At 42.3% G+C, this 243,793-nt stretch overlaps 1 protein-coding gene across 1 annotated transcript; it reads left to right on the forward strand.

Moving 5' to 3' along the window:
- Nucleotides 1-73,840: 73,840 nt before the first annotated feature.
- On the forward strand, nt 73,841-243,468 carry plxna2 (plexin A2). The gene is made up of 32 exons (XM_044351917.1): nt 73,841-74,525; nt 97,952-99,285; nt 104,682-104,864; nt 141,835-141,969; nt 165,680-165,780; nt 175,550-175,673; nt 178,878-179,031; nt 181,236-181,332; nt 183,526-183,640; nt 184,857-185,057; nt 185,721-185,817; nt 186,177-186,376; nt 193,188-193,339; nt 196,768-196,885; nt 198,612-198,748; nt 200,532-200,699; nt 202,114-202,207; nt 207,907-208,146; nt 208,629-208,772; nt 209,309-209,543; nt 212,650-212,792; nt 214,045-214,313; nt 222,034-222,100; nt 222,359-222,505; nt 223,156-223,315; nt 224,948-225,051; nt 232,007-232,106; nt 234,813-235,003; nt 235,120-235,289; nt 235,482-235,694; nt 236,014-236,164; nt 239,437-243,468. Exons 2-32 carry the CDS (start codon nt 98,086-98,088, stop codon nt 239,530-239,532), a joined length of 5,706 nt encoding a protein of 1,901 aa, XP_044207852.1. The 5' UTR covers nt 73,841-74,525; nt 97,952-98,085; the 3' UTR covers nt 239,533-243,468.
- The last annotated feature ends 325 nt before the right edge of the window (nt 243,469-243,793 follow it).

Genomic DNA, 243,793 nt, shown 5'->3' on the forward strand with positions numbered 1-243,793 from the left:
AAAGCTCTCTGCAAACAAACTGAATAGTCATATGTTCAGTTTGGGGTTGGCTCCACTAAGCCATTTATCTCCTCTCATTATCTAAGGCATCCTCTTTCACTGACAGTGAAGGCAAGGACAAACGTTCACCTTCGCTTCTCTGCTTGATCTAGTTTTTCTCTTCAGTTGACAGAGATTGCTGAAGCAGGACAGACTGGATTTTCTCTGCAGCGTTTCTTTATAATCCCACTTTGAAACTTCCAGGATGATGAATCGGACTCTTCTTTGAAAACAGGACCGCAGGTTCTAGCTTTAATTCTCCCCCCCCCCCCCCTTATACATATTCTGATTTGAGTGACTTCTTGGTTGCACATTCATCCTGAAGTTCATGATTTGATTGCTGGCTTGCTGAATATTTGCTGCAATTTTGACTCAATTTCGAATTTTCCTTTCAAAAATTGTTTAAGGTTACAGATTTTCACAGGCACTCAGACGTTTTCCAGCTTGACGCCCAGAACTACTACTAGTCATATTTGCCCACTGCTACCACTATTATTATTAATCATATTTCTATTATTATTATTATTATTGTTGTTGTTGCTGTGCTTCTCTGTGTCTCTCGCTCCTCTCACCCCCTTCCTCTTTCTCTCTGCATCCAGCCAGTCAAGGCAGATGGCTGTCGCCAAGTGCTTGTACAGTACAGTCTAGACCTGCTCTATGTGAAAAGTGCTCTGAGATAACTTCTGTTGTGATTTGGCGTTATATAAATGAAATTGACAAGACCTGACTTGACTTGTGATTGTGTTATGGTATTAACCATGCTGCAGCATTAAAGGGTTTTCTATTATTTACATACTGATGATGGATATATATGTTAAACATGGTCAAAGTTCCAAAACTTGAAGTGAACGTATGTAGAAATGTTCCCTGCAAATCAAAAGCCAGGGCTTCAACCTGCTCTGAACACTTCATTTGCAATGGTTCTACCTTGCAGACAAGCTAACGTCAGCTCGTCGTGCGTGCCCTTAAACAGCCGTCTGTTCCGTAGCTTTGGTTGCTAAGGTTGTTGCTAAAGTTTTTCCATGTGTTGTTTGTGTTTTCCAGTCTCATATTTCAGATCAGATTCCGGCTTAAACATGTACGGATGTATTTGAGGAACTCAGCCATGAAGCTAAGTTTCCGGAAGCTAATCAATCAGAACAGAGTGGGTTCATCGGGAGAGAGGGATTAAAGAGATAGGAGCTGAAACTACCTGTTTAAGACAAAGGCTGAACTGAGGGGCTGCGTAAAGGGTCAGTATTAGTTAAATGATTTTTTTTGCCTGTAAATCATGCAAAGATATTCCAGTAGAGCCCCAAAATAAAAATATAGACCTGTGAATATGCATAATATGCCCCCTTTAACAAATATATAGCACACTGTAGAATAAGTGCAATATAGGGGACATCCTTAAAACTTCAGATAGAAGCAAAATTCAAAGTATTCTCTTTCTTCTCTGTTTCTCTCTCTATTCTTTGTTCTGTGTGTGTGTGTGTGTGTGTGTGTGTGTGTGTGCTGGGGTGAGGAAGCTTCATATTGCTTCTAGTCCAGCTATTGTGGTTTTACTGGTATTTTATCTTTCTCCTTACAGGAACTCGGTCCTAAATGGACTCCTAAGAATATTTTATATTTGGCACTCCAGCCTCTTAAGTAGATTGACTTGTGGCTATTATAGAAAAAAATAGCACAGGCTTTCTGTAATAGTCCTTTAAGAAGCCATTAGGGAGTCAACAGTAATAAATTATGAACAATACTGTAATGAGCTTGCAAGAGAGGGACCCCATAGAACTTATTAATGATGACTGGTCACAGACACTTAATTTAAAGCATTAACTCTGATTCATTTGTTAATATTTATCAGAATGGGGGAGTGTATGAAAAATGACTTGGAGGAGATGAAGTGTTATTAGGCTTGGAGCTGAAATTACTTCTGCTGCCTTTTCATGGCACAGGCAACTCTAAGTCCACAAATGAACTCCCCTGCTCGAGTGCCAGTAGGAGTTCGACCTTATCCACTGCCTGGTACTGTACATGTGCTATGAGACTTAGAGAGAAAATGAGAGAAAAAGAATCGGAGTGAAATAGAACAAAAATGTCTCCAAGGGTGTAAGCATGACTTCCACAACCTTGGCAAGGGGTAGAAGGCCACAGACTCGACCTAGGGACAGCCTGAGGCAGATCTGACACCCCGACACCCCCAGCAGAGTTCCAGCACCTAAACATTCAAATCATTTATGGCGTATGGAGTAAGGAACACGGAAGAGACGGGTGACGGAGATAAACAGTAAGGGTCAGAGTCTTATCCCACTTTCTGGTGGCTCATATCCTCGTGTCTGTATATCCTGTGGGTTGACCAGCCTGCCCCCGCTCTCCCCGCTGCGTCGTCCCTGCAGCTGTGGGTGACAGGGCCTGCAGAGAGGGGCGGAGGAAAAGTCACTCCCATCTGGTACAGTCGGATCAGCGTGGTCTGAGATGGGGGTGTGGAGGGTCATGTGTCCCTCTGCATCAGTGACAAAACTGCTCTGCCAGTGATGACACTCTATCCACCGGGGTATAGCCTGTTTTTTCTATAGAAATGGGACAAAGGCTTTTCTTTTTTGGGGGTATTTATTCAGTTTTTTTGCATAACAATACAATTAGTTCAATGGGGAGATGAACCCTTGGTAACAATAGGTAAGAGGTTAGCTGGTAAGACTGCCATTTACTTGTCTATTGTGATGATAACTTTTCTAATTATGACTATCCATACACTGCAAAAATCCTTGGTTTTTACCTTTTTGAATGATAATGGCTCAGAATTGAACCTCTGAAAGGTTAGGGCTGCATATGTATTCATTTTTTATCTTTAAATCCACAGTGTCACTGTTTTTTTCTACAATAAGGCAACATAAATACCACACATTTTTTTAATCATGTTAAAGATCCAAGTAGGGCAGATTTCACACTCTTTAAAGTACTAAATATTAACATTCCTCGCAGGCATTCCTATGAATTCCTCTCATCCGATTGTCAGGCCCTCCTCACCAGACCAACAGAGACACCCTGTAAATTACAGACTCTTTGCTTTTTTAAACCAGTCACAAAGAGACAGGCGTTTCTAGCCAATATTTCTGATAACCATTGCTAGCTGTGATTGTGGTGGTCTTTCTACATCAATTGCCATCCGAATGTGCTTTTTCACCCACACAGAAGTAATTTCACTGCAAGCGATGCATCTCAAGAAAATTCTGCCGCCCACTTTTGGAGATAATGGATGGGATGTGTTTGTGTTATGATCCAGCTCACTAGGGGAAGAGGAAGCAACATAAAACCAAATGTAGTTGGTAAAATGACGTTATTTATTTACAAGGAACTTAGATCATTTGTCTTTCTTTTTTTTAAATTATATTTTAGAAGGAAAAAAAAAAAAACAGCAGAGCAATATAAAACCATTACCAGCTGTGGGCTTGACTCAGCTTAGAGACTGTTTTCCAGCAGGTTTCCAGCAGTGAGGACAAAAGCAAGAAAAATATTAAACAGTAAAAGCAGATAATAAAAGTGAACAAGGAGTATTCTTCATATATATATACTGTAGATAAACATACCTATGTTTAAGAGTGGATTGTCAATATTGGGAATACAACATTAAGCGCAGAATAACAAGAGCAAACAAATTTTACATGTACACAAAGAAGTTAAGGGAACAATAAGGTTGAGACGTTAGTGGTTACAATTTTGATTCAGAAGAAGGAAATACTTGCTGTGGTGTGGGATTTTGTTCCAAATTTTAGTGTATGTTCAGAAAAATGATTTTAAATCATAGTCGTTATTAAAAGTGGGCACAGGGTGCAGTTCATTTGTAACAGCTCTGGTTATTCTTCCAAGTCTTATGGAGTTATGTCTTGGCAAAATAGAAGTGTGAATAGAAGAAGGGAGGAGGTGATAGTATAGTTGATAGTACAAATGAATACCACTAAGTACTGTATAATTATAAAAATTTAACTGTTTAGACTGCAAAAGTACTACACAGTGATGTGTCCAATGAATGTTACAAGCTCTATTGTAGAGTCTCGCTATTGGTTCAGTAAGTTCTCAGGTAGTAAGAGACCGAATTGGGAGACAATAGGACACTTTTGAAAGTATGACAGCATGAAGATATGTATTAGAAACAGAGTGTAAGATATGGCCTGATCTGGATGTAAACATATATCTTCTTTTTTTAAATTATTTTATTATTCTCTGGATATGCTCCTCAAATGTGAGGTGGGTATTGAGATAAACACCAAGGTATTTAAAATTCTGCACTATAGTAATGATCTGTTTGGCCAGATGGGATGGGATGAGACATAGACAAATGTCTCCTCGGGGGAATTAAGTACATTTATTAATATTAAGTACAGAAACAAACTACAAAGACAAAAGGGCCTGTGGATGCTGGTCAAATCAAATAAACAAATATAACCAAAAGAGGAAAATATGAGCTACAACTAAGTTTATCTAAAAGAAACCAAAAAGAAAATAAAACCTCACCTTATAATTCTTACTTAACCACAAAAAATTAATCCATTTTAAGCCATGTAACATTTGGACTTGATTACATAATTCCTCACTAAATACTGTACACTTTAAGTTAAAAAAAAAGTGTTTACTGAAACTCTAGATGTCTGTGCACAGCTTTCACCTTTTTTTGTCATTGATTCTACAACTCCTTGCAGGACTTGAAGAAACAAATATTATTTCAGCTTTCTCTTAGAGCATCCCAGAGACTGTCTTGTGGTCCTATACAGTTGTTCATTGGGTTTGAGGTCTAATGATTATGGAGGTAAAGCCATACAGGTCAGCACTCCTGGCTCTTCTTTAGACTTCAAACAGTTTTGGCAAAGCTTTGTTGCAGCTGAAAAATGAATGATCTTCCAAACATATTTAACTCTCTTTGGTCACGAAGTTGATCCCGCCAGTCACCAAACCCTTGGAATTTGTGAAATATTCCTAGAAATTTCTGGAGCAGCTGTCCAATCTTTAAACTAACTGGATTAGTGAGGCTATCATAATTATCGCTGTGATTTGTAATTATTAAACGACAGCTCTCAGAGGATTAATTTGGTGGATGAAAAGTCAGACTACAATGAGAGCTACATATCTTCTCAAAAGCAAAAAATGAGAGACACTGATACTCTTTCTTTTCTTTTCTTTTTTTTTTCACAAGACCCGGTTCCTGTTTGCCCTTCTTTTCTGGTTCACTTTACCTCCATGTCTAATCCCCTTTCCTTTGGTGATGAGCAGGTCAGTAATTGCTTGATGAGCAGTCAGGGAACATGAGCTACAATTCCACCTTGTTTTCAGGGGGATCCTAGTGTGAAGGGCACAGACAGAACCTATAAGGTGACTTAAATTACTAATTATGCTCCGTGCTTATTAACTGGAGGGTCAGTGGACCATGCCAGCTGTCCTGCCCTCTGCCCCCCAACTACCTCAGTTGTTAATCACAATGTCACAGAGACTGATTACTTGGCAGCACTTTACTTCCAATATTCACATTGAAGGGAAATGGAATTAGAGGAAAATGTCCAATTTAATGGCATATTTATAATGATAGGAGAGGATGAAAAAGAATATATTCACTGTATATAGATATGCTACATAAATTCTACAAGGAAATAAAAGTGTTATGAGGGTCACTCATGTTGCAGAGAGCAAACTTCAAAGCAGTAACGCAGATAAAAAATGAGAAATTTCTCTGAATCTTTATATCTGAGAGTTTAAGAATGTCTCTCCAAGTACTTTTGGAGATGATGACAGAGGTTTCTCAGTGCCATTTCATATAGATGTCTAACTTCTCTGCATGGCCATTCCAGTAAATCAAAGTGAATAACAGTGATGAAAGTGAACAAATGAAATCAAATAAAACAGGGTCACACATCACTGGAAGGGCAACAAATGGGCACTGAAATGGAAGTAATTTTTTTCCCTTGTGTCTCAACAAAAAACGGGAAAAAAAGCCATCAGCTCTGGTCAAACAGCAAGTTGTCATTTTGCCTAAAGCGCCGCTAACCGCATCAACAAAAATATAGGTCTGCGTGGAACTTTGTATGACAGAGGAGGGTCACTCATTTTAATGTAAAAGGACAGTTCTTTTGTGAAAAAGCGCTGAGCGATCCAAATCCCAGAGGAGGTAGAAGCGGTTTGAATAACCTCAATCTTATTCAGTTTGATTTTCTGTTCTGCAGTGGCAGGGGTATTTCAGAAGTCAGGTATGTCTTGAATTGATTTGCTGCCTATGGAAGACTTTTTTCCTTCAAAATGTTTGCATATTTATATTTCAATTCACTATTTATTCCATTAGAGATTACACTGGTAATATTACATTAAATTGAATGGTGTGATATTAAGAAAGAGGAAAAAAATATGTTGCCAATAACCTTGGCTCCATGTGTCAGAGCTTAATGGTTTCTTTATGTTGTGAAATTAGATGCAACTTTTTATGTTAGTACAATTATAATGACTGATATTACTACCACTGCTACTAACACTAATAAACTGATAAACAGAATAAAATATAGCATTAAGACGTCATGTTAAATCTCTCTTTGCAGATAAGTTTCATAGTTTCAAAGTTGAGGACAAGACCAGTCTAAAACAAATCATCCATCCGCTGCTGTAGATAACTACTTCTGACAGTTGTGCAGGAACAGCATTTGAAAAATGGAACAAAAATCATAGATATTGAATCCGGAGAGACCATTGGGAGAAAGACTTGTCCAAACAGAACTGTTGTCTCTTGGCATGTTGATGACATTGCAGTATTCTGCCTCCTTGTCTTAATGTGCACTCATCGTTTTTTTTATTGCCCACATATTGTGAAATCTTTTCACCATAATTTCATTTTAGAATTCAGATGGTTTACTGCCAATATTAATGTAAATATGAGAGAGCAAAAATCACATCTTGCCAATGTTTATATAAGCTTATTCCCATCAGAGTTAATTTAACACTTCTGACAGTTTTGAACAGCTGCCCCCGAACCACATCTGCTACGAGCAGACAAACAACTATCCAGTCAACTCAAAATATATAAAAAAAGATTAAAAAAACACAAATCCCATCATCTCATCCCTACTGAACAATCTATAATTAAAATTTAAAATATGCTGGTTGTATTTTTAGACTCATCTGGCAAAATGTGAATGTAATCAAATTATTAGGATGTTTTTTCATTACAAGTAAGGGACACATGTTCCTTCTCTAGAAATTTCCTCTAGTTTGCTTCAAAGATGGAAACCCTCCACAGCCATCGCCCCGGAGAGCACCGGGATGTGCTGTGCGGCTGCCTTGGCAAGCAGCTTTCTCTAGGGGGGTATGAAACATGCTGGAGCCCATTAAGAGTCAATGGCCACCATGTTAAGCACATAGAAAGTGGCCTCACCTCTTTTATAATGATGTAGATGCTGGCTGACATAGCATTCCAGCACACAGCTTGCATGATGAATCACACGGGTAAACAGTAAGTATTACCTGTCTCACTGTTGACGTACAATTACATGTATGTGTGCGCCTGCGGACATGTACAGACTCGTGGCAACAGTACATATATTCCTAAACTGCAGGTAGTAGGAAGCAAAACCACGGGGTTGTTTGCAGTATTTTTGTGGCAACTTTTGCAACAGGATCCTTGACTTTTTACCATTCTCTCACTTATCAGCAAAGGGAGTGATGGTGAGGTTTAGTCCATGCCGTTATGTGTTTTAATGTCTCTTTTCTCCTTTTTCCATCCCCTCTTCCGCTCTCCATTATTTTCCACACAGCCGCCACTTGTTTCGAAGATTTCTGTTTTTATGTGTGCATACTGACTGACATGCAGTCCTGACAGGTTGTACATGAGTCATGTGTGAGAGAAACAAGAGCAATGGCGGTGGCTGAAGGCCATGCCCCTGTGGGGAGACCAAACTCTTTGCATACTGAGACTCTGCATTTCTCTCTCCTCCCCTTACCACATCTCCCCCTTCCACCCCTGCAGGCCTGGCACATGTGTGACATATAATTGATTCATTAATAATGTGAACAGATGTTTCTGGTCCGGTCTGGCATTATGCCAGCTCGCCAGCATACTATTTTACTGCCACAGCCTGCCTGACTGCATCCCATTAAATGCGCATTGACACAGAATGGAGGAAGGTGATGTATTTTTGATCCTTAAGAGAATGGAGGGAGTGAATTAATAACATAGGTTAGAATTATTGTACAATTTATGCATGAGCATGTCAGGGAGATGTGTGACCCGTCAACAAAATAATACTTTCTTTTGGCACGCATGGAAATTGTCAATTTCACTGTGAATATGTGAGCACAGCAAGACAAGGTATTGACCCTGATTTGTCTGTTTCAGGATTCAATTCCAAACTACCAACTAAGTGGTTGTTTCTTTATGTTAAGCACAGCCTCCAGTGATGCTCCCGTTAGTGCTGTAGACATTCGCTGGTGCACACCCAAGAGTCTTTCCTACTAAAGCATGACTGCACAACCATAAACATCTTTTGATTAGTTACACAGTAACAATAGGTTTCAATCATGATTTTTTTTATCATGTAAGATACTGCATAGCAGAGCTATCCTTTGATAACCGTTATGTTAGTGATTTTGTATCTGTGTGGGCATTTCCTTTTGTGTGGAGTGACCATCATCATTATGACCTCCTGCTGTTGAGACCTACTGGCCTGTCACACCTGGTCACACTCCAGTGCTGCTCTCCCTGGTAGAATATCAGATCAGCATTAATCAGAGGGGACTGAGGTTGAGAGAAAACACAGTTGTGGGATGTGCTGCGGGAAGTCAAACAAAATGTCATCTCCATCCATGGCAGCAACAACAGTACACTCAAATCTTATCATCAGACAATTGTTCATGCAGAGAATATCAGTTTTCACTACTCTGAAAGGATAATAGTATTGTAGCCAAGATGTGGGGGCTTTTGTTCTAATGAGATGGAAAGGAGAGGCTTTAGAGCTCATGGTGAAGGTCTAATTAATCAGTCTCTGTGGCAGTTTCCCACAGCTATCCATTAGGGTTTCATTCAACAAGTCACTGGAGCTTCAATCTCACTTTCATTGTTGGAAATAGCTCCATAATAATAACATGATTGCAGATTGATCACTGGAAGGCTCTGAAGGGAAATGCATGTGGTGAGGAATAATGATGCCCTGCATATATCTGTGTGTGGATAGCCCTCAACAAAAGGATTTTTATACAAATTCAGGATTCAGAACCAATTCAAAATTGTTCCAAATCAATTATGTTTTTCCATCAATGTGAAACAGCTTGACAGCAGCCATAAAGCATTTTCACAAGGCGTGCTCATACTGTGCATATGAAGCACCGGGGAGAGCATCAATTTTTGTTTGAGGTGAGAACTACTGCTGAGAGCTATCTGGGCCTTCAGCATTAAGTCTGAGCTCCCTGTGGCCAATATAGCACACTTGGGATGGGAACAGTCTGCTATAAATTAAAGACGAGTAATACAAACAGGCTGTTAACATCCTCTGCCCTGCGAGGCCTCTCCGTGGTGTCTGGGTATGCCGTATGGGGCCTGAGATCTGGCTTTGTGGAAATGTAGATTTTTCAGAATGACTGATTTCTTTCTACTACTGTGTATGTCAATTTCTTATGCAACACAGCAGTTTTTTAGATATCTTGCAACAATGAGCTGAGAACTGGAAATGACTGCATAATAAATAATATAGTAGTGTAACTGTAACAGTAATCAATTTACACACACAATATGGATAATCAAACATTCCTTGAAGGGTTTACTGAAACATTAGGTCAATTGGTCAATATTCATGGACGAACTGTGATTTCTCCTGAAAGGAATTGTATGGAGATCATGAAAATGCATTGTATGTATGTCAAAGAAGCAACTCAAGGAAGATCAACCAAGCTTGCAGAACAGATCACTTCCTAAACCGTTTTGCCCAAAAATGTAAAGATGATATCCTTAACTTATCGCATGTTCTACAGCTGATATGGAGCATCAAGTTATCTAGTTATCTAACAGAATAAAATGTATTCTGTATGTAATATGAACTGTATTTTCCTCCTCATGGTAAGCCTGGAGAATTTCAAAAGATACAAGGCTGTCATCAAGACACTCTCTCCTTCAAACGTCCTTTACCTCAGATCCTCCTGAGCGCTCAGTCTGGCTAAATGCTTGTGTCAGTAAAAGTTTGTAGCTTATTTTGCAGCAGCTGGTGATTCGACCAAAAGTCACCCCTTAGGCTTAACACTGCGGGCCTCATTAATGCAAATCTAGCTTTAACAGACTGATGGGAAATTGGCTCCCTCCACTCCATAGTGAGGCTGTTGAAAAGGCAGGAACAAGGTGAGAACACCGAGAGGTTAAGTAGCCAGGGCACCGGATTTTAAAGCAAAGGTTTGTATCAATCAACTGGTGTGCACACTTGGAAACTGAAACCAGTGCAAGCTTGAAATTAGAAATGAAGCAAAGATTTGGTAAAAGTAATTTTTAAAGCAGTTACTTGTATTGTGGGGAAAAGGTTGGAGACTGAGTCATTATCCCGGTATCTGAGAGCGAAGCATCGTGAACCAAACACTTAACGTGTCACTGCTCGCAAGATGCATGTGCTGCTGTCTTGAACTGAAGCAGAATGGAGAGAATAATCATTTTAACAAAGGCAAGGACGTCCGACGTTTCCGTGTTACTAAAATTAGCAAGCGTTAGTCACCGCGGTTGTTGTTTTCCTTGGTTCTTGTCACTTCAAGGTTCTTGGATGTTGTCCTGTCATGCTATTCAGTTAAAGCTCAGAATTCCCAATTAAATTGACATGGCTCAAAAGTTTCACCATCAATTTGAATATTTTATAATGAGGAGAATTTGGCAAATACTACACACTATATGCAGTAACATGTTTTGAGAATTCTGACATGTCTTATATTTTTAAACAAAAGATAGAAAAACATTTGTTACATTGCAGATGTTTTGTCTTTTTACATAACCCACTACTTCTAAGGTAGCATTGCAGGAGCCTTTCTCTGATTCTAAGCACCGATTTAGATAGCACCATGCAATATCTTGTTTGCAAACCATTTAAAAAATGTCTCACTGTGTTAATAGCTGGCTTTAATAGTCACACCCACCTTCAATAATTATAGCCATGTGATAGGCTGAGAACTGATTAAGTAAGACAGAATAGGCAGAAAATTAGATTTAGGACATGATGTCCTCAGTTACATGGCAATACTGCACTGAATAACAAAGATCAGCACAGAAGGCGGAAATTAATCTTACACTTTTGTTATAAGCTATACTTTCAATGCATTATATTATCATAAACACTGCAGATAAATACTGAATATTATGGAAAATGTGTTTGGTTTGTCACCAAATATAATAACTTTGAAGCAAACGGCATTATGTCCAAGCAAGTGAAGCACAGTGCAAACACTCATCACCTAAAAATGTGTCATAATGTTACTTCAGACACTGCAGTGAAGCATGCATGGGCGCACGCATTGTGTTTTTAACACATGGATAATCTAGTTCCTCTGGGGTGCCGAGACAGTGATATAAAGTAAAGACGAGCATTGTTTTAGGCGAGAGAGGAGGCAGCCGCTCGGCAGGCCTGTGTCCATCGGTCCCTGCCACTCCATAATGAGGGACACAGCAGCACTGCAGGTTAACATTCTACCCATCTCCTGGAGACACCGTGTCAATATGGATTAGGGGATTGAAGTAGCCCTGGAGAGCAAAAAAACTCTCCCATCTTCAATTACAATAAGCAAACAGCTCCTGGAAATGAAAGGGAGAGAGGGGGGGGTGGGAGGGAGATGCACTTTACCAGCACTGGGTTCAACCCACACAAGACAAAGTAAACATTATTAGCTTAATATCATTTTCAATTAGCTGTAACCCGCGTATCCGCAAGCTAATAGAACACGAAGCCCAAAATTAATTAGAAAAAATAATTTGTAATTACCACATGGTTTGAAGGCCCTCACAGGTCCTAACTTGAATGATGGTACTGAGAATTTGGCCTGATTCTTCGCAGTCATCCACGCGTGAACCATCTTTGCGCCGTGCGGGGCATTGCAAGAGCGTTGGTGTTTCACAGATAATAGTCCCATTAGCAGATCTTCTTTTACTTCTACCTATATGTTATGGGCTATTACCACTGCCATACTGAAGACCGTGCCCCCATGATATGTTTATGGCGTATTATAGACCAGATACACTTGTCTGAACAATAACTGTCTACCCTCTAGTGTTCTAAATGATAAAAGGAGATTGAAACGGTTTTATGATCTAAGTGGAGTCCAGGTGCTGAATCTGAGGCGTCTCTCACCATCTGTTTCCAGTAGCATCATCTGCTTGTTTGGTTTTTGTATTCAGTTCTACTAATCTACGATTTACATTTTCACCAAACTTTTAACCAGTGTAAAAAAATACATATATTTTCTGATTCTCCTGTTTTTTCCCCTCTATGACTGAGCTTTCAACAGCTCATCTCCCTCGGATTCAATCATTCCATCCTCTGTCATCTGAGTTATTATCATCCTCGTGTCTACTATTTGCTCAGTCGTCTGGCTGTTTTTCATGAGATGGAGGAGTTCTATGAAGCCAGCGAATGTGCTAATGGATTGGCCGCTGTGCCATGATAATGTATAATGAGCGCCAGTGGAAAGATATCACACTCATTTTCTTTTGTGTATTTAAGGACAAGAAGGATCTTAACACGATGTCTGGGCTGTAGCCCAAGCTAACCGTCCAGCACGAGCCCCAGAATAGCCGTCCAGATTCTCTCAGCTGCCCGTGCTGAGGGCTCGTCACAGCTGGCAGGAGCGTACGCAAAATGAATACACCGGCGAAGACAATGTGGAAGCCCATTCGCAACCAAATGATGCAATTTAGGACTTCATGTGGACAGATTTGAAAGCACGCTTTTCTATTCAGAATTCCCATTAAGAGACCTCATAAAATGATATTTACCAAACTTCTTTTAGACCTCCGTCCTCTTAAAAGTCCGTTCACAGTGGTTAATCTTTTATTTCCTCCGTACATGTGTTTTTTTAAGAACAGCAATGACACGTTCTTATCAAGGTCAGTGTTTAAAGCTTTAAATGAAGAGAGGCACACAGACAGCTGAACTGTGTGCTCAGCGGCAGGGGGGAGATGTTTGGGCTCCCATGTCTTCTGGGAGTTGCTTTAAATGGTTTTTACTGGAGAGTCATTAATATTTTACAGAGTGTAATAGGCCCTGAGTCTTGGGACCGTGTTGGCACCATGATTACAGCACATATAGCCATTAAAACTGATTAGCTCTCATGTGAGGGGTAGCCCATGTCCACAAAAATGCTTTGATAATAATTTTTGTTCTAAGTATTAAATGTTGGAGCCTTTTGAGTCAAGTGAACAAACAAAGTGAAAAAGCCGTCCCCTGGGTACTACACAACTGCCATCATAGCCTGACAAATGATTTCACCACCTCTTTATTATGCATGCCATAACAGTTGGGGAAGAGAAGTGACTGCGGTTAAATCGCCTGAGCACCGTGAAATGACACTACTAATACACAACAAGCTAGTTGTTCTGGTTCAGAAATGCTCTGTTCAAGCATGTTGCATGGTTTGTTTCCCCCACTCACCCATCTCTAAATGTGTATAATCAGGCAGAAATGTTGTGGAGCCATAATACTGATCGCTCATGTGTTTTGTTGTGTGTTTTTTTTTTTTTTTTGAAACACTGATTTCACTGATTAAAATGTTGCCTCTGCTCACTAGTTTTAAATCAAATGTAAGAGCAAATCTAAATAAGACAGCGCTTACGAAGATTGGAATTCCTTGAAAACAACACCTGGGTGTTTGTTTGTTTGTGTTGTATCTTATCGTTTATTTGACGGCGCAAAAGCCAATTAGTTCAAGAGATTATTCCAGCCGTGTTGTTTTTCTTCAAACGATATAAAAGCATGATGTAGCATGGACACAGCAGCACAGTTAATGTTAGTGTTAATGTGAGCGTATGTGCAGGTGCTTTGGTAATAGTTGCTGTGCCGTGTGTGACATGCGTGTTGCTTCCTGCGGCTGTGTGGAGACCGTGCAGCGCTGGAAGCTGCGGGGGGGATTCCTAAGAGCTGGACACCATGTGGGGGAGATATGGCCATTACTGCCAGCAATCCCTCGAGTACTGGAACTGGCCACATGAGCGTGGGGGCTGTGGGTCCTTGTTAACATTATTGGCAGGTGGTGCGTGAAGCCAGTTGTCCTTGTCAGGACCCTAAAGGCAACTTCTCAAACTAAACTGAAAGCCTAGAGACCCTGTCAACTTCTTTTCAACCATAATAAGCTGGAGTGCTTTGATAGATCGGGGAAGAGACATTTCTAGCTAAGCTGATAAAAAAGAAAAACAACAACATAAAAAAAATGCTATCTATGTAAAGAAAACTAATGCTCTGAAGCATATCGAGACTCTGGTGGTTTTGAAATATTTATGCAGTTGTTAGTGTCATATTGCAGTTTTGTCAGTGGCTACCTTGAGCTGTAACATGACCAGGTGATATAAAAACTCTCTATGAGAACAAGTTGAAAACATTTCACATATGGATGTTTCCCAGGACAGTGTATTAACGTCACTCAGCTGTCACAACAACAGATGGTGCACTATGATTTTTCTTTTTTTCTTTTATCTAACGCCATAACACCACATATTTATAAAAGAAAACAATGTAAAATATACTAAAGCTGCAAAAATGTATAATATTAAGGCTTTGCTTTTACATCTTCCTTACAGCTGCAAAACACAGTAAACTGATAAGTCCATTCAGTGTTTCACAATGTCTTCTTCTAAATGTGCATGGATCCAGTTTAAATCTCCATAAATGATGGTTGTGGTGAAAAGGTTGTTATTTCAGTTGATCTGCTGCTAGTAAACTCCAGACAACCATTTATACCGAAAGGGTTATGGCTGAAATAATCTAGTTCATGTCGAGCTCTCACTCTTTTGATTCTCCTCATACTCTTCTTTGATAAAAAAAATTTGGAGCAGTTCACTCGCCTTTGAAAATGGTGTAGTTTTGGAAGAAACACACGACTGAGGGATAAAGGGGATCTAAAGGTGAGGGATCATAAAGACTGAATTGTCTTAAGGGAACATAGAGGCTGAAAGTAAGAAGTGCTGAAGAAAACTAGAGCCTGTAGAGGAGCTGAAGGCGCATATAGATCTGTCTGTCTGTCCATCTTTCCTTCTTGCACACACACACACACACACACACACACACGCATTGGTCTGTTTCTGTATTCCTCAATCAGCACTCGCCTACACAAGGTTAAACTGTGCAAACATTTGCAGCTCCTAATTTAACGGCCGTTCAAACACACACTGACATTCTTGCTACATCAGACATCATGGGGAGGGGCTGCGATGAAGGGAAGTGTTGACAAGGCTTTAGCAACAGGTGTGAGTGTGTGTGTGTGTGTGTGCATCTTAAGTACCTTATTTTTCAGTAAAAGAATGAGAATATTTTTTATTTCAAGATAGTGAGGGTCAAGAAAATTCTGAGATAATTGTACTGGAACAAGTGCAATAATTCATTTCCATGGCTAACTTTTCAGTTCAATTTTGAGACAAAATTAATATGATAGTTATAGAAAATAAATGTTCTTCAGGCACTCAGACAGAGCAAAAACAGAGTTATATTAAAACCCCTTGTTAATCAGGCACATTTATGGTTTAAACTGGGGTATAATCTGGGCCACAACAATTTTCATTTTTGTTTCCCCACATAATTTCTTTAACATAAACCATCATAAAGCCAATCCTGACAGATATCCATTGTTCGCGTGTACTGAAAGTGCACTCTCAAGTCACTTGTAAATATTTTCTGCTCTTTGCATCCAAGTTTTTAAAGTACACCATGATTTAACTTTTGTTGCCCACCACATGCGTTCTGTTGTCAGAAACAGCCCCGCAAGCCAACTTTCCTGAAAAAAAAAAAAAAAAAACCTCTCCATCCTCACCAACTGTCGGGCAAATGAAAAATCTCTGACAAGAGTTTGTCTTTCCCATTCTACTGACAGCCCATATGTTTGCTCCTAGATCCCCACTCCAGGGGCTTCTGCAGCTGTCAATATGTCTTAGAGTCCAGGTGAAACCAAGAAAAAGAGGGACGAGAACATCTCAGCAGATGATGTGCTTTAATACTGGCTCTGACTCAAATCCAGATCCTCAACTAGTGTGCCTAAAGCTCGTTAGGGTGGAGGCTTGGATATACTGTATAAATATACATGCAGATGTTTATTTGCTCTCTTCCTCTGGCAGGTTATCTTGAACAGATTGTGCCTCCTTAGCACTGACACTGAGGTGCTGACACACAGACAGATGGGTTGCTGCTTGCCCCCCCTCCGGTCTCCGTAAGATGGCGTCTACGAGGATGGATGGGCTTAATTTTAAGGTACAATTGGTCATCTCACAACCTGCTGTGTATTTACTCAGTGATCAACTTGCATAGATCATGTTTACTCTTGGTAAATAACTTCTAATCATGAGCACATGCTGTGCTTATGTTGAGGGCCAAATAAATAAATCCTGCTAGCACATAGCTACGCACGCATCAGAAAAAAAAGGACAGCAGTTCAAACACACAAAGACATTCCTTTGCCATTTTAACGCCGTATTTTTCGACACGCTGGGATGCTAACGTCTTCGCCACGTGACACAGCTGTTCACAGTTAATGCCAGTTAGAAGCCACAGAAAGTAAAAGCAAGCAGCTTTCTGAGGATGCTACTTTCATTTCGGAGCTGCAGTATGATTAGGCCAGACTGTGTGTGTGTGTGTGTGTGTGTGTGTGTGTGTGTTTGCATGCGAATGTGTGTACATGTCTGTCTGTCTGGCAGGCTGCTGTGCCAGGCCGGAGAGGGAGTCAGGAACAGTTCCACAGATCTAGGCATTAAACTAATGTGCTGGGATCAGGGGCCAGCGCCTCGCAAGCTGTCTCTTTGGCTGAAGGCTATAATACGAATGGGCAGTGAGTGAACACTGGCGCAGGCGATGGCACAGAAACCAAACACCTGCCTAAATCCTGTTCCAGGCCCCGTAAACACATATATTTCCATCTATCCAATGTCTCCTCCGGTTGTGATTAGTGTGATCAACAATGGACCCAGGTGATGAGATTAATGTATCTGCTTTGTTGGCCAGAGGGGCTGTTGAAAACCCACCCATGACTGGTGGCAGCCATGGGTGGGATCATACAATGGGAAACCACATAATACTTTTAGCAAACACATGGGTCTGCTTGAGAAATGTACACCTGTTAGTATTTATCTCTGATTTAGCTCTCGCTGACCACAGCCGGTGAAATTTTGTTTAGTGAGATGTCTGACAACCGAGCCATTACTGTATTTTCTGTTACAAATGTTTAACGTACTACTACAAAACTGTGCCTATAACCTGGAGAGTTTCATCAAAAACAGATTTATTTTAAAAAAAGAGCTCTAGACTTCTATTTATTTAGATATAATGTGAAGTGGATACTGTATTTCATCAGCAAGAATAACTGTTGCAGGAAGACGGAGACTTAATAACTTGATATGAAAGAAGCTTTATTTTTATTCCCAGTGATGAATTCCTCTTGACAGACGCGCAGGTAAAAGAAGTTTCCTGACTGTGCTCCGGAGTGAAGCCATTACTTCTGTTCAAGTGGATTTTTTTCAACTCCCCGAGTCATCTTTATGTGTCTAATTTCATCTCTGATCTGTCTCTGCCACAGCATAGCAGCACTGAGCTGAAGCAGTGGAGGAATGAAATAGGAGGAATGGATTTGTTGTCACACCGCCATCAACTTTTAGCCCCTTGACACTGAAAGTAAGGTAAAGAAAATGAAACCCGGATCCCTCTGAGACCTAAAGTATTGTGTCTTTTCAAAAGGATATGATGCAGGATTTATTTTCATTATCAGCTGAGGTATGAGTGTAGTGTGTGTGGGGGTGATTAGGTTGCACTTATAGCCTGCTGGTGTAATGTTTTTCAGGGAAGGAAGGTGAGGCTCGCCATCTAGTTATTCCCTCCCGAGTTCTCACCCATCACGACGTCACCGGGTCCATTTCTCGATGCTGTGGCTCATAAGAGACTTACATTCTCTCCTTGTCTGGCATTAGCAATTACTGCCACCGCGGAAAGGTCAGGAGATGTTTTTAAAATGCGACCCGGGCCTCGGCTTGACTGCTCCACTGAAATGTTGTCATACATTTATTGGGTATCAAATGAGGCTTCCGCAAGTATAGCCAAGTAGAAAGCCTTGACATTCTGACATTTTATTACCAAGGTGAAAGCCTGTCAGAAGACTTTATCTCGCTCTCCGTCCTTTGTCTCTCATGGCGTAATCCACGGTGTTTGATTATTCAAAAGGAATTTGCAAGTGAACTGTGTAATTTTTTTTCATATTAGAGCTTCATGAGATGAATTGAACACACAGAAAAGAAAAAAACGTCTGTTTTGCTCTGTCTGTTTTACATCGATGTTAATTTGTTTTCAGTTTCCATAATTGCTGACAGATTTAATAGATACGGATCTAAATAACTGCTCTATTTTAGAGATAATTACACAGACTTGGAGAGACAATAGCTAGCACTTCCAGCAAGGTAAAAAAAAAAAAAATTAATTCCCTTTTTCACAGGATGTTTAATTTACTTTAAGGCTGATAATAGAATTGTCAAATATGTGCAGTAAGCATATTACATATTATAATTACGTGAATTATCTTAATTTCTATATTTCATACCAGCTTACACACTCCTAGTGTACAAAATCATAGACACAATCGCACACACACACATATATTTCAGGTAACATATATTTTAGATAACCCTTGACATTCTTATCTAAATTTTTAATTGCTCTATCAGAACAAATGAAATCTTAACTTCCATTCAAAGTTTTAATCATGTCCTTTAAGCTGAGTCTGTGCTATATGGCCTTGGCTTTTTTCAGCAGAGGGATAAGGTTTACCCACTCTCCTCCATTTTGATTGTAATGGTAAAATGTAAGACCTAATGTGAGCCTAATTCACTTCACCCCTCAGCAGTTTAGGCTTAGCCTCATCCATCTCACTTAGAAACTGCACAGCTAGCCAGATCCCTGGCTGTATAAAGACATCGGCTTTATTACACCGCCTACACAAGGATGCTAAATTATTTATCTTATTTAGCTATAGTAATGCAAATAACTGTTTGCAGAGTTGTAGCATTCTAGTTATACTCTATCCTGTCCACTATTCTGCTGTACCGGATTAGAAGGACGTGCATGAATAATAAAGATAAACAGGAAACATTTTTTCAAAGGTCACATCTTTATATGTCAGATTTTGTTTTTGTTATTGCATTGTAGTGGCTCTGTGCATGTCCGTAAACAGAGTGCTAACTGTAATATTCAGCTGTCATGTTTTGGCAACTGGTTCTTTGAAAAAAAAATAAAAAAATAAAAAAATCAAATAACTCAGAAATGTATTCATGTATTTAAAAACATAAAGAGATGTGACAGCCAAACAGGTGTTCTATTCACATCAGTAATTCGGTAAGAATATTAATAAGCTGGGATAAAGAACACAAACATGTCATAGGTTTTATATTTACAAATGAGACAAGCCAGAAAAGATGAATACTGCCCCATATGTAATTATAGCGCATGCTGGGATATAGATTTGCTCCAAGCTGAACAGAACACTTGATGGATTATGGCTCTTTGATTAATAACTTTCTGTATCAAAAACATAAGAAAGCACTGGGTGATTCACATAGTAGAACCTGTGGCTACAGCTTGTACTGCAGTTGCAGTTGTACATGCAACATGCACTAAAATATTTGCAATCCTCTGATTACATTGCGAATAGTTTAAACTAGCTTTTTTTTCAGGATCTGTAACAGATAAACTAAATTGTAAGTAATTAGGAGATGCTGTAGGTCTGCAGCTGGGTATGCAGAAACCCACAATTCTATGGACAGGCTGGATCATTATCATCTGGTCTGCTTAACCAGGGCTTCTGTCTCTGCTGACATTGTGTTCAAGCTCTCTTGTTCCACCTCCTTAGAGCCAGGGAAAGATAAGGGCATCAGAACAATGGGGAAGCCAAGGTGCATCATTTGTTTTGTTTTCAAATTATGGATAGCATTTCTGATAGGAGACCATGGCCTTTACCTGAGCGTAGCACCCCCTATGCCCTTATACTGCTGTATTCCTCCTCTTGCATATCAACAATGCTAATAAATAATGATAAGAGGACCAGCTGTGGGGGTGTGCAGGGTTTGAAGAAGCAAAGACAAATTCTTTTATGACCATTCGGTTAGGCTACAGGTGAGTTTTAAGCATGCAGTAATGAACAAAGAAAATTCAGCTTCTACAGTAGTTTTATAACTCAGTCTCTTACAGCTACATTTTCACTGCTATGCCTCTAACTTTTTTTGTCCCTCTCAGTTCTCAGTTCAATCTTGACTACTCCCTTTCCATACTCGTCTTGCAGCACTGGTGCTGCGGTAACTGGCTTGGTTTTTACACCTCCTTAAAAGCCAATCTGAGCAGGCAGCACTTGCAGCCACACACAAGCTGCACCAAACATAAATACACAACAACCTCAGTCTCCCACCGGGCTGGTATAAGATCTTTTTTAATAAGTATAAAGTATAGGTATAATAATAATAGTCGGGGGTTTGAACAACATTGTGAATCATGTGCCATTTAAAGGTTGCTCATTATGAATAACATAAAGAATGGTGGTTCAGCAGGAACTTTGTTCTTGTAACTGGTAAGTAAGAGAAAATGCACATTGAAGAATACTACCTTATGAGTTTGTATGTGTTTACAATTTGGGAAAATGAGGGAAATCACAAACTCTATGTGAAATGGTATTATGAGAGGAACTGGATGAGGTGATAAGTTTGTCAGTGAAGGGACGAACAAAACTAAGTTAAAATTCACTTTAATGGGCTACATGTCTTAGGAGGAAACAACAAAAATTGCCCACAAAACAAGAGGCACAGCCACTGGGAAAAAGTAATCAAACCTCCCACACAGAAAATGGAAAAATAACACCTTGATTTACTGTGTGAGCAAGAGCTGCATCCCTGTGAAAGACATCTCTTTGAAAAGTATTTTGGGGAGTAACAGGGACAGATGTGTGCAATTTCAGAGCCTCAGTCAGAAGACTCAGACAGAGCGAGAAGAAAAATCTCTTTTCACTGTCACCCTGTTCCTTGTGTTTTTATCTGCCTTTCAGTGTGATTAATGCCAGCTAAAGGCCCCTATGACCTTTCTGATAGATTTATGGACTTCACGGTACAATAACTTAGTGTTTCCTTGTGCATTCATTTTTCCCTGCATTGATATTTGTCATTTACAGGGTTCACAGTTTGGCCTTTTCCCTCCTACATAAATGTTTGCTTCCTAAGTTGATTGGCTTATAGTCCCACAGGCTTGTCATTGAGAGGTATAGTCTGTTGTCATCTCCACAGCTGCAGCACAATTGACTGAAAAACGTGTTAACAAGATGATGTGAACCACTGATCTTTAATGCAGCTTCGTTTATACTGACCCTTATTAAGACTATACCGAAAGGGTCATGTTTTTGGTGATGTTTTTTAAGTGTCTCTTTGATTCTCATCTTTTTGATCATCCTTTGATTTCCCCCATCAGACTACAGTACAGTTCTGACCAGTGTAATGATTGAGATCATTTCTGGGAACTTCGCTTTACCTCATTTAAACACTATATTGACAGGATAGCTTGACCAAAGAGGTCCAGTAGTTGGAATTTACTAGCATGGTCAACATATATTCCTACAAATTTAAAGAAATATTCAAAAGTATTAAAGAGCAAACTTGAAAAACTAATCAGATTGTCACAGCACTGTTTGTAACCCATATAAGTAGAACAGTAAGCAGTAGTAGTAGTTATTTTTGCCCCAATTCCCAAGAGAGATTGTTATATGTTGTCAGAAATAGATTACTAGAACTAGATTAACTCACATAAAAGTCTAAAAAGAGTCTAAAGCCATGCTAGCGGGTCTGTGAGGCTGTAGCCACAGGGGTGCTTTGAGCTAAATGCTAACGTCAGCATGCTCACACGCTGTGCTCACAATGATAACATGGTAAGATGCTGATGTTTAGCAGGTAATATTACCATTTTAGTTCAGCATGTTGTGATGATAAAATTTGCTAATAAGCAACACAAAGTATAGGAGGTGAGGCTGGGATTGTCATTAGTTTTGCAGGAATTGGGTCATAAATAAAAAAAATTTTAAAAAAGCATTGGACAAAATAAAAATAAAAAAAGTCAGAGGGTCATCAAAGTGATTAGGTTATTGTCAAGATATTTCAGTAAAAAACAAAAATGTCAGCCTTATGGTAGCATTAGAGGAAAGGTCAGAGGATTGCTCTAGTCGGCTTCAGTATCAGGGGAACATTAATATCTACACAGAATTTCATGGCATTGAAAGTCAACTTTCAGATCAGGCATAGACTAATAGGCATAGGCAAGACTTCCAGCTTTTCCAATGAGAGCAGTTAAGATTAAATGGGGGTTTGCTTGCCATGTTGTCAGAGAGTTTTTTTTTTTTTTCCAAAGCAGAAACCTGGGTTGAAAACGCAATGTCCAACATTGTGTCCTAATGTGAGGAATGACCCCGCACAACATGATCAACTAAAGGAGGAAGAGGACGTCTGACCTCTCCCTCCTTCAGCTGAATCTTTTTATTGGCCATTAACAGTAGAAGAAGGCTTGCTCAGCTTTCCGCACTTGTCAGCTGCAGTTTGTGTCATGAGTTGGGGGCACCGCTTCAGGCGACAATGAGACACTGCATGATTTACACCCATTATTTTCTTGTATTTCTTCTGGGATTTGATGGAAGAAAAAACAACTCTTGCCTCACGAAATATCTAACTTGGGAGCAAATCGACTGTTATGGTAGAGGCATGCATTTTACAAAATATGTATGTTTTTATTGGAAAAATAGTAAATCATTTGATAACCAATAGAACACTTAGTTATTTATTTTATTTGAAATAATATAATGTTGACAGCTATACTGAAACAATCTTTCAATGAAATGAATAAATAATTGAGAGAAAATGTATCACAATTGTGTGCATGGGTTTGTCTTCTTTTCTTAATTTTATATCTCTGGTAGATACATTTGTTTCTTTGTCTGTCAGTTAGACTGTACTTTGGGGTTGGTTTGGCATTGTCATTAATTTTGGCATATTGCAGGCTAAATGATTAATATGCTAATAACAACAATAGACAGATTGAGGACAAGGCTGTATTTCATATCTTTTTTTTTCTATTCTCAACAAAGTGAATAAAAAAGACCTAAACCTGTGATTTTATCCTGCTAACAAGTACAACAATATCTGTGTAACCACAGCCTGACATACAGTACATGTATCTTATGCATCTGTGCCATAGAACTTAATTATTATCCCAAAACTGTTAAAAACACAGTAAAGACATTTATATACAAGTACTGTATATAATTATGTAAACATTTGGGTTTAATAAATTCCAACAAATGTTTTGTACATTTCTTCTAATCACATTTGCCAATTAATCTATCTGTAGCCCTAGCTGTCTATGCATGTGAGCAGAAGATGAAGTGCAATAGGCTAAAGTGTTCAAGGCTCAGTGAAGACAGATTTCCTCTTACTGCTAAACATCTTAAAGCTGTATCAGTCCTCCCATAACTTAAAACGTACAGACAGCTCCCTCCGTGTCTCCCAAGATTGTCCCAGCACCTCAGACAAACCCTTCTTGAAATTCGAGCTCCAACATGGAGCTCTCCATCTCAGTGAGTGAGTGTGGCCAGGTCTCAGGCAGACACCGTGAAATGGGCACGGCTCTGGATCACAGAGCAGGCCAGTCCGCCCATACTACCCATAGCTGGTCCATTTACCATGGCCCATTAGTATGATCATGCTTTGCTGGCTCCACAACCCTGCCATTCATCCATCCTGCTGCGTTGAGGGTGTTTGACCACACTAATGTTCAAGGTACTCTGCTCAGCTCGCTAGGTAGCTCTAGCACTAATAGCCTTGGGCTCTGCAGGATGGTAATGACTACAGAACAGGGTAGACATGTAGGATTGATAGTTTTGATTAGATGGGGTATCTTAGGGAATATGATGCTTAGGCTTATTGATTTGTTTTGTGTGTGATATCAATCATGACACCAACCACATATTGCAACATTAAGGATGTCAGACTGATGAAATTCTTATGAACTATCAGGCTATTGTCTTTTAATTGACAAAACAGATGAAACCATATCTTATACAATTAAAAATGAAGATGATGAATGATGGGGATGGGGCACTAGTCATTATGATGATGATTATATCAATAAAGTAACCCCTACATGTCTAGTACATTAACATGTAAAGGGCAATGTGAAATTGTGCATTTGTGTAATGTGGTGTATGACTGGTTGTTGAGCTGTACATGTGTTGTGCGAATGTGTGTCATAATGTAAAGGCCACTATTCCTGTCATCCCAGTGATTTATTACCTGGCTAGGGGCCTTACGGCCTGGCCGTGCCCGTCTCACCAGGCCACAGGAGTCACGCCATGCAGCCACGTCACATCGACAAACGGCAAAATATTGCCCTGCTTCGCTTCACTGATGCCAGCTGACACATGAATCTGTCTCTTGACACCATGGTGTTACGCTGGAAACCACGCAGGTCAAGTATCGGAGCAAAGGGTTAATGTGAAAATAGATTAAACCCATGACAGTAAAGTGGGATTGTGTTTCACACCCCTTTTCAAGTATGGAGCAGTGCCATATATGAGGTGCAGTGTCAGGTACACTGTCCACCATCAACTAAACCTTTACAGTACACATACTCAAATGTCAACAACATCCAGCATATAGGAAGTTTTAGCAGTTTTGTTTAAAGACTGAAGTGATGACTCAACTTTTCTGGCCCCTTCAGCTGTATAAGCAAATCTATTTCCTCCCTAAATCACCCCATGTCTGTAAATAGCTTTGTCTGGAATGCATAAATTAGGGGACTAATTATGTCTCTCTGCTATTCAGTGTTGCATGAAGTGGACAAGGCGAACGCTCTGTTACATCTGTTGACCCTTTTTTTGACTGTCTGCACTGACAGGAATCCTCAAAAATACTGAAGTTCTGTTTTTTTTAATTTTATTTCCTGCCTGTCACAGCATTCGCTTGGTACATTCACAGCAGTACTGAAAATAGATTTCTGTCACTTCCAGTAGCTAGAGTTGAATAGACAAGCAAGGTGGAAAGCTGCACAGATTAGTTTTAAGGGTTGCTCTTGAGCTGTTAAAGCTGGGTGATAACCCAGAAATGTGCAGGTGCAAACATTAATCACCGACCATCTATTTTGTCATGTTGGTATATTCATTAAAATGTTTTGCCTGGTTCTTTACTTTAGGCACTATTGGGTACTTGGTACTTTTGGGGATGCCAGCATGGCATGAGAGGTTGCCTGTAGCTGTTCATCTTACCAATTCACTTGTGGCTGTATGCACTTTTAGATAAATCTAATACTGACAAAAGAAGGAACAAAAACTTTACAAATCTGCTGTAGATATAGGCCAATTTTTACATGCATGCTTACCAGTGTGGCTCTATTGATGGCAATGTTGGTAGTGGACTGCATTGACTGCATTTATATAACACTTTTATACAAACTGTAATTTCATTCACCCATTCTCACACACACTCATGGAGTAAGCTACTATGAAAGGTACTGGTCTAACCATTGGCTTAGCTACTGGGGCTCAGTGTCTTGGGATTTAGGACAATTTGACATTTGGACAGGAGAAGTCGGGGATCAAAACTCCAGTCTTGCTATTAATGGACAACCCACTCTACCTGCTGAGCCACAGCTACCCCAGTCTACTACTTTGGTCTACACTAAACTATTGAAATGAGTGCTATTAAATGTGGTACAGACACTTCTGGAGCCCAGAGGATGGATCATAATGACTTTGGTGATACTCTGACTTTGCATTTAGTGCCACCAGTAGATTATATACATAATCCAGAGTGAAATATCTGTACATCAACTGGATAGACTGTCACAAAATTTTGTTCAGCCATTCATGGTTCCCAGACAATGAATCCTACTGACATTTCCTCAAGTGCCACATTTGTGGTTTTGAGTGAAGTGAAAGATCTCCACGACTATCGTAGGCATTGTCATGAAATTTATGAACCTCATAGGATGAATTCTAACTTTGGTGATCCCTAACTTTTCATCTAGCGCCATCATCAGGTCAAAATATAACTTTGTTCAGCACATTGGTATGTGGCCAAAATCCATTCCAATCAGCCCCAGCTGTGTATAGTGCCAGTTAGAAAATGTTAGCATGCTAACATGCTAAACCAAGATGGTGAACAAAGTAAATATTGCCTGCGAAACATCACTATGTTAGCATTTCATTTTAAGCATGTATGTTTACATTAGCATTTAGCTCGAGTACAGCCCCTCTAATGAGCAATAAGTACCATAATAAATAAATAATGAGCAAAATTTGCATTTTCCTTCCAGTTGGCAATAGTAGGTAATCCCACTGAGATGTCTGTCTTATGTCAACAAGTTGAAATTAGTATTCCATATTTTAGGAATTCATGTACGGTGCCCTATGTATTTTACATTAGTACTGGATCATGAATCATGCTGAAACATTTGAACCTTGTTTGTTTTGGGGTACTAGAGATCCCTTGAAAAAAAAAGGCAGGAATGTGTCTCCTGGAGCTGTGATTTAAACCATATGTCCTATAATGAGGCTAACGAGAGGCTCATAAGACCCACTAAGTTGGCCCCCTAGGTGGAGGCTTGTTAATGTCACTGTCACGTTGTTGATCTCTGGGCCTTGAGATCAAGGGCATAAAGGGGGGAGAGCACATGGGGGAGGGTCATCACATTGGTCTTGCATCCCCCTCCCCCAATCTAGAACATTTCACACACAGCCTAATTGCCCCGTGAATTATTAACCTTAATAGAGAGACAACGCCTGGCCGTACTGTCTGATACGTCTGGAGGTTTTAGGCGAGTCCTTCAGCGCTGTGAACAGACATGTACATATTTTATCATCTGCAGACATTTTGTCTGTCATCGCACAAATTACACTCGCTCTCTGGTTTCTTAGACAGCATGCACTTAAACTAACTCCTCTACAAATTCATGTAATGAGTGTGTAGATATAATTAATGCTTACATTTAGAGACTTGGCTACTGTTCTTTGTGCAAAACTGTTTTCCTCATGGCTTATGTCCAAAACAGTAGCAGAGAATAGGAAACCATTCCAAGCATTTATGCATATTCTTCACTCTTATTCCACTTCAATTGCCATTTTAAATGCTTCATTTATACGCTGCCCTTCAGGAGGGGAAGAAAATTTGATTTATTAGTTGATTCAAACGTAAATGTTCAGACTTTTCAACATTATAATCTCAGACATTCTCTATATTAAATAATTCAAAATGCTTTAGATTAATAATGAATACTCTACTGTCTCGGTAAATGACAATGTAAATGTCACACTCTGTGTGCTTTTGAATGACTTATTTGATCAGAAATTGATGCAGCATCCTGTGTATAGAGACATCAGCAAAGAGACATTGCTGTGTACTGTGGAGTGGAGGTAATTGGATTGTTATTGACCAATATCCTTGGTGAACTTTTCCTCTTATCCCAGGGAACTGTACACCGGGTAAATTCTTCTGTAACCTTTAAGCAAAGAGCTGGAGGATCTGGAAGGATGTGTTTCACCTCTTTATACTCCTTTTGCCTTTTAAGCTTAGATCCTGTTATCCACAGTGTTCAGTAAAGCCAGATCGGTTCTCCTAGCTGGAAGCAGGCCAGTTAGGAATGTCATTTTATAAATGGGCCGCCTCTGTGATAAATGTTCTCCTGTCTTAGGATCAGGACCTTGACACTGTAATGCTATGGGATAAAGCTATTCATAGAGAAAACCAAACAGCCACATAAGAAACTTTCCTACTATATTACTTTCCCTAATGGACATTTACATCTGAACACCTTCAGTCATGGGCCCCTGGATAACTCACCCAAATGGTTACCTACATTGTAACATGTAACAATTGTCATTTGGGGGTCTCATTTTATGATTCTAGTCGCAGCACGTACAAGTTTGGGGTGTAGATGGATGTAGGTGTAACAAAATTATTTTTGCAATTGATGACCAGAGATGTAAGCATAATGTGAAACAGCACAGCTTTATTCAGGTTGGAGTATGATGAATAATGACCTATAATTTAAACTCACCTTGAAATGGAGAAAAGCGAAGTCAGGTGCAGTTGGTTATAAGTAAATGATGGAGGAAATCTGTCAAATGGACTCCATAGTAAATGTGTTGCAAGACAATTACAAACGCATTTATTCATATATAACCATGTATATATTATGTAAGTATATACTACTACATGTACATATTGTGATCAGTAATTGGTTATTGATTGATGATGCCTTTTTAAAAACCCTCACATTTGCAGCAATGTGAACTATAGATTATTTTAGTCAAAGCTAATAATTTTGTCATGACACATCAAAACAGGCCACCAGTTCCTGATGTGCTTTTACAGAACACCAGCTGATCATTATTAAGGGTCTTTGCTGCCAAGTCTGCTCTCTATACAGTATATTAAAATAACTTATAGTCTGCAGACAATAAAAACATAATTACACTGAATCTACAGTCTTGGTTCGTATAGTCAATGAATTAGTCAGTTAAATGCAGCCAAAGTAATCATGCTTATTCTCATTTTAACAACGTATAACATTTGACATTTTGGGAATCAGTCCTGCACAGCACAATCTGGCTTTAGTTAGTGGACATGATGTATTAGGTGTAGAAAACTGTGAGAAAGAGAGTTTATATGGCTCAGGGATATGCTACCACAACCTGTAACTTCAGTTCTTACTGCTTTACTAACTTAAATATATTAGCCTAATTTAAGGGAATTTGAGTTCCCAAATAATTGATGAGAGAATTAATTACATCATTTGAGAGTATGAATTATTAATTCAAGGAAATTAACTACTAATTAATGTCCATTAATGCTGACTTGCATTCTGTGTTTAAGTGGATTAATGCTAATAAAAGCTTATGATTTATTCACATTTGACACAGTGTTCAGTACTTATGCAGTACTGTCGAAACATTGCATCTACACGTGATCATTTATTTAAGGGCTGTATAATTTTGTACTACATTTTCTTTTCAAGGTGTTGCCAGAAACATCACTTTTTCTAATCTGCTTTGTTTCATTTTTTATGAACTTTTCCTTTGTTGTTTTTTCAGCTCCATTCACCTATAGTACATTTGTTGCTATCCCATGGCTCCTAGATATAGAGTACTTATCCAGGAAGCAAGATTAATTACATTTTATTTGTTGTTTTATTGTTTGAAATACTTGCATTATAAAAAGTAATGTTTTTGTCCAGTGCTACCTATACTAGCATAGATAGTGCCTACTACAATTACTGTGAAGAACCATCTTTATTATTAATTTCTTTAATAATGTTTAATAAATAAAACCAATAATTTACACATCATGTATCTGCTTGCTTTCCAATTATATTTGTCTGTATTCTTGCAGTTGCTGAAATGCAGTATATATATATATATTTATATATATATATATATATATATATATATATATATATATATATGGCTCAGTATATATCCTATACTTGAACAAAGAGCATGTCTGTGCATATACTGTGTGTGTGTCTAGTGTGTTTTTCTACCTTCCTTTGTTTTGTTGTACTTCACACATTGGCCTCATCTGGGCCATTGTTTCATCAGGGGGATTGAGTAACTTTGTTATTTTGAGCTGACTCTGCATACTGTAGGTCAGCTGTCTCTGCTGAGCCCCATTCTGGATCCCTTAGCTCCCCAGTGTCCCCCGCAGCCAAATAGTCACACCAGCCACCAGGCCCATAACTCCCGATACTGACAACTTACAGAGACATCTTTGTAATTTAAGACGTAATTCCCTTTTCCTGGGAACTGTATAAAATCTATATTGCAACCATAAACAATCCAGGCTTTCCTGTGAGCCTCCCCATTCTCCTTTTTATGTATGCAGAGATATTATTGGAGATGTGCAATGGCAAGCAGTTCTGTTTCCTGAAAGGCCAAGCAGCAATAAAGTGGAACGAGGCCATGTCCCTGGTCATCCTGATGGAGCTGAGTTGTACCCCTTTTTTTAGATCCTCTCTTTTTAACTGTGATGTGAATCTTGTTCATTTCCCACATTTTATAGGCTGAAGGAGACATATAGAGATATATGCACACGTTTTTCCAGTCTATATTTTTAACCAAAGCTACTCGTTTTCACCACCGAATATGCTCGAGTTCACAGTATTATTAATACTTTTGTACATGATGGTCGGGGTCCTCATTATTCCACAGAGTCATTGTCCTATTGTTGAAACTTCTCTCTCTCTCTGTTTTTTTTTTTTTAATATTGTGATTCCATTTAGAGCAGCGGATACTGATTCATGACAAATAAGTGAAATAATCATCATCATTATTTTTTTCTGGTTATTTATCATTTGCCTGACAGAATGTCAAAAGCACTGAATTTCAATTTTGTATTGTTCTGCAGTAAGGCTAATTATGCATGTCTAAGTCTCCAGCTACCGTAACGATTTGTGCTTATGAGGCTGCTCATTGTGGCAGTTCCATGTGTCTGCTGCTGCAGAGGCTTCAGGCATTATTCCACTTCAGCCTGACACCAGTGTCTCTTCCAATTCCATCTCATTGCATTAGTCATTAAGCGCGGCACTGACACCACCCATCATATCATTGCCTTAATCACATCTGAGCTCCACTGTGTACATATGACCATATCATTAACACAGACTGCCATCCCTTCTCTACCGCTCCATCCCTTTTCTTGCCCTTCCATCCTGTTCTCGCTTTATTTTCCGTCACAGATTTGACCCCGTGTTTCATCCATCACACACAGTTGTCCAGGTATATGTACAATGACAAATGACATTTACTTAACAATGATTTATTCAATGATCATTTCCCACTACCATATATGCAAAATTATTCATCCTCAGGGCGGGTTGCTGGGATGGTGGAGGTAACGAATAGTGATGGAGTGCAATGTGGGTTGCCAACCCTTGCAAAATGAAAAAAAAAAAAAAGTCTCACCATACTTCTGCTATTAGACATCCGACAGAGCAGGGAGATATGGTATTGGTACGATTTTTCTATCTCCTGTCTCCTGGAGTAATGATGAGGGAAATCTGGCCAGCCACACTGATTATAGAAATGTGTGTGTGTGTGTGTGTGTGTGTGTGTGTGTAGATAATAGTCTGTCTGAACCTTGCTGAGGTGGTGATTACAGACACCTTGTCGCCTGCCTAATGGACAACTTTGATAGGTGAGGCAAGGTCCCATCTACAGTCCCTGGGAATGTGTAGAAATATGGTAATTAAAAAACTATGTCCCAATCGTAAATACATTTTATTGTCTTTTAAATTGTAAGAAGTTGTTTCAATAATGAATTTGTCACGTTGAAAGAATACAATGAAAGTTTCATTTAGACAGAAATGTTAAATGAGGCCTGCGGTATTTTTACTATATGGAGCTAACTATTCAATGCCTCAGGCCATCCATCTTTTTTTTTTATTTTGCTCCAACTTGCTCGCTCTGACTAAGTGATTGTAATACATGAATTGACAAATCTAATTCAGGAAACAGCATTCTCCCACAGTGCATTGAAATTTACTGTTTTATTTGCCTCTTATGCTCCCTACGCCCATAACGACATCTCTCAAGATGTTATATATCTAACTATTTTTAGCCCAGAGGAGAAACCTGCAGACAGCATCATTTCTGGACATGAATGCATAAAACGACTTTCATCTGCCAGATGACTGCATATATACATGATAACCTCATAAAAGTGACATGGGGCAAAGTGTGATTTTATTTGGTCGTCACCTCATAATGTATTCGTAGTTGAGTTTCACGGCACAGTCCATATTTTCTTGTTAACTTATGTTGACTATATTGTGGTTTGATGCCAAATAATGAGTTCTCATCTCCTTTCTGATGGATATATGCAGTTTTCTCTGCTATTCAATGTATACTGTCATCTTCATTTTGGGGCACATTATGATAAACCACAGCAGTCAAGTCATGGTTGAGTCTTCTTTTTTTTTTTTTTTTTTTTTTGAGGAAGGGGGGTTGTTTGATGGATTAAACACACAGATGCCATGACATTTATATCGCTCCAGTGCAACAGAGGTCATTGCACACCTCTCTCTCTCGTTTTAATGCTCTTTTATTTTGCTCTGAAAGACTTTGAGATGAGCAAGAAAGTTGGGTGCTATTCTGCAAACTGTCATTCATTTATCCTTTAACACTGCAGTGGCTCATGGAAGAGAAAAGATAATCACATTTTTTTTTGCTATAACTCAATCACATCTCCTTGATAACCTGAAATTAGATTTAATGCACTATATCTTTCTACTATATCCTGATTGGGTTACCACGACAGGCCAGATTATTGGGACGCCTGAAGTCCATTTTTACTATGTAGTTCACTACTATGTGGAAACTAGCCCATGTGCTGCAGGGGCCTACTGTATCTATGACAACAGGGATCTTGGAACCTCCTTGGGTTATAGTGGATTAACCCTATCTGTAATATGCCCCATTTTAAGGCCTGACTGATGATTGTCACACCCCAGGTCCTCAGGAGACACTGCAGTCTGCTGCAATCAGAGGTTTATATGGAATTAACACAGCTGGAGTTGATGGTAAATGACAGCTGCTGAGTCCCACCAGGGACCCACCTTAGCAGGATAAAGGTATTTCTGCACGCTCTGTCTCCGATGTATGTGAGGCACTGTAATAAGCTTTTCCTGGCCACTCAGGTCCTAGGAGAGATAGGATATCTCCTGTTGGCTCTCCACACCACGCTGACAAGATATTACGGCAGAATCAAATATAATTACAGGAACATGTCAGCACCATCTGCGGTAGAGCATCTTGGTTGTAACTAGGGCTGCAGCTAACAGCTATTTTTCTTGTCGTTCACTCTGTCAGCCATTACAAGTTTTGGGAATGTGCGAAAGTGGACTGTGTAACATAAAACTGTGGATGGCGTTCCATTGCCCTCCTCTTTTCTCCATCTCCAGTGAATGACTGCAGGTAATGGTCCCTTTCAAATGACTTTCAAGTGGGCTATTACAAGATGTTAGATGGGTAAAGAGAGAATAATGACAGCAATGATACTGGTGGTTAGTAGTATAAAATGTGACAAACAACTAAAGTAAATGCAATGACCTTTTCATGCATTATCTTTTAAGTATTTGTGGGCAGCCTATAATACAAACAACACAGAGATTTTTTTAGATAATCCAATGTTCATATTGAACCATAAAGCGCCAAAAAAACAAAACAATGTTTAGTGCATCACTTGCCTATTTGGTGCATCTCTACAGACTGTGTAATCCTAAAGTTGTCCTCTCATAACAAGTAGCACATTAATCTTTAGTGCTGGCTTAGCCATTGTTTTCTAATGCCAACAGCAGTGGCACCCATTTCTCTGCAGTATTACCTAGAATATGCACTGTTAAAACTTACTGTCAAACAGATACTCTGAAAAGTTCAACTTGAATTTTGACTCCTTTTTGCCAAGGACTTATTAAAAGCAAAGAGCGTGAGATTTACATGGAGGGGAAATATAATACTTTCACACCAGAAACTTATTTTACGCTTGTTTGAGCTCACAGAATTATTCAATAAATCTTTTAAATGGTATCATAATCTTGTTTAAAAGGAAGCTTTGTTTTCATCTATAGTTGAGAGTATTCATGTTTTTGTGATCCAGATTTATGTGAGTGTAGCTCAGCCTGTACAGCAGAATTCAAAAACTGTGTCTTGTATAATTAGTATTTAAGTTTCCTTTGTCATAGTTATCTAAAGTATTAAACAAATTAACTGGTTAGGATTTACTTGTCATTACTTGATGATGCTGCACCCATAACAGGAAATATCTTATTATAGCTACATAATATCAGTGTCTCTTTTTCTTTTCTGCTCGTTACATAAATTGCTACAAAGAATGTTTGTGTGGATGATATTTGTTCAGCTGAGATGTCACAACAACACTATTCAGTGCTCATTTGCTTTAGGGTTGCAAAGTTTTTATTTGTTTATTGATATTTCCATATACAGTTTTGTAAAAAATCTCCAAGGTGTCTGACAGACAAGAGTCATATTCTTGGTCAAGATTGACACACATTGTTCATTGTTCATAACCCAGAAAGAAGTTATTTCATCTGCTTTTGATGAAACTTCCTCTCGCCAGTGATAACACTGCAACCTTTTCCACAGTTCCAATTATCAGCTTGGCCCTCTGACTTAAAGCAATATATCAGAGGGAGAATGACACCAGGTATTACAAACATAAAGCCAAAACTGCCTTTCTTTTGCCCTTTTATACCCCAGTATAAGACTGCATAGTGGGCTACAGAATAATCAGTGGAGTATTGTATCTTTTCTTTCCTCAGTTGGTCTTTGTTATTGCTGATTTTGTGCATTTCTCAAAAGTTTCCTCATGAAATGAAATAATTTATTATTTCAATATGGCCTTCACGAATAGTTTTGTGTATTTACCAAACCTGGATTTGGGTACAGGCACTGTTTCCTGCACATTTTTTTTTTGTTTTGTATTCTACAAGGTAAATGCCACTGTGAACCGTCTGAATACTAATAACTACAACTTTTGAAATCTGTTTTAATCATGACTCAAGTGCACTATCTAAAGTGGCAGACAGATTTGGGATATTAAATTAAATTTTTTTTCATTATAATATCCAGACTTAAGAGAGCTGGCTCATATCTAAGTAAAAAAACTGAACAATCCTGAACTAACCAGGCATGTGTCCAGTAAATACAAGTTCTAAATTCAATGACCTCAATGCAAGTGGCAGGTCTGTCCTATTAAAAGGTCTCCCCTCCCTGTCTTTGTCTCTGTGTAAACAGATCTTTAAAAGGCAATGAGGTTGCCTGGACTGTGCTGCTTTATCTGCAAAGTTACGATTGTCTGGAGAAGATGACCCCAAGCTATTGATTTGTGATCCCCCATATGAGCACACACATACACACACACAGACACACACGCACACACAAACACACACCTCTGTTTGGCTTAGTGTCACTCTCCCTGTGGCCTTCCAAAAGGTTATTTCTGTCCAGCTCATGAGCTTTGCAGACAAGGAGGGAACATGAAAATCAATGTCCACATAAGGGAAATAACTTTTTATAGGTACGAAACAGATCTGAGGAAAACTACTTAGCTAAAATAAATAATTACATAAAAAAGACATCTGGACAATTTCCATAGTACAACTTCTTTTCCTCCACAACCTTGCTACTACTTATCACTTAGGGGAGGCCTGACTGTGTCAAATCAATGTCAAATTTAAATGTTAATAGAATCTTAAATTATTCACCATGCAGTTTAGCCCATTTGACCTATTCCCTGGCTCCAAATGACTCCCCCATATAAATATATGATGGAGAAATAAGGGTCTGGCCTAACTCCAAGGTGTGATTTGGGATACAAGATTTCAGTTAAGGACTGATTAAACCGGCAGGATATTTTCCTTACTAATAATAATTAGTTATTATTTTGTTACATTGCTATTGTAAAATGCTAATACCCTAACATTTCAAAAATTAATAGTTATGAGTGAACTGAAATATTTGTGACTTCTTATTTAATTATAAATAGCCTAGTTCAATCAGGAGACAAATTTAAAGGTATATATCGTGAAGCATTGTTTTATTGTTTATAGATTATGTAGGATGTAGATAATGGGTCTATTTTTTTTGTTTTTACATTTATGTTAGTCCTGACCATAATCACTGGTTCTAAATGGACTCTCAAGGCCGGCGGCAGTGGGGAAGGTGCTGGTTGGAGTTTGGCACCAGTGTCAGGAGCTGGAAGCAGTGATGTGCTACATGTGAAGTTACTACCACTGTGATTAGTGATTGATTCCTACAGGACTGGTAGCTTCAGGCTAATTGACTCAAGAAAACCAAGATGAAGTTGCTTCTTAGTAATTTTAAAGTCATAAACATTCCTTAATTCATTTATACCTCTTCCTCAGTGTTTGAGGAAGAGGTACAGTGTTTGAGCTCCACTATGACACAGCAACTTTCTCTCAACAAAGAGTTGTGCCTTTTGTCAACATAAGCAGCTCCATTTCATTCAGGAAAGACTCAACTTAAGGAGAGGCTTAGAGAGTAGTTAAATTAAGTTTATTTAACATAGTGTGCACAATAGGGAAGGTTGAAGAAATATGTGAGAAGTCTCTGGTGATTAGACCCCATTGTGACATCACTGTTTTCAGGGAGAGATCGAGCCATGAGCTATACAGGAATATCCCCCGATGGAGTCTAGACAGTGGTGGGGGTGGTGGTGAAGGGGTGAGAGCAGTGATTGAAGATCTGGATGGATGAGATGTGGAGCAGGACTTGTGATGAGCTCAGTGGAAGGACCCATAGATGCTGGATCTGATGAACACTGGAGGTGTATGGGGTGGAGGAGGGTTGCATTGATCTGACACTGAAATGACAGCTGACAGCAGCAGAGAGAGAGGAACAGTTTTAAAAGTTTGACACAACGAGATGAGTGGCAAAATCTGATTGTTCCAACTCAAAACATGAACGCCTTCAATCAGCTGATCAAACTGAAGCAGGGACAGAGAGAGAGAGAGGGATGAAGAGAGCGAGAGAGAATAAATTAACAGAGTAGCATGAAGATAGTCTTCCTGTTTGAACTTTTGCTAAGCTTCATTTAGCTTGTTAATGTACTTGAAACTTTCTTTTAAGGTCACATGATGACAGTGCTACAGGGCAGATAGCACCTTTGCACATAACATTGTCAAAATATTTGGTGAGACGACAAGGGCTTAAATCCCAATATCACAGTAACCTTTTGAGGAGAGCTATAATCATCGCAGAGTTATTTCCAGGCTCCAATACTGTATCTGTGCTGCTGTTACCCTGAGGTGCCTGTCAGTTAGCATATAAAATATAACAGAGAAATCAATACTTGATTACTTTAAAGGTGCAGTGTGTAGAATTTAGTGGCATTTAGCAGAACAGACTTGGCAGAAATGGAATATTATATTCATAAGTATGTTTTAATTAGTGTATAACCCCATAAAAATAAGAATAATTGTGTTTTCATTAGCTTAGAATGAAGCTAGCTTAGAATCTACATAGTGAGCGGTTCCTCTTCCAAGGTGACCGCCATGTTGCACCTCCATGTTTTCACAAGTTTCGCAACCACCGTAGGTTCTCCTACACGCTTGGAAGGGGAGGGTCAGGGGAGGGGTAGTTCAGTTGGTTGCAATCTGCAACATCACCACTAGAGGCCACTAAATCCTACACACTGGTCCTTTAAAGCGGATATGGGTCAGAACCACAGCACTAATGGACCGCACAGCCCTTTTTGAATCTAATAAAATGTTTCCTATCTGGAGGTAGTGGCAATGAAAGGGTGGTGGTTTATATTTTAGATGCAAGGAGAATAAAGCCAATAATGGGTGGAGTGTTTTATTAGGATGAAAAAGGGTGAAATGTCATCGGTGAGGTGCGGCGGTTGACTGATGTGGAATGTGAATGGGCAATGTGGCATCATCTCAGGGCATGATTTATTATTGTAGAGAAAAAGAGCTGAAACTTTCATTGAATCACCCAGAAACCATTTATCACTTTTATTAGTCTCAAGTATTTGGTTTGCTATTCAGCCTCGAGACATCCAAATAAACACAGAGGAGGAAGTCAGAGAGATTGGACCCCTAATGGTAACGGCAGAGAGGCAGATTCTGATGTGTTCCAGATGTTTTATGATTAGACATAATGGCCTTCTTGAAATGGCAACTGCAGCTGTAGCCAGAAACTATTAAACTGTCTATTTGCACCCATTTGAGAACAATGTACAGCCCTAGAGATTACTAAACATATATCACGTAATTAAGGGGCCTGGGCACCATATGTAAGATCAAGTCTTTCTGAAATCCTGAATACATGAAAATGACAGTGAATGGTAGTGGTAAATCAGGCAGTTGTCATTATTCTCACATCCATCTGTTCACATCACATAATCACATCAATTGCCTGGTCCTCTAACAATAACACACAGACAACCACCTGCTCACACTAAGGCTATGGGCATCTGCTAGTGGAGACACCAGACAAGAAGTTTTACAATTTGGCCATGAAGACAGACATTCCATTGTTTTCCTCGAATCAACCAACAGCTTAATTCCAGAGGGCAAAACCATCACAGCAGCGATCGGCTTTTAAGTGATGTTCCATTGAGATGCAAACAAACAATGACAACTCCTTTGTAATTCATCAAACCTGTTCTTTAACTTATGGGATTTTCAGCCAGCTGGTCTGAAATGCCTCAGCACATGTCTGTGACTTTGTAATACACCGACAGGCTGTATCCCTGTTTTATTTGCCTTGACCTTGACAGCATTCTCCCACTGTTCCATATGCATGCTTTTATGAAACCGCACGTCACTCTTAATGCAGTTGGTGCACTGTCGTGTCAATTTGACGCTTTAAAATATGTGACAAGCTTTGAGAACAACAAAGCCCCCACACTTCAATCAAGGAAATAAAACACACACATACACACACATACACACACATACAGACAGGCAGACATGTACACTCAAGCAGAAATACACACACACACACACAAACGTCCATGTGCACATGCTCACAACCACATGTAGACACATAAAGATAGAAAGCGGTGGAGTGTCAAACAAAAATCATCACGTTTAGCTAGATGAGACAACTCAGCAATAGTCAGTGTGTGGTGTTTCTTCCCTGCGGCACAGTCATTTAAATGACGATACCGAACAGCGGACGGCCAAATATTAGTTTTCTCCATCTCCCTCAGTACATAACTAGAGGGGTTCACATTCCCTCCTCCTCCTTCTCTACCTCCCTTACCCCCAAATTGCTCCAGCGCTCATTACCTCTGCAGGATTGATGTTTTCTTTTCATAAAGCACCAAGCTGATATCCCACGGATTTGGAATTAATAAAATATGAAGGACATTAATATTCCCAGCGTTCACATTTTGCTATTATTGCAGAGGGGCTAGTGAAGCCCCTAACTCTTCCAGCCTGTCAATCACCCTCCAGGTATGCTGCTGCCTCTCTGCCCCAGTCAGGCTGGAGGTCAGAACCACTGACAGACTTCAAGCAGCTCCCTCAAGGGCATTAAAGGGCAGATTATGACACAGGTGGCGCATGTCTCTGCATTTAGGACCTCCTTGTTTTAAGACTGAGTTCAGAGGGCCGAGCTTTATGTTTTGTCTTTGATGATTTCTATTGATGTGATCTGTTTCAAATGTGAAAACACTGATCCATCACTTTTTAATTGTAGCAATGTTTCTGACTGCTAACATGAACAGCAGTAAAAGTCCACTCTATACTTGTTAAAATGTGTAAAAAATATATACTGAAGGATGCACAATGTGCTGTAGGCTTTGTTTTCACTGTTATTTTTACTACCCAATTCCCCATAATACAGCGTTGTTAAAAAACATTCAGTGTAAAATTAAAATACATGTCACAGTGTAATTGGCATGTTGCCTAATTATGTTATTGTTGCCTTACAACAATAACACAGAATGATTCAGTGATTTTTTAGAGCCATCTGCTAAATAACACGTCTATAATTTTACTGAAGTAAATATTTATTCAGGACATTCAGACTTTTTCATTATAGTAAAACATTTACAGTTTATTAGTCATTTTTCTGTGTTATGGACAATAAATCCAATCAATTCAAATACATTTCTGATTAAAAAAATATCAAATAAAGATACAGTATTAGAAAATCAAATAGACAGTCCTTTGGGTGAACAAAACTACTGCATTAAACAAATAGTTCAACACTTTAGGAAATGCGCTTTGACTTTCTTGCCAAGAGTTAGTACAGTATGAACCTTCCACCAGCAGCTGGTTAGCTTAGCTTAGCACAAAGACTGGAAACAGGGGGATAGAGCTAGCCTGGGTCTGCCCAAAATAATTGTTTTTCCATTTCAGTTTTTGTACAGATTAATGCATGAGATATAATAATAATATAGTTAGCTTTAGACAAAGCCAGGGAAGTTGTTTTCTCCTGTTTCCAGTCTTTGTGCTAAGCTAAGCTAACCAGCTGCTGTAATTTCATATTTACCATACAGACATGAAAGAAGTATAGATTGTCTCCCATAACTCTCAGCAAGACAGCCAGTGAGTGTGTTTTCTAAGATGTCGAACTGTTTTTAACTTTAAAGATCTCATAATCCTTGAATTAGTTTTTATTATTTTTATACAGCGTCCCCGGGAAAGGTTTCAGTACCTACAAATTAAATTTCAAAGAAAGGAGTGTCTTACTCAAATCAGACCATATGAGCCATGCAAAGGGAACACAAAAACTGCATTTTAATACTGCCAGTGTTGCACAGAAGATTATTCCCATGTGTCTTCTTATGATTTTAATTTAAATTCTTTTATCTTTCTCATTTAAAGTTTCACAAAACAGTATGTTGTTTACTTGAAACCCTGTTTCTTCTCTGTCTTTGTTTTCAATCAGCTAGCAGACTGAGCAGAATTGAGAACTAGATGTGCACATATAGCATAAGGCTGATTGCCTCATGCTCCTTTTTCTCTCATCGTATAGCACAGGTTGTCCAGCACTGTGGCTCTAGGTGGGATTGTCTGACAGTCTTTAAACATGACAGATAAGAGAGAATAATTAATTTATCAGAGCAGGCCAGGCTTTAATCCCTGGTGTCCTGGTGATAAGAGAAGGTTTCTTCTCCCCTGATCCCTCTGCCGATATGGGGCTTTTTCCTTGGCGTTTTCCCGTTAATAAGCCTGTCAAAGAGGCACATGACTCTGGGCTCTGTCCCGTACAGGTTATCTCGCCGCCACACGTTCCCATCTCCTCCCTGACAGCCGACAGCAACCGGGTCGCTGGGCCTTTGAAACCCTGAGAGAGCAGGGCCTGTGGGCGTCTCTCTGAGGCGGCCCTGTCATTTAAACCAGCTAATTCAAACATCAGGTGGGTCCGAACCCACAGGAGACACAAGAGAAAAGAGAACACAGCCTTGACAGACCAATGGACAGACCACACTCTCGCCAGAAGCTAAACTTTAATAATTCTCTTTTAAGGAAAATAAAAATGCAGCCATTTTCAGTAGTAAAGCTTCTCTCCCTTTTGCTCCCTGGTCTCTCTTTACAGTTCCTTTCCCCTTTATGCAGTTCTTGCCTGTCTCTCTCTCTCTGATTCTTCAGTGAAAGCGATTGGTTGCTTTTAAGATGGAAGGTGTATCGACATTTTTGTCTTGTCAGTCTGTGTAAATTGAACAACATCTCTTTGTAAGCCGTCCACATGAGGAAAAGACAAACAGCTGAAACTAAATCTTGAAGACATACTGTGTACACACCGCATTACAGATGCAACAATGATAGTGGCTCATTTAGTTTTTAATTTGGAGGCTGAGTGGCCCGCAGAGTGAGCGAGGAGGACAATGTGTATCTCAGGGGAGCAGCAGGATGTCTGCTAAGTAGCAGTGTGAGTGGTGGCCTTCGCTGCACTGTGGTCCTTCATCATTTCCCCAAAGCCTCACCTATTTTGCAGGCTGACTGCATGCATTATCATATTTTAGGTGGGTCAGGAAAAGCACAAAGAAGTTGCACCGCTCAAGAGAATCTGTGTGCTGTGAGCGTGTGTGTGTGTGTTCCGGTTGTATGTACACTATGCATAAGTAATGCACTCCAAGTACAGTTAAATCATAAACATTTGGACTCACAATGAGGTTGTTATCACTGTCTCTTTTATTTGCCTGACCATGTAATATATGATTTTTAAATCCGCTGTTTGATATTATGTTGTTTTATTATTGATCTTGTGTACCTGGCTTTTTATCTTTAAACCAGCAGAGCAGTTTGTGCACAACAATCAAGTCAAGGTCAGTACTGAATGATTCACTTTGTGTCCTCGCTCTGCCTGTCTGTCTCTGTCTATTTGTCTGTCTTCTGGCTAACTGGAGCACTTCAGCTTTTTCGATCTGTCCAGCCCAGGAAAAAAAAAACATTTAGCCAATGCTGCTTCTTATCTCTCACGCTCCTCTAATCTCCTGTGAGCTGCAGGAGTGGAGGCAGAGGGGCTGTCATTGTCCAGGGATGTGAACCTGCAACCTTTTCAATTTCACCCCGCGCTTCAAAGCCCTTCCGCCTGGACGATCTCACGTCCTGGACAAAGGTGCCATTTGCTTTTCATTTCCTCCACGATAAGAGAGGAGAGAAAGTATTGTATATTGTAATGCTCCCTCACCTTTCTGACATCAGCAAAATTGAGGTGCGGGCAAAAGATCAATACAAATTAAAGGTAAATACAAAAAAAGGTGGTGAAGAAGAGGAGATACATTACCATGTTTGGAAATCCAGCTGCTTTTTTTCTGGCTTCTTTCAGCCATGGTGATTTGTTTGTTCAAGTGGTGGCAAGAAAGGATGAGGAGAGTTAGAAAGTTAAAAAGCTGAAAACATTCATTGATATCTTTTCATTGCAAGTGAAATTAATTTAGTGACAGTTTTGTTTATGGGTCATTTGTTTATATCCCACTCGGATTTTCAACCCCACATCTGCCACCATGCTGCAGCTGGTGTCACCAGTAAACTGTGATGTCATCCCTCATCTGGACTGGTTTGACTGAGGTCCCAGCTGTGTGGTCAATGTGGTGGAGAAACAGTGTGTGTTTTTACACATGCTGCTTTTATTTTTTGCCTCTGTGCAATGAGCCACACGGCCACAGTTTTAGCTTCCAATCTTGATTTATTGCAACATCCTTCCATCCTGTTTCACAACTGGACATTCTACTTTTCACCATTTCACTTTACTCTCCTGGCATCTTCTCGCCACTCCTCTGCTGCATTAGAGGAAACCTGCCGCGTGATATTCTATCATTGTAACAGCAATATCTACACAACATTAAGCAAATTACATCTGGCTGGCGACATGTTCCGCCGTCTAAGCACACCTCACGGCGAGGCAGGTGGCCTTGCATCGATCAATTGCAGCACTGCCAAGATTGGTTGGTAGGATGAGGAAAATGGCTGTTAACGGTACCTGTGTTTCTCATCCCACTATTCCAGTTTCTCTAACAGCCCTAAATTTCCATAGGTATGGCTTGATGATGTTACACCTATCTGCAGGGGTGCAAGAATATTGAGAAAATGAAGCTGTGTTATTCTAACACCTACACTTTGTTTATGGATTCTCCAGGTGTAAATGTAGAGCAGTAAGACTGAAGGAGGATAAAAAAATGTTAAAAAGTTGACACATCCTGGAGTAACTGCATAATCTGTTTACAGAACGCAGGAAAAATATCCTGTATATGGGTCCATTACCAGCAATGTGGTGTTGAACAAAAACTAACCTTTGAATATGACTTTGGGTACATAAAAAACATGGATGTGTGTGATTTAACCGATACAATTTCTATACATTTATTCACAAAATATAATACATAATATATGTACAATAATAAAACAGGGACATTATTATTAAATATAAAGAGTAACCTGACTCCAGACTGAAAAGCGGTGTTTCACTGCCCTCTCTGCTTGAAAGTTTCAAGTCATTTCACCTCTGTTCACACCCTACACTCATGTCATGATGTGATAACACGCTATGCAGTACACTTCTACATCACTGTGGCAAGCTGAGAGGTTAAACCACCGGTGGTCAGCAAAAACAAGATTTTCAGGGGGTGTTAAGTTGCTCTTTAAAAACAACAACAAAATATGGCACTGCACCTGATCCGTTCAACACTACTGGCCAAGGTTTTTTAGGGCCAAGAACAGAGGCATAAAGTAAGGCCAAGTCATACATTGGTATCTACCACCCTTATCCATCAATGTCTCTATAACTTATTTCCTACTAGGAATTACATCCAGAACGAATGAATCTGCACCTCACAATTTCCTTCCAATGCCAACATGCTGTATTAACACAGGAAGTAGGTGTGGAAGTCGGGGGTGGTGGATGGACTTGTAACCTGTCCAACTTTCATGCAGGGGACTAGAGTTCACCTCCTGTCTCAGTCCTGCAATTAATGTTTGCCTTTTTATCAACTCTAATCATCCCTGTGTCCCCAAAGTGTGTTAAACATTTTATTTGCCATAACTTAAAAGATTTCTTTTGGCTAAAGCATCTAGTGATTTTCAGTCCAACAATAGGATTTGTTTAAGAGTAAGTTTAAAAAATAAATACTATGATACCACTTGGTACTCTAGATGAGATATTACAAATCTTTTAGAGAGTAACAGATCCAACAACCCATCCTATAACCTAGCTATACCAACAAGCAATCAACAAATGCATCACTAGCTTAGGTGTTGTCCACTAACATGTCAATCTACACTTCCTGTGAAAAGACACACACACACAGTGAGCCGCTGACAAGCACCCTGGGTGATGCAGTGGCATTTCCACTGTATTGCTTCTGTATATCAGAGCTGAGCCATGGGATTACCATCGGTACAAATTAAAAACAAATAAAGGAGGCAGAGGGAAACAGAAGGCAAAGATCTGGATCTATTATGCTCTGATTTATGGACCACTGATCCATAGCAGGTTGGGTCAGTGAGCTAGTGAGTGTGCATTCTAGCAGCCTCATTGCCAACTCACCTGCCAGTCAATAACCTATTTAATTTAATGTCACAACCTATACGGGCAAAGCATATTGACAAGCTGCAGAATACACCTTCAAGAGGCCCCCAGCTGCAAGTGCCAGATAAACTGCATTTGAAAAATTCAATCTTGCCTATATGAATGCCCCTGAGTCCTTATAAATTATTAAAGCCCACCCCCAACACACCAATAAAGTATGGGTAGAAACTTATGGTTGAGGAGTTAATGTCAGTGATTTGGGAGTGTGATCAGTCGTTGCAAAGACAAGCCACTATTCCCACATCGTATTTCCAGCTAAGTCCACCTGCTCTCAAAGGTGACACAGTCACTAACTGGCCTTTATGAATGTTTCAGAGGAGGAAGAGATTGGCATTTAAACATTTACAATAATAAAGTGTCATTCCTCAAGTGTTCTGGTTCTATATGTTATGGTGTAGACTGACACTTTAATTATGGCCTCCTTTGCTTTTTTGAAAACTGTATCCACCCAGAGGTAAATACTGAAGGAGATCACAAATCAAAGTGTAAGATGAGACTTCTTATAGCTCTGTTTGAACTTTCTTTCTTACTGAAAACCAAATGTTGGCATACAAATCCACAGAGGTATTCTTGTGTGTGTCTCAAAGATTCTGTTGGTTGGATGACATCTGAAGGTGACTCCCGCTACAAGTCTACATTTTTGATGCCTCTGCCTGTCGCAGTCAATAAGCCATTTAATCTTGGTGCTCAGCCGAGTCGATGCAGCCGATGTCGTGTCCGGGGCTTATAGTAGACAAGACGAGGGTTCTGCCCAGTCCTGATAAACCATTCATTTCCTTGAGCTCCTTTGTCTTCCATTCGGTTCAGAGAAAAGAGCTCTTGGCCTATTTCAATCATGGATGCCTCTCTTTAATGAGCTGCTTTAATCCGTAGCAGCGAACGCAGCTTGCCTTTCGGCATGACAAAAATGTACTAGATTAGAGGATTACTCACATTTTTGTATTCATGTACTAATTTATGAACACATGCCATTCTAGGAATCCAATGCAAAAGAATGAGAGTTGATGTCTGTTTCAGTGTTCATATCAAAAGCTTGTTTTACACAAATTGACATTACTAATGCGGGTGATTCGTCCCTTTGGGAATACCAGCAGCTATATGTACATGTATTTCCATGTTTGCTGTATTAATTGAAATGAAAAACAATTATACCTACTATTATAACTATAATTGTCTACTAATCAAGCAAATTGACATTAACACAAAAGAAATGGCTTAATGTCTGACATTTTTTTCATCTCCAATGTCAATTCAGTCATAAAAATAAAATAAACAGGAATAAGGATATGCATTCATCACATAAGAGTCCTTTTATAAATATGCAAATTATCCAAGTATGGAGAATATCAGTAAAATGTATGCACATTCTGTATGCTTGCTTGATTAGAAGCGAAGAAGTAAAATATTCCCCTCTCCCAAGCATTTCATGAGATGGACCATTAATGTTGCACAGTTGAGCTAACTTTTAATACATACATACATTTGTATGTCATTACAGAAGACTGACAGGACCAGCGGCAATAATTATTTGACAGATATACACGAGTACATGAGTGACAGTACGTGACAGTACTTGTACATTACATTACTTTAGTCACATAGTTTGCCAGCCTCCTTTTCATTATATGTTTATTGTTTCTTTTTTTTAACTTTTAAAGATAGATTTTAATAAAATAAGGTTATTTTAGATACACTGTACCTTTGACTTTTCTGCAAAGCATAAATACATGGTTTATGAATATCAATTAAAATGAATGATAACTTTACAAAATGCATACTGTTGTGTGGCTGAAAGTTCAAGTCCATTGTAGGTTTTGTGGGAAACAATCAGTCTGAGGGGTGTTGGTGGGTAGACAAAGTGCAGTGGGACGCCTCCCAGGCTCCTCGGGATCTGGCCACAGAACATCTCGGTAAATGCGGTCAGACAGATGAGTCTCGCCTCGGAGCGCTGCCTCCCAAGGGCAGAGTGACATTTTCTAGGGACAATATGGGACTGCAGTGACATAGAAAACATTTTCCTCCCCCCCGACACTCTGCAGTTCTGTGGCCCCTCTCTTCTCCTCCATCTCTCTCCATCCGTCCCTCCGTTTCATGCTCTCTCCCTCTGTCTGCTAATTTCCCTGGTCCTGAGTGCTGCAGTAACTGCCTTCTGCCTTTTCATTCTGTTACAGGTCAAAAGACTTGACAAAGTTCCAAAAGCCTGGTGGCACTACACCGGGGAGCGAAATGGATGAAAATGTGACTGGGTCCAACAAAGGAAAATGATTACTGGCAGGAAAGATACACAGCAGCAACTATGGAAAGCTGAGGCTGTTGTGCATATGCATGTACCATGAACATCCAAGCAGACAAACAAAAGATAAAAACACAGGGGTTAGCCAACAACGAGAGATACTGAACATATTCTGAGATTTAAGGTTGTCTTTTGCATCGCTTTTCAGAACACCTTCAACTGTTCCCAGCTAGTCCTTGATTAGTGTGAATAAAATGCTAATACCCTACGCATTTATATGATTGTAAAACCATCATTAATCTACTTTTTGACACAAAAGGGCATAGAAAAATAATCAATATTCATACATCAGTGTTCCACTTTATGTACCCTGATTATATATCATCACCGTGCATGTAGACCAACACTTTATGACAGCTGTATGTCAGTGTCCCCACATGTATTTACTGTTTAGCCTCCTGTACTGCTGTTCTGTCATCCGTTTGAGTCAGACTGCACATCTGTCATTGTGGATCGGTACGGTGGTCTGTGTGACAGATGAGTCCTTCCCTCTCAGCGGGGACTCTCTCCGGGGAGGTGCAAATTTCTGCGCATCCAAGCACTGGCAATCATGCACAGCACCTTGATGAGAGACAGGCCCCCGCCATTTGATTGACTGGCATACTAACCTGACGCGATGGCTACGAACACCACAGGCACAGAAACATAAAGACCGCAGGCGTGCAGCCCCTTTCTCGACACACAGAAACACGCTTGGACACACAGAACGAATCACTGCACATTAAGAGCTCATCTTTCTCCCTCTCTCCGCACTAAAGAATGTGACTAGCTGATATCCATAGCTAATCTCATTAGGGTATGTCACAGAGGAGGGGACAGGTTGCCATTGAAGCTGCACAGACTAGGTATTATCACTGATTACACAAACACAAGACTCTCCATCATGGAGGAAGACGTTTTATTGTCCAATTCAGAGAGAGAATAATATACCCGATCAGGAGCAGAGTTTCTTGACATGGGCAGTAGAGGGTCAGAGACAATTAACTTTCAAGGGTTTGGTGAGAATCAGGGTTAAAAGCATCCAATCAAGTGAAGCCAGTAATTTGCTTTCCCTCTTGTTACACTGCTAAAGCCAGTTAGTGGTCGATCCAATTAAGACTTTGGTTCAGACCCGGTGGCGTCCTGCAGGGGCGTCCTGCAGGCAGACGCACAGAGAGCAGGAAGAGATCTCTGTGGAGGGCTGTCTGTCACACAGGGATTGTTTGACACTCGGCTTTGATTGCTCCATTTTTCTGCGCTGGGTTCCACTGTAGGAGGCTAACAGGCCCAGTTCAAGACCGTCTATCTGTCTGTCCTCCCCAATGAGGACAAGCATAGCACCCGCTGGGTCAGCAGGACACTGATTGGGCGTGAGACTCAACGCCCGCTGAGAGCGAGAGAGAGGATGGACCTGGCGGTCCTGCTGTTTGTTTAAGAGCAGGAAGCCATGTGGAAAGGCCTAATGTCTTAATTGGTGTGAGTGGCAACGGACGGCACCTGACGAGACTCATTAATCAGAGCGGGGTGAAAAGGCTAGAGGCTTGGATAGCAAGGGAGAGAAAGAGAAGTGGAGAGAGAGAGAGAGGGGGAGATATCAGGGCAGTATTGTGTGTCAAACAGGGTCCCTCAGTAGCCTTGTCCTCCTGCCTCACACAAATCTAAGACACCCACTGACACCCTCGCAGCTGTGTCTGTCACACTCGGCCACTCAACCACATAGTGGAGAATGAGGATGCATCAATAATTAGAATCCATTTACACCCACTCACATACATGCCCTCCAACATGCATGGCACAAACACAGCAACATTACACCAACGATCAATGACGTGCTGCACAGACAAGATCTCTGGTACAAAGCATGTTCCGCTTTGAGTTTCATCTCTGTTTGTCATGTCCAACACGGCCTTTGTTTTTTTTTGAGGCGGGGTCATTTCAAGCTGACAGCATCTCTGACAGTAAGCCTCAAGAGACTGATGTACCAACCAAACATACGCACATAAAGAAATAATCACAGACACACACGAATATACACAGACACAAAAGTTTTCCCTTTAGGCCAGTCCATCAGACAGCAGCCATTGTGTAGGAACTGATGTTCCTCTGCACTGAGTAGAAAAAACCTGCACTTTTCTCCACTCTGTCTTTCTCAGTGTGTCCTTTCAGCATGTTTGCCCCAATCTTGTCCAGGTCACTTCATCTAATGGAGTAAAATTAAGGCCCTGAGGCTAGAAGTTGTCCTCTGGACACAAACGTCCATGTTTCAGGACAAGGGCTTTCTTTGTTTTTCACTGTCCTACCCCTGTGTCTCTGCCTCAGGCTTGCAAGTCACTTAACTCCTCTTATGTTGCCATTTTCGCTGGCTTTTCATGGGCATACCATTAAAGCAAGGCTAGCACTTTATGTGTGTATCACTGTGGTTGTTGACTTCCTCTCTTTGCCAGTGTCCTCCATTTCTATTGTTGACAGAACAACCATTTGAAGTATTACATTAATGCTGCTATCAGAGTGCCCTACACTGCAGGTCATAAATACAACATCTTTTTGTGATAGATCTCATTTAATCAACCAATCTCAGATTTCTGCAAAAGATTAATGTTGCTCTTGTCCAATAATGCATTGTTTTATTGAAAGGTCAATGTAACACACCGCAGGCTTAAACTAATTCACTTGAGGAAAAGTGCATTCATGTTGTTTTTGTGTAGAGCTGTGATCAAAGTCGACTATGTTTTTAATTTCTCTGGATATTGACAGCTGCCTCTTTTATGCACAGCCAGAGTTTTCTCCAGCTCTCATTTCCTCGGCATTTACTCCTTCTTTTTTGACTTTGTTTTGGATGCATATTTTTTTTTAGTTGCACCACAGAATGCGTGTAAAATATTATGCAAATGTTTGCTCAGTGTTATTCCCTCTGATGGATTTCCATCCACAAAACATTTCAGCATGAAGAGGAAAGCATAGAGGCACACTGGGAAGAAATAAGTGGTGAATTTTCCATTGTATGTGCAAATTGTGTGTGCACTACTCACATCTGTGGTATGATGGGAAAAGAAATCACATCTTTCTTTATTTGTCACTTTATTCCTGGTCTTAAACTAGCCACTTTTTCAGTTTTCTTCGGTTTTATTCACAATGATGCACTGCTCTCGATATGTACGAAACTCACTGGAATATCACAAAGAGGAAATCGACAAGGATCTCTTCATCACACAGGGCTCCTTCAAAAGGATGATCACTACACATTTTGACATTTCACCTGATCTGGCAGCCTACCCACTGTCCCAGCATGCGGCAGCAACATGAGCATCTCCACTGTATATGCCACCTACATGTGCAATCCCACACAGTCTTTCCCATCAGGCAATGCACACTATGGGGGGGACAGTTTGCCTGGTGGGCACAGTTTGCTTCAACTGTCCACCCACCAAAAACTCATCATCTTAATTGTCCCTTCTGTTGATGTAAAATCCAATAAAAGTGGCAGGGACCATTTTGAATTGATTGTGAATAGATGCCACTGCCTGGCTGTCTACATTCATGACAGCTTGAGGGGAGATGATGTACTGTATTAGACAAAGTGTATGTGTATGAGTGAGTGTATGTGTGTGTGTGTATTTGGGGGTGGGGGGGCTTCTTCATTATCTTGACTTGAAAAGTGGTTTGCTCGGAAATGTGGCACATCGGTGACAAATTGTGTCTGCATTGCCCACCCTCTGTTTTTTACATAACCTTGCTGGTAGTGCGTAGCAAATCTGTCTCTTCACATTTGTATAGATATGTTCAATTGCTCACAGGGCATGAATTCCTCATTGGTGCTGGAAAATGGGGAGGTAAAGATGAAAAACCATCAAGTCCTTACTTTTCACATGGCTGCACTAAACTCATTGCTCTTTGATAGCATGCCCCTGCAACTTAAGCTGTGAATAATGATGTTTTTTAGTCCTTTTGACCTTGCCTTACATACACTACCCAGCAAATATTTAACATGTTGCATTTCCTACACCTGCTGTCTCTTGGGACACCATCAGCACAATACTCCCGTGGAGTTAGAGGAGCCAAGGAAGGAAAAGCTTGTCAGTGTCACGCTGAGCTGTGCGATGACAGGTGATCATCTGGAAAAAGGCATTCATTCATCTGCAGAGTTCAGTGCTATGACACAGGTTAAGAGCTACTTGACTGTCATAGATTGGTGGCGTATCATTAAAGATGAGTGTAAAGTCATTCTTGGAACTCGGTTGAATGGTCCATGAAAACTGTCATACAAGTAAAGCCTGAAACACATAAAATCACTCTTGTACTGTAGTTCGCTGATGAAGTCTTTGAATGTGTCTGTAATGTTTTCATCCAGGAAAAAAAAAAACATTTGACTGCTCCTTTTTTATAAATCAGTATTGATCAGCAGAGTGTGCCTCCTCTCCAGACAGCAATCAAGACATTGCAATGCTTGGCACCCATTTCCTCTCTCATCCTCAGGCTACATTGATTTTATGAAAGCAGGGCTCTTCTAAACCCAGTTGGTACTTTAAAACTTCATCGTCCTCCAGCCCGTTATCATCGTGTCTCATGAGGCCTTTCTGCCCTTGAGAATGACAGCTATTGCCGAAAATGTTGCCAGAACACTTGCTTCATTGCTTTTTTATCTATTTTTTTTTTAAAAACTCCCTTTCCATTAGTTCCTTGCTCTTAATCCATGTTTTCTTGTGAACGTTAAATGGGTTTGATTTTTTTCTTTATTTACAACTTCTATCTGAATCAATTATTTTTATTTTAAAAATCAATCCGTTACATCTTTTAGGACAATGTTATTGTAATGCGAAAATCATACACCGCACTTAATGAATATGATCAAATATAAGCCTCTGAACTTATAAAATGTTAGCCCGCATACTACAAATAACATTAACACTGTTTTTCATTTTCACACACTACTTTGAAAAAAACATACTTGAAACTTGCATGATTTATGTAATCCATCTCAATGAATATCTTGCCTGTATTCATTTTTATCAGAATTATTGTTGCATGGTAATTTCAGTTGTATGTAATTGATTTAAATAGGTGTGCACTGCATTGCCAGGCAACAAATACTGATAAATGTTTACAAGTTTCCAGATTCAAAAAGATGATTTTCATTCTGCTTGGAAACCTACTGAACAAATTATTTCTCAGAGACTCCAAAAAACACATCCTGAAACTTGAAATGCAGGTAAAATTCAAAAACAAGATTACAGTCTTTCAAAATCTTACGGTCAGTTGGATGATCATAGAGGCAGATATTAATGAATAACAAAAATATTCAACAAATGAATGAACAAATACTCCCAAACACCTTCTCAGCATTGTATTCTCAGCTACATTATTAACAAGACAGATTTTGTGTGCCGGTTTCAACATTGGTCGATTTCAAATTGGAATACATCAAATACTAAAAGCCATTTTTGATCTGGTAGCTACAGTGTGGCACTGGGGTAGGTACATAACCTTCTACTTTTGACAGATTACTGACAAAAGGCTGAACAAACTAAAAATAAAAATGTCATTGTTTGTCTTTTGAGTCAACAAGAGCCTTTGGACGCATTTGGAGGCAGGTATGTGATAAACCAGTTTAAATTCCCAGTGTCAAACAAGGTAATAGGTGGAATCCCATTTGTTGATGACAAATTTAAAACAGTCACTATTTGAAGACTCCTGACTCACCCTCAAACTTTCCTGTTGCTCACCAGGTCTCTCTCTGTCTGACTCTCCCTCTCTCTCTCTCGCTTGCTGTTCATTAATTATAGGCTGAGCATCAGCAGTGCGTCTCACAGCACGGGGTTAATGTAGAAGAGGATATGTCGCCTGGGGGAAGCTTCTGCCTGACACCAGTGAGTTCTCCACACCCATCACATCCCACTGTGCCACCCACATCCACACTCTTGCTACCCTGGTGAGGCTAAGTGCACCTCTTAATCTGCTTACAGAACTTTCCTAAACATTGGCACATTTCCACAAAAAAAAATGAATTTACCTGTTGGCTTAACACTGTTGGGCTCTTTGTGTTTCCTTTCGATTCCCACTGACAAGAAAAAAGCATTATACTTGGACTAAATTTTCCATTCAAATTTAACTTAATGCTTTTCGGTGTTGAAAGTCTGGTGCAGATTTTTTGGCTTTTAGCTTTTATAGTAGTATGTGGCTTTGAGGGGTAAAGGCTTGAAAAATTTGAGAGTAATAGCAGGATGCAACCCTCAGCCTTTACTCTTTTGCTTGCATTTGTGGCTTTAAAGGACTGTATCATTCAAATTACAGAAAAAAAAAACATAGTCCTCTTGTGGTAGTCTATCTAGCTGTGCAGATACTTTTGGTTTTATTTGCTCAGGAGATGTGGCTCTGAGATTTGGGCATGCATCTTAACACAATGGAGGTGAATGGAAATGTGTTGGTGATGTTCAAAAAAAAGATGTAATGTGATGTACTAGTTACTCTACATAATCCACAGACCTCACTCTGAACAATTTTCATTGGAAGCACTTTCTACACTGTTGACAGAGCACTATAGATTATTCACCTCCACTGTGTTGTGGTGTAGGCAGAAATCTCAGAGATCTGACAAATAAAATCTGCACTGTGGCTCATTCTCTGTGTAAACCATTACTTTTTATATTATGTAAAGCATTACATTTAACCCCCTCTCTGTAATTTATAATGTGTGTTTTAGTCGTTTCAACATTAATCTAATATGCTGCACCATGACTGTGGAATATGCAGTTGCTTGTGCTTGGATTAGATGCGGAATAAAATAAAGGGATTAGTATGATCAGTGTCAATCTCCAGCAGAAATGATTAATTTTGCCTAAGGTGTACTTATTCTTCTGAGACAAAGACAAGTCACGATTAATTAGTTACAAAACATTGCATTATTGCAGTGACTCAGAAGGTGCAGAAAAAATTAATTTAATTCAGAATATCTGTTCACTCTGACGTGTGAATTTTGTCGGCATGCTTGTAATTGTGCTCATGCACGGTAAATCTTTTGCTCTGTTCAGTGAAATGCAACACTCACATCTCGCCTGGGAAATACATTCTGTTATTGCTTTGGATAAATAAATAAATTCATTCATGTCCTAAATGCGTCGAATAACCTGCCTCTCACACAACCCATCTTTGCCCGTTTCAAAGTGATTAATGCTGCACCGGGGAGTGGTAACTAAAACACGGGAGAGCCTTATTGACATTAAAGAAGATGTCATCATACCAGCTCAGACTCTACCCATCAATGAAAGAATCACTCCCACGTCCAGTAGTCTTGCAGAACAGAGCAAGAAGTTTCTAATTTCAACCAGGTTTATTGAGGCGTCAGATTGCACCTGCCATGGGCTCACACTCCGATGGCCTTTCAGACCTTAACTTTCTGTCTCAATCAGGGAAAATGATTGCCTGGCTGGCTGCTACCTGCCTTCGTCATCCTGTAATTACACTTACTAGACACATGCCTTGCAGCTTTGACTGGAATGCAACAGCTCCACTGAGGGACTACGGCTCGGCTAGTGCAGCGGATACTACATAAAGTGGTTTGAGGGATGATGCGTTTCTTCAGTGTTTATTTAACAATAAAACTAAACATCTGACTGATTATCACATTTTCATCATCTCTTTTCAATACAGCTGTCTCACTACATTGTGTTAAACATGTCATTTCTCCCTTTAGGCCATTTATGTATTAATGTTTTCTGCCAAATAGTCTTTTTTTTTTTTTTTACAAGAGGAAGACCAGAATTTTGTGATTGTTTGGATTGGATTGAAAAATCCAAAAACTGCCCATCAGAAGGCAGGAAAGTAACAACAGAGAAGCTTTAGCACGATGTTCACCTCTTCCAAACAAGACCCTGAAAGCCCACAGTGGGTCCACCCGAACAGCTGCATCACTTCACAAATTTGGCTCAGTTTCACAAAGCTTCTGTTGTGCCCAGTTTTGTTTGTTCTGCAAGTACCACCAAAGCAGTCTGTAGTTCCTGTGTAAACCCAGCCCAGTTGTTTAGAAGTTAGTTGAGCAGACTCATTGCACAATAGGCTGCGTCGCCATCTGTTTAGAGAAAGAAACATGATATACTCCCTCACAAAAGTTTCTTAATGAGTGGCGCACATCCATTCTTCCTCCCAAAAAACTATACACATCAGCATCTTTGTATGTAAGTCTTCTTGTTTTGCAGTGATGTCTGGGTACAGATGGTTCACAGATTGTTACACCTCTTTGCAAAAAAACATGCATTTCTCAATACTGACAACACAGTGAATGATTTCACAGCTCGGAATTAAACTGAATTAAATTTTTATGATTTTCTAAATCAAGGAATACAATTACTGAACAGTTACTGAACAATATTATAGCCATTAACAAAAGCACATTTAGTGTACCTTCACAGACTCTTTACTATCACATTTGTTGGCAAAGCCTGACAGTTGAAAGCTCTTTGCATCATGTCCTTCTGGAGAGTCCTGGCATCAGTACCATGCTTTTTCACAGCCTTTTACTCCTTTGTCTTTCCTGGTTACAAACTTCTTTGCAAACCCTTTTCACACAAGTGTTGACAAGGTTTACACTACTGTGTCAATGGTACTGTAATTCTGCCTCAGTTTGCTTTGTGTAGTGTGCATTTATTAATTATAGTAATAAGCATTTTGGTCACTGCAGTGTTGATGGCTGTTATTGGTATTTTCTGCTTTAGTGGATACTGCCTGACAAAATACTGATATGTGAGAGCACATGACAGCATCTGCTTACTTATTGAGTTGTTCGTAAAATCTGATTGCTATTTGGGCATGAAATTAACCTTTGGAGCAAATAGCTTTTTTTAACATTAAGAGTAGCATTAGTTATACTGAAAAAGTAGTTGCAGTAAAACGGAGTTAGTAATGGTCATAGTTTCTGAGTTTGAAAGCCAGTGCAGGATAAACATCGCCTTAAAGACAGACACAACCACAAACAAAATGTTCAGCTGCAATGTTCAGACAAATAACACACAAGCTGTAAGTGACGCACCACAGCTGAATGCCTTGACAATAGCTAATTTATCTGTCATGTCCATGGCATATGCCTCAATTAGAAAGTAATTTTCTTCAAACGTCATTGTTCAGCTTTCTGGCTTATTTCTCTTGCTTTCCACAGCGGTTCAGCTGCAACAATGCTATACATTAGGCACATTATCACTGCCTCCAGGGGCTGTTTGATCACAAAACACAGCATTCAGGTTTCTAGGGGAGAAATTTGGGGCAAGGGTTATATATTGCATCATGATGATAGGCCATTTTGCTGAATGGAGCCCAATATGGAATGACTTTCTTTAGGAACTGCAGAAAATGGCCATCAGGGCTGCGGGCCAGAACAAAGGGGCTTCATTATCATCTGTGGCTCTCATTCTGTACTCTGGGAGTAATGAGATATCAAATGGAATTGCAGAGAAAAATACAAAAATCGGAAGTAGATTTTTAAGGTTACACAACTGTTAGAAATGTGTTGACGCCGTCGTTTTTTTTTTTTTTCTGTTCTGCTTGTCAATAATTGCATTGACTTCTGGGGGTGGCCATATCACATTTCTGCAGGATATAAAGGACAAGTCAACCTGCATGTGCTGTAATGAGCTTTTTGATTAAGAATGAAAATCCGCTGGAGGGAAAAAAAGTCTTGTGATAGAGTAATTTCTCTCGTGCCACATCGCTACGCCTGCCTGCGTACATAGAGAGCATTAAACGGCTGCTGTAACCAAACGTCCCCATCCTCCTCCAGCCCAGTCTGCCCACCCAGGAAGCCAAAAACAAGCACTTATACCGGACACTTATGCATCTGTGTGCATTGTTATTTCAAATGAGATGGCTTGGTAGCAGCTACTTATCCTTCAAACATTCCTATTAGAGCTGGCTTCAGTCAGCTTCATTCAGGTTTGCACTCATATGAATCCATGTCTCGGAGGAAAGTGAGCGGAATAGCCTGAAATGAAGAGGAGGCTATTGTGAGAGAGCATTAAAGGGGGGGGGGGGGGTGTTCCTCTGTCACTCCTTGGATAAGGTCTCTGCCATCAGCCTTGTGGTAACACACTCTTTTTGTCACACCTCAGCCTTGTTATCAATTACCTCCCCCCTCTTTCTATCTCCATTTCACTGCCTTTGTGTGTCTGTGCATCCTGTTCTGAATCTGTTGTACGTTTGGCCTATGTGCAGAGTTCATTACTCTCTTCCTCGCTTCATTACAGCCTAAAGATGGGCTGTCATCACCACCGACGGCTGTGCATTAGTGTTTCCCCCCTCTCTCTCCCCCCTACCTCTGTGACAGGACAACCAGTGCAGCACAGCAGGGGTGATGGTGTCATGAGGCATGTTCGTGTTTTCGTGTCTCTTATTTGGTAGACGGAACTATTTTGGTACTTCTATGAGACCCCCAGAGCTGTTATCAGCAGCGACAAAAGTCACCTGCCTGTAAAAGATCCAAGCAAATCAAGCAAAAGAGTCCTAGAGTAAAAAAAGAGAGAGAGTGAGGGATGCTTCTAATTACAGCTCATGGTGATTTTGGTGGGAACAGTGGGGCGGTGGTGATATCTGTCTGTTTTCCCGTAAAGCTTGAGGGCTCTGGTAGACTTCCACTGGCCGTGTACTGAAGACATGCTGGGGCTGCATGTTGAGATAATCAGCCTCAATTCAGATGAGGATCAGGCAGGTTTGTTTGCTGGAATGCTTAGCACCCTATCCCTGCCATATAAACACATAAGCATGCCACGCCTGGCGGGAGGCTGTTGCTGCCGCTGCTATGGGCGACACAGATGAGATACATAGTTGCTGATTCAATTATAGCTTTCATAGAGTGATTTTCTTTTGAGTTCCTCTGTGAGTCACAGTGGCTTCATATTCTCTCTTTGAAAAGCTTTGGTAATCAGGATGAACTTCTTCACTGAACTGAGGAGCTCAGAAGAGTCTATGACAAGTCATTGGATCTGAGTGAAGGCTACTGAGGCGCTCTGTAGGAAAATTGAACACCAAAATATCATTGATGGAGCATCGCACTCTAAGCATGAATGCACAGAGAGTTATTTTTCTTCCAAATATGTCAATGGGGACAAGTTACATAAGAAGGATATGACATGTATGAGGAAAAGTACATTTCTTTAATGTGTGATTTAGTCACGATTTCTCATTTTCAGTTGAATAAGAAAAGGTTTTGGTTGATTTGGTCCCAAATTCAAACCAATGTATGTTTTTAAAATCTATTTATATGGTTTCAAAAAGCGCCAGAACATTCTCTATTTCCTTTGCAGTGCTGCCTCTGTCCTCTCCCCTCATGCTCTTAATACATATACTAACCTCTAGGGGGCAGTGTGGGAGTCTGTTCAAAGGTGTCAGACAAATGGAAGTGCTGATCTTCTACCTGCATGAAACATGCCCTTTCATCCAGGGCATGTTTCAAGAAAACCAGCTGCACTGATACAGTTCCAACACTTCAATAATTTAGATTTAGATGAGAACATTTTAAATGGACATAATGGTAAAGCTTTAATGGATACTGTGTGTAAAGCAGGCATCCCATAGTCTCTCTTTTTCTCTATAATGACATAGCTTTTTCTGAGGTACTGAGGTAGCCTTGGTGCATCCTCCATTGTCATATTATCTTTGGTGAAAAGCTGACAAGAATGGATGTGGGATGGTTGTGGTGTAGTGTGTGTGTGTGTGTGTGTGTGTGGTGGTGACGGGGGGGTCTTGAGTCCATCTGTGGCAGAACAAGAAGGTTCCTGTGTCATTACCCACTCCACTGCACTAACATCTTCAATTAACAGCAGCCAGATACTGATTACATGTTTTCGGGATGTTGCTCTGCCTCTGTGACCGATCTCCTTACACTCTGCTGGGCTCCAAACTGCCAACAGAAAGCAAAGGTTGCACAGACATGCAGTCAAAAGCATACGTGCTTTAAGTACCTTTTCCAACAGTTCCCTACTACTGCTCTCTCAGCCTGCAGGGGGGGAAGAGAACTAAATGTGACTTAGGAATTGGTGCATAATCACGTCTCCAGGTGTAAAGGAATTTGCAGCATGTTTTTTCCCCTGGCTGCATATGGGGTGCATAATCAGTTAGCACTTGACCTTGACTTGTATCATTAATTCAGTGAGTAAACTGTCAGCCTCTCTCACCAGCTGTGCTCAGGACTGTAACCTTGGTTCCCTGAAGGTCAAGCACTCTTCACAAGAGTTTTTACTTTTCTTTGAGGGTGGGGGTCGTTACGCCAACTGTCTCTGTTCTATCTATATATCTATGTATCTATGTATCTATCTATCTGTGTATCTGTGTATATTAAATTAACTGAAACCAGTCCTGTGCTATGAGCTGTCACTACATGATTTGATGCCTTTGACAATCATTAGCCTTAGGTTAGCAAAAGGTGTCGCAAAAGTGTTAATTAATTCCCCCGGATGTAACAACTAATTTCTCCAGAACTACTTGTACCATGACAAAGTAAAGTTTACCTCATTGGTTTACCTGCTTGAAAGGCATAGAAAAACAGGAAATAAGAATCTCTCTGTCTCCTGTTTTTGTCCTTTTTCTCATCCCTTTGCCCTCCTCTCTTAAATCTTATTGTTTACAGCCACTGTGGTAGGAAAGTGTTGGCTTCATCAGGTTAGAAGGTGAGACGGAAGGCAGCGGTATCTAGGCCGGTGAAGATGCACAATGGTAGCAGGTGAGCAGCTGAGTTACAAAGCCAGGAAATTCAATTAGAGCCCAGTGCCTGCCTGCATTCAGTATATTATGGAGGAGCTAACAAAGTCTTTCTGCTTGGCATTATAAAGCCAAAGACTGCTGCCTTTTGTTGGTCTCATCAGAGGCTGCACTGATCAACCTGAGATGTCCTCAGTCCTCCTTTGGAAAGCCGGTGTTTAACTGTACAGCACTCCAGTCTTTTGTTGAGTTTTACTTAAAATAATTTCTGTGTCTCTCTCCTCCAACAACCCCACCTTCCTTCAAATTACATTAAAGGTCCTCTAGTACATTAACCACTGGACAAATCAAATTGCCATTTGAGGAGGAGGATAAGGGTTAAATGAGGCTTTCAAGAGATTTGGACCCAGACTGACTTTTAAAAGCTCATCAAGCAAAACACTTATCCTTGGCATGCCCTTTAGACCTCAGTGCCTTAGAGTAGTGTCTGCTCAGCGTCTGTTTACAAGGATACAATGTCATCTGGTCTTCCTTGTTTGCAGTGCTACAGAACTCAATCAAATAAAGCCTCGCTGATTGAGGCAAGGTCACCGTAGAGATGTCCCCGTCTTCTGCGTGACGTGGCTATCTGGAGTGAAATGAGGTGGAAAAGCTGCTGTCATGAGGTGGCAAAGGAGACCCAGAGCAGAGAGGGAAATGGATTGTAGTCAGAGCCAGATCTGACTTTTGATAACAGGCGAGCCAGCCTTTGTGTGAGCGGACACACTGATGTGCAGTTAACAGAGGCAGTCATCCTCAGAGTCGATATAAGTCCCGTGAACCGTGAAGGGCAGAGGTCAGCAAAGGTCAGATGCTCATTCGCACATCAGCTATGTAGCACTGAAACAAGATTTCAGCATGCTAAGTGGGAAACGGTACCTGCAAATATATGAAATGAATGCATTCGAAGCACAGGCAAGTCCACATATGTTTTCGCAATATACTCATTTTTACAAATGGTGATCAAGCGTGAAAATCTGAGCGAGATAAAAGGCAACTGAGGTTGTCATGTATGTTGTCTCAGCTGTGGAACGATGGGTACATAGATTCATTGTCCCAACTGCATACAGATGAAGTCACTTCTCTTGAATTTTGTGCATGTATTTAAACAGTTGAACCTTTCTGAAATACTTTATTTTTTCAGGTTCAGATGCAAACTTCCCTGTATTTTTGATTTCAAAAGGAAAACTATGTTAGATGACTCAATATCCAAAGCAACTCCACGTTTTCCCTTGCAAGTCTGTTATGTGTTTTGCTACCAACCTGGGGACTTTTAGCAATGCAGCAACAGTCTCCTATATCAACACCAGTCTCAGTTGTGACTAATAGTGGCTCCTCTTGTGGATTTTACTGCAGGGGAAATAAAAAAAGGTAGTCAACCACAAGAAGAGAGAATAAGTATTCTACTACAATCATATGACCATCTACTCTCATCTCTCTCATACTCTCATCAAATTCAAGATAACTTCACTGTAAATCAAAATGGATATTGTCTTTTTGTGGACAGCAGAAAATCAGTATGTTTCCATCATGTTATTTTTATTTAGCACTTGCTAATCTATACTATATAAGGGATTATCTACTGTTTGGCTGGGGAAATATATATATATATGCTGTGTAAATCATTTGAGTGAGCGCACTGATTATTGGTTCCACAAGCCCTGAAACAACGGTGTTGTAGTGCAGCACACCCACCGTTATTATCGGGTTTGAAAAGCTGATGGCCACTAAAGTGTAATTGCTTTAATGGTAGAAAAGGTGAGGGCAGTTTAAAGGATTGATTAAGGGATTTGGTTTCACACTGAACAAACCAAAGAGAGAGCCAAGGTCACAGCCAGAGGCCAAGGCAAACAAATATACCTGTCAGCTTGCTCTTTCACCCATGGACTCCAGCACATTTACACTCAAAGAAACAAAAACACTCCTCCAGTCATCTCACACCTCACTGTGTTTTCAGTCAGGAACACTTTGTTTATTTACCCACAGTCATGAAGGCTCCCACAGGGCTGGAATCACATATAAACCAAAATGCATTTATCTTTTGTTTATTCTTTATTTGCATTAAATATATGTCCCTTGAATTCAGGCATCTGCTGGTGTAAAAGTACATACACATACATTTATTTTAAAAAATGCTTTGCGCAAACCAAGCATGCTTTCAAACTAAACAGTTATATTTATATAATTTTAACATTAAATGCCATTTAAGTCATAATTTAGCAGAACTGCTACATATTGTATGATATGTGAGATTCTAAGGGGCCCTGAATGACTGGAAATGTTGTATAAAGGATAAGTGTTTACCCTCCAGTTTTAATTTCATGACACCCCCCCCCCCCCTCCCACCTCCAGTGAATGTCTTGGCATAACTCAGGGTCAATGCCACTGCTGAAGATAGTGGGCAATAACCGAATTAGCTAATTCAATCTTCTAAAACAAGATCATGCTTACTTCTAAAAAAGACTCACTCCACACTTTTAGCGTAATTGCCCACACAATTATGTTAATTTAGAGGTTCTGTACTTAATGCAGTGGCTGTTTGTTCTTAACCAAACTCGTATGCTAATTTGAAGGGAAGGCTTCCTTTATTTGAGATAAAAGGCTCAGATAAATTGCATGTCCCTTTTTTTTACAATTGCCTGTAAGTTTTTTGTCTCCTGGAAGTATTTTAAGATAAGATATTCAGTCACAGTAAAAGCAGATTTAGTCCTCCGTGCCATTTGAGCCATAAAAATATTTCTGAAGTTAAGTAAATGACTAAATACATAGAAATACAATGTTTTTTTGATTTCCTGCATCCTTACAAGCCTTTCACAGTATAGCGAGACTGAGCCACACATACTGTTTCCCTTCTCTTAGAACTGTATTTGCCTCTGGCCTCTGCTCTTCCCAGCTGGTCACATCTGTGTGAACAAGCAGAACAGGCACAGTCGTATGGCCTGTGTACAGTGCTCATGAGCAGTTGTTGCCTGGCAACCTTAAAACTCTTGGTGATTGGGGATATCTAGCTGCTTGGCAGGTGGGTAGGGTTAAACGAAGAGGTGGTGAGTTTGAGTTAAAAGGTCTGCATTCATCTGAGGCTAACCAGTTTCTTTTTTTGCACTGCATTGACATTGTGCTATCTAGTAGTGAATAGGAGGTTACAGCGTTTTCTGCATTTAGCACATCTGAGCTGAAAACACAATTTGTGGATGTTTGAACTTTAAGACTTCAAGAACGACATCCATCCTAAGAGTGAAAGCACAAAGTCAAATGTATGTTCTTTATTCAAGGCTCATGCAAAAAGCAGTCTTTTAATCAAACCGATGGTGATTAAAAGTTTAGACTTGGAAAATGAAGAGTGTACTTGTTTGTTGGAGTCACAAGTGCTAAAGCATGTGTGTGTGTAGGAGTTTGTCTGGCTTTTTGAGTATGTGTTTGTGTCAGTATGTGATACACTGTGTCACCATGACACTTTTAGCCAAGGGCATGCCATCATAATTGCTGCAAGTGATTCAATTATGATCCAATTCTATCTACTCCACAGGGGGCAAGAGGTGCAAAGGGACATTAGAAATGGATAATTTACTTCACTGTCAAGAGATGTACTGTACACTGCTCCTTCTTTCATCCATGACCAAGCACACATGATGCTACGTTAATGGGACACACTGCAGAAATCCCAAATAAATATGTACATCTGTAGGTCTCGAGATGGAGTCTTTTTCAAACAAAAGGAAATGTGTATTTCCCCTTTTTACCCTCCGTGATGTCTCATTGGGTCGTGGCTCCATTAACTCTATAACTCTCACAGGGAAACTAGCTTCATGCTACATTAGGAATATGGCCGTATGGATTTCACATTAAATGACTTTTTAAGCAAATCTCAAACTAAATAAATGTTGAGAGTTTGACAAACCATATGCTCAGACACTCGAAAATGCATATCAGCTGCAAAACAGTCTTGAGCAAATACGATTGTGTCGCACCCAGGAGGGGCATACAGTATCTTTACATTTGCTGCTTTGCTATCTGGGGTCATAATGTGTTGAGGCCTGGAGTCTGGCAAACAGCAGTCATGTGTGAACAGTAATCATGTGGTGTCAATCATGTGCCTGAAGCTTTCACTCAGGAATCAATCAGCCTTGGGCGGCTTACAGGTAAATCAACACTTCTGCAGGTGGACAGGATGGACTGGCTGACTGGCAGCTTATTCTGTCTGTCAGTGGAGAATTGAGGAGAAATCGAATACAACCTTGCTGCACACTGAGCAGAAGAGATTCTATGACTTTTCCAGCGTGACTCCCCATCGCTAAAAAATACTCCCATGCACACGCAAACTTGTCACTTTACATACTGATAAAGCTTGATCCCCCCCCCCGTTCCTCTCTCTGTTAAAGCGGCAAAAAAAAAATCATATTTTAGTGTAATGTAAATGTGATAAGCTGTTTCAATGGTTGAAAAAACATAGAAGAAATCACCCCCCATTCATATGACTGGTGTGAAAAGAAATGATGGAGGGTTAATGACCAATAAGCGTTTCAACCTCAGTGATCAGCAGATGATGGTTTCCAGTCTTTGCAGACCGATGCTGTGATTTGCAACAGCCTCAGTCAGACCCATATTATATCAGTTTTTTTGGGAAAAAGGGTGTTAAAGTGTGGGGTCTCTTCCAATATGCTTCTCCGATTGCTCTGTACAAAGAAGTCTTTGAGCATAACTGGTGCCTCAGATGGATCAGGGGAAAATTATACTTTGATGGTCGGGTTCACCACTTGGATTTACACTGCAATTAAAAGGCCAATTAAATACCCATTCTCTCTGATTCCTGGTAATGGCACTAAATAATATGTGTTGTGGGACTGTGGAGAATGTGTATGACTGTGCTGCTATCCAGCTGAACTTGGCCATTGTCTCATTGTCTGCTGCTGCATATCCAACCCCTGTGTTGACGTGCATCATAAACATTTAACTGCATTTTACAGAGCTGTAACAAGTCACACAGAGACACACTGGGTGTCCCTAACAACCCCTTTTTTGTAAAATTACTGACATTGTAATTTACTACTGAGAATGCAGTTGGTAATTAGCCACAAGCATCAACAAAAAAAGACAACACAAAAAAGTAATGGTGCATCCACAGAGACATCCATAGAGACTATTATGTTGTTCATTTTCAACCAGCGTGTATGTTTGGGGTGTAATGCCCGCCCTCCTGGGCACTGCAGGGCTACTTTTGTACACATCATTCACACAAGTATGAATTACATTTCATTTTTTGCTGCAGAACTCATTCAAACTCCATTAGCCTTCTGGGCATAGAGGTCCATGATGGCAGTAGCAGAATCCAGTTGTGATTTAACATAGCGGGGTACAACCATCGGTCACATGGGCACATGGCTGGGGGAGGGTGGCTTACACGTGATGGTGTACTAGCTCTCATGGTCCCTAAATGTGGGAGATTCATCATCACAGTATATATGGCTGGAATACATGTCATGTCAAGGTAGGAAATAAAAATCAGTACCCAGACTGGAGACACTGTTAGAGTGAGGCTTCTGCACCAATTGTCTTTTAGCCATATATAGGGTTACATTGTTAGTTACTTCAAAAGATCTGCTTTATGGTAACTGTCAAATTAGATTTTTTTGTGAGGTATTACTGCCTCACCAAAGATAAAAGAGAAAATACAAAGTCGTCATCACACATTCACATCAGCTGAACTGTTTTTCACCAACAATGTATAAAGAAAAAAGGATCAAGAGGAGACTAACAAAATGGAATGAAAAACACACCCTGGAATAACACAGACCCAGTGTCATGCACTCCAGACCTTTCTACACTATCATTTAGCATTAACAACAATAACATTTGGTTCTACTTTTAGCTAAAGTTGCACAAAAGGACGGCTTGTTCTGCAGTTCTCCTGCTTCCTCACGAAACGACAGCTAAATATTTTTTTTCTATTTAACATTTCCTGCGACCACAAAAATTTGCAAAAACATGTTTGCCTCATGGAAAAAAAAAAAGAAGAACTGGAAACCTGAAAACAAGAGTAGGAATCTGTGCTCCTGGGTTTGTCTTTGGAAATCATGCTGGATACACCCTGCCATCAGCGACGTTTGGTGTGCAGCACAAGGCACATGCCAGGGCAGGATGCACAAAAATAGTAGCATTACTAAGATCTTAAGGGGGCTTGGCTGGTCATGGCTCCCTCGGGAGGAAATGCTGATGTGCTCTCTCACTGTCTCTTACACACCTACAGTACATGCACACGCACACACACACACACACAAAGAGAAAACCAGAGGCCATGCCATAGAAGGGTAGAAAAAAAGGAGAGAGAGAAATAGAGAGAGAAAGACAAGGTAGAAATTGTAAGATAGTATAAGTTGGTTGTCTATGCCTCTGTATACTAAAAGCAGCAATGTCAGAGCATGAGATAGCCCGAGAGACGGCACACAAGTCATGTTCGGGGCCAGAGAAGGTCAACAACTGCAGCATCTCTGTTGTTATCTCCTTTGAATTTTTTGGTATCTGAAGAAAGATATTTGAGCTGAGGCTTCAAAGACATCAGCTAGATATGGGTGGTGAGTTGGTATGTCTCTGCAAGTAGTTTTCATGTTTACAAAAAACGGGGCATCACATGCTCTTTGAATATCTAGTGACACTTCAAATCTTGGTTAGGTGGAGTAAACTGGGAAGTCTTGAAGGAAGATAACAGACTAGTGATCTTCATTTTCCCACACAGTGGACAATGCCAGATGGATGTATGAAGGGGATGTGAGAAGGGGATGTGAGAATACATGTGCGGCTCTGTGATTAAATAGAGAAGGTATAAGAAAATGAGATAAACAATTGTGTAATCATAGAGAAAACAAAGCAGCACAAGCATGCATTACTACTGATACTAAGAGTAATTGCATTAACAGTAATACAGGGTATGAGACAGTAAACAAGTATTGAATAGGCACACTCCAGTAGAAAGATAAATACAGTACCACCAATTGTTTAAACTAGGTCTGCAATACAGAGTGTGTGGCAACAGTGTCAAGTTGTCATATATGCTTGTGGTTTTTTAAATAGTGCTGTTGTTGTTATGCTTTATAATGGTGCATATGTAGGGGATGTGTTCCTCCCTCTTGCACACCCAAGGGACATTGATCACCATACCAGAAAATTTGCAATGTATACTTCCTTTTTTTCACTTAGTGACTCTGAGAAGTTAAGGGAGGTGGAAATCCCCAATTCAAATATAGAGACATCATACTTTTTCTTTACACTGTTACGACCCCTCCCTTCCTGCCCTTTCTGCCTCCCCTTTGTGACAACACCAACAGAGCAACCTTCATTCCAGCTAGTCGTTTTCAGTCTTGTTTATGATATTGTGACAGGGTTACTTGAAATGGATTCAAACAGTTCCTCCTCTGTATTCACAGGATCAATTCATCCCCGAGCAATCAGTGTGTGTTTATTCTTCGCATGTCTGAAATTGATGCACATTTCATAGCATTTAGAGTTACAGTTACACCTGCTTTGCATGCATTCGGTGAAAGTTGTTGCAAAGGCGATATGTCTCAGAAATGTATTTGGGAGACAGATGAGGAATTTTAAAGGCAGTCCTCAGGCTAGACGTACATTTTTAATATAATTTTTATAGATAATGATAGCCCAGAACTCCTACAGGATACATTTGGTGGTGCTTCAGAGCTATTTCATTGGTGAATAATTCATGATTAAGAAATGAAACTTTGAATTAATCTAATTTGAATTTTAATCTTTGGCAAAGGGAAGAATGATTGAAGGTCCTGGTGTAAGCATCCAGATGCTAAAAGATGCTGCTATCGGGCTTCCTGCTCTGCATACAGGAGGATGAAGCTCCAAGCAGCCCAGACACATTACTCTGCAAAATCTGAAGAACTCCAGCTGTGAAAACATGAATTAACTGTTCATGCAAATATTTCATGCAGTTACTGATGATGAATGGAAATATCCTTGCCCATATGGACCATGTGAGGAAAACGGTTAGCATAATACAGACTAGTTTCATCTGTGTTTTAGTATGTGATCGTATGTGTTATATGAATTTTCCTGTGTGCAGACAGTCTGAATGTGTTACAAAAGGTCTCTCTGGACTTACCTCTGTCACATATTCCTCGTGTCTTTATTTTGTCTGCCTTTGGCACTAAGAACAAAAATGAAGGAGTTAATGACTATGTCAGACTGTGATGCTGGCATTTCCCTATTGACATCTCCAATCCCCTATTTAAATTTCATATCTGGATGAGTGACTGGCTTGGGCCCCATGTGAAAGGCCAGTCTGGATTAAGGTATCATTGTGATTGCATGCTACCTTATGGACAGGCAGGCAGGCAGAGGTTCTAAATCCCTGTCTGGAGCAGAGCAGGTCTCAAGCTGCTGGTAAGCTCTCATCAGTCTCACCCTCTGCCTCATGGCTCTCCCCCTCTCATACCTAGGAGATCAGGCATGATGGCATGTAATGGTGGATATAATTGCTTTGTCCTCTATCTATCTTATTCCTCTCCTCCTGTCGGACTTGGAAGTAACCAAATGAAATGAGGTGACACATGAGGAGAGCATGAGCTCTTTCTGTCAAAGAGCCCAGTGATTCCTGTCTCACGTCCAGAAGCAAATGTCAGATTGGCTGCAATCCGACAATATTTTATTGGTATATCTGCCAGTGTTTTTCCCTCACCCACATACATCTGGTAGCTTAGTACAAGTCAACTGTTTTTTGTATTGATGCGATGCAGGAAGTAGCAGATGCTGCATGCTGACTGAATATGTTGTTCTCTCTCTGTTAAACAGGGCTCATAAGCCCTAAAATCATGTTTCGCTTCTGCAAGCTTGCTCCCCAGGACTGTAAATAGTCAGTATCAAACAGTGAGCAGTAATCCAACCCAACTCAGCCAGTTGTTGAGATTTTCCTCCTCTCCTTAACAGATACTATAGATAAAATGACTGTCTTATTTTCTTCTGTAACCGTCATGAATCAGAAAACGTGTTTCTCATTGTTGCGGAACGTATCCTATCCTCCATAACCGTGAAGGATAAGGATATCCAAGGTCCCTTGTTAGTATGCAAAACAATGCATCATATTTTTTCACCATGTCTCATTTCCAATTGCGAATGGGGAAGGAATGAAAAATATGCAGGAGATTACTGTGTTAAACAATTTGGTTCTGCTTAATAGTGACTCCTTTGATTTGGTCCCGGGCCCCTGAGATGAGCATGGATGAGGAATGATTGAGATGCACAGAGGAGCTTGTTCCTGGCTGCCTGCTCTGCTAAACAAGCCCACTTCACCCAAATAAGAGGTCATCCCTGGTGGAGTGTGGAAATGTGTCTAATTAAAACAAAATGCTTTATCAAGAGCTGAGGCAAGTGAGCAGCCAGAGTAAAATAAATAGCCAGCAATTTCCTGAGATTCATATTCTGATAAGCATGTTATTAAAACAGCCCACCATCTAATGGAAATGCTTTGCATTGTAAGAGGACTTTTGCTAATTTTCTCTCTTTTGCTGTTTTTCTGTGTTATCCTCTTCCCAGTCCCCATCCTGTGTGTGTGTGTGTGTGTGGCTGCGACCATCCATGTATATGTTGGCGGTTGGGAGTGTGCATGAGAGATACACAGTGTAATAAATTGGGAGTCTACCTATTTTAGTGAGGCATTTTGAATTTTGCTCACCTTGCAGTTACGCAGGAGTGTAAATTACTTAGTGCTGTACTTAATTGTTTTTTTTTTTATATCATCATTATTCATCTTCTCTGACAGCTCAATTGTAGCACTGATGTGTTGAAAGATGGACCATCTGTACTTTTGCCACTTTCTTTCCCTCTCTCTCGCTCTCTCTCTTTCTCTCTCTCCCACTCTCTGTTACTATTTTTGAGGTGCCATGTTTCCATACTGATGGCATCTCAGTCCGTGATTTGTTGCCACAAGTCTGATGTGTGAGATTACAGCACACGACCGCAACTCATGGAATGCCTCCAAGCAAGGACAAAATAATAATAATAATGAAAAAAAAAAAACAATTTAATACAGCACCCCATTCAGCAAACACATCAGAGCAGCTTGCAATTACCACGTCTCCTGTGATTGCATCTCTGTGGAAATTAATTGCTCTTTTAATTTTGTTTTTCCATTGACAAATCCTGACAAGCTTAAGAGATGCCTCCAGTGAGAGATGTGCGTTTGGGCCACAGATCAGGCACATTATGTTCAATTGAACTTCAGGGTGAATTGTTTTCCCTGAAGAGGGAACAGAAAACAAGCTATGAAACCAGCTATGAAACCTCTTCAAAATACACTCGCTAAGATCATCCTACAAATAGTTGCAATTTGTTGACTAAAACTTGAGCTGGGCATGAGGGTGTCAGACTGAATTTTATTTCTCTGGTAACTTCCTGTTTGACATATTTCTCCTCAGTGTAAGCGGGGAAACTGGCCGATTGTCATCGCATGATAGTGGGCTGCTGAGGCTCCATCAGTGGGCCATTACTGATGTAATAGACCACCTGTACGAATGTGGTTTTTGTGTGTAAGAGAGAATGTGTTTGCGTGTATGTGTGCATCTGCTGATTGCACGGCAGTAGTCCCTAGAGCCTCTTGAGTATGTATCCGGTACCCACTCTAACAGGTGGATGGTGGGAAGTAAGCAGCGGGGGTGGACTTCCATAATGGACTTGGTTCAAATGCCACACACATCCAAATCCCAAGACACATGCTGCACACTCTGGACTCTACTGCTTACAGAATGAGAAGCAAAAATAAATCTACTCTGCTCTGCAGCTACGGGATAAAATGAGAATACAATGTGTGTCGGTAACGGGGTATGTACGAATGTTTGTATCTGCATATGTATAAATGTTGCATTTGATCTTTTATACTTGTGATGTTGAACAACTTACATGACATAAAACTGGTTGATAATTAGAAGAATTCATAAACGTTCAAAATAATTAGGTTAGCAAAGTTGTTCCCTTTAATAAATGACATCTAACCAAGTAACAGAAATAATTGGCATCATATGCAAAACAGTGACAGTTTAGTTTTTCATCTAATTGTTTCCTGGTATTTGTTTTTCTCTCCAGTCAGGCTGATTGCTTACATGGGTCAGAGAAGAGAGGGAATGGAGTTTCAGTGGAGTCGACAGGTTGCCACATTCCCTCGTGATATCTTCAAATATGGCCGGAGGGAAAAAGAATTAAAGGCATCACAAGAGGCCCCTTTGAAACCTTCCAACTTAGTATGAAATCACCGCATGCGAGCACTTTGATCAGCAAACGGTCAAGCGGCAGCCCTGCAGCCGGCCATCTCTCCGCATTACCGTTGGGATCCTCATTCCCGGCACTGCGCATACCACTCCACCTGACCACTGTTTGATTTGTTCACTGAACTGATCTTCCAACAAATAAGCCTTGTGCTTTGCCACAAATTACCCCTCTCTATCTCCCGTCACACATGCCTTGCAGCATCACTCCCCCTCTTCGCATGCACCCAGCCAGCTCCATACATCCAGAGATAAACAGCAGGTACTGCACATCACACAATCATAATTCCAGTAATTAACCTTTTCACCCACTGTGGGCTTTGAATCCCTTGAGCTGCCTCACATCTTTACTAAACTCTTTCTGTCTACCAGGACAGATTCCAAATGGAAATGTAAATATAAAGTGACCACAGACGTGCCTATCTGACAACACCCTAATGACTAATGATGTGTGCTTTGATTTCAGATCCAAGGTGGACAGACGCCAGGACTGAAAGTGGCTGAGTTATACCACTGAAAACCTGGACCATCTTGTCACAGCCTGCTACTGTGTAAGAGACCCAGGGGTTTAATGAAGGTCTACGACAAGAGGTGCATCTGTGAGTTATGAGCACATCGATAAGCATCCGCTGTGTCTTTGCATTGAATTAAGGTGCTTGAAGGAGCAAAGACCCAGAGCAGAAGATGATACACAGGCATGGAAATACTAATATTTTTCTCTTGGATTGCTTGTCATATGATATTTGTGCATGATTGAATGTAAAATAAAATTTAAGGAAGTTCAAGAAATTTAAGAAATGTGTAATGATATAAATGTTATATACAATGATTCAAAGGCTAACTACTTTCTGTGCAATTCACATTTATCCTTGTAAAAATATTAATAATTGAGATACATATTTTTCCTATTTCATACAATGTACTTGTCTTTTCCTTTTCACTGTTAAAGAATCTGAAGTCAGCCTCAGTCAGTCAATATATGTCCTAAAGTGAAACATGACTAATAGAACTGTAGCGTATGTAATAACCGAGCTCCAGCTTGCAAAATGAGTTAATCTATCATTTCTCTTTGCACAAAACAGGCGAAACCTCTTCCAGACAGTTCTGTGCAACCTGTTCTTTCAATATGAATTGAGTTATGTTCCAATCAAACAAATCACGGCTTGTTCCAAACAGGGCTGCTCCAAACAGGGCCGTGAGTAATGGATTGAAAAAGTCTGTATTTGATTACCCCTGCTGCCTAGGGTTGACTAAGATCCATTTGAGAGGTAGTGTGGTGGAATTCCAATATGGACACCCTCCAGCTATTGAACCTGTCTTTAAGTGGGCGCTGTGCTTTTAGTGTACTTACACTGGTTGTTCCACATCTTCTTCCTCCTGGCAGTTTTGCAATTCTTTTGATGGCAGACACTGGCTCCCTTTTCCCCACTCTGCATTATTGATGCATCAGAGAATGTGGATAGCCTACTTTTTGTCATAACCCACTAAGGGCACAGATACAAGAAGATAAAGGGTTGGTATTGGTGTATTGTATAGCTATGTCAATGTCATTCCATCACTATAACAGATACTGTGATGAACAGCTGGATGATGGTCTCAGTCATGCAAAGAAAGCTAAAAGTCAACACTTGGCAGCCAATATTGAGGCCACTGATCAAAGAAAAAGTGAATGAAATTAATGAAATGAAATGAATGCAATTTGCAGCCCAAGTAACATGAATTTTCATAGATTTGAAAGAAAGAGACAAAAATGGGATATAACTACAGTTGCAGCAGAAAGAAGAGAAGATGCCTTGTCATGGATTTCTCTGCAGCATTTTATTCATGCTTTCATCTAAAAGTGCTTTATATGCACAGTTAGGATATAGGTTAAAAAAGATAACTGGCCCATGTATTAATCTCCTTAACCTGAGCCCACAGTGTTACTGCTGCTACGCTAAATTTTTAGGGAAAAAACTTTAAGGATTTGTTACACTCAGTGCTGGAACATACCTGAGCTGTTCAGCTTCACTGGCGATGCACCAGAGCAAGAGAACGAGGAGGAGTAGTAATTCAAAAAGTATGTATAAAGATAGAGTGTAAAGAAGAAAACTGAAAAACAGAAATTGAGAAATGAAGAAATCATAGAAGGAAGAGAGAGAGAGAAAGAGAGAGAGAGAGAAAGAGAGAGACAGAGAGAGAGACTTTTATGTGAGCAGAAGCAGGTTCAAAGGTTGGTCTATAGATGGCAGTATTCTAACAGAGTTGGATGGGAGAGCGTCACTGAGTGGTTTGGTGGTGTGTGCCGCGCAGACAAAACTGTGATGGGTAAGAAAAATGTATTTTCATAAATACCTATCCGATTGCATCAATATCTAATCAGTTCAGCCGGTTATAGGTAAAGATTTCCGATGGGACATTTGAATCTGTACAATATAGTCCCTTTCTATAGAGACTGAAGGAAGAAATCCAAACTACAAAATATACTTAGTTTCTAATACTTATTATACTTAGAGTGTTAGAAATTTCAGAATAATTGTCACTCATTGAGAATCTTTTTGGAAATGTGTTTTTTGACAGGTGGGTGGATGGTGCCAACTGCAATATGGTGTTAGGCCTATGTTAACAACAAAGTGCTAAAAAGTGTTAAAAAGAAAGAAAAAAAAAAGTCTTCTAAAAAAAATAGTCCTACGTGTTGTTGATTTCTTGAATTGTACGTAAATGTTTCTTTAATTTATTTATTATTAATGTGTTTCTTTGGGTGGAAACAGTTAACACCATAATGAGTGTGAGGGGGCTGGGTTTAAACGCGCAGTGTGCCAGTGGCAGCGTACACACAACTACTGTACATTGATGGAGCCGCTAATCTGTGTCAGTCCGGCAGAGCCCCTGTGAGAAAGCCACGCTGCGGGTCTGAACCGACGCTGCGAAATTAAACCGTCGGACTATGGCAAGCCTGGCCACAGCTTGTACATAACCTGCACGTACAGTAGAGCAGCCCGGAGGACGCTGAATCCCGAACTGAAGGAATGTGCCGTTTCATTGACACGGTCTAGTAAAGTAACATTACGAGGTCAGTTCAGTAAAGCCTCTACTGCGAAGTTTAGGCAGTGAATTTGCGATTACTCGCGGTAATGAAGGTTTTTTTTTTACTTGAATGAATGACGCCGCCGCCACCGCCGCTTAACAGGTTACGTAGGCTGAAATAATCAAGAATTGGATGAAGTAGTGGAGGTAGAATTATTCAAGCATCTCCGAAAAAAAAGGCAGACTTTGTCCAGATAGAGCATTTGGAAACATTTTTTCTTTTTTTTTTTCTTTTTTCTTTTTTTTTTTTTTTTTTTTTTACTGTGGATGTGAGAGTCTAGCGCATCAGTTAAAACCCAGAAGACAGCAGCAGCCGCGCTGGAGGGAAAAGGATAACCAGGAGATCCAGTTTAAATGAAGAGGTGAGTGATCAACACGCTCGTTTAGGCTAAATCCGTTTAAATATTACGTTTAAATCCCACACGACTGTCATATGTAGTACAAACAAAAAAAAAAAAAAAACAGCCACACTGTTCCGTTAAGAGCTCATTTCCGACACTGCGGAGAGACAACTGAAGAGAGACATTTTTCATTTCAGGCTGCAGGCTCTGATAAGGTAGCAGCCCGTTTCAATATTTCATTGTGGCTTTTCCACAACTCTTTGACGCCTAAATGAATGATGAGGTGTGACCATAAAAGGTATGGTTTATGCTTTTGTGCTTGTAAAAATAATTGCATTGGAGCTGTTTTTTTTTTTTTTTTTTGCATCTACAGTATGCTTTACTCACAGGTGTTGTCCTGGATTCTGGACATCACCACCGTTTATGCTCTATTCTCATTTATTAGAATTTAGCTGCCTTATAATACACCATTATTATTGAGTTACAACTGGTGCTACAGAGATGCTACTTCCAGTTGTCATCTTTCTTGCTGATGAGCTGCCTCTGGTTTGTGTAAGTGAGATCCTGTTCTACTGTATTTAATGAAGTTAGTTGACCGGCAGAGTTATTTTTAGTGTCTTTATGTCCTAATGCCAGCAATCATCACAGTGCTAGACTGTCTAATGGTTTTGATTTGTTGACCTTGACTGTGAGCTCAGTATTACACAGCCATGTTCACAGTGTCTGCGAGATATATATTTATAGAATACTTCAGGCGGCACATAAACCATTTTAGATGTAATATGCCGACTGGTAGCGGGCTACACACCTGGACCTGTGTGTCACTGCAACAAGTGAACTGTGAGTTTGTAGTCGGGAGTGATTATCATTCTCTCTCCGTTTTTGTGTTCACTAAAAGTGCAAATTAGTTTCACAATGTCACTGATCTAGTTCACATCATCTAAATTCTTTGCATGTACGGTTGTTATCTCCTCTTCTCAAGTGGCGTAACCAAAAAAAAAAACCCAAATTGCAACAAAAGAACAACTATCTGATATATTGTTGCCAACTGGCATCAATTTAGGGTTCCAGATTGACTCGAGACCTCATCTGTCCAATTCAGCAGATGCACCTACAAATCTTCATTCTCTGTCACACCGCCAGCGCTCCGGCAAGCACCCATGACAATGACTCTAAAGAAAATAAATGTTGTCTTAAGTAGAAAATTGCCTTACATTTGCATGAAAATAACTTACATCTGCCACGGCTGATGGGTAGCATATTAATCCCTCTGCCCGTGCAATCAAAACCCGCTCCTTCTTGGTGAAATCACGTTTTTTTTGTGCATCTGAAGCGTGACCCACTCACATCATTATTTTAATATCCATCTCAAAGTGAAACTCTCGATTTGACCCCAAAGCAGCCACCAGGGTGGAAATTGCTGCCTTTGGAAGAACAAACCAGCACTCAGCATCAGTTTGATTATCACATGCTGATTATATTCACCTAATTAACTCCAATGTAATGAAAAGAAAAAAAATCACTGACATCTACCGCTGAGCAATCAGCCTCACTGACCAGTTAGCTGTACGGAAGCTGTTATGTGACTCTTTTATACACTTCTATTAGCTCTGCTTTGGCTCAATTTTTTTTTTTTTTTTTACCATTTATGATCCCACACTCACATTATATGACTCAAGTTTATTGCTGCTAACTTGTTTCTTTGAAGACAAGATCATGCAAGTAAATTGCTGTTAATAATATGTCCAAAGCTGTTGTTGATGGTCCCGGTTTATTCTGAAGACGATGAATCACTCAGTTTGTTCTCTTTCTAAATAATGGAGGATATGAGCAAAGACGTTAAGAATTCTGCTCAATGAATCACTTTCAAGTGATACCTTTGAAGACAGGCCGTCCCAGAAAGCCTTTTGAGAACCACAACATCACACATTCATCCAATCAATAAGGTTAACCTCACCAAGCTGGAGAGAAATTGCTTCGACTGGACAAACTTACATCGAGCTTTGTGGAGTAACGGTTGATGTTTCTTTGCCTCTGCCTCTCCATTTCACCTCTCTGTAGGGGGCTGCAATATTTTTGATTGGATTTACGGCGGAGCTGTGTGGTCAGCAAGGTGTTCTGTACTTAGTATTTCTGATACTGGAGTGATTTGCATAAGTCTGTTTAAGACTAGCACATTTCCCCAGGTGTTGCGTTCTTTAATAGCAGTGTTTTCACCTTGTGCTCAAATACAAGATTGATTCATTTTAGTCAGGATTGCGCAGGATTTTTGCCTTCACTGTAAACATTTCATCTTGACTTTTGGAGTATCTGTTTTTGTGTACAGATACGTGACCACTGACTATGAAATGAAATGTTTTTAAGAGGAACTAGTCATCTAAAACGTACCCTCTGGATTGAGTATCTAAAGCATCATTACATTCCATACAAGACTTTCTATCGCCACAGCTACCATCACCACCATCAGCATCTACAGTATGAGTATCTGCGACCGGCTCTGTTGATTGGCACACATGGCTCAAGAGCGTCCTCTGTTGATGAAGAGCAAAGAGCCTAAACGATGAGCTGAGTTAATTATCGGGGCCACAATGCGAGCACACAAGCCTCTCTCCTTCCACTTAAACCGCTCAACAACTGTGATTATATTACTAACAAATTTTTTAACTGCATGATTTGCTACTGAATGAGTTGTTAATGTTTTTTTTTTTTCTGTGTGCTGTGTCACCACCAGCATTCACACAGCACACTGCTTGCTCCTCTTTGGATTCCCCCCTTAAGGCAGCCAGACTCACCACAGTTTAGCTTGAGAGATTTTGACAAGTCGCTACGCATGCAGGCAGAATCCTTGACCTATTTCTTAATGAGTGAATACTGCAAATGCGCTCAGCGGCTGTGTATTCTGAACGAAGCCCATTCCCCCCCCACCCACCCACCCACCACCACCCCCCCACTCCACCCCCCCTTCCACATACAGCAACCCCCACCATCCCAACTGTCTTTTGCCTGCACACACATACACGCATGCAAACACATGCAGATAATGGTGCTTTGTGAGTTCACTGACTCATTCTTCCCCTTGATATACGTCCTCCCTTTCCTATCTGCTGGAGTGTACAAATAGTGAGTGAGTGTTTGTTTTAATGCAATTGGCCTCCAAGTCTTCCCTCACTGTGGGCTGTTTATCTGAACCTCTCAACTGTCCAGCTGTCACAACAGAGATCTCAATCTCCTTGACCCACACACACTCCGCTCTCTCGGCCTTGTTATATGCGCATGTTTGTCTGGGAATCCGCATTTATGGCGAGAGCGTACGTGTGAGGATTGACGTAAGGGAGATCTGGATCGGTGGTGACATTGATCAAGTGGAGTGTAGCCAGGGAGAACATTTAGTGTGTGAAGGGTCTGGCTTCAGTGAAAAGAAGAAGAAGATCACAACAGCTTCTTTCTCTTCATCCAGGCAGTAGACTGCTCCATTCACATCTCATGTGCTTGCCGTCTCTCTTCCGGATTTACCTGTTTCTGATGTTTCAAGCACTAGATTTAGCAGTAGAAACAGTCTCTCTAGGCGATGATTATTCAAACAAATGTTCGTTTAAGCTGTTGCTGGTTGTAGAGGCAGTACTCTGATATGTTGAGTCAGGAGTGGAGGAAGTTTATCTCACCGCATCTGGTATAAGATGTCACTAAACTTTGAGGAAGTGACTCTGATACTGATACTCAGATATCAGGCTAGAATTGGAAACTGACATCAGAGAGCTTGCGCAATGGGTGATGGAAATAGAATTTGCATTAGAAAGCGAAGAAAAGCCAACTTGTTTTCCGACTCTCTTCAGTAAATAGATGAATATTAGATCTCTTTCATGGAGAAGTAGATGGTGTTGTCCAAACTTTGTCCAAAAGTTCTAGCTAACACTGTGTGCCTTTATTAGAATACATTTGATGCATATACATTTTGATGCATCCCAACACTCAGTCTGTCCATCTGCTTTGTGCCAAAGAGTCAAAATCATCAAAAGATGTTCCCCTAATATCATAAACACACAGATACGTATCAGAGATCTTAAGATACAGCGTTACTCTTTGGTAATTCTCACACAATAGCAGATGTTAGAAAACACCACAGGGCTACATTTAATGGTCTAGTCATGCTGCTGTAACCATTTTCATCATCTTGAGTAGTTGTGCGTATAGCCTTCAGTGACTTATTGAATTGTTGAAACCATTTTAAATTGATGACTACAGGCCACAACAATGTTAAGTAGCAGCTTGCCCAGTATGAGCAACACATAGCACAGAGTGCAAAAATCAATGCCACTCCTTTGCATTTCATTTTTCATGATACACAGGGAGACTGTATCTTTTTTTTTTATAATGCTGTGAGTACTCGCGGAAAAAAAAGCCACCTTTACTGCTGTGGTGTTCGACTGTGTTTAGACTTTTCTTGTGATAGACCTGTTGAGAAAGTTCATTCCCCAGTCTCAGTCAGGATGCTGGCTGTCTTTTGCCTCCGTGTGTGTGTGTGTATCCACAGCTCCCCCACAGGCTCTAGCTGGTCTCATCAGAGTACCGGCGGGGAATGGTTAACAGTCGTCCCTCTGCCAGGCGCAACCGTGGCCAGTCCAGATCCTGCTCCCTCTATTGATGGCAGCAAGTTAGCAATGAACCCCAGTGTGCACTCTGCTGTCCCAAAGGCTTGCCAGCTTGCTGAAACAAAGCCTTTTGTACGACCGCTGAATCCAGCAGATGGAGAAATGGACAGTAAATGAAAGTAGAGGGAAAGGGGAATAAAGGAATTTAGTGGAGCATGTTTGTGGGTAGGCATTTAGGCTACTCTTTTGGGAAGCCTAACACCCTCACAATGCAATACTGGCAGAACTTAAATGTTCTTTCGTTGACGTGCTGCGAGAGCGGCTTTGGGCCCCTATGTGAGTGGAGAAGGCAGTCTGCTCACGAGGGCTCTCCAGGGCATGGGAAGCCTTTATTAAGATGTTAATGGAACTGCCTTCATGACACATTTCCATGGGACAGGATCCCTCGCCTCTGCCATTCTTTAGTGCCTCAATCTGCCTGCTACAATCATCAGTCTCTCTCGCTCACATGACAACAGCCTGTTTAGGCATTCAGGCCCATCTCCACATTCCCCTGCCCAGGCGCTCTCACTCTTTATCTGATCTCTGCTGTCACAAGCCATCCTATATTTTTGCACGTGTAACAAAATTATGCGATGCCAGCGATAAGGGCAACAATCCTGGCACAGGGACCCGCAGAATAACAAGTCTGGCTGTTTGTTTGTCACTGATCTTCACGCCGGTTGGAAGTCAGACTGTCAACCCAGCAAGCCACAAGGGCTGTTATGATTTTTTTGTTTTTTCCTTTCAAGCACGGTCGACTGGTAGCTTGTTTCCAGAACACTACCTACATTGCTCCCCCTCAGTCGCCTTAGCCCTCAAACTGCTCTCAAAGCTGCCCAGTGCAGCCTGAGCAGCTTATCAAAGCAACAACAACAAAAAGAGAGAGGGGAAGAAAGACCTGGAGCTTTACATACAAATGCCTTGACTTACTTCATTTTCATGAAATGGCCCTGAATGCATTGTCTCTACCGTTTTCTCTTTTCACATCCGTTTGAATATAAGTCAGTTTAGCCTGGCACCATCAATAATCAATTAGCTGGTGTCATGGGAGGATGTGCGTTTTTGTTTGGTGGTAAGTTGACAATAAGTGAGCAACAAAAGGGAGCGGGAGAGAGAGAGGCAGAGTTGGGAGGTGGGTGGTGGGAGGGGGGGGAGGTTTGTGTTAGACGCCGAGGGGCAGCTGTCAGGAGCAGATGACAGTGTGTGTGTGTGTTTGTGTGTGTGTAATTTGTGCTTGGCTGTGTGTGTTTGTGTCTATTTTAATTTATTTTTGTTTGACTGCATGACACATGTGTCTTTTGTGTGTGTGTGTGTGTGTGTGTGTGTGTGTGTGTGTGTGTTGAAGATGAGGCACCTGGGTAGGCAGTAAGGGCAACACCATGCTGCGCAGCCCACACTGCCCCCTGGTGATGAGGATGCCCCTGCCTGCTACTGTCGCCATGGTTACTGCAGAAAAGGGGTGCAGACATTGCTTGTCTAGACTCATCATGTGCCATAGGGGAGTCCGGCCAACACCGGCTTTGTCCCTCTACTGTATACACTGCGGCCCAATTACAACTAGGACCACTTTCAGTTCAAAAGAACCTATTATGCCCATTAGGTCTCTCAGGCATTTCAAAGCAAGGTGTAATTTTCTTACAAGATTGACTCATGCTAGTATTTGCCCAAGAATAGTAAAAATCCAGCGGCTCACTGTATTTACATTAACTTAATTCTCTCTATGCTGGTTTTGAAGGAGTATGTCTTGCTGTCTTATTGTATTAACTTTTCTTACTATGGGGTTGAAGGCAACACATCACTCAGATTCCCTCCCTCCAAGGCTCAGTGACATGTAGGTACCTGCACCCATGCTCTCCCTGCATTGTTACTATTTTGCAGTCAGCCGTAGCCTTATCAGGGTGGATGGTGGATAGCTCCTCTAAGTGTGAGCTTTAACTCATCCTCAACCCTCAGCAGAGAGGAGAAAAGAGAAGAAAAGAAAATGGAAAATAAGGCCTTCCAAATTCATTCCTGAGTGAGATAGCAAGCAGAGGCCCTGTCTGGAAAAGTCCTCCCTCTTTCTACTCTCTCTTGTTCCCTTTCTCTCTCTTTCTCTGTCACACACACACACACAAACACACACACACACACTCTCACATATCCTCTTGACAAACTTGTCCCACTGTTGTACACCAAAGTAAATTGTGCTAAATTGATGATGAAAGACCTCGAAACTCCCACAACTTCAAAACATAGAATGTGGCGTCTTATTTCCCCGCGACGTTGATAGAAGCATAAAGGCAAATACTGAATGAGTTGACTGCTGATAGTGGAACAAAAAATATGACTTAAGAACATGGAAGGTCCATGTTTTTGTTTAACTCGAATGCTTAGTCATGTTTTGAAGGTACTGAGAAAGAAGGTTCTTGGATGTTTCATGGAAAAAAGTTTGGTCTAAAGCTACTGCCGCCAGTCCTGTAGCTCCAGACTCTTTACTTTGGCCCAAGGTGATTTATAGTGTCCAGTCCAGGGGAAATTAATTCTCTCCTGGGATAACAGTTATGTTTATGCATGAATACATGACTCTGATCCACATATTGCAGACAATGGGAGAAAAGGGATGAAAGGTACTTAAAAAAGGGAGGCTACTTGTCATAGAGCCCACACGAAGTCCACGCGGAGGGTGAGTCGTAGCTTTCCTGGCATGCTCAGGGCAAAACTGTTAATAACACTTCATGAATGTAACAGCTTTTGTTGTTGATCTTGACCTCTGCCTGACTTCTACAGTTATAGCTCTGTAAACCATAAGCATAGGGCTTTGTGGAATGTGTGGGATACTGAGGAACAATAAATCCTGTTTTTCTCTCAATGCATTTCAGGCCGGTCTTATCAAACAATATCAACAAAATTGCCATTGTGATTCATGCTGTACAAACTAAATTGAGCTACAGTAACAGTGTGCCTGCCGAATGACTGGTATTTGTTCTTGCCAGCCAAACATTATCAAGATGAATCTATCATAGGGGAAGTTGGATGTTGTTGTTTCACTACTCTTGCTTCCTACTGCCCCTTGCTATCAGAAGGAAACACCGCATGTACTCCGCATGGAACAGCGGGAGCTCGTCCAGACAGACACATTATTCTGCCTCTGTCATAACCAATGAAATGTGAAACATGACAGCGGCGTCTTCATGTAACCTACAGTAGATGCAAAGAAAGTCATTAACATAGAATAAGTGACATGACGTGATGTCACGCCGTGCACAACACATAATCAAAAATCACTACATCTTCACACATCAGTTGCAATGTGGGTCAGTGGCGTTCGTTTCTGTAGTGTTTAAGGAGAATGAATCAGGGTATCTAAGACAATTATTTTGAGTGTGACAGCCGAGCCTTTTGCAGCAGAGGTCTTGAAATCCCTGTGTTGTCCGTGGAGATGTTGATTAAATATGACTGCTCTGAAACAGTTGCCTGCCTAAGGGAGAGGTAGAAGAGAAGGGAGGGAAGTGAGTGGAGAGAGTGAGAAAGGCAGAGGACTGGGCAGGTTTGTACTTGAAAGCAATGAATGAGCATCCTTTCTTGTCTTAATCTGCAACAGTTAGGGATTTACACCATGGAAGCTAATGCTGTTAACCAGTTGATACACACAGAAGGTGCGTTCAAAGGATATTTGACATGTTACTGCCAATACAGCCTTGGTTTTACCAGACAACACCTCGATTTCCTTATTCATCTCTCAGGGAGAACAAGTGTAAAGCTGGGACATAAGAAGATTTTTTTTTTTTCTCATTGAGGAAGGCATCTCAGAGCTTGTAGGTACCATGTTTACTATTAAGTATTTTGCACAAGCTTCATCGCCTCGCTGCCGCAAGCCCTCCCCCACATTTCTTGTTCAACCTGACAGGGGTGAATAGGTGAGGCGAATTTGCATTTTATTACAAAGCATGTACAATCTTTCAGGCATTATTTCTGTGAACATCATGTTGAATATAAACAAATTTAAATGTATTATTTTTACACATTTAACTACAACTTCACATATCACTGAAGAGGGAGGTTTGATCAATACAATTATGCATTATTATTTTTTTTGTCTTTTTAAGGAGTATATTAAATGGTTTGTTTTTTGTTTTTTTTTCAACGCCGGTGGTTAACAGTATAGAGCGTCATCTCCTCCATGTCCTCCTTCCTCCCGCTCTTCTGCTTCCTGTATCCGTTTTCTTCTGTTTATTTGGGAGGGTGGAGGAGTGGGAAACAGTGAAAGTGAGCTCGGTGCGTGGAGGGGTGCCAGAGGGGACTGGCATGTGCTCGGAAATGTCAGCACATTTTCACATTCACCTGCGTTTTGGGACCTGAACCCCCGTTGCTGCCGTGCATCCTCAGACAAAAAAAAAGAATCGGAAAATAGAATTTAAATTTTTTAAAGAATATTAAATCAGGGAGGGCCTGCCGGGCAATGGTCCCACCAGCCCCTCCCTGTGGTCCTAAGTACACATTAGTGCATTCTTACTCATTTGAGTGCACGCACTTCCTTTTACCACGATTTAAATCCTTCATGGATTCCTTTTGTGCAGACATTGACGAGCCAGATAAAGGACACCTTGCCTCTGTTTATTTTGCCAAGGCTACAGTGTTCATGGGTTGTGTTGTACAAAGCATTAGCTTCAATGGCTTAAGGTTTGAAAAAGTGAAATGCTGTGTGTCTGCCTACCTTGCTCCCTGAGGCTCTTTACATGTACAGTAGCTCTGTTTCAAGGTAAACAACCCCACCTCTCGCTACTCTTTAACGCAACCAATCAGTAAAAGGGAAGTGAAAAAAAAGAGAATGTACTGTAGCTCTGTTTCAAGGTAAACAACCCTACCTCTCACTACTCTTTGATGCAACCAATCAGAAAAAAGAGAAGTGAAGAAAAGAGAATAAACCGTACACAGTAGAATGAAAGCCAGGCTGATTTTACTGCTGGAGTCATTGTTACATTGTTTTAGTGCTGTTCTTTTATAGCAGCACCAGTGCAACAAAAGGAACCTGTTTCTAATATAATGCAATGTCTGAGCTGCTTGTAACATTTGGCAATAAAGAGTCTTTACAAGGAAAGTCTTTAAATGAAAGGAAATGGAGATGAATTAGTCGCGCAATAACTGCCCTATCTAAAGGGCATTAGCTGCATAGATATGACTTAATTTAACTGAAACGCTGAGCAACACTGAGAAGTGTCATCCAAAAGCTTTCTCTGCACTTGAGGAAGATGCTATCATTGATAATTAATCTGAAAAAAATGGCATGTTGATTAGAGACTGACTTCTGATTCAGATGATGATAAAAATGTACAAATTGGACGCATACGACCAACTTTTTAAAGTGAACGCCTGTAAAAGACAAATGGACATATTGCTCCTGCAGGACCATACATTGACCTCATGACTGTTAAAGGTCAAGGGTTACTCTCGTTGCACAGAGAGAGCTGACTTTAACAAGCATCCAGCATGCCAAGCCAAAACAGAGGAAGAAACAGGGAGGCCTGGGTTTGTAACTTGTGACACTGAGTCAGACAGGAAGAGGAGAGGAAGCTGGAAGGGAGGGACGGAACAGGAAGGCAGAACTGTTTTCATAGAAGTCAAGGGCGCTGTGTGCCAGGCACAGGTATAACTAAGTGTCAGGGTTAGTTGAAGATAAAAGAAAGCTTGAGAATAGCTGACTGACTAGCCCTCTGCTTCGGCGATCTCACAGGATGTGCGGTATGGGCTTGTAGACGATCTAGGTGTGTGTGGAAGTGTAATACTCCAGACTTATGGGAAAACTCTCTCATTGACTCCTAGTCGGTCCCAGCCAGACTGAAACAGCAGTGAACCAACCACCAAGTGTCCTAATTAGCCCACTTCAGCATGTTAGTTTGCCCCAGCTGCTCCTATTTATGTTACTGATGAAATGCTGAATGGGGCTTTTTTTTCCCCTTCGTTACATTTTCTCGAGGGTAGCAAATAGTTGATTTTTATCGTTTTTCTCTTTCCTGTTATTGCAGTTTTCTTGCTGGAGTATGATTATATGTTTTGCCCACTGCTGATGCAGCTTATGGTGAGCAGCAGCAGCAGGGTTGTTTTGTTTGGCTAAGAGGGCGACTGCCAAGTACCCTACCCCATGTTTTGCCCCCATCTCCCCCAACTCAGAAATGACAGAATGTGGTGATCGAAGGAAATACTCAGGCTGCCCACTGCTGTGTTTATGCTGACTCTTAACATGGGCATCAATTTCATCGTATCCTCTGCCACAGCATACTTATCATCGAGAGGTTTCAGTTACATCTCTCAATTGGATGGAGAGGGGCTGGCTTGCTTGCCGAAGCCTCATTTTAATGCTTCGCTAAACCCGTGGCCCAGTATGATCGCTTTTAAAGCAGTCAAGCCACAGAGTCCCTCCCTCAGCTTCATCATCTATGTGTGCGGTCTAAGGAAAAAGTTAATGCGAGGTAAAAGCCGCCACAGAGGAATTCAGATCGCCTGGGTTTTTGGCATTGGTCATACTGACCAAGCATGGGAATGCTCTTTTATTTGATTTATTTTCAGTTATTATTTCTCTGACTGTCCATGTTCTTTATTGCTCTTTTTTTTTTCTTCTGATATCACTCTTTCCCTGTCTAGCCTCTTCGTCGCTCTTTCTCTCGCCTCTCTCTTTTTGACTGTGTCTCTCTCTCTCTCTGTTGCACTGTACGATCTTGTCCCAACCAGTCTCACTTCCTCAACAATGAAACAGATGCTAATTTTAATCATCTTACTAGCGGAGATTAGTCTTTGATCAAACTTAATACTCAGAAAGCAACTGCTGCATTCAGCTTCAGAGAAGGAGAGAGAAGCTGTACTTGTAAATGTGATCTGGTGACTAATGCAATGCAGGATACTCCACTGGAGAGCTGTTACACTTAAGCCCTTTATACATGTATTTCTCTCGCCCAACATTTTACATGATGTGCAGTCAAAGCATCATAAGAATTACAGTCCATTTCAAACTAGAGCTGGATTTAGACAATTCCTGCTCTGAATGTCAATGTTTTTCCCCCCTCAAGACCCGCTTATGTGCATGCAAGTGTGTGTGATTACATCAGTGACATGCTTTCCAGAGATCCAAGCCTCTATGCTGACTATATCAAGATGTAGCACAAGAAGAATACTGACGGACAGTTGTATAGGGCTCAGTGGCCACATATAAAATATGCTCACCAGTGTCTGTCTAAAGAATATGGATGGCCTGACTACCTCCTTGTTATGTCTACAGCTGAGCAGGGGACAGACTCAGGAGCCTCTGGCCTGTGAAGATGAGTGTGGAGCACTCATTCCCAGGTGCACTGATGTAGTGGACAGGGTGTAGTAGCTCTTCATACAGCTCTGACAGAGTCAGAGCAGATCTGACAGCAAGGAATCTTGTACAGTGTAAGCATCCTACATGTCTGCTTCACTGCAGTTACCACCGTCACCTCTATGTCATTTCAGGCTGCTTGACTTTCCTTGGTTCACCAAAAAGGCCAGAGCCCTAGCCCAGAGTTACTGCAGCTGTAATGACGAGAGAAAAGGAAAAAGGGTGAGGGGAGGTCGAAGCAAGAAAGAAGCACGCTAGGAATATAGTAGTCTGTGGTGTCCAAGGTTTTTCAGTATTGCCTGGCTGTTTAAGGCCACAAAATATAATCCAGAGATGTCTACAGGGCCATCATTTTCTCTTTTCCCTCCTGTCCCCATGACTTTGAACATAATGAGTATTGGACCTCTTTCCCTTCCGAGCATTTGCTGTTTCTCTGTGCTTCATCACAGTGGTGGACAGTAATGCTCGTATAAACACTTCCTCCATCTCTTGCATATTATACAGTACAATAGTCAACCTTCACAGCATTGCTATTACTCTGCCTACACTCTATTTTTCATCATAGACCTTCTAGGTCACCATGACATTCCTTCCTTCCACCTCCCACCTCCCTACTGCTCACCCATTTCACTGTAAGCAGGTGGGGAGCAGTTGTGCCACGTGTAATAAATGTGCTTCACATTATTTCGTGCATGCCTGTATTTCAGGGCACATGCTATATGTCACTGCTGTGAACATGCTTTTTATATATTTTTGCTGAGTTTCAAAAATGCTCTTTTTATTTTTCATCAAAGAAAAATGTAGGCCAAATTCTTACTACTTGTGATACTTTAATAATCATTAGTACAGCAGTGTAATTGTGTAGTGTGATGTAGTGCATAGAACATCTGATATATTTTGCAGTTTATAACTTTCTGCCTTAAAATGTCACACTAGTGTGTTGTTAGAAAAGTGCTAACTGTGGTAATATGCCCGCTTGACTCTCAGGACACTGGCTCACAGGAAGCCAGCCAGTGCTGATTTTCCACCGTATCCCAGCCAGCACTCCATCCTGTGTGGGGTTCACACGGAACAGGCCGGAAGGCATGCCTGTGCACTTCAGCACTGATCCAGCAAGTCACTCAGTCAGTAAGCCAGCTTGCTCTCTGAGCTCTGTCCCATCCTACTCCTGTCCTGTCCTGGCATGGCCTGGCAGCAGCTGCCGCACTCCAGAGGACGATCAGGTGGATTTTTTATACAGCCAGCATGTTCAAGGCTGAGCTAATGCTTACTGCAGCGCTCACTACTGTTTTATTATTCATATTCAATGCAAGTCCTAGTTGGACTTGCATACAAATGTAGTGTAAGCTTTTCTCTGAGCTGTGGTCTGTGGCAGCAGTTTTGTAACTTTGCTTCCTTACATGCTAGACTGAAATCATCTCCAGAATTGTCCAGAAGGAGTCCAGAACAGTTTCTATTCTAGAATGGGTGATGTCATACACAGTTTCACTCTATCTTGCAACACTGCTCATTGACTGGTCTTATAACATGTGGCCATTACATTACGAATGTCTCAACTCTCTGGTCAGTAAACACACAGAGTTCATTTATTTGAAAGTCAAGATTTGTTAGTGGAATATATTACAATGTTGCTACAACAGTGACACGTGGACTCTATTCAAACCCTTGCTGCCAGTTAAAATAACTCTAAAGTCTGCTGTATACACACACAGTGAGATGAATACTATTGTTGCGCTTTGTAGTCTGTTGAGCACCGACTCTTCACAGAAAGAGTGCATTCTGCTTGCTAGGCATGTATCCTTCTGTGTGAGTAAGCACCCGATTTCCTCACCACATGCTGTTATTGCCTCTCATCCAAAGGTAGATTGGGCTAAGTAACTAGCCGTAGACTTGATTTTGTGGTGTTTTATCACCTCTGATTAAATTAGAGGGGCTTCTACCAGGCTGAGGTTGAGAGAGAAAAAGACTGAGAGAGCAGGAGGGAGACTGAACCCTCTGCGATTGTGTGATAATGCATCTGTTATATGTGCGGCAGAAAGGGCCTGAAAATAGGCCTTAATGGTCCTCAGACAGCAGTGTGTATTTGAGAGGCAGGCACCGCTATGTAAAGGGTCACAGGAGGTCTCGAACACAATGAGTGAAGGTTTCCTTCCTCCTGGAAAAGTTTACATAACCAACAATACAATCACTACATTAACTGAAATTTATGCTGTTACAATTGTGTGGAAATGTCAAGATTATTCACTCTATGATATGAGCGAAAGGTTTCTCACACTGTTCATAACATCATTTTATGTGCATGTCTCAAGTTTTCAAGTGTTGTTACCATCGCTACTATGAACAGACACAGACTTAAACTGCTCTTTCTTAAGGTTTTCACAGGAAGCCTTATCTGTGCAGTTATTTCACAAAGGCTGTCTGGCTTTGGTCAGACTCTAATGTTTGGCCTTCTTTGACCCTTAATCTAGTTTGGTGTGAAGTCAAGGCAGCAGACAATGAGGACAAGGCGCGATGTTTATACTCTTGCACACTGTCTGGAGAGAAGAAGTCCAGGTCACCGGGGTTAGTCGGTTTTAACTCCTCACAAGTGAGTCATCTGTTATAAATCAGTCATGAGCCTGAGATGAGCTCCTGTAGCCGTGCGTGTGAAGCTACTGCTGGACCCTAGGACTGCGAGTGAGGCTACGACATGCAAGCCATAGACCTTGTCCAAGCTTTCTATGTAACAACGGGAAACTTTTCACATCTGGAAGCCAAGTATTTGTTTATACAGTCTCGCTGTTTTTGTCAAAATGTCCGTGAAGGAACCTGGCTAGCTGTAAACATCATTAACTCAGCGGAGAGGGTCCCAGAGATAATTCTGTCGTCCCGCCTCTGTGTGAGGAATTAAGTTGACTACGTACACACTGACACAGAGAGACAGCAGCGTTTGTATGAACACACACCCACGCTAAAAACACAGCTGTAGACATCATCAATCACATGACAGCTGAGATGAACAACTGACTGTCTGTTGCTTTATCATTAAACTGGGCTTTAACTCTCATGAGCTTCACGGAGGATCAATGGATGTTTAATGTGTCTTTGCATAGTGTTTAGTTTTTTTTACTTACTGTGCCAGTGCTACGGATGCTGTTCCAGGATTTAGAGCGGTGGGGGAATAGAGATCACACGTACTCTACTGTGTTGTTAATTGCATTGACAGATAATTGATTTTAGCATAGATAGAGCTACAGCTGGCCCACTAAGCATTCACGGTTACATGTCTGTATTACATCATGAGAGTTGGATCACAGCCCCCAGTCCATGGGAGTTGTATATCATCATGTAAGAAATAACACACCATATACTCCCTTATCCATCTAACCTACCCCTTTAAGCCACGTTGCAATTCATGGTGATGCTTTTGATGGAAGAGCTCAGTGGAAGAGTGTGTTTCCTGCTGCGTTTCCAGTACCTGGGTGTTAGCCAGCCCAGAGTAGCCTCATCCTCTCAGCCAGCATGTGATTACAGAGCTAGACCGGGGCTATATCATACAGTCCTTAGATGAAACAGTAGCAGGAGAAATTGAAGGGATTACTTTGACTGACAGGATTCCTATCATTTTTTCCTTCCTCCCAGAAACTCTTACATAACCATTCCGGATTTTGGTTGGTGCCTGCTGAGTGAAATAACAGGTTTCATTGTCTAATGAGTACATATAGTATACATTTAGACCGAAATAATAGTACTATCTAGATTTTTGCTCACTTCCTTTTTTTCTACATGTCTGCTCTTCTCAATCCTCTCGCTCTTTGACCAGCCCCCCCCCCCCCTTCCCCTCCCACTCGCTCTCAAGTGTGCCAGCCAGGCTGTGTAAATTTGCTCCAGATAATAGTGGACGTACCGTGCCAGCTTCTGGAGTTGTGGCTGCTGCTGTAGCTGCAACGGCTTGTTACCCAGCTGGAGTAATGGCTGCATGGCTCCCTCTTCTTCCTTCCTTCCTTCCTTCCTTCCCTTCCCTTCTTCCTCCGTCTGTCCTCCTCTCCCTGTCTTTCTTTCATCTCTCTATCTCTGTTTCACACACTCAAACTTGGGGCGCCGTTTTGTTTTTGTCCTCCTCGCTCACTTTCGCAGGCCATCATTCACCGTTTCTGCCCCCTTATCTCAATTCTTCTCTTGCTGTATTTTATTGCTCACCCTCCCCCTTTTCCTCTTCCCTCTCTATCCTTCTCCCCTCTTCCAATCCCTCCAGCAGCAGTCGCCTTGGCCAGTGAGCCATGCTCCAGCACAAGTGATCCCGATGAGACAAATGATGAAGGCAGGGGGGTGGGGGAGCGCGTGAACGCGTGGGGATATACTGTATGTGGCTACTGAAACGGAAGCCATTTTTTTTCATGTGATCGTCTTCATTTGTCTGCTTCCGTGAACCTACAATGTTTCATGCACACTGCATGGGAGGAGCGCTTAATCTCACACATTTCAGCTCACTTGCAGAGCGGTTTGGGGGTGCTTAACTCCGGATTTGGCATGCTTATTTGACAGAAGGTTCGGTCCATCGGTGCCTCATTCTGATTGGGCAACTGCACACCAAAGGTCAGAGTCCAGGCTTTGTTTAGCAGAGTGCAGCTGCAGGCAGATAACACCTCTGCAGGGAGAGTCTGTTGAGAAAGAAAGCAAATACATCAACACACACATACTATGATAATGTTGAATGTTTGAATGCACACACACACACACACACACACACACGCACTCACACACAGGTCATGCTGTGGGCTGTGTGTTAGTTTGGGTTAATGTTATTAGTATCTTCTTGGCTTAGCCACCCTCAACATAGCTAGTCCTCATTATATTCAACTCTGCATTACATTAATGACCTAGAGTTTATGTAATCTGATTGCAGCAAGGCCAGGCGAACTGAGCCACTCATTCATTTCATTCCAGTCTACTCCACACAGGACGCACAATTGCCTGCTCACTCAGACCAATGCCCCTTTGGCTGTCCTTTGCACCTGCTACCTGGTGCACCAGCCAAGTTCTTCAGTTTGCCAAGTCCATTTGTCTGCTTCAACAATTCTTAAATGCGGCATAAGATTTTGCCAGGAAAAAAACACACCACATTATTCCAGATTTGCCTCAGAAAGGAGAAATAAAAATAACAGCATTGCTAAACTTATCATTTCATTTAGGAGATTAGTCGAATTAATTTTCCTATCTTGTTTTATTCATAACTTTATAACTATATAATAGGGGACAAAATATTATGTACACTTTATACTTTAGTGTGGTCCAATAAAACAAGGTCACAGATTAAAAAATGACCAATTACTACAGCTATCGCCTCACAGAATCAGTACATCAGCCTCAACAGTAATTTAACTTTCCTTTTGACTGCGGGAGATTCACATTTGACAGCTGTCCATGATATTGTATGTCTGTATATCTCCTGTCATTAATAATTTATATTTACATCATTCAATTCAAATTCACCAGTCACTGAAACACACCGCACCATAGTAAGTTTACCTTTTATGTCGCACAGCTGCATCCTTTCCCTTACGGCTTTCATTATACCACTATATTAACTTTCAAAGTGACAGGATAAGCAGCGTCTGCAACATGCTTCAGGGATAGTGAAGGCCCCCCGATTTGATAAAATGTGTATGGTGTCAATCAAAGAGCCTGATTCAGTTCCAATCTGTATGTGAGCTGAAGTGAGCTATCTGATCCTGTGGCCTCCAGTGACATCCTACTCTGTTTGTTTTCTACGCCCGCCGAGGATTCCCTCTCCTCTTGCTGAGGCCCTTTACAATTTAGATTTATGGAAATGCCTCCTAATAGAAAGCTGCGTTCACAGGATGACAGACAGCGATGATGAGGCGTACGGCACATAGCTACTGGTAGAGGGACTGCCTGAGAAGATCACGCCTTAGGATTCAACCTCCAATTTAATAGGAAAAGTACGCGGAGGCTGTTAGTTGTGTCAGCTGAAACAAGGTTTCGAGAAAAAAAAAAGCGGGATAATTTATGTACATCTACGTCGTCTGCATGGCCCTGTCTATATACGTGCATGCCTTTGATTGTGGGTGCGGATATGTGCGTGTCTAAGCTTGTACAAGAGAATGAGAGTAAATGTGTGCACGCCTGTGTGTTGTGAGGAGGTGGCGGCTGTGGGAGGGGAAACAAAAATCATTAGAATAACAATGACATTGTAATCTCTTGGTGGATGTCATAGGTTTAGGCGTAATGCCAGCATGTGTTTGCTCAAACAGAGTTTGAAGTGTGTGAAGCAGGAGGGGGGGGGGGGGGGGGGGGGGGGGGGGGGCTCAGCAGAGACAGGGTTAAAGGGAAAGATTAGATGCACGTGCCCTTGTTTGCATTCAGGGGTAGGCAGCTATGCTGAGACTCGATTCTTCCTGTGTCATGATGACATGCTTTTTTTTGTGGAACATCTCAAAATGTGTGTGGGGTGTGTGTTTTAATAATCTTTTATATGCATTCATTGGAGTAATAATTCAGAGAGGCTGAGGCGTCATGAAGCACTGTGACTGCTTTCAATGGGAGCAATTCAGTGAAAGGCAATTGAGGGCCTCGCTGCAGGCCTCTAAACTCAGATGGTCATGAGCAAGTGCACTGATATGGGTCACTAACAAAGATAGTGCTATTAAACACTGGATGCAAAGTGCTGCGTTAGAGTGCCCCTAGAGCACATGCTTAATCGTGGACAAGTGCGCATTAATTTACTATGCACCAGTAAATTACAGCTCTTTTAGCCATAGCTCAGAGCCTAGTACATACCATGTCTGAAGATAAACAAACACAAAGCAGTTTGTTAAAAGGCAATATAAAAAAATGTGTGCAACGAGGGTTGTGAATTAGCAAAAGTAATGTTTGCACTGTTCTGATGTTATGAAGTCTTTGTGACGCTAATGCCGCAACTATTTCCTCTTTATTATTAGAGTCCATTAATATGATGGAATTTTGAATTCTGTCATAGGAGGGAATATCAGGAAAGATAACTACCCCCAACACCACAGCACAGGAAACCAAACAGAGTGAAATGATAGTAGTTACCAGAGGGTTTGTGGTTTCTGAGGATGTTATCCCTCTACTTTGCAACTGTGTCACTTCCTTGTGGTGGCTGGAAGGATGGATGGATGGATGGATGCAGAATACATGTGTTTAGTTTCTTGGAAGCTGACAGATAGAGTTGGCAATGGAGCAGAGAAATCCATTTCCTATTGGGACAAAGAAACGTATAAATATAACTCCAGCTCAACAACTCAAGATGCCAGCAAGTCTTCTCATTATCTCTGCTCTTGATAGCAGCAAAGAGAGAAGACTAATGGAGTAACCTCTGCTGCTAATCACTTCTTTATAGACTCCTATAGAAAAAGATCTCGCTTAAGGGAAGATTAAACTTTCTATTTTTACTGTGCAAGTGGCCATGCAATGAACAAAATGTTTTTTCTTTTTTTTTTTTGCTAACTGGTTTGTTGATTTTTGTTCCAAGTTGTCTCTTTGATTTGTAGCGTATCACTTTTACTTAAGCATTCAGATTTCACGCTTTACATTAATCATTCAGGGAATAACACATTAATCCAAGGCATGAAATTACAATCTCCCATTTCCTTTTCCTATCCGACAACAATGGATTTAGCGGCGTAAACGGATTTTGGTTTATGTTCTTTATCTTCTGCAATACAATCGCTGTAAATATGAATTTAGGAGATCAAGCAAATTTGGCTGCATTGTTAAGAAGCTTAGTGTGTGCGGACAAAAAGGAAAAAAAAAAAATCAAAAGACACAAAAGCAGAAGACCTGCTGCCTATTTCAGGGTGACAGAGGTTTAGAGCTGCTGCCGCTCCAGTGGCCACTTCCTAAAACCTGCTCTCTACTGTTTACTGGCTGCTGCCCTCAGGCTGTTGTCTCCACAACCCTCATTAACGGTTTGCATGCTTATCCGTTTTTGATTCTCTCATTTCTCCTATTGCCTATTCCTTCTGCTGCTGCTGCTCCTCAGCATCCTTTCATGAGATAATCGGCCACAATGCATCATCCTTTGACCACGGTTGGCACGGCCACTTGTCCGGTGGCTGGGGGGAAATCACCAGCAATTCAACGCAGGGATCCACAAACAGACACAGTGACAGAGCACGGGCAGCTACTGGGACCGGTTTGTCTAACAAGCGTTCAGAAGCAGCCTGGCTGAGTCTGCCAATGCAGTGTTTTGTGTTCCTGACTATTCATTATGAATGGGAAGTTTTGCAAAAACTGTTTTTTTCTCCGAGCCATGATCACAACTTGCGTGTGTGCTGGAATGCGAGTGCTTTTCCGTCTCTCTTGGCTTGATGCTCTTCTTTCTTCGCCTTCCATGTCTGCCAAAGAGATTGTCAGAGGAGTGTTAGAATGGAAAACTACTGACAGTGACCATGATATTTTGGGGTTTTTTTGACATTTTATACTCTTATATGATGTAACACACTGGAGCAGCTGACAGTTTTTCATCATGCTGGTCCATCTATCTGCCTCAGTGCAGACAGACAAACTGAACTTATTTCAGAACCACGACTTGCTGTATTTGACAGACATCTGTTCACCGTATGTTTAGATATTGCTGATATTGCAAAGAATTAGTTGTTGTTGGAGCCACAGCAGTAATGTCATAAACATCAGATTCTCACATAGCAGTAGCAACCTTTTCAAAGCCCACTTATATTTGCGATTAAAAGCTGAAAATGCTCCCTTGATCTAACTTACCCGTAACTCTATTCACTGCCAACAGAGTCACGCCCTTTTCTTTTTTTAGGTCAGTAGGTGACTATGTTTAAGTATGAATCATTCCAGGTTGCATTTATATGTTAATTTCCTTCTTGGTAATTCTGACTCTCCATAAACAAAAGAAAGACATGGCTTTGAACTAAAGAGAGGAGAGGGGTGATCCAGTGTTGTTCTTATTCTTTTCAAGTCTACTCCTCAGCTGCATAGTACAGAGAAGTCTCTGTCAAGTGCAACAAAGAGTTGGTCATGCAATCAACTTAAACAAAGACTTCATTCCCTCTGTTACCGAAAGCAATATGAATGGATAACCTTTGTGGAGCCATTTATTTACACCATTCAGCCTTCCCTTTCTATGCCTCTGCAGCTGTTGCCACAACATGAGGGAGTAATGCATATATTTCTTCAAACGACTTGGGAAGAAGTGAGAAATAAGAAAGGAGAAGAAGAAAAGATGGATGGGAGTAAATGTTGTATACACATATACGATTAAGGGGTGGGGGTGTAGCTAAAGCTCCAAAGGGCAAAAGGCTGCGGGGCTTGAGCAAAAAGCTGGCTCAGCAGGAGGCTGATTATACCACCAAAGGGATCCACTTTGCACATCTAGCATGTACAAACTCAAACAAAGGAGCATGGCAGAGCGCAGGCAGCTGAAAGTAAGGGTGGGGGTCTGGTGCTCGCTGCTTTTTTAGAGGCAATGGCACTTTTATGACCATGCTAATAAAGTGCTTCTGGGATAGAGCACCTCCCACACCTCCGCCTGTACACACGCCAAGAACAGCTTGACTGGGCCTTAGGACCTGTGTTTATGGACACATGGATCAATACACTCCCTCTGGGTCTATATTTAAGTCTGAGCTGAGTAGCGATCACAGGGGGAGGGGAGGGACCCCGAGATGGCCATTACCACATTTGGAACAAGGTCTATGAGAGGCCAGACACGGTTCAGAGGGAATCCCAAATCGGCTCTGCAAATCAAACCTGCCTTGAACACAGTTGCTGTAGTAGCCTTGGATGTGCAGTATCTCTCCATGCAACCCTCCTTCCCTATCTTCAGTCGCAAGGGCTTGTTAATTCAAGGCGCAGTCGCTGATTATTCTAGCCACATCTTTCACCCTTGATTCTCTGTGCCCTCACTGCTGGAAATGCAAATCTGGAGCGTGACAAACGATGTAGGGCCGTCTCTGACACGTTCAAGCCCCTGGCGTCCCCATGTTGCTCCCCAGCTTACCTCCTCCAGCTTCACAGTAATTACCCTTGTTGGATCGCTACGCCTAATCATACTTGATTTTGGGATGCACTGCCATTGTCTCCACTTGTTAGCCCCTCACACTGCTCGGTTCTGATAGAGTACACTGATAACACAGAGGCGCGTGCACACACACACACACACACACACACACACACACACACACATATACACGCACACACATACACACATAGTCTGTATTCTGTTGGCTGGTGTTTATATGAGGTAGCTGTGTACAGATCTAATACAGTAGCTGATTCATTTAGGGATGATTGTTCTGCTTCCAGTGATTAATCCCTCTACGATCTGATCAGCAGGAGATGAATAGAATAAAAGGATAAAAAACAGCAATGTTTAGAAAAGAATAATTAATAGATTCAGATTCTGTAAAACAGACCCCTTAAAGAGCAGGGAACGAGGGTAGGGGTGTGTGGATGTGGTTCCCAATTTGTTCTCACTTTGTTCCAGTAATAAGATCCAGGCCTTCCTTTCCAATGGACGAGATAATTAACTCCTGGGGACAGACTGCACAGAGCTCTGTCTCTTGGTTTATGGCACATGGAGCGAGATCTCGGCAGCCCAGACCAAGCATTGTTGCATAAATTGCAGACTCTGCTTGATGTATGTTTTTACAGATAGATATGGAAAGGGGACAAATGATAGGGGCTTTGGTTGATGGGCTGTAGTCAGATCACAAAATGCGAGGGAGGAGATGAATGTAGAAATGAAATGAGGAGACTGATGTTTTAAAGGAAAAATAGCACAAGAATTTCAGCTGTGTGCTGATGTATCTGTTGTGACTTTTATTCTTGGGTTTTTGCTGTTGTTTTCATCAAAAGTCACATTTGTGGTTATGGCATGATCACAAATATTCTTGTCAATGTTTTTTGAAGCTTGAATTCATCATAGCTTTATTTCATAAGTGAACATGCAAAAACCAAAAAACAAGGCCTAATAATAGGCCTAATAATATGCTAATGTAAATTAGATATGTTGTTAATAAAATAGTGTTTTAAGTTTCAAAACCTAAGCTTGAATGACTTGTGTGAAGTGTGATGAGTCATTGCCAAGTACTCAAGACTTCAAGTGAAATGTCAGTCTGTGACTAATGTCTGTGTTGGCTGTTGTTGTGTTCTTGGAAACCACTTGCTCAGTGTGTGACAGTGGCTGCGGTAGTATGAGTCAGGTCAGGCTAATTTCCGTATCTGTAACCTGCTTGTCTTTCCTGCATTGTCCTGCCGTGTCCAGGAACTCCTTTGGAATGTGCACCATAATGGTTTCCGCTCATTGTCCCTTTAAACCTCCACTCCTCTTCTCCACAGCTGATGTGGCTTACTGAGAATGGACTTTAACCTTTTCAAGCAGCAATATTTCTAATGAAGAGACTTTTCCATGAGGTCATATGTGTTTCCTTTGTAGGATATGTGAGTCATGGTGTGATATCTAACATCTTTTCTCTTTCTTTTTCTTTTTCCAGAAACATGTGAAGACCCTTGCGAGGCTTTGACCTGTAATTTTGCCTTCAACAACCAAAAGGCGAAGGTCTCCTCCCTTCTTCCCCTCATCCATTCTCTCTGCTTCCTCTGCAGTTTCCTTGCAGGCCTGTTAAACATGGAAGGCCGGCGGGCTACACACAGGACTTCATCACCTGATCTGAAAATAGGAGCTATAACTATTTTGCTAGGCTTCTGGCTTTTAGCAATCCCTGCCTTGTGCAATGGACAGACATTCATTAGTTTCCACCCTGAACGTCGGGACTGGGCATTCAACCACCTGACGGTTCACCAAACCACAGGGGCATTGTATATTGGAGCGGTCAACCGTGTGTACAAGCTCTCAGGCAATCTGACCCTCCTTGTTTCCCATGATACAGGCCCAGAGGATGATAACAAGGCCTGCTACCCCCCTCTGATTGTTCAGCCCTGTTCTGAGCCCCTTGTCTCTACCAACAATGTCAACAAGCTTCTTCTCATTGATTATTCCCAAAATCGGTTGCTGGCCTGTGGAAGCCTCTACCAGGGTGTCTGTAAACTCCTCAGATTGGATGACCTCTTCATCTTAGTGGAGCCCTCCCATAAGAAAGAGCACTACCTCTCCAGTGTCAACCAGACTGGGACCATGTACGGAGTCATTGTGCCTTCCCAGGGCCAGGATGGCACCTTATTTATTGGCACAGCAGTAGATGGAAAACAGGACTACTTCCCCACCATCTCTAGCCGAAAGCTACCCCGTGACCCAGAATCTTCTGCTATGCTTGACTATGAATTGCACACTGACTTTGTTTCCTCCCTCATCAAGATACCATCAGACACACTGGCTCTGGTCTCCCACTTTGACATCTACTATGTTTATGGCTTTGCCAGTGGCAGCTTTGTGTACTTCTTGACTGTCCAGCCTGAGACCCCAGAGAACAGCATGTCATCAAGTGGATCCACCAGTGACCTCTTCTACACTTCTCGTATTGTTCGCCTCTGCAAAGATGATCGCAAGTTTCACTCCTACGTCTCTCTTCCTGTTGGCTGTGTGAAGAATGGTGTCGAGTACCGGCTACTGCAGGCTGCCTACCTCGGCAAGCCAGGCCGCGTTCTTGCTGCCTCGCTTAACATCAGCGCCCAAGATGATGTGCTCTTCACCATCTTCTCCAAGGGCCAGAAGCAGTTCCACCGCCCGCCAGATGACTCAGCGCTCTGTGTCTTCACCATCCGAGACATTAATGCACGAATCAAGGAGCGCCTGCAGTCCTGCTACCAGGGAGAAGGAAACCTGGAGCTCAACTGGCTGCTTGGGAAGGATGTTCAGTGTACCAAAGCGGTGAGTTACACTAATAGACAGTGATTAAGAACACATTTATACATGCACACATACGTAGATGCACTATACATTAAGTATGCACGACTCCCTTATGGAACTGTATTGATTTTCTTCTTACTGCACAAATTAGAGAAGTCATTCAAACCATCATGGTAACCACCATAAAAAAATAATTTAAACCTCAGATGTTATATAATAATTGGTTCCTAAATACAGTATTGGCCTGAATATAACGCGACCGCCCCTTTTCAAACACCTGTTTTTCAAAAAAATACTTTTTGAATATAACTTACATCATAGTATAGTTAACTTACATACTCAGACACTCTCCTACCAGGCTCTTGGAAGTGGTCAAAAATTGTTTTCTCTGGCAGTAATGTCTATAAGACTGTCTGTTTGTCTTTTTGAGCTCCTTACCATCTGTGACAATGGTGTTTGGCAGTTTGATATATTCTGTTTCTGCTATAAACAGACTTTAAGACATTTGCTAGCCTAGCAACATTAAGGCTACAAACAACTTGTTATGCAACACTCCATGTAGGAGTCAGTTTTACACTGGTACACTATCTGATGTTGTGAACACGTAATTGTCAAGACCTCGAATATAAGATGACCCCACTTCTACAGATGTATGTCCAGGAAAAAAAAAACAACTGTCTTATATTCAGACTAATGCAGTAAACTTTTCAAATGCATTTATTCCTGTAGTAGTATTTTCTTTCTAGCCTCTATAGTCTAAATGTCTATCTTTAATCCAGTGTTGTTGTTGTTGCAATATTGGTCGGCGTTTGGCAGGCACGTCATTCTTTATGTTAAGTCTGAGAGAATAACTAATGTCCCATCACTTTAGCTGCTCACTCAGCGGTTCTCAGTGGTGATCAGCTTGAGTCTGCGGTGGGCGTGACGTGATTGTGTTACTGTGGTAATGAGCTAACCACCGCAGCTCCACTTCCTTATACACAGTATGGAAATGATGACCGAAACATGCCTTTTCCATGTGGTTTCTTGTTTGTTATCATACACTTATTATTCATCAACAGTCCAAAAATATATTAAGTCGTTATTTACACCGTCTTTTCTTTCACATCTGTAAATACTTTTAAGGTGAAGCAGGATCTCACTGACATGCAGTAGAGTATTTCTATTCTCGGTGAGTTTTAATCAGCCCACAATCAATAAAGAGGCAAGGGAACAATTCATCTACCGTACATTTTAATGAAGAGCATTCTTCAATGGTCCACAGCATCTGCATCTTGTTTCCATCCCTAAAATAAGATAGCCAACAGCAAGGGAATGACCAAAACTTCTCAATGAGCCTAAAAACCACAGTGTTCAAAGTTTTGTGGGCGTATGCTGCAGTGAAAATAAACACACCAATCATTAGGAAATGCTTTTGACTGCCTTGCGTAGAATTCTCACTGTTATCACATTATCACACTACATGTTATTATGTAGAACTTTTTTGCAGTCGTGATATCAGTGAACATCCACTTTCAAGTACAGTATATCTCTGTGAGAGATATTCCTAAATTAGGGATGATTTATTTCCTTGGCAGCCATCAAAGTGATAATATTCTCCTCAAGCGCAATACAAATAAACAAACTCCCCTTGTAGAGCGAGAAAAGGTAATGGGTGGTTGTTGCTCAAGTTAGTTCGCTTCTGATGCTGGCATAGATAACACACCAGTCTATTCCTTCTGAAATCCCCAATTATCCCATAATACAAGGCCATGTATCTACTACATGTTGTCAAGTAGAATTAAGTTTCTTGATTTTCCCTAATTCCCAGGAGGCTACAGTCCTCTGTGCTTTCATTCTGTAATTGCTAATAGGAATTTAAGAATATTAAGAATTAATGACTAGCTAAGTGTATGACCAGTCAGTTACAGTGTGTGTGTGTGTGTGTGTGTGTGCATGCTGCATGTATGTTGGAAGGCTTGCCCAGCATACATATGTGTGTGTATGTGTGTGGGGGAGCTTTGGCATAGGTCTTGATGTATTTTTACGGTTTAATGATATCCCTACCCTCATGATGATGAGAACCACTGATCAGCTTCCTTTGTTGCTTATCCCCCTGGGCACTCACTTGACCATTTTTATTAAAATCAGTAAATTCCCCATTAGCACAGTGTCAGAGGTGATTGTCAGGAGGAGGGAGACATTATCTCAAACTAGCACTGTTGAGTTTTATTATCTTTACTGAAAAGGCGGGAGGAGAGGTTGGAAGAAGAGAGAAGAGTAGGCGGAAGAAGGAGAAATGGTGGTATAGAGAGATGACAATGCTGAGATTGTGAGGATTTCTAACTGCGGGAGCTCAAATTAGAACCTTTTTTCCAGTTCCCCAAAAGAATCCCCAATCATCCCAGCGTGCTCTGAAGGATGCCAGGCGTTACCTGCAAAGCTGCACCTCCCACTCCATTCTATAGGCATGCCCTGCCAATAACATTCTGCTCTCCTTTCACATTATACACCGAGGATACACAAGCTTTGTGTGTGTAGCCACAGAGATAAGAAGGTGTAAAATACAGTCCTTAAGTCCATGTCCTCATGCTCAATGAGCAGCCAATAAATCCATAGTATAATATGGATTATGCAGATAGATGTCAATGGATGAGGAACTCTTAAAGCCTATACAAATTACATTTAACAACCGGATATGTCAACCATGCTAACATTGTCTCCTTGCTGTTAAATCCCCAAGTCAAGTAGTGTGGCTACTTAAATTTGCACATATGTTTCACATCTTGTCCTTCTTAAACAAATATGTTCCTGGATCTCCGTGTGCGGTATTTTTAGAGCACCCATGTCAGAGATCTAACAAAATGTGAGGTGAGTCAAGGTTAGACCAACCTGAGAGACTGTATTTTTTTGTTAACTGTTAACTGTACCTTGCTGGTTTCTCAGTAAATTACACATGCAGTCCCAGTGCCCTTCCTCTGGTCCGTTGCTAACAGCAGGTAGCCAGTGAGCTCAAAGAGAGAACCTTAATTACACCCCCAGCTCTCCTTCCCGTCTTGCAGACATTTCAGTGTGTGTATGCTTACATACAGGCCAAGGCTGAGGCTGTGAATGGAACTGAGGCTGAGCCAGGGGATTCAGACACAGCAGCCAATCAAAGATTGATCACCCAGCCGTCCAGCCTTCTGCCATCTGGAGATTCACGCCATCTCTGTAGTCACTCCCAAGGAGGGGAGCCATGATGGGATTCTTTCTGTATCATACTGTCTGTGTGTGTCTCTCTGACTAACACTATCATCCTGTCCTGCTTTTACTCATGCCCCACCAGTTAATTAACCACTTGTGAGAGCAAAGGGGAGCTAGTATTGATAACACTGATAGACCCTGTGAGAGAAAGTCCGAGAGTAGATAACCTGTCACATCTAATTTATCCTTCATACAAATTCCACACAAAATGGAGCTCTTTGTGGCATTGTTTAACAAGATTACATGTATGTAGTCTACTGTTGAAGCAGACCAGGCAACCAACTATTTTCATAGCGTAGATTAAATATTCTACTGTATTGTGGGTTATTCGATAAGGATTAATCACACAGGGATACGGTCTATTTATAGTCTCACAGCTCTGCTAAAGATAATCAATGTAATGTGTATCATATGAAACAGACTGAGACATGGCAAACCTGCATTTCCTCACTGCTTGTGAGATTTGTGATAAGGCATGGGGGAAAAAAAAAACAAAAAAAAAATCTGCAAGAAGGTGTACAAGAAAACTCAACCACAAGGAATCCAGAGGGATTTAGCTTGGCTGCCAAGTCTGCTAAGCGTACATCATCTAAACAATCTAGATATAATCAGAACCAAATGGTAGGGAGCCCAACAGACCATATGTGGAATAGCTGCGCGCATTTGAGGCAGTAGCTATTGATAAGCCAAAGTCTGGAACTCATGGCTGTTTCTCAAGATAGCTGCTAGCTTTACCATCTGATTCATTCTGTGTATCCATGTCTAATTGGCACATGTTTAAAATAAGCTTTAAATAATTATATAAAGTGCATTTGATTTTATAAGTAAGAGAAACATAGTGTAAGCTTACCTTTTTTTTCGAATTTAAATACTGCAGTGGAACACCCCCATAGCGCTGTGTGCTATTTCGGGTAAAGGAAATAAAAGGAAATGCCATAAAGTGGGGGGCGTAACTATAAGAGCGGAGGCGATTATTCCCTGTCAGCATTATTGCTTTTGCTCCGCTCATGAAAATCTGCGTAGTACTGAAAGGTTTTACAGCCATGGTGTGTGGTGAGAGGCTGAGTTGCCTCCCAGAGTGGGAGATGTCACTCAACGTAGTCTGCTTATACCTTTCTGACAGGGATGGAGACAGAGACAGAGACACAGAGGAGACAGACAGAGAGATAGATAAAGTGACAGAAAGAGAATTAATGAGTTGGGGTTGGAGAGAGGAGAATGTACTGTATATACAAAGGGAGTTTGTGTGCAAGAGACTATAGAATATGTACGTGGAGCAGTGCTGGGCTTCGGTCTGCTTGACCATCTCACATTACTCCACATGGCACTTTGAGGCCACTGCCACTCAGACTGTCTCAGCTGACCTGATTCAACACCAGAGACCAGTCTTTCTCCTCGCTTACTACCAGCTTTCTTATCTTATCTTACAGGATGGAGTCTTCACTCTAAGCATAAAGATGCATTATCACTCCCAATTTTCCCTATGACCTGAAGTCAAGTCTTACTGAGACTTTATGATGGTGATTATTTTCTAATTGATGGGTAAACACAGTTCAATGCAGCCTCTTCACTTACATGCATGCCTATTTCAGGTTTGCACGGTAATCACGCAGTGTGTTTGCCGGTGCACATAGTTATCATGCAGCATGTGTCTTCCTGCAGAGGTGTGATGATAGGCCAGGGTAATGAGCCACAGTGAGAGCAAGGTGGGGCTCAGTCAGGCAGAGCTGAAACATGTCTGCCAAGGGGAACAGAAAGGCAAACGTTTGTCTGGCTGTGAGATTCACTCGTGCACTTCCACCTCGCTCACCTCTCTCACCCCCTCATTTCCGTTTCAGACGGTCTCTGACACCGCCGCTATTTCCACAACTTTGACCATCGCTCTCTCCGTCTGTCTCACTCTGTCACCTTCATCTTTCCTCCTTACCGAGCTGTCTTCTTTTATAATGCTCTCCGTCTCAGTCTCTCCTCTCTCTTAATGTCTTATTCTCTAAGTCTGTCTCTCTCTGAGGTATTTTTGTCGCTCCCACTTCCTACAATACATTTCATGTCAAGGACTTCTATGTGACACATTTGTCTCATACTTCCTATAACCTTTTTCTGTTTTTCTTCAGTTTCAGTTTCAATTGTCTTCCATTTGTTGCCCATTTGTACTTCATTCTGTAACCTTTTTTCTCCCTCTCTATCTGTAGCCGGTGCCCATTGATGACTCTTTCTGTGGTCTGGACATCAACCAGCCTCTCGGTGGTTCTCAGCTAGTGACTGGACACACTCTCTACACCGAAACTCGGGACCGCATGACTTCTGTCACCTCCTATGTCTACAATGGCTACTGTGTAGCCTTTGTGGGCACCAAGAGTGGACGTCTTAAGAAGGTGAGTACCAACTCCTCTTCTCACCCAGCAGTTAAAGGCCTGTTGTAGGAGATTACTGCTCACTTCATCACTGTGATACAAAGACTTAGGCTGTCCAGTGGTCCATGGGGTACAGACACTGTGAAGTGGTCCTATTTCTGTGCAGATGGATCATGGTCACAGGGAAACTTATCTCCTTAATATTTAATGCCTGCTGTCAAAGCGTTAGAGAGGGGTAATGGCGATGGCTAGCTCACTGTAGTGGTCATTACCAGTTCCTTGTTAAGTGAGCTCCAGTGTCGCAGTGTTGAATAACCTGTACTGGCCCATTAATTTTAATAGGCACCTTTCTGCCTGTGGCCCACTGAGAGGCAAAGGAGAGAGCAAGCCCATGCACTAAACCTCCTGGTCTTGGTTGGGGAATACAGATGCCACAGAGGGTAAAGGGCTGCCGGCTAGTTAATAATGATACATTTCTCACCCCAGCCACAGGAAACAAGGTATTAGATGAGACTTGCTCATCGACAGGACTGAATAGTGAGGGAAGTGAGTGCTGTGCTCCGGGTTCAGGGTGATACAAGGAGTGAGACTGTCAATCAGAAATGTCTATGTTTTGCTGATTAATTGAGAACAGCTGTTGCACTGTTTTGGCACTCACATCACCCCAGACAGCTGATGCTTAGACTATTATGTTAACTATTATGTTAAATGTTAAAATGTTAATGGCATGTTTGAATGTAGATATTATGTGATTGTGTGTGTGTGTGTGTGTGTTGTGTAGCGATATTTGTTTGTCTTGCATACTGATGGTGTTTCCTCGACTGCATTTAGACAGCTGGTTGAAGGATTTGTCAGTAGTCACTTGGCTCCTCCTCCCATGGGGATTCCTGTTTGAGTGACAGCGGGAGTGTGTCACAGGGCCATAACTGGCTTATACAGTCACCTCTCCCCGTAGTAACAACAGCTGCGTGAAGCTCAGAACAAGAGATTGAAAAGGAAAGAGAGTCGCTAAAACCATTTTGATGCCTGTTTTGGCAAGTTCTTTGTTATTTAAGGCTGGCAATGCAACACAAATGGCCCTGGCTTGGGTTATTTTGGTCTCCATCTATTCATAATTAAATCAATACATCAGGATGTGGTGGAGAGAATATTCATTCAATGTAATCCCCTGTTTGAGCTGTTTAATAATTTAGCCCCTTTTTCTACTTGGTTAAATTAGATGAGACAGAAAAGAGTGTTTTCCCCACTGTGTTGCTGTTGCTTGCATATTGTTTTTATCTCCCTGCTTCCTTCCACACTCTTGTCTGTGGCTGCCGCCTGCCTTCCCCCAGTCCTCTGTCTCTGTCTCCTATCCTCTGCTCCCTGTTTGAGAATCCATGCAAAATAGCCTTGCCTGCTACTGTGTACTTAGGCCCGCTCCTCACAGGGGCATGACTGTAACCACAGTAACGCTAACATGGGGCAGGAATTAACCAGGATATGAGAAGGGCACCTAGAGAAAAAGTACCACGGTCCAGTAGTCACAACAGAAAAACCTCGTAGAGCACTCAACCACAGAGACTGCTCACATGACAACAGAATAAGGTAGTAATGCCACTTTCACTAACACCGATTTACCAGCAATTAGTATTCCCATCGTCTGATTTATTGTCGTCATAATGATCATCATCCTCTCACAATGGGGTAGCCTAGATAAGAAAATGCAGGACATTTACTTTTTATTAATATAAGTATTCTGAATACTTTGATTATATCCAGCAAAAGGTGCCATGAGCATTTGCCTTTAATATTATAATATTTCTCTCAGCGAGTAACACAAAACTGAAATTGCAGACTTGTCGGATTGCATGTTGTCATCTCTGCGTTTGGTAGGTGTCTGTTTTAGTGCAACATTGCTGAAACAAGAGTTTTCTGGACTTTATTTGAACCCAATTAGTTTGAAAATCACATGATTAGACAAGGCAATGCCACCATGTGCAAAAATTTGCATGCAGGTGCGTTATCGGATGAGGACCAGTCACGATTTGCATGCAAGCACATGCACATGATTCAACAAGCACTGACTGTCCACTTAATGTGCATGAAAGAGAGAATGACCATAATTAGCCTACCCACTGTGGCAGTCTGCAGCAGCGTGGGAAAAGAAAGCATTACATTTGTAATAGGTAATGAATAGTCAATAACGCTGTATGACAGCAGTGGTAGGAGGAGAGCTGCTTTGCCTGCTGTCATTGTTAAGGTGCATGTGTGTCAAGGTGTCTGAAATATGCATGTGTTTACATTGAGGGTGTCACCCATTCATGCCCTCAGGTGTCACAGGGAAGGCAGAGGAATAGGGTGACCTGATGAGCTCTGGCTGCAGCTCCTCTGCAGAGGGCTGATAAGCTCTTACAGAGTTGTGAGAGACATGTACACGGGGGTAGGACGCTAAAGTACCGAACATGACACAGCCATAGGGGGACAAGATTTGATGCTTTGCTGGTGATACAGTTCCATACCTCCACCCCTTTCATGCAACCAAGAGAAACAGACAGATGGGGAAAGGGAGGGGTGTTGTGCACGGGGATGCACGGTTAAGGGGTGTGAGTGTGAGGTATAACAAGAAAAAAAAATAAGAAAAAGAGTAGCAGGAAGAGGCAGAGATAGGAGAAGGAAGAAGGTACTGGGGGAGGGAGGAAGAGACCGTTGAAATGTGAATTTAGTGCCGCCAAAGAAACCAGGGCTGCACCGCTGCCTGTAATTGGATTGGCTCCCTTCCCAAAGAATCCCCCCCCCCCTCCTCCCCTGCCCTCCATCTCTCGCTTCCCCATTCAATCCCACTCCTCCTTCCCTTCCTCCACCTCCCTCTCACTCTCCCTGCTGCTGTTTCCTGGGCTTTGCTGGAGCATGGCAAAACGGGAAGGATAGTGTTGGCAGGTACTGCTACTAGTGGCAGGCTTTTGTAGGGGATTGATTGAGGAAGAGGGGTTAAGAGGGAGGGGGAGTAAGCAGGCGCTAAGGTGAGGAGAACGCATATGTAGTGTGGTAGACTGCAGGAAACAATAACACTACAGCCTCATATATTAGCGTTCACATGCTGTGACGATGTGTACAGAGTGTGAAGTGATTACATTTCACTGTTTGATGTAGTGTCGAACAAAAAAAACGAACAAACAAACAAACAAAAAAAACAACTTTATTTTGTGAAGATGGAATATTCTCGTTCCCTAAAGTAAAACATCATACAATAGTTGATGAGTTCAATGTATAGTCTGAGTGTCATGAGGCTTTCATAAATAGCTTGTGGACTTCTGGGTGGCACCCCTGGAGGCAGTGATTGATTGTTGAGGGCAGTAGATGTTCACCTCAGCAGAAAACTGCTAGGGGGTAATCAATATTCCAGGCGATCATGCACTTTTTCTAGCTACAGTGAAACCAGTTCCAATCAGGACCAAACAGGACCAAAACTATACCTTCAGACCACTCGAAGGTAAAATCAGAGGATGTACCAGTAAGCCTCTAGTCCTGCTCACAAGTTAATGTCCTATTTAAATTCTAGACCTAGGTTTACACTGATACTCACCAGACTGTGTATCGTACTCACCAGACTCCATCATCTACATTATCGCTCTTATGTACCCGGAGACCAAAAGACTGCTTCTGGGCTCTGTGGGTCAAATTATAGAGATAGTCGATCTGCTATGCAGTTTATTCTGAACACACATTACCCAAGAATTGCATCATCTAAATTGGAATTGTGGCTGTGTGTGGTTCACTTTGTGCTTAAGCACAGACATATCCCACACGGGGACTGGGATTGGTGGGAAGCAACAGCGGCATTAAGGAGGAGAGGAGCTGCGGGGAGCACAGCCTTTGATATAGATCGAGATGGAGGGCACGGCTGCACATGTAAAATTGGATGTTGAAAGACATCCCGGCGATAGATGAATGGGGAGGTTAAAGCAAGCTCAGCAGAGGCACGTTCTGGATTCCCCTGTTAATCAGAGACAGACAGTGAGAATGAACATCCTCCACCCCAGCTGTGTCATACAGAACAGCAGGGGTTAAGAGCTGTTGAACCTTAGACCAAAGGGATACATTCCCAGATGGCATCGTCTGTTGCTTTTTACATTCAACTTAGTTACTCAGGCCTATATAGGATTATTTTGTAAATTATTTAAGATGTAATTGAGTCATGAAACCTTGACATATAAAATAACCATTCCTTCAATTGCTTTAGGCTGATATTGCCTTGTAATATCTCGATGTGCACTACATGCTTTGTTTTCTTCATTCAAACACCGCTGTGGTGGATCAGTGGAAATCAGGGGTTGATTAGTGGTGGTTTGTATCAGCATTAAACCATGGATGAAAAAAATGTCAAACCATGGATGAAAAAAATGTCTTCCGGCTCTTTATTCTTCAAGCCTTCAACCATGATGAGCTGCTTTCGGGCTAATTAATTCTTGTAATCATGCTCTGATGAGTAATCAGGAATTGGTTTGGATTATGCCCCTGGCAGCTGAAGGGGACAACTTAAAAGGGTGGTTCAGGTGTTTAACTGGACAAATGTCCTGCTGAACTGGTTAACATAGCAGAGGGTGCATGGCTGACTCACCTGGCTCCCACAGAGAGCTGAATAGCAATAAGCATGTGCGTGTTGTGCAGACAGTACTGGAGTGTCGCTGAGGGTAGCAGCTGATCATAGTGCATAAAGTGTCGGGGACTTTAAAGGCTTGTAAATGCAGGCAGCTGCTCCTACAGGGCCCTTGTGGCCAAGTGGTCAACCCCCCTCCACCCGTCTACCCCCCCCCACCACCACCACAGGAACCTTGCCTGTCTGTTGCCTATCAGTCCAGAGGCTGCTCACCTGCTTGACTTGTCAAGCCTCTGCTTTGGTGTGGCCTGACTTTGCGTGTCCTGGATTTTTATGTGCTTTATTTGTGTGTGTGTGAGGGATCAGCTAATCAGATTTGTTGGGCTCAGTATTTGCAAGGCATGGGAAGTAGAAGGAAGAGGGAAGAGGGCAGGTAGGAAAGAGATAGAGAGACAAAATGATGGCAGACGGACAGACAGAAAATCAGAGAGAGAGATAGAGAGAGAGAGAGAGAGGGGCTCTAACTAGCATTGAGGATGATGTCCCTAGCAACAGCTGCGGCCCATGGCAACAACTGAATGGAAGCCCATCCTATTCCCCCAGGGGTACAAATTACACTGAGAGGAACAGTACTGAGGGGTCCTGTCACCTACATCCCCTGCAACATACACACACACATACACACACACTCACTATTGTGATATATGAAGAACATGAACCCTGTTCACTTCACTTTATAAACAACTTTCGGTTGGTCATTAGGGCTTCATCGTGGGCCAAATAAACAACCTAAAAGCACAAAGAATTAATCATTTTAATGGCTTTGTTAAACATCTCCATTGTCACTGCCTGGCTTGCATTAACCTTGAGCTGACATGAAAAGAAATACAATTGCGAGTGAAAAGCGCTGTCATAATTGCCACCAGGTAGAATTTGTTTCCAATCATCGTACTCACAAATTGTTATTTCTCAACTGAATGCCTTGTATAATAACCGTTGCATCACTTTGTTTCAGACTGAATGGCGTGGTCCTATTAATCCCACACAGAACAAATAATTGCAGCCCTCTGTTAAACCAGAGTCTTTGTTTTGTCTGTCTTGTTTGAATGAAAAATTGAATGAAAACCACACTACCCACTACACCTGTTAATGAAGAAGGCAACTAACATTGCAAACTTAGCAAAATGACAAGTGCCATCGGGACATAAGGAGTTTTTGGTTGAAATGACAGCTGCCAATATGTATTACATTTGTGTTTAGGACTCTCCCTGCTCAATTGCCATTAAACTCCCTGCTAAAATCCCATTAAACTAAGCAATACAACCTCAGGTTGCCCACTGTTAACAGCTGGGAGTCCAGCATAGCCTTTAGAAATTACTTTCTAAAAGACTAAAAGAACTGAAACAAAAAAAAAACATTCTCTCCTCCCAACACAACTTGCAGCACTTTCTCAAAGAAGCTGAAGCAAATGTCCTACAGTGAAAGCAGCACTATTTGGGGAAGTGCAAATAGAGCAAAATTTTATTTTCTGTCATTACCTGGACCTGAGGGCATCTGTGGATGGCAGCTCACACAGAGACTATCAAGCTTTTTCTAACCTCTACAGCAAAACCGAATGACCAATAAATGATGATCTACAGATCCTACCATACTGTGAAGAGCTGTTGGAAGGCCCGCCGCTTTGCAGGGAATATCCTCCCATCGCTACATCCATGAGGGACTTCAGTAGAATTGGAAGCTTTAAGTCCTCTATTTTATCTGTTGGAACTATTTTTTATCATTTATTTTCAAAAGCAAAGGGTGCTCTCTTGAGACAATGTATTCACACTTCAGTGGTGTTTTAAGTCTGGAGGAATGACAAACACAAATGTGTTATGTATGGGTATGGGCTGAAGATGTTTGTGTGCAGAGGTAGTTGCTATAGGTGTTTAATTACCATAACCATCTCTCCAGTATAGCTAATGACTAACTTGTTCATTGAGTTGTGCACTGGTAGGATGTCTGTGTGACCTTTCAGAACCTGGCCTCCACTTGACCCCCTCCTGCTCAGTTCTTAACCCTGAGCCAGATAAAGAGGCGGCCGACGGCGGCAGGCTGTGTCTTTCATGGCTGTCTTTAGAGTACAAGCCTCTCTATCTGCCAGACCTGGACCAGGCTTCTCTAAACACTTCACTGTTAAAAGGCCAGCGGAAGACTGAGAGCCCCTGCCGTTCCATTCATCCGAGCCTTATATCTGCTTTTTCCCTCTTAGTCTCTCTGATTTACTTTCTCTCTGTGTGTCTTTCTCTCTCTGTCTCACTCCCTCTTACTTTTCATAGCAGTGAGTTAAATGTAGCATGGTCAGTCAACCAGCTGTCCCCTCTCGTTTTCTTTCTCTTCTCTGTTTCTCTCTCATTCCTCTCTTTCTTCCCGTCCTTTTCTCCGTCTCAGTATCTCACTCTTTCTCCTGATCTTTTTCTTCTTCTCTTTCCTGCTCAGACTATTACAATAAGACAGCCTACCCTGCAGTGATCTCATTAATCACATTCAAACAGCTCTCTGTTGCTTTCTCTCCTTCTATCTGTCTCCCACTCCATTCTCTTCCTCTAATTGCTTGCTCTTTTCTCTGCCAGTGTCTCGAAGGAAGCGTTTTTCATTATCTAACAACAAGAGACTAATACTAATACAGTGCATACATTTTTACTACAGATGGATTTTATACATGCAGGCTTAATTTAGCCTGTGGATATACAGTAGTGTGCCAATGTTGCCGAATCCCAAAAGACGCAAAGACAGAATCACATATGTTCGTAAATATGTTGTGAGCTACGTATTCGTTAATTTATCGCCAATATTGCTGTTTATTCTGAGCAGAGGATTTTTGATTTGCTAACGACAATGCGTTCTCTTTTTTTAGGAAACAAATTACCCTGTTGAGTGCGCCCCATAATTGGACTTAACTTAATGAGTGAGATTAATTAACCCCTTGTAGTTTACAGCCACTTTTCACTAGAGACTGCATGTAGAAAGAGCATCGCTCTAATCCGGTTTCTTCCAGTTTATTTCCTTGTTGATGGGGATACAAATTAGGTTCAAAGCAGCATTATTTGTGTTGCCCATGGAATTTTTTTTATAGTACTTGGGGCCTTAAAGGGAAAACAAGACATAGACCTTGGCTCTATACTCGCACTGTTACGCACACACAGAGCCTGGGAGTCATACTATGCCCGTGGCAGTGGATTGTGTGGTTTTCACCAATGTTAGGTTCAATAATGTCATTAGGATTGGCAAGCCACATCAAACAACACTGGATACCCAGATCCATGTCTTTCTGCTTAGGCAGAAACATTCAACATGAGGAATTAGGCTGAATATTCCCACATGTTTCTCTCAGTAAGAAGTGGCCTTTTGCATTCTTATGAATATGGTATATTTCTAGCCCGAGCATCTCTGCAATCGGATGTTTTATGTGCAATAAACACAACAAGAATATGTCCAAAACATTATGCAAGGGAGCTGTGTTGGGAGACAGGGCCTCACAGCCTATCAATATTCCTGTTTAGTCTGCAGCCAATAGGCACCACAGGGAGAACATTTGAAATTCATAGAAATTCTTATCAGCGGTTGCGTAGCTGTTATTGATATGTTACTGTGGAAACAACATAGTAGGGGTGTAGGCCTTGTTATTTTTTTTTCTTGCCTGAGGTATAAGTCTCAGAGCTCCAACAGTTCCACCAATCAAAGAGAAAATTTCTCCCTCTGTCAAATGAACTTTAAGTACTCAGTGCTTGACTTTTGTCCTCTGAATGCCAGCTGGCATGGAATATGAGTTTTTTTTTTTTCTTTTTCTTCTTCAATTTCCCTGCTGACCTTGCTGAAGTACTCAGAGAGAAAAAGGGACAGACACAGAAAGAGTAAACATCTTTAGGATAGAAAAAAGCCAGAAATAGATTAGCGAACAACGTCTGTCAAAGTGGATGGCTGGCTCAGTGCCAGGCTTTATTGATTTGCTTTACAAAGCACTTGAATGGGCCAGATAACTGTGATTAGCCAATTCATTACTGCTGGCTCTTAGAGTGGTCAAAAATTAGATAAAAGGGGGAATAGGGAGGACAGAGTGGGAGTGAGAGCAAACTATTACTTTGTAAACTGGCACACAAACTCTAACTGTGGCCCACGACAGTTGGAAATCTTTTTGAAGTTCTTGGTAAATTTCCCCTATTTTACATGAATCATAATTATCATCCTCATTAGAAGCAGTTACAGAACGAAAAATGAAAAACATGCATTGTTTATGTGTTTGATAGCATGCGTAATGACTCTAGATTACTCAATCAACCAAAACAGCATTCCTCTCATCAACTTTGCAAATGTGCGCTTCCATTTCAAGTGTCTTTTCAAGTTGCTCGGCACCAATAGATCTCAGAAATGAGAATTGTTTTGGCTTTGATGATATACTAAACTGTTGTCTGTGCGAAGGCAAACAGAGTGTGACAGCGACTAATGTTTCTGTCTGATAGTGAGACAGCTTTACTGCTCCTCTGTCTCCTACTTCATACAAGACAGCAGCAGTTATCAGGGCCCTCAGAGTTAAGCTTGTCTGGGTGACAGCATTGTTTAATGCATTTCTATGATCACATAGTGTTTACAGCAAGCTTTTATGGGCTCTACACAAATCATTTCTTTGATATATGCATTTTGACATTGTACAGTCATCTGGTTATCATTTATAATGGATGTTATGACAATAAGAATTAGGGATTGTAGTAAAATGCTAAGTTCCTTCTTTTGTTGCAACATTAAATACTGTTTGTCTCTGATACCTGGACGTTGGATCTCTTGACAGTGAAGGATCGAGGCAAGAAGAGCTTTATCATTTTCACAGATTTTTTTACTTTTACTCCAATTTTCTTTCTACATTTGTGCTCTGCATACTCTCTATCTCCTTATTTCTTCCTCTCACTCTCTCCATCTCTCTCGCTTACCGCAGGGCTGTCAAGTAACTCCAGCTAGCCATCAGCCTAATGAACAGTGATACAGTGCTAATGGCATGTGATAATATTTCAGGCCACTGGTAATCTCCGCTCACTCAGCCTTTACCTGCTCGTCACTTCTGCACCATTAACACTCACATACACACATGGGGCATCTCTTTCTCTTGACAGCTGTATGTCAGGTCTTGGCCTCATGCTGTCATGAAACAGAGCTGTCAGCCTAGACTCCTTCTTAATAGTCCAGCCGTCCAGCAAAGATGGCTACAGTCTTAATGGGATTGGACAGTTCCTTCTGCATAGCTTGTAACACATTGTACAGTGTGTTGTGTTCACTGGTCAGAGCATCTTCTGAAGCCTTATTGTCTCCTTTGTTTAAAGACAGTGACCTTACCGTTGGTTTTTAACGGTATTTATATTCAAATAGCTCCACTTTTGTTTTCACCAGGAAAAAAAAAATCCAAAATGTTATATATGTTCTCTCATCTCATCATCTGACTCCTATAGCAATGACATATAGCACAATGTCACGGCTATATAATGCCATCACACACGAAACACTGACTGGTGAGAATAAAACAGAGACAGCTGGAGGTAGATAGAGTGTAAAGGCCACAGATACCAAATATTGTTTGACTGGAATAGACAGAAAATATAGTCCATGTAAAATATATGATATTTCAGCATGTGTGGGTGGATAGATTGCTTAACAGATTCTGTGTGGTAGGAAAGAGAAAAAGTGCAGAGTTAAAGAACTGAGAGAAAGAGAGAAATTATCAAGGGTATGTTTGCGATTGAGAAAAACACCTGCATCACCACAAAGCCCATGCCAGGCCACCGAGAGGGCATTAACGAGGTTGTGAAATCAAAGAACAGAGCGGGAGCGAGAGGCCTCTTCCAACCACAGGTCATCTCAGCCACCGCTGTTATTCATTAAACTCTAATGGTTAGCGGTTGGGAAAACATTATCTGGGCCTCTGGTAACTTGACTAAAGGTAAGGGTCAGGGCCAGAGGCCGATGTGAGACATCCCCATGCTTGGTGACATGGGCTTGCTGTGTCAGATTGGATTAGCAGTCAAAGCAGAGAGGTGATGATTTGATGGAATCACAGCACAGCAGCTAACCATCAACATTCCTCCCTTTTACACAGATAAAAAGGGCAGTTAAACCTTTCTGTTGGGAATAATGTGTTGCCGTCAGTCATAGTAAAGTGTTTTTGGTGCATTTGGCAGCCACAGTTTGGTGCTGCTGGAAGCAGCTGTTGGCTCAGTGGGGTGTATAGATTGAGGAGTGTGTCTTGTGTCTGTGTGCACGTGTACTTGGTCTTTATTAGCTGACTGTGAAAATGAATTAACAGAAAAACAGACAACAGTTTTAGTTTAACACTGTAGCAGTGAAATTTCTGGGACCAGAGGGCAAAGATCTTGTCTACATCATTTGCATGTTGCTTCCCTAAAGTATCATGCCGTTCAGTGAGTATAATGAATGTGTTTGGCTTTGACATGCGTGCACACAATAAACAGAGCTGAATGATTTTATGACACATATACATACACAAAGTATGCTTTGGTGTGGTGCACATACAAATTTGACTCCGTTATTGGCATGAGGGAGGTGTGTGAAAACTCCCTTGATCATACATTCAGAAGACACTACGTGTTTCACTCTATTTCAAGAGTGTTTCATCACATACAAATGCATGCACACACACGCACATACACACTGGGGAGGAGAGGGGGCTTTTGCCTTCCAACTGATTAGGAAACGAGAAACACTTGTGTCATGAGTTTTCACCCTAATGAGCCCAGATTGTGGTTGAGTGAACATTTGGGTGCAGGTATGCCATGTTTAGGCTGCGAGCTGGATCGGAGGGTGGGGGGTGGTTAGATCGGAAGGTGTGGTGGATCAGATGACTGTGTCGGCTCCCCGGGATCCTCGGCTGAAAGGGGATAGGACTGTGTTTGGGTTACGCCATGCTGGGAGTGCTGTTCTCTTTAAATAAGACACACTTGAACAAAGTGCAGCTGATCAGATTAGCGTGGCTGATCAGGTTTCTCAGCAGGTTTCTGGCTTGTACTGTCTGAACATCTTGACTAGGAAATGCTGTTAGTACAAAACACACTGATGAACAAAGGGAGTTGAATGAGGGGGATTTGCCAACACAGTTGTTAAGCTGTAGTTGGAAAATACACGATGATGGCACATGGATTTTACTGAATTTATTTGTGATTAGTAAAGCCTAGGCTGTTAACATAGTAAACATCTATCCTTTTGTTTATTGAGTTTTGCTTTTCTGCATCTGCAGTCTCTCTCAAGGGCAAAGTTATTCTTTCTGGTGGTAGAGAAAAATCCTACAATAAAGTGGACCTATGGGACTCAGTCTGAAACAATGGTAGCAGGATGAATTGAACCAAATCGAGTTGTGCTTGGTTCTATTGTTAAGTTTGCTATTGTGTGACGAGGAGGAAATTGTTTCTGTTCTCGGGCTTTGATGAATCCCCCCTTCAAAGACCAGAGATCACTGAAACAACAGAGGAGGAGAAAAACTAGAATATTGCCAGAAAGGCAGCATCTTGGTTTGGTTCACCATTTCTACTCTGCTGCTGTCCACAGCTATTCTCTATATATCTCCTTTCTGTTGCTCTAGCAGATCCACATTTCAACACCTTTTTCTCAGTTTGTCTTACGTTGTTTTTATTAAATACCTATTCCCTGTTCCTGTCTCTGTCCCTCTCTGTCTCTTTCTCATTCTCCATGGCTTTTCACCCGTGATCCATCCAGGCCAAGCCACAATCCCTTATAAGGCCAATGGAAGCCCCCATCTGGCCTCTTATTTCCATATCAGATCTGCAGTAACAGACAGGGTTTATACAGGATCAAGCCTGGAATGCGAGGCTGCCTCTCCTTTCGGCTGTGCCACATACACTGCTATGCTCTCTGCTCTTGGGCACAAACCTGGTCACACCTTCCCCCTCTCCCCCTCCTCTCGTCTTGCAGCTTTATCTCTCTCACCTCTATTTCCGCACATTTCTTCCCATTTCTCGTCTCTTTTCTTTATTCCACTTTTTATCCTTGTGTTTTTTTTTTCTTCCTTCCTCCTTTTTCTCGGTCGCACTTCTCTCATCTGTCTGTAGCCCCTATTTCCAACAACACCAAACACACACAAACACACTCCTCTTCTCTCTCAGCAGCATCTTAGCCGAGCACATATTCATGTTCGGGGACAGAGACACAGCATGCTCAGATGGTTGCTTACTCTAAGTTCATAGCTTATACAGCCTTGCAGCCGCAGACAGCCAAACAAAAGACTAAGCCACATCTGAGTGCAAGACAAAAAGAGGAACGCAGTAAAGCCATACAGTACAACTCCACAACAAACACTCTTAAAACAGGCTCAAAGGACATCTGCGGTTTGGGCTTACATGTCCATTATATCTAAAAGCTCTCTCTTTCCTTCACCATCATTACATCTCTCTGTCTCTTTCTTTCTATCCCTTATGCACTCACAGAGCCTGTTCCTCATTACAATTTGATGTTTCCACAGGCTTTTTTCCCTCCCTGCCGAGCTTTAATATGTAAAGTGTCGACTTTCCTGTGTGTGTGTGTGGTTTGGTTTGTTGTCGTAGAGAGTCTGTTTCTGATTAATGCTGCTCTCACTAAGCTTTCCCTTTACTACCACATTTGGGTCTTGCTTGGCGGTGGAACCTTTTTGAATGAATCCCATCCAGGCCTTAATTGTTTTAAAAAGGCTGGTGGCAGACCTGACATTCTCTTTGGCTCTGTTTGTTGTGTCTTTCTATCCTCCGCTCCCTCTGTACTCACTCAGTAGTCTCTCTTGTACCTCTGCTTCCATTCCACCACATTCTCCTTTGTTCCTCTTTTCTCTCCCAGGGTCTGACACAAATGGAGGGATGAAGGGATGAGAGGGGATCTCATATAGCCTATAATGCTTATCTCCTCTGGGGCCTGCATTGCTCATTAACCTACGTTAGTCTCCACACGCCTCCATTAAAGAGAGACACCTGGCTCCCGAGGGCCCAACAGGGAAATGACAAGTCCAGTCTCCTTTCCCTTCATCGGCATCCTCGACGCACATGGGGAGAGGACTCATTACACTAAAGAACTGCACATGCAAGACTGCCTGGCCTTTGTAGTTACTCTTGTGGTGCTTCCTTTATAGTGGCTGCGGCGGGTTATTGATACTGATGTGTGGATTTCCTTGTCATGTCAGTTGTGTTGTAATGTGACATGAACAGTATACTACACATTGAAATAATGGCATCCACATTATATCCAAGTGGCTTTCCATGAATAACAAGTAGCCCTTCTTCTCGGTTTAATGGAAATCAGAGGAGTTGAGTATTGAATGTAAACAGCAGAAAGCAACAGCTCCAGTCCTTACACACAGTAGATCTGTTCAGCTGGAAACAGACTGTAACCTTCTGGTACAGTGGCAAGTCCCAGATTAGCCAAAGTCCCTTTCAGAGCCAGGGCAGCATCAACTGCATTCCGGGTTACGCATTGAAATGTATACTGTGAGTAATTGCCAGTGAAAAGCCTAAATCTTATTTGGGCGATGCATCCCAAATCTGTGTTCTGGTCCCCTGGCTAGCTCTGGTTAATCTGCTTGGTGGGGACTTAGCCTTTCTAATGTCCCTGCCATCCACTCTGCAATACAGAAGAATGCAGAGATAAGCAGAATTTTCCTGCACAATGCCACCTGGAAAGGAAACAAATAAATGCTTTCATCATATTGGGAGATGAAAAGATATGCAGATGGCATATTTTGTTATCTATCTTTGTTTAATTTTCAGCAACTTCCTGTTCCTCTTTTTCTTTTTCTCACTTTTCTCTCTCTCCATCTGTCCCACTGTCTTTTATCATTTTTCCCCCCTCTGCGTGTAGATCTCTCAACCATGCATTTCTGGCGCTAAAGTGAGTAAGTTGAACTGCATCACTTTAATGTCAGACTCTATGTTTTCCACAACACTGACCTCTTTGTTTTCTGCTGCCTGCAGTTTCTCTATTCTCTGCTTTCCCCTTTTCTTTATTCTCCAGCACTCCCTCTCACTGTGTGTGTGTGTGTGTGTGTGTGTGTGTGTGTGTGTATGTGTGTGTGTGTGTGTGTGTATCTGGCAGACAAGTGGATGTTAGGGAGTTAGAGCAACCTGGAAACAGTGTAGATTCCCTTTTAACCATTTTCACATTTTTCTCTCCCCCTTCTCTTCACTATTTCACTATTTCTCTGCTATTTGCGTCCGATTGCAGCTGATTCTCATTCTTCAGTCTGTGTCCAGTGCTAAGAAATATTAGCATATCATTGCCGTAAGGAGCTTCAAACTTCACAATTAATGGGTTTTTAATGGTTCCCCGGGCCCCACCATTATGTGGCCGAGCTTCTTAGCCTAATCCAGTGGGGACCATATGGGCAGCAGCCTGACTCCATACGCTGGACCCAGAGGTGTATTGAAACTGGTAGGGAAGCACAGCCAGAGTGTATTTAAATCCAGAGCAGCTTGGGGCTTTATTTAAAACCAAAGAAAGTTTATTTGTTTGAGGACCTCAGAGACTGGAGTGAGTGCAGCAGGGCTCTCCTTCTTTTTACAAGAGCTGGATTGATTGTCCACTTGGGTTCAAGGTGTGAAAGTTTGCAAAAATGTGTGTATGTCTGCGTGTGTGTGTGTGTGTGTGTCTGCACGACTGCATAGATACAATAGGTTTTACATAATGTGTCTTTCTTGAAATGTTACTCTGTGACTCAGAGTTCCAGCCACGTTGAGCATTAAACCAGCATCTAGTGAGTTTTAAAACACACTCAAGAGACCACCAACAAGCACGACTATCTCATCCGTGCGAGGTGCTGGCATGGACCGGCACATCAGCAGGGTGAAATAAACAGGATACTCGACACACTGACAGTGTTTGCACATTTGAACCCACAAGGATTTACTCTATATATATTGTGTTAATATTCAAGCACTCAGCTTGCCCTGAAAAGGAAGGTGTCTTTGTGGTAGGTTTATGCGATGCTGTCTGTTTGGATATATGTGCCTCTAAGTAAATTCAGTAGATAGCTCGCTTACTCTGTCCTTGGACCTTCAGTTGTTTATTTTTATCCCTGAAATTCATCTTTGCCCACAGACAGAGACTTATGGTGCCAATATACTTCATCAGAAGGGCTTGTCGGATTGTTGAAGGGCCCCACCCCAGCCCGTCGGCCAGTGAAAGACTTCCGCGAAGGCTGCTTTTACGCATCCTCTTCAGGGATCCCTCCTTATTCCTCGATCCTCACTCCTCTAAACAGAAATAAGCAAATTGGAACCAGAGTGATTTCCATGTCGAACGAGGAATGAGGTGTGAGAAACAATCAAATGAGGAAATTGGCATGTAACCTATGATGGCCTCCTAGGAGAGACTATCTGAAAATGTGTGTCATTATCCTCATATATAAAAATGTTTGCATCTCACTCCTCTCTATCACGGCTGGCTTTTCACCCCACCTGTGAGTGTGGCCGTTTGAAACAGCCGTTGCCTTCCATCATGGTCAGAAGACACAGTGTATGAACTAATACCTTTCATAATAATACCTAGCATAGCTCAGCCCTTAGTCACTTGGTTAAATTAAAACTACTGATCATGGAAAGTTTGTGTGAATGTTTCAGTCTACGTGTCTTTACAGGAGATTAATTTTCAAAGCAAATAAATTCGCTTGATTTAGCAAAAACAAACATTATTTGCTCAACTGTTCACTGCCCATTTATGACAAAACTTTGTGCGCCTTCACACTTTGTCCTTGTTCACTCCTCAGTAAACTCACAGTGATCCAATTTGGAAATTCAATCCTTCCAGATGGACTTGAGAATAAATTACTAAAGGTCAAACTAACTGGCCAAGCAGCTAACAAGCCAGCAGACCACGGTCAACACCTGAGTGGAAAGCAGCCAGAAAAGCTCTTTACTCATTACAGTTCCTGTCGATGGAAAGAAGATTAAAAACGACTAAAGACTGTGTCTCCTCAGCTCTCGTACTTTTTCCGCAACCATGATCCACTTAGGCTTTTAATGTAATGTATGTTATATAGAGGGGTTGCAGTGTTACAGTATGTATACAGTCTCTCCTTCTCTGCCTTTCTTTTTTCCTCTCTCTTTTCTGTGTTAGTGTGTATGTGTGTGAGTGCCAGGCAGTTCAGTAAGTGCTGACGCAAGCTTTATGCGTCCCTGTCCAGGTAATGGCCTGTAGCAGTACTGCAGCCTGGGGCCAGCCAGAGGAGGAATGACATTTACTGCCAGCTTAACTAGCTCATTAGCCTGCTTCACAGTCTTTCTTTCTATTCACTCCACAGAGAGTAATGAGAATAGCACTATTTTACACTGCCAGTTGTTATTCTGCTCATGTCTTTCAAGGCTATCAAGATGGAACACTCAGATTGTTTGGGGAAATGGCTTCTTGTTCTCTTGCTCTCTATGCTGTTTTAGCGTGAGTGCTCACTCAGTCTGTCTTTGAAGAAACAATTGATGAGAGTGTTGAATCTTTATGTGACTGCGCTTCATTGTACTCTTGGTGAGATATCAGCGCTGCATACTCACCTACAGTGAGCTCATCTTTTAATCAGACCTGATCCAAGAGACTGATTGGCCCTATTGTTCAGTGTGCAGGCTATTGAAATCTGCCTTTCATTCCCTCTAAATAGACAAACACTCATCTATATTCCCACACATAGGCAGTAACACACACACACATACACACACCTGCTTACACACACCTGTGCGCACTGTTGCACAAACTCACATCTTCATTATGCCACTTCTTCGGTTGATTGGAGGGTTGTTGTGTGATGTCTCAACATAATCCTTCCTCTCCTTTCTAGCTGCCTGACATTTCTCTTCTTCATTAGGGACGGAGGGATTGAGGGAAGTAATGGAACCAAAATGACATGCAAATAGCGAAGATGTAATTAAAACATCACATCAGACCCACAAGCCAGGCTTCCTTTACTCTGGTAGCTTTATTCATCTGTCTGCTGCTGTTGACTGACATGAGCACCCATACAATGAGATGTGTTTGTTTAGTAGGCGTGTGAGCACAGCTGCTTTACAGTAACACACACACTCTGACATACACATACACACAAAACAACGACCAACTTGCAGAGCACAGTATGTCCAGTCAGGCTAGTGGAATGCCCCAGGCCCAGACACATCCCAAGGCCTTTGTTCTGGCCATGTTTTCTTATTGATAAGGACAAAAAGCGCTGAGAGGTGAGATTGATTTAAAAAACAGTACACTACAGTACATCTCCAAAACCACACAAAATGCTTACTAAAAATCTGTCTGGCAATGGCAATGTGTAGACAGTATCGTTTGTCTTACTGCCTTCCAGTTCATGGTCTTGCGTCTGCTCCGTGCAGTCAGTTATCTAGTGGCTCTAGTGTTGGTCAGCACTCCTTGTACAGCCCAAGGCCTGTTCTTACAGTCAGATCCTCTTTTGTCTTCCTTTCACTAATTGACTGTGTGTGCGTATGTCCATGCTTCTGTGTGTGTGTGTGTGTGTGTGTACTTCACCACAACCACCATATCCTGTGTTTACAGCGTTAATGTAGCGGGTTAGACGGTAGACTGTCTGTGACTCATAATGAGTTATTGTACCGCTCCGAGAAGAGCGGTTCCAAGGCATGACCGCGGGCAAAGCGCAGGGGCCTCTGTGTGTCTGCACTCTTAACAGGTATCAGACGGCATTACAGGTTCCCACAAGAAGTGGATTAGACAGCACATACTCAGCTCCTCAAAGTAAACACGCCTTCCCCATGCTATGCGTGTCAACATCAGTCCAGCGTGCTCTGGTTCAGACTTTGTTGAGGATCACTGGGAATATGAAACACTCTGGATGGTTGCACTTTAAAATCTCATGTGCTGTCAGTTTTGTTTAAGAAGTATTTCAGCCTGTTCTGTTCTTTTGACCCCACTGTGCTGCAAAGAGAAATGAATCATTGTTGGCTCTCCTGTTCTCAATATTTACTCTAAGAAAGTAATGAAGCGACACTAAAACCGTGCTCAGGGACCAGCTGAGTGAATACATTTCGGCTTCCCTTTTTACTTCTGGCACGAGACAATGCTTAAGCAGAGTCGGTTATAGTGCCAAATGAGGTGCCCATTTGGCCAGTGCATCACACTCGACTCTATTCTCTACACCACCCACTAGAGAGGAAGTGTCCTCAACAAGCAAATATGCCAGCTGTGACCAATCACAGAGCTCCCCCACAGCTCTCTCCACTCGCAGCAACTATATTTTGTTTTAACCGGTCTGGATCTCTGGATCAGCGCCGGCCAGAATAGTTGCACAATCCTTTTTATGAGCTTTCAGGTCAAAACAAATAAAAAAGTGACAGCACACTGTTTTTGTTTTTTACACTGTCTTAACTCATGGCCTCCCCATCATTAAAACAGCTGCTTATTTCAGACAGCTCGAGTAAGCTGTCTTCTTTTTTTTCCCCAAACTGCTTTGTTAGCTCTGTGTCTGCTCTTATTTTCAGCCTACCAGTCTGCTTGCTTAATGGCAGCTTTGCTTTGACTTTCACTCTGTGTAATGATTGCGGGTGCATGTGTTTGCAAGCTTGCGTGCATGTCTGTGTTTGCAAATTCTTGTGGCGTTATGTGATGAAGACGTCTGTTTTGGCTCTGGCAGGCTTGTTTTGGGGGCTCTCATGGGGGTTTGGGGACTGCATCGAACCGTACCAGGCTGTGTTAAGGCAGCTCAGCATGGGACTATCCAAGTGTAGTTAACATGTATGGGAGTGGATTAACATGGAGGCCTCTCTCCTCAGGCACACTCTGTCACAGATCTGTCAGGCCTCTTGGAGACCCCTCACAGCACTGCTCTCATCTGTCAACAGGCAGTACCCTACTGACACACACAGGAACAAAGGCATGCATGTACATACACATACATACACACATATACGTGCAGATGTATGGCTGTGGATGCATGCATACTGCACATGCACCCGCGCATAGAAAGGATATAAAGTCTTATACACATACAACACCAGCTTATGTGGCTTCAGGGACTGTATCTGAAGTTTTTTTTTTTTTCATCGCATGAATTCTGAAATATGTCGGACATTAAAAATGATGCATTTATTTCCTCAGACGACCCACTAACAGTAAACCGCAGCCTGTCAGATGCAAATACCAAAGTTCTTGTTTAATTTATGAAAGACAGCTGTCCGGGGTTGTAGGCTGATGCTAACAAATAAGTTGTGAGAAAGTTAGACATTTGATGAAATCGTTTAATATGTTTTATCCGCATGTCTGCGAAGTCATCCTATAAATCAAACTGAACTCAATCCAAGAGACGCACATATTTCCTCTTTTGTCAAAGTACTTCACAGTTTTTTCAGTACAAAAAATCTCCACAGATATGCAGTCTGCTGAATGGTGGCTAGTAAATTTAATGGAAAATACCCTTCTCTATTTGTCTAAATTTTCAACAGAATGACATTTTAACACCGAAAAGTTTCCAGTTACACTGTATGTGTAGCAACACACTGCGCGTGAAACAACATATTAGCTGCTTCTGAAAGATCAAAGACTTAACACAGATGAGAGAGTCCCATGCTTAATTTACAGTAATTAGTACATTCCTATACCTTAGTTACTGTGTGTTGTCTGCTGTATTACATCTCTAGGCCTTATGAAAGCATTAGAGGCAATTTTGTCTCATCTAAGCTACTTAGTGTATTGTTTGTGTCGTTGTAGTTGAGTAACTCTGAAGTGCTTTTCTAGACACTGGTTGACCGAGCAACCAAATGGATAGCCAAACAATACAGTGCATCACGCACAGCAACAGCTCCGATCATCCTAATGCAAGTATAAACCAAGATAAGCTTTTAATGAAGTCATCATCCTTCACACAGACACAGACAGAGAGGCTTAACACACAAACACCCACATATCATGCATGTAGGCACTGATGCACTCCACTGTTTAGCTGTAATACATTTTGTCCCCTTATAATATGACGACTCTAAATGAGGTCTGTATCTTTCTTCTTTCCACGTTGAGTTCATCACCTTAGATGAGGTTCCGTCGGGCTATAAGGGAGGTCATGGATGCGTGGAACATGACCGCCATAAATAATAATGTTATGGATTCCAGAGGTCAATCAGCCGTCACGCCGCGTTAAAGGATAGGTGATTGATTTGACCAAAAGATGATCGATATGTGACCCCACTGAGACGCACTTCCCCATACCCCAGCCTGTTAAGGTGTCAATTGTGTGTATGTGTGTGTGTGTGTGTGTGACTTTGTGTGTCTGTGTGGTGGGTTGCAGGCCAAGCTAGCGGTCATGGCCGCTCAGTCATCCGGGGAACTATGGGAGGCAGCTGCACTCCTCAGATCTGTCTCCTGCCCAGCAGGAGAGCCGACTGGGGTGAGGTGGGCAGGGGATCGACAGGAGGGAGGGTGGGTAGGTTAGAGAGGAGGGAGGGATAGTCAGGATCTCTGTCTCTGTCTGTCTGGCTGCTGGCTGCCGGCGGCACGTCAGCTGGGCCTGTTCCCCAGACCCCCACCCCACCCCACTACCCCATTTCGCCATCCCAACCTCTCTCCCCAATCAGTGATGGACGGATGGTTTGGATGAGGAGGAGGCGCATGGCCAGTTAGTTCCGCCCCACAGCAGCCTGCTTTATTGGGCCTTCATTGGGGATTATTGTTATTGAATTATGGAGGGCCTCCCTTCAGACCAATCTCTGGCAGGAAGTAGGGACGGCAGGCCTTCACACAACTGCTGATGTGTGACCCTCTTTCCCGCCCTCCTCACCCCACCCCCATCCTCCAAATTCTGCTCCATTCTCATAACTTCAGCCGGCCACAGTTAGCATAGTCACCATTTGGATCCCTTACATGTGCACACACACCGACACAAGCGTAGCCACGTGCAGGTATACACACTAAGGCACACACACATTCAGATGGCAAAGGAATGCGCCATTTATAGTCATTTGCCTTTCGGCTGGCATTACCCAAGCATTAAGAGAAAGGGAGAATAAATAAATGGAAAGTGTGAGACAGACAGATGAGGTGTATGAAGGGGTTCATATGGGGAGAGCTCTGCGTTTGGAGGGGGGTCTGTCTCTCCATATTGCTGCCTGTCTGTTCACCCTGGTCTATCCCCGTCACTGCCCTCGAGACTTCTGCATTCCTCACACTCATCCCTAAACCCCCTACCGCTGTCTGGCCTTAACACCCCTCTGCCCCAACCCTCACACATGTGTTCAGTCAAGGGGCACAGACCAAGACACCCAAGAGACTGAAAACCATTTATGCATGTATGAACGTTTGCGCACACACACTCAAATTCACGCACACACACACACACACACACTCGTCATCTGCTCAGCACCAGCCTTTGTAAGGAATTGAGATTATGATTCCCTATTGTGCTGCACCCAGAGGATTACAGTAGGTGATCCTGGCTTTGCTGATGTCTGGGACCTTCGTATATACTGTAGATTAGACACTGTAATTTATATAGAATCAGAGGATTGGTTGATGTCAGGAAACTATCATGCTTAGACACCAAACTGAATTCTTTGCAGTGATGTTTAGCCGATTATTAGGAGGTAATCTGGTTAAAGACACACTGTTGGCTAAATCGGAGGGATTAAGTTTATATCCACCAGGAAATAGTTCATGATACCATGGCTGCCCCATTTGTGTTTCCTTTTGACCCTCTGACACACTCTATTCCCTTTTCACATGAAATAGCTTATGAAGGGATTTGTGACCTTTGACCTTAAGCGACTCCCCACCCCTGATGGCTTTACACCTATGTGAAAGAACATATGACATCTGCGGCTCTCGTTTAGTACCCAGGTCCCTCCATACGGGCAAATAATCCTCTTGGGACAGCAGTGTTTCCCCGCAGAATTTATAAAATCATAATAACAAAGCTTTAGCTGTTTTTTTCCGTTTGTTGTGTAAAATTAACCAATCTGAAATGACTGACTTGCAGTAAAACACCACAGAACCCAGATTGTTTTCCCTACCCCTCTCAGGTACAGTGGAATAATCTTTACCCAGCTGAAACTGATCCTAACACAGCTTATTATGGCCCCTATATTTTACCACAACAGTGTGCGATGAGTTCACTATTCCTCTCACCATCTGCAGTTTTCTCTCTCACACTCCACGCTAGGTGGGACAGTGAATCATGTGCATAACTGTTGTCCTCATGGCTCATTTTGAATGCACTATGACCTTTCGCTCCTAACAATCCCTCCAGGGAGAGTGTGTGTGTGTGTGTGTCTGTGTATGTGTGTGTCTGTGTGTGCCTCAAGGGGGTATCCACTGTCTGCCCCCTCTAAGACAGAGAAAATACCTCCCCGGGTCTGCCAAAAACCGTTAACTAACTAAACAACCCATTCTCCTCCTCCCTCCTCCTCTTCTTTCTCCTCATAGTTACTTCCCACATATGGACACAGTTATTTAGCCTCTTGTTGTAGGGGAACAAAGAGAGTGTAAGCAGCGGTCAGAGGGGGGGGTGGTGGAGAAATGTAGACGCATTATATCAATGTGCTATGAATCCTCCCCACAAAGCCTCCACTCTTCTCATCTGCCCTCCCCTCCTCCTTCTTTCAAAAGATGGAAAAACAAGCTGTTAGGTTTTTGTTGACCCAAACATTTATGTGGTTTTTACAGTAAGAAGAACAAGGAGGCGAGACACGGAGAGAAAGAGGAAAAGAAAAGACATGAATTTTTTCCAGAAAGAGACAGAAAGCCCAATTGTGGGATAACAGGAAGCCAGATAGTTATGGGGGGATCTGGACCGAGGTACCCAAACATGGAGCCGTCTGGCCGGAGTCTGTGGTCAGCTCATGAAAAAGAGAAAATGGAGAAAGCGGATATAATTTTAATGTGGGTCTTACAGTTTAGTTTCCTTAGCTAATTAAAGACAAAAAAAAGGACACTGTAGCTGATCTGCTAGCTTAGCTCATACTAACGTTACATTAAAATCAAGGTATCAATTACATTTAGCTTTGAAATCTGAATTTGAAAGTGTAAATGTGTGAAAGGAGAGAAACATTTCTTCTCAGGAGAATGATCTCATCCCTAAATCTGGCCGAGTGGTGATACAGCAAGAGTAAGAGAAAATGCCAGTATACTGTAACATGCTTCCTTTTTGGATTTCACGGTAGTTTTGTATGCTTTTTTGGCAGAAGATTTTTTTAGTGTAACAAAACCCTCTACGGCCCCTGCTGCTAATGCTAGACATTACCTCACAAAAGTGGATTTATACAGAGGAAATAGCTAATCCCTCAGGTAATATAGGCATGAATCAGTCAGGCCAGACAGCAGGAAAGATCATGCTTGCTCCCTCTCTTAGCCCCAGACACAGCAGAGATAGCCCCTCAGTGCTGTAGCTGCACTGTATATGTGGAGGAGAGGAAGAGCTGTCACAACCCTTTATACTTTTCACTCTCGCTGTAGCTTAAGGCTAGAGCATAGAGTGCTGTGTGTGTGTGTGTGTGTCTGTGGCGGCAGTGCTGTTTGAGCAGGAAAGAATAAGGGGTGGGGGATTGTTGTTTTAAGTCCTTGCGGTTATATGGCTTGCTGGCTAAAGAGTAGACGCCCATTTACGCACACATTGCAGAGCACATGTGTGGGCAAACCCATATGTATCTCATAGCAACACACAGATACACACTTATAGACTTATAACTGACAAGTTTGGAGCACCTTGCTGCTTCCTGTCTTATTTTGTGATCCTGGGAATATGCACCAATCAAGCACGGCATCAGATTGTGTCTCCTCCCCTAGGGTGTTATTGCACATCCCCAATTTCTCCTTTGCACACACTACGCACACTCACACACACAAACCGGCTGGGTGCTGACCGGCACTAATGCCCTAATGGCGCTGTCCTACATACTTGGTATGCAAGTGTCTGTTGGCAACCTCACTCGCCCACCCTGAGCTGGAGGCGGATTGAGAGGAGAGGGCAACAAGATGGGAGGAGAGGGCTGTCTTTGGGCTGCCACACACACCTCAACTCGTTTCTCATGTTCTGCTCCTACTACAGTTCACCGCTGGAACGGCTTCGAGGCCAAACCATTCTGTTTTGAGAAAAAAAGAGATTGATTTCACTATTTTTCATCCTTCTGTAATCCTGGAAGTCTTCAAATAATACTATTATTACTAAGCATCACCGTTTCATGAGCACAGTTATTTGGATAAAAAGAAAGATAAAGAGAGTCTTTATATTTGTTAACACCAGCAGTCAAGCAATGACAGCTTTTGTTGTGCTTCATGCCCACTGTTAAAATTAGAAACAACAAATACAATTGCACTTCATTTAATTGCTTGTTGTCCCTCCGTGTTAGTTATTTGTTCCATTTAACAGAGCCGGTACTAGCTGTGTGCTGTGTTCAGTGGGGACCGGTTTTGGTTTTCAAGCTGGTCTCAAACCAAGCCTGTAACTTTTGCTTAAAATTGGCCATGTCTCTTTTATAATGGGATAAAGGCACATTTCATTTCCCTACATTTCCCAATAATGTATTTAGTCTGTCAGTTTTTTTTCCAAGTCTATCTTAATATAACTCTCACATGCCATATACTTTGAAATAATCATCCCTCCCTGACTCTACAGTAGTAGAGGAAAATCTAAACTCCATAAAGTCCACAGTCCTCGTTCTGTACAAAAATTCATTCAGCTTCAACAGTTATAGTTAGTCTAATCCTGTGCACATTTTCAAAAGTTGCGGTCTTGTTAGTACAAAATTCCTTCTTTTTGTTTCCTCGCACTTTTTCTTTCTTTGCTGAGCTGTGGCAGAAAGTTTACATCCTGGTAGCTGCATTTAGGTTTTTTGGTGGGACAAAAACACTGGCAGTAAAACTACACACAACTGCCGAGATGAAGTAACGGCTCAAATAGGCTTTGCATATTGCAGAAACCCTGCAATAACTTTGGCTAAACTTTGGTATGTTTTTTTGCACGGAGCGAGGACGTGGATTTTGTCTCCAGTTTCTTACAGCGTTGTTGCTCTGAGAAAGTATTGCTCCACAGTCAGTACAGAGAAGAGGAATGATTACAGCAACCGATAGTTGTTAACTCATTTTATTGAGTTCTAACACATGTCTTCTAGCGAGGGGACGGTGTATTAACTTCTTGTTTTACTCTGTTGCTGACATTTAAATGTTTATCCTTGAAATGCTAAAACAATATCAATTAACATTTTTATCGACATAGCTTTCAAAAAGCTGATAAAAACTGAAGATATCGTGTTTACCCATTTCCCAAATATGACCTCCAGCCATAGTGGAGAGTGTGTAGCCATCTCTGCTCACCCTCAGCCCTATACACACCACGTGGTGCTGTATGTCTGTCAGTGTTAGTGTTATAGACAGAGATGATTTGACAGAGCTGGCTGGTCATCACAGTCTGCACCCCGAGCACAGGAAGTGCCACTGTCTGGGTTTCTATTTATCCATCCATACCCTGAACCCTCCACCGCTCCCCACTCCCCTTTGCATATGGAAGAGGGATGCAGAAGCTTTGCAGTATGATGGAGGTGTGTATTGACCCAGCAAGGCAATGAGGATGGAATACTAATAGGGTTAATAGAATTAATGTTGCTGTCACCCTTGGTTGGGGAGGAGTGTCAGGCTTCTCGCCTGCTGTTTGCAAGCTGATTGCTTTTTGCTTGCTGTAGCTATATTCCGGCTCCGACTTAGACCGTATCTCTCTGTCTCCGACTCTCATTGTTATCTTCTGTCTCTCTACATCTCTGCCTGTCTTGTTCTTTTTACTGTATCTTTCTATTCCTCACTCATTCTCCCTTCAAATGGATAAAAGCTGCTTTAATAATCTACCTTTGTCGCAAATGTCCTTTGTTCATTCAGTTATTGATTTTATAAAGTGGTTGTGATCTATAAGTCTTTATATTGCTTGTGTCCTTGCATAGGGGCCGCATGTGTGTTACCTTGTTTTGTGTGCGCGCGTGTGTGTGTGTGTTTATGATTCTGCGGCTGTCCTAAGGCAGGCAGAGTGTGTGTAATAATGGAAGGTTGACATTTAAAGCAGTGTATTTAGTGCCACTGAATTAGCATACTTTAACTGGCTGGTCTATTCCTTCTCGAGAGAAGCAGGCATTAAATCCTGACGCAAGATTGGTGGGCAATTTTAAAGAGCGTTAGTGAAGATTCATAGACTACAAAATGTGCTGGCATTACACACAAACACACACACACGCGCACGCACATACACGGTCTCCGTCTCTGTCTCCCTCCGTTTTCAACTTACTCTGACCCAAGTGTACGCTGCTCGTCTATTCTGCATACGCAGCATTTTCCTCTCCTGCCGCTTCAGAGCATGTGTATGAGTTATGAGGGGATGAGAGAGGATGGGGGAGTGTGTGTGTGTGTGTGTGTGTGTGTGTGTTTGTGTCTGAGTGTTTGGGGGGATAAAGGAAGATACTCTGTCACCAACACATGTCTCTACTGATGAGTATCTGATCCCCTGGTCTACAAGAAGATGCAAGCCTGTTGCTGTTTTGCATGTATAATGTACAAATCGGGATACACAGCTGCACTCAGTGTCGGTATAGTCTCTGTGTACACAAGTTTGTGTCTGCTCTGATCATGTGTTTGTGTTGCTCGCAGTAAATGTCATAAATGTGCATAGAAATGTTGGGAACACAAGACCATAAGTCATTCTTCACAGTGTTTTCTAATTAGCGGACTAATGAATCAAGGCCTTGTTTACTGCTCTCACATGGAACGAATATGCCTGAAAGTCATTAGCTGGTTTTATGTGCGGATGGCATTACACATGCTCGCTCGGACATACTTTACATAGCGAAAGTGAATGTTGTCTGGCTGTCTATTAACTCGGCTGTATTATTTATGTACAGTAAAGCTATTTTTTAATTCAATTAGTGATTTGCTTTTCATGTGCAATATATTTCATGCTAAGTACATTGATCTCATTGGCTGGATAATTAGGCCACACACACACATGTGCGCACATTATCATTCATTTGTGTGGTATAGCATCAATTATACAGTACTATGGTAATAAAATAGATCAAATAAAAGCTTATTCATCTGATTATTGGATTTCAAACAGTGTAAAATATTGTGTCACACAGGTTGCATTATTAAGGAGGTCATTTCATCACCTTGAAGTAGTTTTTTCTTTTGATGTCACACTTGATTTACAGATAGTGTGAGAAAGTATTTCATTTCACTGTCTTAAAATGCTTTTCAATACACAATAATGTGAAGCAAGTGTAACTTGCAGTGTGGAATATTCCGACATGATGACACAATGTATTTCTTTTAAATCCTGTTTTAAATAACTTCACATTTTATTTATACATATTTGTATTTATGTATGGTCCCTAGTTGACAGTAAGCCCTGCCGTTATTAACATAAAGCGTATAAACTGAAAAATGTCAAATATAATCTATGTGATATAGAACAATGATGCAGTTCCAAAATGGAAAATATGAAGGAAAGCCTTTGTTTCAGTGTTGAAAACAAAATAAATGTGTGTGCAGATACCAAAGTCATAATGTTGGTGTTGTAACCATACCAAAAAACTATTAACCAAAGGAGATAAATCAAGTTTAACAAGAGTCATGACCTGACATATCCTGTTTTCAGTCTGAGAGAGTGTTTGTGCTGGAATGTCGTTGTTTCCTGGCAAGTTGATGTTACCGCATGTTCTCACAGGGGAAAACCACCACCGAAACAGTCAAAAGTCCCTTGAAGGACGGAGAGACTAAAAAAAATGATCAGCGCATTCTCTTAATCCTGAGCCAAGGATGGACTAAACAATAGCGATGACATAACAGTTTTTAATTACTCCAGGCATATCTATGCACACACTCACACACAGACACACGCATATTCGCACCAACACACGCTTTCAGTTGATTCCCTGCTGATCCCGTGCCCAAGGGGAGAGAGGTTACCATGGTAACCCTTGTCCAGCACAGGGGTTTTGGCCTGCTTTTCTTGTGAGCATGTTGAATGGGGTCAGACAATCCCAACTCCACCCCCCCCACACTACACCCCCAACTCATCCATAGCATCACTGTCTCCCTGCAAAGGAGTGATTGGATAACCCCTGTCCCTCTCAGTTCATCCCACTTTCTTATCCCTTCCCCCTCTTACTTTGTTTCTGTCAGGCGACAAGGGTTAAAGGTTCACAGTGTGGTGTCCATCTTATCCTTGTCTCATTGTGGAAACCTACAGGAGGAGCTCTAATTATCCAAGGGTTGCTGGGAACTCGGTAGGCAAGAGGTGAAAGGTTGTGACATCGGTCTCTATGGTGCTATATGTGGTATGGGGTTGGTTATATGGTTTGGTGTGATGTCATGTAAAAGAGAGACAGGCCTCCTCACCTGGTCGCCTCTCTGCACTGGCTTCATATCTCACTCATGTAAATTAATGTCACATTTTCATGAACATGTCCATTGGTAATTTCTATTGTGATTGATTGAGTTCATGGCGTGTTTATGTGATAAACACCTGGTCATGTAGGTTTTTTGGTAGAAAAAAAAATGTTGTAGCGTGTTTATATTGAATTATATTGAATCAATAACTTTTAGAAAAGACGAGCTTTTATGGCGGCTGATTTTCAGAACACAACAATGTAACAGAAAATCCAAGGTAAAATAATACAGAATGCACTCAAGCACAGTACAGAAATACTTATTGACTGATCAAGGATGGCGCCAAAAATGAACAAAAATATGGATCTCGCAGATAACCACTTCAACATTATTCTGCTCCAAGGCTTTCTCTTTCTCTCTCTCTACGTATCCATCTTTCTATGTCATATATACTTGCAACCAGGCCTATCCTCTTTTTCTACCTCAACATTTCTCTCCTTTCCTCATGTCCTTTGCTTCTCCCCAGGCCCCTTCACGCTCGTGTCTCATTACATGTCAGAGAGGGCCTACATTAATGTGGCCTTGATGAAGACTGCACTGAGTGTCAGAACCTTATAGCAATATAATACATTCATCAATTGCATGCTCTCTCTCACGACCGGCAAATACATCTCAGTAATATTAACCACAGCATGAAACATATAGGGAGGTTATTCAAGCTCACACATATTACAGGTGTAAAAGGTGGGCTTGATTGAAGTGCTTTTATATTCTCATTTGCTGTACGGATCCCGCTGGCTATAATTTCCTAGTATCACACTCCTACCTGCCAATCTTGTCCCACATTTAAATCTCATAAATCCGGTGGGAGAAATTGAAACAATTTCAGCTAATTTTCCCCCTCACCTGAACCTTCTCTGAGCTACTTTTTGATTCACATATCTTTGTGATCTACTTTGAAGTATGCCTAGGGAGAAAACAGGAGGTGTGATATTTTCTTCTGGTTCAGACTGTTTGACATTCCTGTAATAACTTTTGTCTAACCATCGGTGCATTGGCTGTGTGTACTGCTTGTAATAGTTGTGTGACTGCTTTGTCCCTTGCTTATTTACTCATATAAAATAAGTGTAGCTTTTTCAACATGTACATCAGAGCAGTAAGAACTCCACCTTTGAAAAATCATTTTCCCTTGAGAGAATACTCCATTATTAGACGTCAGGCTGTGAAGAGGTATTTGTTGTTATGTTTTGTTCTTAGAACATGGCGTTGTTAAATATAACTGTGAGAGTGTGTGCATAAGTGTGTAGGCTTGTGTATAATCGTTTTTTTTTTTTTTTTGTCTTGGTATCATATCTTCTGAAGATACTGCAGGGCTAAGTAGTTGTCATCTCCAGGGTTGAAATGTGAATTCTGCTATGTGTCTGTTGGGAGTAGCCACAGCTCTGAATGGCACAGTCCTTTTTTCTCACACCTTACAATTTTCCAACTCTTTGAAACATCCTTCGTCTACATTTTGTATTTGTTTGATCCACCTCATCTTTCGCTCCATTAGCTCTCTCTATTCCTCCATTAGTCTCTCTGGACTTTTGAGGTCAGTTAACAAAGGAAAACTTACTGTGGTGTCAGCTGTTTAGTTTGTTTGTACAGACCGTTTTCTTTTTTCAATGCCATCGAGTGCCAGTTGAGTAGAAACTGTGGCGGGTGTACTGGTGAACCCCATTTTTTGAGGGCTAAGCTAAAAATCCCACCCACCACATCCCTCCGTTATGGTTTCTCTGAATTTTCTTGGCTCGTATCCATCACCGGCACGCTGGCCTCTGCTCAGTGTTTTAATGTAGAGCTAAATATAGGCTTCGCATTGTGCTGCTGTACTTTAATATGTGTGTTTGGGGTGATTAGAGTTGAGGCCTGATCTCATCCCACCACAGTCCCCTAATGCATGCCACGGTCTCTGGTTTCTATTTAGACTCAGGGGCAAACAGGGAAAAGTGCTGATATAATCATGTTTAGGGTTGTAAGTTATGTGACCGAGAAAGATGGCAATATTACAGAGCCAAAATGGAATTGAATGAGTCTTGGATAGAGCTATTATAGAGACGGCTGTTGTAAGATTGGTTGTTAAGCCTTACTTGGAATCAATTTAATAGGATGTTTGCTTTCGATATACACTGACGATCAATGATAGTAAAAAAAAAAAGGTCATTTGAATGGTTATCGTGTGTGATTTCTTGGGTACAGTCTCTTGCTGTTCTGTCTCCGTCAAGCAAACGGATGAGGGAAGATGTTGTAGAGGAGAGGGTTAAATGCTTTGTGTGTGGAGCAGAGAGGCAAATCAATAGGCTTTATGGTGCCCGGCCAAAAATATGAAGTAATTGCCCCTTGTATTGACTAAGGGCTTGGGTCATTTTAGCGGACATAGTGCCACCATATGAGCAGGTTAGGGAGAGAATTACACTTACAGACAGAACCTGTGTCTGTTTCTGTCATTTACCCCCACCCTTTTACCCCCCCCCATACCTTATAGCCTGTTTCTTTTTTTCTCTCTTACTTTTCCTCCAATCTCTAAATCTGTCCATTTTCCTTCACTCTCTCCCCCTGCTGTCCCTCGTGTTCCTCTCCTCCATCACCCTCTCCGGCCTCAGTCTGTCCAATGGGAAGTGACACATAGTACATATAGGCAGGCGGGCTAACATATGCCTTATGGGAGCTTATATTGTACAACAGGCACAGGAACAAAAGAGGCGGCGTGCTGGGCTGGTGGGAGCCATCACACACACACACACACATATACACAGCACATTTCTACATGCCGTTCTCTACTGACACCAGAATTCTTCAGCCTGACACTGGTGATGGATTAGATGCGTTATCGAGGCGGAGAGAGGCTCCATGTTTTCTCCCTTTGCGCGGAGGAAAAAAAAAAAGCAAGAGAATGAGAGAGCAGGAGACACACACACACACACACAGACACAGACAGACAGACATAGGCAGCTGAATAGCCTGTACCTATTCCACCTGAAGTAAAGAAATACAATAACAGTCTGCTACATTTCAAGCCAGGTTTCCAGGACAGACATGTGAATAGATAGAGATAGTGAACTACACAGTGTTCTGCCAACTGTTTGATATAGCCAGTTAATTTGAATCTATGTTAATGTGTGTGTATGTGAGAGAGACAGCTTATATATACAGTATATACTGTATATATTCAAGCGGCATGACCCCACTTGACTACAAAGCTCTCCCTTTCCTCAGCGGAGACTTGTTTGTAGTGTAACTGCGAGAGGTCAGTGCACAGAGATCGAGCAAGAAAGCGCGTGGTGGTGGTGGTGGTGTGCTTTTGCAGAATCTAATCCAGTGCATGGGATCAGGCAGATAAAGGCAATGCCTATCACTTCAACACCCAAGACTGCTGAACTGGATTAGCGCAGATGCGGGAGATAGCTGCCAGATGGGTTACTTAGGGAGTTCAACTTTCACTCGCCAGTCTCTTTCTCTCTCTCTGTCTCTTTGAGTACAATGTGCATTTATGAGTTTCAGCCATAACAGCACAATCTCCCTAAAATCAACTCCTATCGTACTATTCTGGTACAAGGTGTAGGTGTAAAGACCTACAATTTGACTTAATCCCATCCTGGTACAAAGTGCGGAGTGTGCCATGCGTAGCGGTTTGGTTAAGGTTCCCGTGCGTGGGTTACAGTCTGCTCTGCCAGCTGAAATATGGTCGTAAAATAATGTACACCCTCAGATGGCTCTATATTGGTGTTGGCAGCCACCTGTACACATGTGTGTCCCGTTTCAGAAACACTAACCTCCCTCAAGGCTAAGGTTAGAAAATAGCATTTTTGCAAATCTGAAAAGAAAACAGCTCTCAGGTAATAGTTAACAGCTGTGGCCATTAAAGGAGAAACATTCTTTAAAAATTGAGTGGCTAATGTTGAACAAACACACGGAGACAAGCTGTAAAACAGAGACCAAAATCAGTAAATCACATGTCTTCCCTCGTGGTGTTTTGCATGTAAAAAAATTGTTTATATTAGAATGTTTTCCCTTTAATACTAAATTTAAATACTGAGTGGCTTCTCACACAGTGTAGGATTATACAAATTTGGAAATCAGTCGCTCTGGCATTTTGCATATGTTGCATAACAGCGTCTATACAGGGAACCGCAGTCTCAGTCTGCTCTATCTCTGAGCAGCAGCATCCACAATGCACTGTAAACACATTTGATGCACTTTTACCCTGGATTTATTAAGCACTTTTCACTCAGCAAATTGCTTCACAAAGACTCACACGGTCGGGGATTCAGTGTCTGGCACAGCGTTCAAACCAGTGAGACCAAGGGAGAGAGAGAGAGAGAGAGAGAGAGAAAGAGAGAAAGCCGGAGAAGGGCAATTTGAATTGGAGTTTGGTCAATCTTCAAACGTTTTTTGCAGGGTGCTTACATGGTCTGATCAAAAGCACCCCACTGGCACAGGCTCTTGTAGCCTCAAGGGGAGGCCTCTGATGCCGCTGCCATGGCTTCCCTGCTGGCCAACCCCCCCCCCACCTCCCACCAGCTTACGCCTGACTAGGTGCTGCGACATAAAGTTTGTACATAGAAACAAAAGTTGCTTTTTAAATCAATTTGTTCTTGCGGGATGTGGTCGCTTTGGAACTTCGCCCTCTCTCGTGAGTAGTGGCACGGGCAGTATATTATGTTTTGACAAGTATACTAATCACACTTGAAATTTAAGAAGATTAGAAGTATGCAATAGACATTTGATCTCATTGTAAAGCATCTGGTCAGTCTTCCTGAATGCTGTGAGTCGGGTGTTCTGTCAAAAGTCGCAGTGTTGGGTTGCTAGCCACCCAATGAGTTTAGAAGCAGCAGAAGAAGAAGTATTCCAGACAACAACTAAAGACAGCACTTTTGGTCATATTGGGTTTTTAATCGTTCTACATGGATTTCTGTGTCATTCTACACATTCTAGTGCACAGTAAAACAAATGATCTCCGTGCATAGTGGTATTCAAAAAGTTGATTTATACATTACACTAGAGGACTGCAGTACGAAGTTATCTAAAAGTGATTTTGATTTTTGAAAACTAAATATGGCAACCCTGCATGTGTTCCAGGATTTGTGGCTAGCTGATTAAGAACTCTTCCTACTCTGACGCCTGGGGACAGTTATTTCTGATCTAGTTCTCTCACAGGCATCTCTCACAATGGCTCTGCGTATGTCTGTTTGGATTTGTGCTTGTACATGGAGGATATTGTATGAATATTACAAGAAGTGTGAGTCTAAACCTTAGTTGCTTGCAGCCGTTTTTTTCAATCTTCGAGGCAGCGCTGTTTTGCCTTTCTCACAAATATGAACTACACAGGTCACGGTGCTCCTGGTGTACATGTAGAATGTCTCTCAACACTTACATCCATTGTCACCTTTTCCCTCTTTACTTTACTCACTCGCAGCTCCCTGAAGCTGGTGATAGAGAGAGGCAAGCTAATGGCTGTGGTGTTGAAATGTGGGACCATGTTAGACCGGGCCACAACCAAGGACAGCTCTCGGGGTCTCTGGGGCACCGGTGATTGGACCCTCCGAAAATAGAGGGGCTGTGATGTTGTCAGAGGGGCTTGAGGGTATGAATCCAACCTGTTAGCAGCCTTCTCACCCAGCCTGATAAATAATGCAGTGTCAAATGGGGCAGAGAGGGGATAGGTTTAAGTACCTGAGAGAGCAGGCTAAAGGTTGGAAGTAAAGCGACGCTGAGGAAATGGATGTTTTGGTCATGAGAGACGCTTACTCAGGTGGTAGATAGTGTGGGCTGGTGGAATTTTATAGCGTGGGAGTGAGTGAGGGAGTGTGGTAAAAAAGATGGAGTTTTTTGACAGAATTATTTTTGGTCTAGTAAGCATTGGTTTTTTCTCCATTTACTTGTTCAGTTTTCATTTTCCTCTTTTTCTGTCTCATTCGCCCACCCAGAAGTGAGCCTGCAAAGTACTTTCACGTTCAACTAACCCACTTCACACACACACACATTTCCTCACTTCCTTACAATGTTGTGGGTGTCTGTTTGTGTCTGTGCCTGTGTGTGTGAATGTAACACACTTTGCTAGATTTACAGCCACTATAGAAAAGCAGCTTCTTAATGTGAAAAGCAACTGGATGTGGGGGTGTTTGTGTGTACACCGAGGGATGGTGTGAATGCTTCTGGAGCTGCTTGACTGTCAGTAATGTTAATTCCATTTTCTCTGTATGACCCATAACCCTAAACTGATGAAAAGAAAAAAAGTAAATACAAAGTATAGAAGAAAGAGAGACAGAGAAACAGAGACACATTGCTGCACTCGTGATTAAATGTGTTTTCCTAACAGGACAGTTGACTGGTTAGTAATTGCTAGGCCTGATGTTTATGTTAAAGTATCTTGTTATAGTGTGTATTAAAAGCCAGAGAGTAGAGGTTTTTGTTCTGGACACAATCTGAAACAATGTTATGTGTGCGAGTGTGTGTGTGTGTTCCTCGCCAAATGTGAATTCAGAGGCCCCTGGACAGTGGTGAGAGACAGTGTGATAGTGATCTGATTCAGATGAACTGCAGGCGCGCAGGGGGATGGTCGGGTTATCTGGTGATCCCTAGTGGCAGTCTGCTAGGACACATATCACAGCATGACAGACTGCTCCTACGGGGGTGCACACACATAAACGCACACACACACACATAACATTCACACTGACACAGTAGTGAACAGAACAGCGCGGGTCTGGCTGTGCGCCGACATGCTTTATGGATGAGCATATTTGCTGAGGTCTCCCTCCGCACTGTAGTGTCAGTAACCAGATGAAGACTGGCACGGCCCCCACATCCTGCCTTTCTCCTCCTACATATGGTTTTCACATATGTCCTCTTTTTCGATGTTTGGATTAGCCTGCCAAGGTCAGACGTAGGTCAACTGTGGAAGGCTCGACCACTTTGAGCTCTGCTCCTTAACTGTGCCGCCTGCTGTCGTGTACTCCGCTAACCCTCAAGCTTTGAAGGCGAAACTCAAGGGGCTTTGTGTCTTACATCACTTTTCTCAGACTTGACCATCCAGCAGTTTGACACACATTCACACACACACACACACACAGACATGCATACACAAAGGCCCGTGTGTGTGCATGCACATTTGCTAACATACCCTCCCACCCTCCCAGTAGATCTTCTTTTGATAGACATATGACCTTGACTTTCCCCTCTGTGATGTTTTATAGCGAGTCTGTCTGCTCTTTGGTGCTGTCACCGTCTGAATAGATAGATGAATGTTTGGGTGGAGGGAGATAGGCGGGGATGGACAGATGATAGAGCCATCAGCTTTCATGGGTGGAGGAGGGCCTGGTGACATGTGACATCACAAGACATCTCTCACGCCCAGCATCAGGAAACCCATGATGCCCCTTGAGATTTACTGCCTCGGTTATATATTTGGCCAACAAGATCTGATGAATAAAGAAGAAACAGTGCTGGCATTAGCCCATGTGAGTCAGGGAGGGTCACGTAACTCATATAAGTCATTAGAATGCTTTTCTACTGTTTTTGTAGTTAGGTGGTCTTGGCCTCAAGTTCAAAGCTTTACTGTGGGAATACATCATTCATCAGGAGCAAGGGGGAAGAAAAACAGAGCTAAGGTTTCACAAAGGTCTAATAATATCAGCAGATAATTCTTAACAGTTGTTGTAACCCCATCCTGCATCACAGGGGGGGGGGACATTTACTTCATTCAATAAAGTAAAACAGTAAGTGCAACACATTTTTGACGAATGTGATAAAATTTGAGGTCAATTTGTCACCTTTCCGTCATGTTCATTCAATTTGTTTTACTTTCACTGCCCAAACAGTCCTCATGAAGAGCCTCCTCTTACCCGAATTTCCGAGTGCTAAATGCTAATGATGGAATGTTTATCAAATATTGTTTGACCCGCATCTGTCACTCCTGTCAATCATCCTTCGTCTGTTTTCCCATTCCCGCTGTCATATTGATATAAATAGCAATCATTGACCTGTTTGTGTTCCTGTTTTCCTCAGATTCGCGTTGATGGGCCTCCTCACGGCGGTGTCCAGTATGAGACGATATCGGTCATCAAGGACGGCAGCCCTATCCTCAGAGATATGGCCTTCTCCCTCGACCGCAACTACCTCTATGTCATGTCTGAGAGACAGGTAGGTGTTGGAAAGACACGTGCATGCAAACCTGTGATTGCTTTTTATACCCTCATGCAGAGGAGTGGATGGCTTAGGTGTGTCTTTGTGTGTGTGTGTGTGTGTGCATATGTTTTAATATCATGAAAAGAGTGCAAATGTGTGCGTGCTCTGGCAGGGCCCAAGATGGCCCACCTCTCAACATCACCAGCACCACCACCCTCTGTCAGCTATAAATAACCTGGGTGGCCCAGCAGGGGACGTTATGACAGCGTTTGATAATGAAGGAGAACAATGAGGGCAGGGAGAAAGAAAGAAATAGAGAGACAAGGAAAAGACAAGGCACGAATGAGAGAGAGGGAAAAAAAAGATGAAGGGCACTTGCCGGCTGGCTGAAGCAGAGGATGAGAGGAAGAGTGATGAGGGAAAGAGGGACAGCTGGAGGAGTGCATGACTTAGACAGAGTACAGAGAGACACTGAGATACACAGAATGCAAGGTCATCCTTTCACACTTCTAATGAAGTGACACAGCATTGCAGGGCAGGTGGAAAGCAGCCGATAGCCATCAATGCAACTGACATACTAAGTAGGTAGAAGAGATGAGGGCAGACAAGGGTGGAAGGGGACACAAGGACAGGGTACGGGTGAGGAGATGAGAGGAGAGGAAAACATGGTAGGACAGGAGGAGGAGGAGGAGAGGAGAGGAGAGGAGGAGCAGCTGCAGGGGAGCGTGGCAGTGCGGAAACCCTAGAGACAGACGACGTGCGAGGCTGTCAGTGCGAGGTGATAGATTGCCGTCCTTTCTCCTTATCTCTGCTTTTAGCACACTCCACAACTGGCTTGCCAGAGCTTACAGGTTAGGAACCGCGGTGGGCGGATGTGGTGTGAAGGAGTTATTTAGACAATAGTGTCCATTGCCAAGAGAGGAGAGGAGATGACACATCTAACTGTGCTGCGTTGGATTTGATTTTCACACCAAAGAAACAATAAAGAATAAAAAAAAAAGTTTTTAAAAACATGTTTGAAAAGTAGCTCAGTTTTAGTCAGATGCTTTCCTGCTGGGAGAGTAAAAATATAACAATGCCAGATGGAGTCACATCACCAGTAATAGCTTAGTACTTCAACCAAGATTACTGCTGAGATTGACTCAGTGAGACATACAAGAGAAATGATATTTGAAGAAATTATTTCAAATCTCTTTTTTATTAACATTTATACAGTATATACACCAAAATAATTGTGTTGTATGTCTAGTGATTTATTGTATTTTTACGGACAGATAAGAGTTTAAACCTGCTAAAGTCATGCAGAAACAATATGTGTACATGTGTCTGACAGTGAGATGACGACGCTGTAGAAAGGCATGACATAAATTCCACCAGGAAAGAAGAGTTTGTACTGAGTCTAAAGTCTGTTTCCCATATTTACTAAATCCTTTATTCCCACTTATTCCACGGATGAAACAAGCTTTTGATCTTGAGCTCATAACTGCTAGTCATCTGAATGAGAAGTGAAGTTGGTGAATATTATTAGCATTCAGCATGTAGTCTCTTCTGTCTTGCTCTCCGGGGGTTGAGGAGGATCGAAGCAGACACACGCGCACATACTGAAACGCTCTCGACTACTTTGGGATTGTTGCCCTGCATGTTCAAGGGTGCCACTCGATAGTCACACCTGACAGAGTGACTGGAATGGGATTCGGTGCGGCCACACACTCGTGCAGCCTTTTTTTCATAAGTTTGTCAAATTCAACTGAGGCTATGTTTTTGATATCTAATTTTAGAAAGTTAAACCAACATTTGATTGTTTTATATGAATAACTGTCTCGCAATGTCCTAACTTTTGGAGTTAGCCGTTCAAATCTAGATGGAACTGCACACTGTAATGCATATCATATATTCTTTCTGATGTAACCTCTTTGTGCTCAGAAGGATGATTCAAGGATAATAATAATAATGTTGAGTACCAGCATAAGCATTTTGCACTGTGAAAAACAGAGCAGCCACCTTCAAAACAGCCCTTTGGCACTAGCATTCAGCGGAAAACATCAATTTGACCTTTATCTCATCGTTAGCCTAAATGTCACCTCGAGCTACACTCGAAGTCAGACACCCAGAGCATCACGAGATCTGTCTTGTCTGAGCTCCACTTGTTCCCATGTGTCTCACTCTATGAGACCCAAGCGCATGGTGATGGGAGACGGCAAGAACAAAGGAGGGATGATATCAAACAGAAAGCAGGGCAGATTTGGCTTCAGTTGCATTTCCTACTCTGAATAACAAAGAGGCCCTCTGTGCTTGGCACAGTGGGAAATAGAGAATACAGAGAGAGCAAGAGGGAGACAGAAATTGGGAAAGAGAGAAATATTTGCTCTGCGAGGCTACGCTCCAGAATCTGGGTTCTCACTCTCCCCAGTTCTCACACCTGTCTGTGTGTGTTGTGGCGAAGCTGGGAATCGTGGGATGTGCGAGGACCTCGCGAACACAAACATAGGGACACACACGTAGACAAAGCACATGTTCCCTCAGTTTTTTTTCATTTGCATAGGTGCTGACATAATGCACTGGCTCTTGCAATCACATGTACACTTGCACAAAAAAAAAACTATAATTACAGACACGTGCAAGCGCCAGTCTCCCATTCAGTATTCAAATGGAATCTCCATAAGGCTTTATGGAGGCTTTTCATCTAGCCTTTTTCTCTCACCCGCATGTATATAGATTACACCTACTGCATATGTATATATATCTTCTCCAGTCTGACTCTTACAGATTCGCTGCCTTCCCCCCCAGTTATCTTTCAGTGTGTGAAAAAACTTTCTGCTCTTTCTCATTCTCATCCGTGTCTTTCTCACATTCCCACACCAGACGCCATCATTCACTCAACCCCGAAACATATTTAATAGCTCCCTGTTTCATATTTGATCCATGGTGCTGCCATGTTAAACTGTGCTTTGTTTTGTAGATGTAATGACAATAGCATCCACCATATTAATGATGTGTTGAGATTGGCCCAATGCAAGGCAGCGCAGTGGAACTGATGAAAAGACCTGGCTCACTGACTTTCTCTTCTCTAGAAGCAGTATGTGTCTTTGTGTACGTGTATGTGTGTGTGTGTGTGTATGTATGTGTGCGCCTTCCCCTTCCTGTAGGATATTGTATCATTACTGACAGTCCTGAAACACATAACAGCAGGTTTTCATCTCAGGATTTATCTTCAGACATCTGTGTATATCCACTATGGTGCCTCTTTGGAAAAACCTCAAAAACATGTTCGTTGCATCATGTGTGGATTTTTTTTTTATTTATTTATTTTTTTACAGGACTCACACTTTGAGCTTTGTGTCTTCAAACTGTCCTTGCGCATCATGTGATCGCGCAGATCTATTGTATGGATTTCTGCCAGATCACATGTTTGAGTCATATTGCGTGAGTATGTGTGTGACTGCGTCTATATTTAGACCAATAATCCAGCGATTTTGGTATTTGGCTGGGTAGAAATGCTGGAGGCAAACGCAGTGATGGAGAGAAAAAGGTCATAGCTGTTTCGGGAGATTCAGCTGAGCTGCCTCCTAGACACGTCCTCGACTTTTTCCCTCTCCTCTTTTTCTGTCTTTTCTTCCGTCTGCGTCATATGAAATGCCCCCCGAAATGTCTTACATTCCAGAAACACCTCACTGCATTTAATATTGCATCAAAAGCTGTAGATTTCAAACTGAATACCACATCTAGCACTGCTTTAACAAAGCATGCACGGGTACGCGCTACATAACATCTGCTTAAGTTTCACACGGAAAAGCACGGGAGGCTTTAACCTTTATCTATAAGCTATACTTTGCATACAGCCAGATACACTGTGCCTATAGTAATACTCCGGCACCTTAACAATTCCAGAGCACAGGCTCTAATCAAACAGGTAGAAAGAGTATTCATGTGTGAATGGCAGCTGGAGCAAAGCTAACCCACTGGTGCTGTTGCCAGCTCATGCAAATTTAGTACGTTGGATCTGCATGAGTGTTTGGCCTGGCTTCGTCCCCACCGACTGGAGCCTGTGCCTCTCTCTCTCTCTGTCTCTCATTCATTACCCACCCTTTCCTCTTTTTCTTCTCTTTCTCATGTTTTTTTTTTCTGGAGGTGTATGCCTGAGAATGCAAAAGAACCTAACCTGGTTCTTTTAACATAGTGAAAAGTCCTGTGCGCGTTTATGTGTTCTGTACTGCATTTGGGGAGTTCAGGCCAATTGAGGAACATTCAAGCATTCCTGACACTCTGGCCCACACAAGGCCTTAAGCAGTATTGGTTCTCTTTGTTGTTGGTTTATCAACACAATGCAGCACACTGGGATAAATGGCGACAACTACTCCAGTATCGAATGCGGTCATTTGAGGCCTGGATTATCAACATTTTTATGAGGCCTTTTCATTCCCTTTGTGGTGTATTGTGCTGTTATGGCCGCTGGCACCCAGCAGTAGGGCGAGCACTCATCACACACGGTTGAGAATCAGTGACTGCATTATGTCGGTTGCTTTGGTCAGCGGCCAGTATGCAGAGCCCGGGCTATAATGTATTATTCATGGAAACAATCAAGATTTAACATCTGAAAGGGTTTTGAAGTGATACCTGTGGCGCGTCCTTAGTTCTGCCTGAAAAGGATTTTGAAAACACTGTAATAAAGAAAAAAAAAACTCTTATGGATGTGGCACACAAGAGTACATAATAGACCTTAACAGACTTAATAGTGTTCCCACTGAAATAGTGGCCCACTAATTGCCAGCTCTTTATAACGATAAGTGTGAAATTCTTGCTAGCATGACCAACTAAGGGATACTGAGCCGGCTTGTAAAACAGACTAGTCTTTCATGGACAGACACACAGTCCTCCCCCTATAGAGGCGTTCAGCCATGTGCTGCTGTCACTCTCCAGTACACTCTTGGCTCTTTAGCAAACATTAAACCCCCTCAACCTCCAATCCTCGAACGCCATCCTTCCTCCCTTACCCAGCCCCATGTATGGAACGGCAACATTACAGCTCACAGATTATCAGAAAAGAAAAGAAGACCTCTTTTTTCAAGCCTGGCAATTTCTTCCAGGTGCTCAGCTGTGAAATTTGAAATCCATGCATGGATTCTTTCTTCTTTTTTAAAACCTTTTTTTTTTTTTTTGTCTGAGGCCTCTTCTCAACCTGTTCTCCCTCCAAGCACCCCCCCCACGCTCCTCCCCTCTGAGTTTTTCTGGTTCTCCTCCCTCCTTCTCCTTATCCCCCGGTACCTTTGTTTGGCTGGTGTGGTTAGATTGGGAGGAAATGGGTTCAGTGGTTATCAAGACAGGAGGAAATAGGATTCATTCACACCTCAACCAGGCTTAGATTAGCTGACATGCTACTGGCTCATCATTATGCAGGACTTTGGTGTGTATGACACGCTGATTTCATGTGTTAATGGGCATAGAACACATGATGGCTTATAGCCAGGCCTTCCGCTGTGCACTGTAGGTGTTGCAGCTCATGTGCAGACTTAGAAATGTGACTAGGAGCAGTGTTGGTGGAGAGCCTTTTGTTTTCTGGGTTTACTGTTTACACTCTCTACAACAAGCAGATTGGACTGGCTCATGTCCAGGCCACTCATTCAAAGACTTAAGTATGTGTGCATGTTCTTGTGTTTATCCTGATGTTGTTGTTTTTTTCCTAGAAGCCCAACTCTTATTTTAACCATCTGTTTCAGAGCTTACCGGAAGATGATCGCTTCCTTATCTCATTGAAGAGGAACAATAATCTAGTGGGGAGGGGAAAAGTCTGACAAAGGTTCAGGTCAAGTGAAAGGACACAACAGTAGGGCTACAAAAACAAAATGGCACAGGGACAAAAGATTAGCACTTTGTGTCTACTTCTTCTCTGAGCCCCTCCTTCCTTTCCAGGGCTGAGAAGCTCAGGGGTTATCCAGCAACTACCACTGCCCCAACAAGTGTTGCCTTGCTGCCCCTTGGCCCTTTACTGGCCCCAGGGCAGTCTGGTTAGCTTGCAGCTGCCAGAGAGTGAACAAGTCCAGGGGTTTGACCATTGACCCTTATCTGTCTGTTCCTCACCAATCTGTCCATCAGTGACACTTGGACAAAGAGGTCCAATAAGTCGACTACCCACCCTTAGAGCGCAGAGGACAATCGAGAGGCTGCTTTCAGGATGAAAGAGCAATCAGTCGAATGTGCCGAATTCAGTTAGAGACTCTGAAAAGTCCTACAGTCTTCCCACTACTTCTTAAGTCTTTTCCCACAATCTGAACTGAGGTTCAACCAGAATGCTGAATATACTCCTCTATTAGCTCTGACTGCAAAATGCTTTTCTGCATCCCACAGGGTGTCAGAGATATCTTTCTCTCATAAGTTTGTGAATGTTTCCTAATTCCCCCGTTGTATCCATGGTTTCATTTTGAGTCATATGAATGTGAGTTAAGAAATATGTGTTGTACCTAACTTAGGCCAACTGAGGTCAAATGAGGTTTGTTTCATATGTTCCAACTGACAACACAGGAGGTGTCAGACAACTATGATGTGTAATCCAGTGTTTATTTAAGAGAAGTGACCTGAACTAAGGTTCTATGTCATGCATAAGAAAGCTGTGATGGTGGATGCCTTGTGCCAACATATGGATCACACATCTGCATCCCATTCCACCCTCATCATGGCTGTTCATGAGAGGGGAGCAGTGCCCAGAGCTTACTAGTGTCTGTCTGTTTTTTGACAGATCTCAACAAACAGACAGCTTGCTATCAGTCCAACAGCAGACACAGGCCTTGATAGATTGGCAGTCATGTTTTATCTGGGATGTAGTGCGACAGCGGGGTCAGTTTGGCAGCCGTAGGGGTGAGGGCCAGCAAATCAATCGCATGGCCGCTTCCTTACCCAGGTGCTCTGCAGCTAGAAATGTTGTCGGGGGGTGGAGGGGGATGGGGGTTGGAGCTGCAGCTTGGAACCTTGGGCTTAGATACTCTGCTGCTTCCCTGACAGCTTCACTTGATATTGACACCTGGACAAATTAGGATAAATCCCCCTGTCAATACTCACATCCAATATTATTGATGATGCCATTTAGCTTTTCATTCTGAAGAAACCACTTTCATTGCATATTTGTGTGTTCTTTCAGTACTCTAGTGTGGTTTGAAGTAATTAAACTGGTCTGACTACACATTGCTATAGGTTGGTAGTAGCAGACCATAAGAGTATGTTTTCGTTTTTAATTTTGAAAGCATATTTATTTTTATTATTGTATGCATTTCATATTTTAACCTTTTATATGTATGTTTGTTCTGTGCTTCTCATGTCTGGATTCAGTTTGGTTTGACTGCCTGCCCGCTCTTTTATTTTCATTTTATAGTTTAATGTGACCATTAAAGGGCCATGTGTCTGCCATCATGATAATCTCAATGTCTGCCGATTAGTGGTTTGTTTTTCAGGCTTTTGATTTAGTAATATATGACATTGCAGCTATTGAATGGAAAGATGTAGGGTTTTAACTACTTGCTCAAAGGAAATTTACTAACAAAGTAATATTTCTCTTGGTGGTGGTTAATATGCATGTCCATCTTGTATGTGATTTCCACTTTTGAAGGTCTATGTGCATGTACAGTACCGGTCAAAAGTTTGGACACACCTTCTCGTTCAAGTGAACGGGAAGGTGTGTCCAAACTTTTGGCTGGTACTGTATGTTGACAGAATGCTCCATGTGCATGATTTAATGCGTGTGCACTTTTATCTATTTATGTCTCTCAGCATCATGAGGTCAGGGGTTGTGGGAAGTTCAAGGGTTGACTGAGTCTGTTCATCAAACCAAAGGGGTCACTCAGTAGGTCAGTTAGAGACGCCCCCTCATTGAATCATGTTTTTATAGCATCCATCTGCTTGACCACTGCTAGTCAGCTATTTCTCTTACACGATGACCGATATGAGTGTCCTTCCCCCCTTTCAGCTGTGTTCTAGCCATGTTTTACATGTCTGAATGCTGAGCTCTGTTTGCTCCCTCTGCGCTAGCCCACCTAACAAAGGCACCTCATTTACATGAGTCCCTGAGCAGGCATTGTTAATTGACTTAAGCCAGGATTAGTGTTAATCAGGTTTTGTGCCCTAGAACCATTGACCAATTCTAACCTCATTATTTGATAGCAGCACACGTCCTGTCAGCCCCCATCAAGCTGTTAATTAATAGAAGCCTGCACACCCAGGTCCCAGCCTGAACCCCCTCTTACCTCTCATTTCCCCATCCTTCCATCCCCTCTTCCCCCCTCTCCCGCCTTCACACCCAAGTCCCCTGCTACATCAGTGGAGGTCAGTAGACAGTAAGCACGGTACAAGTTGTGAATTCGCTTACTGTGTTAGCAGGCTATGCAGCTGTCATTAAACAAGCGCTGTGTAGTTCTGCTTCAGGTAAAATGGTGTCCAAATAAAGTTAATAGTGCCAAGTCCAGTATGAATACAACAAGTTCCTTTGTGTCTGGATTTACGATCATGTGTGTATCTGCACATCTCTCAGTAGCAGGTGGCTTGTGTGTTTATATTAACAAAGACTGGTTGTACGAGCACAGCAATCATCTCTGCACACCGCTCAGCATTAGCAGAGGTTCTAGCAGTCAAATGTAGACCCTCTTATCTATCATGAAAATTCACAACCGTGAACTGTAACAGTCCCGGCAGTTATCTGGAACACTGATCTAACTGTCTCTCCCTCAACCAACTTCTGGATAGAAATAAATAAAAATATTTTTGCCATGACGTCCAATACAAACCTACAGCTAGTCCAATACAAAGTCATCCACAGAATATATATTATTCAATATAAAATGTACACACAGACACTTGCAAAACACAGACACTTGCTCACCATGCACAACAAGCACAATAGATAATTATTTTCACGCGCACTGGACCTGCCAACTGATTCACTCTTTTTGGGACACAAAAACTCCACAATCTTGGACTGCAGAATCCCTCCATCCCCACAACTCTGTCTGCTAGGAGACACTTCAGAAAACAAATACGAGAACAGCTTGCTCATTTCTCTAGAAAACAAGTTTCTTTAACTGGAAATCAAAAAATCAATAAATATTAACCACTGGATCAACCTCCTTTTGGAATACAGTAGGGTCTGTATGTCCAAAAGTCTGTCTCAGACTTTTGGACATATCTATGGAAAAAAAAACACTGCTTACAATAACAACAACATCACAGTCTTTAATGAAAGATGGTCCCTGGGCTCCCCGCCTGGCTCTCTGGCGGCGTGGCAGGGTTGGCTGGGACTACCTCCCTCCCTCTTTACAAGGGAAAAAATGAATAATAAATAATTAAAACAACAATAAAAACGCAAATACAAATTAAAGAAAACAAAGTATGTCACTTTTAAGTGGAAAGACTCCCTCTCAAACGGTCTGGGAGTGGTCCAATAGGCAGGACAAGACACAAGACATGCATTGGGCCAGCAGCCTCTTCTGGGCCTGGGCGTGGCTCAAAGCTGGATCTCCCTAAAACTAAAAACTTACACGAAACTAAGAATTCAAAACCAAGATCATCATCTTTCACAGGCCACATGAGCCCAGGCATAGGCCAATACCAGTTATCTCAAAATACCAGATAACCTGATTAACTGGTCAACCACTATTGATTATAAATATTTAGGAGTAGATATTGAATAGATATGGTCAGTTTTAGGCAGATAATCATCACCCTGATCATTCTGAGCAGCAAACCTGTCCGTGAAATCATCTAAAGCCTCTAATTATCTAGAAACAATGACATTTATCTCTGATTAGGCTCCAGTTTCAGTCTGTACTTGAGGTTTTGTTGCAGTGTTTTATATCCTGAATTCAGAATAACATCCCTTTCTCCTTTGTAACAATATGTACATGTGCATTCATACGGGTTAGTTTATATTGCTCGCTTTTATATGTGTGTGTATATGTGTGTCTATTTGTGCATGCACACTTTGTCACATTGTGAATATGAGCCAAAGGAACAGTCCAGGAGCGACCCTGCCAAAATAATCAGCTCTATAATTAAGAGCTGTGAGTATGTCAACTGCCTTCATATAACCCCCCCCTCCTTTCTCTCTTTCTGTCTCTTTCACTCTCACTGTCTGTCTGCCTCTATAATGGCACAGCATTTGTCTGTTTCCTCCCTACGCCTATGCAGAATGCTCATGCCATTTATTGTGAAACTAATGGCAGTGCTTCACTCCTCCTAATTGTAGGCTTTAATTGCAATAATTATTTACAAGCCTAATTAGAGCCTAGAGAGTGTCAGGGAGACACACAAGTGCCGGTTGAAGGAATCACGACAGGGTTTGTCAGGAGCCAGGCGAAGAGTAAAGTGAACAGAGTGGCGATGTTTCGTCTATAATTGGGGAAGGCCATCGTAAATTAGGAGGTTCAGGATAAAAAAGTTGACTATCGTAGTGGGCATCGGATCAGAATGCACGGAAATAAAGCCAGTAAACTTCAATCCTCTGAACAAAGGTTTCATTTCTCCAAAAATCAAAAGGTACTGCATTTATGAACATGACAGGAGAAAAGAATACACGGGCCTTTGAATCTGAAAGAAAACAAATACAAGATTAAAACTTAACACAATAAGTCAAATTAGTCTCACATGTCCATCTTAAAGAAATACGGATAAATAAAGTTGTCCATTAAACTAACATGGACGTAGGATAAGGACTAAAACAGTAAGATACCAGTAAGATTCTTACCAGAACTGAAGGTGAGAGAATGAGCGAGAAGGAGTGTAGTCTTTAAATAAGGAGTGATCAGGTGAACTTAATCAGGGGTGTCAAAGGGTGAGAACAAGAGCCGTTTACTGAGTAGGAAAGGGTAGGACAGGAAGTAAGATAAAGGAAGGGAGGTAGGTGAGTAAAGGAAGTGGAAAAAATGAAAGAAAATAGAAGTCTTTACTACAGCCATGTCTGCGAGTCTCCCTGCCTCTCTCACTTTCCCTGTCTCTTTTTGCATTCGTCAGTCGCCTTTCTCCTTAGTGCTGAGATGGGGCTGCAATCACCGAGTGAAGTGCAGTGTAGTAGGTTTTGAAGCCGAGCCCACACATCAGTGGAGAGCAGCACGCTCTGTCCCCAGCACCGCGGTAAAGGTGTTTATTTAGAGGTCTCAGGCTGACTCTGGAGACTGATCTTTCCTGTTTGTGAGAGGCCAACAGCTCACTTCACTACACCACCAGCTGCCCTCTAAAGGGTGAATAAGTGTATGTATGTGCACACACGTGCGTCTTGCGTGCATTTGTCAGCGAGTACATTTGTTTCTGTGTGTGTTCTAACCAGGGCTTTGGTTCATTTGCTGCAGTTTGGCAGACCCTCAGGAGGTCTTTTGTATGTGTGTGTGTGTGTCTGTGTGTGTGTGCGTGTGTGTATGTGTGTGTTTTACTCTGTGATACGGTCATGCTGCCAGGCCTGCAATATGCTCTTTGTCTGTCCTTCAGAAGGCCAGTCTTAGTAAACAGGCTACAGCAGGAGAGCTGCTGGTTTTGATGGGCTACCCATGGCAGCTGAACCCTTTCTTCTTCCCAATGGAAGAACACACACACACTAACTCTCTCTCCCTCTCTCTCTCTCCCTCTCTCTCTCTCCCTCCCTCTCTCTTTCTCTCTCTCTCTCTCTCGCCATTTGCTGGGGCTGTGCAAAACATTCCCCAATTTTTTCCCACTTCTTTCCTTTCCCCCCTTTCTCTTCTCTTCTTCCCCTTTCTTCTCTCCTGTCAGTGCACCGTCCGATGGGAGGACTCAATCCCACAATGCCATTCTTCTCTCCCCTGCGGCTCACTTTGACAAAGCTGTCAGCCTGAGCCCTGGTGATGGATGTAGTACTGTATTGTGTATGTGTGTGTGTGTGTGTGTATGTGCGGTGGTGGTGGTAATGTGTTACTTTTATGATGTTTAAGTCAGATATACTGAGTGGAGGGAGGGGTATGGTGAGCAAAAACTCAGCAGAGACTCAGCAGCCAGACATTTCTTTGTTCTCTGTTTAAGAGCGGCTGAGATAGACACTAAAATGAGAATAGCTGGTCCACCTTAAAGGTCAGTCCACCTTAAGTGAGCCTGGTCAGGTTAGGCTAACCTATTGTTGCTTTGGGGCTAACTCCCTTCACTTTTCCAGCAGTTTGGGAACCAACAGACGAGACTTTTCTTGGTCTTGACACTGTAGCCTATACTGTACATTTACCGCCATATTGACAACTCATTGCTAACCTTTCCCTCTGCTCCGCTAGCATTCACCGTCACCTTTCTGCCGCTCGCTCAACCACACACTCGCTACGCACAAACATTACGCACTGCCGTATTCCTTAATGGAGCTACGCTACTCTTACCCTACTCTACAATACCTTTCACGTAGATGCCTTTTGAAGAATGAGTAGAGGGAGAATAACTCAAAACAATTCCATGGTAACTAGGGGCTTATTGTGTTTGCACAGTGTGCGAGCGAAAATCATTAGCAGCCCATTGATATTAATGATTGTGTGAAATTTTTGCAGCAGCGCTTATTATTTTGCAGTGGTGGTGTGCCACTACAGAATACATATAGGTGAAACACTGTATATTATTTTGGATTCTTACTGGGCAGAAAATGCATCCTTATACTCACGGAAATCTGTGAATCGTACCCATCGTACAGATGTTTGTGCCCCAGATCCTTTGTTTGCCTATGTGCCTCTTTTAGTCAATTCTGAGAGACTAGTGACTTGGATTTACTCTTTATGTGTGCCAGTGTTTGTGTTTTTGGTAAAGAGTAAATGATAATGTTCACATAAGAGGACTGTACATGACAAATATTAGATGAAATGTTTGCTTTCACTCTTTAAGAAGGTTGGGAAACTGTCCTTAGATGTGCTAGAACACACACACTGACAGACAAACATTTATCTATGTTTGCTCGTACATATGCAGGCACACATTCGGCGAGAGGAGCAAGATGAATGTGCAGGGATGGATAACATATCTCTAATGCAATATTTGAGGAAAAATATTAGAAAGAGCACAGGCGGCCAGTGATTTAAACAGTGTGTCTGCCGACAGCCTGTTGAAATATTACTCTTCTTGCCGACTTGTAAATCGGATATTTGGAGCCAGAAGGATCACATGGCGGTAATAGATAGGGCCACAGAGTGACGGATGGGGCTGTGTGGGGGATTTGGGATGGAAAACCTGCACAACAGATTTGTGGTGGACAAATACTGTCACCTATACTCTGAATGAAGGTAGCATCCAGAGCTGTGTAAAGTTCATAAGCGGGACTAAAAACACTAAATACCTCAGAGGCGAAACACTTATTTATTTCACACTTTCCAAAAGCAACTGGGGATCAGTTAATTTGGCTGCACAGAGGCAGCTGTCTGAGAGTCGTGGGATGAGAGGGAGAAAGAAACAGAGGGAGGAGAGAGAGAGAGAGAAGAGAGACGAAGAGAGTGAGACACAAAGGCAGTTTGGGCTCATTATGTTGATTTTTTTCCTCTTCTGCCAAACAAAGACACCCAGGCACTTTTAGACACATCACCAGAGATCAGTCACTGCTTTCTTTCTGCCTCTCACCCCACAGAGTTTCTTCATAGGCAAATCTAATAATTTTCTCTCCACTGCTGGAAAGTGTTTGCCCATAGCTTCTTTCTCTATATTTTTTTCTCATGGAATCAAATTGGATTAAATCACAGACACTATTATAGGGTCTGAGGAGGTCTTTCAGCCTCAGTAATGGGTGTAGCCTCTCATCAGCGTATCACTATTCAAGTCCAGGTGAGGAGTATTTTATGCATGGCACACATGCACAGCAAACATGGGTGCATGTATGCATTCATGCAAACATGACCTTATACATGAACACATAAACAAAAGGGCACACACACACACACACACACACACATAAACACACATACACACACAGTTTGGGATTAGATGAAGTGTCCTTCACCACCTGAGCCTAGTTATCAATGCCCCTCCTCCCTATCTGTCTCTCTCTCTCTCATGTACATAGACTAACATTCATCTAGACACAAACACACACACACATACACACACACACACACACGCGCGTTTACTCTTATGCACAAGCAGCAGCCCTGAGAGCAGTGGGGTGTAACCAAACCCTTCATTTGTATGTACATCATGTACACTGGGAGAGACGCTGAGACAAAGAGAACAAACATGCTCACACGCATGCACACACACACAATGTTACACACACACACACACGCTCACAAAAAAAAAAACCCTCACACACTCATGCACTGTGGAGTCCCTCTGTGGATCAGAATTCATTTCTGTCTGCCTTCCCCTCCAAATCAATACCCCCTTTGGCCGACAGACAGCCGTAAGTGTGCCAGGGAGGCTCCCTAGCCTTCACACCCTCCCCAAACACACACACACACACACACACACACACACACTCATGCCTGTTGATGTGTGATGGCCTCTGCTGCTTCCTTATTAACTCCTCACATGCTGACTGAAGCATACACCTCATTACTGGCTGCATTGACAGTCTGGTATCCAGCTGAGAGACACACAGACACGTTGGACTTAGACAGACAGGCCAGAGATGGATAGAAAGACAAAGAGGTACAGGGAAGCAACAGCAGGAACGTCACATAAACAAGCAGTCCAGACAGGTGGGTAAAAAAAATAGGTTAAGACAGGTAGATTGACAGACAATAAAATCAGTTTTTAAAAAAGAAATTTGAATGCATACTTAATATATACAATGAGATAAAAATAATAGCATGATTGTGACATGTAGACAGGCATTGTGACTTTTTTACTGCCATTGAGACAGGGACAGACGAGAAGGCGGGCGTTAAGTGTAGAGCTAAGTAACAATAACAAGTTGTTATAGTCTGGAAGGATCGTGTCACTCATAGAAACTGACTGGCTTATGTAAATTCCATTATATATATATATATATATATACGTTAATTTCCCTCTATTGCAGGTTAAGCACACTTGAACTCCATTCTATCGCTACTTAAACCTTTTCACCAGAAGTGATTGAAGATTTTCCATCCCACTGCTAATGTTAATGAGCCATTTTAAGCTTTTGAAATAGCTGCTTTTCTGACTCCCTATACCATTAGCATTAGCGCCCGGTTTGTTGTGATGTCTGATGGTGGCTGAGTGGAGGTAGGTTGCCTTGAATTCTACATCACAGCAAAAAAATTAGACCTTCATTAGCCCAATAAGACCAATTCACAGGCTCCATTTGCAGTATGCTGTGGATGTGCTTGAGCCCAAATACTGTACTATACATATGTAAAGTACTAAGATACACAGACATTTATTGTTCTAACTTGCATTTAAGTACCATGCCAGAAAATGTTGAGTTTCTAAAGTAAGATAAAAATCAAATTTAGGTATACTATGTGTCATTATGATATATCAATGTGTCACTTTTCATAGTTGTCTTTGCACATGAGTGCACACATTCACACGTACACATTCACAAACACTCTTAGGCACTTTTACAGCTCCCCGTTTCCATCTCTTAAATGTCAGTGTGGGCCTTTAAACCAGTTGCCAGTGAGCGAGCAGAGGTAGAAGGGGGCTGAGAGTTCAAAGTGGTCAGGCAGCATGGATGTAATTTCCTCCTTTTAGCCTCCTGACTGAATTACTGAGCAAAGAGGCCACCTCAACTGGGAGCCGCAAAAGGAGAGCGAACACAGGAGTGTAGAAGAGACGGTTCAGGAGGAGAAAAAAAAAGAGTAAGGGAAGAGATGGCGAGATAAGTGGAAAAGAAAGGCGAGAAAGGGCCAGGGAGAGAGAGCCTGGGACTTTCAGATCATATCACCGGTATCCATTGTAACATCTTTACCTCTTTACCTAAGAGGGTGCACATGGGATCTGGAGAGGAGTAATGGCTGCAGAGGTATCGTCAGCTGTGTTTGACATTGTGCTATTTAATGAAGTTGTTAAGTAATGCATAAATGAACATGTTTTTTTTGTTTCAGTGTTTTGCTAAGGTTATTATTTGACACTGCATTCAATTAAGGGTGGTTATTAGCAGTGTAAAATGCAGTGATGGACTGACAAAGAGAACGGCAGGGAGAAGTAGCTCGCCATTTGTTTGTTTTTTATAAACATCATTTTCGATGTAAGTTATTGAACAGTGTTGTGAGCACTTTTAAAGCTGCTGGCACTAAGGGCTTCAGTGATCTGCATTATGTATAAAAAACACAGTCGGAGAACACACTCACACACAGTCAAAACACACACAAACGCAACCCCTTTTCCAGTCTAACCTATTCTCCTCTTCTCTTTGCCCAAAAAGAGGATTGAAGCTATACATAATTGATACACTCCTAGCTCTATCGACTGGTTGGATTTTTCAACCTCCGCACTGGTCGATTCCCTCACTCCATTATTTCTACGCTCACACTCCCTCTGCTGCCTCACATCCCCCCCCGTGACTCCTCCTTCTAGTCCTCTAGTCTGTAATACCTAAACACACACAAACACACACACACACACACAAACAGAGATTAGGAGACAGTCCCATCTCCCTCCTCCACCTTCCTTATTGCCCACTGCCCCACTTTGTCTGTAATCCATACAGTTGGCCATCAGTCCAGGGGACACATGCTGAAATTCAATGCCATGTTTGTGCAAGTGTGAAGTGTGTGTGTGTGTTCTGTGTGGTGTGTCCTTGAAAGAAGGGATTTTTGTTTTTGCACAGGGGCTTTGCATGATGGGAAAAGGGGGTACTTACCAGCTAGAGCTGAGAGAAGACCAAGGAAGTGTTTTGAAATGGGGTCACTGGTAAAAACTGATGGCCAACTTACCCATAACAACCTTTATTATTTAGATATATCCTATAAGTGATTAATGTGTAGAAGGTATTAAAATGTTTTAAACCTCATAGATAGATTTTTGTGATGGGTTGAGTGAGGAAGGTGTGGGGCATCCATCCAAAAATTGGCATGCTGTGTGGAAATCTGCCACAATTTTAAATGGATAAAATTTCACACAGTAGATATTCAGCCTATAGCCAGTCAATGACATCTCTTACATTAGCAAGTAGATCACCTTGTGTTAGTTGATGCCATCTGAGTTTTAAGATATTTATGTTCACTGGCTTAGAGGATCTGATGTGTTCTTTACCTTTTGTACCAGCAGCACCACATAACTACAAATAAGTTGAAGGAAAACTGGAAAGTTAGTATGAGCAACAAGAACCACCAGGACTGAACTGACAAACACACGAGCGCCACCTACCAAAACTGGAATCCACAGAAAAATGCTTAGGAAACGACGCCAAAGTCTGGGCCACATGAATTCCACCACATACGCAGCAACAATGACCATTCATCACGGGAAATGTCAGAATAAAACACTGAACTGTATTATTACCACTTTAAAATGTGCAGTTATCATTCTTGGGTCAGCCTTAACACATAACGGCCACTCAACTTCAGAGTTCAAACTGCGGTCAGAAGGCACACGCCTGACCTGTTCCTCCCCTTTTCTCCTGCCTGGCGGCTTGTCTCCTACCAGTCTGTTACTTCTGATGAGCTGCCAGAGACCAGGCCTGCCCAGGACTGAAGGGGTACGGGGGGGGGTCAAAGCCCTGATATGAGGTGGAGATGGGGCTGTTGGTGGGGTACTGATGCTCAGTGGCATGAGGATTTGGAAACAGCAACTCTGCTTGATCACGCTGTGATGGCTAGATATCTATTGTAACCTATATCAGTTCACTTGAGTGTTTTGAGGTTGTTTTTCCTGCATCTTCTCTTTATGTGTGTGTGTGTGTGTGTGTGTGTGTGTGTGTGTGTGTGTGTGGAGGGCGGGAGAGGGGGGAGGGCAAACTGGTGCTTAGCTTCTTCTTTTATTCTGTCTTTAAACCCAGCCTTATGTGGCTACAGTATCTTGATGTTTTCAATTGACCCAAATCTAGGAGCTCAGGCCAAATCCAATAAACAAAATGAATGTGTGCGCGCGTCTGTTTGTGTGTGCATTTTGTCTTTCGACGGGTGATGTGAATAGACAGAGAGAAATAAGGAAAAGATGGGCTGAGAGAGCTGGCTGTGAGAATAAATGTTAAAAGCTCCCATTTTCACACCAAATCATTTTTGGAGTATGGGAGATGGCTGTAGATGAGGCAAGCTGTATCATTTCATTTTGCCTCAGCCTTTTCTCCCTCCCAGGTTTAGCCTCTTAAAATCAATGATATCTACTCTGAATGCTATCTCCTCTACTTTAAAATCTGCTAGTCTGAAAACCACCCAGCATAAAAGGGTCTGACCTTCAGAAAAAGCACTAACACACAATGGTACTGTATCTCCCATTAAATTCTTCTAGCTTCCATTTATCCTGAACCTATCCTGCATTAGCGCTGTAGACAGTTCTTTAATAAACGTTATACAGTAGAAGAAGATCAATACCGTGTATTTCAACACAAAACTTGTTTCTCTAAAAGGACTTGTCATCAAGCCCTCTGACATCTGTAACAAGAACAACAAGAAAAACAAGCGTTCTGAAGGCAATACCTTTTAGTGCGGAGCAGAGCGGCAGACACTGTAACAACAGTACGTCTGCAGGGGGGGAAAGGTTGTAGTTTTTTTATGTACATGATGAGGACGGTTTTTTTATGTGTGGCCATTATGTGCACATGTGGATGTAATTAATTACTTTTACACATTTGCTCTTGGAATGTGGCTTTTAAGCCTTCATCAAAGCCTCCAGCTGTTGTGCTGTCTTTGCCCAGTCAACTCAAGGTCTCCAAGGGATCAGCAACCCCGCACATAATCCACCTCCCGCACCCACAACAACCACGCACATGCCCCTTTTTTGGCCCTTAATCAAGCTCGAGACTCGAGGCCTGATTATCCAGTCAGAGGGGAAAGATGGCCCTCGCTTTCAATACAGAGTTGATTATGTTTTTGTTGCTGTGAGAGAATGCCTTGACTTGTGGGTGGACGTCAACATGTTGGATGAGATGGCTCCGCGCGACGCTACTGAGAGGATTTGTTTGGATCTTAGAGAGTACAGTAGAAGGATTTTATGAGTTGAGGAAAAAGGGGGGCATGAGGAGAAGGAGGGAGCGAGAAAAGAGACAGGGGAGATATGGCCACAGTCCTTAGGAAGAGCCTCAGTGGGATTACTAGAGCAGATTAAAGAGTGGCCGGTCAGGGAAAAAGGCTGAGCCGGCCTTGTGTAGTTAGCATGGACACAAGAAACTCTGGCTGCGGGGTCACTGTGGGACTAAAAAGACTCAGGGGCCAGTAGATTTCATCGTTTTTCATTCAGCAGCAAGTATTTGCTCTGCTTTTGTGCCTTTGTCATTAGCAAACACACACACAGATACACCCCTCCCTTGCTTTCCTTCTGTCTCTCTCTCTCTCTGCTGGAATGGGTATTGTGTTCATGATCGATGTGCCTCATTCCAGTGACGTGGTAGCCTGGCTAACTCTCATTAAAAATGGATAGGGTGTAGGGGAGTGTGTGTGTGTGTGTGTGTGTGTATGTGTGTTTATACATGTTTAAAAGGAGGTGTAGGTGGCAGGAAGTCCCAGAGGTGCCAGCTGTTTACCGTCCACTGCCGAAGGTTTCGAAGGTTAGAGGGAGTGGTGGTGGATGTGGGGTGTTCCTGAGGTCAGAGCCAGGCCTGTTGCCTTGGCAACAGCCTGCAAAATAGCTTCCTCTGCATTACTAGTGACGGTGGGATTTTTCTCTTTCTGTTGCTTTCTCTCTCTCGCTCAACGTGGTGAGGCACATCTGGCACCTCAGAGACTAGGTCTCATCAGAACACAGAGCAATGGGCCGTTTCCACTCTGCTCTGTCCTCCTTTATCCCTCTTTTTCAGTCTGTCTTTTTCTATATTCTCTTCCTAGTCTGCCCCTGTGTCCCTATCCATCACTGAGGTGCAGCGAGCACGGCTGGGTCTCAGGGCAGCAGGGCAGAGGGACTGAAATGGAGCCACCATTCATTCTCAGCCACGGAGACACAGGAGCAGATGAAAGTGTTCCTGCTGCTCTCTAATGCACATACATTGTCAGCCTCTCATGGGTGCCAGAGCCAAACACCTCTATCCTCCTGTTGTGCTCTTCTTCACTCAAAACAAAATTCAAAATGAGGAACAGACACTGTATTCACAGGTGGCCAGAAGTAAGAGTGGAAAATATGTGTAGTAGGAACTCTATCCTCTGGGCATCAACGCATATATGCAATGCCCACATATCCAGCTCTTTGTGACAATACAATCACCTCCCTGGTTTCTTCTTCTTGTAGATGTTCTTGAGACACAACTGCAACTAAATTAAATATATTATATTTAAAAATTACGCAGTGAAAGTTCTCATGATGGAAGCAGGAGGTAGGTTATGATGTAGGTTGATACAAATTGTGTATTCTTGCATATAATGCTTTCCCAGGGATTAAAGCTGGACATTAATACTAGTTCCAAATCCCAGGCTATAGGTTTCAGTAACAGAGGCAAAGCCCTTGCATCAGTAAAGGCTTGGCAATAATAATAGAAGCTGAAGCCTATTCAGCATGAGCCTCTGAACGAGAGGAAGCTGTTGTTTTAACCCTCGGCTGTCAGTCAGTCACCCAGGTTGCTGCAGTATGCGACTCCAGTGTGCAGCCTCTCTGGTTGAATAACCCCCCGCTAAGGTCATCTTAAGCAGGAATTTTATTAGCATTCATTTACCAGAGCACAGTACTTCTCACTGACAATACTCAGTCTACCTCAGGTCAGCTGTGGATATAGAACGCGTTCCTGGGAAACAAGAGACAGGGGAGAGGGGAAAAAAGTTGGAGGCGATATCAGATGACATGCGGCGCTTCTTTGTCTTCCTTTAAAACACAGGAACAACAATCTGCACATCCGTTATGGCGCTGTGCATGTGTGCTTACAAACACACACACACACACATACACATGCGCACACAGTGGGAGAAGGGGCTTCATTGTGCAGCCCTGCTGTGTTGAGTGACTGTAGCGTGTGCTGGGCAACAGCTGCTGTGATCCCCCCCACCCCACCCCCTCAGCCCCTTCCCTCACCCACCCCGTCCCCCCCCCCCCTCCTCACCTCCACTACTGGCCCATGCTGGTCTGAACATCAATACAATCACACTCACACACACACACACACACATACAGTATATACAGCACACAAAAACACACTGACTCCATGCTTTTTCAGTCCTTTCCTGTTTACCTCACTCCCTTTTTTGCATATAACACCCCCCCCCCCCGCCCCCCCTTCACCCCCCCCATACCTTTTTTTTGTGTGGCAATCTGTATCAGCTGACAGCGGGCTGTGTCTGTCTGTCTTTAGATACCCCCAGCTCCCCCTACTCCCTGGCTTTCCCCCTGCTGACAGCTGTCTCCGCACTGTAACCCTTTCATTGAGCCGGGCCTCTGTGAAAGTTATACTATAAAGTTTCACTGGTCTCGCACATGTTTTGAGAAGGATCTGACGGCTTTTTTTGGGTTAAGAGGGATTCGGAGACTTAAAGATACATATGCGGACTGAGTTGCCGTCTCTCTAGCCAAGTCTGGTTCCTGGTGGGCTTGTTTGTCATCAGTTGTAGCTTCTGCTGCTGATGTGACCCTGTCTGCAGCTCATTACAGCATGCCACCTGTTTGTCCCGAAGCTAGACGAGACACACACACACACACACACACAAATAGAGTTTGTTGAGGTGGCAGGGGGTTAATCTAACAGGAGCGTCCATGGCGGAGCTGCCACACAGTGCAGGGACTGTCAATGTCCCACCGTGTCAATGGCTTTCTTTGTCCCGAGAGGCCGTCTTTTTGTTGCCGCAGGGTTTAGGACCAGGCAGACAGGTGGAGGGTTATTGAGCCTTTGAGGAGCAAAGACAAAACAAAGAAGAAAAAAAAAGATATAGGCTGGAACACATTAAGCTAACCTTTCTCACAGCAGCTGACAGTTTTGCCAACTACAACTTTTCATCGACCATGCAATACCAGGCACGCGTTACAAATTTTGCTGTCAGCTGTTTTTTAATTTGATACATTATAATAAAGAAAAGCCTTTGATGGACACCCAGCTGTTATCTCTTCCTGGCTGACAGTTAATTCCAGCCCTTGGTGCTAACAGCAATTAATATCACCCAGTTGTGGGCGTTAGGCACAGGGTTTTTTTTTCCGAAAAACACTTAAAAGGTGTTATTTGCACCCTTCATTCACTCCCTCACATTTTGCAGAGGAGCCACTCATTAGGCATTGATCTGAGCCTAAGGTTTGGAGCTGAACAGGGCGCACACTTTCAGAGCCTGCTGTCATTATCCAACAAAGCAATTGCCAGGAAATTGAAAGACAGACAGGACCGAAAATTAATCTGTGTCACACTCTGAATTTCAGCCCTCGCTTTCCCCTGGTGTCTGTGTTCATCTTCTGTGCGGTGGCGGGGATTTGTGTTGCAGTGTTTGTCAGTGTTTGTACGTTTACTCCTGCTGACACAGTGAGATGCAGGTGTGAGCAGGGCAGGCCCATGGGACACTTCAAGACACACACACAGACACACACACACACACACACACTGACCTCCGGATAGTACGGGCCTCTGTGCTGCACAAACAGACTGAGGGCCATGTGGCTGAGCAGAACCTGGTCTGGCAGACAGACTGACACAGACAGAGACACAGCAAGATTCAAACACCCACAGCACGTATAGAAACAGACAGAAGAATGAGTGTATGTTATGAGGCAGCTGAAAACAAGCCCAGCCTACGACCGTACTGACTCACACACTCAGTAGTTGGCTACGTGTGTTCGATTCTTGTGCTTCTCCAGTGTGTTGTGTTCATGTATGTAAATTCTCAACCCTGTATTTGGCAGTCACATGAGCAAAAGGATGTTTGTTCTTTATTCAAATAATTGCAGTCCAACAACCTGTATGGATTATTTTCATTGGTGTGTGTTTGCTTTGTGCTGAGAGTGCTTATTCAAATTCTTTGCTATTGACACTTTCAACATGTTTTGCTTAGTAAAACAAATTTTGTATTTTGTAATTTTATTCTACATTCATTCCTCTTTTTAAAAAACACCTTACAGTTCAGTTTTACAGTTATAATACAGTCATCTATTTGTTTAATAAAGTTTATCTTAGGCTTTGGGGAGAAAAGTTAATGTAGTTTAATAAAGTTCAACCTGACACTATCTGCTGAAATATCATTCTCAATGATTACTTTTTTCTGACCAATTCCGCATTTGTGTAATCAAATTGAATTTGCACATGCTCTCGAGAAAACGGCTGTCACTACTCCTCCGTGTGTAGGTGTGTTTGTACAGGCCCTACCTAGGTTGACAGATGCCCTGGTGCAGACAAAAGCCCATTGATGGCAAAGAGACAGCTTTCACTGGCCAACTGATCCCAGCTGCTCGCTACTGTTTCTTTGGCTTAAGATAAAGGCAACAGTTGCATGTGCAGTTGACATCGACATACAGGGGCATAGTGTACCCAAAATGTTTTTAAGGCATGTCATTCTGTACATCAGGTCAACATAAAACATTAACATTTATGTATAATACATTATAATATAGAATCATCCTTTCTAAATGCTGACAATGAAATATGTGGAAAAGTCCCCACTTGTTCAATCATCTGTTGGTTTGTGACTTAATGAATTTTGTACACACACACACACACACAAGCATACAAATGTTTACCCTGAGGCTTCTTTAAGTGTATCGTGTGATGTTTGTCAGGCTGCACTGTGACCCTGACACTCTCATGTGCTTTCAGGTGACCCAAGTTCCCATCGAATCATGTGAGCAGTACGGGACGTGTGGAGAGTGTCTGAGCTCTGGGGACCCACACTGTGGTTGGTGTGTCCTGCATAATATGTGAGTATCTCTCAATCATCATCCAGTCCAGTTTATAGACACTTTTACATAAAAATTGTGTGAGACACCTGTCAAAATGTTCCTCAATTCCCCCCCGCTCAAAGGCAGGCAGGTATTTTTTCCTAACGTTTATCTCAGATCATCTCAGAGTCTGAGGAGAGGAGACAGAGTCGGACTGGAAATGGATAGTTGTACCTCAGAGGCACAGAGCTAGTTCAGAGCTGCTGTCCTGTTCTGACTTGACTTGATATTAAGGAAATGGGACAATTCAGTCTGTGTTCAACTTACTGGATTTGGCAAGACAGACCAAAGACACTCATTATTTGACTAGTTGTTGCATAGAACTGTCATATAAGCATTTTGCTGTGTCTGTACATGTTTTATGGACATGGTCTTAATCTGATGAAGCCAAACTATATTTGCTTTGAGTATTCTCGGCAAATAAAGGGATATTTATCCTTTTCTGTGTAACCAGCAGTCATACGGATGAGCATAGAAACCATGAGTGACACCTGCTGGTGCTGACATGTTACTGCAACAGCTCTAAACACTACAGAGCCAGAAAGGAGTAAAAAAAAAAAATGATAAAGAGAAAAATAAGAGCTTGAGAAAACATATGAATTTATTGTATCTTCAGTATGAGTCATTTATTGTGGTATTCATCTGTAAGTGGAATTAAAGTGACTCTAGTCAGACGAAATGATGGATAGGGTATACTGGGGACAGAAGATGAATACAACACCCTATTAAAGAAGCTGAGAGACCTTCTGCTCTGTCTCTGTCTCTCCCGCTTTGTTTCTGCACATACTCTCATCAGTCTGAGCTTTTTCTTAGCTGCTATGTCTTGAATTCCCCACTTACGGCCCCTCCTAAATGCAGCCCCTCTCTCTAAAGGTATAGCTGAATATTTGTGTGTGTCAGAGCACCGCCGCAATCATCATTATCGTGATGGCGGCCCCTGCAAAGTGCACTTAAAGTAATTTACATCACTCCAAAGCTGGGACAGGACAAATAATTGCCTAGCGACAAGGTAATTCAGCATGTGCCTGCGGAGGTACGGGAGGGGCTGGCTAAAGCTCTGTATTCTCTGCAGTCTGCGTGCCTTCACACAGGTATCATTTACCACAACATTAGCCTCCGCGCTAGGCTGTTAATCATGTGCTTTTGTGTAGGTGTGGTAGGGAATAGAATAATTCAGGTTGGTAGGAATTCGAATCCACAGCGTTTAAGAGGTGGTAACGCTGAAAGGTGAATGGCTTTCGGAGCTGTTGTGGTGAAAGCAGCTGTAAGTAGGAAACAGCTGGTGTGTGAATACCTTCTTTAGCGTGTGTGTGAGCGCTTGGGTCTGAATGTGTGCGTGTGTACATGTGTGGGCGCATGTGGCTTCGATTTTTGTGTACATGCACACGCGCACTTGTGTGGACCGCTGTACTGTACTGTGGGGAGAAAAGGTCAACACCCCGATTCACAACAGATCAGCCATCTGTTCTCCCAACACCACGGACCCTTGCACCACCTGTCCCTGGCCCTAATCCCCCTTTCTCTGTACTGACCCTGCAATGGGTATGGCAGAACCCCTGTCAGCTCTGGCTGAGTTACTGCAGAGAGGAAAAGAAGTTGCTGCGAGAGAGAGAATAGTGAGCTCCTCTTGCTGCCGCTCATGTGGGCGTCTGTGTGGTTCTGCCCACGAATAATTGAAAGAGCTATCTCACATTTCTGATCTCAGGTTTCTGTTTTGATGGAAATTTTCCATTTGTGTATAATAAACAAAGTGAAAATGCCTGAGATAAAAAACTGAAATAGTTCAAAAAGCTTTTAATACTTTTTCAAATACAGCTTGATGTTGTAGTACCTGCTTCTGTTTCTACTAGACAAAGCGTACACATCATACTGCCACTCATGTCTCCACTCCACCATGTAGACCAAGAAATAAAGAATAAAAAGACTAATGTATCAGGGGAGTAGATAACCACAACATCCCCGGTTTGAGTCCAACCAGGGACCTTTGTTGCCCCCAAAACACCATAAGAAACACAATAGTGTGAACATGAACATCAGAAAAATCCACAAGTGCCATCTTATCAGACTCAGACTCTCTTTATTGTCAACCCATCCATATACAAGTATACATTTAGGATGAAATACTGTTTCCATGGAGCCTACAGTGCAACAGTTATGGGGGGAGAAGCAATGAAATGCCATGATGTATTAGAGTTACAGGTGCACCTTCAGTATTTACATGGAAGTTCTGAAATGTGCTTAAAACATGCACAAGGTTTTAATGGAAATATAACTAATAACATAAAAATAGATGAACAAATACCTGTAAACCTGAGTGAGTTAGTTAGCATGGAGACTGGCTGAGTGTACAACATAGCTAAAGAGTAACAGTCAAATACTACTGGAGAAAAGCAGCTGCATCCTTCTCTTGAAGAGTTTCCTTCATCCCACACACTCAAAATTAAATTTCTTGCCAGCCGTGGTGCCATCCACAGCTGTGATCACTACCGCTTCCTTCAGCTTTCTCTATTTCTCAATTTCTCCATCATCCATCCCTAAGCCATTGTTGACTTTATAAAATTATTCCCTCCTTCCCACAGTTGCGTGTACCTCCCTAACTCCCCTCCCCAGCATAGCTAGTATCTATGCCACTCATCTCATCTCCGCTCAGCTCAGCGCAGCTCACTACTGTGCTGTCTCCCATTTAGACGCTCTCCCCTCTGGAATCAGCTCTTCTACACTCCAGAGATGGTTGGCTTGCCACACATAAACACCCCTCGCTTTGATCACCCCCCTCCCTCCTTCCACAGCTGCCATCTACAATATCCATCCTCTTTTCTTCTCCTCCAAACACTATGTCCCCCTCCCCTTTTTTTTCTTTATGTTTGTGCATTTATACTCATTGAAGTGCAGCATTCTAAGGTGGCTAATTAGGAACATGGAAGGACATTAGCTTGGTTTGCGATGATGAGGAGAAGGAGAGAATGTGAGAGAGGCTGAGTGAGGCTATGAGCTGGCCAGGAGTGGCGTCTCTGTCTTCTCAGGCTTTCTACTTTCTTTCTTCTTCCTCCGATTCAGACTCTAAAGTCCTTTAATTACCAGCAGCTGCTAGGAATCCACTGAATGCATGAAGAATGAGAGGGAAAAAAGAGAGGGGATAAGAATGAGGGGAAGAGAATGACAGAGAGAGAGAGAGAGTGTTTGATGCCACACACTCATCGGCCCACAAAACCGAGCAGCATTTTGATTGCAGCTCAAAGGGAGCTCATCATCTCGAGCGCTCTTCAGTCGCAGTCCTGTGAATGGGTAGTTCAGCCTTCGTCTGACCACAATCCAAAAACATGGAGCTATGCTGATGCTCCCCCCCCCCCCCCTCTCTCTCTCTCTCTTAGCCTGCATCTCGTCGTCGTTAGATTAGCTCTCTAATCATGCCCAAAAGAGGCTTTTCCATCTCAAAATGTCCCACATCACTCTGTTCTCCCTCCATCCTCTCAGCTCGCTACCACATTCCAGGAGAGGACGAGTGGTTTTGTTGAGATTTGTCAGGATTAGTAGCAAGTCTGACTTCTGTCCAAGGGCTGAGATTGGACAAGCGATCCTGTACTAAGGTCAGGTTAACCAATATAGTGAGTTTCTCAAAGTCTTACTATTTATTAGAAGCTTTCCAATTCAACTGATGAATGATATGTTATATATGCAAAAAAGAATTTCTATTCTGGTCTAAATCAGTGCTAGTTTGTTGTGTGGATTACAGTTTAGGTCTGTTGGTGTAGTTGGCCCCAGTAGAGAATGAGTCAGCATTTGAGGCTGCTCTGAACAGCATAACATATCACTACCATACTGTGATACTGTATTGTACTGTCATTCTGTATGTGGCCAAAATGCTCAGATGTGTTTCAGTAACAACCCACGCAGCAGCCTGAATGGCACAGCTGTCCACTTACGCAAATCGGTGTTACTAGCTTAAATGCTTTCAAACGATTTCTTTGGCATCCTGGTCGAAGCACATGATATGGGTACCCTGACAGGAAGTGTCAGGGTTTTTTTGGGATGTGACCCAGGATTTAAGAGAAAGGAGGTAGGAGTTTAAGACAGGAAATAGTAATTATTTAGGGATTCAGTTGTTCTCACGTGTTTGTCAAAATCAACTACTTACCTATTGTGTCCAAGAATTAAAACAAGACTCTATATTCTCAGTTTTATTACTGCTATTACTACTATTAGACTATTTGTTTATATGGCATGCTCATCACTGTGCTACGAATGACGTCAAACGCCAACCATAAAATCTCATCTAATTTACCAATGGCAACAACAATTAGCCTAGCAATGAAAATGGCTGCTTCAGCCCATTGTGAATGTCAGACTGTGTGTCTAATGGCCGGCTCATCAGCTACAGCCACAGTTAGCAGTCAGAGGGAAGCTGCATCCATCTTCCCAATTGTGCTTAATGAGATATCGATCACGAACATGCAGGTCTATCAATATTTCCATAGATTTTTAGCACATAGAACAAGTACAGGTTGGCTACATGATGACTGAAATACTGCATGTACAGTATGTGTGGGCTGGGTACATTTAAAGTAAAAGAATCCTAAAAACCCTGTGTGTGTGTGTATCTCTTGCTTGCTCGCTAATTTTGTTTTTCAGATGCTTACATCCCTGCTTCCTCTGCATTTTTTTTTTTGCCATTTTCTCTTCTCTCTTTCTCTGTTTTCACTCTGCTCAGCCCAGACAAGTAAAGCTATAGCTTGATACAGAGCACTGAGCAATAGACTCTTTGTAAATCCTTTTTTCTCTTTATCTCTGCTCTCTTTCTCCTATCCCTTACCCTCACCCAACAGTGACTGAGACAGAAACACACTGGGTTGCATATACCATATATGTGTGCGTGCGCCTGTGCCTGTGAGTGTGTTTCACTGTTAGTGTTTTTGTGAGTTGACTCAGTTTACACTACAATAGTCCTTATGTGAAGATGAAATGAACATGTTGTGGCCATACTGTGCTCTGTGTCCTGCAGGCACTATCCTGCCGTGATATTATCAGTCGCCACAGGAGACAGACTATGAGTTGCGGTGGTTAACTTGACCCCTGACATGAACTTTGGGTTTCAAACTGTGCCCACATGCAAACACAAGCCTACACAGCAACTTGAGCTGGTGAAGTTCTCCGTCTCTGTGGTGGTTTGATATTTGAAAACCCTGCTTTTTTCCCCATTTTTTAAATTCCCTCTTCACTTCCCTTCTTACCTCCTGTGGTCTGCATTTAAATGGATATTCTCACACTTCAGGGATGCAGCAGTAAGAAACAAATGCCCTGAATCACTCAGTATGAGGATAAAACACTGAAGGGGGGCAGTGTGTGTTTGTGTATTGCAGCACAGCCCTGCACATCACCACTCACCTAATCATTCCTCTTTTCATGTTGGGGAGGTAAAGTCCCAGTGCAGTCAGTCTTCATACACGTTTACATTAAGATTTGTTTCTGTAGAAATGCACAATCCCTAGACTAGAGCTTCATTCAACCAAAGCAAATCATGCCAGTGATTTCTAACATAATGGGTTACAACTTTGCTTTGTTAAGCACCATCAAATATTCAATATACATGTAGTTTGTCCTCTCTCTACCTACATCTTCCCACCCTGCTCCTCTTAACCTCCCCACTAACCCTCCCCATGCTGCCACCAAAGCATCTCCTCTCTGATCTCATTTTCCTTTCTGTGTGGCGTTTTGTGGTGTGGCTCCACTGAGGGAAGGAAGGTGATTTTAAAATGGCTCCCCCCTCTGTTCTCCCCTCCTGTTTTTAAACACAGTGCTCACAGCTAGAGCTGCAATCAGACAGGTCTTCACACTTCCAGTGAAGTCCTTAGATGTGATAAGGGAAGGGGAGGAGGGATAGAAGAACAGAAATCTTTCCTTGTCACCTGCCTCTCCTGCTCTGCTGTCAAGGCCAGGATGCGTGTGTGTGTGTATATAAAGGTGTGCATAGATGTATGTAGAATGTGTAATGGACTGTATATTATCATGCATATATATGTGTCTGTGCACATTCATATGGATGTACACTGGACACATTTGTCTGTAGCTATGGTCCCTTATGGATGTTTGCGTCTTTGTGCTTCAGTGTGTATGTGTGAATGAGTGTGTGTACTCAGACGTCTGTGTGTCTATCAAAGCGTGGTACTGCAGAGGCGACAGTGTAATTGCCTGTCTAGGGCAATAGAATAAGAAGCAGGCATTGGTAGAACGGACCCTGAGGTCTGGCCTCTGCTACCCTCATCCTCCCATGCCATTGAAAGTGCTTCTGGGGCCACACAACATTACAAATGACACTGTTCATTAGAAATAGGTTACTGAATTAGATTAGAAATGCAACTGCTACTTACAACTGCACTCATATCCTGCGCTGTAGTTGTAGACACCAGAGAGGTGTAATGATGGAAGTGCAAGCAGCTACTTCAGCACCATGGACAGGGCTTAGAGAGCATAACATCCAGGCTGACTGCCTCCAGCAGCTGCTTGAGAGAGAATAGCTATGAGCCACTTGTTACAGGAGACAGGCTAAAAGAACTGTTTGCATCTGTACCGTCAATCTGTGCATACACATGGAGACATGTATGCATGTGTTTATGTTCGCAGGTATGGGTATGCATGTATATATAAACATGGTCTGTTCCGGTGTGTTACTTTTTTGTAACAAAAAAAATGTGTGCTTCACCACCTTGAACACCTTAGTTCTCTGTGTGAGGGCCCCCGTCAGGAATGTGAGTGATGGGACACAAAGCTTTGGTGAAGCTACTGAGTGACAAGCCAGGGCTAGACAGGAGGATAAGGGGGGTGCAGAGTGGAGGGGGTCAGGAGGGGGAATATGAGGAAGGCAGGATTCTAGTCAACACTCAGTGGCATGCACTTCAACTAATGAGAGAGGCAAGGGGTCAGCTTCTAACTACACAGAGATAATGGCCATCTCCTGAAACCATGGCAACAGCAGCCATCCTGCACCCCTCACTCCCCCTGCCCCACCCCCTTGCTGCTCTCTCATCTTACTTCACCCCACCGAAATGAATTTTATTTTTTTTAAAAATCACATTGAAGAAAATCAATGCAGGGGCTTTTGTCAGTTAATGACCGCCCAGGTTTTTGCATCTGTAACCGTACAGCTCTGAGACATGCATAAAACATTGTGCCGCAGCCCACACCTGAAAGCACATTAGGTATCATTTTCTGCTGCCATTGTGGATGTAAAAGAAGCGGCAAATTACAGACGGAGTAACACCTTGTCAAAGAAAGGTGTGCTAATTTCAACTTGTGAAAGAGTGAGACAAAAGGGAGAGACATGGACAGAGAGAGGAGAAACGTGGCAAATGTAGCTGTGTTGGAGTTGTTAGTATGATTTTTATCTGACCCTATGTATTTTACTGATTTTGGATGTTGGACGTGTGACAGAAACATTCCCTAGTCTGTATGACACCTTGGGTAATATGGCATAGCCCTTCTGGGGGGTCTTTTAGATACAAACAATGGATCCATGGTTAAGTTTGGAACGGTTCCAGATGTGGGCATGTTGTGACACATAATATGTTGTGAGATAGCTGTCAATCACTTGATGGATGGCTCCCAACGGAGGTAGTGCCCCTGGAAAACATGTTATTCATATGATAAGATACAGATGTGTAACCCTATATAAGCTGTGCATCGACAGTGGTACATTGCCCAGACCATCTTTGTATATGGAATGGACCCGATGGCCATCGTCTAATAAACGTCTACAAAATAAGAACTTCGCCAGCTCTTCCTTTGAACGATATCATCACACATCCTTCCTTTCAGGAGTGAAATATGTAAAGTGAAGACAATTCATATTTGGAGTAAATTAAAAAATGTCACATTTAAAGTGTAGAAATAGAAACTCCAAAGTGGTGAGGGGGGAAATCAGGTAATCATTTTGGAAAAAAGAAAAAGAAATCCTGCTGCAGTGGCCCCCCTTTCCCAGTGGGAGATTCACACTACTACACTAATTCTGCACTTTCCTACTCTCTAAAAATCCCTAGGGAGTACTGTGCATATGAGTTGTTTGTATGTGGGCATGCCTGGTGTGTGTGTGTGTGTGTGTGTGTGTGTGTGTGTGTGTGTGTGTGTGTGTGTGTGTGTGTGTTTGTGTGTGTGTGTGTGTGTGAACCTTGGTGTGCGTGTGCCTGTTCATGTGAGTCTGCTGGATGGCTTGAACTTCTGACAACATAATTACACACAGAGGCTGTGGATAAAGATGTAGCTTAGAGTCAGTATGTGTGAGAGTATGTGGTTAAGAAGCATGATATGGGCCCTAACACATACTACCACACACACAAACACACACACACACACACACACACACACACCACACATTCACACGCATGCACAGACACAGACACACACACACACACACACACACACAGAGGCAACAGCCAGGGGAGAATGGACAGGGCTTGTAGTGGCACATCAGCACCATGGACAGCGGCTGACCCATCGAGTCCAATTAGAGCTGCTGTGACCAGACAGCCAGTTAGCCAGACACTTAGACTGCTGGGTTGGATGAGGATAGAGAGTCTTTGGTGTAATGGGATGGAGGGAACACACACTTTTAATAAGAAGGAGGAGGTGGCTGAGTTTTAATGAGTAATGTGGCGGATTGTGGGGGTTTCATGTGGTACTTGATACACTGCCTGACCATTAAGGTCTCTTATGAGTGAACAGTGTGTAATTTGCAGTAGTTACGTCTCCAAAGTTGCAGTGATTGAAGGATATCACTTGGGCGTGTAGGGCTTAGTGCTGTGGTTTCGAAGTTTATGTTAGTATGGTGTATTAAAATACCCACTGGAAACAGTGGTTCTACCACTGTTGATGCCATTTGGTTTCTATGGTTTATTGTGAATGCAAAGCCTCCTAGAGGCCATGATCACCTATAGTTTATAATACTTTTAGAGCTACTTTACATGTTCTAAAAGCCAGCTGTTATTGATTGTTGGGGTGTCGTGAAATGCACATTTTTTTTACAAGAGTTAGCGATTTTGTAATTTAATAGTATTTATTAGTTTTTAAGCTAGCAAAACAGCAAAACTGTTTTCAATATCTGTTTTACAAAACATGAATAAGCCTAACAACAAAATAACTCTGTATTGTGGAGCATGTCACATTTATAGGCTCAAACAACACAAAACATTCCTGTAACATTTTCTCTAGACAAAAGTGAGCTGTTAACATAATGTTGAGAAGACAGTGACACAGGGTTATTTCTTCCTCACAGCACTGTTGCTGAAAATTGTTCTTATTGCTATTACAAAATTGTTTGATAGCTCATTTATTAAACAATTTTTACTTAGTGTTTTTGACATTTTTAATTATCATCTTCCCTTCCATTTTCTTCTTGTTGTTAGGTTTTAATTTTTGTCACAACACTGGCAGTTTTGTCTTTTTTACGCTCAATTTCAATTGTCACATAGTGTTTTCATTGCAGTATTTACTGTAACATCAGCATTCATGTCTATCACTGTTAATGTTTGCATTTTCTTTCCTATTACAACATTGACAGCATCTCCTTTTCCTGTAATTTACAAATTCATGGGGTTACTTTTGTTTTAGTTCCTGTTACAATTTTGGTAAAAATGTCTCACTGAATTTTTCATATTGTAACTTAGGTTGCCCCTCTTTTTCTTTTTGCTTATATTCCTGTTGAAAAACAAATATCAGTAACCCATTTTGTTCTTTGTCCCTCCTTCCCCTGTCTCTTCAGCTGCTCCCAGAGGAACCGGTGTGAGCGTGCAGATGAGCCGTACCGTTTTGCCGCCTCTCTCAACCAGTGTGTGAAAGCCACTGTGTACCCAGACAGCATTGCAGTGTCAGAGCCCAGCGTACATGTAAGTTTTCACAGACACACATTCTTATACACACACATACAAGCACACACAATACCGAACACCTGCAATCTCAACTACTACTTGGACAAATTACAATGAAAAAGCTCCCATCTACATATTCTCTACCCACATACAGAGGCAGAACATTTTAAATGATCCCACGTAGCAGTACACCTAGTCTTGATTGTGGTTGATGCATAAACATTAGATGGGAAGGTTCATAAGAGCTCTATGTGGGTGTTTCAGTGTGCATATGCTCACTCGGTACAAAGCAGTCAATATGTGTGCCAAGACGTGTTTGTGTGGGTGGGTGTGTAGGTGTTAAAGTTGTCAAAGTGCAGCTGAGTACAGTGCAGTAGTTCCACATGGACTGATTGAAAACAGGCAGATAGAGCATTAGTAGAAAGGTTCTGCCAGTCCAACTTCTGGTGAATGTTGCGCATTTACACATGCGGACACACATTTTAGCTCTTTAAATACCCACAGTGTTAAAGGGTCAGAAACACAAAAGAGAACACATTTTTCAATTTATCCAGATTGATTTGCTTCGGTTTGGACATGTCAGATCAGATTTTGAAACGTGTGCTTACACCCCAACGGTGACAGCAGTTGTGCTCAGCAGCATTTGGTTCATGTAATTTAACAGCGTCAATCATATGGATGAGACATGCACACTTTGGGTGTCACAAGAGAAGACTTTGGTGTAAACATGCACTGTTGTTCTACAGCTAGAGCTATTGTTCAGTGATGCTTTGTGAGCTTTGTATTTACATCTACTTTCACAAGTGTGCACTTCTAATCTGTAAGTACTGGCACACTTCTGTCTGTGGAGAGAGACATTTGACATAATTTCATAGAATATAATTCCAGGTGAAACTGCGCAAATGGTCTGTGGACTAAAATGTGATGATTTTGAGCAAGAGATGTTGCTTTACAGTTTTGCAGATTTAACATTTTGGCTCTGTGGTCCTACAAACCAAGTACTACTTATCTCTGTGGTAATGTGATGGCAGACATCACTACAGCACATCTCCACACCTCTTCATTTGCACATCAACAGCCTGAATTGGTTGACAGGACAGGCGTGTTTTTTCTTTGTATTTTGGGTAATCTGACTCTAATCTAACTGGCTAAAAAAAATCTGCTAAGTGTGCCAATAGCTCTGGCAGTGACTCATGCTGCATCGCACGATATCTCACCTTTAAACTCACCCTCAGTAGACCCTGACCTGTCATCCAGTTTACTAACAGCAGTTTATTAGCCAGCATGTTAGCAGTTATGTTTGTTTCCATGTCAGCCGTACAGGCAACAGGGTCATCCCACCAAACCATCCACAAACACGCTCGCAAATTCACACAACTCACAAATTCCACAGGGGCAGACAGCTATCTCCATGACAACGCAGCCTCTTCATGTGGGCACCAGGAGAGAGGGAAAAAAACACAGAGAAAACAATCAAATTACCTTTATTAAAACTCTGCTACCAATTAGGCTGGCCGTTGCTGCCAAGCTCTGAAAACACCCACCAACACCATCATCAGGGAGGACAGGAGAACAAAAAGAGCAAAGGCTTAACATTCAGACAAGCATACTCTCTGTAGCAGCCTTGTTGCTTGTGTGTGTGTGTGTGTTTGTGTGTGTATTTGTGTGTGTGTGTGTATGAGCAAATTTTGAGTGTTTATCTGTATATGTGTGTCTTGGCAGAACGATGAGAGCTAATTAATGTGAGAGGTTACTCAGGGAATTCTACATTGAACAAAAGACATTGATTGCTGTGATTGCTGTAATCAAGGATCTCTCTGACACACCTCAGAATGAAGCAACACAAACATGGTGAAAGTAAAACAGGGGAAGACGAGAGGTCCTCAGCAGCAGGAAAAAAAAAAAAAAAGAAAAAAAAAGAAATCATCTATCCTCTCAATGGGTACCAGAGTAAGCCAGCTAACGAGGGAGGCAGTGTAGTCAGCTACTGAGACAGTCAGCATCTCTTGAAAGGCCTACAGTTAAGCTGCTCAGCTGCCTTGCCTGTCCCAGTAGCCCCGCGGTGTTTAGTGAGAGGCAGATAAAACAAAGAGAAACTTCAAACGGTATGGCCCAAAAATAACAGCTAATGGAACAAGGCTGTGAAATGCCATGGTGATAATTATCCAGACTGCCTCTCTTGGCTGGAGAGCCAGATCACACACCCTGTGCGCAAAATACATTTATTTATAGGAAGAGCAGCTGAATGCTGTAGCCCCGTGTCACAGCTCTCCAAATAATGACTTCAAACGCCTCTATGCGCGTCTGCACATGCGTGGTTTATTGCATATGTACCGCACCTTGTGCATGTGTTTTTCTTGTGTGTATTTCATGGATATGTGTGTCTTGATGAAATCTAAAAAAAGAGGAAACAACAAACATATTTTGCCAAGTGGACATTTTTTCCACTTTATTTATGCAGCTTAATATACATACTGACCACCGACTGAATCACAATGTCTGCCTCTACCATCAGGGTGATATCCTCTACACTGAAATAGAAGATTAAGATCTAAAGAAAGCCCTATTTCCGTTATTATGATGTTGATAACATTTTTAAGACATAGCAACATTTCTTAGCAACGTGGAAGGACAGTTTTGCCAGCAGCAGTGTGTTCTTTTTTCATTCTATTTGGCACTTATTACACTTTTGCATGCAAGCCATTTTCCACAACCTTTCATATCTCATCTTTACCAAAGATACCAAGTGCTAATGCCTGTTAGGGTTGTTTAATAAGATTTTTTCCAGTTGCTGATATAACATGGCTGTGGCATCTTGTTGTATTATCTAAAATGTCAAAAAATTGTGAAAAATGCCCCCCAAAAAAATTCCCAGAGTCAAAGGTGACGCCTTCAGATGTCTTGCTTTGTCTGATCAGCAGTCCAAAACCCAAAGTTATTCAGTTTACTATTATGTATGACAAACAAAATCATTAAATCATCGCATTTGACAAGTTGAAAACAACACATTTTTTGGCATTTTTGCTTTAAAAATGGCTAAAACAAAGAATTGATCATCAAAATTGTATTAGTATTATCACACTGTGCGTGCATTGTGTAAGAAGATTAGACATATTGTCAACCCTACTGCACATTTTGATTCCATGTTCAAACTACTGTGTATAACAAACTTTGCTACATCATAAAAACATTACCTGTCATGTGTCCCCATCCCATGTGCAGCTGCTGGTGAAGGTGAGCGATGTTCCAGACCTTTCTGCAGGCATCACCTGCTCCTTTGGCAACCTGACGGAGGTGGAGGGGCAGGTCAATGGCAACCAGATACTCTGTGTTTCTCCTGCTGCCAAGGATGTCCCCCTCATCCCCACCGACCAAGGTAGATACAACAAACAGAAACACACATACTAGCATCCATTGAGTACAAACTGATGAGCTCCCGAAATATTAATATTCCTTTGTAGTGTCCAGTAGACTGATGTGATCAGGGCCATTAGATGAGAACCTCTCTGCTATTTATACCGCACTGAGCTGTTCTCACTGTTCATCTGCACACACGCACACACTCTAAAACATCTTTATTGATTTAACACTCCTCCTTTACACAGGTACCATCTTCATAACAAGCTCCCACTGTTCCAGGATCAGTTGTCTGACTGTGGAGTGTGCTACACACAAGGCCAGGCCCCATTAGAGCTGATGGAGGATCAGACTGAGGTCTCCTGGCCTGTGGCTGAGCTATAGCTCACCACATTACTGCCCTCAGATTGGGCTAATAGGCAAAGGTCTAACATGCAGGCTCAATCAGCCGGGGGAGGATTTAGTTGCGGGGACGACAGGGTAGTTGATGTGCTGGATTAGTGTCTTAGCAGAGCCAAGGCACAGAAAGCTGGTCTGAAATTATGAAGATGTGACAGGCTGTTTGCTTCTGAGAAAAGTGCTGCCTGATGAACACATACAGGAAAAAATATAATATATAATTATTATAAGTGATTATAATAGTTAGTTATAAAGTTAGAAGGTCCAATCAGCCATTTTTTACCTCAGCTCACAAAATCGAAGTTAGAACACAACCATTGTTGTGCAGAACTCTTAGGTTCAGGAATAAAAATATGCTAATCACCTGTAATATACTATTCATAGAAATATTATGACCTTTCAAGCATTCCTCCAGCATATTTCCATAAATATACAACAGCGGCTTTGGCATTATTTATTTTCAAACATATATATCATAATGAATACTAACACCTGTTGTTTGACAATAAATACCTGTTGTTTGCAAGCCAAGATGGCTGCAGGGTGAAAAAACCAAACACCCTGAATAATATATTATGTGCAGTGTGTGGAAATCACTGTGTGTTTTGGGGGTTCAGTAATCCTCCTCCCTGTGAGTAAATGACAGCCCTGTTTGCCCAGAGCTCCCATGGGGAGTGGTGCATCAGGCACTAATATGAATGTTCTCCCCCAGGTAAATGTCAGCCAATCCCCCCTGTAAGCCCTCCCTCCATCCATCCATCTAGCTATCTATCCATCCACGCTTCCATTCCCCTCTCTCTCTATCCCCCTCCCTCCTGCATTTTGACCACCTTCCCCGTTCCTCCTTCCTCTTTTGTTGCCTCTCGCAGCTGTTTATACCTCCATTTTTACTCCTACATTCATTCCCCCTGAGGCCACCTCCTCCTGACCACCCTGCTATCCTCCTCCATCCCCTGTCTGCAAGCAAGCCTTTCTATCCGAGAGGAGAGGAAAGGATAGATAAAAATGAGATTAAATTCGGAGAAGAGGGGGAAAGGAGATAAGAGTAAAATTCCGAGGACACTGGACTGATGTTGAGCTTGAAATTAAAGAAAAAAGCACCCACTCGCCTTCACTGAGGAAAAACAAAATCCTAGAGGAGGGGTTTGTGTGGACAGGAACTCTGGACCACTTTGTTTGCCAGATCCTGTGAGACAAATCTGCAGTGGTAGAAGTCAGCTATGAGCCTAGCCTGCCTGTTATACACACACTTGTGTGTGAAACAGAGCCTTATTCCCAACAGGTGCTGTGGAGAGAACGGGGCACGGAGGGTCATTCAAGCCTCCTACACACTGAATGTCATCTGAAATTCAGGCTGCTCTACACATATACACATACACAAAAACACACACACACACATATTTATGGAGTCTATATTCTCGTGGGGGGAGATAAGAGGCTGTTTTTACAGAGAACAGAAGCACAGTCAGAACTCAGCAAAATGCAGGAAGACAAATTTTGATCAGATTAAATACTAGCTCTGTATGTGATTGAAATTTTTATTTTAAATTTTATTATGCTGTATATTCTCAAGTAAAGCTCGTTTTAGTTTAGCTTGCATCTAAATATTTCTCGCAGGAAATGCTACCTTTCTAGATATCTTTTATACTAGCATCCCAACATCACCAGCTCATGGCCGCGCTGAATTTAAACGTGCTGAGAAACAAGATTTAGCGTTACATTTAATAACATCTGCTCTTCACAAGTTCACAATAAAGAGTCCGCACCATAATAATGCATAAGTATACATTAAATGTTCATCTTCTCTCATATCCTCTCTTTCAGATTGGTCAGGCGTTGAGCTGAGGCTCAATTCCAAGGAGACTGGTCAGATGCTCATCAGCACAGAGGTCAAGTTTTACAACTGCAGCGTCCACCAACTGTGAGTATCTCTCTTTGCGATCATTCGTTCTCTTTTAATTTACAAAAACAATGCCCCGGACCTGCTGCCCAAAACCACTGAATCAATGCAATGGGAATTAGTTACAATTTGTCCTTAACCTTAGCCCCTAAAAATATCCCCTGTAAAGACTAATGTAATCTGATCGCTGGCTTCTCCCCAGGCACTGTAACAGGAAGTTCTGTGCTGTTGCGCTAATGAAGCCTTCTTCTCAAACACGCTGCAGTACAAAACACGCTGCTCTCTCTGCCTAACAGGTCCTCACTCAGGATTTCATGCCCATTTATGCCATGTCTGTCCCTGATTGAGTGATGTCGAATTGAATCCTTGGATTGGAGATCTCAGTGTGCGATGCCTTTGCAATTGCTCGCTTCATTCCACTGTGGCAGATTCTGTTTGTGTGAGATCCAAAGGCCTTGCTGACTTGGAAGTATCACTGAAGGGAAAGCAGGAGAGTTAGGATATCACAGCAGAGATGCTAACCGAGGTGCAGGAATCTGTAGCACGTCATATTATCCTTTCACTATCCCTTCGACATTAAAACAAAACGCTGTAGCCGTTGTCTTCGGGCTGCCTTTGCCAGATAAAAGCAGGCTATGTTATTCTCCTTCTATTTCTCCCTCTCTCTCTCTCTCTTTTTCTCTTTCTCTTCTCTCACACACACACACACACACACACACACACACTGCCCTATAGCTTCATATGGCTGTCTGCCGTCTGAGAACACTGTCTGAGTGGCACAGAAAGCAATTACCAGCTCTCACATCAGCTCAGTTAATCGGCAACGACAAACATACTTGCGCACACAGCCAAGCGCGCACTCAAACACACAGAGAAAGATGTGTACACTTGAAAAGGCCACGCGCTGTCTCTCGCACACTCCGATGCCAACTCGTCTTTCTCTCCCTCTCACACACGCATACTGTACACTCTTATTCGCCTGAAGGTGAGTCAGCCCTATTCTTCTGAATTAGTGTGCTTGCCAGAGATCCCTCCCATGCTTTTGCACTGATGAATATTTCACAATAAGCAAGTACGCATAACTCAACCTTATTTCGAGAGAGAGAAAGAGAGAGGGACAGCCAAGTGAGACTACAATTGTCTCCTAACAACTGTTCATGAATACATAGTGTAGTAAATGCCATCGCAATCGATTATCGGTTTATGTTGTCTTCGCTATTAGAACGTATGAGGACCTCAGACACACATCTTCATAATATCTCGTCCATCCTTACATTTGTTCATCTCTCCATCCATTCATTCATGTAACCAGTATACAGGGTTGAAAAAAACTTTACTAGAACATTTTTATACTAGATTTACTTTGCAGATAACACATTTAAAAACCCGTAATGAGCGTATAATATTGAATGTGTTGATACACAGTATATTGAACTAACCAAGAGTATTCAAGATAAGTTAAAAATAGCTACATCTTGTCAACCTATGTCATTTAAATGCTGCTTACATGTTAATGCGTTAATAATAATAACCCAATAACACTAACATAACACTAACATGGGTCACTCTACTGCGTAATGAGTACTTTTTGTGCGTTATATGCATTTTGCTGATACTAATTAAGTACTTAAGTATGAATACAGGAGTTTTATCTGTAATGGAGTATTTTTTTCATTGTGGTACTGATACTTTTACTTTTCCACCACTGGCAGTACAGATTTTTACCCCTATAGTGATACACACAAACATACACACTTACATATTTTACATGCAAAAAAGCTCACACACACACACACACCTAACAGCTGGTAATTACAGCGACTCTCCAACAATGCAGGGCTAATGGTAATTGCAGGATCAAGCTGCGCCAATGTCTTATTTGTCCTCATTACTCAACGTTCCTCCACTCCATCTCCCGCTCTCTGTCTCTCTCTCTCTCTCTCTCCATCTGATTCTGGTTATGAGGGCTAATATGCAGCCTCCCGTTCACACATGACACACAGCATTAATATATGGCAGTAGAAAATATATGCGGGGTAGAACTTGGCCCAGCAGCTATTAGGTACTGTGCCAACCACAAGGGCACAACAACAGCAGGTGCCCACTTGGGATCTGAACTCATTTCCTCTGTGGCACTTGCTGCCCCTCCTTGACTCTGCTGTTTTTCCCTGACTCTCTCACTATATGTGTGTGTGTGTGTGTGTGTCCATGCAGGTGTCTGTCATGTGTGAACAGTGCCTTCCGCTGTCACTGGTGCAAGTACCGCAACTTGTGCACCCATGACCCCTCCAGCTGTTCATTCCAGGAGGGACGAGTCAACGCCTCTGAGGTAAGTGGAACACACACATGCATATAAGCAAGCTTGCTAACACAACTTTCTCTTTCTTTCCTATCTTTTCCTCTTTCTCCCTCTCTCTCCTGCACATTCCCTCTTTCTGTTTCCTTCTGCCTGCATCCTGCTCTGTGTTCGAGCTCTGTGTCAGCCTCGGGGCTTGTCTTCAGAAAGACAGCCATCAAAGCTCTTCTATTTCTGCATTGGTGTTTCTCATTCACAGCTCTTGTTCTCTGCAGTAGCAATTAAGAGTCTATTATCTCTGGAGTTATTGAGCTTAGCGTGTCTTAACAATGACCCAGGATCACTTTGCCCAAGTCAGTCATATGCAGTGGAAACAAACTGCTTGAAATACGCCTATGTGTGTGTGTTGGTTTCCATGTGTCTCTGGCTATGCACACATACAGTACTTGTGTATTTGCTTTTGGGTACTGTTATATGTATGTTTTTACTTCTCTAAACCAATTTACAAAGCGTTATTGTACATATGGATTGGCAGTGGGCATCACCCCTGAAATCTTTCATTTGTCATGGAACTCACACACAATTACTAGCTACATTAATTAGCTTAGAGGCTTTACTCCCAGTCAGTATTACATATAAACACAGACCTTTCCCAGTCTGTAAGTAGCAATAACAGCTGTTTTAATAGCGGGATCCTGCAAAATAAAGCTGTATTAGAATAGAGGTCAGCGTGGGATCACTATATGATGCCATATCTATGAGCTAAGAGGACTTTATTGGAGGAGATTTATCAATGTGTAAGGCTAGAGGCCATCAAGACCAAAGCTTCAGTGTGTGATGTTGTGATGATGGTTTTCTTGGTAGCAAATGTTGCTTTCACATTTGTAATTTACCTCACTAAAGTAATTAGCCTCTAAATTGCTTCCTTGTACTGTAAACCACTGAGCACTTATTTAATCATTCTCAGTCTTTGCCGACTGAGGAGGTCTTGAAATCCTCTCTTGATAATGAGTTGTTCAACACTCAGATATCAGCTCAGAGCTTTCCAAGGTCACAGGAGTCACTTTTAAATTCTAGCTTAAGGTGGATTTCTTCTTCAGCTGCACTTATTGCACTTCATATTCCTTATTATCCTTCCTATTCATCACTCCCATGTGGAGCTTTGGCGTCTCTCATCTTGCTGGTGACACATTTTTGTCTTGTTGGCACTGATATGCACTCTTTGCACTTTGTGCTTGTTTCCTTCCAGGACTGTCCCCAGCTGGTGCGCTCTGAGGAGATTCTGATCCCGGCAGGGGAGGTGAAGCCTATCACCCTGAAGGCCAGGAACCTGCCACAGCCCCAGTCTGGCCAGCGAGGCTATGAGTGTGTCCTTCATATCCAGGGGGTTAGCCACCGAGTCACTGCCCTTCGCTTCAATAGCTCCAGCGTGCAGTGCCAGAACAGCTCGGTAGGTTGGGTGACACACTGTAGGATTTTTTATTTTAGTTTATTTGTGTACACATTCTTCATACAGTATACAGAAAGAAGATAGATACATTGGTAATTACATATGTTATTGTTCTGTAGAAAATTGCCATAGCACCCTGCAACAGTATGTGTGTGTGTGTGTGTGTGTGTCATTTAGTCAGAGGAGCCACAGTAGTTGCAGCTTAGGTAATTACACTGGAGAAGACTGCAGCATGGCTCTGCCCTCCAGTCAAGCACTGACTTCTGCAGTATATTCCCAGAGGAACCACATACATACACATTTTACTCTCCTCTTTCTCTGTCTCTCTCTCTCTCACACACACACATACTCGCACAATGAAAGTCAGGCTGGAATTAAGGGCATAGGCAGTTAAGGGCAGCATATCTAAAGGCCAGAAGGGAAGCTCGAGCTTCTGCCCAGCTGTCCTATTTCTTGTGGTTTCTCACTTTGTCAGCTCTCTGATGATTAGATGATGTAACTTTGGGGTAACATTGGAAGGAGAGTGGAAGAGGTGCTGTATCTACAAGGACTCGTGGGAATTCAAACCCTCAAACCTCATATTGAAATTCTCCTCTCTTTTTGCATCTTCACCCACATCTCTCTATCTGTTTCCCCCTCTTCCTCACCATCCTTGGTTTCTAGTATCTGTACGAGGGAATGAAGATCAGTGAGCTGCCCGTGGATTTCTCTGTGGTGTGGAACGGCAACTTCATTATTGATAACCCAGAGAATATCCAAGGTAAGAATAGACGACGCTGCTGTCAATATGTGCTAGAAAACAAACAACATCCAAACATGAGGATGGACAAATAACTGATACTCTCCATCATTTATTTAATCTCTCTCTGCTTTCAAATATTGTCTTCTCTCAGCAGAGTTCAAGACAGTTTGTATGTATATATGTATTGATATGTAGCACATATGTATAAATATATAAATCACAGGTGTTTCTTTAAAAAATTTGGGGGATTTAAAAAAACAGAAATGACTTGTGGGAATATTTCACTCACAGCAGACCTGCTGTCTGTTTTCCTTAATCAGAAAAACCCTCTCCAAATACTACGTATTGGTTTCTCAGTTGCTTCCTGTATCCCACAGTGCACCTGTACAAGTGTGCAGCCCAGCGGGACAGTTGCGGCATGTGTCTGAAGGCAGAGAGGAAGTTCCAGTGTGGTTGGTGCAGTGGAGAGGGAAGGTGTACCCTGAGGCACCACTGCCCTCCCATCAACCCCTACACCACCCGCTGGCTGAACCTGTCCAGCAAGAATGTCAAGTGTACCAACCCACGCATCACTGAGGTCAGTACCCATAATCCTCTGTTCTTCATGCCTGCCCACTCACACCTAGCTATAATCAATGTGCAATAATCAGCTACCACATCCTTGTATCTCATCCCAGTTCCTCATAGAGGATCACAAGGCACTCAGCTTATACTGACTATACTTAAAAGTTAACATCTCTAATACCTTGTCATTGGTGACAGCGGCAATGCTATTACATAGTTATACTGGCTATAATCTCTAAATTATATCATAACCACCAAAGCACAGAAAACCCAGATTACACTTGATCCTGACATGCTCAATTTTTTGAAACATTTATAGAAAAAGTTGTACTCATAACTGCACAGCTCTTAAGTGACAGGTAGGGCTCTTGAGAACGAGAGACATTGGATGAGAAGTGCCTATGCTGCTCAACCCCTGGACACAGGATGAATGAGAATGAGCCTTGAAGAAGCTCCTCAGAGAGCTGGTCCCACCTAATGCCTGCGGATCTCTAAATGTTTGGTGTCTTCCGGTCTTTCTGTCTGCTGTTGGTCTCATTTTTTTTTTTTTTTTTATCTAATTGAGAGAGCATTTGTTGTTCTCAAAAGCAAAAAGGTAGGTTGTGTATGTACCTGTATGGGTGTGTGTAATGCCTACAGGTGCACGTTTATATGAGAATTCTTCTCACTCGCAGGGCTTATCTAAGGGCAAGGACCTTGGCATACTCTCTCTTTCACTCACTCTCTCTCTGTCTGTCTCTCTCTCTCACACACACACACACACACACACACACACACACACAGAGAACTAGAGATATTCAGTCTTAAAGGCCTGCCTCTTTGACATCTACCTTCAGCACAGTTCCAAGTTTATCCAAGTTTATCCGACCCTTTCAAAGTAACTTTGGCACCAATGAATTCAGCCATAAACAACCTCAGATACAAGAGAAAAACAATCACTTTGAATAAGTAGCCATTCCTCTTGTAGATAGCCAACAGTTGCACTCTGTCTAACATTTTGCAATTCATTAGGACAACAAGGAAGTGTTGGAGTGGTGGGGGTTTGTTTTGTTTTTCCTCCCACTCTCTGAGCGCTTTCCCAGATATTGCAACAACGCAACCCAATGGCTGGATGTTGTTGACCTCAGCAACAACAGGGTCATGACCTGGAAGTGCTCATTTGTTTTCCCATAAGTGGGACCTTTGCTAGCTAAGGCCACATTTTCATCCCGCTTGGTGGGTTTGGCTGTCACTGGGGAGTCAGGCCAGGAGGACATACTATTTAATTTGGCTTGGTAACGCACCAGTGCATTGTGGTTAACCCACCAGACCCCTCTACCTCCACATTGATTCATTTTGCTTCTTACTCCTCCACCACATGCTCACATCTAACTCCAGCCAATTAAAAAGTGAAGTTAATGACTTGGTTAATTGATTTGCTATACTGTACGCAGATAAGCCAGAAAAAGAGAGGGAGGCTGAAGAAGAAGACCATCCCTTCTTCTTTTTAATTCTGCATTTTCATCCCTCTCCCTATCAGTTTCCGTCTGTCTCTCCTTCCGTCTGTCTTCTACCCCCTACTTCTCCTCCCTCCCCTTGTGTATGTCGCTGTGTATCGCTATCTCTGACTCATCCTGGTGAATTAAGTTATGCTCTCGTATAACTTCATTATGCTTTCAGGCTGTCATTCTATGGCTCATGCTCATTACATCCAGTGGGACATACAGTACCTCATCCCATTACATTTTTATACTCTTATGATCACGGTATGTGATTGCCAAGGCAACCGCAGACCTTTATCTGCCTCTCTGCAAACATTAAGCGGCAATAATTGTGAGATTTACAGGAATTCAGGAAAACCCACATAATTAATAAGTTGGTCACTTTCATTTATGAGGTAGTTGCTTTGGCCCAATCATGCATTGAGGAGCAAAGTCAAAGTATAAGCTGAACAATGCAAATAAAATTACACTTAAAAAAGTATTGAAGCATCTTTTAGTGCAGTGTACCATGAATTTCTGGATCCAGTTGTTGTTCAGTTGTTTATTATTAACTCCTGGACTGTTTCAGCTGACAAGATATCAATTCAAGATATTTCCAGAAGAACTACAATATTACTAAATGTGTCAACTATCTGAAACATCTAGATTTATGTGTTAGTTTATCAGAATTATGGTAAAAGCTTACAGACTTGCTCATGGTCAACAATCAGGCAGAAATCCATCAGCTGCAAGACCTTGTATCCTTAATTAGAGATGTTGTCTTGAGTGGAAAAAAGTAATTACCAATGCTCTTTCCATCTACATACAGAACAGTGTGTAACCCACAGAACAATGCAACAGTTTTGTTGGGGAGCTGTCAAAATCACACACTGATTTAGACGTAGACATTGTAAGTTCAAGAAAAACACCAAAAAAGTTATTTAGACACAAATATAATATAAATATTATAAATAATTCCTGGAGAGCCTTATGCATCAGGGTTTGATGAGGTACGTAGAGACAGAGTGTCCACGGATGATGCTGAAATTGCGAATATGAGGAAGAGGAATATGAAGAGTTGGAGTGGGGTGAAGCGAGGCAACAGAGAGAACAAAGGGCAGAGCAGAGCAACCGAACCATGAAAAAATTGGAAGAACGAAGTGTGGAAAGGGGAATGGAGCCCCTGTGGGCTGTCTGAGCTCAGGTCTGTTTACAACTGTAGGTGGCAAAAAAAAAAAAAAAAAAACCTCTGCATTAATCAAGGCGATTCACATGAGCACGTACCTAAGATGAACACAGACGCGCCGATATTTCTCTTCATCGCCGGTGAAGTCGGCATGCGTTTGTGCCGCGCCCTACCCCCTCTGTCTCTCAGTGATTACAGTTTCTTTAAGAAACAGACATCCCCCTGGTGGGCTGAATTTATTAATAAATTTGGTTTTGATTGTATGCACCAAAGCCCCCATCATGAGCTGATTTGTATACATACAAGCACATTAGTAGATGTGCCTACCACAAGATAGGCCTTTTGAATAATTAATGTTTCTATTAAGTGCCATGGTGCCTCCCACCATGGGCCATTAATATTGAAGAGATGTAAGCCCTTGCTAACAGCAGAGGGAACGACATCAAATGAAGCTGGGAGTTGGATGGGCATATGAAAGGCATCTCCTCAATAGGCTTTGGCCATGGCTTCTGTATGAGTTTACAGTGAAGCAAAGAGGCTTCCCAGCCTCCCAGTGACAGTGAATATAAACATCTAGCTATTGCCTTAGGAAAGAAAAATTGTAGGATTCTTCTTTTTCGCTTCCCTCACATAGTGTGTGCAAGCTTATTGTTTATATTTTAAACACCACAGGGATGTTGGACCTGTCAGTCAGTATCACACAGTAGAACAGCTGAACTCCCCTCACTTTCTTTAACCCTGAGAGAGCTGGTCTACTACACTCAGTAGTAGGGTAACACTACTGTGTGTGCTACCCTCCATTTAACCAGCCAAGAGAAAGAAGAACAAAATGTTGCACAATAAAGTGAGTCTTTGGCCCGACAACATGTAATAAAATGCCCACATACCTCACACATCTTCATGCGCACAGTAAGTTATAGTGGCTTCTTCACTGACATGCACAGCAAGCACAAAACATTAGTATGATCACTGAGGGAAAACTCAGTCATCCACAAATACACTCCTTTACCCATCATTTTCTCTCTTGTTTTTCCTCTTCATACACTAAAAAACTCCTTTTCATCTTGACCCGTATCTCTTGGCTGACTACAAGACATTTAAGACCCCATAAAGTATTTAGGATGTAGTTTGTTCAGGAACAAGTGATCAGTGAGGTTTTATCAAGCCCATTAAATGCTACTCACAATTAAATGTGACATGCTCGAATTAGTCTGAGCAGAGACCAAAGACAAAGAGATTAGCTGCAAGCTCCTAAATTGTATCAAAGGCTATTTAATTTCAAAAGCAAAATATTCAGCTATTGCAAGAATGGAAATACATCTACTGTTGCGTAGGGTCATTCTAGGACAATCTTTTTAAAGCTTCAAGAAGATAAAAATCCCGCTTTAAGAAATATATAAATATATGTCAAAGGTTGATAATAAAGAATATACAGGGAAAATCTGGGCTTGTATATTTTAACAGTAGATTGGATGATTAAACATTATTATCTCTGAATTGTATTGGAGAATGCCACTGAGCTCAGTCAGCTAATGTAGTGACATGCTAGGCTTGCATAGCCTGAAGGAAGCCGGGGCGGTGTATTGCTGTATGTATTCAGTTGAGCCTTGGCTGCATCAGCACAACTTTCCCTACCATTACTTCAGCTGATTATGTCAACAACACACTGACTGGCTGTTCACTTTGACGGCCATTCCTCTATTTCTACATAGTCTTTTCTTTTGCTTAAACTAGCAGATTATCTACCCAAAAGGGATTCTTTCTTTTCTGGAAGTTTCTTACTTGCAGATTAGAGTGCTGCCTCTCTTCTTCTCAATTTAGGTCATCTCACCCCTCTTTAGTCTTCTTATGGTTGTTGCCAAATCCAGCAGAATGTCTAAGGAAATGGTGGTGGTAAGTGGCCAATGATCTGATCCCCTGAGCTGGAGTGAGATAGTGAGCGTGCAAGAGTGGGAGCGGGGAGTACGGCGTGCAAGCTGACTGGCTGTTTGCTGGGAATTACCCTCTATTGACAGTGTGACAATGCCAGGCAGGCAACAGCGCTGCTCCTAAAAGGATTACACAGGGAGCATGGCATGGCAGCACTGGGTGGGAATGGAGGGGGAGGTAGAGGGGATGAGGATGGCAGGGTGTGTGTGCATGTCCAATCAGGCTTCCTCTTCGTCTTCCCTTTGAAAGTCTGTATGGTAAGACAAACAAGCAAGCTGGTGCTTAGAGGAGGAGGATGTGTCACCTAGCCTGAGGGAGACGAAATGATGAAAGACAGAAAGCAAAAGAAGGAAAAGAGAAGCAAAAAGGGAGGGTGTTGCAGTGAAATATGAAGACAAACTCTGCCCCTCTAAAGATTATCTACAGCACATGACTGTAATAGGTTCTCTCTGTAAAGGTCTGTAAAGGTCATTAGGATCTGGTTTACAGGCAATCAAACCACAGTCTCATGTACAAGGAGGCTCCTTTATAGATTTAGTCCCTTTGTTTTTATCAGAAATAGAGACACACAGACAAAGAGCAGCACTTCTCTCACGCCTCCCAGCTTGGAGACATTTGTGGCGTGAGCCTTTGAAGTGGTGGTTTCTCTATGATCCACTGATGAATCAAGGCTCTATCTGCCAATGGGGAGCTCAGTCGAATGGTTTTCATGCATGGATTAGACTGTCTTCCCGTGCTTGGTCTTGCCCTTGGGAAGAGCTCCATTTCACCCTCAAGGGTAGATCGAGGAGGTCTTCCAAGCTTTTAGTCAGGCCCATCTGTGATACAGCACTGCTGTCTTGTCACCATCACTGCCTTCACCTGTCATCCATCAAGGCTCAGAGGACTGAACAGAGTGGCATCCACATCCCCATTGCTGCTCATCCCATTTTGTCCAGTCCCTTTCTTTTTTTCTCTGCTCTCTAATTTTTTCACTCTCTTACACTCTCCTATCCCTCCCTTCTCTCCCCTTCTCTCTCAGGCCCTTACACTGCTTATGTAACCATCACTAAGTCTACTCGAATAGCTGCTGCCATCGCCTGACATGGATATATTTAGCCATTATGTTTCCCCCCCCTCTATACCCTGCATGCCCAAGCAGTGCTAAAAGATTCATGTATTCAGACCCCTCAGGCAGTGCAGTGACACACTTACTTTACATCCAGAGCAATTAATGTCCACTGAATCTAGATTACAATGCCGCCGTCCCACGGGGAAGCCGCAATGCCCTAGTGGATGTCGGGGGGTAGAGAGGAGAGTGTGTACAGCACCTCTGGAAGGGTCGCCGTCATGTGGTAGTTTGCGGCTCAGTAAGCGGACTGTTGGTTTTCTTCCTTCTGCTTGCATGGCCAGTAATAGCATATTGATTGTTTACATTGCACCACCAGCTCCACACAGCAAAGTGACAGTCATCTCCTCCCTACTACCCTCCTCTTTCTTAGTCTCCTCTATCTCCTTTTGCCTCCCTGTCCACTGATCAGTATTGTGTATTTTCTTTCTTTATCTCCTTCCTGTCTTTTCTCTCTCTCTCTCTCTCTGCTCTCACCACTTTTTCCTCCTCCTCATCCTCCTCCACCTCCTCCTCTTCTCCTCTCTTGTTTAAAGGGCTGGATGATGGCCAGGTCAGAGCCTCAACAGGGCTCTGCAGCACAGAAGGCAGTGTGCCACCCTGTGCCAAGGTCATGCTGGGCAGCCATATTGTATTTTATGAGTAGGTGGTCTGCAATAAGCATTAATATGGCCCCTTGTTATATTTATAATCCGTGGCAACAGCAGTAGATTCTGAGCAGGCGACTATTCAGAATATTACTGATCCCTCCCATTTTCTAAAGTATTTTAATTTATTTTAATTAGATATATAGGAAGGAGTTGTAGAAGAAGAAGAAGCGTGATGCCATATTTAGATAAAAGGAGCTATAAAACATGTGCTCTTTGCTACTTGTATGATTAGAGCATGCTCTCGGCACAATGACTCATGGCATGTTCTGACATTCTGTGGATGTAGACGTGGGGAGTGCTCTTAATTGCTTTTACAGCCACCTGGACCGAAAGAGCATCTTTACCCTTGAGCATCTAAGGAAACCTGTGCCCATCTATGATTTCTATAAGGCAGGCTCATAACAGGAAAGAAAAACATCCTTCCATGTCACATTTCACCCAAAGCATTTACAAGTTTCTCCCTGACTTTACTTTTTTTTTATACCTTGTAGGTGACCCCAGTGGCTGGACCCCCAGAGGGAGGCACACGGGTGACCATCCATGGCACGAACCTCGGTCTGGCCTTCTCGGACATGGTGGGCAATGTGGAGGTGGCAGGAGTGAGATGTACCCCTGTAGAGGATGGCTACATAATTGCTGAACAGTAAGTTATGGTTGAAATACAACAGGCATGGATGTGATGTGTCATGGGGCATCCATGGGGCAGAACACGGTTTTTTACCTGCTACACAGATTTGGTCTTAGTAGCATGTGGTTGCGTGTCAGCCATTGAGTTTTTCCACATGATAATACAGTTGGTTATGCAGAGTTTGGAAGCATAGGCTATATTAACTGGTACTGAATAAATTAACTATAGTATTATGGATACACACTGATTTGATTGATTTATTTTAATGTGCAATGTAAAAAAAAACAAACACAAGGTTGCACTGCTGCATCGCATTGCCTCTGGTACAATGAGGTATTTATTTTAATAATTTTTAAACAGATTGTTCGATTGATTGTTTTTTACACAGTTCTATAGTTTTTACCTGTTGGAAGGCCTCATAGTCACGCTTAGAGAAAAGAAAATAGACCAGCTGTGTAAAAATAGAGATGAGCAGCACGATGCCTGCGGCTTCCGTGGTCAGTGTTGCAGTTGGTGTATTTTGGAAGTAAGTCACACAAGCAGGACAAACACTAGCATTATTATTTTAAAACTTTAGTTATTAGACATATGCTGATTGGAAACTACACAAAATGTGACAAATGTTGTTTTTTTTTAGAAATATTTGTATAATTTGAAAACTTAATTCTTCATTCAAGTTAACTGACAGCAGTTGGGAAAAGGTTTGCAACATAATTTTTGTATCCCAGTTTGTAAACAACACAATTTGCTGGACAAATCTCTTGATCTCAATAGAACTCAATAGAGATCCACAGTATAAAATACTAAACATGTATCAAATCAATTATCAACGAGTAATACTGGGCATCTAAACTGGGGTTTGGATGCAATATGTATTGGGTGTAACAGCTAACAAATTCTGATCAATATATGTGTATTGCAACAAAAAAGCTGCTTTCTCCTCCAACATCTCTGCCGTCATGAAGACTGGAGCAGGTCCAAGCAGTCTGGCCCTGACATTGCTGTTCTCCCCCTGCAGCACAGTAGCCCAGTTCTCACTCAGTGGCTCATATAGTCAGCAACAATCCCATAACAGCTGTGTGTGTTTACTTGTGTTTACCTGCCTAATTGTCCCATGCTGTGCATACATCACGTTAAAGCCTGTCCCGTTCACCCTGAACTAATGAAACGTGGCCCATGATTCACAAGTTGCCCATCTCCCCCTTGGCTAGACGTGCAGACGTGTGTAGAGTTAGCAACCTAGTGCCTTATGGTTGTTTAACCTCCCCAGGTTATGTGGACCTTGCTAGGGGAAGGACAAGGATGTACACACTCTGCTAAGATGCTTTACTCTAAATATATAATAACGTATTTAAATTAGGATTAGGTTGGATTGCCTTTGGGTATTGAGCTTGGTGGAGGAAATGCAAATCTTGAAAAAAAAAAAAAAATCCGATTATACATTTTACAGGATGCTCTACAGCTAGCTCAAAAAAAATACTTATTATGCAGCTACTATAGGTTTAATAATTACACCATAGGAAATCAATATGCAACATGGCCACTGTAAAAGCATCACTGGGTAACACGGATATCACATATGTTTGTAGAGATAATATATTAGTATTTGAAGAGTTTTTAAGGGATGATTAATGCTGTGTCCTTTAGATTTTGTTTAAGGTCTCCTTGCTCCACTGATTCGGAGTCACTTAGTGAATAGTGTAAAGTTTTAAATGTATAGCAGCACACTGAGGCACAGCTGACACACACATGTATGCACACACATGCACACACAGGCTATCACAGCCGTGGCTCTCAGAGGAGCCTTTAACCCTAATTCTTTCCTTGGCCTACTTCTGCCCTCAGAAAGAGAACAACTCAGCACTGCGCCATTGCTCTAACTCACATACTTTCAGTCTTATGATGCTGTTACAACAGCTCATGAATAGTGTGGATGACACATGATACAGTATGTCTGCTGTGGTTCCTAACTCCTTACTGGGCACTTATAATTAAAATTCACTATGTGCCACTTGGCTGTAGGGGACAATTTGTCAGCAGCGCACTGATCTGACAGCACTTTAATCCATTTGGGCACAAGCTATTTTATTTAATTTATTTGTATGGCATGTAGAAAAAAAAATAGACTGAGCAAAATTAAAAAAAACTAACCCATGACCCCTGTAGCCTTCATGATCTGTTCTGAGCTGGACTTATGAGGTCATATTGGCTCTAGCTTCATTATATGCATGTCCTTATCTGACTGTTGTTGTTTGTTTCGAGCTTTAATTCAGTCACCAGGCGGACTGGACTGGATCGGACGAAAAAAAGAAAAGAAGTATACATATTTATGTGTCTTTTATGTTGCTACTTCAGAGGAGTGTGTGAAGAAGAAAAAGTCTAAAGTTTTGTATTTTTTCAGCAGTCAGAAAATACTTTTTTTTTTTTGAGGGCTGATACTATTCTGCAGAATTTCTTATAGTGGCCAAAATGAGTCCTCATTAGCAAGAATTCAGTTTGAAAGTTATCCTCAGGTTTTCTTACGAAAAGAGCAGGCCGAGGAGATACAATTGAATGTTCAGTTTTGAAAAAGCCAAACATATTTCCATAAATATACAGCCTCACAAAGGACCACTGTAGTAGGCCCTTCAGGTGGGGGATAAATTGAGTCTCCATTTGTCTGAGGCCAAGTGAGAAGAAATTTTCAGTTTTGTCAGAAAGTAAATCCACTCTCCTTCACCTAGTTCATCCAACAAAGCTCCTTGAGTCATTTTTCTGTAATTCAGATGATCAACACTGGAGAAACAATATGTCTGCTCTGTTTCACCTGCTCCAGTCCCGCCTTGCCCCTGCCAAATGCCTCACCACATCTATCTCTCTTTCCACACTGTGATTGCTTCTTGTACTTTATTACTCCCTGGCACAGCGATCAATAGACGTCCTTGTTTTATTATGTCATTTGATCTAGTCACCTGCAGCGCTGGGTGACACCTGATCACATGGTATGATAAAACTGTATTGATCCTAGCGCGTGATTTACATTAGATGTACCACACTGGCACAGCACCAACGGTGTCGGGGGGGGGGGGGCCCGGTTGTTGGTGGGAAATTTACTACACTCGGGTTGGGGTGTGTTGGGGTGCCAACGGAGGAGGAGCGCTAGTCTCATTTGAAGACTGTCATCAAGGGGGTCCTGGTCGATGTCTGGATGTGTCCCGTAATGAAATGAGTGAGACAACAAAAGAAGATTGCATTTAGAGTGGAAGATAGATCGATATCAAGCGTAGAAGTGTTTTGATTACTTTCTCCCAACTTCGCTCAGTCATTCAAACATATAGACAACCTCTGAGCTTTAAGTCGTTTTTAAGAAAGTCGAAAACAGCTGTGAGTATTTTCGCTAATCGTGACCTCATTACGCACATTACTGTAAGGGATTTTAACTCATTATTTTATGTCTTTTGTAGGATTGTGTGTCAGATGGATGCAGCTCCTGCAGACAGCAGACCCGGTGCGGTCCAGCTGTGCGTTGGAGAGTGCAGGCCCGAACTCAGAGCTCGCTCTTCACAACTCTACTCCTTTGTGGTATGACATACTTACACTATAGTTACACTACATTTCTCTCTATCTACATACAGTATAATGCACATTTGTGAATTGTGTTGTATGCATATGCATATGTATTGTATGTTGTACTAAGTATAAGACGAACAAAAGAGCTGCGTACAAGTCATACAAAACATACAGTCAGTTCAATTAAAACAATTTGTACTTTTCTTGCAAAAGTAATTGATGCGCTACAGGCAACGATGTGAGTTGCCATGCCTACCGACAGTGTAATTAAACAGCTCTGTGTATGCTCTTCATTAATGATTCCTGCAGGTTCCTGCTTATACATAGATTTTATTTGTCTTTATTTACACATGATCATGAAGTCTTCATGACTCTGCAGCCAAGCTGAATTAAGTTAAGCATTACTCAGTGATGGGGAAAAAAGAATGAGATATTCTAATATTTCTTAGAAGTATTTGTTTTGTATAGGTTTAGGTATTGTCAGATTGTGTAAGAGATAGCTTGCACAAAGTGGGAAATGAAAATAGTCAAATTTAATTGGACGGTAGGGTCATAAGAGAAAGGGAAAAGAATGAAAGACAAATGAACAAATAACTTGCTAAAATTGAAGGCAGCACTTGGCAGATTAACATTATCTACTCCCCATCCTCACACACATATACACACACACACACACACACACACTTTTCCCTGTTTCTGTCATCCGCTGTCTGCCAAGCCTGCAGCTAACAGATAATCTACTTTCCCATTTACGCGCTCTCCCACCTTCACAATTAGCATTCCCTTAACAATTAACAGCAGCCAGTAATTACTACCGTTGTTTTCGGAGTACCTGCTTTAGCCCGCATCCTCGAAGTCACACTCGGCTGACAGTTTTGAGTTTTGTCAGCGTGATGCTCGTGGCGCTATAGTAAATCCTCAGCTACCTTTTCTCACCCGTGTTACAGCTGCTACTAGCGATGGAAGCAGTGGAATTCCTCACAGAATACTTCACAGAGGCTCGAATTGACACCACTTGCAATTCCCCTGTATTGCAGGCCACCGTGCAAAAAAAAAAAAAAAAAGAATACACCATTACAGAAGCGTTCTTCAATTTTCACAACAAGACATACTCCCTATGTGGCTGTCTTTTTCAGCCAGCAATAATAGAGCACTTGGCAAAGGGGCAGCGTAAATGATAGAGTGTGCATTTAGTTGTTTTTAAATTGCTGTTTTATTTTTGTGCGCATAGTGTGTGTGTGTGCCTATCTGCGTGCGAGCGTGTGTGTGTGTATATGTGTGCACTGCCGCATGTGTGCGTCTCTGTATGACGAGCTGTCTGCTTGGATATTTCTCCATATGTCTGTGTGACAGGGGCCCTAGCTGCCTGCCGCTGTAAACACTAGTTATTTTCAGACTGTCTTTAAAAAGCTTCACTCAGACAACACACAGGAGGAGGATCTCTCAAGGACTCTAAGAGCTCCTGGTTTTATCCTCTTTTCTCCCACTAGCGCTGCACTCCACTGCCGTCAGCCTGGCAATATGAATAACTGTAATTTACCGTGGATCTGTGATAATATGTGAAGGTTTGAAGAGGTACCGCAGAGATGCTGCCCCTTTTACTCTAGAAAATATCTATCTCTTAGTCTGCCTTTTGATCTCTTGCTTTGTCCTTTCTTTTCTGCACTTTCCCTCTCCCTTTAATTTGCTCTCACAGTCTCTTTTAACCTCTCTGTCTCTGCATCTCTCTGTTTCGTAGACTCCCACGATCACAGGTCTGTCCCCTAGCAAAGGTCCAGAGTCTGGGGGCACCAAAGTAACGATAATGGGAGAAAACCTCGGCGCTGGAAGCAGTGTCAACGTTCAGTTCGGAAACCAGACGTGCGAGTTCTTCGGGTGAGACTTTCCTCTTGCATTCATTTATACCATACAAGTGCTATTAGTAGCCCATGAAATTCAATTTGAGGAAAAACAGCCTTGCGTGATCAGGCTTTTGTATAACTCAGATGGAGATTCACAGAGAAAGGCTTTTTAGTGTACGTGCACGTTAAGATGAGGTGGAAATGTGAAACGTTCAAGTGCAAATGAAAGATACAAATTTGAATTTCACAGTTTACAGTTCCAGCAGTATAGTATAATGTGGATATTAGGGAGTGAAACTAATCCACTTACTATGAATGTTGAAAGTTATCACCTACATTAAGCGATTAAAAAAAAAAAGTGTGAAAACAAACAAGTGAAAAGCAACAGGGCCGTTTCATTTGTCCGTTTGTCTTTGTTCTCTGTCATGTTTGCACTGTTAAAAATATCTTTACATAGTCAATTCTTCCTACATTTGCATTTTGCAACGCTTAAACAACACTTACGCCTGTAATACAGCACAACTGATAATATCACAGTTCTTTGACTCAGTGTTTCTTTCACTTCTTGGAGCTGCTACTTACATCACTGTCAGAAAATGTCTCCTGCTGTGAACAAATGAAAAAAAAAACATCTCTTGTTCCCAAGATGATGTGGATTATTCCCATTAAATAAGCTGCTATATTTCTCTGCTTTCTCTGCTTTCCCCCCCGTGATATTACTGAGAAATCCCCCAGGGGAAAGCCTCTTTCTCTCCCTTTGTCAGAAACTTGTGTAAATCTTAATAAGGTTTAGATGACCTACTGCATCAAACTCTGTAATAATAGCTTCCAGAAAACCTGCTGCTCATACGTAGCTTTCTTCTTTTTCATCCAACCCCCTCTTTCTCATTTTATCTTTCTATCTATCTCTTCATATGTTCTCACTCCCTGTTTTTTTTTTTTTTTATTCTCCTGTCTCTTACAGTTTCCTTCCATCTCACTCCTCCCATCCATCCTTTCCTCTCTGAGTTGCTCCCAAACGCCCTCCATCAACTTTCCACTCGTCTATGCATCTATTTTAAGCTCTGCTAGGGTAGTCTGACTGTAATGCTGTAAGGTTGAGGAGTCAAGCCAGCTTTAATGAGATATGGGGCTAATTACTGGTTTGTGTTTCTCCAATGTATTCCTGGCTTGGGAGAAAGAGGAGGATGGGGGGGCCGTTCTACTACAAGCTCTCCTCTTCTAATGAATTGGGACGAATTCGGGGGGTGGGCAGGTAAAACATGGCGCCATGGAGAGAGAGGGGGGGGGGGGGGGGGGAGCACATATGACAGTGGTCACAGACTTGTATGTGTATGTGGTCATGTGCACCTGCATGTATTCATAGCCAGAGTGATTATGGGTCCTAGAAAAGTCTGGGAAAAGATCTCAGATTCTCTGTGTTCAAGGTCTTTGAATTACAATGTTTAAATACAGTTATTAGAGCTTATTTATTTTCACCGTGAAATAACAGGTTTGTTCGTTCTGCCGTGTTCTAACTCAGATAATTACAGTACAAAATGATATATTCTGTTGTTGTTGCCGGTGTTGTACCTTATATAAATAGAATCCCTACATTACTGTGATGGTATGGTTCGTTCAGACAATAAATTAATAAATTGTGCGTGTATTATAATCAAATTTAACATCATGGAGCATTTAAAAGTTTATCCTCTGTTTCCTGAAACACGCAGATACTTTCTGCATTTGGCACTAGCTTTACATAGAGGTACCTATTAGTCTAATTGTATACAGGTTTAAATAATTCCATCAATGTGTGTATTCTGCTTTACTTGTAGACGGACCATGACAGAAATCGTATGCTGCTCTGCGCCTTCCCAATCTGGTGTGGGCCCGGTGCAGATCAGCGTGAGCGTGGACCATGCTCAAATCAGGGAGAGCCTCACCTTCGAGTACATAGAAGATCCCACTGTCCAGCGTATTGAACCGGACTGGAGCATCGCGAGGTAAAAGTCATAACACTCGACCTATAGGATGCATGTTGCACCATATACACTCCACATACTGTACATCCTCCTAAACTTTTGTCCCCCAGGCAAGAGTTTCCTTTCCCCATCCAGAACTTTAGAGCCAGGCCCAGTGGTAATAAGCAGACACGGGTCAATATTGCACTTTCAATTACTGTTTGGTTCCCTTCCAATTAGTCTAGATCTGATAGGACCGCCATAGCACACAGATTGGAGAGGGCGGTTACTGTTGAGACTGAGACTCTCCTATCGAATGCAGTGTTGATCCATCTGTTGAACATCTTTGGCAGATAGATACACATACAGCATACACTACTAATTAAAAGGAGGAGAGGGATGAAGATGAAATAGTGGCTTATTAGAACAATGTGCTATCAGAGGTGTGAGTCTACAGCAGATGGCTTAGACTGAGAGAGGGAGTGCAGGGGGGACGCTGCAGCGGAAGTGTGTGATGGCGCAGAGGGAGTCGAGGGGAGAAATCCAAGGAGACAGGGATTGGTCATCTTTCTTTACATTTTTCTTCTGTTCTTGGAATATAGGAAGAGAGAGTACATTGGATATTAGTTAGATCATTCTCTCTTAACTAACATAATGTGCACTGACCTGTATCTTCTCGAAAACGGGGATTAGAAGTCCAAAAAATATAGATATAAACATAGATAGATAGAGACAGTAGAGAAGGTCAGTATGTGACTCTTATCTCCACACCAGCTGTGTATATAATTTAATGAGCTTATAGACAGCGCGACGTCCATTTACAGTGACTCGATTTCCACGGCGCTACAGTAAAACTACAAGCCTAATAGCACAGACCTGTCTGACATTTATTATTGCAGCAGTCCCCGTCTGGCATCTTTATTCCGCGCGCCACACGCATAACAACAAAAACAACAAACAACAATAACCCAAACAGCTGCAGGGAGAGCCAAACATCCAGCAGTTTCCCTCCTGCTTTGTTTGTGTGCTTTGTTTGTCCTGCTGTGTTATGAAGAAGCCCAGGACCACCACTGCATCCTTATATGCTTGAGCTGCCTTGGTATTTCAAACACAAATCTGCTCCGGTTGATTGTAGCCAGTTGAAGTCAGTTAAAAAGCAACTCTAATCATCCTCCACTCCAAAGGCTATTATCTCCTGAAAGAAACTGATGATGAGAGCCGGTTTGATGTGTTTATTTTCAACCGATGGTGAACATTCTGAGGAGGTACATCGGGGTTAGTTTGGTTGAGAATTGTCTTTGTTTCTTTCCCTTTCTGTTTCTTTCCTTTATTCCTTCTTTTCTCCTTCCTGTCTTGCTATCTATCTTGAAGTTAAAAAAAAATTGGACAGAGAAACAAAGAGGAATTTGACAAACAGGATTATTCATATCCGTGTCTACTTGTGTTTTTCCCTCAGTGGTCACACCCCCCTGATGGTGACAGGGACCAACCTGGACGTGGTTCAGGAGCCCAGGATCCGAGTCAAGTATGCTGGCCGAGAGTCTGTCAATGTAAGAGCCATTATACTGCCTTTACCATAAAGATAGTGCTGTATGTGCACCGGAAACCAGTCAAAAGTTTGGATATACCTTCCCATTCACTCGTACTGGTACTGTACATGCTGGATAATGTATGCTAGCTAGTTCCTGCTTGACTCACTGAACACTGCCATACAAAGCAACCTAAGCAATGTTTAGCTGGTGTAGAAAAGCGCTATCTCTCCTAACAGCCCCTCCAGCTCTCTTTGCTTCCTTAACATCCGCTTGAACCCAGTCGTCTCAAGCACTCCAACAAGCATCTGAATAATGCAGCTGGCAGTGAGAGTGGTCTGCATGCAGTGTTTAATTAAGAGTTTACCCTAAATTTTCTTCAGACTTAATTTCAGCTCCGCACGGCAGCCTGTTAAGCCCAGTTGTGTTTTATTGTCATACAAGTCATGCTGAACATTTTTTATTTGTTTGAGAACAAAAAAAAAAATCAAACAAATACTTTTGCAGTCATGGAGCCTGCTGGAGGACAGTAGAGTTTGAAGAGGAGTGTGGGGGGGCGGGTGGGGGTGGCTCAGTGAGGGGAATGTTGGAGATGTATGCATGATCGAGGGCAAGGAGACTCCTAATGGGTTTCAATGGAAGATTAACTGCGGTCAGAAGTCTTTGGTCAGCATAAAGAGCCCCTGTATAATCAAAGTCTTGGCTGCAGGAAATCGTTACAAATTGCATTTGAGCCCCTGTCCTGGGGGTCCATGTTTAATTAAGAGGATGGGATTTCCTCTCTGTGGTGTGGGCAAAGGTGAGCAGGGCAGATGAATGGACTAAAGAAGAGTGGAAAGGACAAAGAGTTAGAGGGATGGGAGAAGAGAACAGGTAAAAGAATAGCTCTCTGTGCCCAGCGCTGCCTAACTAGTGAGCCACATTCAGCATACACACACTACTCTGTATTAACAAAACACAAAAACATGCTCTAATACAGTAGTTCCTAACTTTATTCCTTGTAACCCGGTTAGATTTTCTTAATTTTTACCCTAGTAACTATCCTGTGATCCCTTATATTTATCTAATGACCCTGTTTGGTAGTCCTGACCTCTAACTGTCAACCACTGCTCTCATGGTAAGGTTTCTAAAACATATTGCAAAGATACATCAAACATCTTGACAAATACCCACTCATTCACATGCTAAACACATGTGTTTGTTGGTGCACTGTAGCATATGTACAAACATATAGGTTGGCACTTACTGTGAACACATATAACACTCTATCTAGCCACCTAAATCTCATGCCTCATTTATAGAGAGACACAAACCTCCTCCGTGCCTCACCTCAGCTACGGATTTCTACACAAATGTGTTTCAGCATGCCTCCTCCCCCTCTGCAATCCCAGCTTCCTATTCCTGACATCAGTAGTCTAAAATTGGCCTTAAGTGTCTGACTTGCTTAGTGCTTAGTGTTCCTTTACTAAAAATCATAACTCTGCCCTGGGCTTTTTGTGCTACAATGTTCCCCCATGTAAGGACACGGTTTCCCTAAAAGACCTTTTTGAGTTTTGAAAGCCTAGTAATTGCAAGTAAAATACAGATCTGTGCTGTTTTATGTGTAGAGAGGAAAGAAAATACTTGATGAGTGAGAGACTGCTGGAGACCTGGCGAAATGGGATTTGACTCGCGTGCGAGTGGGTGCGGCGCCGTCTGATTTGTCAGTTTCCGAAGCTTTGAAAGAGAGTTGTTCATCTCCACCCTGCCTCATCTGTTCCAACTCCCAACATAGCGCCTTGCAAAAGAAGCCTGTGTCACCGTCTTGATTGCCACCACAGCCACAGAGAATGAATTTCTATTAAATGCTAAGGTTACAATTACCTATCCTTCATCCCATCTCCCCCCCCCCTCCTCTATCCCTTTCCTCTTTTGTCACTGGAGGAAGGCAAACAGCAGAGCAGCCTATAGCAATAAGAGCTGCTGTCTGTCAGCCAGCCTTAAAATGATCACCTGTCTCCCGCTAAATTGCTTCTCTTCTCCCCCTCCCTCGTGTCACCTGCATAGATTCACAAAGACACTGGGAGCAAGAAAAAAAAAAAAAGACAATTTTCTTTGTGAAATGCTCTGTATCTGTCACAGGATTCACAATTGAAACATTTATCATAATCTTGATTAAAGCTAAAAGGGTTATTTTCCAGCTCCAGAACATTTCCCTGTCCCAGAAAGATTTCATCTACGGCATTTGCCACACTTAAGACGTCTGGACTGGGTGTCAGACTTGGTACATTAGGTGCATTTGCAGCTGCTGCTGATCATATAAAGTGTTCGGCATGGGTGTGCCAGGCTCCTATCACTTCTGGGCCAATCAGGCTGATTGTCTGATGCACTGAGCACTAGAGGAGGGTGCCATTCATCACTATAAGCAATGCTAATGGACACTCAGAACTTATAATTTACATGTTCATAATGATTTTGCATTATAAGCCGTATGCATGTGTCTTACGCTGCCGTACGTATCAGAATCAGCATCATGAGTGGTTCACTCAATCATTATGGCATCTTGAGTGTCCACAGTCTGGAGGGCTAGTAATACTTCCTCTCTGACATTTCTGTTGTGTTGCTTTCGTATTGACTGTAGAAGAAGAAAAGGCATGAAGTAGTCCTTGGAGAGGATGTTTGAAATTAGTCACACTCTCATCACAAGACATTCAACAAATGATTTTTTCACTTCCAGCAATGGCACATGTCTTGGAGGCACATTAAACTACTGCTGCACTAGCTTATATAGCACACAGACCTTATACGGATGGATCAGAGCTGAAGTTAGAACTAATGCCAGTATTAGCAGTTGGTTAGAACAGCAGGCAGGCAGGAAAATAGACACAGTGTAGGAGTAACAAAGTACAGGAACAGCCGAACAGCCAGTGACTAGCGATTGAATGTTAGCCTCCATATGACCTTTGACTCTGTGACCCCTCGCATTTCTCCCACGCGCATCTCCACAGCCAGCCTATCTTATCCTTTATTCCTCTCTCACTCTCTCTCTCTCTCTCTCTCTTACTCTCTCAGTCTTTCTATCTTTCTCACTTCTACCCTGGCCAGAGACCTTTGAATGGTTGAGTGGGCTGTAGCAGCACAGTAGATCATGGTAATGTATTCAGCCAGAGGGGTTGGAGTGTTACTGCCTGAAAACACCCTGGCTCCCTCCAACACTAGAGAAAGAAGACAGATGAGGCCAAGATTCCAATTATTTTCTCTATCTGTTGACCTCAATTCGCTTTATCAATGCTGAACAATGTGTAGTTTCTTTCCCCACATGGCCTAAAGGAATGGATGCACTATGGTAAACTCTGTATTTGGCAATATGCTGTTTTTATTGTAATGCATTAGAGATGGAGAGTAAGGCCCGAAAATACATACTGTAATGTTGTTTGGAAGGTGCGCGGCGTGATGTCATGACTGTATTATAGTATTCTGTTGCAAAGTAGATGGAGTGGTAGAAAATGAACTTGTAAGTCAGTAGAATACTTGGAAATCCAGTAATGCATATAGATCCTTTTATAGTGCAAAGATAATGCACTAAATATTTATAAAATGTACTTAATATCCATCTTTTGTAAGGTAGAAGTCATGCCAAGGTGTCACAGTGTTTTGATTGACAGTCATTGATAGCTCCACCCACAGTGGAACCCAAATACCCCCATTCGCCATATCAAATCCCACAATGCCCCATTTACCCATCGCTATTTATTCGCTCATCACTTTGGATTTACACACGTCACACTCACTGCCACGGCCAGAAAAAAAAAAACCTCCTACATGATAGCAGCAGTTTTCTATCCTGACAGGATTCAGCGAAGGAAAGGATTTATTTAAGAAGGAAAAAAAAATGGAGAGAAAGAAAGAGAGAGAAAGTGAGGACAGTGTCGAAAAAAAAAACCTCACAGTATCCATCTCCAGCAGAGCAGATGGTAGTCAGAGCTGTAGTTGACTTGCAAATGCCTCACTGTTCTAACGTAACAGTCACGAGGATGCTGCAGGAGCATCTGGGCCTGTCTATATAACATGTCACCATGCCTTAAGAAAGCAGACCATATCAAACTTGACATCAGCGCTTTTATCCATTAAACCTTTTAATTCCCCATGTATTGACCAGAAGAATACTGTATTACTGTACGACTGGGTAAAAGCAATTTATGTGCTGCGTATCCATTTTGGAAAAACAAAAACATAATTGATAATGATTCACTCTCTTCTGCAAAGCACAAATCAATGTTACACTGTGAACAATCATGTTATCACACACTGTTTGAGTATGTACGGCTTTTATTGTTGGATATTTGATCTTTAGAACAACAATTCAAATTTTACAGGTTACTGTATGTTTGATTTACAGTGAAATTACATTGATGCATTGTAAAGCCTCTGTACAATTTTCAGACACTGTCGTCTCCGCTTGCAACTTTTCAGTGATTAATGTGATTTCACAGAACCTAAACTTGGTGGAAGTATTCAGGAGTCCTATCTGGTTGTGCTATCTATTTTTTTAAAAGGGCTTATCTTCTCGCTTGTGTCATGTGCTGCTACTGCAGTTTGTAAAATTGGAATTCTAAAGAAAAATCTCACAAGACCGAGGAAAGCTGAGCATTCAGGACTTGTTCAGCTACAGACTGGTACACCTGTATTGCTTGCTTACCTGTAGCTAACGTCTAACCAGCTGATATTTCACACACATAGAGGTTATACCCAAGTTCTGAATTAATTAATTTTCAGACTTAGATTCAATGCTCTACATGGTGAAAACACGCTTCTGTAGTCTATATCCAAGTGCAGAGACCATCGCTACAGTCACACTTCTGCAACTTGCCTTGCACCATGCTGGCGAAATACAATTGGTGTAGCCTACACAAAATGAGTTTGCATCGATCTCCCTGGCTTGCTCTGGAGCCACAGACAACAGGTAGGAGGCGTGGTAGTCGCTAGCATTCAGCAGCTTTGATGATATTTACCTCTAATTAAGTTTCTTCCCCAGAGAGAGAGCTCGGAGGGAGTGAAAGGAGATAAAAACCTCTCTGAGCAGAGTGCTGTGCAGCAATCAATCCTCTCTCCCCTTCCCTCTAGAACAGAGCCAGGGAGGATGGATGGAAGACAGGTCTCTCATCTGGGCAAACTGGAGAGAAGTAATAAAAGAGCCATAGCTCAACCTCTACCTGAGGAGACAGAGGAGCAATGCCTCCATCCTTTGTGGTTGTTGTCCTCCAGTGTTTTTCAGTGAAGCAGTAGCAGCAATTTATTTCCGATTTTATGGAGGCTTCCTCTGCAATAAAGATGGATTTAATGACATACAATAAATCCTTTTCTCTGAAAAGAATGGGGATTTTATATGCCAATTATTAAGCTGCTGAGCTCACTGCAGGGTTCATGTTCATACTAATGTGTTTCAGTAAAGATCATACTTAAGGTTATAACAAACAGAGGACTTTACACTGGATCAGCTTGAAAGTTGGTGTTTTATTGTGGAGCCAGAGAAAAGAAAACCAAATGTCTGAGTTTGTATTGTTTTGTCTAAATTTATCCTGGGTGACTGGAATCACATTTCTTGTTTCATTTCAGGGATCTTGCGCTATCATAAAGATGTTCTGCAGACTAGTTAGAGTGCAACACATCCTCAGTAGAATCTCAGAAAATGGATTTTCTCCCTAACACATTTTCCTCCTGTTTTTGTTCATCCTCCCAAGGTGTGTAAAGTATTGAACACGACCAGCATGAGCTGCTACGCTCCATCCCTGATGGCAGAGTACCAACCAGGTTTGGACACGGTAAAACATGCAGACGAGTTCGGGTTCATCTTCAACAATGTCCAGGCGCTGCTGGTCTACAACAACACCAACCTCCTCTATTATCCGAACCCTTACTTTGAGCCCTTAAGCACCACAGGTGTCCTGGAGCAAAAACCAGGCTCACCCATCATTCTCAAGGTACAGGAAATGTTAATGTGTATGCATATTGCTGTTTTTATGTTTTAAGTGGTTCAACCTTCAACAACAGACCAGTCACTGTAACCTTTGGCAAGACACTGGTTCCCCTAACTGCTCACTCATTGATTACTTTCTCTGGATATCAACATCAGCTGAACATATATATAATTTATATGTTCAATAAGCCTTACTACTTGAAGATGTAGAATTCATTAAGGAAAATATTTTATTCTTTCTTCCTGATTTGCAGCTGTTCCCCCTTACTGCCTCTCTGAAATATATCACTTCCTTTGATCTCAGTATGGGATCATATTTGGCCCCAGCTGTGCCCAAACCAAGGGATCTAATTTACAGTGTATTTAGGTGACATATTGGCTTTGTGGATTTTTGAAATTGTCTGATCTTCATTGAGCCATGTGTTTATGTGTCTGAGATTTTTCTCCTAATTTCGCACCCCTCTGTCCTTCTCCATGTGCCCACAGGGCAGAAACCTGGTTCCCCCAGCATCAGGAGGGGTGAAGCTTAACTACACGGTACTGATTGGAGAGACTCCCTGCTCTGTGACTGTGTCTGAGAGCCAGCTGCTGTGTGAGCCACCTAACCTCACTGGGCAATACAAAGTCATGGTCAGTATGCTCTGTCCGCATTTGTGCATTTGTTAGTGTCTATCTTCCTAACTTTCCTTCCTCTCTATTTCCATCTGTCCCTGTATTTGTGATTTCTTCTTCATAATAGTTGGCCTCTAAACTCCATTATTCGCGTTCTCATCATTGTTCATTCAGCTGAAGGAAAGGGTCAAAGGGAGAGCAGTATGTGTGTGCTCTAGCTGTCAAAAGGTTCTGCCAGAATCCACTGCAATTATTTTTAGTTGCCTGCTCACTTATTGAGTGCAAGCCCCAGACTATTTCCCTCTCAACGTCAGTGTGTAGGTGGCTGCATGTGTTTGCTCTCAGTATCAATTTCAGCAGACAATATTTACCTGTGTTTTGGCAGGATTTCAGCAACTTGGCTTATGCATTGCTGTGTACCAGTTAGCATGTGTTATAGATCTCCCGTGGTCAAATTTTTTTGAAATAAGAGTAAATTATGCATCTTACCTTTGTGTTTTACTTTTTAGGATCTTCTAAACTAGGTGATTATGTGTGTTTATGTCTCTCCGCAGGTTCAGGTAGGTGGTCTCCACGTTTCTCCTGGTGCGGTCCACATCATGTCTGACAGCCTGCTGACCCTCCCTGCCATCGTCAGCATCGCCGCCGGCGGAGGCCTCCTCCTCATCATTGTTATCCTCGTCCTCATCGCCTACAAGCGAAAGTCACGTGAAAATGACCTCACCCTGAAGCGCTTGCAGATGCAAATGGACAACCTGGAGTCACGAGTCGCCCTGGAGTGTAAAGAAGGTAAGTATCAAAACAGCAAAGTCAGCATACAGACCAGTGTAGCAGCCCACTGTTAAACTGCAGATTGTAGAGTGAGTTTGATTATAGGTCTACTTTGCTTGGAATATCCATTTTAGAGACAGTAATTTTAGAGGCAGCTCTATCTCTTATGTAGTTGAATGGGGCTGGTGAATGCATTTCACTTGCATGCTGTAATCGCATAACAGGCATAAATGTGTATTTGTGCATCTAGTACAGTAAATAAATAACTGGTGGCCTGTGTGCTTTAAATAATGTAGTGAAAAATTCTTTCAAATCTAGGTCAGTGAGTCATCCTGGTTATATATCAAAACACACAGATTCAGTCAGTTAGCCCTGCATGTGACCTGTCTCATCATGAAGTGAATGCTTGCAGTCTTTACTGCTTTCTAGTCTGCATGCGGGATACACACATGAATACAGAGTTTCTCATTAGAGTAACGTGAACCTCTTCCCAGCAAGAGGTTCAGACACATTATGTTTATTACATTTTATTCACATCTTAACCGGAGGGGTAATTCCACACAGAGTGTGTGTGTGTGTGTGTGTCCTTGTACGTGTGTCTATTTATGTATGTGTTTGTGTGCAAGTGTTCCACGAAAGTGAACGTTGAAAGTGCTTCATCCTTCATTGTCAGTGTCTCTGCTATCTAACATACAGCTGCATTGAAACACACTCCTCTCGTGTATGGGGATTTTTTTTTCCTATCTTTATTCAAGAGCGTGGTCTTTCAATTTTAGAGCATGACTATTGATTTCACATTCAGATTTTGTAATTCTTTCCCTCAAACCCGGCCGTTGTGCTCAAATAGCCCCAGCTTGCGGGCAGATTTGCTCCACTTCTGCTTGCACTCAGATATACTGTTGCTTGCACAGATTTTTTGTTCCAACTTCAGCCTTTCTCCTCGTACTCGGGCAGCTTCTGTGCGCGTGTGAAATGTCTGCTCTCAGATTTTTTTGTGCAACAACCCTGTCAAAATCCCCCCAACCAATAGAAGGCCAGTTGTAGTGTTGACCAGTGAAATGATCCCTGCCTCCTTGTGGGCACATTCGCTTTACTTCTTAGAGCGTCCCGTACAGGCAGTGTCCATTTTGTTGTTAGTTGCCTAGCAACAGTGTTCACATAACGTACAACACTTGAAAGCCAAGCATATTATCATGGATGTGTTCTTGTGCTGCAGATATGACTTTATCAATTCAATTTGAAGGAAGTAATTTGAAGCACCATTAAAATAAAACACTTACTTGAGGTCCGTGACTTTGGCGATCCATGTTGGCCAGCGATCTTCTGAGCATCCATCCATCTGTAGAGTCATGAAGTTGACGTTGTTTTCTCCAGCACATCGACAGGAGGCCAGTGTGCTAGACGGCTACTCTGTTATATGTAGTTATTATAGTAAAATAAAATGTACAGGCACACGAAAGCAAGGGAAGTACATTTAATAAAGCCCTGGAGGGCAGGAGTGGATGAACCCAATTAAAGAGTAACCACCCATACGGGACACTCTAAGAAGTAAAGGTAATGCGCCCGCAAGGATGCAAGGATCATTTCATTGGTCGACACTACACCTGGCCTTCCGTTGGTTGGGGGGGTTTTGACAGGATTATTGCACAAAAAATCCAAGAGCAGAGCAGAAATCTTCGAGCAGACGTTTCATGGGCACACAGAAGCAGTGAGGAGAAAGGGCTGAAGCTGGAGCAAGAAATCTGTGCAAGCAACAGTATATCTGAGTGCAAGCTTACAGTCTGAGCAGAAGCAGAGCAAATCCGTGCACAAGCCGGGGCTATTAGCGTGCGAGGGAAGGGAAGGGAAAGAATTATAGAATCTGAACATGAAATCATTAACTCATGTTCTCAAATTGAAAGACCACAATCTTGAATAAAGACAGGAAAAGAAAGCCCCACACCCTTGTGGCTCAGGGTTAAGAGAGAGCACAGTTTGTCATCTGAACTATGACCTTCTTCCCAGTGGGAGGACACCAGATAACCTCAGCCTGACCTCCAGCTATCACTCTGAACAGCAGTTCATCAAGTGCACACAGCACTGTGCACAGTCTACTCTCTGTTGCAACATTAAGTTCCACATGAATGATTTCAAATAAACACTGCTGATTGCCCCCCGGTGTCATCATCGTGGTCATTATAGCCAATCACTTAGACGGCAAAAGTGAGGTTTATGTTTGACAGTGTGCAGGCGATTTCATCAGCCAGAGAGGACCTTATTACTTATCCCCTCCAGCCACCCCTGATCGTCTCTCCAACCATTATTATGTAGTGAAAAAAAATATCCCATTGCTGCAAACTTCCAGAATGGTAAAATGACAGACAGACAGAGAGGCAAGCAGATAGACAGAGCAGGCAAACAGGGGGAATCAGTCACACGCAGGCAGCCTTGGGAAAGGAGAAGATTAATGTTTTAACCATTAGCAGTGGCCAGGAGTGTACTGCCCCGCAGGATGGATTTAGATGGGTACCTGGGTTCTTCCTTATGAGTATATACACTCCCTGTGTGCCCGTGAGTGTTGGTGTGTAAACCCAGGAGTCACAGGGAGCCATGGGCCAGGAGGTGTGGGCTAAGACTGGTCGGGGATGGCGGAGTTTCGAGGAGGGTGTTGGGGGACTGCTGCTGCTCCTGTGATAGGCTGCAGACGGGGAGCCTCCCCAAGGGCGGTGGAGCAGAGCAACAGAGCCGTGGGCCTGAACAGGAGTCAGTCAGGATGGAGCCAATTAACTAGTGCTCACCTGCAGCCTCACACTGAGATGACACACACTCTTTGGGGCCTTAGCTACAGCCAATTTACTGGCTGGTAGATAAAAATGAGTGAGAAGGGAAGCTGTGTGTGTGTGTGTATGTGTGTGTGAGCTGTGTGTTTTTTTAAGGCTGAAATGTGAAATATTGAGTTTCTCTGACATGAAGACTATCTTGGGCTTTAACTGTCAGCTTCATCATAACGGCAATAAACACCATGAAGATAAGAGGGATTCACATATTTGGTCCTTGGGGATTAAAGAAAGGTTTCATTCTCAGACTGCATGTCTCAAGTATTCCCTCTAACTGGTCCCTCTTTCTTTCCTTCTTTCTCTCCAAGCTTTTGCTGAGCTGCAGACAGACATCAATGAGCTGACCAGTGACCTGGACAGAGCCGGCATCCCCCATCTGGACTACAGGACATACGCCATGAGGGTCCTCTTCCCCGGCATAGAGGATCATCCTGTCCTCAGAGAACTGGAGGTAATGAGAGACAGAGAGCAAGAAAGAGAGGGGCAGAGAAAGAGAAGGTGGAAAGAAGAAGATGACTGAGACACATAGACAGCAAATGCATTAAGAGAGGGCAAGGGAAGGTCAAACTGAGGTAAAAAAGAGAGACAGGGAGAGAGTGGTAGAGTGTGTCTGCCCTCACCATTCCCCCTGCAGCGTAACCTCCATAAGCGGCAAAGTGCTTGAAGGGGAAAGGATACCAGTGTGCCACTTATCCTTTCTACCCTCTGGTCTCACACACATACACACATATTGCCAATCACGCTGGGCAACATACACACATACACGCATATATATACACCTCACATGCAAGCTCCCTCATGGAAAACAGGGTCCCAGCACATGGCTATTTCATCCACCAGTGGATGCAGTATGAGGGGTAATGAACTGAGTAATTCCCAATCCTCAGGCAGGACTATGGGTTCCTCCACTGGGGGGAAAAACTGGCTGGTTAACACTTTTTCACTCCTCTTCATGGGGCCTGAATAGTGCTGGGAAATGAGTTTATTTTATATTGAACACACAGAATGGTGTCCAGAGGATGAAACTATCAGGGATAAAGAGATCCAACATGATAAACATGGCATACATGACATAGAGGTCCACTTTTTTATTTTGTAGAGGCAAGATGGGATTGGTTTACTAGGTATGATTAGGTAGAGGGCGGTGGCTCGGATTAGATGTGCCCTGTATGCTAGAGGTCAAAGGTGATGTTTCTTCACTTCTTAGCACACTGATGTTCAGTAAGCGGCAAAAGCTTTGTGTGACAGGTTTATCAAAAGAACCCAAACTAGATATCCAAACTTACACAATACTTATACTTACAAAACTTACACGCATACTTACACAAATACATAGACACTGAGTATTGTCACTCTTGGATTGTCTTACTCTGGCAAGTTATTTGACATTTGACTTGAAAGTGGCTGTTAACTCAGGGTACAATGCTCTTTAACAGACCCAGGTCAATAATTGATTAAGACCTTCTCAGTTACTCACCACGAGTGGAAATTTCTGTCTGCCTGAAGTGAAACATGAGTGGGGATTTTTGGTGCCTTTGGAAAAATCTTTATTTTGTGTGAGACAAGGTCAGGATGAAATCTGAGGAGTAACAGTACTTTTCAGAACACAATTCAGGTCATTAGCATTGACATTTATTATTCAAATTAGTGCTGGAAAGTTATTAGCACCAACGCGCCTTGTTCTCCCTCCCTCCTCTGTCCAGGTGTCAGGAAATGGCCAGCAGAATGTGGAGAAAGCCCTGAAGCTCTTTGGCCAGCTCATCAACAACAAAGTGTTCCTGCTCACCTTCATCCGAACACTGGAAATGCAGCGCTCTTTCTCCATGAGGGACCGCGGCAACGTGGCCTCACTTATCATGACGGCCCTACAAGGACGACTGGAATACGCCACTGACGTTCTTAAACACCTGCTGTCGGACCTCATCGACCGCAACCTGGAGAGCAAGAACCACCCCAAGCTGCTGCTGCGCAGGTAAGACGGCACATGTTAAGACAAACATGGTGATAATCTCCTGTAGTAATATGGGCTTGGTTCACTTGGTGCTGTGTTGCCAGCTAAAATTAAAATTTAAATGTAATTAAAATGTATCAATCAAATTATTTTAGTTAGGTTTGAATATTGCCCCCAAAGCTGTTACAGCAAAAACAGAGAACAACTTGTTTTTTATTAACAAATGAGATCAACGTTAATGTTCCTGGTTTGACTTTGAAATGATTAAAAAAGAAGAAAGAAAAATGAATCACAGTAACATAAAGTAATTATAACAAACTAAAGCCTCTTTAAAATTATAGACAATCACATTCATAGAAATGCCTTAATCCTCAGAAAACACTGTTTGTTTCGCAAAACAGTTTCAGATGTTTGCTTTGATTCATTTCAGTCAAAAAAAGGACAAGAGTGTATTGAAGATCCATTCGGATCCTGTGCCCACAGAACAGTAATGTAGATACTGAAAACACAGTCCTCATTTAAAACCATGTAAAGAAGCACAGGGCTGTAGGAGGATGTTGATCCATATAGACAGATGGATCAGGATTGATTTAGAGCTACATGTTCTTGTCCCCTTTTTTTCTAGTGGGTGGAATGCATTCAGATTTTCCCTTGTGCTCCCATGTAGACGCTTCATAGAATCGAGCTCGTAATGAGTGCTGCATGTACAATATGCTGAGATAAACACCATGCATCATCACATCAGGAGAAACATCTGAATTCTCTGCATTATTCCGCATTCTCTCTCGTGCTCTGTCTTTCCCCCTGCTCTCTCTCTCAATGCCAATGTCAGTCTCACTTATACTCCAGGCTCGGGCTCCTTATAAAACATTCAGAAGCGGTTGGACTTTTCTTTTTTCCTCTCTGTGACTCCAGTGTACATTGTTTTCCGGGGAAGTTGGGATGATGTGCTTGAACTTAAAACACCTGCTAGGTCCTTGCCCGAGTGTTCTTAGTGGCTCTGTGGGTAAAGAAAAGGGCTAAAGGACTGATAAAGAATAGTCAGCTCAACATGTAATGTACAGAATGTCCTAAGTGCAGTTCTTGCATGCACAGATACAGTACTGACTTATATTTACACGACTAACAAGCAGAGAAAGTGAGAGCAAGGCAGCTGCTATACTTTCAAACACCTTCATTCTAATGTTAATGTCCCTTTAGCGTCTCTATTTGAAAAACCTGCATTGATAATCAGAACAAATAACTCCCAGACAGAAAAAGAGAGCACAGAGAAGCAAACAGAGGAAGAGGTTTAAAAGCGACACAGCGTCGAAATGGACCTAGATTAAGCTGTTATTTCACATGACAGCAGGGCCCCACGTCACCTCTAAGTTTTCATTATCCTCTCTTATTAGGAACACAGTGGTACGTAATCCTCGTGTCCTGCCGTTGCAGCCCAGAGGGGCTAAATGTCCTATAGTTTTTACATTTTTCTGAAGAATTTAAGGGATTATCGATTTGACATGGCTCTTTGCTGTTGTTGTCTTCCTCATCGCCTATTTAGAGAAAAGCCGACAGTCAAGCCAGCCAGCTGACTCACGCGCACGCATGCAAAAACACACGGATACACACTCACACGTGTGTCTATGATGACAGTCAAATCGAGCACGTCTCTAAGCAGTAATTGTGTTTGTGCAGGGCGTAGAGCGAGGCTGCGGGGTTGTGCTTTGTTGCCATTTTCCCATTCGGTTGTCTTTTCTATCGGCTCTCTTCAGCCCATTATCACTTATAATAGGATATTGAAATGCGTGCTATTATGGTGGCTAAGACCCCCCTCTGTTTTCTGTTATTAATGAATTAGCAACATGTAAAGAGATCCTCGCGCTTTTTTATTGTGTCCAAATGTATCTGTTTGTGTACCTTGTGTGTGTGTCGGTGTGCTGGTTGTGCGTTTTACTGGCGCCATGAATAAAGCTGAGTTGGCTATATCGGAATCCAGTGTGCTCTCAGTAGATTAGCAGTGGTAGCGGTCACTCTGAATGTTGTTCTGTATGAATTATTAGTGAGCTCACAGTCCCTGGGCAAAGTTTACATGGCTACAGAAGAGAGCCAACATACCTCCAGGTCACACAACCCACTTCCTGTTCTCATTCATATTACAGTGGCTTGAAAGTGCATCCCAAGACACGTTTGAGTCGTAGCAAAGAGCTTCGCTTCTCTCACTGCTCAGCTGTCATTGAATGCGTTTCTCGAGTGGGGGAACATGTCCACAGTCTTGCATGCCTGACCTTTTAACGGAAAACCACAATCACACAAGCAGTGAAGACGAAGACACAGAAATAGTTCCATCTGTCTTGTTGTTTTAGCATGTTATCGTCATGTACTGTAAGTGAAGACTGCAATTTTACTGTGTATAAATGATTGCTTATTAAAGCATTAGGCTCAGAAATATTCAATATTTCTGTTATTGTCAACAAAAGCCATGAAAAGAACAATCAGCACATTGTTTGTCTCACAATATTTTCCAACCTAATATTTAGAATACAAGCATATAATTGAATTTTTATAAAAAAGACTAAATACTTTCCTAAAACAGCTGGGCACTGCAGTTTTTAGCAAGTGTCACTAATACAAGAGTAAGTAGTGTATTTGTCAGGGACTATTTTTAGCCACAGATTGCTCTTGTGAGTATTTGTAACAGCAGGATGTTGTATGAGGGGGTCGATTCTAAATTAACAGCTGTGTCCATGTTCATCGTAATGAAGGAACATGTTATCCAGTGTAACTGTGTGGCTCATTTATATGATTTTAATAGTTTTGGGACAACATTTGAGCTTTATTGCACAGAGGAATAAGCTATGTGAGGCTACACAGGCAGTACTTGTTACTAGGGTCAATTAATCATGTAGAGACAAAGTCTGTCATCTAAGTGTAAACAAAAGATTAGAAACAAAGGATTAGAACCTGCTGTCATTCTCAAATTGATTGACAGGTATTATGACACCAGGCAGCAGACGACTTAACTGTGTTTGTTTACAATGAAAACTCTACAAAGTTTAACAGTATAGTGTTGTGAGAGTATGTGTGCTTTATACTGTGTGTGTGCACTATGTGTACACGGAAAAGGGAAGCTCTGACACAGTATCAGTGCGGTACAACGCGGCTGCCCCAGCGAGAAGATGGACTACCGTGCCATCGCTAACCACAGCGAGAGGGAAAGGGGGAGGACAGGAGGGGAAAACGAGGGGAAAGGCTGAGAATGCGGAAAAGTCACGGATGAGCGGGATCCAACGACGGAGTTAACTAATAAACATCTTCATTCAGCAAATTAAGTGGAGGTGGAATACTTTCCACAGAGAAGTTACGTGGGCGGCACATTAAAGATGCTGCGTGTAAACTTGTTCTCTGATTAACATTAACACCACGTCTCTGCCTGCCTCTCACCATCTCTGTATGCCTCCGACATACCTTTTTTTTTCTGTATTCGTCTCACACATACTCCGTCTCTCACATGGCCGATTATCTCCTGATACTTTTTTTTTTTTTTTTTTCATATTTGAGTGTTTAATTGCTGATGTGCTATCTATACTTTATTGGGAATGATAATATTAGGTTAACTTATATCAGTCTACAGTCACTACACTCTTAGCTTAATATAGAGTCATAACTGTAGATATGGCTATAATCATTTCAGATTTTTGATAACAAAGCACAGAGGAATATGGCTCTCTCGCCTAGTTTTCCGGGCTAAAGGTAGATTGAATAAAACGGCTCTTAAAACAACATTCCTCTTCTTCACTCATGTTAAGTGTCCGCTGAGATCTGATGGGTACATTTGCTGACAGTATATTTGACTTTGTAGCCCTTAGCGTGCTTACAATAGTTCATAAATATGCATCTAACAGGCATGCTTCATTAAATTTCCATTCATTTGAATATCTCTTCCTGTCCTGAAACAATGGGCTGAAGTGGTACGGTATATCATAGAGTGAGAATGAATGCACATGAAAAGCCTCTTGGCAGAATAAGGATGGAAAACAAATTGTTGGCCTTTATTTGAGTAAGTAGTCAACAGCATAATAGTTACTGAGAATACAACACATGCAGCAGGCATTGGCTCATGTCATCGTATAGTGGATGAGCATAATGGTGAGCTGGATGTGTTTGGCTGCCGGAGGGCAGTTTGTATATATTATATTGTAGTTTTTCCGTGACACACACACTCTTTTTTCCTATTGTGCTCAGCTAAGTGCTAGATCTCATTTCAACATCTATCGTATCAGTCCAGTGAAAACAAGTTATAGCATGTACAATATCCTACCTTCATGTAGCAGAGATATAATATCCCCAGTTAAGTTCCTGGAATCACGTTTGAAGGATGCACTCCTGCTCTTCCGAGACGTGTTTTTCAAAGAAACTCCGGTCTCTTTGGTATTTAAAGATTTGAGATGCCTTCCACTTTCTTTGTCTTGATAGGAAACAGATTTTAGCTCACAGAGACTTACATTCTCCTAAAAGCTTTTTGAAAGCAATATCTAAGCTTTGACAATGTGTTTGATTTCCTCATTCTCCAGTGCACTAAGTGGAATTGATGCTGCACCTCATGGTGTTTGGATTGTATTTTGCACCATTAGTGAAATAGGTTCTTGCACTCACTTTCTCTGTGTGCACCACCTATCTGGTGCTCATTCCGACCTTCCCAATAGAGTCCTTATGTCTATTGTCATTTCACAGCATTGCCCTCTCTTTCTGCTTATAGTTATTACTGAAACTCTTATGATGTTTGATGACCCCCATCAGAACATGTTAGAATAGCAAGCCGCTTCTTTTTTTTTTTTACATTAAACTCTATCCACCGTTCTTTCCATCTTCTTCTTAAGTTTTGCCACAGCCACTCTCTTTACCCAGTTTCTTTTCTTTTCTTTTCCTTATAATGTTCTTTTAATGGAATCACAGAACATTGCTTCTATCACCTTGAGACTTTTCAATCTTGTTTTATTTTTCTCCTCAGCGTTTTTGTAATGAGATTTCCGCCCATGCAGAGCAATGGAGTACAGCGTTATTAAGAGAGCGAGTATTGTGTTTGGCATTAGTTTCATTGAAAGACATTCCACTGCCTGCTAATATAGCCCCCCCACCCCACCCCCCACCCCCGCCCCTCCACCCTAGCTGCCATTAGGAGAGCAGAGATGGGAGGATGCAAGGCCCCTCTTAAACACTATGTGGGATAATGAAATCCTGATGTTCATTAATGAAACTCAATTAATAGAGAGAAGGAAGTGAAGGCAGATGAGGAGGAGGACAAGAAGGAAAGGAGATGGTGGAGAACAAAGTGCCCCCCCCACCTCCACCCCCCCATCCGACATTCAAAAGGAGCGATATTAAGGGGGAGTCAGCACAGCCCACGCACAAAAGGCTTTATTTGACTTCCTTCTTCGGGACTTGCTGAGCTTATTAAAACACTTAATAGGTTCCATTAACTTCTAACACATTCAAGTCTCATACAAGCAGGGAGGGGCACATGGTAAGCATGAGGGGGGGGGGGAAGGAGGGGGCAAAGAGGGCTGAATTCTCGTGGAGGAAGGAGGGCAATTACAGAGGGATTTGGGGTATTGTCCAAAAAATCCACAATATATTTAGGTTTATTCAGTGTGAAAATACAGCCTCGGGCACTGTGTCTCCTTATTATGTTTTCAAATGAAGACTTTTTGTTGTGCAGCAATGCAAGGTTGCGGATACTGTGTGTGTGTGTCTTTCTTTCTTTATGCATACCCTCACCTGTGTGTTTGTATATGTGAGAATTACAAAGGGGAAAACCTTGTGTGTGAGTGAGTGAGTGCCACCAAAGAGGATGCAGTCACACACACACACTGTTGTTCAGCTTTTCAGCAATGTTTACTCTCTCATCCTGTAGCTGAAACTGGGTGAACTAATCTACATCTTTCCCCCCCTGCTGGCACATCGCACTTCAAATAGGCTGTCACCCAGCTGTCCATCCTCTCGACGAGCTGCCAATAGACCGGCCAGCAGATTGTTCTCACAGGAATAGCCTCCAGGCATGGGAGACAACATCACAATTCATCTACGCGTCATTCAAAACAAAATATAACCTTTGCTCTACTGTCCTGCAGCTGAAGGAAAGTTCTGTATTTGCATTTGAAAGTGACAGAGAGAAAAAGAAGTCTATCTATCTCAGTGTAATAAGACAGAGAGAAAGACTGTCTCGGTGACTAAAATGCTAGCTGTTGTAACCTCCCCTGGCGCTGACAATCTCGGACTCTTGCAACTCTTGTGTATAGCTCTCAAACACGACTTAACGCAATTATCTCTATAATAGTCATAATCTCCCTTTAGGTCCATTCAGAGCCTGAATAGGTATAATCATCCCTAGCACTATTTAGCTCTGAGGAGACAGAAGTCTTCTAGCTTGTCTTTAATACCTGGCTGCTTCGATTCCTGCTAATCCCCAGTTCAGCACAGTGCGCTGTAAGGCCCCCTCCATCATATCCACTACAGTAATCACAGTAATTTCCTGCTACATTAAGAGGGCCATTTTTTCAACGTGTCGCCATTTAAAGTGGCAACGCTCATGTATAAGCTGATGGCGAGGGATCATTCATGGCCAGGTGACAATCACAAGCTGTCACACTCGTGCAAGCAGCAGTGCAGTCGATGGGGCACTTTACCATAGCATGTTAACTTTTGATTAATATGTGTAGCAGCTATGTTTGAGCTAGCGGGAGTAATGGCGGTGATAATGTTGTGGACCCGAAAGCTACAGTGGCTTGTAGAAAAATCCATTTCCAATCCTAAGCAGCTGGGTATTGGTGTTGTTCAGGCAGCATTTCTAATTCTGCCTGCGTGTAGGTTCGCGCGGTAGCTGAACAGAGAAGGCGCAAGAGCAGGGCAGAGTTTCTACAAGATGAGGTGGGAGCTTGTTTTTTGTTATTCACCTCAGGTGCTTGTCCACATGAGCTGCACAGAACTAACCCTTTCATCTATCGTGCTCGTTAACCATTCCCACTTGGCTGTTTGGTATTCTGTCTTTTTTTAAGTCTAACTTCTGTTTCTCTAGTGTTCCATGATGGTGCTAATGAGGCAGAGGGGGGATGTTTGTCTGGCATTCAGTGAAAGATATGAGCAGGAATCATAAAAGAGGTGCGCACAGTTTGCTTGTGTGCTCTGTGGTAGAAATAGTCGAGAGGTCATTGCACACTTGTGTGTTTTCATGCCCAATCAAGCCCAGCAGCAAGCTGTACCTCCATGTGTGATTGACTGGGAAGGGAGAGGAGGTAGGGGATGAAGAAGAGAGGAAATGAGAGGAGAAGAGATCGTTTTGGCTGTGATCAGGCGTTACCTGGCTGTGACAGCACTCGTCTCTCTCAACAGCTGAGGCTTGTCACAGCTGCTGATGTCCCGCTGTGTTCAACCACACGTGAACAGGCACACATGCACACACATTCGATCACGCTCACATCCACGCGTACCGGAGCGCACACTCTTCATAACGCGCACGCACGCAAACCGTGCACACACAGATGCCCTCTTTCTGCTTTGCTCTGTTCTGTTCACTCACTGTGACCACAGAGTTGCAGGCAGTACATGAGCAAAACCGATGCCAGGATGCGCCAAGATAACCTCCCTGAAGTCTTGCACATAGCCTCATGAATTATGGAAGACTTTTATTATCTGAAAGTTTTGGAATATCAAGAGAAAGAACAGAGTTTTATTTTGCTTCTCCTGTTTCTTAATGTAATTTCAGGACGGAGTCGGTTGCAGAGAAGATGCTTACAAACTGGTTCGCCTTCCTCCTTCACAAATTCCTCAAGGTTAGTGCACCAAGCAACATGTGTGATGTGTGTTTGCGTATGCATGTGTTCACACGCACAAAATCTAAATCTATCTCGTGTACCTTGTTAATTCAGCGTCCAAATTAAAAGTTTGATTGCACATCTTCCAAAAATGTACAGTACGGTGTGTAAACTTGCGGGTGTTTTCAGTCTAGTGAGTTTTTGTGTTTATCCTGTGATGTTCTCTCATGTGTGAATCTGTGGGTTTGTCTGCCTTGCGTGTGTGTATTCGCACAGGAGTGTGCTGGGGAGCCTCTGTTCATGCTGTACTGCGCCATCAAGCAGCAGATGGAGAAGGGGCCCATCGACGCCATCACTGGAGAGGCCCGCTACTCCCTGAGTGAAGACAAGCTCATCCGCCAGCAGATCGAGTACAAAACCCTGGTACGTCACACTCCAAGAGGCACACAAGGAATTTGCACAGAGGCTCACAGATAGAAACATGCTGTGTAGACCTGTAACACAGATACTGCACAGAACTGGCAGCTATTGACTTTTTCGCTATAAATATTTTTTAAGATGACATAGCTGTGTCTGCTGTGTTGGGTTTCTTGCTTCCTTAGTGGGAAGAAAATTAACTAATGATCCCACAGGCTCCGGTGTTGGTCCAACATCAGGGTAGGTGGCTGTGGAGATTGGAACACACCGAACAGCTCCTCTACACACACACACACACACACATACGCTCATGCACACACGGAAAAAAGCACTCACACAGACAGCATGTGACATGACAATGCTCTGATTGCTCTGACTGGGAATTTGGCTCATTACGTGCTAATACCCCGGCAGAGCTGGAAATTGGTGTCCCGCCGAAGGTGTGAAATTAGATTTCGGGATGCCAGCAAGAGCGGAAATGGTTTCTCAAAGCTCCTGCCATGCTCCAAGGAGACTCTAATGAGGGCGAAGCCTCAAGCTGGACCCATGTCCAGGCAGTAACAGGACACCTCTTGCCTCTTCCTCTGCTCTCTCTTATTTCCTTCTGTGATTTTCCTCTCTTATTCTCTTCTGTTCTCCCTATCTGTACAATCCAGATCCTGAACTGTGTGAACCCAGACAATGAAAACAGTCCGGAGATACCAGTGAAGGTGCTGAACTGTGACACCATCACCCAAGTGAAGGAGAAGATCCTAGATGCTGTTTACAAGAACATGCCCTATTCTCAACGGCCGCGTGCTGTCGACATGGACCTCGGTATGACACAAAACACGCACACACACACACACACACACGCAATCCAGACATTCACAGATGCAGTTGGCAGGTGTAAAGTCCTTCACACCCACAGATTAATGTATCAGTGAGAGAAAACCTAGCCATGTGTACAGATTATCAGTGCATTAGTGTGATAAAAGCTGTGTTCCTGCAGCACAGCCAGCCAGCCAGCCAGCCTCAGAGTGCTCCTGCCAGGCCTTCTATCAAACTGACTGACAGTGTGTGGCGCATCCCTCCGTCTGGCTGCTTTTCGCTGCCTGGTAGTGCTAATAAGACACGGTAGATCGAGATAGAGAAGTGTGCATATCTGTGTGCGTATGTGTTTTTTGCGTCTGTGTGACGTGGCTGTCTGGCTGACCCAGGTAAGAGCTGACAGACGGGCTCGCCGGCCTCACGCTGGGCTCCACTCCCACGCAGAACGCCACTTCCATCCTCGCCTGTCCGTACCTTGCCTCCCATTGCCCTGTCCCTCTCGTTTTTTCTCACTTCACATGGGCAGAGAGAGCAAAAGTCCCCCCCCCCCTTCCTCTGCTTGCTGCAAATCAGCATATTATCCATCACTCCACAATATGGCTCTCTGTCCATTCACTGTCCTCTCCCTCGTTCTCCTCAGTCCATTTCCTTAAAAATAATCCAGTAGGTGGATCTGTGTGAGAGTCTGTGCATGTCTGTATGTGTATATACTTTTGTGTTTTTTATGCAGAGTGTAGGTTAGATGGTTTCGGAAGGATGTTGCGCCAGGCAGGGATATCATGTGGTCATCTGGCAGGGAGACAAAGTAATAAAACTCAGTCAACAGAGGAGAAAATCAATGATCACTCCCAGCATGAGAGCCTCAATGGCTGTCCACGTCCCCGTCACCACCCTTATTATCATTTCATTACCCCACAACGAGCCGTCAGCCACTACCCACCACCAGCACTGTGTATAGCCTCCACCTGTTTCTGTTTTTTTTTTTCTTTTGAAAGGATGTGATTTTCTCATAGTCTGCTTTTTTTTTTAATCCTGTCTTGTCTTCCTCTTCTTTCTGACCCTGACAGGCCAACTGCTGCGTATGCTAATAGAACGCCATTTGCACAACACAAGTAACAATTAAAGCGTGCAGCTCGCCTGCATATACATCTCGAAGTTGTTCATGTGTAATGTTTAATTAAGATGCGTGTCAATCCAAGTCTGAGAGAAGTACACATCCTGAGAGGCGTACAAGAGCTCTGGCTGTTGATACCTACTCATTTGGGTAATGTGTACATAGCTCTCTTTGGGAGTCGCATAGGGTGAGGTTTCATCTCAACTGAAAGGAAAATGAGGGTTGAAAGAAAAGTGTTTGTAGGAGTTTGTTTTGTGATAAGGAGGTTCTTGTTATTTTAGCAAAGTTCACAATTACCCTGCCATATAACTGCTTCTGAAGGCATCGCATAAAGGATTACTGTACCCGCATTTCAATTCAAAGCCAGCAATTCTTCGTCAATGATGGTTTTCACATCCGTTTTTTAAACACTTGCCACCAAAACTCTCCACTGAAAGCAATAACAAATGACTTTCTGGCTCACTATAGTGTATACTTTGCGTAGGGAGTTGTGTATAACGCAGCGTGTATGTTTGTGTCCTCAGAGTGGCGCCAGGGGCGAATGGCTCGTGTGGTATTGCAGGATGAAGATATCACCACCAAGATAGAAAATGACTGGAAGAGACTCAACACTCTCATGCACTACCAGGTAAATACACATAAAAGCTTTAGTGTAATGTTTTCCCTAATTAACTCTCAAACTTCACCTTTTTTTTTTTTACCAAGAAAAGGGATCATTTCAGTTCAATTTCTGCTGCGGCTTTTCTTATGGAAATGTACCACATACCTTGCCAAACTTTGATGTTTCCTGCTCTTGACTTTTAGGCAGCCAATTTTCAGCTCCTCATTTGCATACCCGTGTCCGCTGTAATCCGAGTGACTTGCAGAATAGAGGACAATTACAATACAGGTGGCAGGCGAGATGAACTCTCAGCGTCTCAGCCGACACTTCTCCCTCCTCCCTGGAGAGATGAAGCTGCTCCAGTCAGGAGGATAGTGTCTCTCTCCGTCTCTCTCTCTCTGCCCCGTTGACTTCTATGCCGGCAACAATTAGTCCCACTGTGACTGCCTGCTTCTTTCTCTTCACATGCAGAACCTCAATTCACACCCCACAATTTGAGGGCCCACGGGTTCACCTGTTGCCCCTTGTTTAACAGAGAGAAAAGTAGAAAGGAGATAAAGAGAAGCTCTGCATTTTTCAGGAGACTTTAAGGCTGTGGAAGTTGTAAATGAAAAAAAAGGACATTAAGAGAGAGTGAGAGAAAGCCAGAGAGAAATTATAAAGAGGAATAAAAGGAATAAAGAAATAAATGAGAAAAGAAGAGAGAATCAGAACGAGAAGGCAGCCATCTCTGCAGGTGACGACTCTTTCGCAGCACGGTCAGCCAGCTCTCATTAGTCAGCCAAGGGGGACCATCTGCTTAAAGACTGCATGAGGCTGGATTCTAGGCTACCTGGTCAAAATCGAAGGCTGGGGCTTAGATGCAGCTGTGGCTGGCTACCATCTAAGAGGTTGGAGACCAAGATAACGGGGCCAGGAGATGCAATTCCATCTAGAAGCAGAAAATAGGGACAAGGTCTGGCGAGGCTCAAGTCCTCACACTTGGGGGTCAATCTGAACTCCTGCCACGGCTTAGCAAGCACAGTAATTTATCACATGTACAAGTCATTAGAAGAAGGGACACATCAGTAGTGTCCTTCAGGACTTGGCACTATGCAGCTTTTTTTGTCCTTTGTCTTTCCGCCCTTGCCACCCTCCATGCTGTCCTCACTTTCATTGTCTCTACGGTCTCAAATTTTCTCTTTTAGACTTTTGTCTCATTTACATTTTTTCCCCTACCCATTTCACATATTTTTTTCCTGATGGCAAATGAGCATTCTTTTTTCCTTCCATTTTTCCTCCTCTCACTTTCTCCTCCATCCCCCCCCCTGCTTTGAGTACCTCTTCTCCTGTGGTCTCTGCAGTGCTTTAATCCTTGATGAAGCGGTGCAGTATGTTTGCATCCACACCATAATGGGCCCCTCTGTTGTTTTTTGCAATTCTTTGCACCACAGTCTGTCTGCTATCGTTAGCCAAGGGAGATGCTGTGGGGCAAAACGTAATGCGCGTGTGGCCACTTCACTTATTCGCTCGCTCAAAGGCAGATCTGAGGACTGCTATTGATCACAGATCTAAGGGTCCCTGCGCTGAACGTAAGGCCCGACATTGTGCAACTTCAGAGGAGATGCCGGCGGGCTGCTGGACAATGTAGGGAAGAGAAGGAGAAAGAGAAGGAGCATGAAACATCGGGGAAGTTGGCAGGAGGAGAGAGAGGTAGAGCAACATAGTCACTTGTGCATCAGCACTGTTTTGATGAGCTGGCAATGGCTGCTGTGTGTGTGTGTGTGTGAGCTTGTGTGTGTTTGCATCACACACCATGCCATTGCATTGGCAGCTGCAACAGCACATCTGGCTGCCTATTACAACAAGGGAGCACAGCTCATTAGGCCCCAGAGTGAGGGGAAAGCTTAAAGGAAAAAATGGGAGAAAGTAAAGAGGAAATATTGAAAGGGAGGCTGAGGACCTTTTCACACCTGAAAGTCTGGCTCTAGGTTCATGTTTATGTTACATTGCATAGTTAGTTTTGGTTTCAGCCATTGCATTATGTGTACACACTGAAGAATGACATACCTTTGTCCTGTCGTCATCACCTACATGAGCTGCATCTCCCTATACTTGAAAACGATTGGTGTGTAGACGGGCGTGCGTCTTCTATCCGTTTGAATTAATGGAGAAAAACTAATGAACAGACAACATTTCGTTGCCACTGTATTATATTATTATACTATGTGTACTACAGTTTCTTTATCTTCAGATGGCATTGCTCTCTCATCCTCTCATATCCTCTCTCTCTCATCCTCTCCAAAAATACCTGGAAAGTGTTGGAGTTTTTTCTAGTTGACTTGTTATAACATCATCAGACCATATTTCAATTAAAAACTTGGTCTCCTCCTCTCCTCATGTGCTACAGTGGTTCATTTTTTCTTATGGGTCTGACAATAGCCTGTCGGAATTTCCTGTAATTGGTCCAAAAGCCCAAACCATCCAAAAAATGTTTTCACACTAGAAATGAACCGAACCATGGTTCAGTTTGATCTGGACCATCTCTTTTCATCTTTTCACACCTGTAATTTTGGTTTGGCTCAAACTGAAAAGTCTGAAAGCCCAGACAAAACCTGATAGGTGTGAAAGGGCCCTGGGATATGTAGAGTAAGACAGATCATCACCTTGAGTCTTTGCTAATTCTCCCATAGCAGAGACACAGGGACCAGACAGAGACATTAAAATTCATAGGGCTCACAGCATCCCAAGAAACCCCATTGGCTATTTACCCTGCCACATGGGAAATAATGGTTTACATAACCTGGATATGGAAATGCATATCTTCCCAGCTCCCTGCTACACCAAAATTAAAAACATAAATGCACACATTTGAAATTAGTTCAGAATGTTTATTCAACACCTTGGCTTTTATAGGCCGGGGACTAAAACTCCCATCTTCCCTCCCTACTCTCTAAATTTCTGTATTTTTTACAATCTGTCTTGCATAGATAAAGATAGAAGAAGATAGAAGCACACTTAAATATGCACACGATGCATGCACACACACACACACACGTACCACACGCTCACAGAAAAAAAACAGGATTTGAGATAAAAGATTTATAAGATTGGAGAGTTTTTGGCTGATTGCTGATTTGGATCTTTCTTTGTTGATTAATCTTCCTCCCTGTCAAAGCAAAGCTTTTCATCACACCTTCTTTCTTCTCCACCTCCCCCTCTTGAGACATGTTAGCGTTAACCTTGTTGCCACTGGATAGCATCCCGGCAGTAAGCAGGGATCCCACAGCCACATGAATCAGACATCTTACATACTCGAGTCACTTTGGAGAGAAGGCAGCATTAACAATTTTTCATAAACAGGACATTATCATGAACTGAGGTTGTCAGACTGCTTTGGTTATTTATGATGACTCAAATTGCAAACAGACCCTCGCAGTATTCACCGGTGCACGGTGTGAGTAATTACATTGATGATGTTTGACAAAGAGTTGATTTATTACAGGTGGACAGTGGCTTTGCCAGCATATTAATATTTGTTTGCAAGATCCATTTGTGCGGACACATGGGCAGTGTGTTGTTTGTCTGGAATATTATTCCTAATGCACAGATAAGTGACAGTAAAGGGCACACTGCTCGCTCTTTCACTCGACTGCGTCACAATGAAAAGTAAAGTCAGTTTGGAAACTTCCATCCCCTGCTGCCTGGTGACCTCTGTCTGTCCTACTCTCTGCGGTGAAGGAACAGGGAGAGCAGACACTGATGACCACACCAGAAGAGGCTGCCAGCTAGATCCTGTTACCCACCTTGCAGACATCACTTGGGGCATTTTGGGCTATTTTCAACAGCCCCAGACACAATGGATACTAGTACATTGCTATCTGTTCATTAATCTAACGCTATGACTGTCTCTGCTCACAGAGCCCCATTGTAAAACTGAAAATACACCCCAGACAGCTGGGAATATGTAGGTTTTTAGGAGGAAAATATGGTAAATATTTTTTAACAAGTAGTGTTTGAAAAGGAGAGACATATTTAATTCATCCTGCACTGCTGCTGCACCCTGAGTCATACTGCAGCTCCAAGCATTTGTAAGACCTCACACTGATTCTTGAATGACATATTTCATCTAACTATAAAGGAAGGAATCTCTATATGTCTGTCTGTCTGTGTTTCCTCCGTGTATCTCGACATCCGTTCATCCGATCGACTTCACACCTGGCAGGTGTATTGCTAAGGACCCGAGGAAGTGCAGTGTCGTGTGTGTGTGAAGTTTTTTTGGATGAACAGTTCTGGAGAAATATATAAAAATACCTCAGAAACAACATTGCTTCTGCTTCTTCACTGCCCGTGGTGTCAACAAGCAGAAATACAGACAGCGGACAGCAACCCACATGGTGGTCAGAGGGGGTATTACGTCCATAGTGACAAGAACTACCATAGAGAATGAATTAAAAAAGTTTAGTGTTAAGCACTACTATTCCCGGGATGTAAACAAAACTTGGCATGTACGTTTAAGACAAGAATTTCGGGCACTGCAGTTCATCTGATCGACTTCAGTTCAAAACTGTAGCATCTCCCAATAGCCTGCATGAGAGGCGTTTAGGGAACATCGCTAAATTGTAGCGTCTACCAATAGTCTGCATGTGAGGTGTTTAGGGAAGATGGGTAAATTGCATCGTCTACCGATAGCCTGCATGAGGGGCACTAATCTCTCTAGGTATTGAGACATCAGCCCGTTCCGAACAGGCACGTTTTGAATGGGCACTGCACTAGTTCATTAAAACCAACTTAAATTCTCTTGGAAAGACCTGCAGATTGGCATTTAATTCTTTGATAAACATCTAACGTAACGGCCCACCTGAAAATTCATCATACCTGAAGAGAAGTGCACATATGCACAAGTTGTGTGTTTCCAAGCTACTGGGCAGAGTCTACAGGCATGATAAGCATCATGATCTAAGGGCATGAGTCCAGGTGAGATTGGACACCAAGGGGTAACAGGCTAGGACCAGGGCTGTGGGTTGTGTGGGGAGGTTTGAGAATAGAAAGATAGAGGCTGACCACACTCTGCTGTCTGGTCTGCTCTGCACTGTCTAATGGAAGGTCTTATCACAGGTGGAGCCCACAGCCCTTATCACACCTGCCCACTATCAGCCCCACACTGGATTATCCCTGAAGGGCGAATCTGCACGCCTTCAATCATTTACTCTATCACAAGAACCCATCTCTGCTCTAGCCTCTCTGTCAGCCATAAAAAGCAGAGAGAAAGAGAGAGAGATGGAGGGAGGCGTAAAGGGACGCGGGGGACAGAGAAGCTATTTCATGCTCCCTAGAGAAAATGTATCACAGGAATAGCAGAGGAATCTTCACGGACATCTACGCTGTTGGTTCATTAGAGTTGGTCTGTGCATTGTCAGCCAAGAGGAGGCTATGGGATAGGGGAGGCCGAAGAAATTAGGTTTAGGAAAGTGGAGACAAATGTGAAGGATGTGTGAGGTGAGAGGAAGAGAGAAAGGTCACAGATGCCGGTTGTGGATGGGGGTCGGGGGTTGGGAAGACCATTTTTCATTTCCCTTCAAGATGCCTGGGCACCAGAGCTGCGTCTTTAAGAGGATTCTTCCAGACTTTATCCCCAGTTTCAAGTGTCTCTCCATTGTGGCCAGTAGAGGCCAGATGGCAACTCCAGCTAATAGCACAGCCGAGATTAGTTTGAGAAGAGAGGGAGAAAGGGGCGAGGACAAGAATGAGAGAGGATGAGAGGCGGTTGGCTCTTGAAAGCAAGGAGGAACTCTGTAAATGCCCATCCCGACATCCCGACACCCCGGCAGCTTATTCTCCTGCAAGGGATGGCCAAGAGCCCATTCCTGCAAAAGCAAATGAAAAGAAGAATTTTCTCTTTTTCTATAGATTCTTTGAGGTATTCTGTTTGGAGCCTGGCATTTGCCTTTTGTTTATTTCTCCACTGGAGGCTCGTCAGTTTTTCTTCACTGGGTTTGAAGCAGAAATTCCTCCTCAGGGTGGACTGTAAATGCCAGCCAACAAGCTGTTTGTTGTCTTGGTTTTCAGAAAAGAAACACAAGTTGTTTTTTTTTTGCTATGTTTTGTATTTTTCTAAAATGTTTTGGCGTAGTAGCGTTGTAGAGATTGCCATTTCACGGTTAATAATTTACACTGTTAGATGATCAAGGAACTCTGTTAAATAGTATCTTATAAAAAAAAAGGTTTTGAAGCCATCCTTTATAATGTAGGTTGCATCAGTTTTTCTCAGCTTATCTGAAGTGACTGGAGCACATCATACAGGGCCAAGAGCCCTTTGTAAATATAAACCACAGAGAGGGAAAAGGATGAACCCCAGTGTCTCTTATTCATGACACACCATCTTTTACACAGCCTCTTCTCTTCATCTGTCTCTTTGACTCTGACTCCGTGCTGCTCTAATGCTATTATTATACCTGCGTACCCCATTTTCTTTAAGGGTGTGAAGTGTACATGAGAGGAGAAATTCAGCATTCTAGTCTCTGTCTCTCTCCTTCTGTCAGTCTCTCTTTCCCTTTCCCCCCTCTCTCCCTCTCTCTCTCTCTCTCCTTCACTCTCTCTTAGCATCTCATCCCAGTTCCAAAGCTTACATCATGTCTCTAATGTTTGAGAAGGGGATGACAATGACAGTCATGTTGAGTACAGCCATCATGCAGCCACAGCAATCTGTTCTGCGGGGAAAGAAATGCCACAGGGCTGTGGTAGGGAACAGCGGGGAGACATGACAGGAAAGGATGGGTTGTGGAGGAGTTTGGGACATGTTTTGCTCATTGGATTATTCATTCAGGTCCTTACATTCCCTCGTGTAGTCGTGTCTTTACTATAACATATTTGTGAGAGTATTTTGCATGAATACATCTGGGCGTTTTAGAGAATGATGGACCATGAAGGCTTTTTCATACATGCAGGTCAATGAAAAACCTTAAAATATGAAAATGATCACAATATGTGTCTCTTCGCACAGGTGTCGGACCGCTGCGTGGTGGCTTTGGTGCCCAAACAGACCTCGTCATACAACATCCCTTCCTCAGCCAGCATATCACGCACCTCCATCAGCAGATATGGTGAGTCAGTAGACCTGATTGTTCTTTTCAAACCCTTGTTTGCAGCCTTGACTTTGATTACACTGATTGCACAAATGCCATACAGCATACTGTATATATCAGGCAATCACGGATGTATCTGCATGCCTATTCAATAGTTAATCAACAGTTAATTCCATGCTGTTTTAAATGTAGCTCTTGTTGCCGCACAGGCACATCAAAGCTGTTTCTATATTAGTTGTTTCAGATATGAACAAAGCCAAATCCACTCCCTCCCCCCAATGCAACGGTCAGCTCTGTTTGGATCTTCTCTTTTTTTTTGCTGCAGAGGTTTTTTCTTCAGCCTTTTTCACACTCCAACTGTGTGTGCTTCAGTTTGCTTTGCAGTTCAGGCCCAAACTCTGTTGGATGATACAAAAATGCAAAGAATAGAAAGAGAAAGAGATAAAAAAAAAAATGAGGGGAATGTGTAGCCAATGGAAGGTTGTTTGTTTTTAAAACCATAATATTATAATGAAGATGGCATTACATGCAGGACCTAGTGGGCTGCCAGTTTAATGCACACTTGCACAATCATGCATACATGCAATACATGTACACTCATGAATGCAAATAATTCAAGACATGCTTGTATTTTGTGCTACTGGGTGCCAATTTTGGTCCTTTGCCAGACTCACACAGCAGCACCAGGCAACTTGTGATTGCTAATTATTCTGTGTGAATGATACTTCACACAAACAGAAAAAGATAAGTGAGCATGGCCAATTATCAGGACTGCGGCTAGAAAGCGAATACTGCTTTTAAACACAGAAAAGGAGCTATGTCACAGCATCCGTGTTCCTCTAAACAATTACGTTCCTTATTTACATGTGATGGAAACAGTGGATACCTCTCACATAAAAAGACCTTTATCTTTATATACTTTCAAATGATGTGTGGAGTGACATTCCCAACAGAACTGATGAAGACTGTCTATGACGACCTTTAGAAGATTGCAGAGCACTCAGTCATTACTCTCTTTTAAACAAAACAACACAAAGGTTGTGGGGAGAGACGGGAAGATGATGGATGACTGAAGCAAAGTAAACACACATAACTAACAACAAAACAAACAAAAGGGAAGAACCCCTCTCTGTATTATGTTGTTATTTTAATATCAAAGCTTAATTTCCCCTCTGCTTTCTGACACATTGAGTTTTAAACCTAGATAGTGGTTACATGGAATTACTCAAATATCATCTTAGACTAGAGAGGATGTACTCTCTTGCACTCTTCTCTTACTTTTCGCTTGTTTTTTTCTTTGCGGGTGCTCAGGCACTGGAGTTAGATGTGCATGGCATAGAAAGCAGAAGCTCTGCTGGCATGAGCCCGTCCCTCATCAATCATGGGTTGGCACAGCAGGCACAGCTGCACCTCGACACCTGCTGATGGATTCATACCAATTTAACGTTCAACACTTAGCATCTTGACTCAATTTACACCACCGGCACCCCCCCCTCTAGCCTTAAAATCAGCCTGAACACACTCCCCTACTGTCTGGCTGTGTTCAGAAGCTGGGAACTGCAGCAAAACGGGGGTTCTGGGTCACTGCGTAGCGCTAGGAGAGTTGGGGAAAAGGCTGAGGGTGCTGGGGAGATGGAGGGGACGAGGGAGGAGCAGAGCAGTAAAAACCAGTAACTGGATTAAGATGGGATTTGGGACCTCAATCCACCCTGCACACAGGCACATATATTCAACGCTCCATCTACTCAGGCCTTAGTCCCTAGTGGCCACTCCAGAAGCGCAGGTTGGTCTTATTTGAAAGGTGTAAGTGGCTGTATTGGCAGCAAAAGGCTTTGTTGTTCGGCTCGGCCTTTGAAGCCAGGTGAGAGAGATCCTCATTGAGATGCTCAGATCCTGAATCTCTAGAGAGCCCACTGCCTGGAGTAGATGCCGGCTAATTAGGGGAACCGAAACCAGCATCATTCCAATTGAGTGAAGAGCAAGAAGGCAGGAAAGCGAGAGCAGAGACGAGGATGATGTATGGATGACGGAGGGTGCCTTCAGTGCTTAACAAATTAGGGATCTTTTGATGCATTGATTAGAGGGTGACAGGGACATTTCAACATGGCGTCGGCACAATGTGGCAGGGAGCAGCCAATTATGAGCGCTTTTAAGAGGAGCCAGGCGCAAAACCATGTCTCGCTCATGTGAGGCAGAGATTATGTAAGCAGGGAGAAGGAGAGGAGAATGAATAAGTGAAGTAAACAGGAATTTTAAAAAAAAAACAATAATTAAATGATTCATCAAAGAGAGATAAAGCAGGAAACAAATATGTAGCTTTTTGTAAATACTTTTCAGCTCCCTGTATGTAATAAGACCAACGGATGGCAAGGTCTTGTGTATCATTTGGGTTTTTTAGTTTCAACAGAGTCACCACGTGTCGACGCAAAGCACCACACCTTCCCCTCCCTTTCATTACTTTGCCGTTCTATGAAATTATCCACCACCACAATTTCTTTACAGCACGGCTTAGAGCGGGAGGAGCACAGAGGATTTGGCTTTGTAATGAGTTACAAAGGAGAGATAGTAATGAGAAACGAGAGCGGCTGTGTGCGCGGTATGTGCTGTTGTAGGTGTGAGTGTATGCTTAATTTACATGATGCTGCACCTAAGGGGAACCTTTTGTAATCACAGTCATTTAGGCCCAGTGATAACTCTGTATTTATTTTATTCCTCCCCGGACAGACTCCTCATTCCGCTACACGGGCAGTCCCGACAGCCTGCGTTCACGAGCTCCCATGATCACCCCTGATCTAGAGAGCGGCGTTAAGGTGTGGCATCTGGTGAAAAACCACGAACATGGAGACCAGAAGGAAGGAGACCGCGGTAGCAAGATGGTTTCAGAGATTTATCTGACCAGGCTGCTAGCTACCAAGGTACATCAACATTCTCCTGGACATTTCTACGTGTCAGCACATCTGTATCTGTACAGGCATCAGCACATACTCGCTTATGAATTGCTAATCTCAGTGTAATCTCCTTCTTCTCTCAGGGAACGCTACAAAAATTTGTCGACGATCTGTTTGAAACGTTGTTCAGCACGGTGCACCGAGGGAGCACTCTTCCCCTGGCCATCAAGTACATGTTTGATTTCCTGGACGAGCAGGCCGACAAACACGGCATTCACGACACAGACGTGCGTCACACGTGGAAAAGCAACTGGTAAGGACCGTGTTTGCGGAAACAAAACTGATATCAAGTGGGTCTTTACACCGTGGCAAAACTACTGTCACATGATAGATCTATTTTTAGTCTTGTAAAGTAAACTCAAGTTGCTTTCTGTCAGAGAATTCGACGTGACACGAGCTTACTTCTCTCTGTCTCTTACTCATTCTCTTTGTCTCCGTCTTCCAGCCTTCCATTGCGTTTCTGGGTGAACGTGATCAAGAACCCGCAGTTCGTGTTTGACATCCATAAGAGCAGCATCACGGACGCCTGTCTGTCTGTAGTAGCTCAGACCTTTATGGATTCTTGCTCCACTTCAGAACACCGCCTGGGCAAAGACTCCCCATCCAATAAGCTGCTCTACGCTAAAGATATCCCAAATTACAAGAGCTGGGTAGAGAGGTAGGAGCTGATGCAGTCGCTTTATGCACCATTCTGATCCCTTCTGTCATGTCTTTTTTTGTATCCTCTTACAATAGAAATGGAGATTTTGGGGGAAATTGATTCATAATTCTCTTTCTTCTTCTTCCTACACTTCTCAACCTGATTCTGTAAAAGCCTTTTGTGAATGACTGTTAGCAAGTGTGCAATGTTAGTGAAAGTGATATTATGGCTCATAAATTTGACTATAAAAATAATTTAAATCTCAGTTGAGCTTTTACATTGATTCAGTGAGTCTCTGTGAGTGATGCCAAGTGTTGCCCCCTCTCTGCGTCCCTAGGTACTACGCTGACATCAACCGGCTGCCAGCCATTAGTGACCAGGACATGAATGCCTATTTGGCAGAACAGGCCAGACTCCACTCCACAGAGTTCAACATGCTCAGCGCTCTCAATGAGATCTACTCCTACGTCAGCAAGTACAGTGAGGAGGTTAGTGGTATTTGCACATACACACCTCACACGAGCAGAGTCGTCCTGATGCGTTCTGCGCCTGGCGTTGTGCGTGTTATTTATCAACGCCAGTTTGCGTGAAATCAGAAGAGCAGTCTGCGTGTCAGCGGTTCAGCGCGCCTCTCTCTTTTATACCAATATATGACGGAGGATCAGGAAGATGTGATAAATGCGGTTGAGCGCGCGTTCTGCAGGAATTAATGAAGCATAGCGTTAGTTCAGGCGCTTGTAATAGCTGATCGACATCAGCTGTTTTATTCATACTTGACCATCACTGGCTCGTTCAAAGCTGTGAGGCCTGTAACATCCAATCATATTCATGCAGGTGTACACACAGTGGTGGAGGAAGTAGAAGTAGAAATACAAAACTATTAGCAAAATGTACTAATAAATATTATATATGACATTAGTAAATTTTTACTACTGATGCATCAGTGTTTATGCAGCATTTTACTGCTGTAGCTGGTCAAGGTGGACTAGTTTTAACTACATTATATACAGTGAGGTAGTTTGTAGTGGTTCCCAACTTGGGGCTCAGGCCTGAGATAAAGAAAAGGGTTGTGAGATGATTAACTTGTTAGGAAAGAAGAAAAACAAAGGTCTGCCACACAAATTTGTATTCATTTTTTCTATAAATGTATTTTTCTGCTATTTTTGTAAAATTTTGGATAATTTGACTTCTTTAGGTCTGGACAACACTCACCAAACAAAATGGGCAGTTGTGGTTTTTGCTCATTAAACTTTAATATTAACCTTTAGTGAGACACTGTAGACTAATGGAGCTGCTTCTCCACTCTGCCCTGTTGTCTCTCTTTCTCTCTCTCTAGTATATATTTCTTTTTTATCATAATTTATTGTGTAATAGACAGTTTTTGTAAGGTGTTGAACTGTGCCGTTATTAAATATCACAACAACATCATTTCATTAGTATTTCCACACAGTATCAAGACAGTATCCTTTCTTTCCTGAGCTTGGTGATCTCAGAAAAATCCCTCCACCGCACTACATACCGAGCTCCTTCACTTGCAAATTTTACCTAGAGGGCAGTCCCAGGCGCTGATTGCATAATGAGCTGCTGCCTTAGTCAATCAGGCGCTAATTACTGGCAGATTGCAAGCGCAAATTGAACGAAAGGCGTGCCGCAAATTTGCCCCACGCTTTAATGTACGTATATTTTGCCCTTGGTGTTCTCAGACTCTTCATAACTGGCAAAGGTTAGTGAGGTCAGTTCAGAGTCTTCAGTAGACTTCCCCAATGCCCACAGGTCTAGTGAGACCTGAGCTTAACAAGGCAGTGTGTCTGATCTGTACAGTAGAAAGTGAATGTCTACAGGCTCTCAGCATGCTGCTCTGTCCTTTCGCCCGTGCTGAGTTAGAGTGGGCTATCTGTTATATAGGGCTCTCATGAGCAGAATCATAGGCAACACACACACACACACACACATACATGCACACGCTGTCAGATCACAGGAAGCATAGAAGATAGAGAGGGAAGAGCGAGAGAGAGCATTTATGGAGACATTCTGCTTCTAATGTCAGCTCCTCCTCTGGGAAGCATTAGCCTGACCTTTATGTTGGACCACAGTATCTCTCTCCCTCTATCTCTTACTTTCTTCCTCCCTCCTTCCTTTACATTCCTCCTCTTTTTACCCATTATCCAGTCAGCTTCCCCTTTGCTCTCCATGAATCTCATACACTGGCTTTTGCTGCCTCTGCAGTTGTAACTGTCTGATGCACACATTCATAGAGACGTATGCAAACACACTCATTTTGCACACATACGCTCTACCACGTGCACCCCATCACTCCCGCAGTATCTGCTGTCTCCCAGAATGCAGCGCGTAAAAAAAACCTCATCTAGCACCGTTAACGGTTGCTCAGCCTTTAACAAAAGGCTGTGTGTCAGGCTAACCAGGCCAGAGCTGCAGCCTACTTAAATGGATTTGCGAGATGGCAGTGGGAGCTGCACCTGCATACCTTGCTACAGATTAATAATGGATTGCTATCGGGGCCCGATGAGGAGGAGGAAATGCTCCGCCTGTAGCTGCCAGCTTTTAAGAGCACTTAAGCAGATGAGTGGAAGATGGTAGGTGGGCAGACAGATACTGTGTTCTACAACAGGACAGGCGGCAAACACGGGTTTGCCATGCTATGCAAAAAAATTCATCTTTAACTGTGTCAAGGTTGGCGGAGCTATCAACCCACCAAAACCCATAAAAACTAATAGAGTGGTTCTGATTCACTGCAGAGAAGGAAATAAAGATTTTGGCACATTCCTGACACTTGACACATGATACACCTTATATGAATGACCTTAAATGTCTGAAAGTGCAAAAATAAATATAGTAGTGAGTGTTTTTTTACAGCAGTGGATAACTTGAGAGTTTGGTTGACAAAACAGATACATAATACATCAAATATTTTTCATATATTTTCCCGCTTTTGTTGAAGTAGCCTCTGAGTGACTCTGAATATGTGTGTAACAACCAAAGACAATGAATGATGATGTTTTTTTCTCATATTGATTCATTATTCATCTCTTACCTCAGAATATTTTAAATTACATATTGCCCATTAGGGGTCAATAAATTATTTTGTTTGAATTATCAATTATTGAGTCAAACATTGCGGTTGAGTTTATTGTTTTTTAATGGGAAATAGATCTCAGTTGATCACACATGGACGTACAGTCCAGCAACATTATCAAACGGTGCTCACGTGATAATCTCCAAACCAGAAACCAGTATGTTGAAAAAAGTGCTGCAGTATGTGGATACAGAGATCCGCATCAGCAGTGATAACAGCGTGGCATTATTTTTTTTTTTACCTTTTTTTTTATTCATATTAAAGTTCTTTGCCATACATGTTAATGTCACCCTGACATAGATTCATCCTGACAAGGCAGACACCAGATGAGAGAACAGAGAGGAGAGCCTGTCTGCATCCCTTTTGAACCCAGCTTGACAAATGCCCAATTTACAAGATAGGGCTCAGAAGATAAAAAGGGGAAGGCTAATACACAAATATTTCTTGATGTTGTCAAAGACAAAAGGCAGTGATGTAATTTTTTTTCTCTTTCTTTCATGTGATGTCCATATAGAAACCTAAAAATACTCTACTCCTTAAAGAAATATGTTCGTGACAGGGTTTGAAAAACAAAGAAGATACTTAGCAATTTCTATTAAATAGTATTAGATCTAATTCTTTTCACAGCTGGTGTTTGACCACAGTTTTTTTTTTTCCTCTGAACAGATCACAGCGGCCCTGGAGCAGGATGAACAGGCGAGGAAGCAGAGGTTGGCCTACAAGGTGGAGCAGCTCATCTCTGCCATGTCCCTGGAAAGCTGAGAGTGACCCCTACTGAAAGAGAGAGTGAAAGAGAGAGACAGAGGACCACAGTCTCTACCGGACCACCGAAAGGTCCTGCATTACTTACCTCTCATCGTGGGAGCCGCAACCACGAACCAGACCTGGGACCTCTGTATCCACAGCCGGACAGACATATATAACTGCTTTAGTTTTTAATTCTCCCACCTCCTTCCATTATGGTGCCAGCTAAGGGCCCACAGACTGAGACAGAGTACCTGCAGCTGGAGCTCATAATGGCATAAGGAAGGAACATCAGCAGAGAAGGCAACAACATGGCTTGTATTTATTTTTTTGTTTGTTTGTTTGTTTTCTCAAAGGATATTTTCTCTCAGCTTGACAGGAAATTGTATGGGGTGTGTGTGTGCGTGTGCGTGTGTGTGTGTGTGTGTGTGTGTGTTTGTGTCATACTGAAGAAGACTCCTGCAAGACTGTGAGAGCATATGGAGAAACTGATTTATTCTCAGTCAGAAACTCACATATGAGTGTGAAACGGAGACAAAAAAGGCGAGAAGCAGAGGAGCAGATCTCATGTTGGACAGCTGAGTTCGCGTTCAGATTTTATTTTTGTACTTGTACATTTGAATAATATGAGTTGCAGTCGATATATCCACCCGGGATCCCGTAAATGTCGTTGTATAAAGACATAAAGAGTGTAACGCTACATCAGAGTAGTGTGGTAGTGAAAACAGGCCATGGTCCATGTCTTCTCTCACTCCTTCCCTCCTCGGACTGATGCTCCACATGACACGGACAAAACCTCTGCTCTTTATCCAATCAGAAGTGTACAGGAAAACATGAAACTTGTGCTCATCATCTAAGAGTCAATGGAACTCCACTCGTGGTGGTCACAGTTCAGCCAGCATGCTTGCACCTAAACTGAGGATGACGAAGATGAAGTCTATAGTGTATTTAGGAGATGACCTTAAATAAGCATCACTCTGGTGTCCAAGGATTTCTTCAGCAGTTAGGTCATCTGTGTATGTACCGGGATACTTGCCAATCAGTGTATGTGAATGTACAAATGTTTTTTTTTTATTATTTGTTTGTTTGTTTGTATGTTTGTTTGAGTTTTTGCAAACAAAAGGGGGCTCAGTTGAACTGAGTTCCGTAGATATTTGCAGTAGCTCGTCAAGTGAACAGCTCCATTTGTCTGTCCTGGCCCCCAGCCCCTCCAACTGCTTCCCAAATGTTATTTATCCTAAATCAGCTAGAGGAGAGTGTGTATCATCTGCATTGTGGCCGTCACCGCTGTGACTCCACTGCTCATACAGTAACGTATGTACAGCTACCAGTTAGTAGAGACCTGACAAGAGCAATTGGTTGCTGTAGGCTAAAACTCTCCATTATATAACCACTGTTTGTATCTCTTTGGGGATTTGATCAACTTAATGTGTACTTTGCATGCATGGTATCACACATCAGATGTGTTTTAAAGGGTCCACTGTTGATTTTATCAAGTGCCAACGAGTCATGCCAGCTCTAGTTGGCTTGCTGAGATGTTAGCTTATGGGAGATGTTAACCGACCACCACCACCGATGTCTTCACACAGACAATAAGAAGCCTAGCTGCGTGGGTCTAGTTTGACCAAGTGCCAAAAGATCCTGTTTGTTTCAAATTGTTCACTAATGTGTCAAAATCGGTTCATGCTTTACAGAGGGAGCAAAGCTCTCGAACGGGAGTGTGGAGCCGTTGAAAGTTTGCATAACTGGAACGGTGAGTTTTTTAACTCGTGAAAGGTACGAAACATAAGTCGGAGAAAAGAGATCTGGGAATGGGGAAGAAATAAATAAAAAAAAACACAGACATAAAACATGTTTCACAAGTTTGTTTCATATGATGTGGATGAGAAATACTAAGCTTCTCTTGACTTAAACCAAACAGTCACAAGCTAAAAGGGTGATGTAACCTTCCAACCTTCTAGCTGGATGACAACAAACTGTAGATTCTGTCCTCCGGATAGGTGATTTCATTTTCTTCCGAGATATATGTTTGCTTGTTGTTTACATCAAGTACTTGAAATTAGGTATTAAAGTATTAAAGGTTTGTACAGTATACTGCAATTGTGTGTGTTGAGAGCATGACAAACACCAGTAGTGGGTGAAAGGTGCTTCTTTTCTCTGTGGCCTTAGATACCCACCTGCTTAGTGTTCCTGATCTTATTAGTCCTCGACTCGGGCACGGTCCTTTCAGTGCTTCGGAGCCCAATGGTTTTTTCAGTGATACCTGGTCCAGGCACTCTGCTGAGAACTGTCTTAGCGAGATAAAGCAAAAGGAAAGGTGAAGAGGGTACGGCCTGGCTCAGGCAGACATTGCCTCACTCAGCACTCGGCTCGCCTGAGCTGTTTGAAGAGAAGTGTCGAGAAATGAGGAGAGAGGGAGAGGTGGAAAGAGAGAGAACCCCTTTAGCTCTAGTTTCCTGCTCCGGCTTTGAAGCTGCTCTTTGATCTCAGTCAGTTGTGTGCACAGTGTGATCAGGAGATGGAAAGAAAAAAAAAAAAAAAAACATCAAACTAACAGGCAAGGAGAAATGCAGGATGAGGTGATGATTGACATGCTATTACTGTGTCCGGCCAGTAGGGGCAGAAGTGGGAAAGAGTAGTTGTAATTTGTTCCATCATCTAAAAAAAAGCACCTTTGCGCTCCCTAACCTCCTAATAAATATCGATAGGTACACAATGACGCACATATATAGTGCATACACAAAACATAAAGCTTCTTCCTTTTGATTAAGGTGTCTTCCCTATTTCAGCAAATAGAATTGTATCCTCCTCATACCTCACATTGCTTGTATGGAGTAATGCTTTTTATCATTTTAACAGGACCTAAATGCCTTTTCCTTCTCCAAGGGATGAAATGTATGTATAGAGTCCTTCCATCTCTTAAATGAGCTCCCCCCTGTATTCAGAATTGTGATGAACATAATCAGAGGCACGCAAATGATTTGAGAGTGGCTTTGATTTTTCTGTCAGAGATCATATATATCAGGATGTTTCCTTTGTTTTGTGTGAGATTTCTGCATGCGTTTTTAATCCATGCTTTAGTTCTGCCTGGTATTCCATATCGATCTGCGCCGTCATTAGTCTAACTGCGATTCCTCCTGAAAGCCCCATTTGTACACGTCTTAAATCACAGCTGAATGCACCTTTTTTTGTAAAAGAGATTTTGTTTCCATGCTGTACACACGTCGCTTGGAAGCTTTTTTTTAATTCAGTTTAAACTGAAAGAGAGGAAAGTTTGTTTACTCTTTCTGCAGCGCAGAATCCCATTTGACTGCCAGTTGTGTGAGATATGGATAGATGCTCATGTACACAACCTCATTTCAGCTCGAGCTGATTGCTAATTGAAGATGCTTTAGTGCACTTTTTTTGCTCTCTGTGTAACGTGTTGCCGAAGAGATGGTGTTGTGGTTTTGACTGGCACGTGTCATTCCTTACACAAAAAAAAACAAACATTTACTCAGCATTTTTTTTTTTGCTTGCTTCATGGCGTCAGACAGAGGAACTGAAATCCAGATCAATGTATTATTCTCAAGTCAGAATATCACCAAGTATAAAATGAGTATCCTTCCATTTTAAACACATCGTAAACAAACCCTTTGTAGACACTGGAGTTCTGTAAAATAGTAATTACTGACAATGATGATGATGATGATGACGATGATGATGATGATGATAATAATAATGGCTGTCTGTTCTTGTTATTTTATAAAAGTGTTGTGAAAATTGTAAGAAACTTAAAGTATTTAAAAAAAGGTTGTTCTCTTGTTTTTTATTTGCTTTGTTTTGTTATGATAATATATTATCGTGTACCTATTGTAAATATGAAGCACACCTATTTTGCAAGCCAAGGATTCACTTTGTACTGTTGTTATATATAAATAAACTTTGCTGGTTAAAAATTGCATAAATCTGAAATCTGTACTCATGTCTTATTGTTGACATCACAACTCATGCAAATAGAAAAAAGAGAGAATCATAAATCTTTCTGTCAGTAAGAACCACAACATGTAGCTGGCACTCCGACCGGTCCATGTAGGCTTTGCTGTATCTCCTGTGGTGATGCCAATTTTACCCACTGTCTGGCACTTCCCCAAACTCCTACAGTATGTGGGCGCCATGGAGACACAGGCCATCTCTCTCCTCTATCCCCCCGTAGCCCCGGGTTCATCCTGAGATCCTGCGTTTCCCCGCTCGCTTCCTGAGTAGCGGCTAACAGAATAACCCACGGCTGTAACATGCA

This window comes from Thunnus albacares, chromosome 5 (genome assembly GCF_914725855.1).
Source record: "Thunnus albacares chromosome 5, fThuAlb1.1, whole genome shotgun sequence".
NCBI lineage: Eukaryota > Metazoa > Chordata > Actinopteri > Scombriformes > Scombridae > Thunnus > Thunnus albacares.

Excerpts from the sequence above, each read along its gene's own strand:
- plxna2 (XM_044351917.1), top strand. The coding sequence starts at position 98,086 with ATGGAAGGCCGGCGGGCTACACACAGGACTTCATCACCTGATCTGAAA. Across the intron at positions 175,674-178,877 it reads TGTCAGAGCCCAGCGTACAT|CTGCTGGTGAAGGTGAGCGA; the intron begins GTAAGTTTTCAC and ends TCCCATGTGCAG. Across the intron at positions 200,700-202,113 it reads CCGGACTGGAGCATCGCGAG|TGGTCACACCCCCCTGATGG; the intron begins GTAAAAGTCATA and ends TTTTTCCCTCAG.